Raw genomic sequence first — 288,358 nt, forward strand, 5'->3', positions numbered from 1 at the left:
TCTCAGTTTTGCACAATCATTCTTCCCCTCTACACTCTTTAGTTTGTCTTATGATTCCAATACTCTCAATAATTAACCAAGAATAGAACTAATCAATCAGATGACTGTGACACAGACATCAAATACATTTTGCTGCAACCATATCAACAAATGTCCCACGAATGATAAGGAGTAACCATATTCTCATATATGCATCCTCACATTACCACATATATATATGTGTATATATGTGTCTAAATGTAAGTGTGTGTATATATGTATACATGTATGTTTGTGTGTATATACACACACATATCTTCACACTTTTCTGAAGTATATATGTTTATGTGAGAGAAGGGTCTGTACTTTATTTCAGAAGAGAGCTTAATGTCTGAAGTATAATTGGGAGTCTAAAATGTTTGAGTTATTGAATTAATTAAACTTCATCTCTACTCAAGAAAACTTTAACTGAGTTAAGCTCTTCCTTTCTCCAAAAGTCAAGTCAATAAAAGGAAACTGTGGTATTAATAATTCTTTCAGGTTTTGATGTAAAGAATCTATCGTACAAAGCAGTCTTAATTTTCGACATTCAGAAAAATGGTATTGCAGTTAATTTGGACTTTCCTATTCCAGATGGTATATCCAGTCTCCATATATACCATATTAGAACCATACCTATGTACCAAGCAAAGAGGGTATATTTTAATTTGTAAATGCCAGTGTAACCTGTAAGAATATTTTTATGTGTCTTAAATTATTTCCTATTTGGAAGTTTTGAGTACCTTGAATAATTTATTGTATTCATATTTTTAAAGAAAAAAATCTTATGCCACCAACTTAATTGAATAAACAAGTAAAAGCCATTCCCAAAAGTAAGGTTGACTTGTTAAGATTAACATAAAATAATGTGAGAATTCTGAGAAATATAATCTTTAAATATTGGCAGCTGGGATGAACTCTTAAAACTAACTAGGTTTTATCTGTTTGACTAGAGCAATGACATAATAAGATGGTTAATCATCACTGGACTTGTTTTCAAAAAGCCAACTATTTTAAGAGGAATAAAGGGTGGACTTGTTGCAGTTGCTGTAGGATTCTAAGTCCAGGTAAGAACCATTGAGATTCTCTAATTTTAACGTATATTTTATGTAGGAAATTTTCACTAATTTCATGGAAAAAGATTTTGATGGTCTTGATAAATATTACAAATGTTATGCTCTGTGTCTTCCACATGCTTACATTCTGAGTTCTCAAAACATAGTAAATATTCTTTCTGGGAGTAGAAGAGCCTCAGATTTTTATACTGTTAAAAATAAAGTAGAGAAAATAATATCTTTATATTTTTAAATATAAAGTTTCAAATCTTGGTCTTATTAATTTCTAAACAAATAAAAATCAAGTCACAAAAATGAAGCTCTAGTTACCTTCTTAAAATATGCTACAGGATAATTATTTTTATCAACTACATTGACTGATCACACTAGACTCCTTATTTCTTTGATGTCTTCTTAGCTGGATGAAGGCGGCCAAGGGTGGGAGTAGAGGGAAGAGTTAATTGGCAAACATAAAAAAAAATAGGTGTCTCAAAGTCACATAACCACCTCAACTTCCTTATTTCAACTTAAGTTTGATACAGGGTGAAGGGAAATACATTTTCTAGATAATTTATCTCCAATTAAATAAGCAAAAAGTGTTCTCAGCACAGTTTTGGCATGAACTAAGGCCTCGATAAGTATTAATTCCCCGCTCCAATTCAGAAAAGTGTCTGCCTTGGTAAGACAATTGTTTTTATTGTGAAAGTAAGGTGGAGATGGGGGATGTGTCCCCTATGAAAGGTCTAAGAAGTTAGCAAATGCTGTTTTTCCTTTTTGCTCCTCAGTTGCATAGGTACATGGTAGAAATTGGGTCACTTTGCCTAAACCAGTTTTCTATAACCCATTAAGTATTAAAAGCTTGAGCAGATAAGTAGAGGCTGATAAGATTCTGTCCTGCACCCTACTCCTATCAGATTTGGAAGAACTGAATTATTCAGGAAAGAGATGCAATACTAAATCCAAATGCCTATGGCTCTGTCTATCTTATAAACAAAAGGTGTCCTCAAAATTCATTTATGTAAATCATTTGAAGTTTAAGACAAAAAAATATGTTCAGAGAAAAATATGTTAAATGTCAAGGTGAATTAGAAAGTGTAGCATTTAGTCAAGCCTAAATTAATATTCCAACTTTCTAGTTACTTTGTAGTTACTTATTTAACATTTTGGTGACATGAAGAACAAAGTGTCCACCTTTTTTTCTCCATATTTTATCTGAAGATCTAGGAGAGAGATGTGGAATAGTTGTCTGGGGAAGTAGGGGAAATACAAAGAAAAGTAATGACTTTGGGTATATTCTCCACTGGCACAGCAGGGTGAGAGATAATATCAACAGGAGGTTAGTATGAAAATATTGAAGAGGTACAATTTGGATCAGCATTACGACCAAGAGATGGAAAAGGACATTCAGGATTGAAAGAAACATACAGGAGGGCAGAAAGCTTTCTTCCTGGGACTGTAGTTCGATGGGTCTGCAGGTGCTATGGGTATTTTGAGAATGGTTCTAAAATCACGGGCTTGGTTTAGGTTGTGAAGACCCTCAAATAGAAACCATGAATTTTATTTTTTGTGGTGAAAGGGATCTTTGAAAGATTCTTAGGATAAATACATAGGATAGAAAGACAGGTGGGAGACAGGACAAACAGAAGTTAATCAATTGAAATAAACCAGGTTTGGAGTGGTGGGACAATAGCCTTCAAGACTTCAAGAATATTTGTTAGTAGAGAGAAAATAAAAGCCTAAAACTAAGGGAAGAGTATCCACCTTGCAAGTCATGCAAAGATATTTGCTATTACATATCCTTTTAAAAAAAAGGATTTCCTAATATTTAAATTATGAAGAAAGAAATAGAAACAGATATTCATGGAAAAAGTGGGGTGAAATTTATCAAAGGACAGCTTATTACCTTGAGACTACCCAGTCATTGACTTTTTCCTCACTCACTGAACCCAGAAACCCAACCTATCTAGGTACAGGCATGCATAAAACACACACACACACAAAATGTAATAATTGGAGTTCACTTAGAGGTACACATATATGGGTTTCTGTATTCAACCATATGTTTATATATACTCACATATACATAAGTGATAATATCCTATTTATTGCTTCCACATTTATGCACTATCCCTTAAATATGTATTATAATATTTATATTATTCAGAATCAATAAGCCCTTGTTGAATAAATTAGTGAATGAAATATGGAGTCGAGCCGCATTATTCACAAATTCTATGTAAGAAAATTTATCTACTCACTAAAATTCCTTTGTGACATCAAAATCAATACTGTTGGGCTTTCATGGGCATTCACATGCATGTGCAAAGTGGTGAAAAATTTGAGCTGCCATGTTCCTAACTGAGGTTGAACAAAGTGAAGCTCTCTCTTCTTGTTTCAGCTCACATATGATAAACAAAGATCCTTTTCACAGTGTGTTTGTTGCCACATTTTTGGCACTTTTGTGTTTTGTGTTTCTGAGTTTAATGTTTCAAATGGGCCCCAAAGATGGTGCTGAGTGCTGTCCGGTGCATGAGAGTAACCGAGGGAAAAGACACATATGCTGTATAAGCTTCCTCTAAGCCTGAACTGCAGTGTTATTGACAACTAATTCAATGTTAATAATCAAGAGTATGTATTAAATAAAGTGTCTTTAAACAAAACATACAGAAAACACAGTTCTCTATTGAACATTTTACAAAAATATTGTGACCAGAGACACACAGGCACGTAACTACCCTGACGTCTCTCCAAGGAACAACCTTGGAGAGATGTTCAGTGTTCCCAGCAACTTTATTAAACATAACTATTGTAACAAGTATCAACTGTACATATAACATATATCACACATATTTTATAATTAGTGCCCTATTTAATATCATGTATCTATGCTGTGTCTGCTTATATAGATATCTTAGATACATAAATATGTATTGTTTACACACATATGAACTAGAATGTATTTCTAAAACTCCGTGAAGAATACATTATATTCTATATAAAAGAGTCAATTGAAGTAAAAAGTGAAGTCATTTTACTAGTCTTTAAAATAGGACCTTAATGACTTTCAAAATAACAATTTCCCTTATACGTTGACTCCAAAACTGTAGTTGTTGAACTTATTCTACAGATATGGCCACATAAAACCAAAATGGCACACGATATATTAAGAACATCTTTAATATGAAATGATTAGATACAACCTAAATGCTGATTAATATAGAACCAGTTACATATATTATGGACAACTTAATACCCTGCTACTATAAGAAAAATGAGAAAGACTTTTATTAACACAAAGTTAAGTATATAGAGAAGATAAAAAGGTAGAAAATAATGTTTAAGGTATGCTAGGACTTGTGTTGAAAAGGAAAATATTATGTACTTACTGAAAAATGCATATTATATTTCTGGATAAGGGAACAAGAGTCAGAGGAAGAATCTTTGGTTTTTTTTAATTTGCATTTTCAACTATATGCATTTTCTCTTGGAAAAGAAATGAACAAAATCAAAATAAAGTAACATCATGATGGTGGTAAAGTCAAGCAATACCAGAGTTGCTCTGAGAAGTACTAGGAGTACACTTTGCTCTTTTTAACAAATCCAAATTCTGTCTGCCTTTTGAGCCTGATTCCAGTGGTGTCTCCTTTATTAAACTGTCTGAGGCCATTCTGATTTAATTGTTTATATTGTTTTTGTATCCATTTTGAATATCTACTCTGTGCAAGGGACTAATTGGCACATTTTAAAACTATAAGGATAAAGAAAACATATATTTGCTTTTATAAATTTTACAATATAGGTGTGTAGAAAAGATAATTTAAGTTTCTATAATGTAAAATGTTCGTGTAATCTGGCGTGTGATTCTATATTACCTATTTGTTTCAAATTTCTCTCCACAAATTTATTTTTCTATTAAGTTATAATACCCTTAGGCTAGAATTTATGTCTGTCTTTCCTATTTTTGTGTCCAGCATTGATCTAGCAGAGTGGTCAAGACATAGTAGACCCTGAATGAATGTTAGTGAATGGTTGATTGATTGGTGATGGCCTTGTGGCTTTTCTTATTTCTAAATTATATACTGTAAAAAATAAAATAAACTATATTTTTTCTTCCTTAATAGGTGATTGTTTCAAAAGAAGCATCAACAACAACTGAAAATATTCATATGATATCTATATTTCAATCATGGACCAAAATCAACATTTGGATAAAACAGCAGAGGCACAATCTTCAGAGAATAAGAAAACAAGACACTGCAATGGATTGAAGGTAGAATAAGTTTTATGTTTTTGAGCTAAAATAAGTAAACAGAGAACTTTAATGTATAGAAAGCAAGTTGTTAAAAAGAACATTATATTTCAAATTATGATTTTCAATTGAAGCATATATTGAAATATTAACATAATGATTCATACCTTCATTTCAACCAGTCTTTTAATCTGATCAAGTATTTCTTTGGTGAAATTTTTGATACTTAAAAGTTTATCAATGTAGAAAATGTAGAAATATTTTGATAGCTTCTCTTTGGTTTTGGATTGATCACGAGATACTTACGAATATGATTAAAAATAAAAATGCAAAATGAATAATATGTTAAAAATTCTTGAAATTAACTTAGAAACTTAGAAAATGTCTTGAGACTCACTTTGTGATACTGTCTTATTTAAAAATTCTTTTTAAAAAAACAGCATTTAAAAAAATTCTGATAAGTAATTTAGGCTCATGGAACAGAAGTCTATGATAGTCAAAAACCTGGCTCAAAGACCTGTTTGATGATTTAGAAAAGATATTTAATTTTTTCATTTGCGAGCTGATAAAAGTAATAATTCTGCCTTTTGCTTTTGACACAAACTGTATTAAATGATACAGGTGAGGTGTTAAATGATGCTGGCATTTTTATAAACAGGAAGGAGTACTCCTAAGCACAATGCTAAATGGGAAGCCAAGACTCAGAGAAGTTAAGAAATTTACCTGAAGTCATGTACATTGTGAATTGAAAACCCTGGAACCCAAGTCAAAGCCTTTAAATGCCCATACGGAAGTCTTGAGGAAATCAACAAATAAATAAGGGTCACCTTTTAGCAAATGTTTTACATTTTTTATTTAGTCAAATTTGTAGTCTTATATACAGCTGAATAAAGACCACCAAGATTGGAGTCGATTGCAATAATGTGATAAAAGGTTCCTTTTAACTTCGTCCAGGGAACATAAAATTTGTTTTCTGAGATCACTGATAAAATCTTCTCTGATGAAATATTTGAGTATTATTTAGGCAGAATGGCAGACATAAGGAAAAAGTACTGGTTAATGCAAGTGAATTATGTTCTATATTCTAAGGGTAACATAATGTACTGAATTGTTTTTATTTTGAAATACTGAGTGTTTCAGTGATTTCACTTACATGTGCACAGCAAAATGGCAGCAAATTGCCTGGAGCAATAACATTTCCAGAGTGATCCCTAATGGCATATCTGGAGAAGCTGGAAGTTAGGGAATTAGCATTGTATGGAAAGGACCTTAACTGCAGCCCAATGAAGACGACCAGAGCTAGAGGAAGATACTGGGTATAAGACTGACATCACTAATGCTGGTATTTCAGAAACATCGCTAAATTGGTTAATCAAGTCTACAAGTGATATTTAAAATAGTATTTTCACTAACTTAAGTTGTTAACATTGATATGTTGTTGAGAAAGAATATTAAACTCAACAATCATTTTACAATCATTCTGTAAAGACCTGTGTGCCTGTAGTTGAAGTCTGTTGCATTTCTGAGCTTACTTTTTATTCATGAGGAATGAAAACATGATGAAAGAAAATTTTTTAAATGAAGAGTATTTTAATTTTTTATGAAGTTTAGGACTTCAAAGTATTAACAAAAGTTGTTGAAAATATATTGACTTTTACTTTCATTAAATTACATTTTATCTGATTTCTTAATTTTCTGTATTTGAAATATTATGAATTAGAGATATCTCTATAGATAGAAAGATAATGAAAACATAATGGTAAAACAAATGTAATTCAGGAGCATAAAAAAAGATGAGAGAAACCTTAATAATAGTAGCTAACATTTATCGAGCATTTACTATATATGCCAGACATTGGTTTAGTGTTTTACTTTTGCTAACAGATTTTTTTCTTACCACAATTCTGTCAACTGGATGCTATTATCTCCCCTTTTCAGATGAAAAAACCTAGACATAGAAGTGGCAAATGTCTTCTCCTAGGTCTCAAAGTTGGTAATTGTGTACACTGAAGGTCTGAACTCAGGCAATCTGATTCCAAATCTTATGCTCTCAACTCTATCCCATATCGCTAAAATAAATGTGGATTTTTGTAATATTAGTACCCTCAAGATGTTATGGCAAGCAGGGTTTTATAAGTGCTCTCTTTAATAACCTCCCCCTACTTCTAAAAAATTATCTTAAGATTAAATTATTGAGTGTCAAGCAACCATGGATTCTAACACTTGCTAACATGCATACACACACCCAAATATACATGTTGTTACTTACTTACATATACAGAGCCAGCAGGTGGCAATGTATAAGTGCAAATTGATAATGTATCCATGTAAATAAAAGCAATACTTTCAGAAATCAAATACTTGGATTCTTTTCTACCCCTTCTCCTCAATTTTTGTACTGAACTAACTACATTACATAGAACCTGCTAGTATACGCCTCATCATTATGCTCGTCATTTCTTCTCTTCAAATTTAAACTCAACAAGATACAGGAGAAGATTTAAACACAATCCAAAGAAAACAGGAAAACAATTCAAGAGTTTAAAGATGACATAGTCATTTTAAGAAAGAATCAAAATTAACTTCTGAAATTAAATATTTTACTACAGGAATTTCATAATACAATTATAGTAATTAACAACAAAATAGACCAAGCTTAAGAAAGAATCTCAGAGTTTGAAGACTACCCCTTTGAATCAACACAAGCAGACAAGATTAAAAGAAAAATATTAATGAAGAAAATCTCTGAGAAATATGGGATTATGTAAAGAGACTAAACCTGTGACTCACTGGCATTCCTGCAAGAGAAGGAGAAAGAGTAAGCAACTTGGAAAACGTATTTGAGGACACAGTCCGTGAAAAATTTCCCAATCTTGCTAGAGAGGTCAATATGCAAATTCAAAAAATTCAAAGAATCCCTTCAAGATACTATACAAGATGGCCATCCAGAAGACACATAATCATCAGATTCTCCAAGGTAAACATGAAAGAAAAAAACCTTGAAGGCAGCTAGAGAGAAGGGGCCCCATCAGTCTAACAATAGATCTTTCTACAAGCTAGAAAAGATTGGGGACCTAATTTCACCATCCTTAAAGAAAAGAAATTTCAACTAAGAATTTTATATTCTGCCAAACTAAGCTTCATAAGTAAAGAAAAAATATTCTTTTCAGTCGAGCAAATGCTAAAAGAATTTGTTACCATTAGACCTGTCTTACAAGAGATGCTTAAGGGAGTCCTAAACATGGAAATGAAAGAGTGATACCTGTCACCACAAAAATGGACTTAACTACAGAGCCCACTGACATTATAAAGCAATTATGCAATCAAGTCAACATAATAACCAGCTAACAACACTATGACAGAATCAAATCTTCATATATCAATATTAATCTTGAATGTAAATGGGTTAAATGCTCACACTTAAAAGGCATAGAATAGCAAGTTGGATAAAGAAGCAAGACCCAACCATTTCGTTGTCTTCAAGAGACCCAACTCACAGGTCATGACATCCATAAGCTAGAAAATTAATAAATTGAAATAATATTTATCTCAGAGTTGTCAGGATATTTATAAGGTGCTTAGCATAGTGTTACATAGAAACTCAATAAATTGGAAAGTTCCAACATAATAGCATTATAGTTGCTGCCCTTTTTTTGAGACAGGGCTTCTGTTACCCAGGCTGGAGTGCAGTGGCATAATCTTGGCTCACTGCAAACTCCACCTCCTAGGCTCAAGTGATTCTCCCACCTCCTGGGTAGCTGGAACTACAGACACATGCCACTTCACCCAGCACTTTTTTTTTTTTTTTTTTTTTTTGTATTTTTAGTAGAGATGAGGTTTTACCTTGTTGCCAGGCTGGTGTTGAACTCCTAGGCTCAAGTAATCTGTCTGCCTTGGCCTCCCAAAGTGCTGGAATTACAGGTATGAGTCATTACAGCTGGAAGCTGTTTCTTTTTAAAGTGACTACATTAATTTACTTGATCACAAGTAATATGTAAATGAAAATTGGAGTATACATTCGCTCCAACATTTGGAATTATGTGACTTCTAGATTTTTGCAATTTAAGTAGGCATAAAATGGTGTTTTATTTTGGTATTTGTCTGTGCTCCTTGATTCTTATAAATATTGTATTATCATGAAATTCATTGCTGAATGCAAGTGGGGCTGGTTACATTTGCCTATTTCCAAGTTTTAGTACATTTATTTTTTAAATATATTTTATCAGTTTAAGGACTTATTTGTAATATCTTTGTCTGGTCTTGGTATTAGGGTAATGTTGGCCTCAATAAATGAGATAGAAAGTATTTTTTCTGCTTCTAACCTCTGAAAAAAATTGTAGAGAATTGATATAAATTAATTCTTAAGTATTTGGTAGAATTCATCAGTGAAACCATGTAGGCCTGTTTCTTTCTGTTTTGGAAAGTTATTAAAATCAGTTCAATTTCTTAAACAGAAATAGTCCTTTTAATATTGTCTATTTATTCTTGTACAAATTTGGGTAGATTGTGTCTTTCAATATATTGGTCTATTTTATATGGGTTATTATAGTTGTAGGCAGAGTATTGCTTATAATATTTCTTTATTATCCTTTTCGTGTATATAGGATCTGTAGTTATGTACCCTCCTTTATTTCTGTTATTAGTAATTTGTGTCTTCCCTCATTTTCTTAGATAACCTGGCTGGGTCAATTATCTTTCTAAAGAATTAACCTGTGGTTGTGTCAATTTTCTCTACTGATTTCCTGCTTGTAATTTAATTGATTTCAGGCCTAATTTTTATTCTATTTTTTCTTGTGCTTACTTAAAATTTAATTTGCTTTTCTTTTTGATTTTCCCAAGGTGGAAACTTAGATATTGATTTTAGAGTTTTCTTATTTTCTAATATATGCATTCAGTATAATAAATCTTTCTCTAAGCTTTGATTTTGCTACCTTTCACAAATTTTGATCGTTTGTATGTTTAATTTTATTTTTTTTCAAAATGTTTTAAAATTTTTCTTCAGATTTCTTTTGACTCATATGTTACTTAAAAGTGTGGTAGTTAATCTCCACATATTTTGATATGTTTCCAGTTATCTTTCTGTTATATTCTAGCTTACTTTAATTGTTGTCACTACAACCTCTATTAGTTTAAATGTGTTAAGGTGTATTTTATGGCTTAGGCTGCGATATATCTTGGTGAATGTTCCATGTAAGCTTAAGAAGAATGTGTATTCTGCTGTTGTTGGATGAAATAACTTATAGATGTTTATCATGTCCAGTTAATTGATGATGTTGTTAAGGTCAATCATGTTCTTCCTGTTTTTACCTGCTGTATCTTTCCATTTCTGGAGAGGTGTAGAGTCTCCAAGTACCATAGTGTATTCATTTATTTCTCCTTGTATTTCTACTAGCTTTTACTTCAGATAGTTTGCTGCTCTGCTGTTTGGTGCCTGTATGTTAAGAAGTGTTACGTCTTTTTAAGAATTGACCCCTTTATCATTTTGTAATGCCCCTTTTTTACCACTGTTAATTTCCTTGCTTTAGAGTCTGCTGTGTCCAAAATTAATTTAGATTGTCTTGCTTTGTTTTGGTTATTATTACCATGGAATGTTTTTCTCCACTTCTTTACTTTTTAAAAAAATTATACTTCAAGTTCTGGGATACGTGTGCAGAACGTGCACGCTTGTTACACAGGTAAACACATGCCATGGTGGTTTGCTGCACCCATCAACCCGTCATCTACATTAGGTATTTGTCCTAATGCTACTCTTCCCTTAGCCCCCCAATCCCCAACAGGTGCTGGTGTGTAATGTTCCCCTCACTGTGTCCGTGTGTTCTCATTGTTTAACTCCCACTTATGAGTGAGAACATGTGGTGTTTGGATTTCTGCTCCTATGTTAGTTTACTGAGAATGATGGCTTCCAGCTTCATCTGTGTCCCTGCAAAGGACATAAACTCATTCTTTCCTGTGGCTGTGTGTCCAGAATTGGTGGGTTCTTGGTCTTGCTGACTTCAAGAATGAAGCCACGGACCCTCACAGTGAGTGTTACAGTTCTTAAAGATGGTGTGTCTGGAGTTTGTTCCTTCAGAGGTTCAGATGTGTCGGGAGTTTCTTCCTTCTGGTGGGTTCGTGGTCTCACTGACTTCAATAGTGAAGCTGCAGATCCTCATGGTGAGTGTTACAGCTCTTAAAGGTGGTGCATCTGGAGTTGTTCGTCCCTCCCAGAGGGTTCAGGGTCTCGCTAGCTTCAGGAGTGAAGCTGCAGACTTTTGCAGTGAGTGTTACAACTCATAAAGGTGGCACAGACCCAAAGAGTGTGCAGCAGCAAGATTTATTGCAAAGAGTGAAAGAACAAAGTTTCTACAGCATGGAAGGGGACCAGAGCGGGTTGCCACTGCTGGCTGGGGCAGCCTGCTTTTATTCCTTTATCCGACCCCACCCACATCCTGCTGATTGGTCCATTTTACAGAGAGCTTATTGGCCCATTTTACAGAGAGCTGATTGGTCCATTTTGACAGGGTGCTGATTGGTGTGTTTACAAACCTTGAGCTAGACACAGAGTGCTGATTGGTGCATTTACAGGCCTTTAGCTAGACACAAAAGTTCTCCAAGTCCCCACTAGATTAGCTAGACACAGAGCACTGATTGGTGCATTTACAAACCTTTAGCTAGACACAGAGTGCTGATTGGTGCATTTACAATCCTTTAGCTAGACACAAAGTGCTGATTGGTGCATTTACAATCCTCTAGCTAGACACAAAAGTTCTCCAAGTCCCCACTAGATTAGCGAGACACAGCATTGATGGGTGCATTTACAAACCTTGAGCTAGAGACAGGGTGCTGATTGGTGTGTTTACAAACCATAAGCTAGACACATAGTGCTGATTTGTGCATATACAATCCACCAGCTAGACATAAAAGTTCTCCAAGTCCCCACCCAACTCAGGAGCCCAGCTGGCTTTACCTAGTGGATCCTGCACTGGGACTATGGGCAGAGCTGCCTGCCAGTCCCATGCCGTGTGCCTACACTCCTCAGCCCTTGGGCAGTCAATGGGACCCGGCACTGCGGAGCCGGTGTGGCGCCCATCTGGGAAGCTCAAGCCATGCGGGAGCTCACTGGCAGTGGTGGCAGGGTGGGATTTGGGCATGGTGGGCTGCAGGTCATGAGCCCTGCCCTGCAGGGAGGCAGCTTGGGCCCGGTGATAATTCAAGTGCAGCATGGGCGGGCCAGCAGTGCTAGGGGACCCAGTGCACCCTCCACAGCTGCTGACCCAGGTGCTAAGCCCCTCACTGCCTGGGACCGGTGGCACCAGCTGGCTGCTCAGAGTGCAGGGCCTACCGAGCCCGCGCCCACCCGGAACTCATGCTGACCCACGAGCACCGCATGCAGCCCCAGTTCCTGCCCATGCGTCTCCCTCCATACCTCCCCACAAGCAGAGGGAGTTGGCTCAGCCAGCCCAGAGAGGGGCTCCCACAGTGCAGCAGTGGGCTGAAGGGCTCCTCAAGTGTGGCCAGAGTGGACACCGAGGTCAAGGAGGGGCTGAGAGCAAGCGAGGGCTGCTAGCACATTGTCACCTCTCAGCTGCATAGTATTCCATGGTGTATATGTGCCACATTTTACTTAACCAGTCAATTATTGATGAGCATTTGGGTTGGTTCCAAGTCTTTGCTGTTGGGAATAGTACTGCAATAAACATACATGTGCATGCGTCTTTATAGTAGAATGATTTATAATCCTATGGGTATATATCCAGTATGGGTTTACTGGGTCAAATGGTATTTCTGGTTCTAGATCCCTGAGGAATTGCCACACTGTCTTCCACAAAGGTTGAATTAATTTACACTCCCACCAACAGGGTAAAGGTGTTCCTATTTCTCCACATCCTCTCTAACATCTGTTGTTCCCTGACTTTTTAATGATCTCCATTCTAACTGGCGTGAGATGGTATCTCATTGTGGTTTTGATTTGCATTCTCTAATAACCAGTGATGATGAGCTTTTTTTATAGGTTTGCTGGCCACATAAATGTCTTATTTTGAGAAGTGTCTGTTCATATCCTTCACCCACTTTTTGATGGCATTGTTTGTTTGTTTGTTTTTCTTGTACATTTGTTTAAATTCCTTGTAGATTCTGGATATTAGTAGCTCTTTGTCAGATGGATAGATTGTAAAAATTTTCTCCCATTCTGTAGGTTACCTGTTCACTCTGATGATAGTTTCTTTTGCTGTGCAGAAGCTTTTTAGTTTAATTAGATCTCATTTGTCAATTTGGGCTTTTGTTGTCATTGCTTTCTGTGTTTTAGTCACGAAGTATTTGTCCATGCCTATGTCCTGAATGGTATTGCCTAGGTTTTCTTCTAGGGTTTTTATGGTGTTAGGTCTTACGTTTAAGTCTTTAATCCATCTTGAGTTAATTTTTGAATAAGGTGTAAGAAAGGGGTCCAGTTTTCATTTTCTGCATATGGCTAGCCAGTTTTCCCAACACCATATATTAAATAGGGAATCCTTTTTCCATTGCTTTTTTTGATCAGATATGTCAAAGATCAGATGGTTGCAGATACGTGGCATTATTTCTGAGGCCTCTGTCCTGTTCCATTGGTCTATATATCTGTTTTGGTAAAAGTACAATGCTGTTTTGGTTACTGGAGGCTTGTAGTATTGTTTGAAGTCAGGAAGCGTGATGCCTCCTGCTTTGTTCTTTTTGCTTAGGATTGTCTTGGCTATACAGGCTTTTTATTGGTTCTATATGAAATTTAAAGTCGTTTTTTCTAATTCTGTGAAGAAAGTCAGCAGTAGCTTTATGGGGATAGCATTGACTCTATAAATTACTTTGGGCAGTATGGTCATTTTCACGATATTGATTCTTCCTATCCACGAGCATGAAATGTTTTCCCATTTGGTTGTGTCTTCTCTTATTTCCTTGAGCAGTGGTTTGTAGTTCCCCTTGAAGAGGTCCTTCACATCCCTTGTAGGTTGTATTTCTAGTTATTTTATTCTCTTTGTAGCAATTGTAAATGGGATTCACTCATGATTTGGCTCTCTGTCTGTCTATTATTGGTGTATAGGAATGTTTGCGATTTTTACATATTGATTTTGTATCCTGAGACTTTGCTGAAGTTTCTTATCAGGTTAAGGAGATTTTGGACTGAGACAATGGGGTTTTCTAAATATACAATCATATCATCTGCAAACAAAGACAATTTGATTTCCTCTCTTCTTATTTGAATATATTTTATTTCTTTCTCTTGCCTGATTGCCCTGGCCAGAACTTCCAATACTATGTTGAATAGGAGTGGTGAGAGAAGGCATCCTTGTCTTGTACCAGTTTTCAAAGGGAATGCTGACCGGGTGCGGTGGCTCAAGCCTGTAATCCCAGCACTTTGGGAGGCCGAGATGGGCGGATCACAAGGTCAGGAGATCGAGACCATCCCAGCTAACACGGTGAAACCCCATCTCTACTAAAAAATACAAAAAAAACACAAACTAGCTGGGCGAGGTGGCGGGCACCTGTAGTCCTAGCTACTCAGGAGGCTGAGGCAGGAGAATGGCATAAACCCAGGAGGTGGAGCTTGCAGTGAGCCAAGATCCGGCCACTGCACTCCAGCCTGGGTGACAGAGCAAGACTCCATCTCAAAACAAACAAACAAACAAACAAACAAATCAAAGGGAATGCTTCCAGCTTTCACCCATTCAGTATGATATTGGCTGTGGGTTTATCATAAATAGCTCTTATTATTTTGAGATATGTTTCATCAATACCTAGTTTATTGAGAGATTTTATCAGAGCTGCAGTGTGCAGCTCCCAAAAAGATCAACGCAGAAGGTGGGTGATTTCTGCAATTTCAACTGAGGTACCTAGCTCATCTCATTGGGACTTGTTAGACAGTGGGTGCAGCTGACAGAAGACAAGCTGAAACAGAGTGAGGCATCACCTCACCTGGGAAGTGCAAGTGGTAGGGAAACTTCCTTCCCTAGCCAAGGAAAGCCATGAGGGACTGTGCCGTGAGGAATGGTGCATTCTGGTCCAGATACTGTGTTTTTCCCATAGTCTTCACCACCTGCAGACCAGAAGATTCCCTTGGGTGCCTATACCACCAGGGCCCTGGGTTGCAAGCACAAAACTGGGTGGCCATTTGTGCAGACACTGAGATAGCTGCAGATTTTCTTTTTAAACCCAAGTGGTGCCTGGGACACCAGCAATACAGAACCATTCACTCCCCTGGAAAAGGGGCTGAAGCCAGAGAGCCACTTGGTGTAGCTCAGCAGATCCCACCCTCATAGAACCCAGCAAGCTGAGATCCACTGGCTTGAAATTCTCCTTGTCAGCACAGCAGTCTGAAGTTGACCTGGGATGCTCGAGCTTGGTAGCGGGAGGGGTGTCTGCCATTACTGAGGCTTGAGTAGGTACTTTTCCCTCACAGTGTAAACAAAGCCACTAGGAAGTTTGAACTGGTTTGGAGTCCACCGCAGCTCCACAAAGCCCCTGTAGCCAGACTGCCTTTCTAGATTCCTCCTCTATGGGCAGGGCATCTCTTAAAGAAAGGCAGCATCCCCAGTCACGGGCTTATATATAAAATTCCCTCTATCTGGGACAGAGCACCTGGGAGAAGGGGCGGCTGTGGGTGTAGCTTCTGCAGACTTAAACTATCCTGCCTGCTGGCTCTGAAGAGAGCAGTGGATCTCCTAGCACCATTCTCAAGCTCTGCTAAGGGACAGACTGCCTCCTTAAGTGGGTCCCTGACCCCTGTGCCTCCTGACTGGGAGACACCTCACAGCAGGGGTCAACAGACACCTCATGCAGGAGAGCTCTGGCTGGCATCTGGCAGGTGCGCCTCTGGAATGAAGCTTCCAGAGGAAGGAACAGGCAGCAATCTTTGCTGTTCTGTAGCTTCCGCTGGTGATACCTAGGCAAACGAGGTCTGGAGTGGACCTCCAGCAAACTCCAGCAGACCTGCAGCTGAGGGGCCTGACTGTTAGAAGGAAAACTAACAAACAGAAAGGAATAGCATCAACATCAACGAAAAGGATGCCCACACAAAAACCCCATCTGAAAGTCACCAACACCAAAGACCAAAGGTAGATAAATCCACGAAGACAAGAAAAAACCAGCGCAAAAAGGCTGAAAATTCCAAAAACCAGAATGCCTCATCTCCTTCAAAGGATCGTGTTTACTTTTAATCTCTATGTGTTTATATATTTAAAGTGGGTTTCATGTAGACAACATATAGTTGGTTATTGTTACTTGATCTACTGTGTCAATTTCAGTCTTTTAATTAATACATTTAGATCATTTGTGTTAAAAGTAATTACTGATATATAGTCATGTGTCATTTAACAACAGGAACACATTATGAGAAATACATTGTTAGATAATTTTGTCATTGTGCAAACATCTTAGTGTGTACATACACAAATCTAGATATTGTAGCCTACTACACACCTAAGCTTATGATATAGGCTATTACTTTGAGGCTACCAAAACCTGTACGTTATTGTGGTTTATTAAAGACTGTAAGAATTACAACACAGTGATATTGGTGTATCTAAACATATCTGAGCATAGAAAAGATAAAGTAAAAATATGGTATTATAATCTTATGGGACCATCATTGTATATGCTATCCAACATTGACTTAAATGTCATTATGACGTGTGTGACTATAGTTAGATTAATATCTACCTAGTGGTTGCCTCGGAGTTTGCAAGATAAATTTACAAATAATGCAAGTTCACTTTCAAATGACATCATACTGCTTCATGGGTAGTGTGAGTACCTGATAATAGCAAATTATTTCTAATACTTTCCTTCCATTTCTTGTATCATTATTGTCATTCATTTCAAATTTTTGTCAGTATACATAATCAAATACATTATAGATACTATTTTAAAAACAGTTATGTCTTAGATTAAGAATAAGAAAAGTAATAATTTATATTTTATGCTCACTTATTTCTCCTCCAATGCTTTCCTCGCTTTAAGTAGATCTGAGTTTCTGATTTATACCGTTTTATCTTTCTGTAAAGAACTCCTTTTAACATCTTGCAAGGCTGGTCTAAAGCAAAACAGTTCTTTAATTTTCATTTCTCAGAGGAAGTTTTATTTCTCCTTCATGTTAGATGGATAAATACACAAGGTATGGGGAAGGTATTTTTTCCTCTGTATTATTTTGGTATTTTTTTCCTTTGTCTGTGATTTTCTATAGTTTTAACATGACATGACTAGGTGTAACTTTTTGGGCATTTATACAAGTTTTTATTCTATGTATTTCCAGGATCTGTGGTTTGTTTATGCCTGATATTAATTTGGGGAAATTCTCAGTTGTTACTGTTTCAAATATTTCTTCTGTCTCTTTCTATTTCTCCTTTTAGTGATTCCATTATGTATAGGCTATATACCTTTTGTAGTTGGCCCACAGTTTTTTGATACTTTGTTCTATTTTTTGTCTTTGCTATTTTTATTTGCTTTTTAGTTTTGCAGATTTTAATTCATATATCTTGAATCTCAGATATCCTTTTTTCAGTCATGTGCAGTATACTGATGTTTACCAAAGGCGTTCTTCATTTCTGCTACAGTGTTTTGACATTATAATATTGCTTTTTAATGAAATTTGTATCTGTCTGCTTTCATTGTTCTGTTCTTGCCTGCTTCTTTATGTTACCACTAGAATGCTCAGCATATTAATCACAGTTGTTTTAAATTCTCAGTCCAATAAATCCAACATCCTTTCTGTATCTGAGTTTGGTTCTGATTCTTGCTCTGTCTCTTCAAAATTATATATTTTTTTCTTTTAGATGATTTGTAATATATTCTGGATATCCAGACATAATGCACTGAGTTTTGTAAAACATGCTAATCATAGGCCTTTAAGAATTGTTGCTAAGGTGTGGGAGAGAAGAGGCTTTTTTTTTTTTTTTTGCCTCTGGACTGTAACCTTCACAAGTGTTTTGTAGTATTTTTTTTCCTTCTTAGTCAGAATGGGTTTGGTAGCGAGAGATGGATTTTTGTATTTTCCATCTGTCACATGGAAGACTAGAACTGGCTGGAGTTGGGTATTTCCTTTCCCTTGGGTCAGTTAGGCTCTAATAACACACCATCTTATGAGGCTCTGATAAACTAGTTCTGCCTGAGGGAAAGCACTACGAGTCCTATTAAAAACAGAGGGCTCTGGTCTATTTCGAAATGTGTCTTGTCCCCTCATGCTACTGAAAGAACAAGATAATTTTTCTCCAACATTTACTCTAAGAACCTGGTACAGCTCCTGGAGGGAAAACTCAAAATGTGGAGGTCACTGACTGGGTTCCCTTGGAGTGTTTAGTGCTGACTTAACCATACTGAATGAGACTCTAGCAGTTTATCAAGTAGAGTGAAAGTATTTCTATCTTCACACTAGTTCCTGTGTGGTTTCTGTTCATGAGTCTCTACTGCTGTAAGCTGTGACTCTTTGTAATCACCTATTTGTCTCTCCAATCTTGAAGGCAGTCGTTTGCCACTGGTCCTCACCTCTTTTACAGATCCAGGAAGAGTTGTTGCATTTTAAATTGGTTCAGTGTTTTTTGTTGTTGTTACTATAAAACGGCAACCTCGGCCGGGCACGGTGGCTCAAGCCTGTAATTCCAGCACTTTGGGAGGCCGAGACGGGCAGATCATGAGGTCAGGAGATCGAGACCATCCTGGCTAAAACAGTGAAACCCCGTCTCTAGGTCAGGAGATCGAGACCATCCTGGCTAACACAGTGAAACCCCGTCTCTACTAAAAATACAAAAATTTAGCCGGGCGAGGTGGCAGGCACCTGTAGTCCCAGCTACTCGGGAGGCTGAGGCAGGAGAATGGCGTGAACCCGGGAGGCGGAGCTTGCAGTGAGCTGAGATCCGCCACGCACTCCAGCCTGGGTGATAGAGCGCAGACTGGCCTCAAAAAAAACTAGCTGGCTGTGGCTGGCTTCTGTAGTCCCAGCTACTCGGGAGACTACTGAGGCAGGAGAATGGCGAACCCCGGGAGGCGGAGCTTGCAGTGAGCTGGAGATCCCGCCACTGCACTCCAGCCTGGGCGACAGAGCCGGTGACTCCTGTCTCAAAAACAAAACAAACAACAACAACAACAAAAAACAAAACGGCAACCTCCAGCTCTTTGAAGTTTTCCAGAGCTAGAAACCAGAAATACGAGCATATATTTTTTATTGCATTTTCTTATCTCATGTCTTACAGTTATACATTTTACTTAAGATTTCATTGTGATTTCTTGATTAATACACAAGTTGTTTAAAAATAATTTTCTTCAAATATTTGGAGATTTTTCTTAATAAATTTTTTTGCCACTAATATTTGTTGTAATTGCATTGTGGAAGCTATGACAACTAATTTTTGAAATTAGTTGAGACTTCTCTATGTCCTAGTACATCATCAATGTTTGTAAGTCTCCCTGCTGTACTTAATAAAAATGCATATTCTTTGAATTGTTGGATGTATAATTTTATATGTGCCTGAGAGGTCAGTCTTGTTAATAGTGTTATTCAGATCTTGTGTGTCCTTGCTAATTGAAAGAAAGATCATGATTTAGCAATATCTCTTATAAAAAGCACGGAGGTAAATTTTGAAGAAAAATGCAAACTAAAAATTACCTATCTGTAAACTAGCAATTTTGTCCACTTATGTTTATTGTATCTATTGATATAGTTAGACTTGTTTTTACTATCTTAGATTATTATGCTGATTTTCTCCTTTATTATGCTCCCTTAAAATTCTTTCTTATACTTTTTGAATTTATATGCCTATCTCTCTCTTAACAAGACAAACACTCTAGCATGATTCTATGGTCTGAATGTTTGTTTCTCCCCAAATTTGTATGTTGAGTCATAATCACCAAGGTGATTCTATTAGAAGGGGGGGACTTTGGAAAGTGATTAGTTCATGAAGGTAGAGTCGTCTTGAACAAAATTAATGTCCTTATAAAAGAGACCCAATAGAGCTTCCTTGCCCCTTCTAACATGTGAGGTTGCAGTGAGATGATAGTTTTCACCAAATACCAAATCTGTTGATGTCTTGATCTCAGATTTCCCTGGCTCAAAAGTAAATTTCTATTGTTTATAAAGTACACAGTTTTCTTATATGCTGTATTTTGCTATACTTTCTTATAGCACTCCAAACAGACTGAGACATATGTTCACATACTCTTTGATATGCCTCCTTACCGTCTATACAGTATGATGCTATTTGGATTTTCAATCTAAAATTTTAAATTTTAGATACTATGACTATTTTACCTCCTTACCTGTTTTTAGTTTTATTTTTTTAAGACATTGAGAAAATGTATCAAGTATTTTATTCACTTTGCTTTACAAATTTCATGCAACATCTTCAGAATTTGATTCTTCTTTTATTTAAACAATTCTTCCAAAATTGTTTCCAGTGTGAGTGTTTGGTTACAGTATTTTTGAGGTCTTATATGCTTGAGCATATATATCTTTATAGTTGAGTGACTGTTTAGCTTAATATAAAATTATGGGTTCAATGCTCTTTTACTTCAATATTTAAAAAATATGTTTCTTTGTCTTTTGTATACCCACTTTTGCTGTTAAAAGGGATATACTTTCTTTCCTGAAAGGCTTCAAATTTTTTTCTTGTCTTTGATATTCATAAATTTTAATATACTTCTTCCAAATATGTCTGTGTTCTTACTTATCTCTTGTGTTGAGCATTCAATGGGCACTCTCAACCTGCGTTTTTGTTTGTTTGTTTGTTTTTAATCTTAGTAAATTATTGGAAAAATTTTCATTTATTATTTCTTTAAATATTTCTCCTCTTCAACTTATTTTTTTTCTAATTTGAAGGCATTAATAATTAAATTATTCTCAATTTTAGTTAAAAACTATGTGTATCTTAACATTTTACCTATATATGCTTTCAATATTTTAAATGAAATAACCAATTTTATTTTCCAATTCTTTTCTTGTTTTAAACCGATATATTATTTGAAACTATTATACATCTTGCACTCCATATTTTCTACTTCTTTTTTGTTATGTTATTTTGCTTCTATGTCATTTGGCTAATTTTTTTCTTATATATTTTGTGTATTTGTAATGCTTACTTTAAACTCCTGGTAAGTGTTTTCTAAAACAATTACTTCTTATAGTGTCTTCAAACCGGTTTGCTTTTTTCTTTCTCTTTTGAAATGTTTTCTCAAAAACATCACTATTTTGCCCTGAAGTCACACTTACCTAGCTATGATGGTTTCTTTTTTATAGTAATTGCACAAGGGAAGAGCTAAAGGATAGAACTCTGTCATTGTGAACCCGCAAAGGTCAGAAAAAGGGGAGGGAGATGAGCCTGAAGGCGAAGACCAGTCACCAATAAACCACATGTCACTCAGCACTTTGACAAGCATTTCTTTACCCATGGCTCCCTTAGGCCCCTGAATGCGAAATTGCTTTGAGAGATTGTTAACCGGTACTGCAGAAATACTGAGGGGATTACCTGTAGAAAGGAATGCTCCAGGCTGGTTAGTCTTTCGTCCTTTGCTCAGCTGCTCTGTTGAGCAGGACTTCAGAGCTACTCTGATTTTACTCTGGAGGACCCCTGCAACCAACGTCTGAACAGTCGTACTCAATCCCTGCATTGAGGTAGAAAGCACTGATTACTAGAGGCTGATCTGAATCATGCAACTGTATTGAAGGCAACAAAAACATAATAAAATAGCCATGTATTTTAATAGGGAAAGTATGTAGTAATTGAAAAGAAAAACCAAAATCAATACAAGAAGTATTGTGACTGAGAGACAAAGGTAAATTTGAAGATAGGTTTGTGATTTCATAACAGAGACCTTTGAATGCTAGGAGCTACACCCTCCATTTGTAAAGAACAACATTAGGTAAATGATTAAAAAATTATGTCAAAGTCTATGATTTTGAAACTCTACCATGTTTGAAAATATTATATTAAAATAATGATATTAAACAAAGAAGTTATGACAAATGTTCATCTTTTAAGTAAAAGAACTTTAAAATTCATAAGCAACTAAATCTAATGACATAGGCAACTGCTAGGATATCACAAAAGAATGAGATTTTAATGGTGAATTTATAAAATTTGCCTGAAATTAATCAAATCAGCACAGAAATGCACAAACAGATGACAAGCATTGTAAAATGTAAGAGGAATTAATCATAAGAAATTTATTTGGCTAACGTGACTACTGTTAAAGATAGAATTGCCTAATGTTAGTTAATAATGGAAAAAAATCTGAGATTTTAAAAAGTGCTATCTTAATCTATCAAAATTATATAAAGTTAAAGCAAAGCAATGTAGGTTTATAAACAAGAACCTTTTAAAAAGCATAATACTGATGCTTAATACAAATTTATATCTTGAGCTGGGGTACATCATCCAATTTATGCATGAGAAAAGTGTTTTATAATTTTTCATTCTGTAATTCATATTTTAAACTCATCCAAAAGGTATTTTACAGAGGTGATAACAAGAAACTTGATGCTCAACGCTCTTCCTGCTCTTCTCCTACTGCTAACATAATTTATGTAAATGAACTGTGAATGAATTTAAGTTTCAGAAATAAAATTTATATGAATAGAGAGAAAGAAGGATAAATCAATAGTCTTCCAAATATGATACATGTACAATGCATTGATATTCACGAACATGTTCATGAACACATGAACATAATTTCTTTTGAATCTTACCATGAGCTTCTAAAATAAGTAAGTTAAATATTCTATATTATACTACTATTTATGAGGAAACTATATTTCTGTGAATTGTGTAACTTTTTCATCTTTGTAAAGTTAGCAAGCAAAAACAAACAAATAGCAGCAAAATAAACAAAAAACAAAAACTTGGCCCAGATCTGACTCTAAAGTACATTCTCTTTTATTGTATAACATACGATCTAAGTCCACAGATGGGTTTCTGATTTAGCCAAGAATATAGTAAAGTGAGTGTAAAGTAGAAGAAAAAAGAAGGAAAATATTAGGTTTAGAAACACACATGAAATAAAGACAGCCTACGCTTTCTGAAATGCACCAGTAAAACGTACTTGAATCATGTATATTGAGTTTATACTCATACATTCAATTCAAAATTAAACTAAAACTATGGAAACTGATGGCTAATAATAAAATGATATATACAACATTCTAACCAGAAAATCTTCTAAGCAATTGTACAATTCAGATAAGAAGAAATAACTACAAATGTTCAGAAGTTAATTAAGACTGTAAATTTTTTTTTCTTTTTTTTTGAGATGGGGTCTTACTGTGTCTCCCAGGCTGCAGTGGCCCACTGCAAGCTCTGCCTCCCAGGTTCACGCCATTCTGCCGCCTCAGCCTCCCAAGTAGCTGGGACTACAGGCTCCCGCCACCACGCCTGGCTAATTTTTTGTATTTTTAGTAGAGACGGGGTTTCATCATGTTAGCCAGGATAGTCTCGATCTCCTGACCTCATGATCTGCCCCTCTCAGCCTCCCAAAGTGCTGGGATTACAGGCGTGAGCCACCGCGCCCAGCCAAGACTGTATAATTTGTTCCTGAAGGGCAGGGAAAATGCAGTGGTAATTTTTCAAGATGAATTGGAAGATAAAGAGAGGCCAAATTATTTGTGTTATTCAATTGAAATAGTTTTGAATTTCAATAAAACAAGTTAAGGAATGCCCTTTGTCATCAAATTGATGTGAAGAGTAAAATAATTTTAAAAACTGCTTGGGTGTGGTGGCTCACGCCTATAATCCCAGTACTTTGGGAAGCTAAGGCGGGTGGATCACAAGGTCAGGAGATCCAGACCATCCTGGCTAAAACGGTAAAACTCCGTCTCTCCTAAAAATAGAAAAATTAGCCAGGCGTGGTGGCCGGCACCTGTAATCTCAGCTACTCAGGAGGCTGAGACAGGAGAATGGCGTGAACCCGGGAGGCGGAGCTTGCAGTGAGTCGAGATCATGCCACTGCACTAAAGCCTGAGCGACAGAGTCAGACTCCGTCCCAAAAAAATAAAATAAAATAAAATACTAAATTCTTTAATATGTGAAAATAATCAAAGATTATTTAAAATTCAACAAACATTTAACAAGTGTATACCCATCCTATGTTCCAGTTTTATCCAACTTCTTATTCCTAAGTATACTAAGTAAAGTAATAGCTATTAATATGTTGATGTCATTAGCAGAAAAATAACTTTGCAAATGATTAAGTGATGACAATTGTATATTCATGTTATTAGATGTTCAAAATTCAAAAAATAATTAATTCAATAAATTTTTGAAACTAAATTCATAGAATAAAAACATAATTTTTCAAACTGTATTTTTCAAAGGTAAAAATTTCTCACATTAGGCCAGGTGTGTGGCTCATGCCTGTAATCAATCCCAGCACTTTGGGAGGCCGAGGCAGGCGGATCACGAGGTCAGGAGATCGAGACGAGCCTGGCCAACATAGTGAAACCGCGTCTCTACTAAAACTACAAAAATTAGCCAAGTGTGGTGGCACGTGCCTTTAGTCCCAGCTACTCAGGAGGCTGAGGTGAGAGAATCGATTTAACCCAGGAGGCAGAGGTTGCAGTGAGCCAAGACCATGCCATTGCACTCCATCCTTGGAGATAGAGTAAGAGTGTGTCTCAAGAAAAAAAAAAATTCTCATATTATTGTAAATAACATTACAATAGCTAACATAAATTCAAGATTTATAATAAATTACCTTTTTTTTTTTTTTCCTCATACAAAATACACATTTTACTGGATCTTGGGTGTTGCAGTAGAAAACAATTTACTAAAATGAAAAAATATAATGTATATCTTAAATACATAGAATATTATTTGTCAATCATACCTTAATATGAGAAAATAATGTTCTTCTTTTTCAAAGAAAAAAATTAATGGAGCAAAGCATTTTTATATTTTACAACAATTTACATATAATCCATAATTCTGTCTAATATTTGATATTCCACTAACTGAAGCAGTGCTTGCCGACATTTACATATATATGAATAATCAAACTGTAAAAGTTCTGAGAAGATGCTGATCTGAATTACAAAAGTTCCTCTATGATAGTAAACATATGCATAAATTAATTCTATAAGGTTTTATTGCATTTTCTCAAAATGCATTGAAGTTCTGTAGTCAAAGTAATCAATAGAGAGTCAAAACTGTTTTTGAACAGTTTAGCATATTTTCACTATTGAAAACAAAACTTGCAGATAGATATAAGAAAAAGAGCCGGCCAAATTAGTTTATTAGAGTTTAAATTGCATAAAATAATTTTGAAATTCTAATATTGTATTTTAGAAAATGTTGACAGATAGAAAAATTATTTTAATACAGGTCTTATTTGAATTAGGTAAACTTATATTCTATACCTGAATAAAAAGCAATTGAAAATACCTATGACTTTGCAGCAATAAAAAATGGCAAATGAAAAAAATAATAAATACAATTTATTCAAATTTTTCTTACATAAATATTTGTGAAAAGGGGAAACTGAAGAGAGAAAATGTGATAGTTTATTTAAAGTGAAACATTTACATAGTTCAACATAGATAAAAGTAAATTGAGAAAATTCCTATTTAGCATTATTTGCTGTGAGTTTACCAAGATAATGTTTTTCACCATTTTAAAAATAATGGTCTATGGTCAAAAAGTAAGTCAAACTATCCCTGTTTGCAGATGACATGATTCTATATCTAGAAAACCCCAAAAGCTCCTTCAGCTGATAAACAACTTCAGCAAAGTTACAGGACACAAAATCAATGTACAAAAGTCACTAGAATTCCTATACACCAATAACAGACCAAGAGCCAAATTGGGAAGGCAATCCCATTCACAATTGACACAAAAAGAATAAAATACTTAGAAGTATAGCTAACTGGGGAGGTGAAAAATCTCTACATTGAGAATTATGAAACACTGCTCAAAGAAATTAGAGAAGACACAAACAAAGAGAAAAATATCTCATACTCATAGATAGGAAGAATCAATATCATTAAGATGGTCATACTGCCCAAAGCAACTTGCAGGTTCAATGCTATTCTTATTAAACTACCAACAATATTCTTCACAGAACTAAAAAAACAAAAAGAATTTTGAAAGTCATACAGAACCAAAATAGCCCAAATAGCAAAGACAATCCTAAGCAAAAAGAACAAAGCTGGAGACATCATGCCATCTGATTTCAAATTATACTACAGAACTACAGTAACCAAATCAGCATGGTACTAGTAGAAAAACAGACACATAAACCAACGGAACCAAATAGAGAGCCCTGAAATTAGGCTGCATGCCTATGATCATTTGCTCTTCAACAAAGCTGACAAAAACAAGCAATTGGGGAGGGGGGGAACCCTGTTCAATAAGTGGTTCTGGGATAATTAGCTGGTCATACACAGAAAATTGAAACTGGACCCCTTCCTTACACCATACATAAAAATCAACTCCAGACAGACTAAAGACTTAAATCTAAAACCTCCAACTACAAAAACCCTGGAAGACAACCTAGGCAATATCATCCTGGACATAGAAACGACAAAGATTTCATGACAAACGACACCAAAAGCAATCAAAACAAAAGCAAATATTGACAAATGCGAAATAACTAAACTCAAGAGCTTCTGCACAGAAAAAGAAACTGTCAACAGCATAAACAGACATCCTACAGAATGGGAGAAAATATTTACAAACTATACATCTAACAAAGGTCTAATATCCAGCATCTATAAGACACTTAAATTTATAACAGAAAAACAAATGGCCTTATTAAAAAGTAGGCAAAGCGTATGAACAGACACTTTTCAAAAGAAGACATACACATGGCCAATAAGCACATGAAAAAAAAAAAGGCCAACATTACTGATCATTAGAGAAATTCAAATCAAAACCACAATGAGACTATCTCACACTAGTCAGAATCACTATTATTAAAAAATAAAAAACTAACAGATGCCTGGCAAGGTTGTGGAGAAAGTGAACACTTATACACTGTTGGTGGGAGTGTAAATTAGTTCAACCATGTGCAAAGCAGTGTGGCAATATGTCAAAGAGCTAAAACCAGAACTACCATTCAACCCAGCAACCTCATCACTGTATATACATCCAGAAGAATATAAATAATTCTACTATAAAGACACATGCATGTGAATGTTCATTGCAACATTATTCACAATAGCAAAGAAAGACATGGAATTAACCTATATGCCCATCAATGACAGATTGGATAAAGGAAATGCGGTACATACTATGAAATACTGTGCAGCCATAAAAATAACAAGATCATGTCTTTTGTGGAAATATGGATGGAGCTGAAAGCTATCATCTTTAGCAAACTAACGCAGGAAGAGAAAACCAAATACTTCATGTTCTCACTTACAAGTGCGAGCTGAATGATGAGAACTCATGAACACAAAAAAGGGGTTGACAAACACTGGGGTCTAGCTGAGTGTGGAGGGTGGGAGGAGAGAGAGAAGCAGAAAAAATAACTATTGAGTACTAGGCTTAATACCTGGATGATGAAATAATCTGTACCTCAAACCCCCATGACACATTTACCTGTATAACAAACCTTCACATGTACCTCTGAACTTAAAATAAAAGTTAGAGAGAAAATATTAACAACTTTAAATCTAGTAATCATAAATGTCAAATTTTAAAAAAGAGATTTTAGGCTAGCCACAGTGACTCACACCTGTAGTCATAGCACTTTGGGATGCTGAGGTGGGCGAATCACTTGAGGTCAAGGGTTCGAGATCAGCCTGGCCAACACGGTGAAACCCTGTCGCTACTGAAAATATAAAAATTAGCCAGGTTTGATGGCATATGCCTGTAGTCCTGGCTATTTAGGAGGCTGAGGCAGGAAAATCGCTGGAACCTGGTAGGCAGAGGTTGCAGTGAGCCGAGATCACAACAGTGCACTTCAGCCTGGGTGACAGAGTGAGATTCTGCCTCAATACATCAATAAATAAATAAATAAATAAATAAGATTTTAAATAATATTATAAATAAACTAAAATTTCTAGGAACAATTTTTTTAAATCAGAAAAATAAATCACATGATAATATAGATACTCTTAAGAAATGCATACAATACATGAATATACATGTGTTCTTATTGATGTGCATGAAAATAAACTAATAGATCCAACAAGAATAATTATATCCATTATTTTTTAATATTAAAGTAAGCAATAAAAAGAACACTTAAAAATATTTTATTCAATTTAATGGACTACATTTTTTTAATTTGTAAAACAATTTTAACACATATTTTAAATAGTTTAAATAGAGAAAAATGTAAATAGAGCTGTATTACAAAGATCTTCATGGATAAAACATTTCAAAATTTTTTTAACTTCATTATTTTTATTATGTGTTTTGCTCTAGAAAATTTCCATTCCACATGATACATTCGTTGTATAAGAGATACAAAACAAATTCCTACTAGAAGAAATAAAGCTTCGCTAAGGAGGTGGCATTAAGCTGGGCATTAAAATTCATGCAGAATTCCCATTGTTTCAAATGGAAAGAAGCAGCAGTGTACCACAGATTAACAAAGTGAGACTTAATAAGGCTTTGATTCAAGATAAAAAGGAGACGAAGAAAAAGGGGGTTATATTGTGTTCATGAACTACGTTTCTTTTTCATGTATACTTTTGTTCCAATTCCAGTTATGCTCACTTCAGTTTTGTTTCTCTAGTTAAATAACTTTGCATCTCTAAACTTTATTATTCTTATTTGTATAATGAAGACAGTAACACATATCAGGCAAAGATTTTGCAGACACTAGAAATAATATACACAAAATAGCTGGAACAGTTCCTGAAAAATAGTAGATTCCATATAATGACATGATTTATGCTTATGCTCTTTCTGTATTATTTGGAAAGAAATATGTGAAGTGCAGAAAAGTGTTGTGAAGTTATTTTTGTGGGATATCTGATGTAATCCTTCTCCTTTATCGATGTTATCAAATATTTTTCAAAAGCTATATTTCCCATTAATGCTTTTGTGAATAAATTAATTTGGAAAATTTGAAGAAGGGCTACAACATACGTCACAGAAAGGTATATATTACAAAGAGAGTATATACACAATACCTGTCCAGAAGCTGTGGTATAAGTTAACATTTCGGTTATACTTATTTACTTCAAATATTGCAAATTTTTCTTATTTTTATACCTCTTTTCTTTTAGTGACATTTCCTATATTTTCATTCACTATGACATTGTTTTCTTTATGTCAATAGTTATGAAGAGAACTAACTATTCTAACTAGGGTGTAGTTAGAATAGTTATTTTAAAATACTTCATTAAAGGACTACAACGTGTGTGCCATCTATGAATTAGTATTGGTTGATTGTCATTTTTCATGATCTTCATAAGTGGATAATTTGAACACTGTTATATTATTTCAAAGTATGTTATTTGCTTGTTCATATGTTCTACAAAATCAGACTTTACATTTTCTCTTTTCTCCACCTCCTGTTGGTTCTCCTCTTAAACTATTCCTTGTGTGTCTGGAAGCTTGTTAACTACTTTTCATCACTACTCATTTTTTTTTCTGAAGTCAGCTTTCCAACAGATCTCTTTTTTGTAAGTTCTTCTTCTTCCTGGCTGCCAGAATTAACCCTCTACAATTTAATTTTGTTATGTAATATTTTAAAATGCATACTGACCCCTCAGTGTTGAACATATTTCTGTCTTTACACTTCACCTACACAAATATTATTTCTGGTTTTCAAATAATCCATGTTATTTCACTTCTTAGGGGCTTTTCATGTGCTTCCTATTTTGTTTTACATATTTTGTGTCTTCAATGTCTAAGCTTCTATTACCAACTGAAGGCTTAGCCCCAGTGTCAACACATCTATAAGAACTTTAACCTGTAAGGTCAGAATAGTCCCTTTTTCCTATCTGCTCATACCATTATAAAATTATGGCAATTATAGAACTCCATACATGTTATACTGTCCTTATGGGTTTACTGTCACTGAAGATTATAATTTTTAGTGCATTGATTATGTCTTATTTGTTTTTACTTTCCTTGTTCCTGTTCCTCTATACCTGCCTCAACTACATAGCTTAGCAGAGTAACTGCTATATTGCAGTTGCTCGATGAGCGTTTCTTGAGTAAATCAGTTGAGTTCCAAAGCTAATCAAAGTTGTGCATTTGACAAATGAGAAACTTGGAACTGTCTTCTGACTTTAAGTTTAGAACTATTGCCATAATAAATTAATGACTGATCTGCCACGATTGCAGGTAAATACAGACTTTATTTCTTATCTCAATGTCAATTGTCTCTTTCTGCCAATGCACATTTTGTTTTATGATTGTGCACATTTATATCTCTGGTTTTTATTTGAAGAAGTTTTGAACATATAGCTAGAGATGGTAGCTCACACTGATGATGAAAATAAGTTATTATCATCAAGTTTATTATGTAGCTAGCATGGCATGTACACAGAGGTATTTAGGGAGCCACACATATGTCCAAGGCAAGACATATGCTCATAAAACGTCTGAGAAGATTTTATCCTTTTACCTAATGCTAACCCCCAAGCTTAGAACAAGGCAAGTGAAAGGTCAAAGGAGATAAAAAATACAATAAACAAAATGAAAATTTACAAGAAGGTGTTATGGACTAAATATTTGTTCCCCTGTCCCCAAAATTGTATATTGAATTTCAAAATCCAACGTGATAATATTTGGAGGTCTTTGGGAGCTAAAGAGATTATGAGAAATTTGCTCTTATAATGCAAGTAGTGCCTTACAAGAAAATGCTGAAGAGCTCACTAGATTTTTTTCCCCCGTGTGAGAACACAAAGAGAAGTTAGCTGTTTGCAGCCTATGAGAGGGTCCTCACCAGAAACTGACCATGCTGGCACCCTTATCTCAGACTTCTCACTCTTCACAACTGTGAGAAATAACTGTTTGTTGTTTAAGCCATAGAGTCCATCATAATTTGTGATAGCAGTCTGAACTGACTTAGACAAAGGTTCAACAGCAAATTTTAGCAGTTAGAACACAGAATCAGCAAACTTGAAGATAAGACAATTGAAATGTTTAGTCTGAGAAGCAGAAAGAAAAAAAAACTGAAGAAAGATTAACAAAACCTAGGGAACTGTGGGACACTATCAGGTGAACCAGCATAAAAATTATGGTAGTTCCAGAAGGAGAGGAGAGAGAGAAAAGGGAAGAAATAATATTTGAAAAAAAAATGGCTGAGAACATCCCAAATTTGATAAAATATATGATCTAAACATTGTAGAAGCATAAAATCCAAATAAAATTAACTCAGAGATCCACTTTGGGGCACATTATGATCAAACCAATAAAGGCCAAAAAATAAAAATAAATACAGAATCTTGACAGCAACAAGAGCAGGAAATAATCATGGGCAAGAGTTCCTTAATAAGATTAACAACTGATTTCTCATCAGAGACCAGAAGACATTGGAATGATATATCCAATAAAGAACTGATATTCAAAAGTATGCAAAGAACACCTAAAACTCAATAATTAGAAAAGTAACCCAATGATAAAATGAGGATGAAATCTGAACAGATGCCTCACTGAAGAAGATACAGAGATGACAAATGAGCATGTGGAAAAATGTTCCACATCACATCATTAGGGAATTGTAAATTAAACAATGAGCTATATCACTATATACTTGTTTAAAGGACTAAAATTCCAAACACAAAAAATGCCAAATACTGGCAAGAATGTGGAGCAAAGGGAACTCTTATTTATTGCCAGTGAGAATGCAAAATAGTACGGCCACTTTGGAAAATATTCTAAAGGTTTCTTACAAATTTAAAGATAGGCTTACCATACAACCAAGCGTTTGTAGTCCTTGGTATTTACTGAAATAAATACCAAGTGGGAAGCATGTCTACACAACAGCCTGCAAACAAGTATTTATAGCAGCCTTATTGATAACTGCCATAAGTTAGAAGCAACCAAGGTGTCCTTCAATATGTGAATGGGTAAAGCGACTACAGTACATTCATGCAATAGAATAAGAGTATTTTTGGATTAACAAGATATGAGACATAACCAATGAAAAGACATAAAACATTAAAAGCATATTTATAAGTAAAAGAAGTCAATATTAAAATGTTACCTACTATATGATTCCAACTACATGACAAATTTTATTTTAAAAATGCTTTATAACAAAAGTTATTTCTAAAAATGTTTTAATGCCACCAAAAAACAACCAAAAAATGTGGTGGAGATCATCTTTAGAGTTTTTTATAATAATCCTCTTGATAAATATTTTATCATAACAAATCTTGACAGTTTACATACAAGGATATGACATTTTAATTACAAATTAATAAAATCTAATAAAATGTGACAATGAAAATATAGCTTATTATAAAAGAACTTAAATTAGTAGAGGGTGAGAGAGGAATGGAGGAGGGGATGTTTATCAAGAAGTTCTCTATCAGTACAGAACTTCATAAATTAGTAGATAACAGTATGGTAAAGAGCTATTGTAAAGCAAATGAAAATGTCGTAGAACTCCTATTAGTATCTGCAGCCACTCTGGCACTTTAAACATATCCAGTAGGAGAGGTTAATTCTCTCAGCAGGAGACCACTCACATTACTTTTTCTCCCTATAAAATAATGCATTGTTTTGTCATGCTGGTAAAAAACCCATAACATTAAATGTACCTTTTCAACCACTTTTTAAGTGTACAATTAAAAAGTGTAAAGTACACTCACATTGATGAATAGATCTCTTGAACTTTTTCGTTTTCCAATGACGAAACTTTGTATCCACTAAACTATCTTCTCCACAGTTCTTAGTAAATACCTTTCCACTTTCTGTTTCTATTTTTTCGACTACTTTAAATATTTCTTTCTTTCTTTTTTTTTTTTTTTGAGATAGAGTCTTGCACTGTCACCCTTTTTGAGATGGAGTCTTGCACTGTTACCCAGGCTGGAGTGCAGCAGTGGGGCAAGCCCTTCTCACTGCAACCTCTGCCTCCTGGGTTCAAGCGATTCTCCTGCTTCAGCCCCCCAAGTAACTGGGATTACAGGCGACTGCCACCATGCGCAGGTAAATTTTTTTTTTTTTTTTTTTTTTGAGACGGAGTCTCGCTCTGTCACCCAGGCTGGAGTGCAGTGGCCGGATCTCAGCTCACTGCAAGCTCCGCCTCCTGGGTTTACGCCATTCTCCTGCCTCAGCCTCCCGAATTTTTTTGTATTTTTAGTAGAGTTAGGGTTTCACTATGTTGGCTAAGCTGGTCTCAAACTCCTGACCTCATGATCTGCCCACCTTGGCCTCCAAAAGTGCTGGGATTAAGGGTGTGAGCCAGTACGCCCGGCCTACTGTAAATATTTCATATGAGTAGAATAATACAGTATCTCTCTTTTTGTGACTGACTTATTTAGCTTAGCATTATGTCCTTGAGTTGCATCCATATTGTAGCATGTGATGTAATTTACTTATTTTTTAAGTCTGCATAATATTCCATTGTGTATGTATACCACATTTGCTTTATTCATTCATCAATAGACATTTGGGTTGCTTCTACCTCTTGGCTGTTGTTAATAATACTGCAATGAATATGCATGTGCAAATATCTCTGCTAGATCCTGTTTTGAATTATTTTGAATATATACCCAGAAGAAGAATTAAATGGCTCATATGGTGATTCTATTTTTTGGTATTTGTGGAACCTCTAAACTCTTTTTCATGAGGGCTGAACCATTTTATATTTCCATCAACAAACATGAAGTTCCTAACTCTTCTATATTCTCATCAACACTTGTTATTCTCTATTCCTGAAATAGTGACTTTTCTGATGGCTGTGGGGTGATATCTCATTGTGGTTTTAATTTGCATTTCCCTGATAATTAGAAAGTTGAGCATCTTTTAATGTGCTTATTGGATCTTTGTATATCTTCTTTGCAGAAATGTCTGTGTAAGTCCTTGGCCTATTTTTAAATTGGGTTGTTCTTTGTCGTCGTTGTTTCCTTGTCCATATATTCTAGATATTAACTCCTCACTACTTATATTATTTGCATTTATTCTGTGCCATTCCATAGGTCATCTTTTCACCCTATTGTTTTCCTTTATGTTTAGAAGATTTAAGTTTGATATAGTCTGATTTGTGTATTTTTAATTTTGTTGCCTGTGCTTTTGTATCATATTTAAAAATTTGCCAAATTCAATGTCCTGAAGCTTTTCTTCTATTTTTTTTTCTGTAAGTTTAGGGTCTTACATTTAAGTATTGAGTTCATTTTGAGTTAATTTTTGCATATACTATAGGGTAAGGGCCCAACTTCATTTCTTTGCATGTGGGTATCCAGTTTTCCAAACACCACTTGAAGAGCTGTCAGCTTCCTTGTACTAAATGAATGGGTTTTTTTGCTGCTGCTTTTAAGATTCTCTGTTTGTGTGTAATTTTTGACAGTTTGATTATACTGTGTCTTGGTATAGAGTTTTTTAGATTTATCTTATTTGGAATTATTTGAGCTTCTTATTGGGTTCCTTTATCTCCTAAGATTTAAAAAATTGGGGGCCATAATTTATAAGTTTTCAGACCTTTCTCATTTACTTCTCTTCTGGTATTCCCATAATGCATATATTGCTCTGCTGGATGGTGTCCCATAATTTCTTTAGGCTCTTCATTGTTCTTCTTTTCTTTTTGCGCCTGTGACTCTAATTTTACAAGTTCTGTCTCTGATTTTGCTGATTTTTTCTTCTGCTTAGCCAAGTTACCTTTTGAGCCTTTCTAATGAATTTTTCAATTCAGTTATTTTATACTTCAACTCCAGAATTTCGATTTGGTTCTTCATAGTTTCTACTCTGTTAATATTCCTATTTTGTTTATTTGTTATGTTCTTCATTTCATTTAGTTGTCTGTTCGTGTTCTCTTTTAATTCATTGCACATACTTGACTAATTTCAAGTCCCATGTCTGGCAATTCCTGTATCTTCATTTGTTTTCGGTCAGTTTCTGGAGATGTAATTTTTTTCCTTTTAATGTGTGAGAATCCTTTCTTTCTTTTTATATTTTGTATTCTTTTGTTGTTGAGATTTTAACATTTCAAAAATCAGCCAACTCTCCCAGATTTTGTGAGATGATTTTCTACCAGGAGAACTCTCCTCACTAATTCTGGATAGAGATTCCGTGGCCTACTCATGCTGTTTTTCTAGTATACATTCTTTTCTTTCTCCTTTAGGCTTGTGTGTGTAATCTGTTTGAAAAGGTTTGCTGATTTCTGTAAAAGACCCTCCCCTGTTGCTTGAGAGTGGCCTTTCTGGGGCTGCATTAAATTGTTGTACTGGTGCTCCACCTAGTGTCTATGTCTGGAACTGCAGTTTTGGTGCACCTTTGGTTGCCTTTGCTTTGAAAGACCCCATTTTTATTGGTACTTGAATACAGGCAAGTCAGAAGGCAGTCCTTGGGCAACCTCCTTAAAAATCAAAATATTGAACATAGAGGATTAAATATTTCCTTCCAACTGCATTGCACAGTGTGGAGTGAGAAAGACTCTAGTGAGAGAGACTGGAAACAATCATGATTTTTCTTGCCAGGTGGTTTTCACGATAGTCTGGAGGTACAGAAACCTTGTAATTGGTGTCTGAAATTCCTACAGAGGCATTTAGTACATATAGTGTTAAAATTGTGCCTTGCTGTTGAGGTTCCAGGGCTGTTCTGCTGTCTTGCTGATGTCACTATCTTACACATTTTTTAGTCCTTTTTAATAAAGTGATTTTTTAATGATTAGGACCTGAACAATTTTCATCACTATTCTATGGCACAAAGACTGTATACATTTTTACAAGATGTTAGAATTGACTATCTTTGAAGAAAATCTTCATAATTTTTGCCTAACTCCATTGCCCCTTTCTCCTGTCTTGTTCTTCCCATCATCAACTTAGTACAACTAGCATTGATACTATTCTACCTTTTATTATGCTGTTTCGTAGATAACTTTTTATATTTTATTTTAAAACTTTTAGTTATATCTCTATAAGTTGTATCATTTAATAAATTTTTTCAATTCCTTTTATCTTCATTAATACCATGTATCATTTGACAGTTTCTTATGCAGAAAGGAACACACTCACATTTCGTCAGCTATCAAAGAGTTTTTTTTGGGGGGGGCCTTTTATCTCTATCCCCCAAACATGGCCTAGGACAAGACACAGAGTAGGTTTTGGTTATATAAATGTTCACTCATTATTTCTTAAGCATCTTTGTGACAGGCACTGTCCTAATCACTGGGGATGGAGCAATGAACAAAACAGACAAAAACCTATGACTTGATGGGGCTAATACTCTGCTGTGGCAATATAAAATAAACACATAAAGGAATAAATGCATTGTGAGCAGAAAGGGGTGCAATTTTAAAGAGAGTGGTTGAGGAAAACCTCACTGTGAAAGTTCCATTGAGCAAAACTCTTAAGGGTGTGAAGGAATGAATGACAGAAATACGACTATGGGGAAGAGCCTTTCATGTCGAGTGAAAAGAACAAAAAGCCTGGAGCAATATAATGAATCTGGAATGCTCAGTATACAACAAGAAGATCTAATGTAGCTGGAGAGAAATGACCAAGGACAAGAGCAACAAAGTATAAGATTAGAAAGATAAGAGGAATATTTGTAGGGAGGTTGGTGTCAAAAAGAGGACAGGTTGTTTATGGTCTCATAGGTTATCGGAAAAAACTCGATATTACTATAAGCCATATGGGAAGACAAAGGGGCAGCATGGTCTATTTCTGATTTATAAAGAACTTCTTTAGCTACTTTGTTGAGAAGAGACTGTTAGGTAGATGTGCACAGAAGTAGACACATGGGCTTAGGGGGCTCTTGCAATAATTGAAGCTAGGCATGGTAGTGGAAACCATTGGGAAATATAGGAGGTAATTAGAAGGGGTCATTTAGTCAGTTCAGACTGACAGAATAGCACAGACTCAGTGTCTTAAACAACAGATATTTATCTCTCACTTTTCCAGAGGCTGAGAATTCTGATATCAGCGTTCTGGCATGATTGAGTTCTGATAAAGTGCCCTATTCCTGGTTTCCAGAAGGCCATATCCTTGTATCATCACTTGGCGGGGAGGGGAGAGAGAGAGAGAGAGAGAGAGAGAGAGAAATAGAATCTCTAATTTATTGTCTTATAAGGCCACTAATCTTATCAAGAGGGCTCCATTCTCATGACCTAATTGCCTCAAAAAGACCCTATCACCAAATATCAACACATTGGAAATTAGAGTTTCAACATATAAATTTGAGGCAGGGGATACAAACATGTAATATATAACAAGGTAAATGTTAATAGTAGAGAGCCCAAAGAAATTTGTTTATGGATATAAATGTGAGCTGTAAGAGAACTGATTAATCGATACATTTTATTAACATGAAATTGACAAATAAAACATCTATAACCACTGCATCTTATGCTGGATGCCAGTCAGTTGTGTTGGTCATAGAATTTTTCTTTGCCTCTGAAAAGTTCTATTTTTCAGCTGGCTTCCTGGAAATGCTACCTTTGAGAATGTACTGCCACTCCCCTCCCAGTTAGCCAATGCTATTCACGTGGAAATAAAGAATAGCTCATCATCATGGCCATCTGAGAACGTGAAGTAGCTTTCTATAAATCAGTTAATGAGATTAATTTTAAAATAACAATCTTAACTGCAATGCTGTAATATTTTGATATTATAACCAAATTAGAAATGATGCTTTATCAGTGTAGTGATAATAACATTTAAATGTTAGTACCTGATTAGTAGTACCTGGTAAGAGGGAAAACTAAGTATGGTTTTTAAGATACAAATAATGTTTTTAAGTAAAGAAGAAAAGCTATTATAATTCCATGTGCCTGTTGACATTATATAGTCCTTTGATTAACCATTTTTCCCCTTTCCTTCTGATTTCAGATGTTCTTGGCAGCTCTGGCACTCAGCTTTATTGCTAAGGCACTAGGTGCAGTTGTTATGAAAAGTTCCATCATTCATATAGAAAGGAGATTTGAGATATCCTCTTCTCTTGTTGGTTTTATTGATGGAAGCTTTGAAATTGGTAACATTTATTTTTTTCTATTTTAATAACCAAACTTGCAAAGTTAAAAAAAAATATGCTTTACACCGCTGGTTATCAACTGGGGTAAATTTATCTCTCACAGGCAATTTGGCAATGACCAAAAACATTTTTGGTTGTCATAACTGGACAGGGACTGGGGGGCAAGGGAAGTACTACTGGTATCTAAAGTAGAGGTCGGGGGTACTGCTAAATATTCTATAATGTGCAAAGCATGATGTAGCCAAAAATGTTGATAGTGAGGATGTTCAGAAACCCTGATTCTACACAAATTCAATTTTTGCAAACTAACACCATGTCCTACTTTACCTCCCCTCTCTCAAGATGAAGAAAGTTTGGGAGAGGACTGTTGTTCTTAAGGAGAAAGGGATCTTTTCAGAGCAACCTACATTAGACTTCTATTGTTTCACTGAGCACACCAAAATCTTTCCTTTGAAATATTGAAGATATTTTGTTGTCTTCATTTTAACTTGGATTTCTCCAATAATAGCTCAGGGAAAACATTTTCTGGTTCATATTTGCGTCTTTCCCTATTCAGTTATTTTCTTCTAGAGCATTTATGAGATGAATATTAAATTTTCTGGGAATTTTTCTCTTTAAATTTTTTTCTCCTAAATTTCTGTTGTTTTTCTTTATGTTTCATTAATCTTTGCTGATGCCATCAGTCATCTTACCATATCAAGTTCTAATTTGTATATATATCTATATTTTACATTTACAACAGCACTTACTATTTTTAGGCTGCCAGTTCTGATTTTATGGATGCAATGTGCCCTTGTACTCCTAAAGACACTACATTTTTTATAAAGTAAAAAATTTACTCATTCATTTTAGTGCTTTTCTTCCAAACTATTTTTATGCTATTTTTTTCATAAATGCTCAGTAATCCTTAACTGCTATTTGTTCATTGTTATGCATGAGGCTCCAGAAGGATTAGAAGTGGTCATGACTCTTTCCATTTGATATGCTCTATGTATATTATTTAATATAAATGACTTACGCACGACATTAAATCTCAAGTGGTTTCTCCTCCAGGAACCTTTCTGGAAGCTCCTTTTTTTTTTTTTTTTTTTTTTTTGAGTCGGAGTCTCGCTCTGTCGCCCAGGCTAGAGTGCAGTGGCACGATCTCGGCTCACTGCAAACTCTGCCTCCCGCGTTCACGCCATTCTCCTGCCTCAGCCTCCCGAGTAGCTGGGACTATAGGCGCCCGCCACCACCCCCGGCTAATTTTTTCTATTTTTAGTAGAGACAGGATTTCACCATGTTAACCAGGATGGTCTCGATTTCCTGACCTCGTGATCCACCTGCCTCAGCCTCCCAAAGTGCTGGGATTACAGGCGTGAGCCACCACGCCCAGCCTCTGGAAGCTCTTGATTAAATTCCCCCTTTCTGTGGTTTAATACCAGCTCTGTCCCTCTGTTTTTGTCATTAGTATGAAACTTCTTGAAGACAGATGCCATGGTTTATTCTTTTTCAAGTAACTTTCTTATTTCTGGCTGTGAGCTTCATGTCAGGTACATGATAGAAATTTAACTAATATTAAGAATAAAAAAAGAAATGCATGAAGGAGCACCTTACCCTCAGATCAGGAAGATTCATCTCCATTTTTCTTCATTGCAATATAATCCAGTCAACTCCAAATTTTTCAGTAAAATTTTGCTTCACTAATATTGCCAAGTAATTCAAGTGCTTTTTTTTTTCTATTTAAAACAACTTTTCGGTGAGTGGTCTAATGTAGGTGAATTCACCTTCTCAATTAAATTACATCATCTTTGAGGGAAGGCGCTATGTCTGGATTCTATTTGCATCCATTCTGGGGTTTTCAATTCTAGACGCAAAATTGAACTAAATTGTATCAACATACTTTTGTTCTCTTTCTAGGAAATTTGCTTGTGATTGTATTTGTGAGTTACTTTGGATCCAAACTACACAGACCAAAGTTAATTGGAATTGGTTGTTTCATTATGGGAATTGGAGGTGTTTTGACTGCTTTGCCACATTTCTTCATGGGATAGTAAGTGTTTAAAAAAAAAAAAAAAAAAAAGAAAGCCTCTGTGCCAGTAACTATCAGTACCTTGTAAATTAGGAGTAGAATTTTATTATTATCCCTTTAAATAGGCAGTTGCCTTTTGAGAAGTATACCCACTAAGTGTGTATAGAAATAGTGTCTATTTGTCTACATAATCACTTTATTTATCATAGCTTTCATAGACTTTGAAGTAACAAAAAGACTAAACCGTAGAGTTTCAAACGAAATACATAGGCATTTTATGAGTTTTTAGTATAACATATATACTGTATGTCTTTGCCTATAAGATTTTGATTATTTTTGATAACACTTCAACACTTATACCTCTACCCACTGGGGTATAGGTGTTCCCATCATTTCGCTGAAGCTGTTATTCCTAAGGTCACTGTGTAGTTATAATTACAGTCAGATGCTCCTCAGAGAAAAGTTAAAATGGCACATGAGGGAGAAACTTATTTTTCACATTAAAGTTAATGTAGCCAGTTCAAGGATGATATGATTCTACCTCTTTCCATCATAGGGCTATGCCTTGCATGGCCTTGGCCTCATGATCCAAATTATGGCAATGTATTTCCAGGCAACAAGACAGAAGAAGAGAAGAAGAAGAAGAAGAAACAAACAGTTCACACAGGCTGAGGCTTAAGAAGCATTTTCAGGAGCAAAATATCTCCACTGACTTTACATTTACCATATATGGGCTACATTTCACACATAACTATATAAATGCTAAAAAAAAAATAGATGTTATTCCAAGATACCATGTTCCCAGTTAAAAATCCCAACTATGATTACTGTGGAAGGAAAGAAGAAAGGATATTGAGAGACAAGGAGCAGTGTCTGTTGGAGACCCCAATTACTTTCTCAATGCCAAATCCAGCAGTGATGTCATTTGCTCACCATATTAATTCCATCTTCCTGCCATATTTGGCCCTTATAAGAAGTTTCTTCTTAGTGGTACTGCTCTAGCTTGTTTTCATCATACTGCACTCTCTTGATTCATTTTCTGTCTTTGTGTCTTCTTCATCATGTCCATTTTTTTTCCCTCTACCTTTGGCACCATACCGTAAGAGTCCCCTAATTCCCTTTTTAATCTTTATTTATTATTTGTCATGATTTGTATGGAAAATAAACCTCAAAGGCAACTGTCACAGCTTCATCTTTCATTCCACCCTAAAATTAAGGACCACAGTCTAGATCAGCATTTCTCTAAATATGACATAATATGTGACACCTTTACACCTGTTATTTCTACAGCCTTGAATACCTTTGTTTCTTTGTCTACCCTTCTATTCATCTTCAAGAGTCGTTTTACCTGTCATTCTTATTTTGGTGTCTTCTCTGATCTCTTCCTACAACCTCCAAGCAAAGCTGATCATATCCTTTGTCTCTGTGACAACTCAGGACCTTGTATATTAAACTTATACATTTTATCATATATGTTTATATTAGTGTGAAATTCCTTAAGTACAAAAACTGTGCATTTTATTTCTAGTTCTTTGAAGCTGAGCATAATGCCTGGAATACAGTAGGCTGCCTTTAGAGCTCACATGGTACCTAATTATTTATAGATATTAACATCTCTGTTATTCCTATCAAGTTTTCTCCCATCTAGTTGAAATGGACTAGATTTTATTTTTACTACGTTTTGAAGAGTCATACATTAGAGCGTGTGTGTGAATATGTGTCCATGTAAGAAAATCTGACAGACTGATCATCTTTGAAGATAATTCAAAAGGATGAATGGTTACATGCAATTAATAATTACTTTTAAAAAGCTGAAACCAGGGTATTTCATATATTGACCAAGATATAACCACTCCTAGGATAATAGGAAAGTGATAACCCACCTAGCCTGGGGTGTACCAAATTATCTTTCTTGCTGGACGCTTCCGTTTCACTTTTACCCATCACATCTCTTAAAACACATGCTGGGAAATTGACAGAAAGGATTCTGGTAATTTGGGGAAGATAATGGTGCAAATAAAGGGGAATATTTGTCTATATTTCTAGGAAAAGTGAAAATATTCAGTAGATAAGCAAAATGTTTAATTCAGTGATGTTCTTACAGTTACAGGTATTCTAAAGAAATTAATATTGATTCATCAGAAAATTCAACATCGACCTTATCCACCTGTTTAAGTAATCAAATTGTATCACACAATAGAACATCACCTGAGATAGTGGGAAAAGGTAAGAATTAACATTGACAGTAAAAAGTCTTCTAAAATGTATAAATTTAATTACATCTCTAAAAATTGTTGTGATATTCATTAGCAAAATTTAATTACAAATGAATAGGAAAAACATTTGACTCTTACAGACATAATTATAGTGTTAATGTACACAGTTGACCCTTTAACAACACAGGTTTAAACTATGTCGTTTCACTTCTATGCAAATGTTGTCCATCCAAACTGGGTGATAAACCTGCCAATAAGAATATCTGACATTTTCTATATTTAGATTGCACAGGGCCAACTGCAGAACTTAAGTGTGCATGAATTTGAGAACACACAGGCAGCCCTGTAACAAGTTCCTTAATATATCAAGGGATGACTGTATTATATGTAAAAGCGTTTAGAAGTAGATCAGAAAAGAGAATATTTTCAGTAGGAAATTGACAAAGAATATATGCATTAAAGTAAAACAGGAGGAAATAGTATAAATACATAAATCATATAACTTTGCTTTCAATGCAAAAGGCAAACTATTGTATCATTTAAAGATTTTTTTGCCTATTGTAACCCAAATTATAAATTATAATTGCAAATTGTACCGCTAAGGATTTTTTTAAACCTATTAAATAGAAAAAGATTAAAAATATATAGAAACGAGGTGGAGGCAAAAAAAGGATTTCACATAGTGTATATTGCTGAAAGTGTATACATTTGTAAATCTTTGTGGAGATTCATTTTCAATATATATTAAGAACAAAAATATACTTATCTACTTAGTCTGAAATTCTGCTATTATTGATTAATCTTGAGGAAATAACCAGGAAACTGCAAAAGGACTTATTTACAGTTATAGTCATGATAAACCTAACAGAATAAAACAATAAAAAAGAAAATAAAAAATAAGATACTGAATAAACACATTTTGAAACTTATTCAACACATTACTGTCCAGTCATTAAAGTTTTGATATTAAAAAAACCTTGGCCGGGCACGGTGACTCAAGCCTGTAATCCCAGCACTTTGGGAGGCCAAGACGGGCGGATCCCGAGGTCAGCAGATCGAGACCATCCTGGCTAACATGGTGAAAGCCCGTCTCTACTAAAAAATACAAAAAAATAGCCTGGCGAGGTGGCGGGCGCCTGTAGTCCCAGCTACTCCGGAGGCTGAGGCAGGAGAATGGCGTAAACCCGGGAGGCGGAGCTTGCAGTGAGCCGAGACCCGGCCACTGCACTCCAGCCTGGGCGACAAAGCGAGACTCTGTCTCAAAAAAAAAAAAAAAAAAATCTTAACAACATGGAACAATTGTTATAATATAGTGTTAACTGTGTATACCATTTCATAATATGAACTGGATTTTTAAATATATAATGGACATAATGAGTATAATGCGCATATTTTGTCCAAATCTGGAAGATATATAAAAACACTTGAGGTGATCTTCTGTGTGCAGTGTGACTACAGATAATTTTTACTTGTTTATGCTTTTCTATATGATATGGCTTGACTGTGTCCCCACTCAAATATCACCTTGATTGTAATAATCTCCACATGCCAAGAGTGGGGCCAAGTGGAGATAATTGAATCATGGGGGCGGTTTCCCCCATACTGTTCTCATGGTAATGAATAAGTCTCACAAGATCTGATGATTTTATAAATGAGAGTTACCCTGCACATGTTCTCTTGCCTGCCACCATGTGAGACATGTCTTTGCTCTTCCTTCACCTTCCACCATGATTGTGAGGCCCCCCAGCCATGAGGAACTGTGAGTCCGTTAAACCTTTTTCCTTTATAAATTACCCAGTCTCAGGTATGTATTTATTAGCAGCATAAGAATGGACTAATAGACCATATTTTCAAAGTTTGCGAAGTGAATATAAATTACTTGTACTTGTAAATTTTAAAAAAAGAGTAGAGTAAGAGTTAAGTAGTTGAATTTGTAATAGAAATGCTAAAATTAATGTTTACAATGAAACACTCTCTTATCTACACAGGTTGTGTGAAGGAATCTGGGTCATACATGTGGATGTATGTGTTCATGGGCAATATGCTTCGGGGAATAGGGGAGACTCCCATAGTACCACTGGGGCTTTCTTACATGGATGATTTTGCTAAAGAAGGATATTCTTCTTTGTATTTAGGTAATGTACACAAAATATTAAATTGCATGATCTCTTTCCCTTTGTCTACTTTTGAAATAGTAGAGTTACTAAACTTATTATTTCACCTATTAGAACATATATTTGGGTATATGAATTGTATCATGTTTCTTTTAAAAACATGGTGAATAAGAGCCATGCATTCTTGGCATCTAGTAAAATTGCTTTATAATATTTTCAGGTATATTGAATGCAATCGCAATGATTGGTCCAATCATTGGCTTTACCCTGGGATCTCTGTTTTCTAAAATGTACGTGGATATTGGATCTGTAGATCTAAGTAAGTGCAACCAGAACAAGGTACTATGATAATGTCTTTCTAAGCACACACGCAGAAAACATTTTTCCAAATAACTGAATTCACTCTTTCAATAGTCCTTTGCTTAAAATAATTAGAAAGTTACAAGTAGGAAATAAATGCATTACTAATCAGAATAAATATAAAATCTAGCTCCCATTTATACTATCTTTTACAGCTAAGTGTAAAATGAGAGAATGTAAACAAATTTATTTTCATGAGCTTGGTCCAAAATAACCAAATGTAAAAAGTCTCCCTCCCAAACTGACGGCCCAGTCAAGTAAATTTTATTTTTCAGTTGATGGTGGCTTGGATGTTGATGTGTAGAACTTAAAGTTTGCTTTGCTAAAGTCTTCCTGTGGCTGCTGCATTGGTTTATGGCTGGAGTCATTTGAGAGACTTCACTGTGTAATTTATGGTCATTTTCCCTGGTCCTAGCAGAGGACTTGGCATATGGCAACATTCAGTTAAGTACTTGTTGAACAAAGGAATAAAGCAGAGGACACATAAATTAAATCTATGATTTTCTTCTTCATTCTCAGAGCATACTTTCCTTCTTATCTCATAGGTGAAAGTGATGCCATGTTATAAAAACTGTCTCGACTTCAGGCCCTTTTCCCTAAAAATATTCTTGCACCATATCTGTCTTTATCTTCTTTTTCTTTTTCCCAACTCAGTGGAAAATATATCCATCTGTATCCAATGCTGATAGATCTAGCTAGAGCTTAGATTCTCCCTTCCTGTTTCTTTATCTCCATCTCCTCTTTGATTCAGCAAACACACTCAAGTATTTCCCATCTTTATACATAGCTACAGTTTTTTACACCCCCCCACACAACTTTCTAGCTGAATCTTTTTTATATTCCTCTTCAGAGCCAACCACCTAGGAAAATATCAACTAAATTAGCTAAGATATCTCACCTTCTCACCTCCCATCCACTTCTCAATCCAGTATAATCTGCTTCTGTTGTTAGTGAAACACAATCGATTTCTACCTACTTTGCTATAGATCTGTAAATGGGTATATTTCTATCATTTGTGTTAACTGATATTTCCAGTTCTTCTTCATGTTTTCCCTTCTTAGATATCCTATTAGCACCTAAAGCGCAATATGTCAAAATCTGATCTCATCATCTTACCTCCAAACCCACTTTATTCCCTCTATTCCTTCTCTTGATTAATATCCATACCTTATTCAAGTATTGACTGAGTTACTGTGCCCTGTAATCTCACATTTCTCTGCATTTACACTTGGTAAAACTTTTCCCTTTTTTCATTTGCATAGTTCTTGAAGTCTCTTCCAAAATATGGCTCCTCCTAGAGAAACCTTACTTCACCACTTTCTATTAGTCCCAAATGAATAGCCAAGAGCATGCCTTTATTGTAACCCTTCTCACAATGAGCTATTAATACTTGTGTGCTTACTTGCCATCTCTTTACCACATGACAGAATGACATGTTCTTAGCAAATAATAATTAGTTATGTTTGTGAATAAATAAATATGATTTTCTATCTCACTAGGACTTCAATAGATCATTCCAAAGAGATCAAAGGATCCATTTCCACGATGAGATAGACATCACAGTGGGCCAGCAACAGCCAAAAGCTTGAAAGTGTTTGCTAATCTAAAACTATAAAGAAAATACTTGATAAAATGTTTTACATGTTCAGTGTTAGACATATGACTTAGAGTAGCTACATGTTATGTATGTTATTTCTACTCATTCAACTCCAGTTTCTTCATTGCTTTATCACGAAGAGTACAGAAATAAGTGGTAAATGTCCTTAGGTAAATTATTTTATAAGCTCTCTATTAAGAAACCGTTACATAATTTTATAATTTATCACGATACAATTTCTAACATTGAATGTTCAGGTATTATTATATCTTCTCTTATTCAGTGATGAGTATGAGCTTCACTTATAAAGTATACTTTGGCAAACTCCAATGCTTAAAGGAGCTGAAGAGATAAAATAAATGAGTAAAAAGTGCCAGGAACAGGAATTTAGGGTGTGATGGTTAGAATAGGAGAAATTTTTTGGTTGTGAACTGCTCTCCCCATAGGTCCAAAAGCACATGTGTTCCTCAGCTCTGGCTTATTCTTTTAATGCACAAATTTAGGCCCTGCATTGACAAGGACTTCTGATTGGTTTCCAAGAAAATCCAAAATCGAAAATTTTTATGTAGAATTTTTCAATTTTTAAGACTGTGAGTAAGCCAAGAAAAACTATTTCTCAGGTCCTATCTAGCGAGATTATGACCCTTAGTTAGTATGTGTAGAACAGTGAAAGAACAGAAAAAAAAGTCATCAAAATTAACAGTTGTCACAGGTGATGAATAAATACTTTGCATGTAGATGGAGTCACTGATTTAACCAATCATTTCCTGAAGTCTGAGTTGTTGATTATGACACAATATGATCATATAGATCAAATTTAAATCTGTGCATACTTGAAAATAAATTATTTCTAGATAGTTTGTAATCAAGTCAATGTTATCTCATATTAACGAGTTTTCTTATAGATCAGAGTAATGGTACCACTTAATTGTGCCACAAACTACTATGGTGTGTATGTTTCTGTATGCATATGCTTTTTTATTTCTTATTTTTCTTTTATTGTGGTAAGAACAATTAAAATGAAATCTACCTTCTTAACAGATTTTGAAACATACAGTGTACCCATGAATAATAGGTTTAAATTATGCTTGTCCACTTATGTACAGATTTTTTCAAGAAATATATTGAAAACCTTTGAGGAGATTTGTGAAAATTTGAGAAAATTTATAGATGAATTGCATAGTGTAGAAATATAGAAAACCCTAAGAAAAAGGTATGTCATGAATGCATAAAATGTTTAGATACTAAACTATTTTATCATTTACTACCATAAAATATACACAAATCTATTATAAGAAGTTAAACTTATTAGAGGGGACAACATGGCCAACTGGACACACTCAGGAAGTACCACTTCCACTGAGGAAGCCCAAAATATTCAGTAAACTAACATACTTCCAGCATATCTTTTGAGAGAAAACACTGAAAGTCAATAGAGGTGACACAGACACTGAGGCTGAAGAGAGAGAAAACTGGAAACCCAGTGCAAGGTTGTTGAACACCAGAGATAGTTTCCAGCCCTGAATGGCTCCTAGCTAAGGGGTGAGTAAAGTGGCAGTGGAACAGCCTATTCTTGCTGATGACATCTGGGATCCTACCTACAAGAGAACCCACAACCCCCAGAGACAGTGGAACAGGCAGAGGCACCTGCCCAGAGAGTGGACAGAAATAGAACTACAGCCAGCATTGAACCCAGGGGGTTGCATATTGGGTAGCTGCAGCAGAACGCAGCTGTAGGTGTCCAACATCCAATGCTCCCTTTCTTCCACCAAGTAGCTCTCAACTCACCTGACTGCTGAGCCAAGAGAGAGTGGGGCCAACTTTCCTGTGAGCTGGGACACATCTGTACTGTAGGCCCTTCTGCCCGCCAGTCCCTCCCAGTACTCCTGCCTGGCCACACCTGCAAGAACATGTGCACAGCACAGCCTCCACTGCTCAGCCTGAGGGTTTTTTCCAGTACTCCCACCTGGGTACTTCCTCAGTGTCCTTGGAGCACTTCAGATCCCCCAGTGTAGCTACTGCCTGAACCAGAGGGACCAGACAATGGAGCCACAGGCTAGTCCCAAAACCTCAGGGCTGCAGTGCATAGCTTGGGAGTGTGAGCTGAGATTGGTGCCAAGCACTCAAGCAGAGGAGGAGCCCCCAATCTCAGAACACTGAGAGGGGTGAGATGCATGGGGTCATGGGCCAATGCAGAATGAGACATGCCTCTTTTCATAGGCCCAGTCCGGGAAGGCTGTGTCCTGTCTGCTAGCTCCTGCCTCTGCCTGAGGGAGCTCCATGGCTCAGAACAGTTTCCTAACAAAGGAAACGCAAGTGTGGTTTACCAGTGACCAGAGAGGGCATCCCCCAAGGCCCAGGAGTAAGCCTGTTATGGGGGTCATCTGTCTTCCCTGCTGCCACAAGCACTGTTGTAAACACACTGAAAAACAAAAGAGCTATGCCCCTGAGTAACAGTTTATCTGGCAGCCATTACTCTTAAGCACCATTTACTGGATTACAGCTCAATTTAAAACATCTATATTTATAAAGATAAACATAGATAACATAGATAAACATCTATATAAATATATATACACACGTATCTATGTGTGTTTTTATATATATATATGCACACATGTGTGTGTGTGTGTGTATATACATATATATATATATATAAAATTTGAGACTGTGTCTTGCTCTGTTACCCAGGCCGGAGTGCAGAGAAGTAATTATAGCTCACTGTAGCCTCAAGCTCCTTGGCTCAAGTCATTCTCCCACAGCCTTCTAAGTAGCTGGGACTACAGGCACACACCACTACACTTAGCTAATATTTGTTATTTTCTGTAGAGACAGGGTTTTCCATGTTGCCCAGGCTGATCTCAAACTTCTGGCCTCAAGTGATCCTCCCACCTTAGCCTCACAAAGTGCTGGAATTACAGGCTTGGGCCACTGTGCCTGGCTTCAAACATAGTTTGCCAGTATACATTGTGTACGAAACTGAGAGCAAGAATCTACCTACAAATAAAAATATTGTACAGAGTCTTATCCCAGAAATTAACCCAAATGACCATACTGAACTTGTACCACAGTTAAACGAACACCAGCCACTCAAAATTAAAAGGAATCAACAAGAAATCTGGCAATTCAAAAGGTAAGAATGTACCTTAAACTTAAAATGGGTGCATTAGAGCTCTCCAGCGATGGTTCTTAACCACATTGAAATGACTAAAATGACAGACAGACAATTCGGAATCTGGATAGGAAGAAAGCTCATTGAGATTCAGGAAAGTGTTGAAACACAATTTAAGGAATTCAGTAATTCCAGTAGAATGAACCAAAAGCTGAAAGACAAAATAGCCATTAAACAAATACTACTACTGGAATTTAAAAAAAAAAAAAAAAACTACATGAATTTTATAATACATTCAGACCTTTAGCAGCAGAAGAGCATACCAAAGAGAGAAAAGAATCTCAGAGCTTGAAAACCAGTTTTTATAATCAACTCCATCAGACAAAAATAAAGAAAAAAAACCTTAAAAATGAAGAAAACTTCTAGGAATTTGGTTTCTTTCGGTAAAGAAACCAAACCTATGATTCTTTGGAATTCCTGAGAGAGAAAAAGAGAGAGTAAGTAACTTGTAAAACATATTTGCAGATATGGTCCATGAAAATATTCTCAATCTTACTAGAGAGATTGACATGCAAATTCATAAATTACAGAGAACCCCTTTGAGATGCTATAAAGATGGCAATCCCCAAGGCATCTACTCATTAGATTCACCAAGGTCCATATGAAAGAAACAAATATTTTAAGATTTTTTGGGGGGCAACTAGAGAGATGGATCAAGTCACTGTCAAGGGGAACCCCATCAGTCTTGCAGAATGCCTTTGAGCAAAAGCCATACAAGCCAGAAGAGATTGGGGGCCTATTTTCAGCACGCTTAAAGAAAAGAAATTTCAACCAATGAATTCATATCCCACCAAATTAATTTTATAAATGAAAGAGAACTAAAATCCTTCTCAGACAAGCAAACATTGAGGAAATTTCTTATCACTAGGCCAGCCTTATAACAGGTCTCTAGAAGAGTGCTAAACATGGAAACAAAAGATTAATACCTGCCACGACAAAAACACACTTAAATACATAGCCCAGACACATAAAGCGACTACACAACCAAGTCTATGAAACAACCAGCTAACAACATGATGCCATGATCAAAATCTCACATATAAATAATAACCCGGAATGTAAACAGGCTAACTGCCCCAATTAAAAGACACTGAGTGACAAGCTTCATAAGAAGACAAAACTTAGCCTTCTGTTATCTTTTAAAAGACACATTTTACATGTATAATACCCACAGGATCAAAGTAAAGGGACGGAAAGAAATCTATCCATGCAAACAGGAAACAGAACAGGGCAGTAATCACTATTCTTACATCAGATAAAACAGACATTAAACCAAAAACAGTTAAGAAGGATAAAGAAGGGTATTACATAAGGATAAAGTGTTCAATTTAACGAGAAGACTTAACTATTCTAAATATGCAGTCAAAAGTGGAGGATCCAGATTGACAAAAAAATTTCTTAGAGACCTAAGGAAACTAAAAACAGACGGCCGTACCATAATAGTGGAAGATTTCAGCAACTCGCTGACAGTGTTAGGTATCGAAGCAGAAAATTAAAATGTAAATTTTGGACTTAAACTCAGCTCTCAAACAATTGGATCCAAAAACATCCTACAGAATACTCCACCCGACACTAACAGAATATACTTTCTTCTCATCTGCATATAGATTGTATTCTAAGATCAATCACATGCTCAGTCATAAAGAAAGTCTCAATACATTCAAAAAATTAAAAGTTTTTTGAGCACATTCTTCAACAAAAGTGCAATAAAAATAGAAATCAATACCGAAAAGAGTTCTTAAAGCCACCCAAAACATGCTAATTCAACAACTTTTCCTGAATAATTCTTGATTTAAGAATTAAATTAAAAGAGTTTTTTGAAATTAAATGAAAGAGAGACATACCTCACTAAAATCTTTGGGATCTATCTAAAGTAGTGTTAAGAGGAAGTTTACCATGCTAAAGGCCTTCATCAAGAAGGCGGAGAGATTTCAAATTAACAATTTAATCTTGCACTTACACTAACCAGAAAAAAAAAGGACATCCCCCAAGCAAACTGAAAATAAATAAATAAAATTGGAGAAGAACTGAATGAAATTGTGATGCAAAATGTAGACAAAAGATAAATAAAACCAAGAGTTTGTTATTCGAAAGAATATAAAAAGTTTAATAGACTGTTAACTAGATTAACAAATAAAAAAAGGAGATCTAATTAAGCACAATCAGAAATGACAAAGATCACATTACAACAACTCCCATAGAAATGCATTATGAATGCCTCTGTGCACACAGATTAGAAAATCTAGAGGAAATAGAGGCATTCTTGGAAACAAACTCCGAAGATTAAATCAGAAAAAAAGTGAAAACCTGAACAGAATGATAACAAGTTATCAAATTGAATTAATAGTAAAAAACCTACTGACCAAAAAAAGCCCTGGACCAGATGGATTCTCAGCCAAATTCTACTAATTCTAATTTTATTTTATTCTAACATAAAAGTTCATTTTTTTAAAAGTTAAACTTTAAATTTAAGGACAGAAACACATATATACCTCATATTATGTCATCCGCAGTCAAGAGAAGTGAAAACAAATATGAAGATGTACTATTAAGGCATAACTTTATAAAATTGACTGTAGTACATACTTTACTGCTATAATAATTTCATAGCACCTCCTGTAATTGTAGTAATAAGGCTGTGTTGAAAGCACCTGCTTAAAACACCATGTGACACTAATTATCTCCACATGAACAGTTCCTCTCTCCAGTAAATTGTGGATTGCAGCAAAATCTGATTGCTTGTGATTCTTATGTATTTTTATACTGTTTAGTGCAATACTGTAAAGTTGGAATAACACCATTGGAGCCATATGAATTGTCACTAGTGATGCTGAAACTGCTCCTAAGAAACTGAGAAAGTCACGACATTACAAGAAAAGTTGAATTGCTTGATATATAATGCAGATTGAGGTCTTCAGTTGCCCATTGTTTCAATACAAATGAATCCAGCATAAGGATCATTGTAAAAAACAAAAAAAGGAAAAAGAAAAAAGGAAATTCATGATGGCATTGCTGAGGCTATGCCAGCAGGCACAAAAGCTTGCACTTTTAGTAATATACCATCGTATCTCATATTGAAAATGACATTGTTATGTGGCTGCAAACTTTTATAAGAAAGGCATACCCATAGACTTTAATGTGACTTGAGAAAAAAATGAAGTTATTATATGACCATTTAAAGCAAAGGAAGGTGAGGGATCTAAAGCCGGAGAAACTAATGCAAGCAAAGGATGGTTTGATAATTTTAGAAAAAGATTTGGGTTTAAAATTTTTCAGAATAACAGAAGAAGCAGCTTCTGCCAAATGAGAGAAAGTGAACAAGTTTTCAGATTCCACTAAGAACATCATTGAGAAAGGATATCTGCATGAGCAGGGTTTTAATGCAGATGAAACTGGGGGGAAAAAGCCACAAAGGACATTTATTAATAAAGAAGAGAAGTGAGCACTAGGATTTAAGGCAGGAAGGGATAGATTAAGTCTACTACTCTGTGCAAATGAGGTCAGGCTTATTATCAAAACTGTTCTTATCTACAAAGTTGATAACTCCCAAACCTTGAAGGGAAAAAATAAAAATCAACTGCCAGTCTTCTAGTCATACAAAACGAAGGCCTGAATAATTAGAACTCTTTTTCCGTATTGCTTCCATCAATGCCTTGTTCCGGAAGACAGGAAGTAGCTTGACAGTAAGGGACTGCCTTCACAGTTCTTTTCATATTAGTCAATGCCCCTGGTCACCTAGAACCCCATAAGTTCAAAACCAAAGGCATTATAGTGATCTATTTCTTCCACCACAATGTCTCTAATGCAGCCTCTAGATCATGGAGTCATAAGAAACTGCAAAGGATTATTACAGATGATACTCTATGGAAAAGATTGTCAGTGCTATCAAAGAAAATCCTGATAGGCAGAACATCATAAAAGACTCAAAGAATTGCACCACTTAAGATGCTATTGTTGTTGTAGGGGGAAAAAAAAAAGTGAAAGTCATTAAGTGCAAAACAATACATTTCTACCAGAGAAAATTTTGCTCAGATGTTGTGCATAAATTCGTAGGATTAACATGGCCAATCAAGAAAATTATGAAAGAGATTATAGATATGGAATAAAAGGTGAGGAGTAAAAATTTCAAGATACAGGTATTGGAGAAATTCAAGAGCTAATTCGTACTTCATCAGAGAAATTAACAGATGACTTGATGGAGATGAGTGCCTGAGAACTAGCGTCAGATGATGGAGATGGAGACACAGAAGAAGCAGTGCCAGAAACAAATTGTTATTAGGCTATCTAACAGAAGGATTCTGACAATTCAAGACTGTTTTTGGCTTCTTTTACAACCGGGACTCTTCTCTATTGTGGGCACTGAAACTAAAGCATATGTTGGAAGAAGGATTAGTTCCATTTAGAAAAATTTTTAGAGAAATGACAAAACCACAAAGTCAAATAGAAATTATGATGTATTTCTGAAATAGTTACTGAATGTACTTGCCTCTTTTGCCTTCCCTTCTAACTCCTCTACCTCTTCCACCTCTTCCACCTCTGCTAACCTAGTGAAAGCAAGACCAGTGCCTCCCATTCCTTCTCCTCCTCAGCCTACTCAATGTGAAGAGATGAGAAAGATCTTATCATGTTCCACCTCAACTTAATGAATAGTAAATATGTTTTATTTCCCTGTGATTTTCTTAATAATATTTTTTCTCTAGCTTACTTTATAGTAAGAATACTATGTACAATACGTATAACATACAAAACATGTGTTAATCAACTGTTTATGTAAGGATTCTGATCAACAATAGCTGATATGATTTGGATCTGTGTTCCCGCCAACGTCATGTAGAATTGTAATCCCCAATGATGGAGGTGGGACCTGGTGGGAGGTGATTGGGTGATAAAGGTGATTTTTCATGAATAGTTTAACACCATCTCCCTTAATGTTGATCTCATGATACCGAGTGAATTCTCATGAGATTTATTTGCTCAAAAGTGTGTAGCAACTCCCTGCTCTCATCTTCCTGTAGAGACTGCAGAACTCCATAACTGAAACTTTATACCCATTGACAACTCCCTGCTTCCCCTTCCCCTTAATCACTGACAATCACCATTCTACTCTTTGCTTCTATGAGCATTAATGTTTTATGTTTCCTCAAATGAATGTAATCATGCAGTATAGGTCCTTCTGTAACTGGTTCATTTTGCCTAATGTCCTCAAAGTTCATCCAAGTTATCACATATTACAGAATACCCTTCTTTTTAAAGACTGAATAATATTCCATTGTGTGTGTATACAATATTTTCTTTATCCATATATCCCTCAGCAGACATGAGGTTGTTTTTACAGCTAGCTATTATGAATAGCGCTGCAATGGACATGCAAATGCAAATGTCTCTTCAAGATAATGATTTCAATTCTTTTATGTATGTACCCAAACGTGGGATTGCTGCGTCATGTGAGAGTTCTGTATTTAATTTTTGAGGAATCTTTATAATACCTTGTATACTGGCTGTACCTTTTTGTATTCTACCAGCAGTGTACAGAGTTCAAATATCTCCACATTCTTGCAAACACTTTCCTTTCTTTCTCAAATGGTAGCCATTCTACAGGTGTAAGGTGTAGGAGAAGAGTGGATTTGTGCTTTTGATTTGCATTTCCCTGATAAGTGATGTTGAAAATCTTTGTATTGAGCTGTTATTCATTTGTATGTCTTCTTTGGAGAAATTTCTATTCAGGTATGTAGCCTAATTGTGTTTTCAAATTTACTTTTTTTTTTTTTCAGTCAGAGTCTCGCTCTGTCACCCAGGCTGGAGTGCAGTTGTGTGATCTTGGCTCACTACAATCTCTGCCTCCTGGGTTCCAGTGATTCTCCAGCCTCAGCCTCCAGAGTATCTGGGATTACGGGTGCCTCCACCACACCTGGCTAATTTTTGTATTTTCAGTAGAGATGGGGTTTCACCATGTTGGCCAGGCTGGTCTCAAACTCCTGACCTCAGGTGATCCAATTTGTCTTGGCCTCCCAAAGTGCTGGGATTACAGGCATCAGCCACCGAGTGACATATATAAAATTGTATTTTTATCATGTACACTCCAATGTTTTGAAATAAATATATACGTGGAATAAATTTAGCTAATTAACAAATGCATTATCTTACATACTTATTTTTGTAGTGGAAACACTTAACATCTACTCTCTCAGCATATTTCAAAAATACAACATATGGTGGTTAAGAATAGTCACGCTGCTGCACAATGAATCTCTGTAATGTATTCCTCCTACCTAATTGTAATTATATATGCTTTGGCCAATATCTCCTCTTGTGGGAGATCTCTCAGAGTGGTGAAAGAAGCTATAGGGAAAGAGCAGACCTTTTGAAAGGTCAGAAAGCTCTGCAAAGCTTCATGGGAGAATAAGCTGATGACAGCTGTTCTCTTACCCTGAGGCAGAGGGCGAGAAATAGGTACAAGGAAGTATAGACGAATTTATCTAAATAGGCTTGTTTACCCATGTTGTCCAGAAACTGACCTTTGACCATCACGCACGTGACTGTTCCCTGTAAGGGGGAACAATAACGTTAATTGCCCACAGATTAACATTATTGGCTCCAGGTTTTCGGCATTGTGTCTATACTAAATAAAAGCGAGAAGCACCAGCTTATTGGGACTGCTGCTCACTCTTCCGCAGTCCCCTAGCCACTCTTTCACTGCATACCTGTGTCTGAGTACTCCTTTCATCCATTGGTAGGCCAGGGTCTGCAGGACGGACCCCACATCCTCAACTCCACTCTTCTCCCAACCACCTGGCTTCTGGTAGCCACCATTCTACTCACTAATAATTAATTAATTTTTATTTCAATAGCTTTTGGGGTAGATGTTGTTTTTAATTACAAGGGTGAACTCTATAATGATGAATTTTGATATTTTAGTGCACCCATACCTGAGTAATGTACATTGTATCCAACATGTAGCTTTTTATCCCTCAGTTCCCTCCCATCTTTCCCCTTCTGAGCCTCCTAAATCCGTCACATCAATCTGTATATCTTTGTATCCTCATGGCTTAGCTCTCAATGATAAGTGAGAACATACAGTATTTGGTTTTCCATTCCTGAGTTACTTCACTTAGAATAATGTCCTCCAGTTCCATCCAAGTTGCTGCAAAATTTTTAATCAAGTTATTATATTTTTGCTATTGAGTTGTAGGATTTCCTCATATGCTTTATAAATTAACCTGTTTTCATATATATATGATTTATAATATTTTATTTTATTCTGCATGTTTCTTTTTTACCCCATTTATTGTCTCTGTTCTGTTCCATTGGTCTATATTTCTGTTTTTATGCTGGTAATATATTGTATTAATTACTATAGTTTTAAAATACATTTTGTAATTAGGAAATGTGAGGCAGCTTTATTCTTTCTCAATGCTTTTTTGGCTATTTGATGTCCTTCTTGGTTCCATATGTATTTTAGAATTGTTTGTTATATTTTTGTAAAAATACTGTTGGGCTTTTGATAGGTATTGTATTGAATCTTTACATATATTTGGGTAGTATGGACATTTAATATTAATAAGTCCTTCAATTAATTAACACAGAATGTCTCCCCAATTATTTATGACTTTAATTTCTTTCCTCAGTGTCTTGAAGTATCTTATGCACAAGTCTTTCACCTTCTTAAATTTATTTTTGTGTTTTATTCTTTATGATTTTAGTGTAAATGGAATTGCTTTCCTGATGTCTTTTCAAATAGTACTTGGTTAATGCATAGAAATATAAGTAATATAATGATTTTGTATCCTGCAACTTTACAGAATGTGTTTATTCAATTCTAACAAGTGTCTGTGTGTGTGTGTGTGTGTGTGTGTGAGATCTTTAGGGTTTTCTGTATACAAAGTCATGCCATCTGCAAGTAGAGGCAATTTTACTTCTTTCTTTCAAGTTTGAATACCTTTTATTTCTTTTTCTTGCTTAGTTGCTCTGGCATAAAATGGCAGGACTATGTTGAATAGAAGTGATGAGAATGGCCATTTTCCTTCGTTCCTGAAAGCTTTCAGTTTTTCACTCTTGAATTTAATGCTTGCTGTGGGCTTTTAAAATATGCATTTCATTTTGTTGAGGCAATTTTTTATCTATTCCTAGCTCATTGAAAGTTTTTATCACAAAACATTGTTGGATTTTATCAAATGCTATTTAACGTCTGCATATATGATCATGTAGATTTTGTCCTTTATTTTGTTAATGTGTTATGTTACACTTGGTGATATTTGTTAAACTTAGCATTTCAGGTATAAATCCCCCTTGAATGTAGTGTAGTGTCCTTTTTATATGCTATTAAATTTGGTTTACTAGTATTGTTTTAGGATTTTTTCCTCTGTCTTCATCAGAGATATTGGTTTGTAGTTTTCTTTTGGTGTCTTTGTCTGGCTTTGGTATGAGAATAATGCTGGCCTCATAAAATTAGTTTGAAGACGTTCTCTTCACTTTAATTTTTGGCAAGAGATTAGAATGGATTGCCATTAATATTTTCTTTAGCTATTTAGTAACACGCACCAGTAAAGCTATCTGCTCCTAAGTTTTTTTGTTGAGCGGTATTTGATTATTAATTCAATATTTTTATTAGTTGTAAATCTCTTTATATTTTCTATATTTTCTGTGTTTTATGTCTCCAGGAATTTATTTTTTCTTTCTTATCTAATTTTTGATGTGTAATTTCTCATAGCAGTCTCTTATGATTGTTTTATTTTTCTAGCATCAATTGAATGTCTCCACATTCAGCTCTTGTTTTGTTTGAGTCTTTTCTCTTTTGCTTAGTCTAAAGTTTGTCAATTTTGCTTATCTTTCAAAAAGATCAACACTTAGTTGTGTTGATATAATTTTTTTCCCCATTCTTTATTTATTTCTTCTCTAATCTTTTTTCTTCTGCTGCTAACTTTGGCCTTAGTTTGTTTTTCTTTTTATAATTTTGTGAGGTGTAAAATAGGTTGTTTATCTGAGATAATTCTTTACTTTTTACTAGCATAATTATGTGATATTTATCAGTGTGCATTAAGAGCAAACAATGCCAGATGCTGCTAGTGACCATAAATTAGAGAAATAACCTCTGTTTTTTGAATATGGAAATAAAATTTACCCTAAAAATGTAGATATTTATTACTAAACACTTCCCTCTTACTACTGTTCTTGCTGCATCTCATATTTTAGAATGTTTTGTTTTTGATTCTCTTTGTATCTAAATATTTTCTAATTTCCCTTTTGATTTCTTTGACAATTTAATTATTGAAAAGTTTGTTAATATCCATATTTTTACAATTTTCTACTTTTCTCTTTGATACTAATTTCTAGTTTTATTCCATTGTAGTTAGAAAAAAAATTGGTATGATTTTAATTTTAAATTTATCAAGACCTGTTGCATGATGTAACATGTGATCTATCTTAGAAAATGTTCCATTTCTGTTTGAAAAGAGTATACATTCTGTTTTTACTGAGTGAAGTATTCTCTATGTGTCTGTTATGTTCAATTGATCTATAATGTTGTTGAAGTCCTCTGTTTCCTCATTTGATATTCTCTCTGGTTATTCTATTTATAATTGAAAGTGAGATATTATGACATCAGCCTACTATGGAGGGCTCACTGTAATACACTATTTTATATAAGAGACTTGAGCATCCTTGAATTTTGGTATCCATAGGGAGTCCTAGAACCATTGCTCACAGATACCAAGAGATGATTGTATTGTATTTCTCTATATTTCTCTTTTCAGTTCTGTCTATGTTTGCTTTATAGCTTTTGGGTTTTTGAGATTGAGTGAATATATTGGGTTGTATATTCCTGGTGAATTCACTTAAAAATCATTCTATAATGTCTTTTTGCAACTTGAGACAGTTTTTTACTTAAACTCTTTTTCTTTCTTTGACAAATAGGTTGCAAATTTTCCAAACTTTTATGCTCTGCTTCCCCTTTAAATATAACTTTCTACTTTAGGTCATGTCTTTGCTCTCATATCTGAGCATTGCAGGTTGGAAGCAACCAACTTATATCCTTAATGCTTTACTGCTTAGAAATTTCTTCCATCAGATATTCTAAGTCATCACTCTTTAGTTCAAACTTCCACAGATCCCCTAGGGTATGAACACAATGCAGCCAAGTACTTTGCTAAGGCATAAGAAGAGTGACTTTTGCTCCAGCTCCCAATAACTGTCATTTCCATTTGAGACCTTGTCAGCATGAACTTCATTGTCCATGTCACGATCTGCATTTTGGTCATAATCATTTATCCAGTTTCCAAGAAGTTTCAAACTTTCCCTCCTCTTCTTATCTTCTTCTGAGTCCTCCAAACTCTTGTAAGCTCTGCTCATTACCTAGTTCCAAAGTCAATTCCACATTTTCAGGTATCCTTATAGCAATGTCCCACTTCTTGGTAACAATTTTCTGTGTTAGGCCATTCTGGCATTCTTATACAAGAATACATGAGACTGGGTAATTTCTCAAGTAAAGAGGTTTAATTGGCTCATGATTCTGCAAGCTGTACAAGCATGGCACTGGCATTCTCTCAGCTTCTGAGGAGACCTCAAGGAGCTTTTACTCTTGGCAGAAGTTAAAGCAGGAGCAGACACATCACATGTTGAGAGAAAGAGCAAGAGGGAGGCGAGGTGCCACACACTTTTTAAGCAATCAGATCTTCTGAGAACTCATTCACTATTGCAAGGACAGCACCAAGCAATGAAGGATCAACCCCTATGACCCAAACACCTCCCACCAGGCCCTACCTCCAACATTGGATATTACATTTCGGCATGAGATTTGAACAGAACAAATACCCAAACCATATCAGCCTCCAAGTCTTCACGAACTGGTATTATATAGGCGAAAACTTTCATCGTTCAACCCAGGCAGAGCTTCTGTCGGCCTCTCAAATTTTGATTCTTGTTTAAACTGCTATCTTTTTGTTAGGAACTTCCAGAATCTAGAGTATGTAGGGTCTCATGAGCACTTTTAGACAGTGAACAGAGAAGCCTGTCACTTGGTCAACTCCCAGAAAATTTTGATTATTTCACATGCTATACAATTTTTTGCCTTCCCAAGGAGAATTTGAAAACTGAAGTGTTTTCTTTATTTTTTGTTCGTTTGCTTGTTTGTTTGTTTGTTTGTTTCCTTTTATTTTTTACCTCCTCACTCTGCATAGAACTGGGAGCAGGGAGGATCTGTGGCAAGTGCTCATTTGCTAATTTAAGCCACCATTTTTGCATTCTTTGTAGCCCATTGGAAGCAAGCATATGCCTAGCCCCAAGATAGGCAAGACAATGACCAGCTGCTGGAGTTGGACACAGAAAAGATGAAATGTTAGGTGTGTAGTCGAAATATTTTCCTCCCCATAGAGAAGCTGGAGTTAAGTTTTTGTTTTTAAGTTTTTTTAACTTGGTCACTCTGCCCTAAGCTATGGGCCAGGAGCTATGGAAATGCTTACATACTAGTTCAAGCTGCCATCTTTGTTTTCTGTAGCCTCCAAAGGTCTGGTATGTGCTGGGTCCTGTCAACACTTCAAGATAGGTGATATAGAAGACAGTCGCAAGAGTAGTACCTGAAAAGTTACAATTTTGGATGTTCAGTCCCACTCTGTCTCTCCGCAGGGATAAGCTGGAGATGCGGTTTTCTTATATTCAATCTCTGTTGAGCCAGGGAAAAGAGCTATTGCAAGTGTTCGTATACACTTTCAAATTTCTAGTTCTTCTTGAAGGCATGGTATTATAATGAGGAGAGGAACAGCAAAAAGGTGTCTCCAATCTTCTTAAAAGTGTCAATGTAGCTAATATTGCACATTCCTGGGGTACAGTGGCCTGTCAACTAGTTTCTGGATTTTTCACTAATGGAATTGATCTGCATATTATTGTTGAATCAGTATGTTCATGAAAGAAAAAAGGGTCCAGTCCTTCCTATTATGCTATCTTGCTGATAACTCAGATAGGCTTTCTTATTACTTAGATTGTTTACTTTATACTTGTTAAAAGAATGCATTTACCCTTGAGATATAGCATTTACAGAGTACTCTTATTCATGATTTAAAGAAAAATACGATTGAAATAAAATGGTTAAACTATCCTTAACATTTAGAGTCTTAACTCTTCAGGGTTACTTTTAAACTCATATTTTCTTATCCTCTGTGCTGTCAAGAGAGTTGGAAATACTTATTTCAGGCATGGTGGGAAGCCCCTGTATTGGCTCAGTGGATTTCTTGCAAACTGCTTACATTTCATTGCTGACCCTTTCTTGATTTTATTAGCTTATGCCAATAGACATTTTCAGGCAACAATGAGATGTCATAGTTCTTCCACAGGTAGTTATTAAATGGTCTGCAAGCTTAAATGTCCAGTGATAGAAATTGTCCAGTCATGTAATCAGAAAAGCCATCAGTGCACACAAGCTCAGGCAATGACAACAATATCATGACTGATTCCTAGACAGTATCAGTTGCATTATGTCATCAAATGTTAGACTGATCCTAGTCTCAGAGATGACAAAAAATTAAAATAAAAAAAATGATGTCTTGGAATTGAGGAAATTTAGTTTACTTTCTTCATACCATTACTTCCCTGAAACTATTGTATTTCAAAATGATTTTTGACTGGCTTCTTTAATTATTTATTCTAGGCACTGTCAGGATAACTCCTAATGATTCTCGTTGGGTTGGAGCTTGGTGGCTTAATTTCCTTGTGTCTGGACTATTCTCCATTATTTCTTCCATACCATTCTTTTTCTTGCCCCAAACTCCAAATAAACCACAAAAAGAAAGAAAAGCTTCATTATCTTTGCCTGTGTTGGAAACAAATGATGGAAAGAGTCAAACAGCTAATTTGACCAGTCGAGGAAAAAATATTACCAAAAATGTGACTGGTAAGTATTTTACATTTATTGTCAATTTGGAGTTGTTAATCTCAACGAAAAGGAAGAATGAGTATTCCAAAATAATAAAGCATACCCAACTCATCTGGAGTTGGCCTTCTTTTGCACTAAATTTAGATAAATTATTTTTCTAAAACTACTATTAAAGTTAACATATATATCTTGAGCACATAACAAGTGGAAGAGAATTAGGTTTGGGCTTTTTAGCAGGGAGAAACCAACCAAAGTTCACAAACATCCATTTTTTTATGAGCCAAGTACTATATATTAATTTTAATATTGTATGGTCTAAACTGGGAGAGTTCAAAGAATTATAATATTTCATTTCTTCATTTATTCAACAAATGGTACCAGGAACTGTACTATGCCCTGGTAATAAAACATTACCTCTATTTTTCAAGAACCTAGTGGGCGATACTGAGAAATATATAGACAATAGCAATATAGTGCCTTAAGTAACATGGTGAAATTAAACTTAACTATTCTCAGGAGAAGGAAGTCAGGAGAAGTTTCTCCCTAGGTAATTAGAGTAATATTTCTTTTGGTAATTATCTATCTATCTATCTTATCTAAATATTCAAAATAAAGTGGAACCTAGGGTGGTAGTTAAGATAATTAGAGTTAGTAATGTAAATTGGGATGCATCAGCATTTGATAGTGCCTCCTCATTTGAATATAAGCCCTGGGACTAATGGAGAACCATTGAGTCAATAAACAAAGAGAATGACTTGGCAGCAGTCAGAGCAAGATATGTGAATCAGTGAGGTGTTGACAGCAGTTTTCAGATTAGGGAGAAATGGTGAAATAGTAAAAGCCAAAGCAGTGCAACACCTAAACCCTTGGCATCTTTTTCAAGTTTTCTTTAAAGTAAGATGACAAATTCTCCAGTGTAACCTACGTTCTTGCTTTCATCAGGTCTTTTACTTATTACTTTATTGTTGTTTTCTCCTTTCTATCACACTAACCCAAGAGCAATGGTGTTCTGGTACTCTTTATATTGGCTCATAGCAGAGGACTGTTAAGTTTCAGCTACATTGATAGGTTGAAATTGTTCATGGCAAGAGAATTACCATGATTTATTACCATGAAATTGGGATATACTACAAGCAGAAGTTTGTTTCCTAAGAATCAGATGTTAAACATTTATGTTTTTCAAATTTAATGTTCACACTAAAAGTACTGTACCAATAATTTTCATTTTGTATGTTTCTACTCTGCCAAATCAAATCTTCAAAAAATATTAGATTGTCTAAACCTATAAGGAGCAGGGTTGACTGTGATCCAAAAAGAACAGAGAGGATACTGAAGATGTAAAAAGAGGACAGTTGCAGACATAATCTCTGTTATGAACAGTTTTTGTAGGAATGACCCTAATAAAGAGGATCTTAAGTATGTATCTGTTAGGAATGGATAAAATAAGAACATATAGTCAGAAAAAAAATATTGAATTTATTCCGTATGCTCTTGAATAGAACTAAAACTGATTAGAAAGAAAAGATGATTTCAGTTCATTACAAAAACAGTGTGTGAACAATGAGAACTTTTCAAAAGTGGAGCAAATTGCTTCCTGAGGTACTCAGTTTAATGCCACTTAAGTTGTTTATTGATCCACTTATTAATGATATATAGTAGATCACGACCATACAGAAGTTTACACTGGATGACATCGAATTTCTCATCCTCAAAAATGCAATGATTGTGTGAATGTATATACTCCATTTCTGTTGAAGAAAGGCCACAACTGACTTATGATACTTACAAATCAGGGACGGTTCTTCATGACTGGGGAGACCTGTGGAGAGAAATGTGGCACTTTTGCCTAAGAATTTTAAATGTTTTTTATTCCTACTCTACATTTTCTTACCTCTCCTTTTTTTCTCTTCTGTGTCTTTTCTCTAACTCCCTTTTCTCCTTATTTTAAGCGGATGCAACTCTTTTGTAGCTGACATTAGATGGATGTCTTAGTTCTGACCATATCTAATGAAAATCTTTAGAGATTTAAATAGAGAAAAATATTTCAAAGCCCGTATTCATCCATCTCTCAGTAACCATATCTTGGCTGTGTCTTGATAAACTCTGATACTTCCTACTGTTTTTCTAAGTAGTTCCTTCTACTTTTAACTCCTATTACAGCTAGTTGACCTGGTGATCACAGCTCCAAATGACATAATTTCTACCATGAACAGAAGTTAGAAGCTTGTTACCACAGCTGTTTGTAGGGATAGGTGGTTGTATTATTACTATTATAATACTACTTGGGACACAACATTATCTCCTGGCTGTTTTCCTTGTATCTTAAGACAGAGGGTTAATGATATTGCCAAATTTACTGAGAAAGTATGTTATGGTAGAAAAGCTGTATACTAGAGAAACAAGAGGTCTGAGTCCTCATACTAAATTAATCTTTAAGAATTTTGAACCTCAGTGTTCTTATTTCTGTGAGTTTTGGATTATGCTGTCTTTACATTTCCATTTAATAGTTATATTTTTAATATAATATATAAGTACTAAAAAATAAGAAACATCATATGTCTTTTTCACTTTTTTGTTTGTTTGTTTTTGGTTTTGTTTGTTTGTTTGAGATGGAGTCTTGCTCTGTTGCCTAGGCTAGAGTGTAGTGTCACCATCTCAGCTCACTGCAACCTTTGCCTCTCGAGTTCAAGCGATTCTCCTGCCTCAGCCTACCGAGTAGCTGAGATTACAGGTGTGTACCATCATGATGGCTAAAATTTGTATTTTTAGTAGAGACGGGGTTTCACCATGTTGGCCAGGCTGGTCTCGAACTCCTGGCCCCAGGTGATACATCCGCCTCGGCCTCCCAAAGTGCTAGGATTACAGGAGTGAGCCACTGTGCCTGGCCTTCACTTTTGTTTTTTGAACAATTAGCATATTGTCTGGTACCCAGTTGAAAACCTAACATTTGTTGAATGAATGAATAAGTGAATTAATATGTTTGCAATAGTATTGTCAAGTACCCAGGATAACCAAATATTAAGTGAAGAAAGCAAGTTACAAAGCAGCAGTTATGTACGACCCTATTTGAGGGTAAAATAAACTCATAAATATTAATATTCGTATGGAAAATTTTGAAAGGATACATTTAAAAACTGTGAACAGCCTGTGGTATTGCAGGCTATTCTCACTCTTTGCATTGTGTGTTTATAGAATTTTAAATCTTACATGACTTACGTTCACAAGTTTTAGGTATAAATATATGTCTAAGTTACATTCAAATATTTTCTTTATTTTTACAATTTTATAGGTTTTTTCCGGTCTTTTAAAAGCATCCTTACTAATCCCCTGTATGTTGTATTTGTGCTTTTGACGGTGTTACAAATAAGCAGCTATATTGGTGGTTTTACTTATGTCTTCAAATATGTAGAGCAAGAGTATGGTCAGCCTTCATCTAAGACTAACGTCTTATTGGGTAAGACATATTTTTTACTTGTATGCTTAATAAGTGAAATACTACTAAGTACTGTATTCCAAGTGACATTTTATTGTAAAAGTGACTTTGTATTTTAGTAATACAAAATAACTATAATTTTCTTGTATTCTTTCTCAAATGCTATTAAACATATGAAACTTGTGATGTCATTATTGCTCTGCATTTGAAGTTGTATCTTATTTTAGATGAGTTCCTGAAGAAAATGTTGCAAATAAATGGAAAATTTAGAGGTAATATCTGTATAATTGGAACTTATAATTTAGTGCTGAGATCCTGAGACAAACCCTTTTGTAATTATAATCATTATAATTCTATAATTTATGGACTTTGAAATCAAGACTCAGTTACTTACAAAAATATGACACTGATAGTTCCAGAGTATCAATTTAAATACATCAAAATATGCATAATTCAAAACAAATATCATATTTTACAGAGTATTTTTTGCTACAATATCTATTTTCAATGGCATATTTAGATGTGCTTATTAAGGAAAGTTTCCTTGTATTATTCTTCCCACAACTCTAGTATTGTAGACACATTATAGAAATTCAATAAATATATGATGAATTAAACAACTTATCATGTGGTATGTAACTAGGTCATAAGTAAACAAGAAAACGAATGTACTGAAGCAGGAGACCAAGCTTCCAGATAATCTCTTTACTGATCTCTTTGTAGATCTTAAAATCTAAAGATAGTGTTTTGACTCCCAGTAACCTAGCCTGAGCTTTTTCCTAGAGAAGACTTCATCTTCAATAACTCTTACTAGACAATGATATGGAAAAGTTACAGGAGGGATTAAACATTATTAATCCTGTGTGTAGACCTATTTGTCAATTCAGGTTCTATATGTTTTTTAATAAATGACAAAGATATATTAATTATTCTATTGTTAAGCTCTGGGCAGATTTAGTGTGAATTATTGAGGGTTAGAACTCTATGTGAGAGAGGTAAAAGGCTTTAGATGAATTTCCATAAGCAGAAAGAAGGTGTTTTGTTGTTGTTGATTTCCAGAAAAACAAAATTGCCTCGTAGAAATTATCTGCTCCAACAAACAAATATCCTTAGCCACTGCCTTTTGCTATTGAGGGAACCAAACTGTCATCATTGGCAGGAACAAATTACATGGATCTCCTACCACCATCCTGCTCTGTCATTCTTCTTTTTAAAAAGTAATAAGATTGGCATTCTACTATAAAGACACATACACACATATGTTTATTGCAGCACTATTTACAATAGCAAAGACTTGGAACCCACCCAAATGACCACCAATGATAGACTGGATAAAGAAAATGTGGCACATATATACCATGGAATACTATGCAGCCATAAAAAATAAAGAGTTTATGTCCTTTGCGGGGCATGGGTGAAGCTGGAAACCATCATTCTCAGCAAACTAACACAGGAACAGAAAACCAAACACTGCATGTTCTCACTCACAAGTGGGAGTTGAACAACGAGAACACATGGACACAGGGAGGGAAACATCACACACCGGGCCTGTTGGGGGGTAGGGGGCAAGGGGAGGAAGAGCATTAGAACAAATACCTAATGCATCCAGGGGTTAAAACCTAGATGACAGGTTGATAGGTGCGGCAAACCTCAATGGCACATGTATGTGTATGTAACAAACATGCACGTCCTGCACATGTATCCCAGAATTTAAAGTGAAATTTTAAAAAGAAGTAATAATATTGAATAAATTTGATTGACATACACTGTGTTTCATCTATAAAGACATATCAGAAAACCTATATATGTTTACAACTTTTTTTCTTTTTTTTTCTAGGAATTGTAACCCTACCTATTTTTGCAAGTGGAATGTTTTTAGGAGGATATATCATTAAAAAATTCAAATTGAACCCAATTGGAATTGCCAAATTCTCATTTTTTACTGCTGTCATGTCATTGTTCTTTTACCTATTATATTTTTTCATACTCTGTGAAAATAAATCAGTTGCCGGCCTAACCATGACCTATGATGGGTTTGTATATATCACTATATCAATTGCATAATACGTTAACCATCTAATTAAGAATCTCTGTATAAGTAATACAAGGCAGAAAACAATTTTAACTAAACTTTCTTTAAGTTAAGAGAAATTTCAATTTAAAATTTTTTTAAATATCTGTTTCTTAAGACCTCAAACACATTCTTTTATTCATCCATTAAAAAGAAGCAACATAGGTTGTAATAATAACTATTATTTATGTGGTACTTACAGTTAGTAGAGAGTACTTTTATCCTTATTTTATGAATGGGAAAAGTAAGGCTTAGAGAAATACATGGATTACACAGCTAGCATTGTTAAGATTCTAATTCAAATTTGGGGTTTTTTTAAGTCTAAAACTCTTAGTCTTAACCACCACTGTAATCTTGGATGGATCACAAGAGTCACATAAATGGCATTATCCAAAAGTGACTAAACAACTTTTATCTACAGTTCATATTGATGTTTAACAACTGCCTTTACAAAAGAACACTTTTAATGTTGTACCAAATTTTCTTTTTTGCAAGCTAATATTGTTTTTTCTCATATTATCTACATTGGAAGTAGCATTAAGAAATATTCTATATATAATTGCATATTAGACATTGAAGAATCTTTACTTTTCCACGAATACCATGTATAGCAAAGTATTTTTAGTGCAACAGTCTCCACCTCAAATCAAGGGCAAGAATGCTATGCAATTTTCTAATAATCTCCTGAATATACTGCACAAGTTCAATACTATTTTTATAATAATACTAAGAGATTATTTGCCTTTTTATTCTCATGCTCTCCTGGCAGTATAGTGATATTTTCTAATGCTCCAAGGTATGTTGTTAATTCATCAATCTGACTGCTAACAATGTATGTGCTTATGTACTTTTGTGTATTAAAATTTTCTTAGTATTACTTTCTAATATACATGTCAAGAGATCAACTTAATTTAACAAAATCCCTTTGGAACAGGCCTTCAATCTTTTATAAGAGTGTGAAGGACTTCTGAGAACCAAATTTTTTTTCCAAAAAAAAAAACCCTGTGAAGTTGACATTATTATCTATGACTTACAAATGGCAAAACTGATTTTAGAAAGAAGTACCAGAACTAATATAAACACAGATGTGACTGATTGCAATATCTGGACTGGGTCATTGTCTTAGTCCATTTAGGCTGCAAAATTCCAGGTAGCTTATTAATACACAGAATTTTTCAAGATTCTAAAGGCTGGAACATGTAAAACCAAGGTGATGGCAGATCTGGTGTCTGGGGAGGGCCCATTTCTTAATTCATAGATGGTACCTTCTCATTGTGTCGAGGCATGGTGGATGGAACAGGCAAAGGGTCAGTAATTCCATTCATGAGTACTCATCCTCATGACCTTATCACTTGCTAGAGGCCTGACTTCATAAAGTCTTCATATACGAGATTAGTTTTCAATCTATGAATTTGGGGGTCGCAAACGTTCTGACTACAGTAGTCGTAAACCATTCTGCTTAACCACTCCAAGTAGTATTTCCTCAAGCAGAATATGCTTTTTAATAAAATTATTGATAACGTAATTTCTGAAGTATAAATCTTAGTTTTTCTTTTAAATTATGTGCTCATTCAAAGATAACACATCAATCCTCAATTATTATCAAACATTTGAAAGAAAATTTTTTTAATGTTTAAGCAGAAATGAATTATACAAAAAATATATTTTATAATTTTAGCTATGGCATAATCATATTTTATAATTTATAACCATTTTATAAAGGAAATCAGTATAAAGTGTACTATAGTTTTATTATAAAAATATACCCAGTTTTTCTAGCCTTTTTCTATTATTCTTGATTTTTCATTTTGTAGAGGCTCTGCTTTAAGCATGTCTGATTTTTTTCTTACACATTACAATAGAGATTTTTAAATTCAACCTAGTTAAATAGCATTAATAGACTTACAAGACTTTACAGTGAGCTGAGAGGAATGTCAGTCTAATGTCATCACCTTACTGAAGAGAAACTCAGTCTCAGAAAAAAGACGTAACTTATCTAATGTGAAATTTCTTGATAGAATTATAACAACTTCTTGTCTAAGTCTTACTTAATATGTTTGGTTTATTTTTACATTTTGCTTTTTCTAAGTCACAAGTCATGTCTTAGCAAAGATGGAGAGCATAAAATAAATAAGCACTAAAACAAACTTTGCCATTTCACATCATCAAAGCAAATTTCTTCATATAAAGAAAAATTCTTTATCTTCTCTTTTTCTTTTCCCTCTTTCTCTGCTTCCACTTCTTCCTTCTCCTCCCCTTCTTTGTCTTTTTCTTCTCTCACTCTCTCTTTTTGATATATGTCTATCATGTATTTCCAGAAATAATCCAGTGACATCTCATAGAGATGTACCACTTTCTTATTGCAACTCAGACTGCAATTGTGATGAAAGTCAATGGGAACCAGTCTGTGGAAACAATGGAATAACTTACATCTCACCTTGTCTAGCGGGTTGCAAATCTTCAAGTGGCAATAAAAAGTCTATAGTGAGTATTAGTTTTTACTTTCTTCTCCTTATTCAAAAGCAAGGATTAGATTGAACAATTTTTTACCAAATCTTTCTGTAACTGTAAACTGTAAGGACGCCATTTAAAAGATAAAAGAGAAAGTTTCCAATATTATCTGTTATTGTGATGGGTGTGATGTTGTATAAACAAAGTTGTATATAAAAGTCTGTTTAGGGCAAAATCAGGTTTTTCTGTTACTTGAATTCTAATTGGAGATCACTCCACTTTTTTCCTTTGAGATTATAAGACTATGATCTTTTAGAATTTGAATACCTTTAGAATATCTAAAAAGCACCTAATTTGACTGAAGCCTATAATTTTCATTACTTTATCCCTCAGAATTCAGGAAAATGTCCTGAGTTAACCCATTGTTAGCACTTCCTATCATACTAAGACAAAAATCAATATGCAATGTTATATTCAGATTCTGATCTGTTTAGCTCTGGGATCACTACCCTTTTTAATTTCTGAGAAATTAATCAAGGCTTCATGCTCACTTAACTGCCCTATTCTTGATTTTCTATTTTGATTTTTCCAAAACTGGAACTTCTACCCAAGATAATGTGGTATCCTGCTCACCTATTGCCAATATATCCCACAGAAATGTCATTTCTTTCTTCTCGCAAAACCTTTCTTTCCATGTGAACTGTGGTTTTTCTCTAATCTCCTAAGTAGTTCCCTATCATCGGGAATGGGTTATGGTGTTTTCCACTCAACATCTCACAAAGTCGTGTAATGTTTTCCTAGGAAATTTTACTATTACCAACATTAGTGAAACAGTCAGCTACAATTATTGCTCTCGGCCACATCCTTCTGTGTTTGATTTTTAAACATTCTCCATCTACTCTTGCCCACAGATCTATCAACAGTAATATGTAAGGGCATGTAGAACTTTAAAGAATAAAGCATCCTGGACTTTTTGAAAATATTTAAGTGCAACTTTAATAAACTTACACAAATATGGCCCAAAGACTATACTTAAAACTCACATCTCAGTCATGGCAATAATGGTTCTGTTGTTCAGTTGTTTCCTTTTCCTTCGCTATTTATTTTTACTTTGCTATTTTTTAAAAAATAATTCAACTCTTGTTCTAGGTAAAGGGGGTCCAAATTAAGATGTATTACATGGGTATCTTGTGATAAGCCGAGGTTTAGGGTACAATCGTTCCCATCCCCCAGGTAGGGGGCATAATACCCAATAAGTAGTTTTTTAGTACTTGCTCCTCTTTTTCTCTGTCCAGTCTAGTAGTCTGTAATATGTATTTTTCCTGTCTTTATATTCGTGTGTACCCAGTGATTAACTTCCACTTATAAGTGAGAACATGTGGCATCTGGTTTTCTGTTCCTATGTTAATTCACTTAAGTTAATGACCTCCAGTTGCATCCAGGCTGCTGCAAGGGACATTATTTCATTCGTTTTTGTGGCCATGTAGTATTCTATTGTCTATATGTACCACATTGCTTTATTCAATTCACTGTTGATGGGCACCCAGGTTGAGACCATGTCTTTGCTATTGTGAATAATGCTGTGATGATTATATAAGTATATAAGTAGATGTGTTTTTGGTAGAAGAATTTATTTTCCTTTGGGTATATACCCAGTAGTGGGATTGCTGAGTTGAATGGTAGTTCTGTTTAAGTTCTTTGAGAAATCTCAAAACTACTTTACACAGTGACTGAACTAATTTACATTCCTACCAACATAGGATAAGCATTCTCTTTTTTTCTGCAGCCTTGCCAGAATATTTTTTTAACGTTTTAATAACAGCCATTCTGACTGGTGTGAGATGGTATCTCCTTGGGATTTTGATTTGCATTTTTCTGATGATTAGTGATGTTAAACAGTTTCATGTGTTTGTTAGCTGCTTGTATGTCTTCCTTTGAGAAGTGTCTGTTCATGTCCTTTGTCTACTTTTTAATTTTTTATTATTTTTTGCTTGTTGAATTGTTCAAGTTTCTTATAGATTCTGGATATTAGTCCTGTGTTAGATGCATGATTTGCAAAGGTTCTCTCCTGTTCGATAGGTTGTCTGTTCACTCTGTTGATTATTTCTTTTGTTGTGCAGAAGCTCATTAGTTTAATTATATCCCACTTATCAATTTTGTGTGTGTTGCAATTGCTTTTGAGAACTTAGTCACAAATTTTTTGCAAGGCCGATATCCAGAATATTTTCTAGGTTTTCTTCAATGGCTTTTATAGTTTTAAGTTTTACATTTTAGTTTGTAGTACATCTTGAGTAAATTTTTTTTATGAAAAGAAGGGGTCCAGTTTCGTTTTTCTGCATACAGTTAGCCAGTTATTCCAGCACCATTTAATGAATAATGAGTACTTTCCCCATTGCATTTTTTTTTTTTTTTTTTTTTTTTTTTTGCTAACTTCATTGAAGATCAGGTGTACGACAGGTTTTAGGTTTGCAACTTTGTTTCTGGGTTCTCTATTCTGTTCCTTTAGTCTATGTGCCTGTTTTTTGACCAGTACTATGCTGTTTGGTTACTATGGCCTTTTAGTATCGTTTGATATCAGGTAATGGAATAACTCTCACTTTGTTCCTTATGCTTAGGATTGCTTTGACTACTCAGTCTCTTTTTTCGTATTGAATTTTACAATAGTTTTATTCTCATTCAATGAAAAATGATGCTGGTTGTTTGATAAGAATACCATTGAACCTGTGGATTGCTTTGGGCAGTATAGACAGTTTAGTGGTAATTTTTCTACCAATCCATGAGAATAGAGTATTTTTCCACTTGTTGGTATCGCCTATAATTTCTTTCATTGGGGTTTGTATTTATCCTAGTAGAGATCTTTCACTTCCTTGGTTTAAATGTATTCCTAGGTATTTAATTTATTGTGGTTATTCTAAATGGAATTGCATTCTTGATTTGGGTATCAGTTTAACTGTTATTGGTGTATAGAAATGCTACTAAGTTTTGTCCATTGGTTTTGTATTCTGAAACTTTATTAAAGTATGTTATCAGTTCTAGGAGCCTTTTGGCAGAGTCTTTAAGGTTTTTGAGATATAGAATTATATCACAGTGCAGAGAGATAATATGAGTTCATTTCCTATTTTTCATGTTTTACTTCTCTCTCTTTCCTGATTGATCTGTCTAGGATTTCCAGTACTATGTTGAATAAGAGTGGTGAGAATGGGCATTCATGCTTTGTTCCTGTTCTTAAGAAGAATGCTTCCAGCTTTTGCCCATTTTATATGATGTTGGCTGTGGTTTTATCATAATGGCGCTTATTATTTTGAGCTATGCTCCTTCAATGCCCAGTCTGTTGAATAACTTTATCATAAAGGGATGGTGGATTTTACTGAAAGCTCTTTCTACATCTGTTAAAATGCTCATATACTGTTTATTCTAAATTCAATGTATGTAGTGAATCATTTATTGATTTGTGTATGCTTACATCTCAAAAATAAAACCTACTTGGTCATGATGAATTAACTTTTTGATGTGCTGCTGGATTCAGTTTGCTAGTGTTTTGTTGAGGAATTTTGCATCTATGTTCATCAGGGATATTGGCCTGTTGGTTTATTATTGTTGTGTCTTGCTAGATTTTGGTACCAGGATGATTCTGGCTTCAAAAAAATGAGTTAAGAAAGAATCGTTCTTCCTCAATTTTTCAGAATAATTTCAGTACAGTGGGTACTTGCTCTTTTTTGTATTTCCAGTAGAATTTGGCTATGAATGCATTTGGTCCAGGGCTTTTATTGATAGGCAGGTTTTTTCAGTACTGATTCAAATTTGGAACTCCATATTGGTGTTCAGGGTTTCAATTACTTCTTCATTCAGTCTTGGATGGTTGTGTGTTTCCAGGAGAATAAGAATGACCCAATTAATACATGGTCCCTCTTTGCACACTAGTGAAGGCCTGAAAGTGATGTAATATTAGAACCCTGAAAAGAACTCTGTCTACCACAAGACATAATCTACATTATACTGGCAATGACTATGCCATTTGGGGGCTACTGCAAAGTTTTTATTATTTATTTATTTATTTTTTACTAAATCCTAGATAATGAACCATCACGTCTTAAAACAGTGTTCTTTGTACCAAAGCTTAGTTTTATTGACCACTACACTTGTTCCATAAAAAATTCTTCTATATTATTCCTAGTGAAAAAAAATAGTAAGAACTGTAAGTTTGGCAGAACTGTACTTGTATAGATTTAAATTCTTCTACAATTCTTCCTTCAATAATTGGTCTTTAGTATTAATAGATTCAAGGTGAGCTTCCCTTGAACTTTTGCCTAGATTTAGAGCAGAATTTATTAAAGCCACCTATCTACATAAACTGTCCAACTGATTAAAAATCTGAAATCACTTGTTTCTACATTTTCCACTTCTGTGCTCTAAACACTAGTGGGGCATTCTGTTGTGTTTAATGTCTCTGGTAATAATATCATCTGTCATTATGTCCTTGGATTTTGTGTATGCCTGCTAAATTAAAATTTTAGCATCTCTACCTGCCTCTATTTTTCCTGAACTCAGTGCCATTTTCATGGGTGACTCCAGTTAAATTTTGATTCCTCCCAAACTGCTATATTATCTGAAGTCTTTGGATAATTCCTCTTCAGGGCATGTCTCTGAAACTAAGAAATTGTCCAAAAGACCATCTCTGTTCTGCAGAGAGTAAAATGGAATGGAAAATAATTATTAGAATCTACAGAGATAAGAAAATTATATACAGAGTTCTAAACACTAACTTCTTTGTTTCTTAATTTTAAAATTAAGAATGAACTAAATGTCAATCATGAATTACATTTTCTTATATAGAAAGAAATCCAAAAAACTATTTTACATTTTATCTGTTAAGCAACTGTATTTTTAGAATCTTCGTAAACTGTAAATATATTAGTTTGAACAAGTGAGACTTCACTGGATATAATGCAATGTATTTGCAGCACTGTTGTGTCTTCCAAATTTCTTATGTCATATTTTATACACAACATTTCAGGTGTTTCATAACTGTAGTTGTTTGGAAGTAACTGGTCTCCAGAACAGAAATTACTCAGCCCATTTGGGTGAATGCCCAAGAAGTGATGCTTGTATAACGAAATTTTACTTTTTTGTTGCAATACAAGTCTTGAATTTATTTTTCTCTGCACTTGGAGGCACCTCATATTTCATGCTGATGGTTAAGTAAGTATGACTTTTAGAAACATTTTCATATGCATGAGACTATAAACACACCTAATGACCTAATGATATGCATATTTTTACATAATATACTGGGATTCAAATTCATATTTTGTCAAATTTTAATTTTCTGAGAATTCATTTTATTAAAATTACTATGAATTCTCAAGGCCATAATTAATAATTTTGCCTCTAATTTTTCCATTAAAAGTCCAGATTCCATACTTTCTTCTCTTATTAAGAAGCTGATGACATAGACCGGCAATTGCCTCAGTTGTAAAAGGATCTCCCTAGGATTCTAAAAGAACCTTTTGAATTTTGAGTTGACTTGCATCCTAATGGGTCTGTCAGGGTAAATCTATTGATTTCACTAAAATAAAGCATTTGAAAACTAGATAGAAAATATGCTCCATTTGATAATAACATTCCAAAGTTTTTAATCCATGCACAGCATGAATTTTATAATATCCTTGTAGAAAAATAAGAAAATCCACGGAAGCATTCATTCCTTTCTTGGCTCATTAGAAAAGATACAATGCTTGATGAATATTACATGGTAAATGAAACCAATAAGATACTTGTTGTAGTACAACTTTCAAAATTACAGGAAAGACTGGTGTGAGATAAATAATCTTAAAATCAAAACATATTTATAAATTGTTCTGAGTGCTCATCAGGAAAAAGATTTCCCTAAAAAGAAAGATTCAAAGGGAAAGTTAATTTAGGATTGGGTGGGGGGGCAGCTGTGAAGAAGAGGAATCAGAGTACATCTCAAAATAAGTAACATTTTTTCTAAAGGTCTAAAGAAAAAGCTAAATCAAAGGGTTTCCGGGAGAAGGTCTGGGTGCTGATGCCTCAACACAGGAAAGAGCTGATGTGTTTTAGAAATGAAAAGAAGCTGGCAGATTGAAACATACTGAATGAGAGGTTGTGACACATGATAAGATTGGAGAGTTAGGCAGGGTACAGGTTAATGCATGTCCTACTGGCCAACTTGATTCAATCACCTAAAACTGATAAAACATGTAAATAATTGGTCTTAGATCTTAAAAATATATGTGTGTAAGTATAGTGACCTGGGTTAACATTCAACTGTACTTTTAAAACCTACACAGTTGATCACAAGTTCACTGTCAGCAAACAGCATGACACAGTAGAGATGAAAAAAGCAAAAGCATTTTAACATTTGTTAACATTAACATCAACTTGTAATTTGAATTTACAGTTGTTTAATTTTGACTCTGACTGCAAATCTTATCAAATTATTTATACTAAATATTCCACAGATATAGCTCCATCTCAATATAAAATGTTGTCTACTCAAAAGAAGTCTTTCATATTTGCCAAATTAAACTCATTAACATACTAAAAATACCTTAAAATTCAACAATAGTTTGCATATCAACAGGTTTTAGCTTTTTATTTTAAACTCATGAGTTTTAAAAAACACTGTTCCATCATTGATGATAACAATATCATATCTATTTCAGAAACTGATTAAATCAGCATTACAACTTGTCAAAAATATTTAACTCTCGCTAGCCTTTGATTTTATTGAAAGAAGCATTTTGTGAATATGACTACAGAACAAAAATATAAATTTCAGTTTGTTAATAATTTTCTAATGGTTAGACTGTGAAGCTATTTTTTAAACTTGATTAAGTGGGCAGAAGGACATCCATTTATTCAATATGTATTCATTTTGTGTGTCAGGCACAGTTGTATGCACAGAGGATGCAACTGTGAACGAAAGTGATAGAATTTTATTAGTTTTTAGTGTGGGTGGGAATGAAGGAATGAATGTATGTAGCAGAAAAAACAATAAGCAAATAAGTGAGTAAATATACAGAGTAAGTGTGAAGCACTAGAAAGATAAATAAATCGGAATTAAGAAAATAGAAAAAAATGAGAAAATAGGTAAGAGATACTAGTTCAGATATTATGCGTTGAAAGTCCTTTGAGTGACCTGAATGAAGAGATAGAAAAGCCATCTTGAAATCATGATGCATTGAATAAATAAGGTAATAATTGTTATTATTGCTGAAGTGTTTGCCTTTTAAAACAATTGAAATATAACTTTATACAATGGGGCCATTCAACTGAGAACTTAATTCTATCATGAAGAAAAACAACACAGGAGAAGGCTTTAATGTTGTTTCATTTTGATATTTTAATGATATTTAATGTTTCTTTGCCTTTATCTTGTTTCAGAATTGTTCAACCTGAATTGAAATCACTTGCACTGGGTTTCCACTCAATGGTTATACGAGCACTAGGTATGATGAAAAATGTATATATATATATATACACACACACATATATTAAATTTAAGTTATAAATATAAATGTCAAGGCTTAAAGACTGAATGTAATGAATCTTTAATTGTGATAGTAAATAAAATTAGTATCGTTTCTATTTTGTGATAAATAAAAACAATAAGAGATAGAGTAAAATTGAGTGACCTAAAAGAGAATTCGATTGTTAATTATACGTAAAGTTAATCTGTTAAGACTAAGGAATTATTGTATTTATATTACACTCTTTCAAACACAAAGGTAGATGGTCCTCCACATTTTTCTTTTTTTAGAAAAATAAGAATATTTCCTCCCAGTAGGCAGAGTGAAGGGCCTAACTTCTAAACTGAGGCATGATTTAGGCAAGGCCTAAAGCTAGCTTGGGAAGCATGGGAATCTGGCCAGGCTATGGCCAAATTACAATGAAGAAATTGTCTAAGAAGCGTATTTGATGATAAAGTCACAAATCCTCCAAGTTAAAAAGAAGAAATATACAGGAAATAAAACAGAGGAGATGAGATGCTATAGTATTCCATTGGTTTTCTTCCCACCATTCCCTTTCGTGTGTCTCTAATCTCCCAGACTCTGTACATCCTGGCAGTTTTCTACCTTCAGATTCAATGGGGATGCCTCACTGCTAGAACATGGGTGACAAAAGCTTAAAGTAACACCTGGGTTGTTAGTACTCCTTCTGATATGTAGAAATGAGACCAAGAGAATGCAGTAAAAATTTTTTTTAGCAATAGAAAATAGGAAAAAAAATGAGTTTCACCATACTAATTCTGGGTATCCTATTTCGATGTATCCAATCTGTGGCACGATGGAACCTAATGCACCTATGGAAAAAATACGCATTTAGTACAAAACTTCCACTTCACAAACAATTGTCTTGAATGCAATAAACGTGTAAATTGTGGAAGGTCTATATAGTGAAAAAGTCATTTAGAAAATAGGTTATGAGTTTTAAAATTGTAGTGATTAGGACCAAATTTGTTACTTAAAACAATCCATTTCATTTGTTCAAATCAGTGGCATTATGTGGGGAAAATAAATTGTTAGCATATATTTTTCATTTTTCAAAGAGTGGCTGTGATTTTTGAAACCTGAAAATTTCTCATCCATTTCCTCAGTACCAGGTTTTTTCAAATACATTAGCCTCAGTCCCTTGTCATTTTAAGATTTCTCACTCTCAAAAAATTAAGACTGATGAAAACTAAATGGAATAAGTAAAATTGTGATACATCAATCACTGTCATTTTTTCCATGACAAAATAAACTCTGAAAATTATTCACCACAATACAAAAAAAGAACAAAGTAAAGTTATGAATACTTCAGTTGCACCGTCTGAAGGATAGTTCTCTACTGGCATGTCCCTAAAATTCTTTATCAGATTACCTTTGCCTAGAACCAGGAGTCAATCTCAGAGTTCATTAAAACAGCAGTGGAAGCAGATGGACACTTATTATATAAACAGTTTATTATATAAACAGCATATCTGTCCGTGCATTCTGCAAATTCATGAGCTCCAAATAAAAATTAACCAAAAAAAAAGACCACTGAAAACTTATGCATCATTGTGATCAGAACACTAACACAAACAAAATTTAGTACCACAATCCCCTAACTTAGCCTAAGCTGCTTCAGGAGGTATTTACAAATGCACAAAATCAATTAGTAGAAAATCACTGGACTATGACCTCTAATGACATCAGTAAGTGGGAATTAGACATCTGAGCCCAGAAAAAAAGTACAGCCTGCCAAAAGCTAAGCACTCCCTGAAGCTCAGCCTATACTTATCTGGGGAGGGAGTTCTGATTAAGCACTCACTTTTAAATTCTCTTAAAATAGTGTTTAAAAAAAAAAAAATAAAAGTCTGCCTTTACAGCAGTTGAGCCAAGATCTTTTTCCTTTCCCCATAAAGTTGTAATTCTACTCCATTTCAGGTTTCTTTGCCTAAGAAAAATCCTGTATTAACCAACGTAACTTCCCAGTTTTACTAACAACATTCTCCTTTTTACCATTCAGGCTTAAGTTAATTGCTACCATAAGAACAGAGTGTACAGGCATGTATGTAGGGAGGGTACAAGTGGGTAGAAGGCATCAATGACATTACTACATGATTCAGGTCTTTGAGATTTCAAATAACCTTTATTATTGGGTAGATGCAGAACAAAATAATAAATAAATCCTCCAAATTTTTAAACGTTTATTTAATCAAAATGTATCAATGTGGAATATCATACAGTTACATTTAAAATATGTTCTCTGGACTGACATCTTCTCTTCTCCTCTTACAGGAGGAATTCTAGCTCCAATATATTTTGGGGCTCTGATTGATACAACATGTATGAAGTGGTCCTCCAACAGCTGTGGCACACGTGGGTCATGTAGGATATATAATTCCACATTATTTTCGTAAGTTGTCATAAATATATTTCATTAATTTCTCTTTGACTATAATAATTCCTAAAGAATATTATTTTCATTATATAATAATATTAATAATGATAGCCACCATTTAATGGAAACTTACTTTGCAGGCACTATGGTATCAAGCAATCTGGTATCTCATTTTAGTACTCATAGAAACTATAGGACATGGATATTTTCTTCTATTCTGTTATATGTGAAGAAACTATGATTCAAGGATAATAACCAACTTGTCAAAAATTAGAGATAATAGAAAATGGCTAGGATTTGTATGTGAATGTTTTTTGTTTCCAAAACTCTCTTCATGTTAGTATATATAAGGATAAATATGCACATGTAAATATATATATATATATGTGTGTGTGTGTGTGTGTGTGTGTGTGTGTGTTTGTGTGTATTCAATTGCCTCTGACTTCTCTAGAAAGACACAGAATGACTAGCTTGGGCTCTGGACATATGTCAATTAAGAAATAAAGGAAAATATGTTTCTATATTACTCTATTCACAGGGAGAGATATTCCATAAGTGACACGAAGATAACTGCATGGGCATCTGGAAAAACAAAACGCTACGATTATACTTTACCTCTTTAAAAAAACTAATTTCAAATTCATATATTGACAAATTATACACTTTGAAATGTGAAACTATATGTATTAAAACTCGTAGTATAATTTCTTTCAATTATCTACGAAGCAGAAACTAAGTATGACCCAAATGCCCAGAACTACAATAGAAAAAAAAGACAAAATATTTATAACATCTGCATCATTAAACTTTTAAAAGCAAATTTCAAAGTGAAAATATAAATTAGGAGAATAATTTGCAACTTCTGACACAGACACAGGCAAATATCCTAACTATATAAGGAACTCTTAAAAATCAGCAAAAACAGCATCCAATGCTGGCAAAGATGCAAAACAACAAGAATTTCCTTTCATTTTTCTTTCATTGCTGGTGAAAATGTAAAAAATAATAGAGCCATGGTAGAAGACAGTCTGGAATTTCTTACAAAGGAAAACATGGGCTTATGATATGGTTAAGTAATCATGCACCTAAGTATTTACCTAAGTTAGATGAAAACATGTCCCCACAAAAACCTGCACTTGAATATGAAAAAATGGAAGCCAACAAGATGTCTTTCAATAGGCGAATGGAGAGCCAAACTGGGGTACATTCACACAATAGAAAATTATTCAACAATAAAAAGAAGTGACCTGTCAACCTACAAAAAGACAAGAAAGAAACTAAAGGCGTGTAGCTAAGTGAAAGAAGGCAGTCTACAGAAGTTTCTGGGCCTGGTGTGGTGGCCCACGCCTGTAATCCAGGCACTTTGGGAAGCCGAGGTGGGAGGATCCATGAGGCCAGGATTTCAAGACCAGCCTGTACAACATGGCAAAACTCTGTCTCCACTAAAAATACAAAAATTAGCCAGGCACGGTGGTGCACATCTGTAATTTCAACTACTTGGGAGGCTAAAGCACAAGAATCCCTTGAACCCAGGAGGCAGAGGTTGCAGTACGCCAAGATCATGCCACTCCTCTCCAGCCTGGCTGACAGAGCGAGACTCTGTCTCAAAAAAAAGAAAAAAAAAATTAACAAAAATTAAAGAAGCTTCCAAGTATGTGACCTTTTGTAAAAGGCCAAACTGTGAAGACAATGAAAGATCAGTGGTTGCTTGGAGCTCAGTGGGGAGAAGACAGGGATGAGTAGGTGGAGGACAGGGCATTTTAAGGCTGGTGAAATGATTTTATATGATTTTATAATGGTGGATACATGATGTTATGTATTTGTCAAACCTGTGGATCCATACACATACCACATACAAACCACATAAAAAGCAAACTAATCTAAAATATGAACTTAATAATAATGCATTCATATCAGTTCATCAATTGTAACAAAGTTACCACACTAATATAAAATAATACAAACTATTAATGATAAGGGAAACTGTGTGTGTGAGGCGGGGAGTATACGGGACTTCTTCATACTTTCTATGCAGTTTTTCTGTAAATCTGAAATTTCTGTAAAAAGTAGGTTCTATTAAAAAAATCAAATATCTCCCAAAGAAAATAATCACTAATGGCTATTAAATATATAAAAAGATGCTCAAATTAATTGATAATGACAGGATTGCTATTAAAACTCACCCAGATTTTCAACAATCAAAAATGTTAAGTAGACATTGTATTGGCAAAAGTACAGAACTTTGAGCTAGCAGCAAACTTCTAGAAATTTATCCTACAGATAGCTATACTCCCAAATAGATAAAATGGCACATATGTAAGATTACATACATATGTATGGCAACATTGTTTATGATGGCAAAATATTGGAAGCAACTTAAATATCTCTTGATAAGGGAGTCATTAAATAAATAGTTCTACAGTTCTACTTGCAGGAAAATGAATAGTCTGATGTCTTGAAAAAAGAAGAAAAAATTATTTGTTTACTAATGTGGAACCTTCTTCAAGACATATTTTTGTATGAAAAAAAAGAAACATGAAGAATGTGTATGGAGCATGCTATCATTTATATGAAAGTGGAGGAAGTTTATTAGTTCAGGATACATCTCTGTAGTAAAGACCTAGGATCAAATTTACCAAAAAGACTTCCTTCCATTTAATGTGTAAATTCACTATCTAAAATCCCCAATGGATAAAATGATCCAGCTTTTTCCAGAATTGTACCCCATAGGCATTCTCATAAATTTATTTAAATATTAATGATAGAAAATTTCTCACAAAATGGGAGAAAGAAATGAAAGGAGATTACAAATGAAAACTTCATATATTTATCTTAATGACTTTTTTTAAGAATGTGTTCGTTTTTTATTGAACTCATCATTTATTTCCAGAACACCTGGCAAGATGCTCCTCAGAATTTCCCCAAAGCAATGACCACAACTTCAAGTATTCATGTAACATTTTGAGATGGCTTTATAATGGTTTGAGTATAAAAAGACCCTAAAACTATTTTTAAGCCATACTAGTTCCTTTTTGTTCAGTGAAGATTTAGTTAGAACTAAAGTGAAATTTTTAAATTTTTTATGTTAATTGATTGATTAATGCATTCTTCTTGTTGAATAACTGTTATAGTATCCAAATTTTTAATATACTGCAAAGACCATTGTGATAACATTAGTGTATATGTGTGCTATATATATTTAATATGCATATATATGCATATATAAGATAGATATATAGTATATATGTTATTCTTATGTACTTTAATTTATGCTCATCCCAAGACATTAAGATTTAAAGGGTCAGTCTTTGTACATCTCGACATATTTATCATTTTATTTTCTCTGATTTCTTCTTGCATGTCTACAAAATGTCTCAAGTACTGATCTTAGGTTTTACAATAGTGATGTTATCTTCAGGAGCAATTTGGGTAGGGTCAGAATCTTGCAGCCTTCAACTACATGGCTCGTAAATCATAATTTCTAATATTCTGGCTAATTTGTTAGTTCTGCAAAGGCAGTCTAGTCCCCAGGCAAAAAGGGGCTTGTTTTAGAGAAGGGATTTTATTGTTTCTTTTTTCAATCTCTATAATATAAACGAAGTTCTTCCCAGAGTTAGTAGCAAAAGGAATAATTATTTGTCATATAGGTTCTTTTATAAAATTGGCTATGTTGAAACTTTATTCTATAAGGAACATTATATTCTAATTTTAAAGCCTTGAAGTCCCACAGGTTTTCTGTACAGTGTTCCTGACCTGTGATTTTGTGCCATCACATACTTTTAGGAGTTGGGTAATTTTTCCTCCTCTCAAGGTCCCAAGATAAAATGTGCCAAGAAGAAAGGGGCATTCTTATCACAGGTCAGGAACACTGTACAGAAAGTGCATAGACAAGATATAAGGCCAGCTTTTCCCAGGGGCTTTTATTGGATCTGTAAGTCAACTTCTATTCCTCAAAGAAAGTATTCCATTCCAGTTAAAGCCTTGGTAAAATGACCAGTTTATCCAGTTAGGTCCTGTTATAAGAAAAAACATATTCTTATTGCACTTATGCAAATAAGTATACTGCCATAAGTTGAGAATACTCACAAATAGTTTTTAAACTCTGGAGAAATTAGTTAGAGGGAAAGCAATATGCTCCAAAGTTTACTCCCAGGAGCATACTTTACTCAATTGCTAAAAGTTGTAAATACTCAAAATAAAAAGGTTTATTGACTCTGAAAAACAAATGAATTAGCAATGTTTAACATCTCAGCTCTCTGTGAGAGTCCTAGAAGTTTGTGTTTTTTCCTTCTATTCCAATAGCACAATTTCTAAAGTTATCAGGGGCCTGCATTCAAGAGTACCTGTCAGAGTCCTCTATCTGATTCTAAACTGCCTTTTGAAAAGGATCAAAACAAAATAATTGTCTGTGGATAAAAAACTTAAGAAAGCCACTATTAAAACCACAATTCACTAGGAATTTTGTTAATTCTGTGACATACAACAATTTTACATAACAATTTTAATTATGAATAACACTAAGTCATATCAGAATTTTAGGAGTTTCCCATTATTTTGGAACATATACTAATAACTTATTTATACAAATAGAGTACAAAGAAAGTCAAACACCATTTAATATTTGGCAGTGCTTCCTGTATGATTTTTGTGCTAAATAAAACAAATATGCCATTTTTAGACTTTAGTAAACCTAATATCTAAACAATTAATTAGGTCAGAAAAAGACATACTCATAACTTATCATTTAATTTTGGAAAGTTTGTCAAATATCAAAGATTTAAAACACTGGGTATCACAAAATAGGATCACAGGTTATTTATTTAGTCAAAGTGGTAACTCAAAAAAATTTTAAAAAGACAAAAACCTGCACTCATTGATATAGGAGAGAATTATCTTTCTAAACAACAAGACCTAATAAAAACAGCATAAGGCCACCTGAATCTGTTTCTTACCTCTCCCCTCTTCCCTTTTTCCTGTCGTTTACCCAAAGAGACAAACAAAATCCTTTCATTATCTTTTAATATTACACAAAAATTTTGTTCAGAAGAGAAAGTCAAATTTCACCTTTGCATAGTGTACTATTAATGTTAAACCCGATTCTTTAAAAAAAAAAAAAAAAAAAAAAAACCCTATAAACCAAGTTATATAACTTTAGTTAGTTTGAGCATATGGTAACATTCTCATAAGCTTATTATATCCCTTTACAATGTTTATTTGTTAAACAGCAGAACAATGCTTTAAGAAAACCCTGTCATACTTTTATTACACTGTTCAATTTATGGAAAACTGAATAATACCCCTTTAACTTAGCTAACGTTTATACACAGAATTTCCTTTACAAGATTAATTTTTCACAAACCTTTCACAACTTGCTCAAACTTTTAGTTGTATTCTAACTTAAGACATCCCGTTAGCCCTCTAAACTGGGCAAAAACAACATTTCTAAGCCTTCTTATAATCTTTTACCAAAAACACAGTTTGCTTTCCTTGCACACTTGCATGAAAAACTATTACTCCGGTAATCTTAATTACACATTACAATGTTAACTCAGCAACTTCTATTTTTGGTGAAAACCCTGATAATTAGTGATCTTAATTATATCCTTGGTATGGAGCCTAGGACACCAGACAGAAGTGCAAATAAGGTCTGACTCTTTCCAGAATAGCTAAGTAGCATAGATCACTCAACATGTCCCTCAGGCCTTACCTAGAATCTAATGGTTCTAAAGTAATCAAATGTTGAAATTTTGAAGACATTTTTTATTTTGCCAATAATCTTTATAACTGTTTTTATTTCCCAAAGATTAGTAAAGTCATGTGAACCAAAAGGCATTAAAGTATCTATTTCTCTGACTAAATATTTGAGTTAAGTGCTTAGTTTTTAAGCCAATTAATCAGAGCTCTTTTATATATAAATGTCACACACAACACATATAAATACACAAAAAGACAGAAAAAGATTCAGTACTTGTAAGATTTTTTTATTAGCCAGTTTCTTAGTTGAATTAGTGGCTTCAGCATGGAAACCTTTGAGGTAAAGGGCCAGGAAAGCAAGCAGTTTCTAGGGCCTAATAAGCAGGCACAGCTGGAAGGCAAAAACAACAGGTAACATAACGTAAAACAGGGCAGAACTTTTGATTTTGAGAGAGTACTATCTTCCTTCAATGCCTAGGGTTCCATGAGGAAAACAGAGCTTTTTCCCAAAAATGGTACCCCCCATTTTTCCCAAGGAGTCCTAGTCTGTCAGAAATCAACTTAGTTACTTTCATGTGGGCGTCAAGAGTAGCAAAAAGACAGACTGAGGAAATAATTCACTCAAGTGAGAAAAAAATAAACAAACAAAAAGTTATTCTCCAAAAACAAGATCTAAGAAGAGAAAAAGCACAAAGGCCTTGTGTATGTGTGTGTATATGTATATACACACACACACACATATATACACACACACACAGACACATATGTATATATGTATATGCTATATATACATGTTATATATATGTATATATGTGTGTGTGTGTATACAGAGAGAGAGAAAAAGAGAGAGGGAGAGCACTTGGATATCCATTTTTAATTAAGGTGATTTTAGCCATAGGGTCCTTTAAAAAAAAAATCCTTTATATCTCTTGTTATCTGACTTTAGCAAGGCCAAACAGCCAATATTTCTGGTTTTTGAACTTCTTTGCAAATAGTAATCACCTAGGTGAAATATATAAGCCTTAACTAAGGTTGTAACTTAACCTTGAGTGTATGAAGTATTTTCAAATAGGTGGTGAGTAGTTTTTACAAGATCTAGAATCTTCAAAGGTAACTCAGAGAAACGAAAATTCAAGAAGAGAAGCCAGAAGTTGGTCACGGAGGAGCAGAGAATCAACAAATGGCAAAAGTCACAAGAATATCAAATCAGAAAGCACTCATTCCCTGGGCCAAGAATTGAGTCCCAGGCCACCATTGTGAAAAGACAAACCTTTAGTTTCTGAGCTACAGCATTGGTTAGTCTTCATTACCTTTCCCAGAAGGATTTTAGTGCAACCAATTTCAAGCTTGCAAAGGCTTTTAACTGTTCAAGATAATTTTTAGGGCTAACATTAACCACAAAATACCTGTCCTCTAGATGGCAGAGACCAAGAGTAAGTACTGCCACATGGTTACAAGGTCAAGCTCCCAAGGACAGAAAACAAGATGAGAGGGAAATCTCATCCAGTATAGGTTTCAGGAACACACAGCAAAATTTGTAACTGACCAGCCTGAAAGGCTGGCTTAAAAAGTAGGCTTATAGGAATCCTAAGGCTACTTTCTACATTCTTTCCTATGATACCCCTCTCCATTACAGAACAACACTAAAAGACAAATTCTTAGGACAGAGTACACCAGATTTGCTAAAGCCTAAGATGAGTCTGAAAAATTTGTTTTTCTATTAGTCAGACCACACACACACAGAGTGAGAGAGTGGGAGAGAGTGAGAGAGAGAGAGAGAGAGAGAGGGAGAAAGACAGAGACAGAGACCAGAAGCTTGGTGGTAAGAAATTCTTACCCCTTTTGCCAGCATACCACGTTTCCGGGTTCCCTTTCTCTGCACTTCCGGAAGAATAGAGTGGCTTTTGATGACCCTACTCATTGCACTGTAGCTTTGGGGGCCAAGCCACTTCACAAAAGAAAATTATCCTTTTCTGTTTTGTAAAACCATAGGCAAAAGCTTCTCATTTTTGCAAGATGCTGCCCAATGGGGTTCATGAGGAATCAAATTAACATTTTCCACCCCAGCCTAGCAAAATACACATAACAAAGCAGACATTTGTCACCTCATTCAGCACCCAATATTGACCCGGCAAGGCTCAAACTTTCTTTCATTGGTCCCTGTCATCTCTGAGCCACTCAAGATTTGGAGAGATAACCTCCAACTGGGAATTCAGTTTTCTGGGCAAGATGAAGAAGTGGACAGTCACCCCAAGTCAGGCCTTTTGAGCTTCCTTCAGGACTCACTGAATGTGACCAAACAAATAATGAGGGTTTTCTGAGTTAGATGACCTAGACTTCCATCAGTAGTTTCTTTAGAGGTTTCCTCCACACGTACAAACACACACACACAACAAAAACAAGACAGCAGACCTTCCAAACCACAACTTCTAACCAAGAATTCTGAGTATTCCTCCCGAACGAACCTTCTATTCTCCACCTAAGAAATCTCCCTGAAATCTTTTTGATTGAAGAGAAATCTCCTGAACCAAGACTGTTCCTACTAATTAGAGAGAGCTAACCAACACCTCCAAAAGAGCTGAACTGAGACCAAAAAAAAAAAAACCAAGGGCCCCAAAGAAGCTAAACCAAGGCCCCTAAAGAAGCCAAATCATGATCCCCAAATCAATTGGGAGAAGGAAGGAGGTGTTGGCAGTGCCTAGAATACTCACCAAATTAGTTTAGAGACAGACATTATTTCCAGGAACTATTTCTCCATTGCAATTAAATCCATGTGCATTGCGCCAGCAGCACCCTGCCAGTAGAGACAGTGCCAAAGTCAGCCCACAGTCCAAGAGAACTAGGCAGCCACTTGAGTTGGCCTCTGGATCCATCACCAGAGCAGGGCTACTGAACCACGGGCAGGTAGGCACAAGGGCAATCCCAGATGAGACCCCAAGTGTGTAACCACCTAACGGGTTCACCTGGCCCACTAGAGCTTATTTATCAAGAAAGAGGTTACTAATCAAAACAGGGGAATTGCAATAAACAGTAATTCATGCAGAGCCAGCTGTGCAGGACCCCAGAGTTTTGTTATTACTCAAATCATTCTCTCTGAGAATTTGAGGACTGGAGTTTTTAAAGATAATTTGGTGGGTAGGCGGGGGGCAGTGAGTCAAGAGTTCTGATTGGTCAGGTCAGAGATGAAATCATTGGGTGTTGATACTGTCCTGAGTCACTTCCTGGGAGGGCGCCACAGCTTGAGATGAGTCATTTTATCAGTCTGGGTGGTGTGAGCTCATCTGTGAATTTCAGGATCTGCAAAATATATCAGGTATTGATCTTAGGTTTTACAATAGTGCTGTTACCCTCAGGAGCAATTTGGGTAGAGTCAGAATCTTGTAGCCTCCAGATGCATTACTCCTAAATCGTAGTTTCTAATCTTTTGGCTAATTTGTTAGTCCTACAAAAGTAGTCTGTTTCCCAGGCAAGAAGCTGGTTTGTTTTGGGAAAGGACTGTTACTGTCTTGGTTTTAAACTCAAAGCTGTAAACTAAATTTCTCCCAGAATTAGTTCGGCTTACACCCAGAAATGAACAAGAACAGCTTGGAGGATAGAAGCAAGATGCAGTTGGTTAGATCAGATCTCTTTCATTGTCTCAGTTACAATTTTGCAGGGACAATTTCATAAGCATTTAGTGCAATAAGCTTTCCACTTTATGCTGTTTATGCTATATCCTACAGGTTTTAATATACTTTGTCTCGATTTTCATTTGTTTAAAACAAAAAAATTGTGTTTTGCCCTAATTTTGTTATTTACCCAAAAGTAATTCAGGGCTAAGTTATATAGGTTTCTTGTAATTGTGTAGTTTTGAGAGTTGCTCTTGATATTGATTTCTATTTTTATTCCACTGTGGTTCTTGAAGATGTTTGTTATAATTCTGATTTTTTAAAAAATGTATTGTGACTTATGACTTAGAATGTGGTTAGTTTTAGAGAATGTTTTATAAACAGATAAAAAATGCATTTTCTCTGATTTTGGGGTGAAGTATTATCTAGAAATCTATTAGATCCACTTGGTAAAGAGTCTAGTTGAAGTCGAAATTTTTTTTAGCTTTTGGCCATGATGCTGTGCCTGCCTAGTGCTGTCAGTCTGGTGTGGAAGCTTATTTCTCAATGTATTACTTTCTATCTCTTTGCTTAGGTCTGGTAGTATTTATTTTATAAATATGATTGCTTCAGTATTGAGCCTGTATATATTTAGACTAGTTAAATCTTGTTGAATTAAATGCTTTATCATTATATAATGCACTTATTTGGGTTTTTTTTGACACTCTTGTTTGTTTAAGGTCTATTTTATTTGATACAAAGAGAGGAATTTCAGCTTGTTTTTGCTTTCCATTTGAAAGATAGATCTTTCTTCATCCTTTTACTTTAATACGAGATGGATTCCTTAAGGGCAGCAGCAGATTGTCTTTTTTTTCTTTTAAATCCACTTTGCTACTCTATGTCTCTTATATGGAGCATTTAGGCAGTTTACATTCAAAGTTAATATTGATATGTGAAACTTTGTACCTCCCATACTGTTGTTAGTTAGTTGCTTTGCAGATGCCATTGTGTGGTTACCTAATAGGATCTGTAGGCTTTGTAATTATGTGTGCTTTTATGGCAGCTAGTATCGGTCTTTGTTTCCTGTTTTGAACTCCTTTGAGCATTTTTTCTAAAACTGATCTGGTGGTGACATATTTCCTTAGCGTTTACTGGTCTGGGAAATACTTTATTTCTACTTTATTTACAAATCTTCATTGGGGAGGTTATGAGGTTCTTGGCTGTCATTATTATTATTATTATTATTTTGTAGGTCTAACAATAGGCCCCCAATCTCTTCTAGCTTGCAATGTGTCTGCTGGGAAGTTCACCTTTAGTCTAATGGTATTTCCTTCATAAATAATTTGGCCCTTTTCTCTAGCTGCCTTTAAGATTTGTTCTTTCATGCTGAACGTAGCCAATCTGATGACTATATTCCTTTAGAATGGTTATTTTGTGTAGTATCTCATAGGTATTCTCTGAATTTCTTGTATACGGATGTGAAGTGCTCTAGCAAGATTATTTTTTAATTTCTGAATTATTCCCACAACTGTGTTTTCTAAGTTGCTTACTTTTTCTTTTCTCTCATTAGTGCTAATAATCATACGTCTTGTTTCTTTAAATAGCTCTATGTTTCTCAAAGGCATCACTCATTTTTTTACCTTCTGTTTTCTTTTTTTTTTTTTTTTATGACTGTGTTAATTTGAAAGACCAGTTTCGAGATTGTATTAGTCAGGGTTATCTAGAGGGATAGAACTAATAGAATATATATATATGTATAAAATATGATACACATAGATTATATATATAATTATATATATCTAGATTATATATATCCTATATATCATATTATATATAATCCACACATAGAGAACTAATAGAATATATATAATATGATTTTATATTTATAGCAGCATATTAAGGAGTGTTAACTCACACAATCATATATATATCTCATATATATCATATATATATATATTACATAGAAGTGTATTAAGGAGTATTAACTCACAAGATCACAAGGTTTTCCAATAGACCATCTGCAAGCTGAGGAGCAAGGAAGCCAATTCAAGTCCCAAAGCTGAAAAACTTGGAGTTTGATGTTTGAGGGCAGGAAGCACTCAGCATGGGAGAAAGATGTAGGCTGGGAGGCTAAGCCAGTCTAGTCTTTTCATGTTTTTCTGCCTGCTTTATATTCTGGCCATGCTGGCAGCTAATTAGATGGTGCCCACTCAGATTAATGGTAGTTCTGCCTTTCCCAGCCCACTGACTCAATTGTTAACCTCCTTTGACAACACCCTCGCAGACGCATCCAGGATCAATACTTTGCATCCTTCAATACAATCAAGTTGACACTCATTATTAACTATCACAAATATCTTTAATTATTTTTTATGTTTAGTCTAATTTATTGTCAAAGTTTCCAACTGTATTTTGGAATTCTTTTGGTAACTTTTTTAATTCCAGAAGTTCTGTTGGTTTTTTTCTTAATATGTCCATCTCACCTCTCATATCCTAAATTGTTTTTCTGGTTTCATTTATTGGTTTTCAACTTTCTCTTGGATCTTATTAAGTTTTCTTGCAATTTATATTTTGAATCCTTTATCTGTCATTTCAAACTTTTCAATATGATTAATGTCCATTGCTAGAGAGCTAGTGTGACCCTCTGGAGTTGTCAAGATATTCTGGCTATTTGTTCTGCCAGAGTTCTTGTGCTGATTTCTTCTCATTTGAGAAAGCTGACACTTGTTATTTTGAATTTTCTGTTGTTCGAATAGGACATTTTAAATTTTTATTATTTCTTCCCTTGAGGATATGACTGTGGTGTATGTTGTGCATGATGGTTTGGCCTCATTTCTGGGTTTCATAAGGCCGAGGCTTAGTAGGGTTCCCTTGGTTGTGGATAGATTCTGTGCAGTGGTTTTCTTAGATGTTACTTGTTGTTGTGATGTATTGGATGTATGATCTGACACACTATCTCTTATGGGGCTGAGGGTATGGAGGTCTCAGGAATTTTATCTTGGGGGCTAGCTCTAAGGTCTTCCGGTGGCACATTTTTAATTTGGTGGAGAGTTCAGGCTGCAATCCAGTAGATGGTACTTAAGAGTGAGAGCCAATTTACCCTCAGTTAGACTGAAATTTAGTTGAAGCACTTTCCCTGGCCCTGATGGGATGTGGTATAAAGAAATCATGTATGGGTATGTAAAATTTGGTGGAAATGGGCCGGGGAGGTTCACCAGTTTCTCATTCTCAGCTGGCAGAAACATAATCTGCCTCACTCTCATGCCCCTGTTACAGGGCTCGTGACCTTCAGTCCACAAAGTCCTTGTCCTCTGTTTCCTGGCCACAGTGCAGCTGCAGGCTGCAGGCATGCCCATCTAGTGACTATCATAAAAATGGATTCGGGGTGGAACCTCTTTCCCAAGTCCAGAGCAGGCATCTCCATGACTGGTTTGTCCTCCACTGCCAGGATACTACTGTTATGCGTAGGGAGGGGTAGCTGGACCCCACCCTTCATGTAAGCCCAAGCAGTGCAGGCTCACTTTTATCTGGGCTGCAACTCCTGCAAAAAACATAAAAGATGCTTTATCTGAGTGCACACATGCCAGTCCTCAGCAGGAAGAACCACTGCTGTATCCACAACAGTGTACGGTGGAGAGGGTGGGAAATTACCGTCTATCCAGATTCATTCCTGAGTGTTGGTACTGCCTCCTTTAGTAATTGTTGCTGTACCCATGTTCTCTTTGTCCCAAGGAAAGCTATAGTGGGCTACAGTCCCCACTCTCTTAGGGGAAGAACGCATTGAGAGTTAGATCTCCAGAGGTCCTGCTGTTTCCCCAAAGTCCACTGACCCCTGTACCTGCCAAAGTCAGAGAAGTTGGTTGGATATGTCTGCCAGAAATTTGGTGGTGTGGTGGCTCAAAGATGGAGAATCCTTAGGCAGGGCAGTGGCATACCACAGATGCACAAACAGTGTGGCACCTCCTTCCTTCAGATGGGAAGGTGGTGCAGCCGTACCTGTGCAGGCTGGCCGCCCACTTGTCTATCCCTGGGGAGTTCCCAAATTGCTACCAATAGCATTACCCTGGGTCAAGAGGGCAGAGGAAATTCCCAACAATTTGGTGGTCAGCAGATTATCAGACATGTGAGGGGAGCAGAGAAGCACTTTTAGCTGTGTTTTCACAGGGTTCTCTGGGGTTGATTATTGCCAGACTTTTACTGCTTTTCTTTACTGCACCACAGCTTCTTCTTTATGGGCACTTTAACAGTTCCTGGCTCTCTTTCCTCAGTTTTTCATTTGGAACTTCCTTATTCACCAGTAACCTTGATCTTCTTTCTGAGGAGAACTGTAATTTGATGTCCCTGGTCAGCCATCTTGAAAAGAACTTGACTATTTTTATTTTTATCAGTGGTAGCATGATGTATCTTCCTGCACCTAATTACTTTTAATCTATACATCTTTAAAGTAGATTTCTCAGAGGCTACATATAGTTTGTTTCTTCTTTTTAATCCTTTAACAAATTCAGTCTTTTAATTGGTGGATTTAGATCACTGACATTAAAAGTGACTACTGATGTTGTTAGACTAATGTTGATCATAATTTTACTATTTTCTATTAGTTACACTTGTTCTTTGACCTATTTTTGTCTTCTATTCTTTTTTCTTCTGTTGTGGTCAGCTGAATAGTCTCTATGACTCTGATTTTATATGACTATATAATTACGAATTTTTATTTTACCTTTCTTTGTGTATGTCAAGTTTCCGACCTATATGGGTCTCTCTAAAAAGCTTCTCTTAACATTTCTTACAAGGAAGATGTACTGGAAAAACATTTCTTCAATTGTTGTTTGTCTGACAATGTCTTTATTTCTACTTTACTTTTAAAAGAATTTCACAGAGTACAGAATTTTAAGTTGGTGATTTTTTTCTCTTAGGACTTTAAATATTTCACTCCACTCTCTTCTTGCTTGCATGGTTCCTGAAGAGAAGCCTGACATATTTTCTCCCCTATAGATAAAATTTGGTTTTTTTTCTGGTTAGTTTCAGGATAAAATTTTCTTTATCTCTGACTTTCTGTAATTTGAAAATAACACACCTACAGGTAGTTTTTCTGATCAGTAATAACTTATTTGTATATTTTAAAATAACTTAGGAAGTGTAGTTGAATTGTTTGTAACTCAAAGGATAAATTCTTAGCATTTTCTAAGGTTCCCGAATCTGTGATTAGTGTCTGACATTAATTTAAGAGAAATTCTTAGTAATATATATTTTTTTTGAGATGGAGTCTCACACTGATGCCCAGGCTGAAGTGCAGTGGCGTGATCTTGGCTCACTGCAACCCCTGCCTCCTGAGTTCAAGTGATTCTCCTGCCTCAGCCTCCCGAGTAGCTGGGATAACAGGCACCCACCACCACGCCTGGCTAGTTCTTGTATTTTTAGTATAGATGGGGTTTCACCATGTTGGTCACGCTGGTCTCTAACTCCTGACCTAGTGATCCGGCCACCTCAGCCTCCCAAAGTGCAGGGATTACAGGTGTGAGCCACTGCACCTGGCCAGTAATTATTTTTTTAAAATATTTATTTTGCTCCTTTTCTCTTTGTTTTCCTTCTAACTTTTCCATACACACACTTATATAATTGTCTCAAAATGTTTATATAATATCAATTGGCTTGCTTTTTAGTCTTGTTCCTCTTTGCTTTTCAGTTTTGGAGGTTTTCATGGATATATCCTCAAATTAGAGAGTCTTTGTCAGCGGTGTTCTACCTACTAATAAACCCATCAAAGGCATTCTTTATTTCTGCTACAAATTTTTTTATTTTTAGCGTTTTTCTTGGAGTCTTAAAATTTTTATTTTTATACTTACGTTGCCCATCTGTTCTTGAATGCCCACTACTTTATCAATTAGAACCCTTAACATGTTAATCATAGTTGTTTTAAATTCCATTTTGAAAATTTCCACATCCCTGACATATCTAGATCTGGTTTTAAGCTTACTTATTCTTTTCAATCTAAGTTTTTTTCACTTTTGGTATGACTGGCAATTTTTTTCATTACAGTTAAGCATAATGCATTGGGTAAAAGGAACTGCTTTGATAAGTTTAGTAATATGGTGTAAGGTGCTGGAGAAGGGGTAGCATTCCACAGGCCTATATTTAGGTTTAATTATTTTAGTTATAATCCAGTAACCTCTGGATTATAAATTTCAAGCATACTTCTCAGTTTCTCCTCCCAGCTGTAGGTGGGGCGGGATGGCTTAAGAGGGCTTGGGTTGTATGTTTTTCTCCTGCTATGAAGAAGGCCAGAGGCAAGTGGAGCATAGTTTCTATGGCTTCATAACCCTATTATAATAATAAAATATCTATCATTATGCCCCAATACAAATAATTATTAGAATTATTGTCTTAATATTTTATCTCTAATTTTATTTTTTTCTTTAGGATCCGGATACTGGAGAAAATGTTGTAAGTTATTATAGACAATTTAAAATGATTTACTGTTTTATTTTGTCTATTTCCACAGAAAGGTCTACTTGGGCTTGTCTTCAGTGTTAAGAGTCTCATCACTTGTTTTATATATTATATTAATTTATGCCATGAAGAAAAAATTTCAAGAGAAAGATACCAATGCATCAGAAAATGGAAGTGTCATGGATGAAGCAAACTTAGAATCCTTAAATAACAATAAACATTTTGTCCCTTCTGCTGGGGCAGATAGTGAAACACATTATTAAGGGGAGAAAAAAAGTCACTTCTGCTTCTGTGTTTCCAAACAGCATTGCATTGATTCAGTAAGATGTTATTTTTGAGGAGTTCCTGGTCCTTTCACTGAAAATTTCCACATCTTTTATGGTGAAAGTATTAATAAGCCGATGAATTTATAATAAAACAAACTATATGTAGAAAAAATGAGAGTATTCATTGTTATGTTATAGCTATGTATTTGTGGTTAAGGCTAGACTATAAGATCCATACAAATTTAAAGTAAGAGGCATGGTTATTGTGTAATAAAAGAAAAAATACTTGTTCAAGTAGTTGTAATTCTTAATAAAATAAATGAGTAGAATACAGGTAGAAGTTAAAAAGAAGGAACTAGATTAGTATCCTAAGTAAATAGAAATGCCTAATGTCTATTTTGTATTAAACAAACAAACATGCAGTTTGAACTGTAATACTGAGGCCTGAAGTCTAGCCTGGATGAATGCTACAATAATATCTGTTACTCACATAAAATTATATATTTCACAGACTTTCTTAATGTATAATTAATTATTTTGGTCAAGTAAATTTAGAATACATTTAAATATTAATGAAGAAATAAAGACATTCCAATATTTGCAAGCTGTGATTGTCAAACAACATATTACATTATGTGTTAAGTTTCTGTTGGATTTAATGGATTAAGAAAAATTGACTTTGACTAATGTAGCCACTCTTATACTTATCTTAGCTAGATTTCCTGGATCATTTGCTGCACCTTCTACATCAGCACTTGCTTCTTCACTTTGCACTTAGGTAATGAAACCAGCTTCTTTTTTTAAACCCCATGAACTAAATTCTACAGCATTTTTTTCTTTTGCAGCTTTCCTACCTCTCTTAGTTATCATAGAATGACAGAGAGGTAGGGCCTTACTCTAGATTAGATTTGGCCTAAGGGAACATTATGGCTGCTTTGATCTTCTAACCAGGCTACTGAAGTTTTCTCTATATTAGCAATAAGTCTGTTTCACTTTGTTATTATTTGTGTGTTCACTGAAGTAGGACTCTTAATTATCTTCAAGTACTTTCTTTTTGCATTCACAACTTGGTTAACTATTGAATGCAAGATGCTTAGTTTTGACTTACCTTGGCTCTTGATATGCCTTCCTCACTAAACTTAATCATTTCTAAAATTTGATTTAAAATGAGAGATGTGTGACTCTTTCTTTCACTCAAACACCTAGAGGTCATTGTAAGGTTATTAATTGTCTTAATGTCTATGTTGTTCTGTCTCAGGACATAGGAAGGCCCAAGGAGGGAGGTGTACCAATAGCTGGTTGGCAGAGCATTCAGAACACACACAGTTTTATTGATTAAGTTCCACATATTATATGGGCATGGATAGTGGCAAGTCGAATCAATTACAATAGTAACATCAAAGATCACTAACCACAGGTCACTATCACAGATACAATAACAATGAATAAGTCTGAAATATTGTGAGAATTAGCAAAATGTGACACAGAGACATAAAGTGAGCACATATTTTTGAAAAACTGATGTCAATAGACTTGTTTGATGCAGGATTGCCACAAACTTTCAATTTGAAAAAAAAACCAAAATATGTGAAGTACAATAAAGTGAAGTTGAATAAAAGGAAGTATTTCAGGAATAAAAACTAGCAGGATCACAGCATCAATATCTACTTAAAAGTATTAGAAATATGGAGGTAAATAGAAGAAATAGCTAAAAAGAGTTGTAAATGCTTGCCTCCAGAAAGCAGTAATAACAAGCAGAGAAAAACTCATTTTCAATATGAGATTTTTGATGTAATCTTATTTTTACAACTTTGTGCATAAATTGCTTTGGTAAAAATTAAAAATCAATCATCAGACTGGTATGTCTCTTATTAATCAACAATAAACAATAATATTGATACCCAGGTAATACACTGAGAGCCTTGGGTGAGTCTCCAAGTCTCGCTGGTTTCAGATACCAGAGAGATCACAGGGGTTAACACACTAAGCAGACTCTTGAGGTCCTTGGTTCCAGGACTTGACTCTTGGATAGCATTCCTGAACCTGCCCTTGGCCAGAGAGGAGCCTACTGTCCTGCAGGTTGAATCCCAGGTCAGGCAGAATTCAATAGAAGCTGATTAAAGTGCCCTTGGGCCTTAAGGAAACATTGGCAGTAGTCTGGCAGTACTCCCTGTGGGCCTGAAGTGGTTGTGGCTATGGGTTGAGGCTCCCCTATATTTGGAAATGTGAGGAAAGAGTGGGAAAGACTGTCTTGTGGTTTGAGTGATACCTCAGCCACTATATGATAGAACACCAAGTAGCCTTTACGAGTTTTGGCTCTAGTCTCTGACTCCTGGATGGCACCTCTGGGACCTGGGGGACCTCACCACCCTGAAAGGAAGGACACAGGCCTTGCTGGCTTTGCTGCCTGCTGATTGTAGAGCCCCATGGGCAAACATGGGCAGTAGTCAGGGAGTAATTATAGCAGACCTTGGGCAAGACTCAGAAATGTGCTGGCTTCAGGTGTAACCCAATGTAGTCATAGTTCTGGAGGCCACAGAGCTGCTCATGCCACTCCAAACCTAGATTTAGTTGTTTCAGAACAGAGAAGGAGACTGTATGTTTGGGAGAAAATAACCAATAGAACAAGAATCTCTACCTGGAAATCCAGACAATTCTTCTGGATGTTGTTCAAGACCATTAAGGCGGTACCTCTACGAGTCTGCAAAAACCTCAGCATTACTGGGCTTGGGGTCCTCCCTAAAGCAGACACAGCTTATATCACAATAATCAAGTTCTTTTAAATGCCTGGAACCCCTTCCCAAGAAGGATAGCTGCAAATAACCCCAAACAGCCAAGACTACAATAAATACTTTGCTCTTCAATGCCCAGACCGACAAATATCTACTAGTATCAACACCATCCAGGAAAACATGACCTCACCAAGTGAACTAAATAAGGCACAGGAACCATTCCTGGAGAGAGATATGTGAGCTTTCAGACAGAGAATTCAAAATAGCTGTTTTGAGGAAACTCATAGAAATTCAAGATAATACAAAGAAGGCATTCATAATTTTATCAGATAAATTTAACAAGAACATTGAAATAATTGAAAATAATGAAGTAGAAATTCTGTAGCTGAGAAATACAATTGGTATACTGAAGAATGAATAAGAATCCTTTAATAGCAGAATTTATCAAGCAAAACAAAGAATTAGTGAACTTGAAGACAGGTTATTTAAAAATACACAGAGGAGATGAAAAAAAAAAAAGAATATAAAACAATAAAACAAGCCTACAGAACATGGAAAATAGACCCAAAAAAAGCATATCTGTTATGGGCCCTAAAGAGGAGGTAGAGAAAGAGATGGGATAAAAAGTGTATTCAAAGGAATAATACCAGATAACTTATCAAACTTAGAGAAAGATATATCCAAGTACAAGAAGGTTGTAGAACACCAAGCAGATTTAATCCAAAGAAGACTACTTCAAAGCATTTAACAATCAAACTCTCAAAGGTCAAAGATAAAAAAATGATCCTAAAAGCAGCAAGATAATTAAGATAGAGTGGCACTCCGAAATTCTGGCAGCGAAGTTTTTACTGGAAACCTTACAGGCACGCATGGCATAACATATTTAAAGTGCTGAAGGAAAAAAAAAAAAAACAACATTTTTATCCTAGAATAGTATATGCAGGAAAAACACCTTTCAAACATGAAGAAGAAATGGAGACTTAGCAAGACAAGCAAAAGCTAAGGAATGTCATCAATACCAGACCCATCCTATAAGACATGCTAAAGGAAGTGCTTCAAATGGAAAGAAAAGAACATTATTGAACGATAAATAATCACCTAAAGGTACAAAACTCACTGCTAATAGTAAGTATGCAGCATAACATAATGTCATAACACCATAACTGTGGTATGTGATCTATTATTCTAAGTAGAAACACTAAATGATGAACCAATCAAAAATATAACTTCAGCAACTTTTCAAGACCTGGTACAGTAAGCTATAAATAGAAACAAGAAAAAGTAAAAAAGCATGGAGCTAAAGTTAAGGCGTAGAGTTTTTATTACTTTGATTTTTGCTTGTTTGTTCATGTAAGTAGTGTTAAATCGTTATTAGGTTAAAAATAATGAGTTATAAGATAATACGTGCAAGCCTCATGGTAACCTCAAACCAACAAAACATACAATAGATGCACAAAAAATAAAAAGCAAAAAATAAATTATATCACCAGAGAAAATCACCTTCACTTGAGGAAGATAGGAAGAAAGAAAGAAGGACGAAAAGAAGAACAACCAGAAAACACCTGTGGTGTAGGCACTTATAGCTATAAACTTCCCTGTTAGTACTGCTTTTCCTGTATCCCATAGATTACCATTTGTTTAAGAATTTTTTCAAGATTATTTTAATAATCTTCCATGATGTGCTTATTTTACATTGCATGCCTGTATCAAAATATTTCATATACCCCATTAATATACATATCTACTATGTAACCACAAATAAAATAATTAAAAACAACACAATCTCTTTGTGATTAGAAGTGTCTAAATAATCCTAAGAAGGAAATAATCTCAAATTTTGCCTGGTCCTGAGAATATTTACACCAGACTCAACTCCTTGAAAAGAATGTCCAAAATTCCTATTGAAAAAATTGACAAAAATGACTCTGTGAGTGGAAGTGAGAGAGCCACAAGCACAAAACAGGCTGATGGATTAGAGCTTGCATCTTCCCATTCCCATTACAGTTGAAATTATTCATTGAAGTAACATACTTCAAGTATTAGTGTAATTGCTTTTCTATGAATAAATATCTGACACTAAGTATTATGAAGAAAAGAGGTTTAATCAGGTCATGGTTCTGCAGACTTTACAGAAAGCATGATAGTGGCATCTGCTTCTAGTGAGGCCTCAGGAAGCTTACAATCATGGTGGAAGGTGATAGAAGAAGCCTGCATGTCACATGGTGACAACAGGTGCAAAAGGGAGAGAAGAGGGGAAATCCCAGACTTTTAAGCAACCAGATCTGATGTAAATTAATTGTGTGAGAATTGACTGATTACTAAGTGATGGTGCTAGTCTATTTCTGAGGGATCAAATTCCATGATCTATTCATCTCCAACCAATCCACCAATGCACCACAATGTAGCAGTCTCTTGTTGCCTAAGGTAGTACCAGGAGTTCTTTGTCTCTGCACCAGCAAAGTTAAGGAGTGCAGACACCAAGGGTGATGTTGGAGTGGAAGCTTAATAAGCTAAAGAAGAAAACTCTCTGCTGTGAAGAGGGGGCCTGGAAGAGTGTTGCCGTTTTTACAGTTGAATGCAAAAGCTTTTATAAAAAAATAAGGGGTGGACATCTTATTTGCAAAGGGACAACTTTCCGGTGGCTCCACCCCATCCTCTTAGTGTGCATGTGGGCCCTTAGCTTGAGTTGCTCCATATTCCTTTGTTCCCCTTACTGCGCATGTGTCAGGGGATGCAATTTTCCATTGCGGACATGTCTGGGCAAGTCACCTGTGTAGCCTTTCTTATTTGTGTGGCTGTGGGCATGTCTTAGGCAAGCCCCTCTGTGCAAGTTCCCTTATTTGTGGCTGCAGGCTGTTCTTTTGTTTGAAAGGAATTCAACCGAATTCAACCGAGGACCCAGCCCAATTGGCTGCCTGGCTAGGTTTTTTGCTTTCTCCTCTCTTAACATATTAACATGAGATTTGGAGGGGACAAACATCCAAACTATGTCATTCTGTTCCTGCACCCCAAAAAATGTCATATTCTTTTCACATTGCAAAATACAATCACCCTTTCTCAATAGTTCCTCTTAGTCTTAATTCATTCCAGCATCCACTAAATCAAAATCTGATCCAAAATCCAAAGTCTCTTGTGGAGATGAGTTCCTTCAACTATTGAGACAAGAAGTCTCCCGATCCAAGGTTTTTCTTGATCTAAGAGTTCATGGTCTCACGGGCTTCAAGGAATGAAGCCGTGGACTGCAGTGGCGAGTGTTACAGCTCGATTAGAGAAACGCACAGACCTAGAGTGTGTGGCGGCAAGATTTATTAAAGCAAAAAAGTGAAAGTACAGCTTCCATGTGGTGGAAGGGGACCCAGAAGGGTTGCTGTTTCTGGCTTGGGTGTCTTATGCTTATATCCCCTTATGACCTCTCCCCTTTTCCTTTCTCTGTGCTATAGAATTAGCTTATTTTCTCTCCACTTGTGGGTTGGCGGGCCTGATTGGTTAAAAACATCAGGCTGCAGCTAGAGCTTAAACTCCCTATATGATTGGTTGAAGTTTCATTCTGTTAGCTTGCACCTGTGACTCATTTTGGCCTAGGGGAAAGTCCCCTTAGGGAAGTCCCTATTGACCCAGGAAGTCCAGCCGACTTAGCCACTTAGTGCCTCATTATGAGCTTGTGAAATCAAAACTAATTTAGTTACTCCTAAAATACAATAGTAGTACAGGCATTGGGTTATTCATTTCCTTTCACAAAAGGAGAAATAAAGCGAAAGAAAGGGGCAATAGGCCTCACACATGTCTGGAACTCAACAGGGCAGTCATTAAATCTTAAAGCTCCAAAATAATCTCCTTTGACTTGATGTTCTGCATATAGGGCAACACACTTGTGCAAAAGGCTGACTCCCAAGGCCTCAGGCAGTTTCATTTCTGTGGCCTTGCAGGGGGCATCTCTTGCGGCTGCTCTGATGGGTTGGAGTTGTGTGCTTCAGTCTGTTCCACACTAAGGCCACAAGCTTCTGTTGGCTGTACCATTCTTGGGTCTGGAGAGCAACATCCTGTTTTCCGCAGCTCCTCAAAGTGCCCAGGTGGACTGTGTGTGGGCACTTTAACACCACTAGCGTTCCCTAGTAGAGCTTGTTTGTAGGGGTTTAACCCCTGTGGCAGGCTTTTACGTGGGCACGCAGGCTTTTCCACACATCCTTTGAAATCTAGATGGAAACTACCCAGACCTTCTTCAAGCTTGCATTCTGAGCATCTGCAGACTTAACAGCACGTGGAAACTGACGAATCTATGGCTTGCACCCTCAGGACCTGTGACCCAAGCTGCACCTGAGTCCCTCTGAGCTGAGGCTGGAACCAGAGCAGCCAGGACACAGAATCAGTCCCTCAAGGCTGCTCATGAAAACAAGGCCATGGGCCTGGTTCAGGAAACTGTTTTCTTTTCTCTTAGGTCTCTAGGAAGAGGCTGCCTAGAGGATCTCAGAAATGACTTTAGGGCCTTTATCCATTGTCTTGGATATTAGCACTTGACTCTCTTTTAGTCATGCTCATATCTCTAGTAAGTGTTTGCAACATGCTTGCATTTCTCTCCCCCCAAAAACCTTTTTTTTTTTATCTTTACCACATGGCTAGGCTGCTAGTTTTTCACATTTTCCAAACTTTTACACTCTGCTTTCCTTTTAAATATAAGTTCCAACTTTAAATTATTTATTTTCTCCCATATCTATTTACAGGCTATTAGAAATAGCCAGGCCACATCTTGAATGCTTTGCTTCTTAGAAATTTCTTTCAACAGATACCCTATTTAAAACAATTTGAATTATTATTAATTTTTCATTCATATGAATTTAAAACAATTCATATGAATGAAAAAAGTAAATACAGAGTTTCAGACACTAATTTCTTCAATTTGTAATTTTAAAATAAAGGGTGAATTAAATGTTAATAATGAATTAAAATTTCTTGTATAGAAAGGAATCTAGGAAAATATTTTGCTCTTCATCTAACTCTATTTTTAGAATTTTTAACTAAATACTTTAGTTTTAATGAATGTGAATTCTTTAAATACAATGGGATATATTTATAGCCCCATTAGGTGTGAAAATGCATTTCGAATTAGCACTCAAGTGTAATAATTCCCAAACTATTGTTTTAGGTGTTTTTTAAGTGTACTTGTGTGGAAGTGCTTGATCTCCAGAGCAGAAATTACTCAGTCTCTTTGGGTGAATGTCCAAGAGGTGATGCTTGTGCAGGGAAATTTGACATTTACATTGCAATGCAAGCCTTGAGTTACTTTTCCTGTTCAATTGGAGGCCCCTCACATATTATGCTGTCAGGTAAGAATGCCTTTTTAACACATTTTCATATATAACAGACTATAAACACATTTAATGATATACATATTCTTCCACAATAAATTGAGAACTCAAATTTATATTTTGTTACCTTTTAATTTTCTGAGAATGAATTTTCTTACTATTACTGTGATCCTTCAATGCCATAATTAATAATTTTGCTTCTAGATTCCATATTTTCTTCCCTTAGTAAGAACATTAAGAGACAGACTGACAATTGCCTTAACTGTAGAATATCCGTATGATTCTAAGAGAACATTTAATTTTGAGTTACTTTGAATCCTAATAAGCTAGATATGATAAATCATCTATTGATCTCATTGGAAGAAAATATTTGGGAACTGTGATTGTTATCTTCAGTCTATAATGAAATTCCAAAACTTTTAATCCATGTACAGCATGGCTTTTGACCTAGTCTCCCGTAATACGCTTACAGACTAAAGAAAAATACACAAAAATAATTTGTGCCTTTCTTTACTCGTTAGATATATATTTAGACAAGATATCATGCTTAATGAAGAAGAATTCCTCATTGAATAAAATGAATTAGCTACTTATCATACAGCTTAGAAAATGACAAGAAAAGACTGACATAAAACAAATATGCTTTAAATCAAACCCAGAATTACAAGTTGTTCTCAGTCCTCATGAAGAAAAAATATCTATTCTTAAAGGAAAAAGAGGAAAATCTAATTTGGGATTGAGGTGAGGGGTTGTGAAGGAGAGGACTCAGAGAGTACATCTCTAAAGAAGTGACATTCAATCTAAAGGTCTAAAGAAAAGTTAGCCAAATAAAGCAATTCAGAGAGAGGGTCTAGGCAGGAAATAGCTGGTGTGTTTGAGAAATAGAAAGAAGCTAGTTGACTGAAACATACCCAGTGAGAAGGGTGTAGCACAAGATAAGAATGGAGGGTTGGGGAGGAATGCATACCGTACTGATCGAGTTGATCATTGAATCACCTAAAAACTAGAAACATGTAAAAATGTGCATGTATATCTTAAAAATGTGCATGAATAAGTATGTTGACCTGGGTTAACATGTAATTATTACTTTTAAAGTCAACGTTGTTGATCACACGTTCACTGTCAGCTAACAGCATGACATCATATGGGAAAAAACCAAATGTATTTTTAACTTTTGTTAAAATGAATATAGACTTATAAACAGAGTTTTTTTGGGTTTTTTTTTTTTTTTTTGAGACGGAGTCTTGCTCTGTCACCCAGGCTGGAGTGCAGTGACGCGATCTCCACCCACTGCAAGCTCCGCCTCCCAGGTTCACGCCATTCTCCTGCCTCAGTCTCCCATGTAGCTGGGACTGCAGGCGCCCACCACCGTGCTCGGCTAATTTTTGTATTTTTAGTAGAGACGGGGTTTCACCATGTTAGCCAGGATGGTCTCAATCTCCTGACCTCGTGATCCGCCCGCCTCAGCCTCCCAAAGTGTTGGGATTACAGGCGTGAGCCACCGCGCCGGGCCAAACTGAGTTTACAGTTGTTTAAATTTAACCCTGCCCCCAGATCTTGTCAAATTAATCCTACTAATTTATTCTACAGATATAACTCCACCTTAATATAAAATATTGTCTACTCAAAAGGAGAACCTTTTATATTTGCCAAATTACAGATTTATTAACTTACAGAAAATCACCTTAAACTCCTTACTAATTTGCATCCCAACAGGTTCTAGGATCTTAATTTATACTACTTTATGAGTAGTATAAATTATAAATAAATTAAAAAAAAAAAAAAAACATGCTTATGTATCTTCATTGCAGCACTATTCACAACAGCCAAGACATGGAATCAACCTAAATGTCCATCAATGGTAGAGTAGGTAAAGAAAATGTGGTACTTATACGCCATGGAATACTGTTCAGCTTTAGAAAACAATGAGATCATGTCCTTTACAGGAAAATGGATGGAGCTGGAGGTCATTGTCCTTAGCAAATTAATGCAGGAACAACAAACCAAATACTGCATGTTCTCACTTATAAGCAGGAGCTAAATGATGAGAACACATAGACACATAAGAAGGGGACAAAAGACATCAGGGCCTATTAGAGGGTAGAGGCTGAGAGGAGGGAGAAGATCAGGAAAAATAACTAATCGATACTGGGCTTAATATCTGGGTGATGAAATAATCTGTACAACAAACCCCAATGACACAAATTTACCTATATAACAAACTTTCACATATACTTCTGAACTTAAAAGTTAAAAAAATAAAATATATTGGCAAGAAAAAAATAAGAAAGAAAAGAACACTTTCATTATTTATAGTAATTATATTTCATTTTATTAAGAATATGATTAAATCAATGTTATCACTTCTCAAAAACATTATTAATTATTAATATCTCAGCAGCCTTCGATTTTATTGAAAGAATATTTACTAAGCTGACTGTAGAACAAAAATATAAACTTCGGTCTACTAATGATTTTATAATGCTTACATCATAAGTCATTGTTAAAACAAATAAGTAGGAGGGAGGACATTCCCTTATTATATATTCATACGTGTCCAGTATAGTTCTATGTACTGAGGATGCCCCTGTGAAAAAACAGGTGATAGAACTTCACTAGCTTCCAGCGGGAATGGGGAATAGGGGAGTGGATGGGTGTAGGAGAACCAGCAAACAAATAAGCAAGGAAATATGTAAAATAGGGTAATTGTGAAGCACTGGAAAGAAAAATAAATTAGAGTAAGAAAATACAGAGAGTGGGATAGATAAGAGACACTAGTTCAAATATTGTACATTGGAAGTCCTTTGATGAAGACATGAAGAGTGAAGGTAAAACCATGCTAAATAAGGACAGGGAAGAACAATCTAGGTAAGGTAGAGCAAAGACAAAGGCCCTGGTATAGAGCATACTCAACATGTATAATACAAGGTCAGAAAAAAGTGTGAAGAAGAGAGATAAAAGGTTCAGTGAGAGAGCTAGCATGGTCCAGACCATGTGGGTCACAGGAAAGGTCACCAATAAGAGTGGAGTTTACTCTGAATGTTTTGGGAAGCCCCAGGGTTTTACGCATTAGCTTTGCACAGCTGACTTACCTAACTAGATCACTCTGACTGTGCATGAATTATGTTTTGGGGAGACAATGAAATCAGAAAAAACAGAGGCTTTGATTGTCTTTCACAATATGAGGGCTTGAATGAAGATGCAATGTTAGAATGGAAAGTGATTTGAGTTCCAGTCTTCATTTTGTTTTGTTTTTTAATGCAAAGCCAATAAGGTTTGCCGATAGATTGAATGTAGCCTTTGACAAAGAGAATGTAAGGATGATCCCAGGGTTCTGGCTACATTCTGGAAGGATGGTGGCACTATTGAACAAAACAGGAAACACTAAGGAAGAATAGTTTGCAGGAAGTGGAGAAGTAAGAATGTGTTCTATCTCCAAAAATTTGAGCTGCCTTCTAGATATCTAGCAACAATGCCACATAGGCAATCCAACATTCAGGAGAAAGTTTGAAGCCACAAACATACATTTTAGACTGAGCAACATTCAGATGGTATTTAAATCCATGGAATTAATGAGATCTTCTAGGGACTGAGTACAGACAGAAACAAGGTCCTAGGACCAAGGACTCTAAGTTTAGAAATCAATAGTAGAAGGAGAAACCAATGAAGAAAACTACAAAGGAGATCCTATGGGAAAAACTAAGAAGGGGGAGTGTCCCCAAAGCCTAATTAACCATGTATCAAGAAGGAAGTAGTAGTAATTGCTTCAAGGGTTGCTGAGAGCTCATAGGAGTTAGGGACTAGTAAGTGACCATTGGGTGTCATTATGTGCTGGTTACTTAACCTAAACAAAAGTAATTCGTGAAGATGAGAGGTGGGAATAAAAGACTGTTTAGTAAGGAATCAACAGAAAATGCAAGAAGGGGAAGTACAAACAGCCAGTATGGAAAAACCTTTTCAGGAAAAGTGTTATAAAAAGAAGCAGAGAAATGGTGTGGTAGCTGGCAGGGTTGTGGCATCAAAAGTTCTGTTTATGCCTAACTCTAGATATAATAGCATGCTTTCATAGTGATTAGAATTGTCAGGTAGAGGAAAAGACAGTTGTTAACCCGAGAGAAGTGGAATGAGCAAAGAGGAAGATGAAGAGAGATATCAACAAAGACAGACAGTTTTGCCCTGTAGTAGAAGGGAAGGTTGTCTGTGTGGGTAAAAGGCAAGTAAATGTGTAGCGGTAGTGGTGCAAGAGTATTGAAATTCTTTTCTAATTGCTTGTATTTTCTCTATTAAATAAAAAGCAAGATAATCAGCTGTGAGTAAGGTGGAAGAAAAGAAAGAGGTGAGATGAGATCAGGACATGTGAATTAGCAATCTTGAAGACTGGAAGAATATAGTGACTGGGAAAATGTACCAGTAAACTCTTGCTGAATTGCCCTGGAGACCCCTTGAATGTTCATGCTTATGAAATTAAAGTGAGTCCTGTCAGCATGCATGAATTATTTCCTCCAGCAGTGCAGCTCTTTGTATATAGGTACAGAAGAAGCAAAGGGTTAGATGAAAGCATTTTTGTTTATTTAGTACAATAAAGGATGAAACGGGAAAAAAAGTACAGAATATATTCAGAAGAGTGATTATAATAAGAGATCACATTGAGAAAGGAAGTGAAGAGGTGAAACTACACATAGCCTGTGAAAAGTTAGAGGAAGAGAAGGGCCTGAAGAGCTATACGGGGCTGAAGATTGTTGCAGCAGGTGTATTAAAGGGAGTAAATTTTAAAGTTAGGAGGTGGTTATGATGACAGTGATGCTCAAAATGGAGAATTTTAAGTGTGTTCTGGTGGGCTGACTATGGGTTGAAGAGGTAAGATTTCCAGAGAAGAGGTCAAGGCACTGGAAGGCCAGAGCGTTGGGAGAATAATCTAGGTGGATATTGAGACAATTAGAAAAAGTGGCAGAAATTTTGACAAAAATGACAGACACCTTCTAATGAAAATAATCAAAGAATGATGGAATGATGTTGTGCCTGCCCATAGCTATGTTCAACCGCGAGATTAGAGTATGGTATATGAGGGTGGTACATCTCTTCCTGGAATCTAGAAGTCTTTCAGAAGAGGGACTCAGATATAGAAGTGGTAAAAAATGATCAAGAAGGACAACTACATTTCAAGCCCATTAATACACAGGATATGGGAAGAAAATGGCCCTCACTTGAGATGGATGCATGGAAAGAGAGTCATTGGGAGATAGGCTTTGTTTCAACAGAAATGTGAAAAGATTGCAAAGAATATAAATGTGAACATTTTGCTGGTAACACACATGAGTTTTCTTAAGCAAAATGGAAGGCTTTGAGTGACATGAAAGGAGTGGAAGAGTGAGTGGAATTAAGAGATATACTAAACCATATGGGGTGAGAGCCCTGGTACCCACAGATGTCTCAAAATCTTGGAATCTTGCTGTTCACAGAGAGGTGGGCATCATGTAAGCTTATGACTAACAAAATGTTAATCTTAAATAGCCCTGAAGAGGGCAGTGTTTTAAAACTTTTTAAAAATTTACAGTTCATTGATCTGGCTCAGCTATGAAATGACTTAGAACTTTTTTTCAATCTTTTGCAAACAGTAAGACAAGCATTCCCTATCTATACTGCCTATTGATAGGTTTTTATTAGATCTGACTGGAAATCATCTCAAGAAACAACAGATCCTGATGGGTTATTGTCATTAATGAGAACAACAGAGTATCAATTTAAATTACATCGGTTGTATTAAGAATATATTCTTCAATAATTAAATGAAATAGCACATTTAGCTTCACAGGGTGCTTTAGTGATGAATTCATCCCATGAGAGGTCTATCAAAATACAGAGCTGCTCAATATCACATGTAAAGCAGGAGTCATATTACAATTATAAACATCTTACATGATAACAACGCATGGGTGTGTGAATGTGAGTGAGCATGTGAGTATGAGCATGCGGGGAATAGTGTGAGTGTACATGCATGTGAATGTAGAAGTGAGTGTGTGTGTGATTGTTATTGGATATGTATGTTACTATATCACACGCGTCTATCATTTCCACTGAATTGTTGAAGATTTTAAGCCAACTTTTAGGAAAATATTATCTCTACCTGCAAGTCCCCCAATTCTCCTGCATGCTAACCTTTTCCCTGGGTGAAGATACAAGTTGATAACAAATGTCAGCTTGCCTCTTGTGTGTGTAGTATGCAGACAGGGTACAACCACCACTGAAACTCAATTACAATGAAAAATACACGTCAGGCACTTACCAGAGAACACAACCAGGAATGAACTACAACCTCTACCTTCCCAAAATCTCCCTTGAGAAATGTAATATTTGAGAGAGACCTCAGTAGATAAGATAACTTCCCTTTCCTCATGATTTCCTCTTGACAATCTCCTTATGAAAGAAGCTTCTTCCTTACATAGCAGACATGGCTTCACTGTCCTCAGTGCCCTCTACTGGGCTAACAAAGTGTTGCTGTCCTTTGCAAAAGCAGAGCTAAAAGAGTTTTCTTTGTTTTGTTTGTTTGTTTTTTTGTTTGTTTGTTTTGTATGTGTGTCTCCTAAAAAATAACTATACGTTTAACTTTTATTATATTATGTTTAACTTAATTTTTGCTTCTTTTAATCTTATAGGTGTTCTTGAACACTTTTGAGAACCTTAATAAATGGTAACTCTCCTACAAACTTTAAGGGGAAACTACATGTAAAAAAAATTGAGGTTTACAGCACTAGTTCATTGTGTTGAAGATTTTCATAACATATGAGATAAGTATTATCCTCACTTAGCAAACACGGAAACTGAGGCTAAGAAAGGTTAAATGACTTACTTGTTCTAGTCACTCAGTTGAAAGGAAGCATCATTTATCTCTTTGTGCTGAAGAACATGACTAGCATAGCATCTCCTAGGAGGTGCTTAGTAACTGTTGAATGATGCCAGCTACTTAGCTGTGAAAAAAATACAGTCATCAAACAGTTCAAGGGGAAAAATACCTTTTCATCAGTTAATTCAATATTTCAGTAAAAATGGAATTTCAAATCTTGGTCACCTCCCCAACCCCAAACCATCTCTTCCACTACTGCACTATAATTTCATTTCACTTGGTAGGTGTTACCACAGGGATGGTAGCAACATTCATTGACCACAGAAAAACAAAATTGTGGAAATAGTTTTCTAAATGCAAGAGTGAGTAAATTTCTAAGCAAGGATATAAATGTGTTTCTGGTCCAGCACGGTGGCTCACGCCTGTAATCCCAGCACTTTGGGAGGCCGAGGTGGGCAGATCACCTGAGGTCAGGAGTTCAAGACCAGCCTGGCTAACATGGTGAAACCCTCTTTCTAATAAAAATACAAAACAAATTAACTGGGTTTGGTGGCCCGTGCCTGTTATCCCAGCTACTCAGGAGGCTGAGGCAGGAGAATTGCTTGAACCCGGAAGGCGGAGGTTGCAGTGAGCCGAGATCATGCCACTGGCTCCAGCCAGTCAATGAACGTTGTTTCTTGAGATGATTTCCGGTTAGATCTAATAAAAACCTATCAATAGGCAGTATAGGTAGGGAATGTTTTAAAATTGCAGTAATAAATTGTTGACATTTTTTTTTCAGTTTTTACGGACAGCTGTGATTTTTTGATACCTGCAAATTTCTCACCGATTTTCTTACTACCAGTTTTCCTCATATTCATTGGCCTCAATTCATCGTCATTCTAAGCTTTCTCACTCTCAGAAAATTGAAACCGTGAGAAGTAAATGGAATTAGTAAAATCGTGATATATGGATCATTACAATTTTTATGTGACAAAATGAAAGTATTCATCGCAACACAAAAAAAGAACAAAATAAAGTCATGAATACTTCAGTGCTACCATCTGAAGGACAGGTCTCCACTGTCATGTCCCTAAAATTTTGATAAGATTACCTATGCTAGGCTGGGCGCAGTGGCTCACGCCTGTAATCCCAACACTTTGGGAGGCCAAGGTGGGTGGATCACCTGAAGTCAGGAGTTTGAGACCAGCCTGGCCAACATGGCAAAACCCATCTCTACTGAAAATACAAAAATAAGCTGGCATGGTGGCACCCTGCTGTAATCCCAACTACTAGGGAGGCTGAGGCAGGAGAATTGCTTGAACCCGGGAGGTGGAGGTTGCAGTGAGCCGAGATTGCACCACTGCACTCTAGCCTGCATGATGGAGCAAGACTCCGTCTCAAAAAAAAAAAAAAAAAAAAAGATTACGTATGCTTAGAACCAGGAGTCAATCTCAGAATTTATTAAAATAGGATTAGGAGCAGATGGATACTTCTGCTATACACAACATGTGTGTCCCTGAAAAGCCACACATTGTGCAAAATCATGCACTACAAATAGAAATTGACTAAAGGATAGAACACTGAAAACATATGCATTATTGTGATCAGAACAATAATCAGAACTAACAAATGAAATTTAGCACCGTAGTCCCTAACTTGGAAAGCCCTAGTTGCTTCAGAAGTATTTAAAAATCCACAAAATCAGTAGAGAGAAAATGCTGGATTATGGGCACAAGTGACATCAAGAAGAAGGAAGTAGAGCTGTGAACCCAGAAAGAGGTATAACCTGCCAAGAGCCAAGCAATCTCTGAATCTGGGCCTGCACTTCTCTGGCGATGGGGCGCTGGTGTGAGAACTCACATTTTAATTTTCTTAAAAGAGTGTTGAAAAGTCTTGTCTGTACAGCATTTAAGCTGAGAATGTTTTTCTTTTAATATAAAGATACACTTCTACTCACACAATTCCATCTCTCCTTGCCTAATAACATCCCATATGAAACAATATAACATTCCTGTTTTACTAACATTCTTCCTTTAACTAATCAGACTGAAGTTAATTGATATTGTAAGGAGAACAGAGTGTACAGGCATTTAATGCTTCTTCTTCCCTATGTGTGTAGAGAGGGGAGGGTAGATAAAACATGTCTATAACACTACTATATAATTCGGGACTTTGAGATTCCTTATAATCTCGATGCTTGGGCAGATTTAGGCCAAAACAGTGGAAGAATCCTCCAACAAGTTTAACTTTTACTTTATCCATTATGAATCAATGTGAAATATTATCCAGACGCATTTGAAATACGTTCCCTGTATTGACACCTTCTCTTCTCCTGTTGCAGGAGGAATTCTAGCTCCAATATATTTTGGGGCTCTGACTGATAGAACATGTATGAAGTGGTCCTCCAATAGCTGTGGGAAACGAGCGTCTTGTAGGATATATCATTCCACATTATTTGGGTAAGTTAGTATAAATTTCATTAACTTTTTTCCTTTGCGTTATTAGTTTCTAAAAACATGATTTTCAGTATGTAATAATATTAGTGATAAATACTATTTAATGAACACTTAATTTTGTATTTAGTATTTTATCAGGCAATCTGGTATCTCATTTTAATACTCATAGAAAATGTAGGAAATTGATATTTTCTCCTTTTTCTCTGTGTTTCTCTAGAGAAGCGAGAGGCAATTGAATGTGTGTATGTATATACATGTATGTACACACATGCACACACGTGTATGTATATACATATACATGTATATATGTGTGTATACATATACACGTATATACATGTATATGTATATATGTGTATGTATACATATGCATGTATATACATGTGTGTATATATGTATATATACACGTGTATATGTATATACACATATATATGTACATATATACATATATACACGTATATATGTACATATACACGTGTGTATATATACACATATATACATATATACATATACACGTGTATATATATATACATGTGTGTATACATATACATGTGTACACACATGTGTATACATACATACACACACACACATTCAATTGCCTCTGACCTCTCTTGAAAAACACAGAATGACCAGCTGGAGCCTGGTCATAAGTCAATGAGAAAAAAAAAAGGAGAATATATTTCTACACTCTTCTATTCATAGGGAAAGATATTCTGTAAGTGCCATGAAGATAATTGGATGGTCATCTGGAAAGAAAAAATGCTGAAATTATACCTTAACTCTTAAATAAAGTCGATTCCAAATTTGTACATTGACAAAATACATACCTTTAAATGTGAAATTAGTGTTATTAGAACTCGTAGTAGAATTTCTTCTAATTATCTAGTAAGCAGGAATGTGTTTCTAAGTACGACCCAAATGCCTAAGGCCATAATAGAAAAAAATGATAAAATAGTTTTAAAACTCTGCATCTCAAAACTTATTTTAATCAAAGTTTGAAAACAAAAGATAAAGTAGAAGAATTTGCAACTCCTAACAGAGACACAGGCAAATGATCTAAGCATATACAGAGCTGTTAAAAATCAACAAAAACAATGCCAATGCTAGTAAGGGTATGAAGCAACAGAAATTCTCTTTCACTGTTTGTGGAAATGTGAAATGGGATATTCATATTGGAAGAGAGACTGGAAGTTTCCTACAAAGGAAAACAGACTTATTACATGATTAAGTAATTGTGTTTCTTGGTATTTACCTACATAATTTGGAAACATGTACACATAAAAACCTGCATTTGTATGAAAAATGGTAGCAATCAAGATATTCTTCAGTAGGTGAGTGGATAACCGAACTGAGGTACGTTCATACACTGAAATATTATTCAGTAATTTAAAAAAATGAGCTATCATTACTGGTATTATTCTGTAATCTTAAAAAATGAGCTATCATCTACTAAAAGACAAGAAGGAAACTTAAATGCATATAGGTAAGTGAAAGAAGAAAGTCTAAAAAAGCTTTAGACTATAGGATTCTAATTGTATGATCTTCTGCAAAAGGCAAAACTATGAAGACAACAAAAGATCAATGGTTGCTAGGATCTCAGTTAGGAGAGACGTATGAATAGGTGGAGCACAGGGAATTTGCAGGCATGGAAACAATTATGTATGATAACTGCTCTAAAAAGAATAAATTTAGATTTCTACTTTCCTTCATCCCATTTTCTCAATTACTCTCAATATACCATTCCTTCTAGTTCATTGGACGGTCAGTCTGTTGACCTCTTCATTCTCTCCCTTTTATTAAGACACCGATGTTCAGTAAAAACATAATAAAATAAGATTATTCTGTAGGATATTTTGGTAGATACCTTTATCACCTTAAGGAAATTATTATTTTTTTTAACTTTCAAGGTACATGCAATAATTTAATACATTCATATAATTTTTAAAGATAAAATTAGTATAATCAGGATATTCATTATTACTATCGTCTCTTCGTTATGGTAGAAATATTCAAATTATTCCCATCTGTCTATTTTGAGATATGAAATAGATTATTGGAGACAATTGTCACCCTACTGAGATATTAAACACTAGGTCTAATTCTTCTATCAAACTGTATATCTGTACCTATGAACAAATTCCTCTTTACCCTCTTCTTTCCCCTACCCTTCCCAGAGGAAGTTTTTGTCTATTCATAATTTGCAAGTTTTATTCCTCATGAATGGATGCATTTTTATCAAAAGATTTTTGTATGTCTTTTGAGATGAAAGTGTAAGTTCAAGAATTTTTACTGGTTTATACTGGTGATACAGTGAATAACACTATTAATTGTTTAATGTTAAGTCATCCATTCATGTTAAAAAAGAAACAAGCAAACAAACAAACAAAAACTTACCAGAAAACTAGAAATAGAAGGGAACTTCCTCAACATACATCTACAAAACCCACAGCTAGCTGCATATTTAATTACAAGTGATGAAAAACGTTTTCTCTTTAGACTGAGAACAAGATATGACGCCTGCTTTCACTACCTCTTTTATATTTATTTATTTATTTATTTATTTTACCCTTTTTTATTTTATTAAACTTTAAGTTCTAGGGTACATGGGCACAACATGCAGGTTTGTTACATAGGTATACATGTGCCATGTTGGTTTACTGCATCCATTAACTCATCATTTACATTAGACATTTCTCTTAGTGCTATCCCTCCCCCCACTCCCCACCCCACGACAGGACCCGGTGTGTGATGTTCCCCACCCTGTGTCCAAGTGATCTCATTGTTCAATTCCCACCTATGAGTGAGAACATGCGGTGTTTGGTTTTATGTCCTTGTGATAGTTTGCTCAGAATGATGGTTTCCAGCTTCATCCATGTTCCTACCAAAGGACATGAACTCATCCTTTTTTATGGCTGCATAGTATTCCATGTGTATGTGTGTATGTGTGCCACATTTTCTTTATCCAGTCTGTCATTGATGGACATTTGGGTTGGTTCCAAGTCTTTGCTATTGTGAATAGTGCCACAATAAACATACATGTGCATGTGTTTTTATAGTAGCATGATTTATAATCCTTTGGGTATATACCCAGAAATGGGATCACTGGGTCAAATGGTATTTCTAGTTCTAGATCCTTGAGAAATTGCCACACTGTCTTGCACAATGGTTGAACTTGTTTACACTCCCAGCAACAGTGTAAAAGTGTTACTTTTTCTCCACATCCTCTCCAGCGCCTGTTGTTTCCTGACTTTTTAATGATAGCCATTCTAACTAGTGTGAGATGGTATCTCATTGTGGTTTTGATTTGCATTTCTCTGATGACCAGTGATGATGAGCATTTTTTCATGTGTCTGTTGGCTGCATAAATGTCTTCTTTTGAGAAGTGTCTGTTTATATTCTTTGCCCACTTTTTGATGGGGTTGTTTCTTTTTTTCTTGTAAATGTGTTTAAATTCTTTGTAGATTCTGGATATTAGCCCTTTGTCAGATGGGTAGATTGTAAAAATTTTTTCCCATTCTGTAGGTTGCCTGTTCACTCTGATGGTAGTTTCTTTTCCTTTGCAGAAGCTCTTTAGTTTAATTAGATCCCATTTGTCTATTTTGGCTTTTGTTGCCATTGCTTTTGGTGTTTTAGTCAGGAAGTCCTTGCCAATGCCTATGTCCTGAATGGTATTGCCTAGGTTTTCTTCTAGGGTTTTTATGGTTTTAAGTCCAACATTTAAGTCTTTAATCCATCTTGAATTAATTTTTGTCTAAGGTGTAAGGAAGGGATCCAGTTTCAGCTTTCTACATATGGCTACCCAGTTTTCCCAGCACCATTTATTAAACAAGGAATCTTTCCCCATTGCTTGTGTGTGTCAGGTTTGTCAAAGATTAGATGGTGGTAGATGTGTGGTATTATTTCTGAGGCCTCTGTTCTGTTCCATTGGTCTATATCTCTGTTTTGGAACAAGTACTATGCTGTTTTGGTTACTACAGTCTTGTAATATGGTTCGAAGCTAGGCAGCTTGATGCCTTCAGCTTTACTCTTTTTGCTTAGGATTGTCATGGCAATGCGGGCTCTTTTTCGGTTCCACATGAAGTTTAAAGTAGTTTTTTCCAATTCTGTGAAGAAAGTCATTGGTAGTTTGATGGGGATGGCATTGAATCTATAAATTATTTTGGGCATTAAGGTCATTTTCACAATATTGATTCTTCCTATCCATGAGTATGGAATGTTTTCCCATTTGTTTGTGTCTTCTCTTATTTCCTTGAGCTGTGGTTTGTAGTTCTCCTTGAAGAGGTCCTTCACATCCTTGTAAGTTGGATTCCTAGGTATTTTATTCTCTTTGAAGCAATTGTGAATGGGAGTTCACTCATGATTTGGCTCTCTGTTTGTCTCTTATTGGTGTATAGGAATGCTTATGATTTTTGCACATTGATTTTGTATCCTGAGACTTTGCTAAAGTTTTCCTTTTTTTTTTTTTTTTTTTTTTTTTTTTTTTGAGACAGAGTCTCACTCTGCCTCCCAGGCTGAAGTGCAGTGGCTGGATCTCAGCTCACTGCAAGCTCGGCCTCCTGGGTTTACGCCATTCTCCTGCCTCAGCCTCCCGAGTAGCTGGGACTACAGGCGCCCGCCACCTCACCCGGCTAGTTTTTTGTATTTTTTTTTTTTTTTTAGTAGAGACGGGGTTTCACCGTGTTAGCCAGGATGGTCTCGATCTCCTGACCTCGTGATCCGCCCTTCTCAGCCTCCCAAAGTGCTGGGATTACAGGCTTGAGCCACCGTGCCTGGCCAACGATGGGGTTTTCTAAATATACAAACATGTCATCTGCAAACAGAGACAATTTGACTTCCTTTTTTCCTTTATGTCTTCCTCTTGCCTGATTGTCCTGGCCAGAACTTCCAACACTATGTTGAATAGGAGTGGTGAGAGCGGGCATCCCTGTCTTGTGCCACTTTTCAAAGGTGGCACTTCCAGTTTTTGCCCATTCAGTATGATATTGGTTGTGGGTTTGTCATAAATAGCTCTCATTATTTTGAGATATGTTCCATCATTACCTAGTTTATTGAGAGTTTTTAGCATAAAGGGCTGTTGAATTTTGTCAAACGCCTTTTCTGCATCTGTTGAGATAATCATGTGGGTTTTGTCATTGGATCTTTTTATGTGATGGGTTTTGTTTATTGATGTGCGTATGTTAAATCAGCCTTGCATCCCAGGGATGAAGCCAACTTGATCGTGGTGGATAAGCTTTTTTGATGTGCTGCTGGATTCGGTTTGCCAGTATTTTATTGAGGATTTTCGCATCGATGTTCATCAGGGATATTGGCCTAAAATTCTCTTTTTTTGTTGTGTCTCTGCCAGGCCTTGGTATGAGGATGATGCTGGCCTCATAAAATTAGTTAGGGAGGATTCCCTCTTTTTCTGTTGATTGCAATAGTTTCAGAAGGAATGGTACCAGTTCCTCTTTGTACCTCTGGTAGAATTCGGCTGTGAATCTGTCTGGTCCCGTACTTTTTTTGTTTGGTAGGCTATTAATTATTGCCTCCATTTCAGAGCCTGTCATTTGTCTATTCAGAGATTCAACTTCTTCCTGGTTTAGTCTTGAGAGAGTATATGTGTCCAGGAATTTATCTATTCTAGATTTTCTGGTTTATTTGTGTAGAGGTGTTTATATTCTCTGATGGTGGTTTGTCTTTCTGTGCGATTGGTGGTGATACCCTTTTTATCATTTTTTATTGCATCTATTTGATTCTTCTCTACTAGTTGGAAGAGTTTAAATACCTTGAATAATCTGTTGTATTTGTATTTCTAAAGAAAAAAGAATCTTTTGCTTAATTTAATAACAATAACAATTTAATAAGCAATATAATACAAGTCATTCCCAGAAACAAAATTTATTTTTAACATGAGCATAAAATGATATGTTAATTCTGAGAAATTATTAATACAACCTTTAAAATATAGGAGCCCCGGAGTGAATTCCTAGAATTAGCTAAATATTCTGTTTTCTGTTTACCTAGTACAACAACCTAATTGGATAGTTAATCATCATTGGACTCATAAAAAAATACTAACTCTTTAAAAAGAGATTTTAACAACAGAAAATGGATAGACTTGCTGCAGTTGCTGTAGGTTCTAAATCCAGGTAGGAACTATGGAGATTCTCTAATAGCAGCATGTCTAAATCCAGGCAAGAACCACTGAGATTCTGTGGTATCAACATTTCTTTTATATACAAATGTTTACAAATTTCAGGTAAAAATGTTTCGATGGTCATGATAAATATATATTTTATGTTCTGTGTTTTCTACACACTTGTGTTCTGAGCCCTTAGTATTTTATCGTAAGATCTAGAAGACAGGTGTGGAATAGTTATCTAGAAGACTAGGGAAAATATAGAGAAGAGTTATCAGTTATCACTATACACATATATTCTCCAGTGGTACAGCAGGGTGCGGGAAATTGTTTCCAGTGGGGTAACTGAGAAAATATCAAAATGATATTATTTGTACTAAGCATCTCTTATGACCTAGAAAGGAGGGAGGACGTTCCAGCGTGAGAAAAATCATACAGGAGGGCAGAGAGCTTTTTTCTTGGAACATTGGTTCCATAAGTCTGCAGGTACTTATGGGTAAATTGAGAAATTGACTAAAAACAAGGGCTGGGTTTGGCTTGTGAAGACACTCAAACAGGAAGTCTTTTTTAAGGCTGAATAATATTTTATTTTGTGTGTGTGTGTGTGTGTGTGTTGTCTCTCTCTATATATACACACCATATATATTAAAATATATATATAGATATATATAGACACATGTATATAATGTTTTCTTTATTCATTCATCAATGGCCATTTGGGTTTCTTCTACCTCTTGCCTATTGGAAATAATGCTAAAATGAACAAGAATGTGCAAATAAATATCTCTTCAAGATCTCATTTTGAATTATTTTGAATATAACTCAGAAGAAGGATTAATGGTGCGTATAATAATTCTATTTTTTACATTTTGTTGTTTTGGGATTTTTAAGTTTTTTATAGTCCCATTTGTGTATTTTTTATTTCACTGCCTGTGTTTTTGGTATCATATTTTAAAAATTATTGCCAAATTTAATGCCCTAAAACTTTCTCCTTCATTTTCTTCTGAAGTTTAAGGTCTTACAGTTAGGAATTTAATACATTTTGAGTTAATTTTTGCCTGTAAGGTAAGGTAAGGGCCTAACTTCATTGCTTTGCATGTGGGTATTCCATTTTCCTAACACCATTTGTTGAAGAGACTCTCCTTTCCCTATTGTGTAATCTTGGCACCCTTGTTGAAAACCATTTGTCTGTATATTCAAAAGTTTATATCTGAGCTCTCTATTCTGTTTCAGTGGTTTTACATGCCATTACAATAACATCTTAATTAGAGTTGCTTTGCAGTATGTTTTGAAATCAAGAATATGAAACATCCAATTGTGTTCTTCTTCAAGATTTTTTTTTTTTTTTTTTAGCCATTCAGGGTGTATTAGGATTTTATATAAATTTTAAATGGGGTTTTCCTATCTTTATATAAAATGTCATTGAAATGTTCATAGAAATTGTGTTAAATCTACACATGGCTTTTGATAGCTTGGATGTTTTCTTAACAATATTAAGTCTTTCAATCCATGAACACAGAAAGTTTTCCCATTTACTAATGTTTTATTTCTTTTATTAGTGTTTTAAATTTTCAGTATTTATGGATACATAGTAGGTATATATATATTTATGCAGTACGTGATGTATTTTGATACATTCGTTATTCTTCCTGATGTTCTCACTCCTCCCACCCCCAACCCTCCAACAGGCCCCAGTGTGTGTTGTTTCTCCCCATGTGTCCATGTGCTCTCATCATTCAGCTCCCATTATAAGTGAGGACACATAGTATTGGTTTTCTGTTCCTGCAGTAGTTTGCTGAGGATAATGGGTTGCAACTCCACCCATGTCCCTGCAAAGTATATTATATCATTCCTTTTTGTGGCTGCATAGTATTCCATAGTGTATATGTACCACATTTACTTTATCCAGTCTATCACTGATGGGCATTTAGGTTGATTCCATGTCTTTGTTATTACAAATAGTGCTGCAGTGAACATACACATCCATGTATTTTGTAATAGAATGATTTATATTTCTCTGGGTATTTTCCCAATAATGGGATTGCTGGGTCAAATGGTATTTCTGCCTCTAAGTCTTTGAGGAATCACTACCACACTGTCTTCCACAATGGTTGAACTAATTTACACTTCCACCAACAGTGTGAAAGTGTCCCCTGTTCTGCACAACCTCACCAGCATTTGTTAGTTTTTGACTTTTTGATAATACTTATTCTGATGGGTGTGAGATGGTATCTCATTGTGGTTTTGAGTTGCATTTCTCTAATGATCAGTGATATTGGACTTTCTTCATATCCTTTGTTGGCTGCATATATATATGCTTTTAAAAACTGTCTGCTCATGTCTTTTGCTCACTTTTTAATGGTTTCATTTTTCTTGTAAATATAAGTTCCTTATAGATGCTGGATATTAGAACATTGTCAGATGGATAGATTGCAAAGATTTTCTCCCATTCTGCAGGTTGTCTGTTTACTCCGTTGATAGTTTATTTTGCTGTGCAGAAGCTCTTTAGTTTAATCAGATCCCATTTGTCAATTTTTGCTTTTGTTGCAATCGCTTTTGGCATCTTCATTATGAAATCTTTCCCTGTGCCTATGTCTTGAATGGTATTACCCAGGTTTTCTTTGAGGGTTGTTATAGTTTTGGGTTTTACATTTAAATGTTTAATCCATCTTGACTTAATGTTTGTATAAGGTGTAAGAAAAGGTCCAGTTTCAATTTTCTGCATATATGGATAGCCAGTTCTCCCAGCACCATTTATTAAATAGGAAAGCCTTTCCCCGTTGCTTGTTTTTGTCAGATTTGTCAAGTATCAGATGGGTGTAGGTGTGCAGTCTTATTTCTGGGTTCTCTATTCTGTTCCATTGTTCTATGTGTCTATTTTTTTACCAGCATTATTCTGCTTTGGTTACTGTAGCTTTGTAGTATAATTTCAAGTTGGGAAATGTGATGCCTCTAGCTTTGTTCTTTTTGCTTAGGATTGCCTTGGCTATTTGGGCTCCTTTTGGTTCCATATGAATTTTACAATATTTTTTTTCTAATTATGTAAAGAGTGTCAACGGCAATTTAATGTGAATAGCATTGAATCTATAAATTGCTTTGGGCAGTATGGCAATTTTAACAATATTGATTCTTTCTATCTATGAGCATGGAATAGCTTTCCATTTGTTTGTGTCCTCTCTGATTTCTTTGAGCAGTGGTTGGTAGTTCTCCTTGAAGAAGTCCTTCACTTCCCTTGTTAGCTGTATTCTTAGGTATTTTATTGTTTTTTGTGGCAATTGTGAATGGGAATTCATTCATGATTTGACTCTCAGCTTGCCTGACGTTGGCATATAGGAATGCCAGTCATTTTTGCACATTGATTTTGTATCCTGAGCCTTTGCTGAAGTTTCTTATCAGTTTAAGAAGCTTTTTGGCTGAGACAATGGGGTTTTCTAGATAAAGAACCATGTCATCTGCAAGAAAAGATTATTTGACTTCCTCTCTTCCTATATGAATACACTTTATTTCTTTCTCTTGCTTGATTGCCCTGGCCAGAACTTCTAACACCATGTTCAATAGGCGTAGTGTGAGAGGGCATCCTTGTCTTGTGCTGGCTTTCAAGGAGAATGCTTCCAGCTTTTCTCCATTCAAATATGATATTGGCTGTATGTTTGTCATAGATGGCTCTTATTATTTTGAGGTATGTTCCTTCAACACTTTCAACTCTTTATTGAGAGTTCTTAACATGAAGAGATGTTGAATTTTATCAAAGGCCTTTTCTGCATCTATTGAGATAATCATGTGGTTTTTGTCTTTAGTTCTGTTTATATGATGAATCGCCTTTGTTGATTTGCATATGTTGAACCAATCTTGCATCCCATGGATGAAGCCAGCTTGATTGTGGTTGATACACTTTTTGATGTGCTGCTGGATTCAGTTTGCAAGTATTTTGTTGAAGATTTTTGCATTCTTATGGTTTTCTACATAAAAGATAGTATCGTCTGTGAGCAGAGATAATTTTACTTCTTACTTTTTGACTTAGATGCCCTTTATTTCTTTTTCTTAATTGCTCTGGCTAAAACTTTCAGCACTATGTTGAGTAAATGTGATAAAACCGGGCATTCTTGCCATGTTCCTGATCTTAGAGAAAAGGATTTCAGTCTTTCATCATGGAGTATGACGATTGCTATGGGCTTTTCATATATGGCTTTTATTATGTTGAGGTAGTTTCCATTTTCTCTAGCGTGTGGAATGTCTTTATCATGAAAGTGTGTTGAATTTTTTCAAATATTTTCTTCTGCATCAATTAAGATGTTCATGTGTGTTTTTTTTTTTCCCTCCATTCTGTTAATGTGGTGAGTTTTTTTCATCAGTTTTCATATGTTGAACCATCTTTGCATTCCAGGAATAAATTTCACTTGGTTATGGTTTGTAATCATTTTAATGTTAAATAAGGATAAATCATGTTCACTAGTATTTAGTTAAGGATTTTTGCCTCAATGTTCATCAAGGTCATTGGTCTTTAGTTTTCTTTGCTTGTAGTGTTTTAGTCTGGATTTGTTAGCAGAGTGAGGCTGGTTTCATAGAATGAGGTAGGAAGAACTCTCTCCTTCAAATTTTTTTGAAAAGTTTTGGAAGGATCAATGTTAGTTCTTTAAATCTTTGGTAAAATTCACCAGTGATGCCATCAGGTTCAGGGTTTTTCTTCATTCAAAAATTGTTGATTACCGATTTAATATCCTTACTATTTATAGGTTGATTCACATTTTCTATTTCCTCATAAATTGGTCTTGATAAGTTTTGTTTTTCTAGGAATTTGTTCATCTAGAATATCTAATTTGTTGCTGTGCAACTGTTCATAGTACTCTCTAATAATCTTTCTTATTTCTGTAGAGTTAATATTAATAGTAATGTCTCCACCTTCATTTCTGATTTTAGCAATCTGAGTCTGCTCTGTTTTTCTTTGTCCATCTAGCTAAAGCATTATTTTTCTTGATATTCTCAAAGAATCCACTTTTGCTTTCATTTATTTTCTCTATTGTGTTTCCATTCTCTATTCATTTATTGCTGCTCTAATTCTTATTATTTTCTTTTTTCTTCTAGCCATGGGTTTAGTTTCTTTCTTTTTCTTATTTCTTACATTGTAAAGTTAGATTGTTCATTTAAAATGTTTTTGATGTAAAAATTAATAACTATAAATTTTCCCCTTAGCACTGCTTTCACAGCATTTCATACATTTTTCTGTTTTTGTTTTCATTTTCCTCTAAGTATTTTCTAACTTTTGTTAAAAATTTTTAGCTGATCTATTTGTTGTGTAAGAGTATGTTGCTTAATTTCTACAAATTTATACATTTTTCAACCTTTCCTCTGTTATTGATTTCTAACTTCATCTTGTTTTCATTGGAGAAGACACTTTGTATGATGTCAATCTTTTTAAATCTGTGGAGACTTAATTTGTGGTATAACATATGTTCTGTCCTGGAAGATGTCTCATGTGCACTTAAGAAGAATATATATGTTGTTATTATATAGAGTATCTGTATATATGTTAGATATAGTTGGTTTGTTACATTGTTTAAGTTCTCTATTTTCTTATATATCTTCTGTTGGTCATTCTATCCATTATTGAGAGTAGGGTATTGAAGTCTCCAAATATTATTGTAGAATAGTCTATTTCTCCATTCAAGTCTATCCAAAAGTTTTGTTTCATATGTATTGATGATCTGCTATTACGTGTGTAACAGTTTATAATTGTTATATCACCTTGCTGTATTGAGCCTTTTATTAATATGAAATGTCTTCATCTTTTTTAACCTTTTTTTTTTTGAGATGGACTCTCTTTCTGTTGCTCAGGTTGGAGTGCAGTGGCACGATCTCAGCTCAATGCAAGCTCTGCCTCCCACGTTCATGCCATTCTCCTGCCTCAGCCTCCCGAGTAGCTGGGACTACAGGTGCCCACCACCACACTCAGCTGATTTTTTGTATTTTTAGTAGAGACGGGTATTCACTATGTTAGCCAGGATGGTCTTGATCTCCTGACCTCATGATCCACCTGCCTTGGCCTCCCAAAGTATTTTTTAACCTTTTTTGAAATTAAAAGTCTATTTTTTCTCAAATTAATATAGACATTCCTGTTCTTTTTTGGTTATTGTTTACCTGTAACTCACCTTCAGTCTATTTGTGTCTTTGCATCTTAAGTGAATTTTTTGTAGACAACATGGAGTTTGTTCATTTTTTTAAACCCATTCTGCCAATCTCTGTCTTTTCATTGGAGAGTGAAATCTATTTAAATTTAAAGTAATTACTGATAAGGAAAGACTTACTTCTGTCATCTTCTTATTTGTTTTATATTGTTTTCTATGTTGCTTTTTTTGTCCCCCCTTTTCTGAATTACTATCTTCTTTTGTGTTTAATTTTTTAGTATTGAAATATTTATATTTCTTTCTCTTTTTTGTGTGTGTATATTGTATAGTTTTTTTGGTGTGATTACATCCTTATTCATTGTGTATACTGTGTGCCCAAAACATAAACTAATGATTTTTTTTTTTCTTTTTCGACAAGGTCTGGGTGTATCACCCAGGCTGGAGTGCAGTGGTGCAATCTCAGTTCACTGAAATCTCTGCCTCCTGGACTCAAGCCATGCTCCCACCTCAGCCTTCTGAGTAGCTGAGACCACAGGTGTGCACTCACATGCCCAGTTAATTTCTGTATTTTTTGTAGAGATGGAGTTTTGCCATGTTTCCCAGGCTGGTCTCAAACTCATGAGCTCAAGTGATCTGCCCACCTCAGCCTCCCAAAGTGCTTGGATTACAGGTGTGAGCCATCCCATCTGGCCACTAATTATTTTGAATACATTAATCTTTTAAATTTCATATAAAACAAAATGTGGAGTTACAAACCAAAATGTCAATATAATTTTTGTATATTACTCTCTTAAAAAATGTAGAAAGTTAAAGTGGAGTTATAAATCATTGTTATAATAATGCTAGCTTTTATGATTGCCCATATATTTACCTTTATTGAGATCTTTATTCCCTCATACAGCTTCACCTTACTGTCCAGCGTCTTTTTATTTCACCTTGCAAGACTCCTGTGAGCATTTCTTTCAGGGAGGGTCTAGTGTTAATGAACTTGCTCAGCTTTTGTTTATCCAGGAGTGTCTTAATTTCTCCTTTACTTTTGAAGGATGATTTTGCCAGAAGTAGAATTATTAGTTCACAGGTTGATTTTTTTCTCTCTTTCAGCATTTTGAATATACTGGCCCACTGTCTTCTTGCCTCCAAAGTTTCTGGTGAGAAATCTGTTACTTTCATTGAGAATCCCTGATACGTGATGAGTCACTTCTCTCTTGCTGCTCTTAAAATTTTCTCTTTGTCTTTGTCTTTCAAAAGACAAAGTGTGGATCTCTTTTAGTTCATTTTACTTGGAGTTTGTTGAGCTTGGATGTTTATATTCATATTAATGATCAGATTCAGGGAGTTTTCAGCTACTGTTTATTCGAATATTCTCTCTTCCTGTTCCTCTCACTCTTCTCCTTCTTGGACTTCCACAATGTGCATGTTGGTCTGCTGAATGGTGTCCCACAAGTCCATTAGGGTCTCTCTACTTTTTCTCAATCTTCTACTCTTCTGTCGCTCAGACTCAGTAATTTCCATTGTCCTGTCTTTAAGTGTACTGATTCTTCTGCCTGCTTGAACCTGCCTTTGAATCCCTCTAGTAAAATTTTCATTCCAGATGTTGTATTTTCAGCTTCAGAAATGTTTCTTTTCAAGTATTCTATTTCTTTGTAGCTATTTCCATTTTGTTTGCACATCATTTTCTTGACTTTCTCCACATCTTTCCTTAGCATATTTAAAAGAGTTGTTTTAAAGTCTTTGTCTGGTAGATGTACCATCAGTCTTTTCTAGGAACAACTCCTGTTGATTTATTTTCTTCCTTTGAATAGGCCATGCATCTCTGTTTCTTTATATGCCTTGTGCCTTTTTTGTTGGAAGCCGGACATTTGAATCTAAAATATACTCTAACTATAAATCAGTTATTTCCCTTCCTTAGGGTTTACTGTTGTTGTTTTTAATACCTGTATGCTGCCTGTGTGCCAGGGATCAGCATAAAGTGTAAACTTGACATCTCTGGTCTTTTCTGAGCTTGTGTCTTTTCCTGGCCACGTTCAGTCCCTTTCTAATTTTCCCCGTGTATACAGTTGCTGTTGAATATCTTAGTCTTTAATGTCTGGCTCCCAAAGGGGGGAAAATAAAAAAAGGAAAGGAGGCAAAGTAGTGCTGGCTCTTTAAATCCTCTGGAAATCACTTCAATTGATGAGGGAGGAGATTGCAACAATGAGGGGAGGTGGAAAAACAATGGCTGCCCATTTATGTGTTTGCATCTTTGTGGTTAGAAGCAGCAACCAACATTCTGAGACCAGCTACCTGAAATTTGAAGAACAGGATGATTTTGCCCACTCTGACCCCCACACACTGCATGCAAGCTGCTCCTGGAACAAGTGACCAGCTGCTTGCCATGGAACTGGCAGTGGGGGATGGGTATTTGCTACTCTGCTAAGGGCTGAAGTTCACCAAAATTAACGTCAATTTATGTTTAACCTTCCCCTGGAAGTTGTAAGCCTTCAATTAGCTCCAGAGTTTCAAAATAGTTACATAAGGCATAATCTACCAATGAATTTGTTGTCTAACTAGGAAGACAGATTTCTGGTGCTCCCTACTCTGCTATCCTCCCAGAATCCTCTAGGACAAATTAGTTTTACATAGAAAATTATTTTTGGAAGTTTCGTCTAAGTTACAATGAAAAAGAGAAATAAAAGCTTGCATTTAAAAAATCTTCAAAGTACTTTATACCTTGTTTTATTTTCTCCTCTCCTTTCTTTCTTCCTATATTCTCTCCTTCCTCCCTTCTGTTCTTCCCTCAAAACTAATTTAGTGCTTTTCCAGTTTGGGGGCCTTTTACATTTGGTGAATTAACCATTTAATTCCTCCAATTCTTTCTTCTTGTCAACCTTTGACCATTTTCCTGTTAACTCTTTCATTGGAAGAAACTGGATGATGAGATTAATTGCTGACTGAGGTTAGGTATTATCATTGGATTCATGTTTCCCATGTTCTCTCCAGCCTTTCTCCCCTTTGCAGGAGGGGAGACAACTGAGATAATTGAAAGTGGAGTATATTTTTGTGACCTCAAGGGAAGAGGAGAAAGGAAGGGACATGGAAGAGAGAAGATATGATTAAGCCAATGTAGACATTGTTAGGAAATTTATTTGCAATTTTTTTTGTTCATTTGTTAAGTAACATCATTCCTTAAATATAAAAGCAATCTTACAGGAATATGCAATAGTGTCTCACACAGAAATGACTCCAAAGCTCTCCTTGAAAGGTTACCCCTTCTGGATTTCATGACCTCTCTTAAGGGTAAGAAGACACCACCAAAGAAGCCTCTGACCACAGGATCATTTGATCATTACTAACTGTACAGGAATATTTACAACAGTAAGACTGTGAAGTTGTGGAGTCTAGAGGGGAAGGGGCAGAAATGTGCAGAGGTGTGGAGAATGGTGACAGTGGAGGCACTGCCCATCTTCCCATGACTCTCTGAAACAGGCACGATGCAGATTGGTTTAGGGGCATGAAGGTGGGTCTGAGCAGGAGAACATGAGGAGAGGAGGGATGGCGGAATTTTATCTGGAGGCTTTCACATGGAGGGAACTTTTGTGTGGTAGCTCGGGTGTATTAAAATAAAACATCAATTGTATGAGCATAATAGACATTCTAGTTCTTCACCAGCTGGGGATCTGTCACCTTATTTCCTAATGAACTCATGTGTTTTTCCACAGGTTGTTTTCACCTGCTACCATTACAGACTGGTCCAGACCTCCTTATCCTTTTGTTTCCCACAGCCTATTTCAGTGCAAGTCCTCATTTCCATGAGACTGTGGGAGAAGAGCATGCATTCTAGGCAGGGTTGGACACAGTGATGGGATGGAATGTGGTCTGACTGGAAAGTCAAGGGATGGATTCCAGGTTTGAGGATGGATTACAGCTGGACGCATTGATGGCTTAAGGCCAGAAAGTAGAAGGTGCTCTCTGTGTTTTGGTCACAGGGGATGCCTTCTAAAGGAGCCCTCTGCACAGGACTGTGTTAACAAATCATCTGCCCTTGATGCTCAAGTTTGTTCCCCCAGCCTAGAAACTTTTGAACATTGGTGTAATTTCTCCATGTTGGGAAGGCTTAGGGGTCGGGAACTTGGCAAAGGACCCAGTTACTCATCCTCTTTTATGCCCCTTGGGATTCTACAGAAAAGCATTCTCTGCTCTCTTCTCCTGGCTAAGGGCTCAGGAGAATTTCCTCAAAGGGGCCTGAAATCTGCACTCTCCAGTTCCTTGGCAGGCAAACAACAGCTTACCCTACTGCCTGCTTACCTCTTTTTCCTTTTCCCCTTGGTAATACATTTGAGGGATCTAAGAATGCCAGAACAGGAATTCTCCGGGCCCAGTAAATAAGAACCATTCTGTCAATTTCTGCATTTTTTGATATAGAAATCATACCCTTTTAACATCTGCAACCTCTTCCACCAGGAGCTTTCTCTGATAATGACCTTGGTTCAAGCAGCATGAGTGATTTTTAGATGGTGTATGTTCAGTCAATGTATGATTTATGCCAGGAGAAGTGGGATAGTACCCTTTTTGGAAGGGCTGCAAAGTCAAATGACTTACATTCTCAAAATGGGGACTCATGAGAGGACCCACAAAGCGGAGGTTCACCTATGAATCAGCCTGTAGCTGATCTAACAGCTCTGGTTACATAACATTCTGGTTACATAACATTTAAAGCTTTTGGTTACAAAACATTTCGAGCTTTTGTTTAATTACTTAGTCTTTGTTTTGTCTTTCTTATTGTTAGTAGAGACATAAGAGAATTTCCATGGAAAATTCCAACTCGGACTCTACTCAGTGTTGAACTGATTTGTTATTCTTAATATATTTATTCAGCTGCAATCCCTAGTGTCCTTTCAGAGGCTGATTAAAAGGCTCTTCTAATATACCAGAAAGACTAAGGGTCTTTACCACTTCATGTGCTGTTACTCAAATTTCTTAAAGTCATCTGAGGAGAAGTTAATGATTTAAGGAGTAGTATTTTTTCAGTGTGGATAAATAATATTTATTTCATAATAATAAATGATTCTGATGGCACTATTTCCACCCACGGAAGTCATTCTGGTTCTGTCTTCATGTCTGTCTACACAATGATCGCCCTTCTGGGAGGAGGAAAATTCCCTTATGTAGAGCTCAACCCCAGCCCTTGAACCTTAAGGGTGTGTGTATTCTGAGGTGTTCAAGCATCTCCCCAATAATGTGGAGATGTAGCAGAAACCCATTTACCTGATATAATGATATCAGACTCCACAAAGCAACATTTCATTGCTTTGAAATAAAAAAATTAATTAAAATAAAACCATAGGTGGATTCACAAAGAAACTGTGTAAGCATTTGTAAATATAGTAATAAATATATTATAATTTTTGAATTATAAGTAATGTATTAAACCACTATTTCTAGTTTCATTAACTTTATACTACCCACAATGTTAAGTAAGAAAATTGCTGACTCTCAACTTCTCACTACCTGTTCTCTTGTTTCTCTTCTCCATATCTGTCTGCTATGCCATTATTTCTACCCTCATGAGACAGTACAAGTGCTCAGAATAAGAACTAAACTCCCAGGCTTCACGTATACCAACAACAGAGGTCATGAGGGATCCCAAAGCCCTCCAACACCCACTTTCTCTGACCTGCTTTCTCCCACTAAGAAGTGTCAAAGGAGAATCCTATGCTTTCAGAGTAAAATGCCATCTCCTCCATGAGGGGATAAAAGTGAGGCCACGGTACTAATTCCATAGCCATGTCTCTCTGGGCCTATGATGCTCCATTGAGGGTGTTCAAGTGGTGAATTGTCCACAAAGTAAGACAGCTTTCTCAGATCACCTCAAATCTATCAATAGGGATAATGAATGGGCCTCAGGAGCTTGAGTAAGTTTTGCTTATTCAGTTTTCTTCCATGACAAGAGGTCACCAGGGAGCCCAGTCACCACCTCGCCTAATTTTGACACTCACAATTTCACCAACACTGTCTGCCTTGAATCCATAAGAACTAACCTCATTATGTGCTCTGCTCCCATTTATGTCAGTCACCTAAATAGCCAGAATTCCACGCTATCTCTCATTCTCCTTCTTCTAATTTCCATAAGTCTAACTTCCATATACCTCCTATTCGCTTCTTTTTATCTCAGATTCCAGTTCAGAAATGAGCATTCTCTTCATCATCGCACACTCAGCAAAATCTGATTCCCCCAAAACCTTCGCATGCAGTGGCTGTTTACTTTTTCTTACTGCTCTGTGAATATAGGTAAGTCTTTTCTCCTTGTTTTAGGTTCCCGGTCATTCTTCTCACTTCCTCATACCACAAAGGAAATGACTCCAAATTTCATGTCATCAGATCTTAACACGATATCTCACTGCTGCAGTCATACCTACATCAAAGTTAAACTCCCCCTTTCCAATGATTTTAGTTCCTCTCTCTTGTTTCAAGGCCAGTCTCAGCTTGAACCTTGGTTATTTTTAATACGCCCTGAGTTGAAGTCTCAAACTTCAGGAAACTGAAACTTAACTTTTCATCCTTCCCCTTAAACCTGTTCTATACAGCCTTTCTCTTCTCAGTCGCTTTATTTTTTCATGTGATGCATCCGATCATTTGGGAAATCGTATTAACCTGTAAAGCATCTGTACAAAGTCCTTCAGTTAACTGACCTGCTTTCTGTCCAGCTGTCAACTCACACTCTGAACTGGCAACTCAGTTTCACACTTCCATTCCAGGCTCCTTCTAGGTGTATTCTGTATTTCAGCTTCCTCCATTCTGTTGTATCCCTGCAGACACTCCCCGTTTATAGCACACATACATAACCATAATATATGGACACCCACTTCTCCCACCCTTCCTCACTCCATTATCTTCATCCATTAGGGATTTATGTCATTCTTAAATATTGAGTGTCATTTCAACAGGAAGGAGAATAAGGAGTAGACAAATAGGTATTTGTCTGTTCATTCTACCCTCTTTTACCAGAAGCCTATATTAATCAGTAAGTCCTCTTCTATATCTAAAATCCTTCCATTTTTAATTTTATCCATAATTTACAAAATAATAATATAAGTAGATTTAGCTTTTAATATGCACCTTAGCCTTTATTAAACTCTGTTTCATAACAGAAGCTATTGTCTAAGATTATTTTTGGAAAATTAGTGTTTGTGTTCTACCTTAGGACACAATGGGTGGTATAAACATTGGTCTAAAGAGTCCTGAGTCTCAGAAAGTGGCTCTTTGACAATATCTGACATTACAAACAGACTTGAAGAGCTGGATTTTTTATAACATTGTCCTTTCATCCTTTGATTCAGACACTTGCTTTTAAGAAAGACTTTAGTCACCAGATTTGAATTGCTGAAAAAAAAAATCCAACAATCTTTGCCTCATGATTTTTTAATAACCTACTTAAGTTTGTCAGTACGCTGTACAAATTGATCAAACATATGAGTAACAAAGACGAGAAAAAATTGAAAGCAGGAAGGTATATTTATGACTAATCTATTATATAGGAGTCATGCCTAGAATAAACAGAAGAGTTAAAGAACGATTCCTAAATAGAATAAGATGTAGGCTTCTCTCACATGGAAGTGATAAACTTGAATAAAATACTTAAATCTTCACATAACAGAATGAGAATTTAGGCCTCTGAATAATTCCAGTATCTCACACAAATTCAGTGGAATTAAATAGGTTTTCATAACAGAAAATTTTTAGAACTATTAGTAGAAGGAGATGTAGGAAGTAGACCCTTACTTTGATGAATTAAGAGAAATTGCTGTTTCAACATAAAAATAAAGCTGGCTCTAAGAATCTTCTTTAGGGGGCCATTATAAATAACCCTCCTAGGAAAACTCAAGTGTTATTGATATCTTGGAAATATCATTAGTGAACATTTTATTATTTTGAGCTAAGAATTTTTTTTTCAGGTTCTTAAAGACAAGAAAAAGTTATCTATAGTACCTCTGTTGATTTTTAAAATAATTAAGTTGTACAGCACGTTCTCCAATTCCGAAAAAAGTAATATAATAGGGCAATTACAATTTAGTTTTCAATTCATCATCATTCAAAACCGTGGACTTTTGGTACATATCTTTGCACTCATTTTTCTTCCCTTTGACTTTTGTCTCTATCAGCTCGGTTCCTGAAGAGGCATTTTCACCAGGTAGATGATACTTCCTCAAAAGAATTAGGATGATTAAGGCTGGAACAAAGCTTGATCCTCTTAATGCTGCCGGCAATCCAAGGTAGATGTATCTATTTTTTTAAAGTTAAAACATATTAAATATTACATAGACAGTGTGGTTAGTGCAAACTAAATTTGTATATCTTTATATTTTATTATGATAAAAACAGCAGCTGATACTTTTGCATGCTGATCTTATATAAGCAACTTTACTAAACTCTCTTATTAATTTCAGTATTTGTTAAAATGTTTATGTTGGCCGGGAGCGATGGCTCACGCCTGTAATCCCAGCACTTTGGGAGGCCGAGGCGGTTGGATCACGAGGTCAGGAGATCGAAACCATCCTGGTTAACACGGTGAAACCCCGTCTCTACTAAAAATACAAAAAATTAGCCAGGCGCGGTGGCGGGCGCCTGTAGTCCCAGCTACTCGGGAGGCTGAGGCAGGAGAACGGCTTGAACCCGGGAGGCGGAGCTTGCAGTGAGCCGAGATTGCGCAACTGCACTCCAGCCTGGGCGACAAGAGACAGACTCCGTCTCAAAAAAAAAAAAAAAATGTTTTATGTATTTTAAAAAATTTCCTATTGAGAAAATCCAAATTTATTTTCATCTTTTCTAATGTTTTGTTTTTGTTGTTATAACTAGCTTTTCATTGAATAGGATCTTCACCTCAAAATTAATACTGATAGTGATAGCAGTGAATAGTATTTAGTAAGAATGCTTCCAAAGAATCATCATGAATTAAAATATATACTCTTGTGAGAGTTTCTTTAGATGACCTTGATCAGATTAAGGAAGTTATTTTCTATTATGAGCTTGCTCAAAGTTTTAATCATGAATGTGCATAATATAGCCAAATAACTTTTCTGCTTGTAGTCGGAAGAGTATCCAAGGTTTTCTACCTTCATTGTATTAATTAGTGTCTATTACACCAATAGATTTTCTGATGTCGACCTATCTTTGCATGCTTAAAATAAACTGTATTTGTAATTTTTACACATTATTAAATTCAATTTATCAATTTTTATGTAGAATTTTTGCATGTATAAGATTAGCCTACAAATTTTTTTCTTGTACTGAACTTGTCCAGTGTGATTATTAAGATTGTACTAGCTTTATGAAATGAATTACAAAATTTTCCCTTTTTCTGAGAATAACTTGCATAATTTACGAATGAATCATCAGTTCATTGTAGGTTTTATCAGACTCTCCTAAAAAGCATCTGAACTTGGTACCTTTGGCAGATGAGCATTTTTGAAGAATTTACATTTTTAAGTAACTATAAAAATATTCATGTTTCTATAGATTTATAATAAAATCTAGTAATATATAATTGTCTAGAAAAATATATATTTAATATGTTTCTAAATTGTTATATCTAAAATCCCTATGTAAGTATTATAATATCTGTACTTATATTACCTTTTTCATCCTTAATGATGTTTTATTTGTGCCTCCTCTCTTTCTTTATTTGCCGTTCCACAGTATTGTTATTAGTAATACCTTTGCAACTTTACAAAAACATAGCTCTTTACTTTCTGATTCCCTCTATGGTATATAGTCTATTTATTAATTTCTGCTTCTCATTTTTATATTTCTACTTCTAAAATTTGCTTTTATTATGAAACATTACTAGGATTCAGAAAAAAATGGACACCAGTGATTGGATTTAAGGTCTACTGCAATCCAGTATAACCTCATTTTAACTTAACTAATTCCACTCGTAAATGCTCTATTTGCAAATAAGTTCACATTGTGAAGTTCTGAGTGAACATCAAATTTTGAGGAACACTAAACCCTGTACAAGGTGTTTTGCCTCATTAATTGGATTAAAGCATTGAATCTGGATTTAGTCTCTTGACTTAGAAGTACCTTATTCTTCTTTTGGAAGCTGATACCAGAAACCACTGCCCATTTTGAGACATAGAGCCTGTGAATTCAGCTTTGTTTACTCCTTTATGTTTCTGTTTAATTTCTGAAAAATCAGATGTTTAGGATGATGTTTTCATTGTCTTTTAACCAAGATATGTCTCTTTTGAATTTTAAAAATATATTGTATCATTTATTCTTGTTTGAGATAGGAAATATATCAATATGTAAATTATTGAGGCATTTATCAGGTCGTTCTACATCATTTGTATATATTTTATTGTTCTTTTTCTAAATTCTAAGTTCATTAATTTTCAGCCTTTTACATGTAAATGTGTATATGTATATATTTACATACATATTGTATTTTATACATATGTGTATATAAACATATATACCTATGTGTATATATGTGAATATGTATTTCATATGTATATTTATATATGTAATACATCTATATATGTAAATATACATTATTTATATACATATGTAAATAAACATGTATATATGTACTTATATGTATGTATTAATATACATATTTATATACATATATTTGTACATATGCAAACATACACATATGTGTATATATATTTATACATTTAAAGCTCTAAAAATCCCTTTGATTACTGGTTAGTTTGGCTTCATCCCACAAGTTTTCTTATTCAGTGCTTTCATTGACATAGAGTTCTAATTATTTAATTATGTTTATTGTAATTTATTCTTTTAACCATGAGTAATTTAAGATTGCATTTTTTTACTACTTTTCAAACATTTGAGGTTTGGGCATCTTTTATTATAGGCTTTCATCTCCATTGCATTGTGAACAGAAAACAGGATTTATGTGGTATCAATACTTTTTTTTAACTTTTTAGTGGCATAGGTGCTGGTATTTGGGTTAACAATTATCCATGTATTCATGTAGATATAGATACAGATGTATTATAGATTCATATAGATTATATATATTCATTTACATTTATCTGTATATTCGATTACTCTTGTACAATTTGAAGTTGAAATATACTGTATCCTCACTCATTTTCATCTGTGTTTAATATTCATTTGTGGCACAAGTATATCGAAATTTTCCATTCTGTAGAATTCTTCTTATAATTTTATAAGTTTTTATTTTGCATATTTGAGGTTATGTTGATAGATTTACATAGGTTCATAATTTTTCTATATTTTTGTCGTGTTTTCCTTTTATTATTAAGTAATATCCCTGTTTAATCCTATTAATTTTTTCCCTTTAACTTATACTGTGTTTAAATCATTAATATAACTACAGAAGTTGATTTAGTATGTGTCTGGTATCTTTTTAAAACCTTATCTTCAATCATTTTATATTTTTGATCTGTCTCTTATAAACAACATATAGTTCAAATTTTGAAAAGTCCAGTATAAAAATTGCTATCTTTTAACAAGCAAGTGTAACCAATTTGCAAAATCACTTAGGCTTGTTTTTTAACTTACTTGTGTGGAGTTTTTTCTTAAGAATTACCACTATTGCATTTTCTCCCCTTCTATTGGTTGAAATAAATCAAATTAATCATTTTTACCTTTTCTGCAAAATTTAAAGGTAATCAGAAGTTTGTTATCAAGAATTGTAAAAGAGTCTAAGATTTTACTTCATTTGTAAGTTAACAGGCTAGCCTGCCATAGTTTCAAGGATGCTAACAGAAGATACAAGACTCGTAGGTCGGGGACAAAGGACTTTTTTTCATTCGCAACACAGCAGTCAGCGCAAACTTCATTTTCAGGTTGGTTTTCCTTACCCTCCATGTCCCAAAGTGGTGAGACAGAGGGAGAACCAGGTAAACGTTGTACACACGGTGGATTTGGGCCACAGTTAGAAAGTCCTGAATTTAGGAAACCCCAATCTTTTAAATGGGCTTCAAAAAAATCTGCCCAAACTTTGCCCCAGAGGGAGACATTTTCTTATCATCATGAACAACAAACTACCTGCCCTCTGTCCTTGAGAGAGACACTATTTATATCTTCTAGGTCATTTACTGTTCCAACATCCTTGAAAATATAGTCCAGAAAAAATGCTGTCAGTGCCCCTGCTAACAAGAAAAGCAGAAATGTAATGTAGGGGTCCATGGAGAATTGTCTACCAACAATATTTACCCTTATTTCCAGAATATCTTGGCTTCTGGTAGATTTTCTCATGGATACACCATTTCATTGACCAGTCTAATTGGTCTGACTAACAGAGAATGGAGCCAAGTCTGTTTAATGTGTCTCAAGCACCATTTGATTCAGGATACTATCAACAAGAATCCAAGCAGCAGGATGAGACCAACCCTCAATAGCGATCCTTGGAGTTCCTCAACTGTGGTAGAAATCTACTGCATACATAGCATGTAGCTGAGCTTCCCTCAACATCACTCCTGGGGAGCTCTGGGGGAAACGGGAATGGATGCAGAGATGAATCTCCTGCTCTCTGCTCTCCCCATATTTCTTGATATATGTCCTTTTGCTGATCAAGACAAATATCTTAGAATGCTATAAACAATGGTAAATTGTTTTATACTGAATAAAGTAGCTTTATTATTGCCCCCATCAAGAGAAGTTAATTCAAATTTAAACAAAACTCAAATTTCCTATTGAAAAAGAAGATGAAAATAGAAAGAACAAAGAGTTTTATTCAAAATTAGACTTGTATTTGCCAAGGAGAAGGCATTAGGAGACATGAAGAAGATTGTTTCAGCAAAGTTTAAAGAGGGAGAAAAGATATGATTTTGGAGACCAGAGACGTGGTGAGAGGAAGTGAGGCTTCAGACTCGTGACATGATAAAATCATGCAGGATAAAACAAAGAGCCTTTAGAGATCAATATAAATTGGACAGGCATCCATGGTATATATACAACCATTACCTTCAATATTGTGTTGACTCTAAGAATTTAACAAACAACACTTTGAAAGCCAAGGTTGGGGAAGCCATGTATGCTTATATTTACCAAGCACTTGAGAAATAATGGGAAAATACAATTCTAGTATGCAAATAAGGAATGGAGATATAACATCAGTATCTCTTCTGGAAATAAACACAAAAGTATTCTTTTCACTTGACAAAAAAAAAAGTTAGGTATGAATGGTGCTGTGTTATGCATAGTCTATGCTTATAAAACAATTTTAAACCCATTATTATCTTTACCTGAAGGTGGTGGAATCATATATCCTGCATGCCCCTGACTCACCACATTTCAAAGTTCCCCAGTGTAAACATGTGGAATCCATTAAAGCGCCAAAATATATAGGTGCAGGAATGCCAGCTGCAATTAACAGGGAAAGAAAGAGCTATCAACAAGAATTAAGATACTTGATTTATTTGGAAATATTTTGATTTTCTTTATTTGTACTGCAAAGTTTATCAAAACATAAATCTAATGGTCTAAATTTTATTTTTAGAAATGAGTTACTCTTACTGTAAAGTTTCTAAATTATTAAAAAATAAGTAATCTTATAAGTAAAAAATTATGCAGCATAATTATTAGTAGGGTAAAACATTCAATTAAAGATTCTGAACTTCATATATTTTCTTAAATGTTTTGGGCCTATTATATGTACATTTTATTTGGGCAGAGCATTTTCTTTCATTTTATTTTCAAATCTTCAAAGAATAGTGTAATTAAGGTCAGACAGGGCCTTTTCAAGTAAAAGAGATGCTCTATCTCTTTGTGTGCTGCATTCTCATATTTATAACGTGCTTTTTACATACAGAAGGGACACTTGCTAGACTGTTTTTCTGAAATAATTATCTTGTTTATCTAGTATTTAATATTGTTCCGATAGGATGTGGAAAAAAATGACTATTTTTACCAAATACTCTTGTGCAAAATGTATGTAATCCCACACCAAGGGACTTCTCTTCAGATTTCATACACCTGAAAAGTAAATAAGTTTGTAAATAAAAGAAAAATAAAGATTTAAAACTATCATACTGTCTTGAAAAGGCCGGTTGTAAGCTAGTCACACATAATGAACATTCAAAATTTTACTTTCATGCTCACTTATTGGTTATTCAGGGCTTTATTATCCAGCTGGTAGCCTACACAGGAGCCCATTTCTGGTTACTGACACTTCACCTATCACTTTTTCTTATTAATACCTATTTTATTAGTCGGGCACGGTAGCTCATGCCTGTAATCCCCCAGCACTTTGGGAGGCCAAAGCAGACGGATCACCTGAGGTCAGGAGTTCGAGAGCAGCCTGATCAACATGGTGAAACCCTGTCTCTACTAAAAATATGAAAAATTAGCTGGGTATGGTGGTGGGTGCCTGTAATCCTAGCTACCTGGGAGGCTGAGACAGGAGAATCACTTGAATCTGGGAGGCAGAGGTTGCAATGAGCTGAAATTGTGTCACTGCACTCCAGCCTGGGTGACAGAGCTACACTCCATCTCAAAAAAAAAAAGAAATTGTTTTTAATAACACGGAAACTAGATACACTAAAAATCTACAGTAAGAATAATAATAAATTTTATACAGTTCTTATTAAAATTAGAAAAGAACAAGAATACTCACTATCACAACTATAGTTAAATAAATCTTGGAGGTTTAAATTTATGCTACAAGAGAATTTTAGAAGTCTAAGATGTGTAAGGTTTGGAAGTGAAAAGACAAAACTTGTCATATTTGCACATTGAAAAACTTACATAGAAAACCTAACAAAATCAACAAATTATTAGAACAAATAAGAAGGATGCTGGATAAAAAGCAAATTTTTAAAAACAGCAGCACTCCTCTAAACCAGCAATAACCAACTAGAAAATATAAGAGAAAACAATACCACACATATCCATATATACCAATCTTTACTTATGTGCAGCGATGATAGAGATAGAGATAAATATGGACACACACACACAGACCTATCTGTCCAAAATAGTGCAAAATTTATATTTATAAGGGAGGGGTAGAGCAAGGAGCTAAATAGAAAACTCCATCAATCATCCCTCCTGAAGGAACACCAAATTTAACAACTATCTACATACAAAGAAACACCTTTGTACGAATAAAAAGTCAGGTGAGCACTCACAATACCTGGTTTTAACTTCATATCACAGAAAGAGGAACTGAAGAGAGCAGGAAAAATGGTCTTGAATTGCCAACGCCAGCCCTCCCATCCCCCAGCAGTGGCCACATGGCATGGAGAGGGAATCTGTGCACTTGGGAGAGGGAGAATGCAGTGATTCTGAGACTTCATTAAATCCCGTGCTGCTCTGTCACAGTGGAAAGCAAAACCAAGCTAAACTCAGCTGATTCTTACCCATGGAGGGAGCATTTAGACTAGCCATCGCCAGAAAGTAATCACCCAGCCCCACAGTTAGAACTTGAGTTTCACCAAGCCTCGCCACCATGGGCAAACGTGCTCTCCCTAAATAAACTTGAAAGCCAGGCTAGGCTGCAAGGACTACAACTCCTAGGCAAGTTCTAGTGCTGAGCTGGGTTCGGAGTCAATGAACTTGGGGGTCCCAGCCAGGGAAGCTACTGAGACACCAGCCAGGGAAGCTAATGAAGTGCTTGTGCCACCCTTCACCCAACCCCAGGCAGCACAGCTTGTGGCTCCAAAAGAGAATCCTTCCTTCCACTTGAGGAGAGAGGAGGAATAAGTAAAGAGGACTTTGTCTTGCATCTGTGATACCAACTCAGCCACAGTAGGATAGGGCACCGGGAAGGGTCATGAGGTACCCATTCCAGGCCCCAGCTCTTGGGTGGCATTTCTAGACAAACCCTGGACCAGAAGGGAACCTGCTGTCTTGAAGAGAAGGACTCAGTACTGGCAGGATACATCACCTACTGGCTAAAGAGCCCTTGGGGCCTGAATAACCAACAGCTATACTCAGGTAGTATGCCATGGGCCCCAGGTGAGACTCGGGTGTGCTGTATTTAGATGAGACTCAGCACATTCAGAGCTGTAGTGGCTGTGGGGAGAGACTCTTCCTGTTTGAGAAAAGCATAGGCACAGGGGGCAAAGGGAATTCTGTCTTGCATCTTAGGTAACAGCTCAGCCACAGTGGGATAGGACAGTGGTTTCTAAACCTTTTGCACCAGGGACTGGTTTTGTGGAACACGATTTTTCCACTGACCAGGCAGGAGTCGGGGATGATTTTGGATGAAACTCTTCCACCTCAGATCATCAGGCGTTAGTTAGATTCTCATAAGGAGTGCGCAGCCTAGATCCCTCACATGTGCATTTCACAATAGGGTTCACGTTCCTATGAGAATCTAATGCTACAGCTGATCTGACAGGAGGCGGAGCTGAGGGGGTAATGCTCGCTGCTCCCTCCTGCTGTGAGGCCAGACTCCTACCAGGCCAGGGTCTGGTAATATTCTGTGGCCCAGTTTGGGTAGGGACCCCAGGGATAGAGCACCAAGCACATTTTTGCAGTCCCAGATTCTGGGCCTTGGTTCTTGGATGGCATTTCTGAACCTGCCCTTCTGGGCCACAGGAGAGCCAACTGCCCTGAAGGGTGAGTCCTGGCCTGGCAGCATTCACACAGGCTGGCTAAAGGACTCTAGTGCCTTAAGTAAACATCAGTGGTGGCCCGGGCAGTATTCCCTGTGGGCCTGTGGTGGTGGTGGTGGCCATGGGGTGGGGCTCCTCTGACTTTGGAAAGGGGAGAGAAGAGTAAAAAGGTGTTTCTGATAGTCTGAGTGCCACCTCAGCCACACTAGAATAGAATACAAGGTAGATTTGTATGATTTTTTACCCATCCCAGGCTCCTGGATGGCATCTCTGGACCTTTCTGGGGACTGGGAAAACTCACAGCTCTGAAGGGAAAGACAAAAACATGACTGGATTACCACTGGCTGATTGTAGAGTTGGGCCTTGAACAAACGTAGGTGGTAGCCAGGTAGAGGTAACAGAGGGTCTTGGGTGAGATTAGTGCTGTGCTGGATTCCAATGTAACACAGCACAGTCCCAGAGGTGGTGGCCACAGGGGTGTTTGCGTCACCCTACCCCCAGTTCCAGGCAGCTTAGCACAGACAGACTCCATTTGTTTGGGAGAAACTAAGGCAAAAGAACAAGAATCTCTGCCTGGTAATCCAGAGAATTCTTTTGGATCTTGTCCAAGACCTCCAAAGTGGTAACTCTATGAGTCTACATGAACCACAGCATTACTGGGCTTGGGGGCCCAAGTCCTTTTGAATACCTGGAAAGCCTGCTCAAGAAGGATGGCACAAACAAACCCAGACTATGAAGACTCTGATAAATGCCTAATTCATCAATACCCAGATACCAACAAACATTGACAAGCATGAGGAACATACAGGAAAACATGACTTCACCAAAGGAACTAAACAAGGCAGCAGGGACCAATCCTGGAGAAAGAGAGATATGTGACCTTTCAGATTGAGAATTCAAAATGGCTATTTTGAGGAAACTCAAAGAAATTCAAGATAATACAGATAAAAAATTCAGAACACTATCAGATGAATTTTACAAAGAGGTTGACATAAAAAAAAAGAATCAAGCAGAAATTCTACAGTTAAAAAACTGCAATGACATACTAAAGAATGCCTCAGAATGTCTTAATAGCAGAATTTATCAAGCAAAAGAAAGATTTAGTGAGCTTGAAGATAGGCTATTTGAAAATATACAGTAAGGGATACAAAAGAAAAAAGAAATAAAAAAGAGTGAAGTGCACCTTAATGATCCACAAAATAGTCTCTAAAGGGCAAATCTAATAGTTATTTGCCTTAAAGAAAAGGTAGAGAAAGAGATAGGAGTAGAAAGATTATTCAAAGGGATGACAACAGAGAACTTCCCAAACCAAGAGAAAGTTATTGATATCCAAGTGCAAGAAGATTATAGAACACTAAGCAGATTTAACCCAAAGAAGATCACCTCAAGGAATTCAATAAATCCCCCAAGGTCATGTATAAATAAACAATTCTCAAAGCAGCTAGAGAAAAGAAGTGACTAACATACAATGGAACTGCAATACAACTGGCAGCAGACTTTTCAGGCGAAACCTTACAAGCCAGGAGAGAGTGGCATGACATATTTAAAGTGCTTAAGGAAAAAACTTTTACCTTTATATCTGGTGAAAATATCCTCCAAACAAAAAGAAGAAATAAAGATTTTCCCAGACAAGCAAACGCTGAGGGAGTTCATCAATACCAGCCCATGCTATCAGAAATGCTAAAGGGAGTACTTCAATCAGAAAGGAAAGGATGTTGATGAGCAATGAGAATTCATCTGAAGGTACAAAGATCACTGGAAATAGTAAGTAAGCAGAAAAATGCAGAATATTATAACACTGTGACTGTGATGTATAAACTACTCTTAACTAGAAAGACTAAAAGATGAACTAACCAAAAATATTAACAACTTTTCAAGACATAGATAGTACAATAAAATAGAAATAGAAATAACAAAATGTTAAAAATCAGGGGGACAAAGTTAAAATGTAGAGGTTTTTTTTAGTTTTCTTTTTGCTTATTAGTTTCTTTATGCAAGCAGTTTTAATGTATTCTCATCTAAAAAAATGGGTTATAAGATAGTATTTGTAAGCCTCATGGTAACCTCAAATCAAAAAACATACAATGGATACACAAAAAATAAAAAAGCAAGAAATTAAAGCATACCACTAGAGATAATCACCTTCACTGAAAGGAAGAAAAAAAGGAAGAAGAGAAAACCAGAAAACAAATAACAAAATGGCAGCAGTAAGACCTTTCTTATGAATAAGAATATTGAATGTAAATAGACTAAACTCTCCAATAAAATGACATAAAGTAGCTGAATGGATTTTAAAAAATACCCAATAATCTGTTGTCTACTAGAAACACATGTCACTCATAAAGACAGAGACACAGAAAATAAAGGGATGAAAAAGATATTCCATGCTGATAGAAACCAAAAAAGAGCAGGAGTAACATTCTTATACCAGACAAAATAGATTTTAAGACAAAAACTGTAAGAAGAGACAAAGAAGATCATTATAAAAGGATAAAAGGATTAATTAAGCAAGAGGACATAAAAGTTATAAATATGTATTCACCCAACATTGAAGCACCAGATAGATATATAAAGCAAAAGAGAGAGATAGAGCCTAATACAATAATAGCTGAAGAATTCAACACCTCACTTTCAGCATTGGACAGAACTTCCAGACCCCCCCTCCAAAAATCAACAAAGAAACATTGGATTTAATCCAAATTATAGACCAAAAGAACCTAATAAATATTTACAGAACATTTTATCCAATGGCTACAGAATACAAATATGAATCCAGCACATGGATCATTCTCAAGGATAGACCATATGTTAGCTCACAAAACAAGTCTTACAACATCCAAAAAAACTGAAACAGTATCAAGTATCTTCTCTGACCACAAACTACAAATCAATAACAAGAGGAATTTTGAAAACTATACAAACACATGGAAATTGAGCAATATGCTCCTGAATGACCAGTGGGTCGATGAAAAACTTAAGAAGAAAATTTAAAAATTTCTTAAATAATAATGGAAACACAACATACCAAAACTCATGGGATACAGTGAAAGTGGTACTAAGAAGGAAGTTTATAACTATAAATGCCTACATCAAAAAAGAAGAAAAACTTTAAATAAACAACCCAATAGGCTGGGTGTGGTGGCTCACACCTGTAATCCCAGCACTTTGGGAGGATGAAGTGGGTGGATCACAAGGTCAGGGGATCAAGACCATCTTGGCCAACATGGTGAAACCCTGTCTCTAATAAAAATACAAAAATTATCTCGACGTGGTGGTGTGAGCCTGTAGTCCCAGCTTCTCAGGAGGCTGAGGCAGAAGAATCGCTTAAACGTGGGAGGCGAAGGTTGCAGTGAGCTGAGATTGCACCACTGCACTCCAACCTAGGCGACAGACTGAGACTCCGTCTCAAAAAAAAGAAAGAAAAAATAATAATAATAATGCATATTAAAGAATTAGAAAAGCAAGAGCAAACCAAACACAAAATTAATAGAAGAAAAGAAATAATAAACATCAGAGTAGAAATAAATGAAATTGAAATGAAGAAAACAATACAAAAGATCAATAAAACAAAAAAAAATAGTTATTTGAAAAGAAAAACAAAATTGATGAACCCTTAGCCAAAATAACTAGGAAAAAAGAGAGAAGACTCAAATAAATAAAATCATATATGAAAAAGAAGACATTACAACTGATACCACAGAAATCCAAAGGATTTTAGGAATAATTGTTAAGCTATGTTAAACTAAAGGCTATTATGAACAACTGTATGCCAATAAATTGGAAAACCTAGAAGAAATGGATGAAATCCCAGACACATACAACCTACCAAGATTGAACTATGAAGAAATCCAAAACCTGAACAGATCAATAACAAGTAATGAGACTGAAGCTGTAATAAAAAGTCTCCAGCAAAGAAAAGACCCAATAGCTTCACTGCCTAATTCTACCAAACATTTAAAAAGGAAATAATACCAATATACTCAAACTATTCTGAAAAAAGATGAGGAGAGAAGCCTTCCAAACTCATTCTATGAGGTCAATCTTATCCTGATACCAAAACCGGAAAAAGACACGTAGGAAAAAAACAAAAAAAAAAGAAAAGAAAACTAAAGGCTAATGTCCCTGATGAATACTGATGCAAAAATCCTCAACAAAATACTATCAAACCAAATTCAACAACACATTAAGAAGATCATTCATCATGAACAAGTGGGATTTATCCCAGAGATCCAAGAATAGTTCAAACATATGTAAATCAATCTATATGATACATCATACAAAAAGAACAAACAAATAAAAACATATGATCATTTCAACTAATGTAGAAAAAACATTTGATAAGATTCAGCATCGCTTTATAGTACAAAAAAAAAAAAAAAAAACCTCTCTGAAAACTGGGTGTAAAAGGAACATGCCTCAACATAATAAAGGCCATATATGAGAGACCTCTAGTATCATACTGAATGGGGAAAAACTGAAAGCCCTTCTTCTGTGATCCAGGACATGAAAAGGATGCCCACCTTCACCATTGTTATTCAAGATACTACTAGAAGTCTGAGCAAATCAAAACTACAATGAGATGTCATCTCACCCCAGTTAAAATGACTTGTATACAAAAACAGTCAGTAACAAATACTGGTGAGGATGTGGAGTAAAGGGAACCCTCCTACACTGTTGGTGGGAATGTAAATTAGTACAACCACTAGGGAGAACAGTTTGGAGATTCCTCAAAAAACTCAAAATAGAGCTACCATATGATCCAGCAATCCCACTTCTACGTATTAATATATACTCAAAAGAAAGGAAGTCAATGTATCAAAGAGATATCTGCACTGCCATGTTTATTGCAGCACTATTCACAATAGTCAAGACTTGGAAGCAACCTAAGTGTCCAGCAATAGACGAAAGGATAAAGAAAATGTGGTACATATACATGATGGAGTAATATTCAGCCATAAAAAAAGAATGAGACCATTTCATTTGCAACAACATGAATGGAACTGGAGGTCATTACGTTAAGTAAAGTAGGCCAGGCACCAAAAAACAAACTTTACATGTCCTCACTTACTTGTGGGAGCTAAAACTGAGAATAGGCTGGGCCCGGGAGCTCATGCCTCTAATCCCAGCACTTTGGGAGGCCAAGGCGGGTGGATCACCTGAGATCAGGAGTTCAAGACCAGCCCGGCCAACATAATAAAACACTATTTCTACTAAAAATACAAAAATTAGCAGGTGTGGTGGTGCATGCCTGTAGTCCCAGCTACTCAGGAGGCTGAAGCTGGAGGATTGCTTGAGCCAGGGAGGTGGAGGTTGCAGTGAGCCAAGATTACGCCACTGTACTCCAGCCTGGACAAGAGAGTGGGACTCCATCTGAGAAAAAAAAGAAAAAATGAAAACAATTGAACTCATGGAGATAGAGAACAGAAGGGTTGTTACCAGAGGCTGGAAAGGGTAGCCTGGGTGTGGTGGGGAAGTAGAGATAGTTAATAGGTACGAAAAAATGGAAGAAATGAATTAAACTTACTATTTGATAGTGTATAGAGTGACTATAGTGGAAAATAATTTAATTGTACATTTTAAAATAACTAAAAGAGTACAAATGAATTACTTGTAACACAAAGTATAAATGCTTGAGGGAATGGATACCCCATTTACCCTAATGTGGTTATTACACACTGCATGCTTGTATCAGAATATCTCATGTAACCCATAAATATATACACCTACTATATACCCATAAAAATTAAAAATTAAAACACTATATTTATATATGATTATATAATTTTTTAATCTAGTTTTTACTTCTGATTTATTTTATGTATAATTTTAATTATATGCTATGTAATTATAATCTAGATATACAATTTATATTTGTATATGGGGAAATGATACACATATATACATATACACACAAAATATGTAAAATCACGTTGATAATCACAAATTATTTATAAGCAATACAAATATAAATTTAAATATATTTAAAATCAATACAATATAAATAGGTTTAAAATCACAAATACACATATTCATATCTATATATATTTGCAATCACAAATATTTACATGTGTATGATGTATATGTATATTGCATGTTTGTGATGGTAATGGCACCATTCTCTGTGTGTGTGTGTGTGTGTGTGTATATGTGTGTGTGTGTGTGTGGATGGCGTCACAAGAAATATATTTGGTCTTTGTCCCTAGCTCCTGGCACATGGGTCCTTGGAGTTCTTGGAATTCCCTTGGAGCGTCCTTAGTGGTAGGAATGTATTTTGTCATTCTTAAGGAGATTGTTTTGATCACACCTGAGTCTATACTAATGAGACGACAGGGTGGGCTCCCAGACTGAGGCTGGGACTGGTCACCAGAAAGACCAAGTTATTAGAAGACTGGAATTCTCCACCCCACACTCAGACCTCCAGGAGGATGGAGTGGGATGTGTGCACTGAAGATCAAGCTCACTAAAAGCTCTTGAACTAGGAGATTTGATGAGCTTCTGAGCTGGTAAACATATCCATATGCCAGGAGAGTGGCACACCCCAACCCTACCCTGGTTTCCATTTGTGTCTTTTACAATAACCTTCATAATAAACCAATAAATGTAAGTCAAGTGTTTCTTCCCTGAGTTCCGTGAGCCATTCTAGAAAATGGAGGAGTCAACCCTAATGCATAGCTTGTCAGTCAGAAGCCCAGGGTAGAACACAAAACAAAACAAAACAAAACAAAAGCCCAGGGTGTCTGGACTTGTGATTGACATCTAGATTGGGGGCAGTCTCATAGGACTGAGCCTTTTAACTTGCGCAATCTGATGCAAAGTCTATGTAGATAGTGCCAGAATTGCATGGAACTGTAGAACACCCAGCTGGTGCTGCAGAATTGGACAGTGTAGGAAAATAATCCACACATCTGGCTATCAGAAGTGTTCTGTATGAATAAAGAAACCATTTGTTTTTCTCAGTGTGTGTGTGTGTGTGTGTATGTATGTATGTATCTATGTGGCTGTATGTACATATATGTGTGTGCATATATAGACATGTATATGTATACATATGTGCGTATATAATTTATATATTTATATATAGTATTTAAGAAGGAATCTAATGGCACATCACCTTTATGAAAAATTTTCAGAACTTTATTTAAGGATACAAAGGAACATTTAAGCAAATGCGAGGATATTACATGTTCAAAAATATTTGATGTCAGATTTTTCTCCAAGTAATCTGTGGAATCTACACTAACTCAATTGAAATTCTTATGAAGATATAAAGACCCACAGACAGCTAAATCAGTTTGAGAATAAAAGAATAAAGGAAAAGTGAAGATGACAGGGGGGTGAGGAAAAGTTACCATATGAAATACTAACGTTTGCAAGGCCAAAGTAATTAAATCAAGGTGACACTGGTATGAGAACAGGCAAATAAATCTGTGGAACAGAGTAAGGATGAAAAATAGATTCACGTTATATAAAAACTTGAGATGGTGGCACCACAAATCAAAGGAAAAAGGATGTATTATATAGGCTATGATTTTGGAAAAAAACTTTATTATTTGGAGAAAAACAACACTGGATATCTATGTACCTTAATCCACATATAAAAATAGATTTGAGATGGCTTAAAAAACTATGCAGAAGGTGAAGCTGGAAAGCTAGGGAGAAATAAAATTTAAGGGAATATTTTTGTAAGTTACAAATGTGGAAGCAATTTTAAAAATGTGACTTATCTTCCAAATACACAAACACTAAGGCAAGAAAATTGTTAGATTTTAGTACAACAAAATTTAGGATTTCATTTCATAAATGGCACTGTAAAAGTTAAAAGAAAGAAGACAGACTAAGTGAAGATAATTGTATAACATAAACAGTATTACATTAATACCTGTAATTTACATCGTAATCATCAAAATCATCAAGGAAAACATAAGAGATAGGAAATATAATGAGTAAAATGGGTAAAATAAATTGAATAAGCATCATCTATCAGAAGCCTAAATAGCTAAAAAAGTTGTTTGAAGAGATGCTTAAGCTCAGTATATCAGGAAATCACATATTAACACGTCAGTGAGCTATCATTAGTATTTTACACCCATTGGATTAGTCAGCATCACAAAGTAAGATAATTCTAACTCCCATGCAGTGATGATATAAAAATTACTCTAAATAGGACTGGTGAATTTATTTATGCATCTACCTTATGAACCAGAACAAGACTTAATACCACACCACCATTTGTGTGAATATAAAAACACATACACACAAAAAAATTTAATATTTTACAAAGGAAATGCATATTTAATGACATTTATCTGTCATATTTAAGTGAGCAGCTATGGTGACTGGAAATAGGGAATTGAATAGAAGTAAATAAATAAATGAAGTAAAATAAGAGAGAATCCTTGCTCTGGCCTGTGATGATAATGTGTTATGACTTGAGCATTGTGATTAACTTAACTCTACTTTTGAGCTCCAAAACAAGAAGAAGAGAGAAAAAATACAAACTATGTTCAGGATTGTTTACTAGGCATGAAGAGTGGTGTAGCTGAAAGAAGATTTATTTAATATACCTAAATTTGAAAACTAGCTCTGCAGATTCCTAGTTTTAGAAAGTCCTTCAGCACTGATGTCTCACAGTAGCCTTGTGAGAGAGCTGAGTATTTATTATTATGCCCATTATTATTAAAGAAAAATGGAGCTCAGAAAGATCCAGTGGCCTTGGTGAGATGGGGGCTTCTCAGAGCTTTGCGCTGCTGTCCTGTAGGTTGAACCTTAGGAAATGGCTGCTAGGCACCCACTCTTTACCTATCAAAATGGCCATTTTCTATGGCCTACACTAAGATGTAAATGTGTCTCTTTTGTCACAGAATGAGAGGTCCACTCATTTAACTCTAAGAAATAAGGAAGAAAAATAGGGAGGAATAGGAATGAAATGCCAGGAGATGAACATGTGCATTGCTAACTTTAAAATTTTGTGAAATTCAAAAATGCTTAATACAAAGCCCTTAATAAATGGTACGTTAGAGCACTGAGTTCTTAGATACTGAGTCCTGAGTGACTTTCTTAGAACAAGCTACCTTAAATTTAAGGTAGCTTAAAAAAATTAAAAATAAGGAAAATAATTTTGTACCTCAAGAGAATTTGTTTGTACCCAAAAAAATGTAAATAAGGAAAATAATTTTGTACCTCAAGAGAACCATGTATCCAGGTATGGCAGCCAAAGAATAAATGAAACTGCTCATTGCTGACAAGACTAGGAAGTACTGGAGCATCATGGAACAGTCAGGTCCTTTGTCACACAGCCCAAGAACTGCAGATGAATTTCCTGAAGTTTGAATACAGCTGCAATTTTGGAACACCTGTCAAAAAATAACATATTACACTAACTAAGAAAGAAATATCTTGAACACAAATTTTAAACATTTTCTACACAGCCAGTTGGATCAAGATGGTAACTGCTTGTTCCCTTTAATCCATCTCCATTATGATGTCTCTCAAGATTACAGCATATAACAAAACTGGAAGGGTGATTTCAGAAAAATGGTATATTTTTCTAAATATTGTAATAACTAATAAGCGACCCTAAAGACACACTTTTTAATTATTTTATTTATTTATTTATTTGAAACAGAGACTCATGCTGTCGCCTAGGCTAGAGTGCAGTGGTATGAACTTGGCTCACTGCAACCTCTGCCTCCCAGGTTCAAGTGATTCTCCTGCCCCAGGCTCCAGGGTAGCTAGGACTACAGGTGCTCGCCACTACACCCAGCTAAATTTTGTATTTTTAGCAGAGATGGATTTCACCATGTTGGCCGGCTGGTCTTGAACTCCTGACCTCAGATGATCCACCCGTCTCTGCCTTCCAAAGTGCTGGGATTACAGGCGTGAGACACTGCGCCCAGCCAATACACTTTTTAAAATAGTGTTTTGATACAACACTACACTGGACAAACAAAATCTGTTTCAGAGTGCTCAACTGAAATATTTAGATGCTTACAAATAATCAAAGCTTTGCTTCTAAAGAAATAGTTTATTTCGGCAGGGTGCAGTGGCTTACGCCTGTAATCCCACCACTTTGGGAGGCCGAGGCAGGCAAATCATGAGGTCAGGAGTTCGAGACCAGCCTGACCAACATGGTGAAACCCCGTCTCTACTAAAAATACAAAAATTACCCGGGCATGGTGGCGTGTGCCTGTAATCCCAGCTACTCGGGAGACTGAGGCAGGAGACTTGCTTGAACCCGGGAGGCGGAGGTTGCAGTGAGCTGAGATCGTGCCACTGCACTTTAGCCTGGGTGACAGAGTGAGACTCCATCTCAAAAAAAGGAAAAAAAGGAAGGGAAAGGAAAGGGGGAAGGGAAGGGAAGAGAAGGGAAGGGAAGGGAAGGGAGTTTATTTCAAAAACAGAATTGTCACCCTTTTTTGAATTGTTACATGTTTCCAAGTCTTAATAAGAATCAAAATTTATAGTCTACTTTGATCACCAACCAACATTATATTAGTATTAGTGTTGTTATATTATATCGTGATATGTTAGAGGCAAGAGAGCATTCCTAATTCTAAATTCTTAAAGAACTGTCAGAATGTGAAAAACACAGAAAGCACACCCATACATATACACAGAAAAAAAAAAAAATATATATATATATATATATATGTATGTATAGCAAAGCAATTAGCTGGACAATTGAGATCAAACCACCAACTTTATTTCAATGATAAAAATTTTTTTAGTCCAGAGTATTTACAACCCAAATTATTTGAGTAATAATGTAAACTTCTTGGAAATTTCAGATCACTGTTCAGATGCTATGAAGGTTTTACATAAGATCTGGGAAATAAAAGGTAATCAAGTGACTGTCATAGAGTTATTTTTCCACATACAAAGAAACTAATTTGGTTTTGAGGAAACACTAATTTTACTTTTATTAAGTGTAGGCCCAGTTCATAGTTGGAAAGTAAAAATGCAACTCAAAAAAGTTCTGTCAAATAGGATGTCTTACCATGTTTATTCCCATTCCAACGGATGTCTCACAACCAGCAAGACAAGCTGACAGATATGACAAGCCATTGTTTCCACACACAGGATCCCATATTTTAGATGGACAGTTGCAATCCACATTGCAATTAGCAAAGACGTTATTTCCCATATACAAATCTTGTGGAATTCTGAAATGATTTAAAATAATGCCATAGATATTAAAAGATGATTCAATCATTTTTTTCTTCTTTTCATCTCAATCCCCAATTAGATTTCTTCTCCTCCCATGAATAGAAAGAGAAATCTTCCAATCATCAATGTGTGACCTGTTTACTATAGCTTTGGTATAAAAGAGACCTGTTTTGATGACCACATAGCCACTCTTTCAATGATTTATCTCAGAAGAATATACAGGCAATAAATAAGCATTGTGCCTACCTTGTGGGAGTCACGTTTTCACATACTATTAGATCTCAAAAGATGAGGATGAACTAATCTCTGTGATTCATCCATTAGGTAGCAAATAGCAAGAAAGGACTAGCATGAAGACAAAAATCTGCAAGTTCCACTTGTAATATAGATAATACATTTAGTTCCAGAAACGTAGGTATTTGAATGAAAGAAATACATTCTACTAATATAAAAAGTGACCAGTGCTTGTAATACGATTGAAAGAGCACTTGCGTGGCAGTTTAGAGACTGAATTCAGACTAGATCACAGTGCGACTTTTGACACATTATGTCTGGGAATCAGCATCATTGGAGATGGAGACAATCTTTAAAATTTATTCCAATTTTAAAATCCATTTCTGCATTGATGTGGTTGAAGAGATTTGAAATGAACTCCCTTTATCATTAAATCTCTCTGAATCTCAATTTCATCTGTAAAGTGGAGGTAATAATGCTTATCTTAAATAAAGTTTATGAGTCTCAAATCAAATACCATATATAAAATTATATTATGATTTTACATTTGAAATTATTTCAATCTAATAAACCTTGATAATTTTGAAAAAACATTTTAGGATGTTCTTTATTTCATTTTAACTGATAGCTTGATTATCAAAATGTGCCCTACAGGTGAATTCTTTTAATGTACATCACTATGGAAAACCTTTCAATAAAACCCAGATAACCTTCAAAATACAAAATATGAAAGTATTCAATATTTTAGATATAGCAATACAAATGAAATATATGAATTATGTATTAATTAATTTATCATGTATTATGATTTAGTTATGCCAAACTTAAGCCCATTGTGTAAACATATAAAGGCTATTTTGACTGTATAGTCTACTCTTAGTTTCACTCAGTTATGGGAGTATAAGACATATGGATAACATATTTTAATACAAACTAAAACTGTAGGCAGTTTCTTTCATAGGATAATGTCTACTCGGATATCACAAAGACAATCATGCACACACACCCACATGCACATGCAATGATAAATTCACTCACCCTGTGATATATTCCCAATCTCGTTAATAAGCCTAGAGCTTGGATAGATTGGCTTTTGATTGACAGATGGAGAAAACATACAGGAAGAGCAGGGATTACTACCATTAACTCCAATAAGCAAATGATCTGATCATGCATTGCCATTGTAAAAAATATAATATTAACCATTTGTTGAAAGATTCTGACATTCATTAGAAAACAACATACCCTTCATAAGAGGTATTTATTCCAACAACTGAAGAATTTTCACAAGTCAAGAGAAAAGATAAAAAATGGAGAAGATACTCAAGTAAGGATAACCAACATCCTATGTGGGCAGCTTGTTTGACAGTAATCTTGAACTTCTTCATAATTAAACCACCAATTATGTATCCAATACATATTGGAGGTAAGTTATAAATACCTATAAATGCAAATAAAATATTATTCACAAAATGACTTACCAAAGGAATCAATATGTTACCACTTTTATGTAATATGTCTTATATAAGAAACTATTTAGGTCCAACTCATAGTGAAGAAGAATAATTTAATTTTATCCCCATTTAGTTACACATGACCCACAGGGAGATTTTGAAATACCCCATAAATGGGGAAGTATATTTTGGGAGACTCTTGTTGTTATATTATCATTCGTTTAACTCATTGCAGTAGCTTGTGAATTTCTTATAGGCAGAGATCATGACAAAAATCTCTCTTCTTCGGATCCAGGTAGAAGTGGCAAGTCAAAATTGGCCAGTAATTTATTCATTTATTACCTTCTATTCTGTGTAATGAGAACATATATATACAATTTTTCAGTTACTTATGCCCACTTTGGTTGTGAAGAATTAGACTTCTCTCAAGGTGCTTTTCTTTTCTTTTATTAGAGACAGAATCTTACTCTATTGCCCAGGCTGGAGTGCAGTGACATGATCATAGCTGACTGGAGCCTCAACCTCCTGGGCTTAAGGGCTGCTCCTACCTCAGCCTTCTAAGTAGCTGGGACTACAGGTACACGACACCACACCTGACTAATTTAAAATCAAAAATTGCAGAGACAAAGCCTTGCTATGTCGTCCAGGCTGGTCTTGAACTCCTGGCCTCAAGTGATCTTCGCTCCTCAGCATCCCAAAGTGCTGGAATTAAAGGCATGAGCCACCACACCCAGTTCAAGGTACTTTAGAGAGTCACTTTGCTGAGCCTGTTGCTGTCAGGTGTATTTACATTTCAAGTCTTGCTGCTAGTGGCCAGCGCTCTTCCTCTCTCAACCCTTCCCAATAAGAGAAAAAAAAAAGAATAGTAAAAGGAGAAGATAGCCCTAGGTTCCATCCATACAATGTGAACATCTGGCTCCCTGAATCATATTATGGAGAGAACTTGTTAAAAATCCATTCCAGAGCCCCACACCTTAGGTCTGATTCAGTGTGTCTGAGGGGGAACCCCAGGTATTTGAAGCTTTCACAAGCACTTTAGGTAGTGTGGATACAAGTAGCTTGGGATATTGACTTTTCAAAACAGTGGAAATATCCCAGGAAAAACCCAAGTTAGGCTAAAACCACTGAGGTTAGTGTGGTTGCAGGAAAGGCCGAATGTGTGTGGCTGCAGAGACACCTAAAACCACTAGGGGGACCGAAAAATTAAATTAGGAGGACCACAGAATCCTTGAACTGGAACCAAGAGAGTAAAATTTGGTAGTAAAATGCAGAATCCTATCTGAAAATATGTAATTTTTGCACTCCCAAAGATTTGCATTAATATTATGAATTCACATTCTGACTTCGGAGAGAAAATCAAGATATCTCTGACCTCTTCCCTTCCCTACCCTTTCTTGATTTTTTCTTTTTTTTTTTTTGGAGAATAGAAGGAAGAAATCCACCAGAGACAAAAAATATGCTAAAAGACTTCAACTTAGGAGTTTGCTACACCCTTAGATGTTTGCTACATCACACTATTCACCATTTCATGGGGGTAAAAATTGTGCTAGTAATGCAGAGAAAAACAAACATACCTATTAGAAAGATTGCATCTGAAGATGATTTTCCATATTGCTGTTCTATGTATTTAGGCATGAAGGAGATCATGTTAACGAATGCGTTGAACTGTATCACACTTATAAGTATGAAAAGCATATAAATTGGATTGCAGGAAAGACTTTTCATGAATGGTAGAAAATCTGAAATGAAAGAATGACAACTGTGTCAAATGAACTTGGCTTTGCATTTTGTGACTGGCTTTTCCTGAAACATCCACCGCCGCAACAAATTATGTTTTTTACTATTTTGTAATGTGTATGTGTTTGTTAATTCCTTTTTCCTCTTGAAAGCTGAAGTCATAAAAATGTTTTGGTGGCTTCCGGAAGTCAGTGATGTAGCTGACTGGGTAGGGATCAGAACAGCCCTCAATAAGTCACTATTGAGTCTTACAGATCAATAAGCAAAACTACTAAGTGACCAAAATATTGTCTACGTCCACAGCATTTTATTTCTAATCTTTTGTTCTTCTATTAATATATTATTTTTTCTACAGCTCATTAGAATGAAGGATGCTTGTTCTGTTCTGTAATGTCTGGAGGAAAATCAAGTTGATAAAGAAGATTTCACATAAATATTTATTTTATCACTCCTTGAACATTTGAAATAAAGATATATGTGGGAATTAATGAGATATGAATGTTCTCAAGTATCCAGAATTTTTTTTTTTGCTTCCTCAGAACAACAGTTTCAGTGGTTCTGCCAATGGTTCTCAACAAGATCTACCTGGAGATATTTTTTAAAATACCAACATCCAGGTCCCACCCTCAGCAATGCTGATTCCTTTGGTACATTCTAAGGACTATATAAATGATTTAATCAAAAATTATTCCTGTTAGAAAAAGCACAGAGCCAAATGTGTGGCCTGCCTCTAGTAATGTGTGACCTGCCTCTAGTAATGTGTGGCCTGCCTCTTGTAAATGTTCTTGGTCACACTGCTGCCATTCAGGCTCAAGTTCTCACTTTTAATTTCCTTTCACTTTTCCTGTCCACATGTTCTCTGTCTTGACTTTCTTATTTTGCACAATCCTGGTTTGCTTAATAAACTGCTCACAATTCATTCTGGAACAAAATTTCAATAAATAAATAATTTAGAAGAGGAAGACACACAGATTAATGCAAACAAATGAGTTATAATTATAAAATTTATATTTATGAATAGGGTACCTGACAGGAGAGAGAGTTATTGTCCGGACTCTGAAGGTTTTTAAGTCACCCATGTTTGTTGACATCCCTGTCCTAATAGATGAGTTTCAGAAGCACAAGTGTGTTTTCTATGTCTTGCAACAAGCTAAGCTCTTTCCTGATTTTGAAAATGGAACTGATCTTGCAGACCACAAGAGGTCTATCAGTCCATAACAATCCTTTAAGAAGAGTTTTTAATATCATCAGAATGATTCTGAGAATTTGCAAGATTCTGAGTTGGCTCCTAATGACCCAAGATGTATTAAATTATGCTCAATTGTGATTTAAGAGAATTTATAATTGTTAAGAAAATTTCCTTGCAAATTGACATTGTAACTTATGAGTGATGATAGAAACAGCAACGGCAACAAAAAAAGTACTAATACTAGTATCAGTATTAATAATAATGTGTGCTAGAATGTCTTTTACCTTCCCACAACAATAATTTATCCCCATTTGACAGAAAACTGAGCCCCTCACCATCCATCAAATAAACATTTTTAAGTTCCAATACCCAGGCCACACATCCACACTAACTAAATCAGACCTTTTGGGAATACTACAGAACTTCCAGGCATCAATCAGTTTTAAAATTTCCTAGGTGATTCCAATGTGCAGCCAAGTTTGAGCATCAGTGCTCTTGAGTACTAAATACTGAGGCTTTTTTAGTTTAGTTTCCCACAGAAAACCCTTCTATAAATTATGCTTTGAGCTTTTATTGAGGTTCCGTACCAAAAAAAAATGTTACATGAAATTTACCCTTTCATTTGCTGGAAAACCACTATGTGGCTCAATATTACCTGTATCATACATCATATGATCATTTTTTATTTTTTTCTACAATTTCTTCCTTGGAGAACTGCTTCTTTTTATAAATTTTTATAAATTATTCTTTTCTTTTTATTATAATTTCTTTCTATAAATTATTTATATTTCTTTTTATAAATTATTTATAATTATTCTTCCCTCTACCAAGTATAGAGAGGTGGGTCACTGATCATGTTTTTTTTTTTTTTCTTTCTGCTTTAACTTCCAGGAAGCTCATAATTAATCTAACACATTGGTTACAAAACTATACTACCTATTAAGATCAGAGTATACTCTTTCCTACTTTTGTTCTTAGTTTAAATTTGCTTGTTCATTTTGTTTCAATTCAACCTATGTTCTCTGAAAAATGGGTTTTTTGAGCAAATGAGACTATATATAGATATATATATCTATATATATGAGACTATATACATATAGTCTCATTTGCTCAAAAAACCCATTTTACAGAGAACATAGAGATATATAGATATAGATATAGATATAGATATCTGAGAGAGAGAGAGAGAGTGCCAAGACTGACATAAAAGTTTACATGAATGCTAATCTGAAATAATTCAGCTTCCAAATTATATTATTTCTTTTAAGTAGTACCATAGGAAGAAAAGGACTAGTTAGGTATTACTGACTGGTGACTGTTGATGACAAATTGTCTCAACACAGGATAGCATATCATAGTGTTAGACTAAAATACAGACATATCTACATGAAATAAAAGGTCAATTTCATAGTATTTAAAATATGTATATTTGCCTTTAGTGATTCCATATTTTTCTTTCTTGTCCTCTTCTCTTTGTTTGTCTTCATTTTCATTTTTAATGATGTCAGCATTATTCTCCAGTCCTTCCTTTGGAAGTGTTTTGGGCAAAAAGAAAAAAGGAATGGCAGTGAGCACATTAACTCCTGCACAAATCAGAAAGCCAAACCACCATGCACCAACCCAACGAGTGTCAGTGGGAGTTATGGTCAGATCATCTGTAAAGAAATATACACACTTTTATTAGCTTAAGTCACTATTTTCTGTATAGATTAATACATTTTCTGTATGTATTAATACTTAAGTCAGTATTTTCTGTATAGAAAATTCTTAAAATTAGAATTATCAGGTCCTAACCAAGTATAAAATTGGCTTACAATTCAGACACTGATAAAATTTTTCTAATAATATGTGGTGTTATAATATTGTCTAGTAATAAATTAGGCTGGTTATCTGTCTATCATGTAAGGGATTTAAAAGCAGGTATTAACTAAACAGCTACAAGTTCTATCTCATCATCAATAAATGATTGCTTAATTGAAATAAATTCAAACCTACATGCCTAAATTTTGTAAAACCAAGAAATACAGTTGAAGTGCAGTAGAAAGAGCATGTGATTCTGTGTCAGATTAGCATTTTATTTTGCTCTACTGTTTTCTGGTTTGGAATATTTGAAAAGTTATTTAAATTCTTCCACTAGAGTTTCTCACTTTTAAAGTGGAGATCATTTATCAAATTGAAGGTCAAATAAGGCCATGATTATATGTGATAATATACCTGAGATGCTTTGTATACTCTAGACACTGTACAAATAGATTTTATTGAATTACCTGTGTTCACAGATCCAGTGTCAACATAAACATTTGCACAGAACGATGCCAACAAAAGTCCAATCAAAGGACCAATAATAGCTCCTGTTTCTATAAGCCCTAGAAATATATAAAAGTATAAGGTTATAGTACAGTTATATGCCCACATAAAGAGTTCTAGGTCCATGAAAAGCCTGAAGATTGAATGTTTTTGCCTTGGATACTTTTGACTAGATATATAAATTATATGAAAGTTAAGCTTGATGTACATATAAGTGACAGTTGTTTCTGCAAATGTTGAAAAAGAAGCCTCATAATTTAAAGCCACTTTCCCTGGCCTCCAAATTCTCTTTCATGTTGGGTCACAAGTAGAGATTTGCTGTAGCAGCACAGGCAGTCCCAGCTGGGATCATGCCATCGACTAGGTCATGATATAACCAAGGTCCTGTTAATTCATCCCCCAGGCATGTTTTGGGAGGAATTCTGAAGCAATACCATCTTATAATGGATCTCTCATGGCACATTCCACAAAAAAGTTTCACTCTCAGATCTACAACTTGAAACTTCCTTCTGGCTATGTCCTCATTATTATTATATGATACACAACTCTTTGATTTTATCATGTTCTCCTTCCTTTTCTTCCACATTTTTATTCCATCAGTCCTATCCGTCTTCATTTGAATTCTTATCTATTAAAATATCATCATCAGCTGTCTCATCACTTGTCTACAATTCAGAACCTATGCTGAACCTTCCCTGATCTCTGAAAATCCAGACACGAGCTTCTTCAACTTTCTTCCTGTTCACTTCAAAATTTGGCTTTGCCTATTATCTCTGCCTTCTCCACAGTTCTATAGAGAACCCACCCTATACACACCTAACTTCTTGGTTCCAACCCCTTCTATCTTCTCTAAGGTTTTGCTCTACCAAACACTCCCTCTCTTGTGCGTGTTCAATTTCCCCATAGCCAATGATTCTACAAAATCTCAAATCCACCCTGCTTTTTCTCCTTTCACTATACTCTCTGCCTCTACTTCCTCACCTCTCACTCACTTTACTCAAATCCTTTTACGTTCTCCCCCAGATACTCTCAGGTAGCCCCAGTGATCTCTTCGTCACTAATTTAGTGCCCTCTTTTGGTCTTCATCTTCCTAGCTTTCTAGGTTATTTGACATTGTTGGCCAATCATTTCTAGATTATTTTCACATTTCTTCCTAAGACTTTCATTAAACTAGACATGTATTGTTTCATTGTGTTCTTATGACTATTCCTTCTTTGATTTTCCTTTCTCCTATTCTATTTACTAAGTAGAAATCTTTCCCAGTATATTATCTTTATATCTCTCAGTATATATATGGTCTTCCACAGCAACGTCATTTCTCCCTCTTGATTTCATTTATTACCTCTCTATAGAAAATTCTTGAACATTTTTTTTTTTTTGAGACGGAGTTTCGCTCTTGTTGCTCAGGCTGGAGTGCAGTGGCACGCTCTCAGCTCACGGCAACCTCCACCTCCCGGGTTCAAGTGATTCTCCTGTCTCAGTCTCCCGAGTAGCTGGGATTACAGGCACCCACCACACCTGGCTAATTTTTGTATTTTTAGTAGAGATGGGGTTTTATCGTATTGGCAGGTTGGTCTCAAACTCCTGACTTCAGATGATCTGCCCGCCTTAGCCTCCCGAGTAGCTGGGATTATAGGCGCATGCCACCACACTCGGCTAATTTTTGTATTTTTAGTAGAGACGGGGTTTCATCATATTGATCAGGTGGGTGTTGAACTCCTGACCTCAGGTGATTTGTCCATCTCGGCCTCCCAAAGTGCTGGGATTACAGACATGAGCCACCACACCCGGTCGATTCTCCAACTTTTAACCTAGCTTTTGTGTTCTCTTCTAAACTCCAGAGCCATACATGGAACTGTTTTCTTGGTGTAGAGCTATTTGATTTATAGTTATTTGGTTATGGATACACACATGAACACACACTATATATGTATATACATATATATACACACACTATATATATAGTACTAATAATTATGTAGTTCTTTATTTACTAACCTTATATGGACCATATCATCCTCATTTTAATATGTATTAGAGATCATCACAGCTATGTTTATATATAATACACCCTAGTATTTGTTGAATAAAGAAATAGACATCATAGCAAGGTGTTTGTTAATTTATTGTAGGAGAGTATTTGCATTCTTTTAATATAAGTGTGTGAAGGAAGTTAAAAGGACTGAATAGAAAATCACTGGAAAAGATTATGGCAAAATTAGTGAGTTGCCAAAATGTGTCAAAAGTCACTTGGATTAATAATTCCTCAATATTTTCATCCATCTTATGTATAAATCATTTCCATCTTCTCTCAGCCTCTTTGACTTTTCTAGTTTTTAAAAGATATGCCTACATACATTAATGGCAAATGTCCCTATACTAAATGTTATGAGTTTATGACCAACTATTGATAGAATAACAAAACATATAAGCAAGCCATGCATAATAAATTAAGAATATTTCAGAGATTGGAAGGCAGCACAAGAAAGTGGGTCTTAAGTTGGCTATTGTGCCAGGTGACCTACATGGATTTTAAAATGGTAATTTCAAGAAACATAAACAAAAAGATGAAGACGTATTTGTGAAAAATATTAAGAAGCCTGACTATATGGAGAGATCATGATGAAGAGAAACTATATAGAAAACTAAGTAAGTGAATGTCATGCAGAGCCATGAGTAATAAGTGGAGAGATCAGATTTAATAAATGAGAAGCTTATATGTGTCATAAATATAGTAGAGAAGACATGATTAAAATAATGCTTGGGAAAAACTATATTGCAGGAATGTTTCTTAAAAACTGAGAAAAGAAAATACCGAAGAGAAAATAATTAATAAAGAGAACCTACAGACAAAGTAATGAGAACCTCAACAAAAACAGAGGTAGTGAAAATAGTGAGAAAGGTTTTGAATGCATGGAACATTTTAGAGAAAACATTGGTAAGTCTCTTAACACATTGGATATAGTGTGGTGCAAAGCAAATGAAAGGGTCACCTCCAGGAGCACTAGATTTGTGGTATCTCCAATAGTAGAAAGTAGATTTATTAACAAAGTAGCTCATTGTCATTTAGCATATCTCATCTCCATTCAACAAACTTTTATGAAAGGCCAACTGTGCCAAGACACTCCACTCATCATTGTGGAAATCACTGAGACTACAAAAGTATAACTCATTTCTAACCTCAAGGAACTTATTGCCCTGAAAAGAAGCTAAGGTAGATTTTCAAAACTTACCAATATATAAAGGAGAATTTTCAGATTTGGCAAAATCTTCTATATAGGAAATACCCAAAGGCAGGATGGGAGTTTCGCCCATTCCACGTACAATATTGCCTACCAGGACGTACATCCACATTAATGATTTAACTTCCTTTGTACACTCTGCATTTAAAAAAAAAAGACATGACATTAGCACATTGACAATAAAGTGTCAGTAATATTAATTCTATGTTTTCTGTAGGCATTTCGCAGTTATATGACGATGGCCCCTTGTCAATGATTTATATTACTATTCCAGCAATGACTTCTTGGGGCACCCCTAGTGCATTTTCTGACAGCGGACTTGAGTATGGGCAAGTGTAAGTGACATGCCGGAGCCAGTTCCTACTGAGTTGGGAGAGATGAATATACACACCTCCCGAGGTGTTCAGTGACACCTCATTGGTAGTATCATAGCAGTGTTACACCACAGAAATTGGCAAACATTAAAAATCAAGGTTTTTTAATTCTCTACAGAGATTCAGTTTCTCAGCAACTCCCGAACTCATTCAGCTGCTACAAGTGCTTCCCCATTCCTATCCAACTTTGGGGAGACAAAAAACACAAAAATATCTTTCTCTAGAATTGGTACTATATTTATAAGATTTAAACAAAAGTTCGCTAAAGCGTGAATTCTCTACAGCTCTAATTATTTCATAGAAACTAAAAATATTTAACTGGGTATTCATCATAGGTTCTCTACAGAGCATGTTGTATACTGTAACAACCAAATAACTTTCAATACAGAAATCCACCCCAATCCGTGGAGACACAGCTACTTAGTACAGTAACCAAGACTAGACCAAAGGGAAGAGAAAGTGAGAAAGATAGGGAGATCTCTGAAGAATTATGTCAATCTCTTTGCCATCTATGTTCTAGGCTGAAATAGCTGATAAGCTGGGAGGAAGCTCTGTGGAGTCCCGTTTTCAGGGAAGTGAAGGTCAATGCACTCTTCACCTCCTGTAAATTGGCCAGGTGAGACTGTGAGGTCCTGACCACAGCTGGCTCCAGGAATTTCTTGTGAGCGCTATCTCTCTGTTATTTCCAGTCAGAAAATAATAGTCTCTATTTCTGGATATTCAGATTTTTTGTGTGATGCGCAAAGTGATTTGTGTCTACAGATCACAGGCAAACTCTAGGCCTATTCTAGGGCAAAATCGAAAGCATCAATCCACCTTCCTGGAGATGTGCCAGAATGGGAAGGTTTTGCTATATCCACAATGAAGCTGACTAGCACCTGGGTCAGTCTTTGGCAATAGCCAGCTCAGGAAGAGAACACAAGCCACTGTTAATATCACTGTTTTCCTTTGTTTCCCCCACGGGGGTTCTTTGGCTTCTTCTGAGACAGATATTTTTCAACTTTTTGAAACTGTTTTGGTTTCCTGATTCAATGATGGTCATGAAATTCCCACCCTTGTGGACTACTGCAACTTCCATGAACATGAATCCAGAATAAAAATGTCCCCATAAAAATGTTGAGTCATCAGAGTCATCTCCAGACCAAGTATAACCAGAAGATTATACAAGTCTCATAGCAGAAGGGACAGAAGGGGCAGAAGTCAATACATTGGTGCCTAGAGCTATCGGCAGCTGAAAGAAGTACTACTATTGTGTAGAATTTTAAAGCACTATCTCCAGTAGAGAAAAAAAAATAAAGAGCAGAAAGACAAGTTCCTAAGTCGATAGAAAGGAAATAGAGTAATTCAGAACTATAGTGTACTTGCCTGTTTTCCCTGCTATTAAAGATCAGTTATAGAACACAAATCTCTTGAACTTTGTTTCTGTCTCTAGTTCCTATTTACATAATCATATACACCAAATCATCAGCATAAATCTGTCCTTTTAAGACATTTTCCTCTGTGGAATGAACTTGACAGTGATCCTTGGATAGATGTCTTTGACTCTTTTTTTTGGCGGGGGGGAGGAAAGTCTCACTCTGTTGCCCAGGCTGGAGTGCAATGGCGCAATCTTGGATCACTGCATCCTCCGCCTCCTGGGTTCAAGCGATTCTCCTGCCTCGGCCTCCTGAGTAGCTGGGATTACAGGTGCCCACTACCATGCCTGGCTAATTTTTGTATTTTTTAATAGAGTGAGGTTTCCCCATGTTGCCCAGACTGGTCTCGAACTTCTGACCTCAGGTGATCCATCCATCTCAGTCTCCCAAAGTGCTGGGATTACTTTGGGAGTAAAGGCACCGGGCCCTCTGACTGATTGTTAAATAACCATGTTAATAAATCAACAAGGAACTCTTAATAAATACATTCAAATATAAGAAAAATAACATTCTTTATTATTAGCTATTCTTATTCCCCATTGTAACTCCTTTGGAAGTTCCTGGAGAGAGAATATATCCTTGTTTAATTATCTTACTCAAGCAATATCTCATTCAGGCCCCTCAGCAGAAAGTGTTCAGTTATACGTTCGCTGAACAAAAATCAATACAATGAGGTAGACAACCTGATGGATCCTGCGTTGGTCTTAAAATCTGGGTTCCATTTTCCATACACAAGAAACTGTTTGAGGACAAGTTGCCTGAAACTGAAACTGTAGATTCATATTCATATCTGCATAAACACAGGGAAAATATGTTTATTTTAAGGAAGTAATGAGGACAATGTGGGCAATGTACAGATTGTTACCTTCTGCTTCCCATACAACACAACATTTAAATCCAGCAAAAATGTCTTTTCATCGTTGGCATCCAAGTTATCACAAGTTAATATCATCAAAAAACTTGCCACTTTCTGTAAATGTACAATCTTTTTACACTTAGCTTTCAATAATCTGCCTGTGGATGATCTACCTTTAGATTATCAAATATAAACCTTCTTTGATTTTTAGGTTATCATTTCCTGGAAATAATTATTATGAGATAAGGAACACAAACTTTAAAAAATGTGAGATTTAATAATGTATAATTAAGAAGATAAATGCTTTGGAAGGAATAACACAACAAAACAAGTCTTCAACTTGGCATTCTCTAAAGTTTGCTCAGAAGAAGCAAAACCTCCAGTTTCTGAGAGATCCTACAATAATTCCTCCATGCGTTTCATAAACCTCTAAGAAAAACAAAATATTTGTCCATCATAATGAGGGACCTTAAGAGAATCTCAATCACCATGACACATAGTGTAATGACTTTTTCTCTTCTCATAAGAACAAATGGATTAATAAACTATGACCATTTAATTTAAGCAAATTAGCACAAGATCCACATGCTTTTCCTCGGAAAGTAAATTACGTGCTGCAAGAATGGAAAAAAAAAAAAGTATATTCAATGAAGTCTCTGTTAGAAATAATGCTGGATTGTTTTCTGTGTTTCTATCAGATAAGGTAGCCAGAAGAAAACTTGCCCTTCTGAGTTGCACAAAAGCTAGAGTGTTATGCTTGGATACCACTGATAGTCTTAATTTCTGTGCTATAGGATATAATAAGAAGTCTCAAAATACCTTCCCTTTACAACAATTGTTCAGTGATGCCCAAAGAGTTTGACTGTGAACTATAGACAAAGGCTTTAATCCTATGAGACAGGACAACCGCAAGGAAATAACACCTTTGGCAGGTGGTAGAAAGAAATGTAAATAGTAGCTGAATGTTACTTAACATTGTTTTGGATAGGCTAAGAAATAAAAGAAAAGGAAAGACTCTGCTTAGAAACTCTGATCCCTTCAAAAATACTTTAAAAGAGAAAATATATTTTGTTAATTTATCCACTAAAAATCCAATAACTCAAAGTCTATTCATTCCCAAAGCATCAGCAAAATGACAGTAAACAGATTTTCAAACAGAATAGAAAAAGGCATAATTCCACAAGGAAAAAAAAGTAGAGAATTTTACAATAAAAGAGAGCTCAACATGATTTTGAAAATGGAAAAGCAGGTAACTGAGTGGTCACTGAAATAGAAGATATGAGAAGTGCAACTGTAAGTGCCTGCAAGAAAGCAATGCTGCAAAGCCCAGGAACATTCAGGCAAGATACTTAAGTGCAAAAGTGAGTATGGTCCAAAACACAGAAGAGTGCAAACACTTTGGTTTAAAGTGTGTTTAAGAAACATTAAACTTCCAGAGACATTCCCTGCCATTCCAACTGAAAATGTTCATTGACTCCAGAGTCTGGAGAGGCACGTTGAGCATAGAAAGGCAATACAAAAACATTGGGGGTATTAAGTTTAAAAAACTACATATCTACATATTAAACAGTGAGATTCCCACTTGCATTTGGCTGGTAGCTAAGCTTCTACCTCCCAAGCAACAGATTGAAGAATCTCTGTCTAGGATAACAGGTTATGTCCAATTCTGAGCCATCTGCAAAACAGCCAGTCCCTGCTCAATGACTCTACAAAGAAGTCCTCCTTTAGCCAAGTCCTACACATGTATACAGAACTTCCAGCTGGCTTCTTGTTGTTGTTATTCCTCCCTCTTAAGTGTGAATAGATAACAAAGGACCACCAGATATATGAAAGAAGTCTGTAACAGTAAAGACAGCTACAAACAAACAAACAAACAAAAACGGTACACTTGGAGGTGCCAGAGAACAAGAAGAAAAATGAACAAAATTTAGATGGGAAGAGATAATGCATTCTTGAAAGAACAATAAGATGTTCCTTCAAAAGGGACATTCAAAGAACAAGAGCCCTTGAAAATTAGAAATGTGGTAGCATAAGCTAGAAAGTCATTCAAAGGCATGGAAAATAAAGTTAAATCTCCCAGAAACTAACAAGACAAGACGACAAAAAATTAGGGATAAAAGATGACAAAACATAAGGTTAATACAGGATGTCCAATATTCAAGTAATAGAAGATCTAGAAAGAGAAAACAATGTTATGAGAGAATGTAAAGGGGAGATATTATCAAAGAAATAACAAAAGTAACTTTTCCAAATGCCCAGATTGAAGGCTCCTGACACAATGGAGGAGACAGATTTTTTTTTGTCTTTTTCTTTTTTTTTTTTTTTTCCTTTTTGTGGAGAACGGGGTCTCGCTATATTACCCAGGCAGGTCTCGAACTCCTGGGCTCAAGCTATCCTCCCGCCTCTGCCTCCCTGAGAGCTGGGATTACAGGCGTGAGCCACCGCGCCCGGCCAGGAGACAGATTTATACCAACACAATTATCATGAATTTTGGACTTCGAGCTTAAAAGAAAATTCCAATAGTTTCCACTGAAAGAAAGCTGATCACAGAGATTAGAATGGCATAGGATTCTGAGTAATAACAGTTGATTACAGGCTTCCTGTGTCAAGTGTTGATTACAAGTGTTAGATAGAGCTGGAAAGCATTGGGAAAATGTCTTCAAAATCCCTAGGGAAAATATTTCCAATCTAGAATTTTATCCTAGCCAAAGTAACAATCAAATGTGGGAGTAAAATAGGAATATTTTCAGATGTACAAAGTCTTACATTTTATACTTCCCTTGTACACTTCCTTGGAAAGCTATTAGATTATTGTCTTCACAAAAACAAGTGAAGAGGAAAGAGGAAAGCAGGAGACAGGACATCCAGAAAATGAATAACTGAATGTATGAAACAGCAAAAAAGCAAAGTCTCAAGGATAATGATGAGGGAAAATTCCACAGAAACAGCAATGCAGCAGGTCTAGAGAATTCCAAGTTCGGATTGCAGATGGAGAATTGAAAGTGATATGTGAGGAATCTCCAAGACAAAAATCAAACTCTATGATATGAGATAAGAATATTGAGTAGACATTTGCCCTACCAGTGGAGAATTTGGTGATGAATCAGTGAACAATACAAAGAAAGCTAACCATATGATAAAATGAAGTAATTATTAAATCTAGAGCAAATAAAAAGTCATATAAGTAAAGAATGATAAGCACATGGTTCAATGGTAAAAAAGATTTACATAATTATACAAATGTAAATAGTAAAAATGATTTTATGGTAGGAATTCAATACATATTGTGTAACACTAATGTATGGGCATACCTCAGAGACATTGCACGTTTGGTTCCAGATTGCCACAATAAAGTGAATACCACATGAATTTTTTAATTTTCTAATGCATATAAAAGTTATGTTTGCACTATATTGTAGCCTATTAAGTGTGCAACAGCATTATGTCTGAAACACAATGTATACACATTAATTGAAAATGCTTTATTGCTAAAAGATGCTAACAATCATCTCAGCCTTCAGAAAGTCATAATCATTTTGCTGGTAGAGGCTTTAGCCTCCATGTTGATGGCTGTTCAGGGTAGTGGCTATTGCAGGTTGTGGGGGGGCTGTGGAAATTTCTTAAAATAAGACAACGATGAAGTTTCCTGTGTCAACTGATCCTTTCACAAAAGTTTTTTCTGTAGCACACAATGCTGTTTTGTTGTTGTTGTTTGTTTGTGTGTTTTTGAGACGGAGTCTCGCTCTGTCGCCCAGGCTGGAGTGCAGTGGTGCAATCTCGGCTCACTACAAGCTCCGCCTCCTGGGTTCACCCCAGGTTCACACCATTCTCGTGCCTGAGCCTCCCCAGTAGCTGGGACTACAGGCGCCCGCCACCATGCCCGGCTAATTTTTTTGTATTTTTAGTAGAGATGGGGTTTGACCGTGTTAGCCAGGATGTCCTGATCTCCTGACCTCGTGGTCCGCCCGCCTTGGCCTCCCAAAGTGCTGGGATTACAGGCCTGAGCCACTGCGCCCAGCAACACATAATGCTGTTTGATAGCATTTTACCCACAGTAGAACTTCTTCCAAAACAGGAGTCAATCCTTACAAGCCCTACCTACCAATCCTTACAAGCTTTATCACCTAACTTTGTGTAATCTTCTAAAACATTAGCTGTCATTTCAACAGTGTTCGCAGCATCTTGATCAGTAGTAGATTCCATCACAGGAAACCACATTATTTGGTTGGTCATAAACAAAAAATCTTCATTTATTCAAGTTTTATTATGAGATTGAAGCAATTAAGTCACATCTTCAGATTCCATTTTAAATTCTAGTTCTCTTGCTCTTTCCACCACATCTGCATTGACTTTCTCCACTAAAGTCTTGTGACTTCCTTCACTAAAATCTTGAACCCCACAGGGTTATCCAAGAGGCTTTGAGTCAACTTTTCAAAATTCCTGTTAATGTTGAGATTTTGCCCTCCTCTCCTGTTCCTATTGGAATGTGGAATAGTGAATTCTTTCGAGAAGGTTTTCAATTTACGTTACTTAGATCCATCAGAAGAATCACTATTTATAACAGCAATATCCTTACAAACTGTGTGTATTAAATAGTAAGACTTGAAAGTCCAAATTACTCCTGATTCATGGGCCACAGAATGGATGTTGTGTTAGCAGGCATGAAGACAACATTCATCTCCATGTACATCTCCATCAGAGCTCCTAGAATGTCAATTAGCAGTAATATTTTGAAAAGACTTCTCCTCCCTATGTCTGAAAGTCCGAGGTGGCATCTTCTTTCAAAAGAAGGCTGTTTCCATTTTGTGAGGCCAAGGCAGGCAGATCACCTGAAGTCAGGAGTTTGGGACCAGCATGGCCAACGTGGTGAAATCCCGTCACTACAAAAAATACAAAAATTAGCCAGGTGTGGTGGTAGGCACCTGTAATCCTAGCTACTTGGGAGGCTGAGGCAGGAGAATCGCTTGAACCCAGGAGGCAAAGGTTTCAGTGAGCTGAGATCATGCCACTGCATTCCAGCCTGAGCAACAGCATGAGACGAAGAAGAAGAAGAAGAAGGAGAAGGAGAAGGAGAAGGAGAAGGAGAAGGAGAAGGAGAGGGAGAGGGAGAGGGAGAGGGAGAAGGAGAAGGAGAAGGAGAGGAGGAGGAGGAGGAGGAGGAGGAGGAGGAGGAGAAAGAAGAAGGAGGCTGTTTCATCCACATTGCAAATCTGTTATTTAGTGTAGCCACGTTCATCAATTAACTTAGCTAGATCTTCTGGATAACTTGCTGTAGCTTCTCCATCAGCACTTGCTGCTTCACCTTGCACTTTTATGTTATGAAGACAGCTAAGATCTTTCCTTAAACTTCATGAACCCACCTCTGTTAGCTTAAAAATTTTCTTCTGCAGCTTCCTAATCTCTCTTAACTTTCGCAGAATAGAAGAGAGAGCCTTGCTCTTTTGGATTAAGGGAATGTTGTGGCTGGCTTAATCTTCTGTTCAGACTATTCAAACTTTCTCCATCTCAGCAATAAGACTGTTTCACTTTCTAATCATGTGTGTCTTCCTTGAAATAGCACTTTTTCTTTGTTTTCACAGCTTGGTTAACTAGTTGGTGCAAGTGGCTTCACTTTGGGCCTCTCTTGGCTTTCAACTTGCCCTCCTCGCTGAGCTTAATCATTTCTAGCTTTTGATTTAAAGTGAAAGATGTGCAACTCTTCTTTTCACTTGAACACCTGGAGGCCACAATAGAGTTATTGTAATAATTGGCCTAATTTCAATATTTTTGTATCTAGGGGAATAAGCGGGCCCAAGGAGAGGGCAAAAAATGGGGCAATGGCTGGTCAGTGGAGCAGTCAGAACACACACAACATTTATTGATAACGTTCACCATCCTAAGACTGGCACAGTGGCTCACGCCTGTAATCCCAACATTTTGAGAGTCTGAGGCAGGCAGATTGCTTGAACCCGGGAGTTCAGGACCAGCCAGGGCAATATGGCAAAATCCCGTCTCTACCAAAAAAAAAAAAGAAAATACAAAAATTAGCCAGGCATGGTGGCACGTGCCTATAGTTTCAGCCACTCGAGAGGCTGAGGTGAGAGGATCACCTGAGCCTGTGGAGGTCGAAGCTATAGTGAGTGAGATCACATTACTACACCCTACCTTGGGCGACACCATAGCTCTAAAAAAAAAAAAAAATACATAAATAAATCACCATCTTAAATGAGCATAAGTTAGTGGCACATCAAAACAATTACATTAGTAATATCAATGATCACTAATCACAGATCACCATAACAGATACAATAATAACGCAAAAGTTTGAAATATTGCAAGAATTATCAAATGTGACCCAGACACAAAGTGAGCACATGCTATTGGAAAAATGATTCTAATCCTCAACATAGGGTTGCCATAAACCTTCAATTTGTGAAAAATGCAATATCTGCAAAGTGCAATAAAGTGAAATGCAATAAAGCAGGGTATGCCAGGATTCAAAACTAATAGAATAACATTTACTTAGAAATAAGGAGGCAAGGCTGGGCCAGGTGGCTCACGCCTGTAATCTCTCATTTTGGGAGGCTGAGGTGGGCGGACTGCTTGAACCCAGGAGTTCCAGACCAGCCTGGCCAATTTGGGGAAACCCCATCTTTACTAAAAATGCAAAAATTAACTGAGTGTAGTGGCACACACCTATAATCCCAGCTACTCAGGAGGCTGAGGCAGGAAAATCACTTGAACCCGGGAGGCAGAGGTTGCAGTGAGCCGGGAGATGGCGCCACTGCACTCCAGCCTGGGCGACAGAGTGAGTGAGACTATCTCAACAAAAATAAAAACAGAGGCCAAGGCAGGCAGTTCAGGAGGTTAGGAGATCGAGACCTTCCTGGCTAACACAGTGAAACCCCCATCTCTACTAAAAATACAAAAAATTAGCCAGGCATGGTGGCGCATACGTGTAGTCCCAGCTACTCGGGAGGCTTGAGGCAGGAGAATTGCTTGAACCCTGGAGGCAGAGTTTGCAGTGACCCGAGATCACGCCACTGCTCTCCAGCCTGGGTGACAGAGCGAGAGAGACTCTGTCTCAAAAAACTAAATAAATAATAAAAACAGAAAAAAAAAAGAAAGAAATTGGAAGCAAATAGAAGAAAGAGCTAAAAGTTGTAAGTGCTTGCCTCTGGAAAGCAGTAATAAGTGACAAGGGAGAACTTTTTGTCAATATCAGCCTTTTTGTATAGTTTCTATTTTTATGACTTTGTACATAGTTACTTTTGTAAAAATTAAAAGAAAAAATCAATCTTCAGACTGGTCTGTCCCTTGGTGACCTGCAATTAAGCAGAACCTCATTATAATTAGAAGTATTTACATGGTCCTGAGAAGGGAATAATCCCAAGTTTTGGCCGGTCCTGAGAATCTTTTCACCAGACTCAACTCCACAAGAAAAGGTGTCAAATCCCCATTGTGTAAACTGACAAAATTGACTACGTAAGTGGAAGTGAGGCAGCCAAAAGCACCGAATAGACAGATGGAACAGAATGTGCGTCTTCCCCCTCCCATTACAGTGCTCTATGCTGTTGGAAAGCATTGCTCCTTGAGAGGATAGTGCGAGCTTCATTTCCTGCAAGTGAAATTTGACCACCCAAAATTATCAGACTGGAATACTTACTGGTTCATGAGGAAATGAGGTAGTGATTTTAAGAAACAGCCTAAGCCCATAACCACACATCCAATGCCAATCATTATAGGTCTATGCAGTTTGGTTCCAAAATAACTCACAAATATAATCAACAAAAGATTTCCTAGGAAAAATTGAGAATAATCATTTTAAAAAGTATGAACAAAGTCTTAATTAACAGCCTCACCTGATCATTTACATTCTAGCGTTTACTGCATAACAACTATCTTAAATACTGGGATTTGTGCTAGGGTTGTATTAAATAATAAACAAATATAACACAATCCCTGCCCCGAAGAAAGGTTCTGTTTTGCAATGTAGGCAGATACAGAAACAGGTATCTCTGAAACACCAACATTTATAGAGGCGAGAAGAAGAGAAGCCAGTGAAAGGGACTAAAGAATGGTTATGGGAAATTTGAAAGGCTCTATTTGTGACTATCTAGACTTGGGAAATGAGGTGCAAAAGAAGGTGTCAGCCTGCATGTGACCTCTGGCCTCTCTCTCAGTGCCTACTCCATAGAATATTATCATGTTTTCCTATGCCCAGAAAGAGAAGCAGAAGTCAAATTTAGATAGCTGAGTGTTTTGTAACTCATTATTTAAAAATACCTTCATTTTGGTCAACATGACCAAGACAAGGATCTATTTTTTTTTCTACTTCTTTCCCTAGATCAGACAATGTACTTAAGTAAAAATTAGTAGACCCCCCCCACCCCCGCCTTCTACCGGGTCTTCAGTGAGTCTGGATTTGAGGAATAAAAATGGCAATGAAAAATGTATCCCCATGTCTTAGGATGAAGCTTTAGAATAAAGAAAGTAATGGGGGAAGGCCCATCTGATGGACAGATCCTTGAAGAGTGTGGAGTAAAGATTTGAAATAAACAAATATATGAGTAAGTTTTTTGCCAACCATACATTTTTTAATTAAGTAAATAATATCTACCTTGCTCCCACTATATATAAAGAATGCCTCTGCAATGACTCAAGATTATAAAAATTTCAAAAATTTTTTTCCTCAAGGAGTTAATAATCTTCTAAGTGGTGTATATTTTGAAAACTTTTCTTTCCATCTATATTTTTCTCTAGTCTGCCCTGTATGTAGAATATACGTCCATTTGTACATTATTTTAAATGGAGAGCGCCCCACCCCAATAACTATATCAGCCACATTGACCTCTCTAGGTTTCTAAAATGTATCGCCAAAGCCACCCGTGTTGAAGGGAGTGTCTCCAGAGGCCACTGTTTGAAATTCATATCTATTTTTTGAAAGGAGAAGAAAGGAAGAACTTTCCTTCTTCATGTAAGAGTGAGTTCGTGTTTTAAACTGCCTTGCTCTGTCAGGAAATAATTGCAACGAGAAAGCATGGGAAAAGGTAAGTAATTTTTTTCAAAGGTATGGAGAATGCTGCCTGTAAAACTGACTGGGGAAATGTAAGCTAAGTGATATGTTTATTGGCATTTATAAATTTCACACTATTTCTAATCTTCATCATTCTCCTCAAGCTATCTATCACCACCCACTAGTGGTAGAAATTGTTAATATTTTCTACGTTATCAAGAAATTTGGGGCAATCGAACATGAAGGCATTTGAGTTTTCCACCTGAAGGCCTTACCACCTTCCTTCAGTTTGAGAGGTTGGGGTGCCCATCTTACCATCTGACACTAAACACATCATCAGGGCACTGCCATTTTCTTCAGCCACTTACTCTAGTAATTAAAATCTCTCATATATATTTTAAGCCTCTCTCTCAACTAGACTTTAGCCTACACATATTCTCCAGTTTCTCTCCAAACTTCCCAGAACATTCATCCATATTCATAGATTCCACTTTTCCCCCTCCCTAATCCCCTAACATCGCTCCTACCTTCACTGCTCCCTAGCTTCTAAATTTGCTAGTGCCCTGGCAAAGACCATCAGTTATCTCCATATTATGCAACCCAGGGAATCGTTCTTCATTCTTATCTAACTGGATACTTCTAATGCTTTTCACACTGCTAATGCTTTATTTTTTTCAAATTTCTACTCCTTTGTCTTTCCTAATACTATTTTCTCCTGGTTCCCCCTCTTGTTTCTCTGACCATTCCTTCTTTTCACATTGTCATAGACTCCTTTTCTTCTACCTGTACCTTAAATGTTGTGCAGCTCAGGATCTATTCTTTGTCCATTGTAATTATCACCCTATATCCTCTCCCTAAATAACCTCATAAATTCTCTCTCTAGTTTTAGCAAACGCCTACTTACTTGCTAATCAATAGCTCCAGCCCAGATAGTTCCCCAGTGCTTCAGACTCACATAACTGCAAAGTGAACATTGTCACCAACGGTCAGCAATAGAAGCTACAGATATGTTCAGATGACAATATGGCCATTGCAAACAATTTAAAATATTGACACAATAATTACTTTAAAATTAGTAACTTTTTAATTTAATGGGTTGATTAAAAGTATAAATATTACTATATAAAAATTTGTTTTAATATTTTGATCATTCTACTTCAATATAACTAGCTTCCTTTGCACCCATGTAGTTCTTTGTTGTGCAATTAAAATTATTATTCCAGGATCATACGGTGTTACAATGCTAAAAGAGTCCTTGACACAGAAAGGTTAATAACCCCTTCCGACCCTCAGTGACACTCCCTCATCTAGAGGATTAAAAGGTAAATGCCATAGCAGGCACACAAAGCTCTCATTAACCCATTTCTCACCCCCGCCCATTTCTCCAGGCTCACATCCTAATCCTTTCCAATTTTATCTTGGCTAGTCAATGTTATCAAGCTAAATGTTGCTCCTCACATAGTCTATTACGTCGTTCTTAGGCTTCTTCTACTGGAATTTTCTTCACATTTGCTTAACCTCGTTTCTTCTCCTAGAAAACTTTTAGTCAACCTCTGAGAGTCTGTCTTCCCTAAATGAGTCTATGTTTCTTCTGTTCCTGTAAGACCTTGTATATATTTACGTTACCAAACTTACTTCATTCAATTAATGTTATCATTATCTGCATCTCTACCTTCTGTTAGATTATGCACTGAGTCAATTTGTGGGCTATACATGGAGTTAGTTCTAACTCTCTCACTGGGATCAGCACACAGGAGATACAGGGTAAGATCTAAGGGAGCTGAACACTAGTAGATAAGATCAAGAATCACTTATTTCAGTTTTGCTTCTCCTCAATCCTGATTTTTTAAATATATTTATATTAAAGGCAATTATCACCTTGAAGAAAGTGGAAGCTATTACAAAACTAGAAAAGAGTGACACTCATATTTCTATATAACTTTTTTCATGGAAGAAATCCTTCTTTCCCTCATTCTCTCTCTCTGTGGTCACATATTCCCAGTCATCCACAAAAATCAGAATCTACGAGTAGACTTTATTCTTCCCTAGAGGCTGCCTCTGAAATAAATTCAGAGAGATATAAAAGCAATCTTTTCTTCTCTCTGTACTTGGAAAAAAAAAATTGTTAACCTCCCAGACCAAATAGCAGAAAAATATTTGCATTTTCATTTGTAAGGCAATTTCCTTGGTCTCCAACAATATCTTCTACATCTTCTAGGTCTTCCACCTTTGTTTTTGTTGTTGTTGTTTGTTTGTGTTTGAGACGGAGTCTCACTCTGTCACCCAGACTGGAGTTCTATGGCAATCTCGGTTCACTGTAAGCTCTGCCTCCCAGGTTCACACCATTCTCCTGCCTCAGCCTCCCGAGCAGCTGGGACCACAGGTGCCCGCCACCTTGTCCGGCTAATTTTTTGGTGTTTTTAGCAGAGACGGGGCTTCATCATGTTAGCCAGGATGGTCTCGATCTCCTGACCTCATGATCGCCCATCTCAGCCTCCCAAAGTGCTGAGATTACAGGCATGAGTCACCATGCCTGGCGATCTTCTACCTTTGTATCTTCTAAATACAAAGATGGAGCCCTTAGTTTCCCTTAGGGTTATCAAATGATAGATTTAAATATAAATACTATAAATACTCTGCTACTCGTGCTACATAACTAAAAACTATTAGACTAAAAAGAACAATGGTGAGATATGTGGCAATATTTAGGTGTTAATACTAGGTAGTATTTAAATGAATTATTTCCAAGTATATTCTGAGCTTAGCTAATCAATTAGTTTTAGAAAACATCCAACTCAGTCAGATTAAATGACCTAAAACAGCAAATAAGGAGAATAAAATTCAGAGATGCTCCATAGATAAGACAAAATACAAAAAGAAGAAATGCAAAAATAATTCATTACCAATCTCAAAGCTTCCATTAATAAATCCAACTAGAGATGTTGGGATGTTGAATTGTCTCTCTATTTGTGTGAGCATGGAATTCATATAAGATCCAGATAGGGTTTTGGATACAAATGCACATGTTATTGCCAACAGAAACATCTAGGAAAAAAATATAAGAAAACATAGAAAAATTTATTTTTAAATTGTATACTTGCCGTCTGTTGACAAAATGCCTTCCACCATAAGACTGATTGTCTCCAACTTAAGTAACCTTTGAATTTGCAAGAAACTGTAAAATGTAGTCTGTTCCCCTTGTCTGTCATACTGTGATTTATCTCTGAAAACTCAAAGTGAGACTAATTTTGTAGGCAGTTGCAGCCTCAATATTGTATAAGCATACTGGTACATGCATAGAAACAAACAGTCATTCTAAGTAATACATAGCTGATGATTTAACCAGGTCTTCAGAACTACAATGATATCTAAAGTACAAAAGAACCTATACATATACTGTAATGAAAAGAAAGAATGCAGAATTATACAAAGACATTATTTCAAATACATTTAAGTTCTCTCTGCAAAACAGTAGGGCCCCAAAAAAATGAGGGCCCCAGGGTCTCTCATCCTGAGAGACCATTTGACCTACTATCTAGCTAGATTACCTTGGCCGACCCCACTCTTTCCTGTTCTTGCTTGCAATTCTTGGTCAGAAACATTCTGCATTCTCAGCAAGGAAGGAAATATCCAAAACAACCTGAGTTATGTCCTCATTCTTCCCATAGTAGGATGCTCTGCAACCCTTGAGCTCAGCAATCCCAGTTGTGTCTAAGGCATGTAAGCCCAGGACAGGGTGTTTTCAGGGTTTCTCAGCTGCAGTGGAAATGGAGGACCACACAAAAATGAGACTCTATTTATTTTGGGAAGCTTTCCTGACCCTTGGAGAATCAGCTCACATGGACCCTTGGCTTCTGTTTATTCTTATTGCCTGCCTAATATGTATACTATAAATTTCCATATGTTTTATTAATCATACTTCCTATGAATTGATATAGTTCTAGGAAACAGTGAGGTTGATGCAATCCATAACAACATCAGGGATGAGTTCACAGATAGAACCACTGTAATCATCAGGAGCTACTATGGTTTTACTAAAAATATGAATGGTTAAAATTCTGATAGGTTTATTAAATTTAAAAAGATAGCTTTTAGTAAGAGGTTTTAAAACAGGAGCACTGTATACTGGTAATACTATAGTTAGGCAGATTAATTACTACTTCAAAATGAACAAATTATAGATTTATGTCAACTTGAATGGTAGTCTTCAGTCACATGCCATAGGGATTTTTGCTTGGTCGTATTAAAGATATTTTCTGAGGACATTTGCTTCCTGGGAGACCATTTGACCTACTATCTAGCTATCATGCTCAAATTCTTAATATTCTCACACCTTCCACCTTCCACCTTCCACACCTCCAGTCTTAAGCCAATCACACAACTTATTTTCTACCTCACATATTCCTTTCAAGTTAACTCACAACCTTTGCTGTTTCTCAGTCTCCAACCCAGTCACATGCTCTTTCTTTATGCCCAGTAAATGATATCAGCAACTTCACCTGCAAACTTAGCTCTGTCCCTACCTTCTCTAATTTGCCTATGTCTTTAGAAAGATTGGTGTCCCTTTCCTGTACAATAAAATCCCTCCAATCTTGCTGTTGAATCCATTCTTCCCATTTCTGAGATTCTAATTCATCCATATCGCTCTTTTATCTCACTTTTTATTTACTTATTTTTTACTTCTTTGAGACAGTCTTACTCTGTCACCCTGGCTGGAGCGCAGTGGCATAATCTTGGCTGACTGCAACCTCCACCTCCCAGGTTCAAGCAATTTTCCCACCTCAGGCTCCCAAGTAGCTGGGGCTACAAGTGTGTGCCACCATGACCAGCTAGCTTTTGTTTTTTCAGTAGAGACAGGGTTTCACCATGTTGGCCAGGCTGATCTTGAACTCCTGACCTGAGGTGATCCACCCACCTTGGCCTCTCAAAGTACTGGAATTACAGGCAGGAGCCACTGCACCCAGCCTTTTCTCTCTATTTTCACCCTCACACTCTATTGCTTGATTGCTTCTTTCCCCACTAGCTTATTAAGATAGCCAAGATAATTCTTGTCTTTTGAGGGAAAAAAAAAAAAAAAGTTCCCTCAGCCTTGATGGATAGCTACTCTAGCTACCACAAAGCTGTTTAGAAGAATAGTCTAGACTCATTGTCTGTACCATTTAACCTTCCATTCGCCCTATAGTCTGCTATAGCCTGGTATTTCTTGAAATTACCTCCATAAAAGGTCATAAACAACTTCCTTATTCCCATATATCCCAAATCCACAAACTATGTCTGAATTATCAGCTTACTGCGACTCTCAGTCATTTGATACGGTTGATCTCTCTTTTCCTCCTGAAATTCCCTCCCCCATGCATACCTGTATCTCTGACTAACTGCTAGATTCTTTCTACTCAGTCTTCTCTTATTTGGTCAACACTTTCAAGCCTCTGTCTTGTATTCCCTACCCTTTTGCTATGCATGCTCTCTTTAGGACATCTCATGCCCATCCATGCCTTTAACTACCACACGTATGATGAAACCTCTCATATGCATGAACAGTTTAGCTCAGACAATTGAAATCCTATTTAGTCTCCTCTAGCCTTGTGTACCTCCAACCTCTCTTTCACATGCCACCTCCAATAATTTGGATCGTAATTTTTTTTGTTAAATGAATTAATAAAATACATAGTTAGCATGTGATTCTACTTCTTAAAACTTTTCAGTAATTCCCATAAACAAAAATCTCTGATTTTTAAGATAGTAAACAAAGTCTCATCTATATTTCAGTATCATCTCCTGTTGCTTGTCCTTAGACACAATGTTCCACTTCTAGCTGTGTTAATTAACCATGCCATTTTATAGTTCCGTGCTTTTATATAATAGTCCTCCAGTTATAACGCCTTTTCTCCCTTTGTTCATCTGGTAAATATATAATTCATTTTCAAGAATCAGGTATTTTATTACTTCTATTGTGAAGCCTCTTTTGCCTCTGTGCTCCCCAGTTAAGCCCTAACCATTCATTCACTCTTTATCTTCCCACCCTACTGTGTGCCTAACTCCGTTACAACCTCTATTACAGTGCACTTCATTTATATAAGTTCCTCTTTATTTATATGTCTGTAAGTTCCTCTCTCATTATTCTGGAACAAGTCAGAGACAGGAGCCGTATGTTATTTACCCTTGTGACTCTGGTGCTTATTAAGTGCCTGACAAATAGCAGGCACCCAATACAAGTTTATTGAATTAATGACAGAGTAAGTATCAAAAACATCTTGAAGAAATCAGAGCTGAGAGTAAAATGAAATTGAATAAGATTAAATATAGTGTTTTCATCCATCTGGGCTGCTATAACAAAATACCCTAAGCTGAGTGGGTTATAAACAACAGAAATTTAATTATCATAGTTCCAAAGACTGGAAAGTCCAAGAGCAAGGCACTAGCAAATTTGGATTGGCTGATGCCTGTGAACTCAAAAGTATCTGAGACAGTTCTCAATCAATTTAGAAAGTTTAGTTTGCCAAGGTTAAGGATGTGGCCACAACACAGCCTCAGAAGGTCCTGACAACATGTGCCCAAGATGGTCAGGGTACAGCTTGCTTTTATACACTTTAGGGAGACATAATATATCAGTCAGTACTGTGAGATTTACATCAGTTCAATCTGGAAGGGCAGGACAACTCGAAGCAGGGGGTTCCAGGTCATAGGTAGTTTTGAAGTTTTAAAATGTGCTGATTGGCAAGTGGTTGGAAGAGTTATTATCAATAGAAAGTAATATCTGGGTTATATTAAGGGCTTGTGGGGACCAAGGTTCTATCATGCAGATAAAGCCTCTAGGTAGCAAGCTTCAGAAACAATAGATGTAAATGTTTCTTGTCAGATTTAAAGTATGTGTTGATGTTAGTTCTGGCTGGTTTTTGCTGAACTCCAAAAGGGAGGAGGGTACAATGAAACGTGTCTGACCCACCCCCCTTCCCATCATGGCCTAAATTTGCTTTTCAGATTAATTTTGGAATGCCTTTGGCTGAGAGGAAGGGTCCATTCAGATGGTTAGGGTTCTCAGCATTTTATTTTTGCTTTATATTCTCCCTCTTCCAGCTAAGATTTGCCAGAGGCAACAACACTATCTACCAAATTTTTATTTCAGCTCATACCATGGTCGGGGTGGCATGGCTGCCTGCTTGAGATCCATCTTGTCCCTCGGTGGGACCCCCTATGGCCAAGAGACTTAGAGTCAAAAGACTTATAGCAAATTAAATGTTCTAAGCCAGATAGGAATGGACATGGGCGAGCATTTATTACCCCTTAATTTTTTTCAGTAAAAAGCCAACAAACAAAAAACCAAAGGCCAGGTTACAAAACTGACTTATCTTTAACTTCTATGCATCGAGCTACTATAATCTTGGTTTTAGTTATGGACTTACAGCAATTAACTACACAAAACATAAGCATTGTTCTGAAAAAAAATTTTTTAATATATACTGGCCGGGCACTGTGGCTCACATCTATAGTCCCAGGATTTTGAGACCAGCCTGGGCAACATTGCAAAACCCTGTCTCTAAAAAAATACAAAAAGACAAAAAGCTAGCCAGGTATGGTGGTGCATGCCTGTAGTGCCAGCTACCTGGGAGGCTGAGGCGTGAGGATCACCTGAGTCCAGAAGGTCAAGGCTGCAGTAAGCCATGATGGCGCCACTATGCTCCAGCCTGGGTGACAGAGTGAGACCCTGAGTGAGTCTCAAAAAAGAAATAAATAAATGAAAATAAAATTTAAAAATACATATCTGTCTGCACAACTCATAACTGGGAGTCTTATATCCCGAAGGCTTTGTCACAAGGTATCTTTATCCTCTCAGTAGTTATTTTCTTTTAATTCTACAAAAAGCATGACATTCTTTATGATTGGGCTGGATGAAAAGATGCCACATAATAGCTCAGTAGGCAAAAAACTTTGTTTTACCAGCTGTTTAGGCATCTGTGTATCCATCCTTGATTTGGATGATCTGAACTAATTCACTTCCTCAAACCTAGCCCTTACAATCTCTCACATCCACCTCTTCCACAGCAGTCCTTAGGCCTAGAGGGAGGGTGCTTGTATAGTCTTAACAGAAGGGCATTTACAGTGAAAAACAGATCGGGCTCAGTGGGATGCCAAACGAGAGAGATTTGCATCTCTAGTCTTGAGAATACCGTGATTCCAATTTCCTTGGAAGTAAATCAAGGAGAGATAAATAACATTAATATTTTGACAATCAAAAGAGTATCTGTGTGTCACAATGGAAAACAGAAGCTATTTCATGATGGATTCAACTAAAAATATGAAGAAAAACTATAATCTGCTATTCTTTAGAGGATTATTATAGCCAAGAAATCATTCATGAATCAATCTGCATTCAAAAACAAAGGTCGGGGCTGAAATCTAGTAACAAGTGTTAAACTTCTCCTTTGAAAAAAATGTTCTCTCTCTCTAGCCCTCCTTTTCTATTAAAGACAAATTATAGTAAGACCGATTTGTGTGTAAAAATAAGTTTTAGGCTTATTATACTTGGACTGACTATTTGCATAAAGTGCAGCAAGAAATTGAATGACCATATAGGCTCTTTTTAAGTTGGCTTTGCTGGAAATTTACCTGAAAATATGTTATTCTAGTCAAAGGCTTGGTAAAATAATCAGTGTCTCCAATTGTCCTGTTTTAAAACAAAAGACTCTTACTAAACTTATGCAAATAACTATATTGTGATAAAACCAGAATACTCACGGTTTCCAAATTTTGGAGAACTTGGAGAGAAAGGTAAATTTGTTCATAAAAACATACTTCACCCAATTGCTCTAAAGAATAAATAATTTAAAAGAAAGAGATTCCCTTGACTCTTTAACCAGAGCATCAGCCTTCCAAACAACATGTCCTTTGTTCACCTTGAATTGCCATTCACATGCTAAGCAGTTCTTGTCATATGAGAGCTGTTTATCAGGCACTGTAGAATCTAGCAGCTCCTCACAGTTAGAGTCAGCCCTAGGGGAAAAAGAATGCTCTCTGCTCATAAGTATCTCCTCTTTGCATCCTCAGGTAGCAAGACCCTATGTAAACAATTTTTAAGTTATTATGGAACTCTTTGGGGCACCATTATTTCCATTAGCAAAGGAGTAGCTTCAGTTAACATTCCATAACAAGGCCATAAATGTCCCTCAATGGGAAATTCTCTAGTCCAGTATTTGTCTTTGGGAAGTGCTCCCAGTCTTTTACCATAAGCCCTAATAAATGCTCCACACGGGGATATGAAGTGGAGAATTGTTCCCCTCTAGCCCTTCAGCTTCTACCATACATTCTGTAGGCTCAGGCAACCTTACTAGTTTCCATTTAGTGAGTCCAATTAACATTCTTCAAAGGGAACATTTACATGACTTCAGTTTCATAGTACTTGATAGGAGAAACATCCCTCAATCAGATACAATACCAATTTTCACAAGACATTTAGGTAAAGGAGTTAAAATTACCTGACACACAGGCTGTACAGACATCTCAAGTTTCATAATCCTATCAACCTGTACATTTCTATGTTCTGGTTCAAGGAACTTTTCTTTTCTACCCCCAGACTATTTTACTTTTTCTGGTGAAAAGTGATTTGAGTTCCCAGCAGGATATTGAGCCAAGGGACTTGGGCTCTTTTTTTAATCTTCATCTTAATTTACCTCAGCATTACCCCAGGTAATGTCAGCTCCTTCATTATAACCTTTGCCTGTTGCTGTTTCTTCAATTTCCCCAATCTGGGGCAAATGCAGAAAACAGGTATGCGGCCTTTTAATGTTGGGGGACCAGTAGGGGTTCCCTTTGGTCCACCCAACCTTTGATAGTGTTGTACGACCTTTGTTTCAACCCCATCGATTTTCATTTTATTTATTTCATTTTTTATGAAACATCCAAATATTTTCATCACCCTCTGGGGTGAGTCCTCTGACTCCCTTTTGCCTTTCTCATTATTCTTTGTTAATTACCCCAATGTTTTATTAAGCATCTGTAAGACCCATGAGGACAGCAAATTTGATCAGGCTGTGATTCTGTGGTATTAATGTCACCTGGAGTGCCCATGTAGCACTTAACCTTCAAATTTACCATGTGATATGGTTTGGCTGTGTCCCCGCCAAAATCTCATCTTGAATAGTAGCTCCCATAATCCCCACATGTTCTGAGAGGGACCCAGTGGGAAGTAATTGGATCACGGGGGTGGGTTTTCCCATGCTGTTCGGTATAGTGAATAAGTCTCACAAGATCTGATGGTTTTATAAAGGGCAGTTCCCTGGCACACGCTCTCTTGCCACCATGTAAGACATGCCTTTGCTTCTCCTTCATCTCCCACCATGATGGTGAGGCTTCCCCAGGCATATGGAACTGTGAGTTCATTAAACCTCTTTTTCTTTATAAATTACCCAGTCTCAGGTATTTCTTCACAGCAGTATGAAATGGACTAATGCAGTAAATTGGTATAGAGAGTGGAGTGCTGCTGTAAAGATACCCAAAAATGTGGAAGTGACTATGGAACTGGGTAATAGGCAGAGGTTAGAACAGTATGGAGGGCTCAGAAGAAAATAGGAAAATGTAGGAAAGTCTGGAACTTCCTAGAGGCTTGAAGGGCTCAGAAGACAGGAAGATGTGGGAAAGTTTGAAACTTCCTAGAGACTTGTTGAATGGCTTTGACCAAAATGCTGATAATGATATGAACAATAAAGTCCAGGCTGAAGTGGTCGCAGATGGAGATGAGGAACTTATTGGGAACTGGAGCAAAGGTGATTCTTGCTATGCTTTAGCAAAAAGACTGGCAGCATTTTGCCCCTGCACTAGAGATCAGTGGAACTTTGAACTTAAGAGACATAATTTAAGGTATCTGGTGAAAGAAATTTCAAAATAAAGCTTTCAAGAAGTGACTTGGGTGCTCTTAAAATCATTCAGTTTTATTAATTCACAAAGATATGGTTTGAAATTGGAACTTATGTTTAAAAGGGAAGCAAAGCATAAAAGGAAAATTTGAAGATTGATGATGTGATAAAAAAGGAAAAACTCATTTTCTGAGGAGAAATTCAAGCTGGCTGCAGAAACTTGCATAAGTAATGAGAAGCCAAATGTTAATCACCTAAACAGTGGGGAAAATGTCTCCAGGACATGTGATAGGTCTTCACAGTAGCCCCTCCCATCAAAGGCCCAGAGGCCTAGGAGGATAAAAAATGGTTTTCTTGTGCAGTCTTTGGACTTGGTGCTCTGGGTCCCAGGCATGGGACCCAGAAGGAGCCAATGTACACTCAATCCATTGCTTCAGAGGGTGCAAGTTTCAAGCTTTGGTTGGTCCTGCAGGTGCATAAAAGTAAAGAATTGAGGTTTGGGAACCTCTGCCTAGATTTCAGAGGATGTATGGAAACACCTGGATGTCCAGGCAGAGGTGTGCTGCAGAGGTAGGACCCTCATGGAGAACCTCTGCTAGGACAGAATGGAAAGGAAATGTAGGGTTGAAGCCCCCACACAGAGTCTCCACTGGGGAACTGCCTGGTGGAGCTATGAGAAGAGGGCCACCATCCTCCAGATCCCAGAATGACAGATCCATCAACAGCTTGAACTGCGCACTTGGAAACGCCACAGAACACTCAACACCAGCCTGTGAAAGCAGCCAGGAGAGGGGCACTGTACCCTGCAAAGTTCCAGGGGTGGATCTTCCCAAGACCAAGGGAACCCACCTCTTGCATCAGTGTGACCTAGATGTGAGACATGCAGTCAAAGGAAATCATTTTGGAGTTTTAAGGTGTGACTGCCCACTGATTTCAAATCTGCATGGGGCATCTATCTTCTTCTTTTTGGCCAATTTCTCACATTTGGAATGGGTGTATTTACTCAATGCCTGTGCCCCCATTGTAACTGGGAAGTAACTAACTTCCTTTTGATTCTACTGGCTCCTAAGCTAGGACTTTTGTGTTAATACTGAAATGAGTTAAGACTTTGGGGGACTGTTGGAAAGGCATGATTGGTTTTGAAATGTGAGGACATGAGATTTGGCAGTGGCCATGGGCAGAATTATATGGTTGGGCTGTGTCCTCACCAACATTTCATCTTTAATTGTAGCTCCCATAATCCCCATGTGTCAGGGGAGGAAACTTGTGGGAGGTAATTGAAACATGGGGGTGAGTTTTTCTGTGCTTTTCTCATGGTAGCGAATAAGTCTCACAAGATCTAATGGTTTTATAAAAGGCAGTTCCCCTGCACATGCTCTCTTGCCTGCCACCATGTAAGATATGCCTTTGCTCCTCCTTTGCCTTCTGTCATGATTGTGAGGCCTCCCCGGCCATGTGGAACTGTGAGTCCATTAAACCCCTTTTTCTTTATAAATTACTCAGTCTCAGGTATATCTTCCTTTGAAATAGATACAAAACAGTTTGAAAGATGGGGGAATCTATGGGAAAGAGAAGAGAAATGGGGACAGGACTCAGTCTTTTTTTTTTAATACCAGAGGACTCTGGCCTGAACCAGAAATGCAGTCACAAATGAGAATAACTTAAATTATCTGATAATTACAGTATTTACAACAGAAGGGGAGGGAATCACCTAGTGCCCCTCTTCCAGGATGGACAGACATCAATCCTACTGCTAGGCTGAATAGATGCCTACTCACTCTAGGTAGTTATGGATTCTCCTGGCATGAGCAGGTAGAGGTAGTGGGATTGCCTGTTTTATGCAGTGTCCTAACCTTGGCCCACCACCCTGCGCTACAATGCCATGAGGTCTCTGGAGCTCTTTCTGACCTGGGGGCCCTCCCTCTTTCTGTGCTGAATTACCATTGGCCCTTGGAGTGTTCTATACAGTGCAACTGCACTTAGGGCAGGAGAGACTTCCCCCACCCAGTTTCCCCTGAACTAGTCCCAAGACCAAAAAAGAATTACTTCAGAGGCCAGTGCCACTCCAGGACAGTGAGAAAAGGGGAGGAGAGAGGTCACAGGACACTGACCTGGATACTAGTCATATTCAATGGGAGAATATCCCAGTTATACACTTTCACATGGCTTGCATATGAAGCATATCAACTGCCTCATCTGGGGTGCTCCACTTGGCATTTTATAGGGATGGTTGGGAAGTCCCATTTCCAGGGTAAACAGACCTTACAGTAGCAATTATCCAGTCAATTAGGCAGGTTGCTCTCTTAGGAATAACCTCCTACACGTTTGGATCACATATACTCATCAGCAATTTAATCGTGATTTGTGAATCCTGCATCAACCCAAACAAGCTCTTTCGTTTTGTAGCCTTTAAAATAAAGGATTCTTTCCTTAAAGTAGTTAAGATTTCTCAAGAACCTGATTATATCAATCTACAAAATGGAACAATTACTTTGCATTATACCCTCTGGTTTTAATAGTTACTTGGTTTTGCCCTTCCCACACATTGACTATCTTCTTGGTAACCACAGGTCTCAGAGGTGACTTTTGTTGCCCTGGTTTAATTTTTCTTTCTGTGGATAGCTTGGAGGCTGGTGGCCTGAGCTGGGACAGACACACATCTGGGCCTGGTCCAGCCTTAAGGATCAACCCAGCATTCTTGTACATTTATTTAGCTATTACAGATAACAATAACCAAGAGATTGAATATTTTTGCTTTTTTTTTTCTTATTAGTTTGCATCTCCTTATGTATTTAGAGAGCCAAATACCCAGGATCTTAATCCATCCCTAATTCTAATGAATTTTACCTTTTGTAATTGAATGTAGCTCAGCTGCAGCTCCCTACCATAGGTAACCACATAGCCAGACTGGAGTCAAGGTTTTTCATCATTCATCTTTTAATTTCTCTCTTTATTCATTTAGTTTTATCTATATAATGTTTTTATCTTTAATTAAAATAACTCTTAGTCTCTAAATTAGAAAAAAAATTCTTTAGCAAAAGCTACGTCATTGCATTTTTATAAATTTTACCAAAAACACCATTTACTCTCCTACTATTTTAACTCATAGTAACCCAGATTCCCAGTGAAAAAAATGGGGGTTATTTAATTTAACATAACATGACTTTAAGATTTTAAATTACTGGAGGTAATTTTTAGGTTAAATTTACCAAATTAGTCTTACCCAAAACTACTAAGGTCATAGGAATTAAAAGGCATCTTAGATAGCTTCCTTCAGTTTGAAAAGCACTTACTTTTCTTTTAGCCAAGTGATTAGAGGTCTTTCATAAATACTGTTAGTGAAATATCACTAATACATGACACATATAAATATATAGCTATAACAGACATACAGACAAAAGCAGATCCAAAATATTTTTCATTTGCCTGTTTTCAATATTCAATATTTCAATTTCAAAATTCTGTTTCTTACTTTCAACTATTAACTTAAAAAGTTAGGCCAGAACACCATGGCTTGTGCCTATAATCCTAGCATTTTGGGAGACTAAGGCAGACAGATCATTTGAGTCTAGGTGTTCAAGACCAGCCTGGGCAACATGCAAAACTCCATCTCTATTAAAAAATACCAAAAAATAAATAAATAAATAAGCTTGGCTTTGTGGTGCACACCTGTAGTTCCAGCTACTCAGAAGGCTGAGGGGAGGATTTCTTGAGACTGGGAGGTTGAGGGTACAGTGAGCTGAGACGGTGCCACTGCACTCCAGCATGGGGGACAGAGTGAGGCCCTGCCTCAGAAAAAAAACAAAAACAAAAAGAAGAAGTTACAGGAGTCAAAAAAAGTTGAAGGAGAGGGTTGCTATTCCAGGCCTTCTCAAAAGAGAAAAAACTGAAGCAGCAGGGCACAGGTTCTGAGATATCAATCTAAATAATTTTAAAAAGAAACAGATTACAGAATTCAAAAATTTTTAAGTTCCTGCATTAAGATTAACTCAACATTTTTAATAAATCATGTTCTAACCAATTATTTAGTGTTGTATGAGTGTATTTTTAATATCAAAGTTCAATTTTCAGAAAAACTATTTATTATAATTTATTTTCATTGTAGCCAACTAAATCACATAACATTTTAATAAATTCTTGTTTTACTAATCTTATTACAACTTACACAGGCCATTCACAACATTCTTGGACTTTCTAGTTTGACATAATATTTCTCTTTCTTAACAACGAGTCATTTTATTTTAGGACAAAAATTCATCGTGCAAGATTCTTTCTCATATAAAATTACTTTTCTTTTAAGCTTTCTTACCAAAAATACCTCTTTATATTTATAACTTTCTTTGCATCTCTTATTTCCTGGTCCTTTTTACCTCATATTGTATATAATCCTTAAATAACCTCTGAATTAGACAAAAATTATTTACCTTTGAATAAGAACACTTTAGACCTTAAGAAGAATCTGCCCATGACTCTTGAAACTCCACAAAGAAACAAAGGGTGAGTGATGCCTTTGTTCTGAGTGCTTTAAGGTGTTCCAGTCATTTCATGCCTTCTCTAGATTTTTTTTGGTACCAGACAGTGAAGGGGGAAGGAGAAATAGGGTAGAAGAAAAGAAAATGATAGAACAATTGTCTTTTTAAGACAGAAAACTGCAACAGAAACCAAGTACATAATTTGTTTGTTTTCGTTTTTTCAGCTATGAGGAATTTTAGCAACTTCAGAGGCCTGGCTGCTCATACTTTGGAATTCTCATTTGAATTTGATCAAGTTGGGTAGAGTTGGTCAAATCTGATGGGAGAAACAACAGAACAACAAAAAAACCCCAACAATACAATTACTGAGCACTCTAATGCTAAGGAGAAATTAAGACTAGTTGGCTGTCAATTCTAATTTCTAGTAATTAAGAAGAATCTCTGAGACAAAAAAAAAAAAAAAAACAAGTCTGCTACTTATCTAGGAATGAGATCCTGGCTCAAGACTGCTGTTTACTATCTTAGAAGCAGAAAAACAAACAAACAAACAAAAAGCTCAAACTTGCCTTCCCTGTTGGAAATTAGCTGAAACTCCAGACAGGAGTTGCCCATTCTCCATTGTCATGGGAGCAGGAAACTTGCCTCCTTTGTTGGACACAAAACTCAAAAAGAGGAGTTGTAGAGAGAAATAAACTTTAGATCTTGACCAAATTTAAGGAGATTGGGCATTCTCTGGAGTGGGTGGGGACTCCCAGGCCTCAGCAAATTGTCCTATCAGTTTGAGCCATAAGGTTAGCTCAGGCTGGTACCAAGTACCCATAGGAGATTTATCAAAGATCAGAGGCACCTCCACTCAGAATCCTCTTATGGTTGCTAATTTGTGAACCCAAAAGTATCTGAGACAGGTCTCAATCAATTTAGAAAGTTTATTTTGCCAAAGTTAAGGCATGCCTACAGTACAACCTCAGAGAGGTCCTAAAAACATGTGTCCAAGGTGGAGTATAGCTTCCTTTTATACATTTTAGGAAGACATAATACATCAATCAATACACATAAGATTTACGTTGGTTCAATTGTGAAGGGCAAGATAACTCAAAGCAGGAACTTGCAGGTCATAGTTTGATTTTAAAATATTCTGACTGGCAATTTGTTGGAAGAGTTATTATCAATAATAAAAAATAATTTCTTGTTTACAATAAGGGTTTTGTGGAGACCAAGGTTTTATCATGCAGATAAAGCCTGTAGGTAAGCAGGCTTCATAGAGAATAGATATAAATGTTTCTTATCAGACTTAAGGTCTGTGTTGATGTTAATGCTGGTTGGTTATTCCTGAATTCCAACAGAGAGGAGGGTATAACAAGGCATGTCCAACACCTCTTTCCCATCACAGCCTAAACTTGTTTTTTAGGTTAACTTTGGAATGCTCTTGACCAAGAGGAGGTCCATTCAGTGCTGGCAGGGGCGGTGGGGGAGCATGGTGGGAGGGTTGAATTTTATTTTTGGCTCACAGGCCCCACATATTGATTCATAAACTGCCATATTTCTCACTGTGTCTTTACACGGCAGAAAATGCAATGAATCTCTCTTAGTCCTCTATTATAAAGCCACTGAACCCATTCATGAAGGCTTTACCCTTGTGACCTAGTCATCTCTCAAAGGCCCCACTTCCTACTACCATCACCTTAGAAGTTAGGATTTCAACATGGGAATTTGGATGGGACACATTCAGACCACACAATACACCTAAACCAAAATTTATCAATTATTTTTGGGAAACCTAAATAGAAATTTATGTGAAAAGGACCTAGAAATTTGAATAGCAATCTTAATGTGAATCAAAACTGTGATTGACTACAGCATAGTATGGCCGTATCTCTAGCTATTTTGTTATATTAAATACCATTTGTGGATATTCTGTCCTCCCACTATAAACCTTCTCAGAGCATATTCTTGAGAGTAAACTATTTTCACATAGTTTTATACATCAGATTTTATATTTAAAAGCAAGTCCTACTAAATCAAGTACAAGTCAAATTTGGAAAAATAATTTATTCTACTTAACATATTAAGAAAGGAAATTAGATGGATCATGACCCCATTGCTTTTTCCCTAAAACACACGGGTTGCCTACTTGTTTGGTGTTATTCACAGAGTGAAAGAAATCAGTGGTTATTCTGACCCACGTCTAGTGCTAAATAATCTCTATATTTATAAAGCTACTCCTACTAGCTTTTAGCAATAATGCCCTTTCAACTTATTTCAACAACAAAGTTTAAAGCAAATTTGTTGAAAATAGTCCTTTCATGCTTCCTAATGAATTTGCTTAATGAGTATATTTCTAAGTTCAGAGAAACAGAGAAACCTAACTTGCTATTAAGCAATTGCCTCTCACTTTTACCTGATAAACTTGTGCTTACAGCATTTTGTCATAACATCCATATCAATATCTAACCTTGCTCAACTCCAAAGCAATAAAAAAATTAAAGACCTCTTGTTTATAAATAACACTTGACTTTTCTCCACAAATGCTGTTAATATTAATAGCTAATATTTATTGAAAGTTTACGATATTCCAGTCATTGTTTCAAACATAAAAGAATCCTATAAGGTAGGAATGTTGTTATTACCCTTTTCAGATGAGAAAACTGAAGTACAAAGAGTTTTTCATAATTAACACAACATTTCAGGCAAGTCTATTTTTTTTAGATTTGTATCATAATTCTCCAATTTTGTATACATGTTTAAATTTCCCCAACACATATATAAATAGAAAACAAACTTCTGAAAGGGAGGAAATGAGTGACAGTGTTTTAGTTTTGAAACCACTTGCAGGCACTAGCTATAGGATCAAGAAAAATGTCCAGATCCCTTGGTTTATAATAAATTCAAATTTTGTTTGAATATAAAATGACATTGAAGCTAGAAAACAAAATTTTTCTCTGAAATAGAAAAAAATATCAGAAAAGCTGACAAAATGGCCATTTTTCTTATAGGAAATTACTGTTATGTTGCCGAAGCTTAAAGAAAACATTTGTTTTGCTGGATAATTGCATACAAATCTTTGCATACAATTCAACAAAGCATTTCTGTGCAATGAGCCATTTTCCAAGAGTGACTCCCACACTTCTCTGGGTTAAAAACCCTGCAAGAGTGAGTATGGCCTTTGATCCAGAAAAATTAATCCTGCCACAGTATGTGTGCCTGGAAATTTTTAGGATCCTGTCTTCCATTTAAGTCCCTCAAAGCCATTTAGGACTAACTTGCCTGAATCAATAATCCTGTTTAGACACACACTCAGTTATAAAACGAACTTCTTTAAAGCAAGAAATCATCAATAGATCAGGCAGTATGGCATTAATATTAGATCACGTCATGCAGATAGGAGCAATTTTACCAGGACTGTCATATTTTAAAAACTAGTGTACATGCACATATATCAACATACAAAAATTCCATACCTTCAACTTGGAAAGACATCTTATTCTATGGGTTTCAATTCTTTTCTCAGTTTCTCCCATGTTGCTCTTCAGGGTGTTCCAAGCTATGTATGTTTTAAATCTTGGTAAGTCTTACTTCTACCCTTTTAAGCAAACAAAAAAATATGTTAAATTAACTACAAAATTGTAAAGCATCATTCTTTTGAAGTAAGTACTGAAAATGAACAACATAATTGAAATCCATTGTATTACAAGAATACCTGGAATACTTTTAATACAGATTAGAAAATCATGGTGTTAGAGAAGATTTAGTTGTTGATTTTTCTATTTCAAAAGGTACATCAAATAACTTCAGTTACTCTTCAGTGAGATTAAAGACATTAGAATTGTTTGTTATCATCTTGCAAAATAATGGTCACATGGTTAAAAGAAAGTTTTTCACTTCTCTAGCCAAAACAAATAGTACCAAAGGACTTACATGAAAATAGCTGCTTTTAATAACACACATACTTTGAGTTGTGTTTTTGCTAAAACCTGCTTCAGTAACCCTACCAAGGCTCAAAAATCTTTTTTTGGCCAGGCTCTCTTTTCAAGTTATTTGCATTCCAAGGCTTCCCTAGAGTCTCAGGAAGGGAAACACTTTCTGGGGCACTGCTGATACATGGAAACCTGGGGAGACATGGAATTTTAATCATGAAAATAGGCTAGTAAAAATAACAAACAATTCTATGTTCTGGAAAATAATCCCACAATTGCAAATTAAGATGTAAGACTTAGGAGATTAAACATATAAATGGATATCTATGGGTAGCTATATGTAATAGGTATAGATATATGTGGAAATATATGTACATATGTATAATATACAGGCACACATTTTTATATATAAAACAAAAAGTTGACTTAAACTCAAATAAATCCTACTAATCCCATCAAAGATTTTGTTAGTTTTACATCGTGAAACTAAGGCAGTATTTTGTATCAAAACCAAAGTGTTTCACTTTGGCAGTATTTATTCTAGTTTCTAGAATGATTTCTTAACAGTATCCCCAGCATTAATTAATTAAGTCCTTTAAACAATATCCATTTAACATGTGATCCTGAATGGCACTAATTTTTTAAAAAACCAACTGCTTTGCCTCTACAAACGTGCTGAATCCCAAACAAATATTAAGGCAACAGTCACTGCACTATAATGTTTGAGTTTTGTTATTTTTACACATTGTCTCACGGATACAACAAATATTTATTGAACATCTACTCTGTGCCAGTCATGGTGCTACACACCAGCATTCAGCAGTGAGCAAGACAGCCAAGTACGTGCCTATGGAGAATATAAACTAGTGAGAGAAGTATGTTTCTGTGGAAGATACTTGGACCCAGATTCCAAGGAACTTAAACTTTCATTGGGAAAGATAAAACTTTTAAATAAAACACGCTGGAATCGAACCAGACAGTGTAGAAGGAAATGCAATTTACTTGGTATGTAAGTGGTGAAAAAATTCATAGATTATTGTTCTCAACTGCCCTCATTTCTTTCTTCTCGTGCATTTACGACCCAATCTCTTTCCCCTTTTTCCTTCTCTGTCTCCTAACCATTATCTTAGCCCAATATAGTCACCCTATCAAACACTAAGGGAGAGAACTTATTGTTCTTCCATGTCAAAACTGTCTTCATTCTTCTTTGTGGCTAAAAACATTACTATATTAAATGTCTATTTTTTCATATATAACCAGAGGGCGTAAAAGCTGGAGGTAGCGCCACAGCGAATCACCACGTAGGGGAATTCTATAGAGTTCCCACCATGAATTGTGACACTAAGTAACCATCTAGAGCAGTGTTTTTCACCATATCTGGAAGATTTGTTTCAAAATGTTTTGACGTATTGAAAAAAAGGGTTAAAAAACTATTAACTGAGGTAAGAGGTAATATTTAACGCTAAGCACTTGAAAAGAATTAAATGGGATTAAATGAACCCTAAACTTTCCCTAGTTTTCCAACCTATACAATGAAAATATTTTATATTTTCAGATACATTTCAAACATTTTCATGGAGGAAAATAAATTAACAAAATCTATTCCATTTATTCAACAAAATCCATGAAATCCAACAGTTAATATCACAGTCACTGTTGTCCATCTTGCCCCCAAATCAGGAAATTGCATGTGTTGTCTTTTCATCTTCTTGAGGTTGTGCTAGTGCCAGCCATGTGAACAGTCCTCTTTTGTTAGCACAGCGTTGTTTACACAGTGACTTCTGCTTCCAGGACCACAAGTGTCACCAACAAATCCCTGTCAATCATCACTTCTAATGAAAAAGACGTGCTGAAGTTTTATTAAGTGGAGAATTATTTTATTTCCCTAACTCCTTCTCAGCATTCAAATGGGAACAGGTAATGCTTCAGTATGCTTTCTCACACAAATGTTGGATTTCTTCCATGCCTACTGGTCATAGCTCTGTGTTGTGTTGTTTTTTTTTTGTTTGACTGGGATTTTTAAAAAACACACAAATAAGAGGAACTCTACTCTCCTAAATTTTTAAGTGCACAGTACAGAATTGTTAACTATATACACATTGTTATATAGCAGATCTCTGGAACTTTTTCATCTTGCACGACTGTAATTCTATATCCATTGAACAGCATCTCTGGGGCTTTTGACACCTGTTGGTTTCCAGCCCCTAATGATGTGTCTCAATCACAAGATAATACAAAGTTTGATAAAACAATAATACGAAGTTTTATAAAACAAATCTTGTTTGAGCTCTTGCCCAGTGTTAAGTAAATTGACATAGTTTGTAATTGTTAGAAATCAACAGGGAAAAAATGTGTGCGTTTAATTTTACATTATTCTGTACTCTCAAATTAATGAAATAAAGGCCTTATTTTACAGAAAAGCTAGCAGTACATACATGAAGAAGACTTAGGAGATCATCCTTTTCCTGGGGAAAATAAAAAACATTACACCAGTAAAAACCTTATTTCCAGGATCTTGAAATGGCTCCTAGCTCTGTGAGAAGAGAACAGCCTCTTGGGTGGTATCCAGCTGAAACAATTTCAACCAATACTAATCCAAGCAAGTATGTGCCAATGAATTACATGTAGAATCAACAATGGCTTTTTGTATTTTGTCTATCAAATTATTTTACTTAAATTCATTCATTTTCACCAGAAATTAAAGAATAAAATAATGAATTCTGCAATTCGGTTTTACAAATATAAGTATTATTTTATTTTCTAGATTCAGAGGAGGTACTAAGAATGCATTGCTTGGAAAAACTATGGGAGAAACTTAACTGAGCCATAAAATGTTACCCATACATGTGATTTCACCATGCAAAGCAAAGACTGGATCTCATAAAAACACAAGTAAACACTTTCATCAACAATCCATCAGTAAAAATATCTACCCTATGACTTTAGAAAATGTACTAACTCTAGATAATAGACCAAGAAACAGAAAATTAAAGTTGAAACCTGAATTCTGTGTTTAGGGGAATTGGTTGTAAATATCATCAGTGTCACACACCATACCAAGTAATTCTAGAGAATGAGTAGATAACCATGGGGATAACGAGCATTTTCCGCACTTGATAACAAGATGAACTCCTTTACCTAAGTCTAGTTCTGACTCCTCTATGTCCCCTAGGCCTCAGTCTTGGTGCCCAACCCTCTACTGCCCAATTGTAGTGGGAATCTTGCTAAGTCTGTTTAGAGAGAATCCTTCACTCTTGATATCTGATTGTCTTGATATTTGATCAAATTCCACATTCCCAGAATTCCCCAGGTGATATCTGATCATCCTGGCCTTCAGTCTGCAAAAGTCCTGTCACATTGGTTTAGCCACAGTCCGTCCTCACTCCCGATGTTTCCTCTTAGTAATTTTCCATCCCCTCATCCCCCACCCTGCTCCTTCGCTAAAAATCTCCATCTGTTCAAGCTACATTCGGAATTGAGCCCAGTACTACACTGAGGTCTCTTTTCTCCTGTTGCAATAGTCCCTGAATAAAATCTTTTACCACTTTACTGTCCAGCTCTGATTTTATTTTGACAGCAATATCAACTATTTCATTTCTTCAGATTATTATCCCAATTCTTATTTTCTTTTTTTCTGCATAGTCTAGGTAAGTACAAACATATGTATTTTCATTCAATATATGGCATACTGAGCTGCTCCTTTTTCTCACAGAGACAAGACTTTATCTGTTTATAAAGCTCAAAAAAAATAACTGAAAATTCAATAAAATGCTTTGAGTTTTTTCCAACACATTTATTTATGTATTTTTTTCACATAAATTGATGTAGGGAGGCAGCTAGACATAGTCAAGATAGCAGACCTTGTAATCCACTTAGCCTAGGTTTAATCCCACATTAATTGTGAGCTGTTTAAACTCTTTGAGCCTATTCCTCATCTCTAATATTGAAATATTTATGCCTACTTTGCAAGATTGTCATGAAGATTGAGTTATAAAATTTACATAGGACTCCTTGCAGGGCTGTGGAAATAAAATAGTCACTCTGTCAATGACAGTGATTACTACTCATTTATTCTACAAATATTTATTAAGACTCCACTACATTCCAAGCACAGTAGTAGGTACTGGGGATACAAAGATGAATCAAATGTGCCTGCTCTCAAGTGACCTTATAAACAATTGGGAGAGATAGATAATTAAGTGATGATGATAGCTAGTTAGTGCCATAAAGCAGACAATTTGAGCTAAGTAATAGAAAGAGGTGATTAATGAAAAGTATTCATTTGGGTATTCATTTGAACTATCACTTGAATGCAGCATAGTAGTTCAAATACTTGGGCTATGAAATTAGTTACAACTTGTTTGAAAGCCTGTTTTTAAACTAGCTGTGTGCTTTTGTTCAAGTTACTTAATGTTTCTATAAAATGAAGACAGTATCTATCTTTGTCAAGGTCCTGATAGGAAAACAGAACTCACAATAGATAATTTAATAGAGGGATGTTATATGGAAAACATCTCTTCATCTTATAATGATACAAGAAGAGCTAAAAAAAATGTGGGATTGTGGGCAACTCAGAGATTTACAACAGTGGAAAGTCACTCCCACTCCAAAGGCTATAACAGAAATGGGAAGGGCTGACGTGCAAGAAGCCATGACAGGCAGAAATACCTTGCTTTCCCCTTCTCCGTAACCCTAGTCTCACACCAGTACTTCCCACTGACATACATAAAAGGAAGTCAGGTGGCATTGGAGTAGAAAACTTAGTTTGCAGGAGTTATTCTCTTGGGATACAGAGAGGATCAGAGGATAGGAGAGAATGGATGTGAGGCCAGACAAACAAATGACCAACACAACCATAATCATTGCAATAGAGTTAGATAAAAGATGTATAGTGTATAAATGTATCATATAAAACTAGCATGCCATCAACATTCAATGAAGGGTAGCTATTCATATTTAATAACATAATTTCAGTCCTCAATGCTCTTTTTATTCTTAGTAAGAAAAAAATTCAGGAGACTTACAACCTGCATAATTGGTCAGCTCCCCACTTTACATATGTAAGCATTGCAATTTCTGTGTCATACCAAATAAAACAAAATGTTGTCATCAAATCAACTGATTTTTAATCAACCTGCATGCATTCACAGTTGCATCATGTAAACACAGCCAAAGTCACCAAGTCTTCACATAGCAAAATAGATACAGTTTACTTATTTAGTTTATGTGTGTGGGGACAATGTCCAAGAAGGACTGACTTGATGATACATACATAGTATTTGTTACCATTCGCTGCTTTGTTAGAATGCTTCAGCAGCCAGATTACAAACAGTACATAATTTTTAAGGCACATAAAAATCAATAGTGAAATGTTTCCATGGTGGAAGGAGAAAAAGAGAAAAGGATAAGATTAATATGTTTCTCATTTTTAGGATTTGCTTCTATGTAGATTGAGCTCCATTGGCACAGCACGCCTTTCCTTTCCATACCCCAGTCACTCATGTGGGTAACACTGACATAATCCAGTGAAAACATGGAAAGTCCTTCTATCTGGAGGTTCATGATGAGGAAATCCACTTGCCACTGGATCCCCTAATATAAGCCACATCTCCTAATATGAGCTTGCCTCATGCTAAAATTGACACTTTGGACTCCAGGTGCCATACTTGTGTGTCTTGTGTTTAAATTGATGTACAGTTAAGATGGAGGAAGAAAGTGGGTATTTATTGAGTACTTTCAAAGACCCCAACATATAAGAAAAGGATGAAGAGGCAGATGTTCGTAAAGGGCTAGCATCAAATTGGAAAGCCACAAGCTTTAATATAACATACAATGTGATGTCGCTTTTTGTAAAACTACATACAATTAGAGATAATAATAAAAATATAAACATTATATACTGCTTTCTATATTCCAAGCACTGTTCTAGGGGCATTTCAGATGTCAACCCATTTAATTCTCCTAAAATCTTATGACATAAGTACTATTCCCAACTTTAAAGATGTAAAAGTTAAAGCACAGAGAGGTCAGGTAACTTGTACAAAGTCACACACCTTATAAGTGACAGAGCCAGGATTCAGACCCAGGAAGTCTGGCCCTAGAGAATCTTAACTACTCTAAGCTACCTCTCCACAGGTGTGTGTGGGTGTGGATACGCCTATTGATGTATTCACTTAGATAAAACACTGGAGGACCTAAACCAGAATTTAAAAAGTGGTTATCTCTGGATAATCTATAGCTATCCAGAAAGTGGATAATCCTATGGTTGATTTTATTTTTCCTTTAGGAATTTCTATGCTGGTTTCCACAAGGATCATTATAGTTTTCCCAATTAAAAAGTCATTTTTAAAAAAAGGAATCATTGGAATAAATTCTTGAAAAATGTAATAAGAATATAGAACACCTTGATCCATGTTAATGCTGTGTTCTTGACTATTTCAGGGTTTGGTATTTTTTTTGTGTTTCTCTAATTGTTGTATTTTGTGTTCTCCAAGAACCTTTGTCAGTCTCCAATTTTTCTGCCTTTTTTTATTACTTAAAGTGAAATTTAGAAAACTGGCCTGAGGCAGCCATAATGTTCCTGACTGGAGCCACGAAATATTAGTTAGAGCTAGGACGCATCCAGCGTTGATTCCCAGAACTTCTCAACTGGTGCATGTGGTTTAAGGTTGGGATAGTATCCATTCAGATTTCTACTTTGGGACGAGTAAATAAAATGATGATTGAAATAATATAAAGGGAACAGTTTGGAGCTCTGTGTATGTATAAATGAGGCATGGGATGAGGTTTAATCGATGGGCATGTGCATATGACTCATCTCTCCTTCGGTTTGCCACTCAGCTGAATACCATTTGTCAGCATGGTGGTTTGGATCATTAGACAATTTTAAATGATCCTTATTTGTGGTCATATGCTGTTTTATTTATTCCTCTAATGAACCATGGCTAAAGGCAGGAAGCATAAAGAGCACTGATCTCAAAATATAACCTAATGAGGAGCATAAAATGATAATGTTATACATTTCCCTCAAGATTGCCTTCACCTGATCAGTAAATTTCATTCAGCTATTCAAAATATTTACCCAGTACCTCATGTTGTTTTTCCATTGTTTCAAGACCTATTTTTGAAAAAAGCGTAATAGGATGGAGAATTTTACATAAGCAGGCTTTTCATATTCAGAGAAATATGCTGATATAAAACCCACTCTTCTTTCTTCCATTTTAAAGAAAACTCCGACATTATTAAACAAGTGTATTGACATTTCACACTTTTAAAATATTTTAAGTATAAAAATTCCAAACATAAAAAATCAGTTTCCTCTTATTTTAACAAATTAAAACATATAGTAAACTCCAATTTACAAGTATGACATAATGTCATCTATAAATTTATTTCTTAACAGGCTACACTTTTTCTCTCAACATTAATTTAACTTAAGGGGTGTATGTTACAAATTAAATAAGATGATATATAAGACAAAGAATATTGTCTTCATGTTTAATATTACCAAATGTCATAAATAAGTAAATTTTATAATTATCTACAAGCATATTGATCTAAAATTAAACATTTTAGATAGAATCATCTATTTGTACAAAAAATTTTTTTCAGAATTAATATTTGTAACTAATATCTTTAGTGATTACTGAATATATGGGAAGAAAGAGGAGGAGGAAGTATCAAAGATGATTCCCAGGTTTCTAGCTTGGTAGTACCAGTACTTGAGATAAAAAATATAGGACAGAGAGCAGCTCTAGGGGGAAAAGTACGCTCAACTTCAACATGAATATACTCATGCTCATACTTATGCTCAGACACGACCTATGGGTCACATCCAGGTAGGTATGTCCTGTGGACAGTAGGACATGAGTCTGAAGCTCAGGCAAAAGGCTAGAGTTACACATTTTGGAATCTTCAGTTTAGCAGAGGACTGTGGTATCCAGATGTGGAAAGGCAGGGAGAGAGACTTACTTGATTGAACTGTTGCTTTGTGACTCTGTAGATATAACCTTGTCATCCCATTAGATTCATATTTTCTTAGGCCACTGAGACACGGTTGCCCATTTTCTCTGATATGTCCTTAGAACATTTTCAGAACTAAATATTCCCAGTCCTATGATCATTTCTACTTGTGTTGAGAACTAATTACAAATGAGACTTAATATCACTTCACATACAGCACTCATGGCAAGGTATTGTATATAGTAGGTGATCAATAAATGTTTGTCCTTATTGCTTACATTCATCTGGCTCTCCATAAACAAAATTGGCTCCTTTTTTCTTGCAGGACCTTCTTTTTTGCTTCTCGATGTACTTCTTACAGTTTTCTAAGACAACTTCAAGGTTAAATGCAAGTGGGCTGTTCTTAGTAGGTAGTTGTCTTCCATTCATCAAGACTGAATGCTTGCCTTATCACCACAAATTGCTTATTGCAGGATTTGTGAACATCTATTTCTTATCTTAGGAAATACCATAAGACTTATCCAGTTGAAGTCCCATGGAGTGAGTTAGGGTTGTAGCAACCCAGCGTAACAAATCCGATTCCAGGTGGTGATGGAGGTTGTGCATCACATTTTACTTTATTTGGAAAATATGTGCAAAAGAGTCACTAAAAATAATAACACGATGCTTCGTTACAGTTGAGTGGCTTGGCAATTTTCTGCATAGAAGAATCATGGGATTTAAAAGATTTTGTGGTGGGATAAACTCCAGTTGCCCTTGGAATGGAAATAGAGTATCCTTTTTAAGAGCACTGATGTTCTGTGATTTCTTTGGTATAATGACCTTTATGAGATGCTGAAGTTCAAGGACTATAACATGTACTATATAGGACCCAGATAAAAGAACCAGATAATAGTGTCCATATGTGTTGGTCCTCTAAGCGCAGATATGTTTTCTGTCTGGGACTTTCACAGTCACATGGGGTAGTTGATTTCCATTCTGATGAAAAACTTGACCCTTTACACCTAGCTGCACCTGTTTTATATATTCAAGTAACGAAGCTTTGTTATCATTCCACAGGAATAGGTGCTTGTCTTTGCAAGGATATTCACAGCATGACAGCTTCAATAAAATTTTAAAACACTGGGCCCAGACGTAGTTATTATACTCTAGCATTCTACCTGGGAGTGGATACCAAGAGTATTCATTTGTACCTCCATTAGGAAACTTCATTTTGGCTTTTTACTGTCCTTTCTTCATGTTGAGATTTGTTGAATCATAGATACGTGCAAGAAATTGGAAAACATCATCATTAGCAATTGAGCTCCAGGAAAATAATGTCCAAGTTGCTGGAACACCATTATCAACCACAAAACTGGCTACCAAGGCACCACCATGGTTTTCAGAGAAGACAAATGTCTCCATTTTCAGCCACTTTATGACTGCCACAGTTTCAGGTTGTCTTGATACATTATTAAATTCAAAAGCATTCAGGAAAATTCTTTTCAGGTCATACTAGTTATAATTCTTCACTTCCATTAGTGTGAAAATGTTCAGGCTTTTTTATAGCTGCAAATTCATCTGAGTTCACTAAAGGCATGATCTGTATCTCAGTACTATTAATTGGCTTTGTGATTTTAGGGTCTTTCCCATCAGTGATTATGAGATATTCAATCAGATGGAGCATCAGTTTCCATACAGCAGTCTCCTCTTAATGCTTATTTGCCCTGGTTTTGAATATTTGAGATCTGGAATCCCAATCTTGTTCCTTTGGAAACCCCAAAACAAGAACCCAAAAGTTTTTACCTTGAATGACCGCAATAGCACCAAGTCTGAAAATAAAAAACAACCAACCACTAGATCTGGAGAATACAAGCCACTTAGAGGGTTTTAACCATCTCCTCTAACTAACATTGGCTATCTCTGGCCTATACTAGAGTAAATACACATAGAACAAACTGTTTACTTTTCACAATTTGATTGTCAAAGTAAGGGTAATTTAAACAAGGCTTTTTTTTTTTTTTCTGTCAAGATTGGGAAAACTACCTTTTTTTGCCCTGAAGTTCTTGCTAGTAACATGTGTTCCAAAGAGTTGTGAAATACTCAGCGTCTTTCTCTTCACTACAAAGTAAATGAAATTTGGATTCGAGATACTTCGGTGTCTGTTCTGTGAAAGGGCAGTATATGCAAAGTGGCCCCAAATGCCGAAAGAGCCAGGAAACCAAAGAAGAAGGCAGACAAATCCAGTTCGTAGGCATAAGATGATTCATTAGAACTTACAGAGAGAAGCGCGTGGGTAGTCACTAGACAGGTACATCTGCACACTGCAACTCCCCGCACTCAGGGCTTATATCTCGAGGAAAAAGTACATGTACTCAGAAGGAACGTGTAGGTGGTGGCTGCAGGCACCCAGTCTATTATGTATACAACAATATGAAGGGTTGTTTTGAAAGAAAAGCAAAACTTACAGTGAATGCATGTTACTACATAAGGAGTTACACTAGTCATCAACTAGACATTTGGAGGCATTCCTGAACACCGGGCTAAACAGATTAGCATTTAAAATAAAGTCCCTCTTGTCCCCACTGTATCTATATTCAGTAATTCACTCAGGGTTTGACACAAATCTTGGGGCTCAAATCTTGGCACTCAGGGTTTGACACACACGTGTGCCCAACTGGGTTTGCCTGGTGGATCAAGAAAAGTGCTTCATTTTAGAAAGATTTACTAAGATCTACAAGATAAGAAAGCAGACAATAAGTTTGAGAAAGTATTAGGAGTTCAGAAGAAAGAAGGAAAAGTGTGTTTTTTTAATTTATAAAATGTTCGGCCAGGCGCAGTGGCTCACGCCTGTAATCCCAGCACTTTGGGAGGCCGAGACGGGCGGATCACGAGGTCAGGAGATCGAGACCATCCTGGCTAACACGGTGAAACCCCGTCTCTACTAAAATACAACAACAAAAAAAAACTAACCAGGTGAGGTGGCGGGTGCCTGTAGTCCCAGCTACTCGGGAGGCTGAGGCAGGAGAATGGCGTGAACCCGGGAGGGGGAGCTTGCAGGAGGGCCGGACGCGGCCCCCAACCCGGGCCCGGGGGAAAAAGCCAAACTCCCTGTCAAAAAAAAAAAAAAAAAATTCAAGAGATTATGCATTAGTGTGAAAAATCATTGTAAATCAAATGAGACTGGCAAAGATTGACTTAGTCAACTTCTCATTTAGCAAATATGGAAACAGTCATTGTGTGGGGACAAGGTGACTCTATTTTAGATGCTAAACTGCCATGTGACACCTAACTACCTTCAAGTCCAGGAATGACTCTGGGATTTCTGGCCTAGGTATTACTTTTTATTTACAAATTTAGAAACACCTATTTACTGTAAGTTTTAACTTTCCTCCAAAACAACTCTTGCTGCTGCTGCATATATAACATAGGCTACGATGCCAGCAGAATGCTCTCAGCCACCTACATCTTCCTACTTTTTCCCCAAAATATAATCCCTGGGTCAGGGGGATTGCAGTGTGGAATCTACCTGTCGTTCAACTGCCAAAGACCATGCTACTGTCTGAAAGTTCCCCAAATAAATCACCCTGTTCTGTTTCTGAGCGCCTTCTGCATTTTAGAAATTGAGTTCCAGGAAAATAATGCCCAAGTTGCTGGAACACCATTATCAAACAGAAAACTGGCTACCAAGGCACCACCATGGTTTTCAGAGAAGACAAATGTCTCCATTTTCAGCCACTTTATGACTGTTTTACATCTACCACCCTTTCACAGAGCACCTTGTGTACTATATACACAAAACACTTAATAACATACTTACAAACACACACTGCTTTGACTAAAAACAAATATGTACTGAAGTGCATGATTCTTAGCCAGAACACATCTTCACTTTCTGCCTGTTTGCTTATCTTTCCACCTGTTCATAGTATATAACACTCCAAGCAGAAATGAACCTTGTTAAAGTACAGCTTTCATAAAGAGTTCTATTAATTTTCTGTTCCTTTGGGCACCAGTATCGTTTCTGGTAACTTTTATTGTAACCTGAGACATACAGAAAAGTTGCGAGTATTACATCGAATTTTCATATAGCTTTTATCAAGAGTCACCACTTGTTTGCATTTTGCATCATTTGTTTCTCATTGTCTTCCTCTCTTGATTGATTAGATAGGAAGGCAGATTATTGATTGACAGATAGATGATAGATAGATAGATAGATAGATAGATAGACGATAGACAGATTTTTTTTTCCTGAACCACTTAAATAATTTGGAGATATTATCCTCCTTCTCACCAAATGTGTCCATATGTATCTGTATGTATTTTCTAGAAGCAAGGCACAATAATTTGAATAAAATCATCAAAATCTGAGAATTTAACATTGACTCGGTCTTCATATCTAATCCACTATCCGTATTCAAGTTTTGTCAACTGTCTTAATAATGTTCTTTGTAGCTTTTTTTTAATGACCCAGGATTCAGTCCAGCAGCACACGTTATATTTAGTTGTTTTATCTCCAGTTTCTTTTGATCAGAAACGGTTCTCAGCATTTTTCATTATTGGCAATTGGGGAAATATTTTTGTCTTTTTAAAAAAAAATTTCAGACTATAAGTTTGGCTGGACGCAGTGGCTCATGCCTGTAATCTCAGCACTTTGAGAGGCTGAGGCAGGTGGATTGCCTGAGTTCAGGAGTTCAAGACAAGCCTGGGCAACATGGTAAACCTATAAATATAATAATCTCTAATAAAATATAACATAAAACCTATAAATATAATCTCTAACAAAATATAAAATAAAAATATAAAATCTGTAATAAAAATACAAAACATTAGCCGGGCATGGTGGTACGTGCTTGTAGTTCCAGCTACTCAGGAAGCTAAGACACAAGAATCTCTTGAACCCAAGAGGCGGAGGTTGCAATGAACCGAGATCTCGCCACTGCACTCTAGCCTGGGTGACAGAGCAAGACTGTGTCTCCAATAAATAAATAAATATAAAAATAAAGACTATAAGTTAGTTGTTTTGTAAAATATTCCTAAATATACGTTTTTCTGGTGTTTATTGATTGGGTTCTGGTTACACATTTTGGACAGAAATAATATTGAAATGACATTACACCTTCCTCAAGTGCTTGAGACAGATGATGTCACTTTGTCAAATGTTGGTGATATTAGCTTTGATGACATGGTTAAAGTATATCATCCAGTTTTCTCAGTATACATACTATTTTCTCTTCAATAATTAGTAAGAAATAAGTGTGGAGATACTTAGAGACCACATAAACATTATTTTTCTTATCAAACTTTAATCCACTAGTTTTAACATCCATTGCATATTTTCTAACCCCATTATAACCCCATGTTATATTTATTATTTGGTATTCTAGTCTAAGAAAGAGCATCCCTTTCTGTCTTGATATTTATTTATTTATTTCAGTGTGGACTCATGATTTTTTATTTTATTCAATGGGTTATAGTCTATTACTTTGATTGTTTATATTCATGTTCAGATTTTCGAGTGGAAGTTCCTTCAGGCTGGTTTCTATATACTGATATGTTCTTATTCAAGTAGAAGCCTCTTCAAACCGATTCCTATATTTTTAATATGCCCCCATAATTGTTTGAGCACTTCCATACTTTATCACTCCCAAAAATGTCCCAGGCTCACTTTTTACTTTCCCAAGAACAGCTCTCAAATCAACATTTTCTTCAAGAAATTCTAGTTCCTTGCAGTGAAGAACAATATTTAGAAGCTAAGATAAAGAGATAGAGATATCTATACACATGTACACCCAGAAATATATGTCTATATCACCAAATATAGATGGATAATATATAGATAAGTATATCAATATTAAAACTGGGTTTTAAACTGATATTTCCAATTCCAATTCAATACCACAGAGTACATTCTAGTCTTCTTTCTATACCTGTAACTCTCATCTCCTTCCATGAGAAACCTATTTTCCATTATTTCCAACACATTTATTTTGAACCTAGAATATACAGAAAGTACTTTTCAGAATTGCTAACCCTTATTACTTTGAAAAACAAACCTATTAACAGGAATTCAATATTTGTTTACAGCTCTGCAGGTGAAATTAACATACAGTGAAATTGTATTAAGCTTGAGTACGGTTCATTTACTTTTGACAATTAAACACACCTGTGTAGTATACATCCCTATGAAAATGCACAGTATTTCCATTATGCCAAAAAGGCTCTTCATGGGCATCATGAAGTTATCTGGGGTCTTCTTAGTGTGGGTTTTTAGTAGTAACAAGGAGTGCTTTAACTTATTTGCAATTTTAAAAACAACAAATTGAGAATGACTAAACACACTATGTAATAATACAAAAATAAATTAACTGAGAAAAATCAGTCTTTCCTTGCTGTGGAATATGCTCACATTTTTAAAATTTTTTATTTCCATAGATTATTAGAGAGCAGGTGGTGTTTGGTTATATGAATAAGTTCTTTAGGGTGATTTGTGAGATTTTGGTGCAACCATCACCCAAGCAGTATACTCTGCACAAATTTGTAGTCTTTTATCTCTCACCTCCTTCTCACTCTCTCCCCCTGAGTCCCCAAAGTCCATTGTGTCATTCTTAAGCCTTTGCATAGCTTAGCTCCCACTTACGAGTGAGAGTATATGATGTTTGGTTTTCCGTATCTAATTGACTTCACTTAGAATAACGGCCTCCAATCTCATCCAGGTCTCTGTGAATGCCATTAATTCATTCCTTTTTATGGCTCAGTAGTATTCCATCATATATATATTCCCTTCAACATAGTACTGGAAGTCCCAGCCAGAGCAATTAGACAAGAGAAAGAAATAAAGGGCATCCAAATCAGTAAAGAGAATGTCACCATTGCTGTTTGCTGATGATATGATTGCTTACCTAGAAAACTCTAAAGACTTCTTCAGAAGTCTCCTATAACTGATAAAAGAAATCAGTAAAGTTTCTGGAAACAAAATTAATGTACACAAATCAGTAACTCTTCTATACAACAAGAGCAACAAAACTGAGAATCAAATCAAGAACTCAACCCCTTTTACAATAACTGCAAGAAAATGAAACACTTAGGAGTATTCCTAACCAAGGTGGTAAAAGACCTCTACAAGAAAAACTACAAAACACTGCTGAAAGAAATCATAGATGGGTAGAATTAATATTGTGAAAATGACCATACCGCCAAAAGCAATCTACAAATTCAACACAATTCTCTTCAAAATACCACCATCATTCTTCACAGAACTGGAAAAAACAATTCTGAAATTCATATGGAACCAAAAAAGAGTCTGCATAGCTGAAGCAAGAGTAAGCAAAAAAACCAAATCTGTTCATCAGGGATTTGGTTCTGTAGTTTTCTTTTTTGGTTATGTCCTCTCTTGGTTTTGGTATTAGGGCAATGGTCGCTTCACAGAATGATTTAGAGAAGATTTCCTCTTTCGCTATACTGTGGAGTAGTGGCAATAGGATTGGTACCAATTTTTTGAAAGTCTGGTAGAATTCCGCTGTGAATCCATCTGGTCCTGGACTTTTTTTGTCGGTAATTTTTTTAATCACAATTTCAATCTTGTTTCTTGCTATTGGTCTGTTCAGGGTATCTAATTCTTCCTGATTTAAGCTAGGAGTTTTGGAATATACTCACAATTAATTATCAGCACTTTGTAATAGGGTTATGATTTCAATTATACAAAGGAGAATAAAATAATTAGAAATAGATAAAACCTTAGCCTGTGTAACTAAGGAAATATCTTTTCTTGGGTCCTATTTGAATTTTGTTTGTTGTGGATTGTATTAATCATCTTCCTCTGTAACTAATACTGATCTACACTAAAATATTTTTCCTCTTGAAAAAAATTTTCAGATTCTCATGTCAAGAAGATTTTGTTTTTCTCAAATGCATTTGACTTTCAAACACAACACAACACTACGTTATCTTTACATGTATTTGTCAATAAATTCATGCCCCTTAGTTCATTAATTCAATTAAAGCTAAACCTCCAGAAGAGCTTACCACCTTTCTAATTATTAGTCAGGGGTAACAAGCATCTGTATTTGCAATTCCCTTATGATTTACTCGAGTCTACCTGTTCTAAGCCCTCTTTGGGTGCTTCCTTCTGTGTTCTCTGCTACATAGCAATAGAGAAGTCTTTATGGACCTTTTTGTTGTGGCTGCCACTTTATTTGTGTTTTTCTATTTGCTTTTTTCTAGAAGTTACTTTAAAAATTGTATTCAAGCAAAAAAAAAAACTTCCCACTATTTACCAGAAACATAGAGTCTAGTATAATTCCCCCTATCATTATTAAACATCCATCCTGGAGACAGCAGCTGACAATTTTGCTGTTTAACTCTTTCTCGCTCATTAGTGAGATGGGCTACACACATTAAAATGAATATATGTTCATGGGCATATTATTTGTATTAGGAAGGGTATGTCAGCTATGTTAAAAAGTACAAAGTTTAAGAGCTATTTTCGTTTTTGATCCACAAATAAAAGACCAAAGTTGACTGAATATCTGAAGAAAGTTTGAGGTAAAAGGAAATTAAGAGAATATACATGGAGTGCCTATGACATTCTCATTGAGGAAGGCAAGTTTTCCTGCAGAAAGCAAACTAGTATGGACATGCTGGAAGACTAAATAGATGAAAAAGTTAAAAATAGTCATCATAAATATTTAAATAGGAAGCTAAAGGGAAAGGAGTAAAGGAATTGGTGAATAGCATTGATTGCTACTCTGAGTCAGACTGCATAACATGTGTTTGTAAAGAAGTCCATCAACATCATTATGTAATTTATTCCAGAAACACTCAATAGAAAAGGGAAAGGAGGAAGACAAGTAGATGTATGTGTTTACCCAGAATTATGAATTAGCAATTTTGATTTAGTGATAGATTAAGGAAGTAAAGGAATCTGTGTACAAAGTCAGTAAATATACACTTGAAATTATAGACTATAAAGTCAAGTTTGAATAGAGAAGAAAAGGAAAAACAAAGAAAGTGATATTAAAACCACAGGAAGGGTCATATGGTGAGTAATACGATACAGGTGAAAGTTGATTAATTGAAAAGATTAGAGAATCAGACAAATAAAACATTATTGTTAAAGAAAAAAACATTCAGAAGGATTTCCTGTTGGGAGATAAGAGATGGGGAGTAGTTTCTTGAGGTGACAAGGCCACAGAACAGCAACATATGTTAACTGTTGTTGTAAGGTAGATGTGAGTCACTGAACTGGAAAAGTATTCAAAAGGCAATGCCAATATTTAAATAATTTATCAGAATGGTGTGAATTTTACCCAGATGAAGCAAAAAGATTTTTTAACTGTGTAGTGCTTAAAAATGTTGTATACATTTTATAGCTAATATTTGACAAGATTGTAGGCTTTTCTGAAATTTTAAAAAATTCCTTTGTCCAACATTTAAAAACTATCAGTACTTTTTTTCCCATCCCATGTTCCCTTTCCTGATGTACCCATTACAATAAAGAGTTCATCAAAATTTAATATTTGACAAGCAGTTAAGCGAATATGCTTCTAAAATATCTCTTAGAAGCTTAGAAAAGTGATAGTCCACACTAAGCGAAATAAAAATTCCAGAAATTCCATGGGAAATGGTAGGAGAAGGGATCAAAAAGCTCAAAAAAGTGCATGAGTAGATATATTACATAAAGTCCCAAACTCCACCATCCATCCATATTTCCTAGGAAAGTTTACAGAATATTCCATTTTCCAGAGCAGTTGGGAATTCACCAGTAAGCATTGTTGAGAAGCTCAGCAATGGCAGCCTTCTGTAGGCCAGGGATGACATTAAGAAATCCTTTTACAGAATAGGGATGTCTGATTCAACCAACTGGTATCTCTCAGTCTGTTTCATTGGCTACCCTAGAGCTGGGCACATGAACAAAATGATCATTGGAAACCATGGGGGTAATGCATGGGATCAATAGGATGAATCCTCTCAGCCAAGGCTGATACAGATACTGTCCCAGATAAAGCTGATATAGCTACTGTCCCAGATAACCATTCAATTTTCCAGGAACAGAAACCAACTATGAGTTCCCAAAATTGTATACTTAAGAAAATTAATCAGTCATTTGGTGGCAAATTTCTTACATTGGACCCCTTCCACCCTGAAAGGGGAATTTGATACATCTGTACCAGAAGATACGGTCTGTGTGAAGAAATACCTTTTCTGCTCATAGAGTCTATCTGAACCATTATCTACATGGAGTGTTTGGTCTACATATGCAGTGCTTGGTCTACCTTCAAAACACAGGATCCTGCAAAACTTAAATTGGACCAAGGAACCTATGTTATAGCTGAAGAAGATATGGACCCATTACCATATATATTAGTCTGTTCTCATACTGCTATAAAGAACTGCCTGAGATTTGTTAAGTTATAAAGCAAAGAGGTTTAATTGACTCACGGTTCTGCGTGGCTGGAGAGGCCTCAGAAAACGTATAATCATAGTGGAAGGGGAAACAAACACATCCTTCTTCACAAGGCAGCCGGAGAGAGAGGTGCAGAGTGAAGGGAGAAGAACCCCTGAACCTCCATTGTATCTAGGAAGTAACTAACTTGCTTTCAATTATACAGGCTCATAGGTGGGAGAGACTTGCTCTGTCTCAGATGATACTTTAGACTGTGGACTTTTGAGTTAGTGATGAAATGAGTTAACACTTTGGGGAACTGATACGAAGGCATGATTGGTTTTGAAATGCAAGGACATGAGATTTGGGAGTGACTAGGGGTGGAATGATGTGGTTTGGCTGTGTCCCCATCCAAATCTCATCTTAAATTGCAGCTCCCATAATTCCCACATGCCGTGGGAGGGACCTGGTGGGAGATAATTGAGTCATGGAGGTGGTTTCCCCCATACTGTTCTCATGGGAGTGAATAAGTTTCAAGAGATCTGAAATGTTATAAGGGGTTTCGCCTTTTGCTTGGCTCTCTCATTTTCTCTCTTGCCTACGGCCATGTAAGACGTGTCTGCCACCTTCCACCATGATTTTGAGGCCTCCCCAGACATTTAGAACTGTGAGTTCATTAAACCTCTTTTTTTTATAAATTATCCAGTCTCAGGTATGTCTTTATCGGCAACATGAAAACAGACTAATACAATTTCTATGCTCATGTCTCTGCCAGTTGGGTGAAGAACAGCTGAACTAGGCTTAGCTCTGTTCGCCCAGGGTAGACTCTAGACTTCTGCTTTTATTGGCGAGCTCTTGTTGAAGGCATAGGGTTTACCTGAATCATGCCCTTCCCATGAGAACTCATATACAAAAGGGTATGCTCAACTAAGTGATGCCTCTGGGTACCTCGGACTCAAACAGAAACACTCTCACTTCTTCCCACATTCTACTGGCTAAAAATATTCTCATGGCTAAGGTCAACATCAAGACAGTCTGCAAATACACTCAATCATAATGGGAAGTGCTGAAAAGTTATATTACAAAGGATCTGAGTATATGTTTTATTAAGTAAAGAGTTAAAAAATTGAAAACAATATTGCAATCTCCCATAGTCTTCCTGCTTAATCACAATTACTCACTTTTTCTCACGCACAAAATACACTCGTGACCTATATTTCAGATCTACCTCAGGTCCATAAATAGGTCCTCTTGATCCAGAATCCTATGAATTAAAAAGACAGGTTATCTTCCCCTCACATACTTAACTCTGGAAGAGAAATAAGGTAATCACATTATTGTTTCTATTCAAAAAGAGAGAAAATGTTATGTACATAGCAGTCCCCAGTCCACTGCAATTTTCAAAACTCACTGGGCAAATGTTCCTACTCTAGATCCCAATTCTAGCTGTCTCTGAATACACTACTATCCCCCTCCAGTCAATGTTTTTCCAGAGCTACATTCTCTTTGTCTACATTACTACATTAAAAAATATGCCCTCTTTGACACCTGAGAGTCTTTATTAACCTACTTACTGTCTGTAGAAACTTGGGGACCCAAGTTTTACATGTTTTACATCTCCTCAGACACTATTTCTTTAATCTAGTCTGGCAGCACATTTGGTGATACAGTGATCCCAAGTAAACTTTGTTGGTTTTCTAGAAGTTCAATTACAGTCAACAACACATTCCCCAAGCTACATTCATAGTTTATTTTGATATATGCTTCTATCTTTATAGATTTAAATGCAGACATTTGAGTATATTAGGCTTTGATGGTACTTTGATCTTAATAGCAATTCATCCAAATGAAAGATCTATTAGGCATGATCTTCATCCTTTTAGGAGTCTTTATAAAGACCATGCCTTTGCTCTGAGTTTATCCCTAAAGGGCAGTCCTTGAGTATGGTTTCCATCCTGAGGATATGCCTTAATGACTGCACCTTCATTGTGGCGAGAAACAATTTTATTTTCTAATCCCAGGTTTCTAGTTTCTCTACATTCCCTTTCAAATCTGCTTGCAAACGAACTATTTTCTAAGCATATCTCTATTTTGCAGCGTTTTATAAAATTGTAGTTAGCAACAACCAGCTCACGCTATGAAATTTCTGCCTCAAGACCTCCTTGCCAATGTCACATTTTCATTAAGTCATGATTTTGGTTGTTTGTTTTCTAAGTCATTTCAGATGAGCTGTTTGACCAAATGTTTAACCACCACATAACACGGGTCATCACTTTTCCAGCTCACATTATGGTTTCTTGTCACACTATCCCAAAACCAGTGAGATGGAATTTCATGTTTTTGTTACCAAAAATAAGTCCATTTGCAGTACCCGTTTCTATATTAATCAGGTTTGGGTGCAATAATGCTGCATAATAAACAACCTCAAAAATTTTAATGGCTTTAAAATTTGAAGTATCTCCCATGCCTTCTTCATCCGCCTTCATTCAAATTTATATAATTTGTCGTTTTTCATTTTATCACAGTCTTTGCATTTTAAATATGTAAATACCTCTGAAGAGGTTATAATCTCTTATAAGGAAGACCTATACAGGTCTACCATTTTTTATCTTGTATACAGTATTTTTACTGTACTTTTTCTATTTTTAGATATGTTTACATACATAAATACCATTGTGTTACAATTGCCTACAGTATTCAGTACAGTAATACGTTGTACAGGTTTGTAGCGTAGGAGCAATAGGCCATACCATATTAGCCCAGGTGTGTAGAAGGCTATAACATGTAGGTTTGTGTAAGCACACTATGATGTTCACACAACAACAAAATCACCTAATGACAAATTTTTCTCAGAATGTATCTCTATCATTCAGCAACACGTGACTGTACAGAACATACAAAGAATACTTTTCTAAATGCGTGGAGGATAGATAGATACCTTTGGAAGACGTGATTTCTATTTATATAAGCTGATTCTATTATCAATAAAATCTATAAAAGTACGTACTTTAGAAGTTTGCTCTGAGAATCAAATGAGTTAATGTGTGCAGAGATCATAGTATTGTGCCAGACACATAGAAAGTGCTCAGTAAATGCTACTTTTATTAATGGAGAAAAATATCACATTTGACATAGGAAATCAAAGAAGGTTTCAAGAATCAGACAGCACTCAGGCTGAACTTGAATGTAGAGATTAAACAAAGAGAGGAAACAAGGCATTCCAGACAGGAGAGTGAGACAGCAAAGGTCTAGCACAAAATAAGCAGACTTCCTTTAAACACAGCATTTTCCCCCAGAGCCTACAGGAGACAGAATTAAATCCTTAAGATCAGCAATTGATCATGAAAGAGACATAATGCTTAATGACTTCTTCTCTTGGGCCTCTATTACTCTCTCTTACGTTTCTTTTTCTAACCTGGTATTTTCTCTGTGTGTAAAAGACAGAAATGGATTAGATGATTACATTATTTTCCAGATGGGGAAACTGAGATCATAATAATGAAGAGATTAGACTAAGATCACATACTGGATATTTGCAGCAGCAAGAAATCACCTGCCAATTCCCAAAGCAGATCTCTCGCCTGTGCTTTCAATCTCTCCCCAGCTCTGTTCTCCAGAACCACCAACATACTCACACATGTGTGCACACACACATACATCTGCACACTCACACAAACATTTTATTTTCCATCATTTTACAGCTCAACAAATGACCATTCTAACGTGAAAACCTACAAGGAATGACTCATTTTTGTGTAGATTATCCCAAAGGAGTAAACGGTTTCAGGCCACATAGAAGAAGAGTGACCCTATAGCCTACTGTTGGGGGCACGTTTTAGAGAAGGTGGAATGCGAAGAATTCCTTTATGCAAATCAATGGTGGCTAATGCTATTGTGTATGAAGGAGAAATCAGAGTTGATAAAAATCCAGTCTCCATCCCAAAATGAGGAATAAGTCAGGCATCATTGCTTAGTTATAGAGAAAGCTAGATAAAAATTAAAATTTAAAAACTCTGAAATATTCATACCAGCAGTCTCTGCCTTAAGTTAGTAAATAGTCGTCAATCTTGCTTTTAACTTGGTACTGCATAGAATTGACATCAGTATCCAAAATAGTCAAAGTATTATCCCAAATTATTAAAGCAATTTTTAAAGCAGCTCCCTTAATGATATGGTCACTTAGCATAGATAAGCATGTGGTAAGATATGAGTTGAAGCCCTTTTAAGTTCATCTAATCTGAATTGCTTACAAATTAGCTATGTTACAGAAAGGGTTTTGATTAACAAAATTTAAACACACACAATGTGGTGCAGGTTGACTGCAGCTCAAAGATTTTTTTTTCTTGAGTTTTTCACAAAAGGTCATTAATGATGATTCATTAATCACTGTTTTTGTAACTAGATAGCATTTTACTTTCATTATACACCAGGCCATAATTCTGAAAGTATGGAAATATGCCTATCTTCAAATTCATCAGACAGTGGCAAAAAGATTCTTGGTTAGACATAAGAATAACTAATAGATATAATTTACTCATAGACTTTTTGTTTGAGATATCATTGGCCCTGCCAAGATACAGAAAATAAATTAAGCATCTCTTGGTGGTCTACTAACTCTTTCCTTTTTTCTCGGCCACAGTAAGTTGTTGCCTACCCGATGGGATTTTAAGTAAACTAACTCCAAAACATCACCTTCAAAAGGCTGCAGATACCTGCACTCCCCTGTAAAAAGGCTTTGAAGAATTCCTGTTAAACATACACCTTCATAACTCAGAGAGTTCCAGAGGGGTAGACCACGTAAGATCCTATAGGCAACAGAAGAATCCTGCTTTTATTCCAAAGGAGAACAAAAATCACTGTTTTCCTGCTTTTATTACAAAAGACAATGAAAATCACTGTCAAGTTTGAACAGAGGAGTGATATTTTCTGACATGCTTTTAAAAATCATCACTCTGACTGTTGTGCCAAGAATAGGATGATTATTATTTTTGAAGCCGGGTGGTGGGTTCAGAGGCATTTACCACAGTCTTCTTTCTACTTTTGTGTATATTTGAAATTTGCCACAATAAAAAAAAATTTTTTTAATTTAAAAAATACACCTTCATATGTAAAAGAGGCTTAATAAATATTTGTAGAATCACTGTTATTATATCAGTCACTATGAGATTATCTTATACACGGTAAGTTACTTGGTCAACAGATACAGTTGATAGTTCCTAAAGTTGCATCATGAGCCTCTAATCAGGCTAAAACACCTAGATACAGTGTAAGAAACTCATATAACACACATATGCACATACAGACCTTCCTGATGTATTCCTGTCACCTTGAGAGCATTATATTGTCCTTGTCATTTATTTTTCTCTCCTTAAACTATATGAGAAATGACAGACTCAATCAAAGACTATTATGCAAACATCTTTTTCAACCCCATTTTCTCTTCTTCCTTTATTTTAGCACCTCAGACATATCCCTTGAGTACCTCATTTTGCTACTTTTCAGCCTGACATCAGCTAACCAAAGAATGTTCTGATTAAAGGATAACTAATCCTCATCCTCCTTTCCAGGAAAAAAAAAAAAGTATGTTTATAAAACACAGGAAAGGTAAAATGTTAATAATGGACATTTGCATTGGAGTGGAAATAGGGCAGAGCAGAACAAAATTTTGCAATACCTCTCAAATCACATCCATTAGATGGACACCTACTGTGTCTATCCTCAAGACCTGTTGTTATGCATTAAGTATGAAGAATGCCTACTAATGGCTGAAGAAAGGCAAAGGAACCATATGGGTCCAACATATTCCTTTTGCCAGATAAATAGTGTCCTTTAAATATGATAAAATTACTGATGAGCAGTAAAAACTGGAACTTTCACAAATGAATTTATGAATCTTCAAAAATTAGATAAATCTTGTTTACTAAGTGAACATTTGAATGTAGCATTGATGTTAGAGGTATATTAAGCAACTTTATGAGCTATCAATTGTATCTATTAAAAAAAACTACATTTCCTGCCTTTCAGGAACTTCTAGAATGAGAGAATCATAAAATTTTAGCATAGTAAGAAGCTAAGAGACAATATAATCCAAGCAACAGCCCTCTACCCTTAATCCACCACACCATAAACCCATATGTTTCTGATACTCGGCTTCATGGAGGCCTAAGTTATAGTAATTCACCTGACTCACTTTCCATAGTGTTCCATGCCTTGGTTCTATTCTAGTTGCCAGAAAGCTAATCCAATTAATAAATTCATGACAATAGATTACCACTTCTTAATTTTGAATTTGATATGCCCCTCCCAGTTAGATATATATTTTAATAGGGGCCTTTTGTTATTTTTTTTAATTAAGGGGACTGGCTCACATATTAGAAATTTTAGCATACTCGAAGCCAAAGAGGCAAATATGTGTAGTCTGGGAGACCTTTTAAGACTCTTCATATAATGCTGTGAATTTCTTATCTGAATGAATATAGCAGAAAACTATATGCATAAGAGAGAGACAAGAGAAAGGAAACATGCAAATTAAAGGCCTGCTCTACGCAATGTTAACAATGCATTTGATTCATCAAGTTACATACAAATGAGATTTAAAAAAAGAAAAGGTAACAGTTTGGGGTTTTAGATTTAGAATGGCTTTTTTTCTTTATATTGAATTCAAATGTTAGTACCCTAGTCCTATTTCTTAAATAACTAATTGCAATACTGCTTCTACTTCTTCTTGATAAAATCACTGTTAATAATAAAGGTTCTTTCTCCAAAATCTCCTATTCCATATTTATATAAATCCAAGGAGAGAGTTTATTCATATAAACTCCATAGGAAGGGGTGGGTAAATGTTACTTTTCATTATATAAAAATATTAAAAGCCATAATAATACAATAAAAGAAGTAGGTTAATTTTTAATTTTCAAGCATTGGAAGGCTTTGTTTTGATTTTGATCTCTTTTCGTTTCCTACTTGGTTTTGCTAAGTAAAATTGCAGAATTTTTTTATGCTTCCGACATTTATGGTGCAAATTCAGTTCATTCACGTAAATCTCAGAAAATAAGGGCTAAATACATGTGAAAGTAGCATGTTCAGATGGAATCCGCTTCCTCCTTGCAGTAGACAGTAAATCGTTATAAATCTGTGACTCAATTCTTATGATGTAAGCATAGTAGTCTTGAACTAAGAATGGTCCAGACTATTCTATAATGTTAGAACCAGAGAAAGAGTGATGGGTTCATTGGCATGCAGGGCCACATCTTTTTTTTTTCCTTTGGGAAAAGACAATAACTCTGCTCATTCATTTCAGATAAATAACAAATCCCCAAAAAATCAAATCATTATCAGTTGTAGGAATAGATTTACAGTATCTTGTTGAAAATTATAATTGATTTTAAGTTAGTTTTTATTACATCATCATAGAAGCCAAGTTGGCAAGGCTGAATGAAAGCTATGAAACTAAAATGTATTTTTTCCATTTTAAGTCTTGAAAAACAATCACAAATTATGTTTTCTTAAGTAAATAAATTAATAACAGAATTAAACTCGAGGTCAGTTACAACATCAATTCACCAAGTGACAAACTTGCCACATTCACCAAATTTGCAAATTTACTAAAATTTGGCATAAGAAATATTATTTTTAAATATACACATTATCATTAAATGTATTTTTTAAATAATGTTCAGTTTGCCAAAACCTGGATCCTAAGCTTATTACTTTTTTGTGAATATTTTTGACAAATATATAGAATATATAACGTGGATATATCTTAACAGAGTCGAGTGTAAATATGTTAATAAAGAGCACATTCCAATAAAGCAGTTCTACAAACATAATCAAGAATAATAAATTAATGAATATATTCTTAATGTGAAAAATATACTCATAAACACTACAATTAGGAAGAATGCATTTATAAACAATATATTCATGCTGAATATGTTATTCAGTAGATTATTAAATATATTTTTTAAAATCATATTCATTTAATATAGTAAATAACATATGTTTAAGAGAAACCATATACAAAATCACTCAATATGATCATGCAGATTAATCCGTAAAACAATATTCTTGGTAAACTAGTAAATTTACTTAATTCACTATTCCAGAGGTGGCTTTCAGTGTCTTGATCTTTGAAGAATTCACCCACCTCTGTAGAACTGTCAGTGAGAGAGCTGTGCTGAAGCACAAACATGGATATATTTTTACTGAGCACAGGATACAGATCCATGATGGATTCTTGTGTTCAGAAAAATGTCCATTGGTAGTGTGTACGGTTCAAATCAAGCCATAATTGTGAACTATGTGACTTTATTTTTAGAAGATATGATCACAAAAAGAAAACATATGTGGAACAATGACTAGGAAAATGACTTTCATCCTTGCTTCATCAAAAGCCACTGGCATAGCCACCTTCCCAGCAATGGTAAGTACCTAGTTACAGATTCCCAAGTGATTTTCCTTTGATTGGAGTTTGACATGTTGTGTGACCCAACCTCCAACATCATCAAATACCACATATCTTGAATTTGCAGACTTAACTGAGACTGTCTGCTCTACTCCCCCATAAAAGTAACATTCACACTTCCCATGTACTTCATTTGGAAACAAGATGGATTACAAGCCATACATATACCACTGGTGCCATTAATAGTAGGCTCATTTGTATTTAACAGTAATTTCCCATGAAAATCCACCTACACAAAGAAGAACATTTCCTTAACTCCTTGTGGAAAGCTCTTAGCAACATGACTGAGTCTATGTTCGGAATTGTTTCAAACATCCAAAAAAAAAAAAAGCTACTATTGATAGCCCATCTGTCAAGACTGCATTGTTTTGTAAGATGAAGTGTGTTTTAACATACAGAGGAGACATTCTTTGGATAAACTGAATCAAAAAGAAACTTACTGTTTAAAGTGAAACAACTTTAAAGAAAACTTGCTGAGAAAAATTAGAAAAAAAAATTTAATTTCTACTTCCTTCCATACCCCAAAGGAAATTCCAAAAAAGTTCTGGACAAAAAATGTTGTAACTATTTATAGGCTGTGATGGAAGCTTATTTATAAGCCTTTCCAAACACAAAACCAGAGGCAGAATGCCTATATCAAAAAGTTAAAATTTAGAGAAACAACAACAAAGAATATAAAATAAATTCTATTAATAGTAAATTAAGAATCTGGGGGCCAGGCGCGGTGGCTCATGCCTGTAATCCCAGCACTTTGGGAGGCCAAGGGGGTGTGGATCACCTTAGGTCAGGAGTTCGACACCATCCTGGCCAACATGGTGAAACCCCCTCTCTACTAAAAATACAAAAATTAGCCAGGCATGGTGGCACGCATCTGTAATCCCAGTTACTCAAGCGGCTGAGACAGGAGAATTGCTTGAATCTGGGAAGTGGAGGTTGCAGTGAGCCGAGATCATGTCACTGCACTCCAGCCTAGGTGAAAGAGCAATACTCCGTCTCAAAAGAAAAAAAGAAGACGAAAGAAAGAAAGAAAGAAAAAAGAAACTGGGGAAAACGGAATCATATAGAACAAATTTCAGAGCATCATATAAACAGCACTTATATATCAAAAAGTAAAAGATACCACCAATTGAAATATGGACAAAAAATAGAAACAGATGTACAAAGAATAAATCGCAAACCAATTAATGTATTTTAAAATAATAAACTTCGAAGAACTTTTAATAGAAATGCCTGTAATTGCCATCTTTAATTCTTCAACTCATTACTCAACACCTGCAGCTTCCAGCCAAACCACTGTGCTATGCTTTCTGTATCAGGAAGTCCAATGAACTTTAGTGTTGCTAAATTCAACATCCCCCTTTTAGTCTTTCTTTTTTTCCATCTCTTAGGAATAGCGGACAATGAGGACCATTCCCTTTTTTAAAACATTTTTATGAGTACATAGTAGGTGTATATGTTTATGGGGTACATAAGAAGGGGTACAGGCATGTAACCTAAAATAAGCACATCATGAAGAATGGGGTATCCATCCCCTCATGCATTTAACCCTTGAGTTGCAAACCATTCAGTTACACTCGTTATTTTAAAATGTATGGTTAAGTCATTTTTGACTATAGTCACCCTGTTCTACTATCAAATACTGAGTCTTATTCATTCTGTCTATTTTTGTAACCATTAACCATCCTCATCTCTCCCTCACAGCCCCCCACTACACTTCCCAGCCTCTAGTAACCATCCTTCTACTATCTATGTCCATGAGTTCTACTGTTTTGATTTTTAGATCCCACAAATAAGTGGAAGAATGTGTGATATCTGTCATTCTGTGACTGGCTTATTTCACTTAATATAATGATTTTCAGTTCCATTCATGTTGTTGCAAATGACTGGATCTCATTCTTTTTCCACTCACTTTTTAAAAAAGTCTTCTCTTCCCTTGGCTTCTATGACACCACATTCTGTATCATCCTCACCCTCACTTTACATTGCACTTTGAGCCATTTATCAACCACAAGGAATCAAAGCCAGAAATCATCTCTATCATTTAAATTTAATATCTATTCAGTTCAGCCACTTGTTATTAATAGTCATACTATCTTCCATGGAGCACAGTGGATTTTTAGGGCAGTGCAGCTACTCCAAATAATGTAACAGTGCACACATGTCATTATACATTTGTCCAAACCCACAGAATATACAACACCAAAATGAACAACTTATGTAAACTAAGGCCTTTGGGTGGTAATGATGGGTCAGTGTGGGTTCACCAGTTATAATAAATGTACTATTCTGGTAGAGGATGTTAATGGAGGAGCATATATAGTTGTAGGGGTAGGAGGCATATGGAAAATCTGTGTACCTCCAGTCTATTTGACGTAAACCTAAAATTCCTGTAAAAATTAAGATATATTTTTAAAAGGGGGAAAAGAGAGGATCTGTCCCTTTCCAGATGGTGAGGCAACAATATTTGTATTACAAGAGTCACCTCTGGCCTTGTTTTCAGCCATGTAGAGGAAGACAGTCTGAGATCATTAGTTTGAGATATAACGAGAAGGATAGAAAAAAGAAGAAGAGAAGAGAACAGGAAAGTTGGGGAGGGGTAAAGATAGAGAGACTATTAAGAGCATTGGATTCCTTGGTTTCTATTGTGCTGAGAGGCCCAGATGAAACTTCTACTTTTCATGTTTGGGTTATAAGAATCAACAAATTCTCCATTTTGCTTCAGTGGCTTGAGTTAAATTTCTGTCACTTGCAATCAGAGTTCTAAATAATACACACTGCAAGCCATTGTGGTCAACACTGCTGCCTTCCATCTGGGCTCCCCACATGTATCCTTGCTTTCTTGTACTCAATTCTCAAACTTCAATCAGAATTATTTTCTTAAAAATGAAACATCTAACCTTCAAAATAAAGTCCTCAATCTTAACATACCTTCCAAGGCCTTATGGGATCTGACACCTAACTATCTCTCGGGCCTCATTTTGACTCATTCTGTTATACTCCACGCACTAACCAAACTGTTTTCTTCAGTTTCTCCAGCATCGGCCAGTCAGGAAAGATTTTACTTCTGTGGCTCCCTGCATTGCCTTCCTTTCCCACCTTGGCTAACTTCGATTCACCCGTAAGTGCCACTTTAGGAGGCTTAATCAAACACCCTGAACCTAGAACATAACCTTCAGTGCTCTTCATCATCACACCTTTAATTGCTACTTGTTTAAAGTTGTTAGACTTTAAGTTCCATCAAAGTAGAAACTTGATCTGCCTTGCTCACCTCTGAATCACTTCCCCTTCCCAATATTCAATGACTGGAACAGAGGAGATGCACAGTAGTATTTGCTGAATTGAAAATAAATTTTGAAATACAAATTAGTTGCCATTTTCCAATTATCAAATTGTCAAAGGGTTCTTTCTTATGATAGGTAACATTGGTAGAGATATTTCACTTGTTGATGATGAAAGTATAAATATTTCAGTGGCAATTAAGTAGTAAGTACAAAATCTTTAAAAATGTATAAAATCTTAAAACTATAAAGTCTTTTTTTTTTGTTTTGTTTTGTTTTGTTTGTTTGTTTGTTTGTTTTTTGAGACGGAGTCTCGTGCTGTCGCCCAGGCTGGAGTGCAGTGGCCAGATCTCAACTCACTGCAAGCTCCGCCTCCCGGGTTCACGCCATTCTCCAGCCTCAGCCTCCCGAGTAGCTGGGACTACAGGCGCTGCCACCTCGCCCGGCTATTTTTTGTATTTCTTAGTAGAGACGGGGTTTCACCGTGTTAGCCAGGATGGTCTCGATCTCCTGACCTCGTGATCCGCCCATCTCGGCCTCCCAAAGTGCTGGGATTACAGGCTTGAGCCACCGCGCCCGGCCAAAACTATGAAGTCTTAAGTTTATAGTCTTAAGACTATAAAGTCTTAAGTTATTCTTTTTAGAATAACTTAAGAAAAAATTGAAAAGAGATTGTACAAAGGAATATTCACCACAGCTTCACAGCTTTGTTTTAGTAAAATACAAAAAAGGGAGAAGAAAACCTAAATGTCCGATATTATGGAATTGTTTATTTTATATATATACAATAAGAATAAAATATGGTTATTTAAAGTTACAAGGTAAAACATTATTAATATGGAAAAGTATTCATAGCATGTTCTTTCAAAAAAGGCACACTACAAAAATGATCTGAATGGCACATTACTTTAAATTGACATGCAAATAAATATAAATTAAAAATAAATGTTTCAGGTCAGGCACAGTGGCTCACGCCTGTAATCCCAGCACTTTGGGAGGCCAAGGCTGGTGGATCACGAGGTCAGGAGATCGAGACCATCCTGGCCAACATGGTGAAACTCCGTCTCTACTAAAATACAAAAAAATTAGCCAGGCATGGTGGCGGGTGCCTGTAGTCCCAGCTACTCAGAAGGCGGAGGCAGAGGAATCGCTTGAACCCAAGAAGTGGAGGTTGTAGTGAGCCAAGATGGTGCCACTATACTCCAGCCTGGCAACAGAGTAAGACTCTGTTTCCAAAAAAAAAGTCATGTTTCAATATCTCTGGGAAGTGAAATTAGATTGATTTTTATTTTAATAGTTTTCTAACATATATTTCCGGGATTTTTAAAATAAGCATATACTGGGTAACTTAAAATCTCTTGTTACTCAGTGTTATAAATGAGGAAATAAGATTCAAATATATTAATTTGCTCACAGCAACAACACAGACTGTATTCCAACCCAGTTTGTCAGTCTCTAAAGCCCTGGCTCTTAACCATCACACTATAATAACACGGTGCCTAAGTGTGTACAAGGCACTATGGGAGGCATTGAGTAAATAAGAAGTTAGCAGCTTGGAAGCCAATAGATAAGAAATATAGACAAATACGTGACATGGCAAAACTTGTTTTGTAACCTGGGAGGTACAAGCATGGAGGTCACAAAGTTCAATGTTTGCTTGGAATAAAAAACAAGTCAGTTGTCCTGTTTTATTAGTGCAATTTCTCCAAGTGTGGTCTACAGTCCACCTGCAACATATTCCTAAACAGACCTGCTAAAGAAAATCTCCATGCAGCTCAGGAAATTTCAAATTACCCCCAGGAGCATCATCCATTTGGTGCCTTGCATTTTTTTTGGATGCCTTACAATACTTATAAATACAACTAGTAAAATTTTAGGCCGGGAGCAGTGGCTCATGCCTGTAATCCTGACATTTTGGGATGCCAAGGCGGGTGCATCACCTGAGGTCAGGATTCGAGACCAGCCTGGCCAGCATGGTGAAACCCCCTCTCTACTAAAAAGCACAAAAAATTAGCTGGGCATGGTGGTGTGTGCCTCACATCCCAGTGACTCAAGAGGCTGAGGCAGGAGAATTGCTTGAACCCGGGAGGCGGAGGTTGCAGTGAGCTGAGATCATGCCATTGCACTCCAGCCTGAGCAACAAGAGCAAAACTTTGTCTCAAAAATAAAAAATGAAAATAAAAGTTTAGGAATAGACCATTATTGAAGGGAATATACAAAGTGTTCCAAGACCAGGCTTTGTTTCCAAATATCTGAGGTCAGATAAACACTACGCAACCTCACCAACATCCCCTAATCCTTTGGGTCCCAGTTTAGACTGACTCGAAATTGCCCTTAGGAGGAATTTTCTTGAATTTCAAAGAAGGTTTAGCAGTGTGTGGCATAAACAAAATCTCGGGATAAAATCTGAAGGACAGATTGAGAGGAATTCAAGATGCCTCCAGGGTCTCACACTCTCACGGAAAATATCAAACCCTCGATTGCTTCAGCCTCATACTCACTCAAAAGGTCTTCTATTTTATTTCATAGGTTGAAAGGTTAGAATTGGATGTCACCAAGCATTTCACTACAGAGCAAAGTCCCCTAAACTGAACTGATCTGGGGAAATGCGAAGAGAGGAAAAACTAGGACAGGTGGATGGCAGCAATTAGACAAAATTCTATGAGGTTTGAGCCATTAAAAGCCCTATAGGGCTTTAGTCTTATAACTCCAATTTCATAGTGTCTGTAAAATCTCAATTAATCCCATTCTATTTTTGCAGTAACTGGTTTATTACCATAGTTCCTCCCTTCACCTGATTTCAATAAGATCATCTGATTGAGGGAATTCCCTAATTGAACATTTTATTTGAATCTTCCTAGTAACAGTGCTACTACAGCTATGTGTGGTTGTGTCTGAAAATACCAGCCGTCAATCAAGAGTCCGTCAAGGCTGCCCACATATGAACACACTCTTTATTAATTAATACCTGTCATCTGTTGTTTACAGACAAAACTTGGTTGCTCTGGGCCTCTGAAACTCAAAATATTTGTTCAGAATACACAAGTTTTGGCTCTTCCATCCACAGCCAAAAGCATACTGTGAGAAATAGCTTCAATCCATTTATGCTGAAACATTAAACTAAAAATGTTTTTTCCTGGTTGCTTTACATGTTTGTTCAGTTCATTGCTTGGTTGATTGTTCTTGTGGGAACTGGGGGAAGTACACAAGGTGTATGCAAAAATATCTCAGTAACCTTGGCCAGTTTGTCTGGCTCAATTTACATTTAAAGTGAAACCACCGATCTTCAAAGAAACTTTTGGCACAAGTTATTAAACTTTGGAACAATGGTTATAAAATAGTTAGATTTCAGCTTTAATTATATGCTACCTCTCTGAGCAGTGCTACAACAAAATAACAGAATATTCCCCCTTAAATAATCATAAGGTCCGTTTAAACATTCAAATTCTAATCAGAGTTCCTTTGACTATACACATTACTGCTTAAAACCCCATTATAATTTTATCCAAACACAGTATTCATTATCAAGAATTTATAACTAAGAGAAATAAATAGTTGGAAACAGTTAATTTTATCATATCTACTTAAGTTGGAAGTTACTTAGCAGGAGATCAAATTGCAATACAATTCAAACATAAACAACAGAAAATAATAGTATTTTTCAAATGTTCCTAAATATGGAGCAAAAGAAAATATATAAAAACAGAGTTTCAAAGAGCTAAAGATCTTCTGAACCAACATGAACAGTAATATGGATGCTTAATCCTGAGGCTTCTACTATATGGAAGGTTCATAGCCTCTTTATCTTTTGGATGATGTTCAGAAAAAAAAAAAAAAGAAAAGAAACAAAAAGGCAAGGCTCAGTGGCCTTGATAGGAGATAGCAGATTGCTCTGATGCACCTGATTATATCCCGTTTGTTTTCCCTTTTCATTTAGCTCATATGTGAAAATCTCCTGTGGACAACTTGGTTTTTTCCCGGAAGCTTGGTCCAATCCCTGCTTCCAGTGCCATCAGCATGGAAGGGACCAGGGAGCAGGGCCAACCAGTTGCAGATCTGTGTGGACACTGCTTCGGGTGATGAAAGGGACATTGCTGACAAGTCAGTAGAGAGTAGAAGGCCAGCCTAATAGCTATTCTCAAGTGGTCATTCACAGCTATTTGCCAGTGAAAACTGAGACTGAAATTTCTCTAATTTACCTTCCCTAGAACTTCAATATTTTTTACAATAAGTAATTTTTTAACTTCTTTATAACTCTCGCCGTGTGGCAGCTTTGGTGCGTGACACATGGAGGTGCGATTCTCCTTCTTGCCACTTTCGAACACGAATTTGAAAAAGTTACTTGGCAGGGCGCGGTGACTCACGCCTGTAATCCCAGCACTTTGGGAGGCCGAGACAGGCGGATCACGAGGTCAGGAGATCAAGACCATCCTGGCTAACACAGTGAAACCCCTTCTCTACTAAAAATACAAAAAATTAGCCGGGCGTGGTGGCGGGCGCCGGTAGTCCCAGCTACACCGGAAGCTGAGGCAGGAGAATGGCGTGAACCCGGGAGGCGGAGCTTGCAGTGAGCCGAGATTGCGCCACTGCACTCCAGCCTGGGCCACAGAGCGAGACTCCGTCTCAAAAATAAAAGAAAGGCCGGGCGCGGTGGCTCAAGCCTGTAGTCCCAGCACTTTGGGAGGCCGAGACGGGCGGATCACGAGGTCAGGAGATCGAGACCATCCTGGTTAACACGGTGAAACCCCGTCTCTACTAAAAAATACAAAAAACTAGCCAGCCGGGGTGGCGGACGCCTGTAGTCCCAGCTACTCGGGAGGCGGAGGCAGGAGAATGGCCTGAACCCGGGAGGCGGAGCTTGCAGTGAGCTGAGATCCGGCCACTGCACTCCAGCCTGGGTGACAGCGCGAGACTCCGTCTCAAAAATAAAATAAAATAAAATAAAATAAAATAAAATAAAAAGAAAAAGTTACTTAACCTCTCTAAACACTCAAATGCTCACTGTAAAAGGTAACATTAGGGTTGTTTGAAGATTATGGGAGATATTGCATAAGAATGTCCTAACACAATTCATGATATAAAACATATTCTGAATAAACTGATATTTCCAAAGTCCACTTCCCTCCTCCTTAAAACACTAATGTCTCCACCACACCCATGATCCCATTGCCTCTAAGTTCTCTGGGGACACTGTGCCAACAATTATATTTTTCCTCTCTTTTCCTGGTGGCTACTGAAAAATCAACAAGCATTCACTGAACATGTGTTTAGTAAGTGCCAGGTATTTTTCACATGTTACCTTAACCTACCCCTAAGCTCTCCTGAAGGTATTGGTATTTCTCCTTTCTGCTATGATGAAACTTTTTAAATTAGGTGACAATAAGAGAATCCAGATAAAGATGGTTATCAGAGGAAATGTGACTATCTAGATACTGCATTCAATATTTAGATTGTGTGTGCATGTGAGCATTTTCCAGAAAAAAAAAATCAATTTTTTCCATCGTAGTCTCAAAAGATCCCTGACTCTCAATATGATACAATACATTGAATCTACATTAGTAGTTGTTCAGGACTGTCCTGCTATTCCATTGTATCTGTTTCTGTCCTTACCTGAGAGCAGTTTAGCTATGGTCGTCGGTAAACTTTTGCTTTTAAATTCAAATTTCTGTTTTTCAGCCTTCATCCTATGTTATCTTCATCATGCAACACTCATAACAACCTTTTTTTCTTTGAATTTTTCTTCATTTGATTACTGACACTACTGATATATCCCAAGAAGTCATCTTTGAGCACTTCCATATCTTTCTTTGACTCCTACTTCTCAGTATGACTCATGAATTCTGGTGTTTCCTGAGATACTCTTTGTCTTAATTTACTGTTGTTGTACATGCACTCTTTGGATTATATACTCTATGGGCAAAGCTTTCTGCATCTCCAGGTCAGACCTATCCTAAGATCTACATCTATATTTCTAGGTGACTAAAAAGTAAATTGCACAAATGTCCAAAAATACACTTTAAATCACTACTATCAAAAATAAAAACCAACTTAACACAAAGATACTACTTTTCTTTATCATTTGATCCATGTGTATTATTTTATTATAATGTCCTCTGTTGGCAATTTTAAGAAGGCCAGAGCCACTAAAACATTTCTAGAGGAGTATGGATTATTACAACCTTTATAGAGTAGAATTTGTCTATATAGCTCAGAAGTCTTTAAAATGTGCATACATTTCTCTATTTCCTGAAGTATGACTTTATCCTAAAGAGTCCTCCCACTAAAAGACAACTAGAATTTAGATAAGTTAAGACAAACTTATTTTTATGGCTAAGCTCACAAAAAGGAAAAGAAATCTCGAAGTGTGAGGGGGTAGGCAATGAGCTGAAATCCGAGCAGACAGCCATGAGTAATCAATAAGTGAGACGAAGTTGTTCTGGGAGCAAATACTGAGACAAGGCCTAGGAGCTGGGAGACCTGAACTTTGAGTCTGTCTCAAGGTTAGGGAGCTGATGTGAGTCTCCTATATTACCCTTAATCCCCCATGGAGCTGAAGCAATCCTAGATGTCAGGAAAATCTGTATAGTGGCACATGCAACCAAATCTTTTCTCAGGGAATATTTCCAACATAAACACTTAGGATTCTTACAGATTAAGTTCAAAAACAGATGATCTTATAAACAAAAACCAAGCTACCATAACTGAGAGTTCTCAGAAACAAAATACAGATTAAGTTTAAGAGAAAACTTGTATGCTGAAATGATCAGATACACAGTATAAACTAATGATATATAAAATGGTTAAAAGATTTTAAAATGGATTATTTTTAATTAACCAAAAAAGACTACTTAAAATGGCCAAGCAGTATTTAGAACTAAACTAACTTAATCTTTGATATTAAAATAGTATTGAATGAGTAACAGCATATCAGATACAGATGAAAGGGATGATTTGCGAACTGGAAAATAGATTTTAGGAAATTACACAAGATTATCACAAAAGGCATAAAATAAAGACCCTGTATAGTGATAGAGAAAAAAATTCAAGAATCACAGCTCTATAAGCAACTAGCTCTGTGACTTTCAGTATGTTATTACCCTCTCTGTACCTCAGTTTCACCATATATTTTTAAATGATAATTTATGTAAGAATTAAATTTAAAATATTTATATATAATTCTTGAATAAAGTCTGGTAATATTAAGCACTATAGAATAATTTTCATTATATGACAGAACTAAGCCCAAACATACCTATTATATTAAGAAATATGCAGACTTGGCCCGGCGCGGTGGCTCACGCCTGTAATACCGGCACTTTGGGAGGCCGAGGCAGGTGGATCACAAGGTCAGGAGATCCAGACCATCCTGGCTAACAAGGTGAAACCCCGTCTCTACTAAAGGCGGGCGCTTGAAGTCCCAGCTACTCGGGAGGCTGAGGTAGGAGAATGGCGTGACCCCGGGAGGCGGAGCTTGCAGCGAGCGGAAATCGCGCCACTGCACTCCAGCCTGGGCGACAGAGTGAGACTCCGTCTCAAAAAAGAAAAAAATAAAAAGAAATATGCAGGCTTAATTTACCTACTAAAAGAAAGAGCTTTTCAGATTAACTCCCAAAACAAATCTCAATTTTATGCTGTGTATGAGAGAGACACACTAAATACAAATTTATACATAAAGATAACAATAAAAGAACAGGCACAGCGGAATACAAAAGAAAATAAGGCAGAGAGAAAAAGGAAGGAGAGAGGTAAGAAAAAAATGAGTCATGATCATAATATTTGAAAAGGTAAAATTCAGAACTTTTGAAAAAGCATTAAATGTGACATAGAAAAGTACTTTAAATATACTAAAGGGAACAATTCACAGTAAAGATATAAGTGTTATACATTTCTATGCACCCAATGAGTAAAAAACTTCACGAAGCAGAAAACACAGCAGATGCAAAGACAAAGTGGCAGAAACATTTAAATAATAGTAGCTTAATTCTCTTGCAGTCCAAGATCTAGTAAGGTAAAAAGTATAAACAAGGATTTGTGAGACTTAAATAACATTTTGAATAAAGTAGATTGTATGGAGATCTATACAGCAGCAAGAACTTTTGTATCTTAAACAGAAAATATTCCTTTTCCAGCGCTCATGGAACCTATACTGAAATAGATTATATTTTAGATTACAGATATAAATTTAATAAAGTCCCAAATAGCAATAATACAGAAAACACTGAGCACAAACAATAAAAGAAATAATTTCACTGAGAAAGATTTACAAACAAAATCTATTGAGTTAAAGAAAGGATAAAAACAAACAAAATTATAGAATGTCTGGAAAACCTTTATGGGTTAAATTGTGTCCCCTGTAAAATGCATCTGTTGAAGTCCAAATAGTGCCTCAGAATGAAACCACATTTATAAACAGAGTTATTTCCGAAGTAATTAAGATGAAGTCATACTGAGATACTTTGGGACCCTAGTATAATATAACTGGTGGACATATAAAAGGGGAAATTTGGTCACAGAGACACACATACAAGGATAATCCCTCATGGAAATAAAGACAAAGATCAGGTGATACTTCTTCTACAAGACAAGGAACACCAAAGATTGCCAGGAAACTACCAGAAGCTAGGAAGAGGCATGGAACAGCCCTCAGAAAGAACCAACCCTGCTGACACCTAATCTTAGACTTCTTGCCTCCAGAACTGTGAAACAGTAAATTTCTGTTGTTTAAGCCACATGGTGTTGCAGCACTTTTTGTCCCAACAGGTTGGAAATGTCATTGTTATTTTCCCATTTGTTGACCAAATCTCCAATTAGACTATATATAAGAATTTAGTGTCCAATAGATGCTCTAAGTATTATTGAATGAATAATTCAAGCATTATGGGAGAGTTAAATTATTCTTAAGTTTTCTTCTAACTCAGCGATTGTTTTTCATTTGTTTCTGTGTTTATTTTTTGTTTTTATTTGGAAGAATCATTAAGCCTTTCTAAAGCTCCTAATCTGTATATCTGAAATAACAAGATTTCAGGAGTCCTTAAGAAATGCATTTTCTTTTAAAATATTAAAACAGTATTAGAAAACACATATTCTTCCTTAAGAAAATTTCTTGAGAAATTTTAAAAATACAAACACGCAAACCATTATATACCAAATTATCCACAAAAGCACACAAAGAAAATGAAACTCTAAGTGAGAGGGCACTGCTCACTCTTACTCAGACTTCAGTGGGTGGGTGGCGTGAGGTGGGGCAGGATGGAGTGAGTTGGTCTCCTGCCTCTTTTCAAAACTTTACTTACATGTTTTGAATCAGATAAAACGAGATATGAAGAGAGTGTTGGAATAGTTCTTTTTCATTTAATAAACTTAAAAATGTCCGTGCTACATTTTAAAGAATGCTAGAAAAGAATAATTTTTTAAAAGACAATTCTAGATTGTTCTGCAGCAAAGTGAATCTGTGATACAAAGAGATGAAAGTAACGCTGGAAAAAATCATTAAGCTTGCTAATTTGCAGCTTTTTGCATAGAAAATCATGTTATTTAAGCATTCATAGTGGAATGAAATAGAAAAAGTATTGTTTGATACCAAACAGCACAGATTTAAAAACACATTTTTTCCTCTCCAAAATATGTTTAGAACAAAGATGCAACTTTTAAACTATGTGGCAATCCACTAACAAGATGATTTTAAAACTATGTAACAACATTAAAAATGCGTAGAGAAATGTCAGCCATGACCTAATATTAACACAAAAACTATTATGATATTTTTGTTTTCTTTCATTGTATGCAAATATTGTGTATAGTTCTATCATCATACATAGATAATTTTGTACCTTATATTTTATCAGTAGTCAATACTTTTCAATATTTAGTCTCTTTTTAATTTGTTATAATTAAAAATTAACTTTGAAACATGAAAAGTCTACAAACAATAAATGAACAATATTGGAAAAATTAAAAGCAAAATAAAAAGCAATTTGTTGGAGATACTTTTAAAATATAAAGATGCAAACCATTAAACACTGAATTCTAATACATAAGTCTAAATACCTACCAAAGCCACAAACAGATTCCTGAAGGAATTAACATGTAATGTTACACTTCATTTAACTATGGCAATATTAAAATGAAAGCAAAGAAATAAAAAGAACACATGGACAAAAAGAATGAGCGAGGAAACAATAACAGGCTGAAAATATTCACATATATTTGGAAGGTGGCAAAAGACTGAGGAGAGATAATGACTTCTCTTCAGAATCCTACCCTTAGCTAAGAAGGCAATCTTAACAAGAAGCAAGCTGCTACTCCAGTGTGCCTGCAAGTCCAGGGATTTTTCGACCCCAGAAAACTCAGAAGCAAGGCCATGAAGACTAAAAGCTAGAAGATTTTTATATACTTTAAGACTATGGACTTTAAGAGAGACCCTCCCCACATACTCCCTTCCAAGTATCCAGGTAACGACCTTCTCTAATCCCAACAAGAGTTTAATCTCTGGATAAATTAAACTTGATAGACTCTAGGTCTGTGGAAACCAATCACCATAAAGGGAAGAAGAAAAACACTAGATTAAAAACAGGGAAAATCAACTAAATTGTAAACCCTCTTCCTCAACTTGACTATTCGCTCCTTGTGGAAAACATTAGTGAATTAAAAAAAAAAAAAAGAAAAAAAAAACACAAACCTGAAATTCCCTGGCTAAAAGAACCACAAATACTGATATTTGGGAGTCTCTCAGATAAATGATCTTGTTCCTACCTAATAACCATACAATGAAATCCACCATTTGGCAAGTCATGTCCATGCATGTAACACCCAAGCAATGTTGTAGTGTCTCAGTAATAAAAATTAATGGACTTCTTACTCTCCCCTACACACTTAAATAACAGAAAAGAAGAAGCATGTGTCAACAGAAAGACTTGTACATTAATATTTGTAGCAGCTTTATTTGTAATAGCCTCAAACTAGAAACAACCCAAAGTCCATTAATAAAATGGCTAAACATTTTGTAATATATTCACACAATGAAACACTACTCCACAATTTAAAATACGCACATGGATACGGAATGCAGATAAATTTCAAAATCATTATGCTGAATGAAAAAAAAAAAGTCAGGCAAAAAGTAATACATGCTATACTATCTCATTTGTACAGAATTCTAGGAAATGCAAACAAATCCATAAGAACAAAAAACACAGCAGCAGTTACCTGATGAGGGGGTTGGTGAGTGGAAGGAAATGAGGAAGTATAACAAGAGATAAACTAAAAAAGCTTACAAGACAGCATTTTAGGAGGATGGAAATGTCTGTTACATTGATTGTGGTGATGGTTTCAGTGGTGTGTGCATTGACCAAAAACAGTCAAATTATACATTTTAAATATATGCAGTTTATTGCATTTTGATAATCCCTAAAGGAAGGGGTAAAATGACACCAATATAAAAATAAATAAATGGGCCAATAAGGATCATCAGATATTTAAAGAAAGCTCCAATAAGAAATATAAACATCAAAAGATTTTTTTTTAAAAAGGGATCTGAAGGAAATGAAGACCACAACAGAAAAAGAATTTTAAAAAGAAACCAGAAAAGAGAAAGCTGTAAATAGTAACCTCAGAGGTAAGGATGGATATTACATCAATGAAACAAAAGCAGGCTGCTATAAAAGAAGATTCAGAAAGGAAGATCTCTTAAAAATTAAAAATATAATTGTAAAAGTTAGTTTTTGTATGGAAAAGTTGGTAGATTAGGAATTTTAAGAAGTTAAAAAATTAAAGAGATCAAAAAATAGTGAAAATATGTATAAATAAATACAAGAATAATAAATTCAATTCTAAAAAGCCTTTTGGGGAGGAAAGCAGAGAAAATGGAGAGGAGACAAATATCAAGAAAAAATTCAAAAGTACTTTTCAGAACTAAAGAACACAAATTTACTTATTAAAAGGTACACTGAGTTTCCAGCTCAGTCAATAAAAAAAGATCCACACCAAAGCATATCATCATGAATTTAAACATATCAGGAATACAGAAAAGATCCTAAGGACTTCTACAGAGAGGTTTTAAGCAATGAAATACAAAAAATCAAAAACTGCTTTTCTTTGTAGCCACATTAGTGATTAGAATACAATGAAATAATGCCTTTATAATTCTGAGTAAAAATAATGTGTTTAGAACTATGCTCAGAAACAAAAGGTCTCAGTCTTTCATGTGTCCATTCTCAGGAAGCTACTGCAGTATATGTTCCATCAAAATAAGGATGTAAATCAAGAAAACAAGAACAGTATATTGAAAATGGAAGAATGGTGGGAGTATTTCTCAGTACAAAAACAAACAGATAAAAACAACTGGGCGGCAACCCTAAAAGAGCAATCAGTTTGGAGAAAAGGAGGAGGTCAGAGGCCATAGGAGAGAGATTTCCATGAGAATGGGCAGTGAGAGGGAAAGTTGGAAATAAGAAAGAAATATTATCATATGAAGGGTGGTCATATCATATTTTATCATTCTGTGAGACAATTTGCAAATCTAAAACTGAACAATCGAAAAATGTTAATTAGATGAAAAACAAAAGGTTATATCAGAAAGGAAAATACTCATAGCATATTACTCGGTTCAATAGTAATCAGCATTTAGGCTGTCATAAAATCATGCCATTCATCAGAAATTAATAAAGCTATCAAAGTACTGAGACAGTGTCAGCAAGACATAGAAGGCAACTGGAAGGGATTCCTATTGATCCAACGTGGGATAATTTTAATACGAAAAAGATAAAGGAAATCAAAATACATATATAGTAAAGTATATTTCAAAAAAGAAGAAAGAAAAATCATATATCTTGCCTTTCATTTAAAACTACCTCAAGGTAATCAAATAGTTAACATGAGATGTTCTCTTTTATTGAAGAATTTCAACCACTAAATGACAAAGGAATGACAGAATTAGACTAGCACTATCTTTCAACCCCTAATAAAAAGTATTTCAGGCAATTATCATCAAAGATTGCTAAAAACCAGTAAGTGAAAGGCTGATAGAGAACTCAGAATGAACAACTTGCTTGCTGTCTGAACTCACTGATCATTCTTAGCCTCATAAAAGATATTATATGTCCCTCGATATAATGCAATAGGAAATAAACAACATCACATGAGACATATCTTACCAAAATAATGGAAGCTGAATCATATCAAGCCTCTAGATCAAACTACAAGTATAGAGGAAATGCAAATGCAAATGAGAAAGGAACATGTTAAATGATACCACACATATGCCATCAGCAAAATCCAGGATGTGGGAAATTCTACACAACAAATGCCCCCATTTTTAAAATATCAACAATAAGAAGAATAAAGGACAGACAATTATAAATTAAAGAGTCACAAAGAGCAACCAAATGCAATCTTCTTTAGATCCTGAATCCAACAAACCAGTTAAATTTTTATTTGTAAACAACTGGAAAATGTGAATGCTGAATGAATTATTTATTTACATTAAGGAATTCCTGTAAATTGTATGTGTAGATGGGATAATGGTTTTATAGCTCTGTTCTATAAAATGTCCTTATCTTTTATAACACTAGAAAATGTACAGTTAAAATTATGTGATCTCTAGGATTTGTTTTAAATAAAAGTGGGAGGTGGGAGGAAAGTAGGTAGGAATATAGAGTGAGCAAGATAGATCATTTGTTGATAATTGTTCTAATTTTATACACATTTGAAAGTTCCCACAAGAAACACTTTAAAATGTAAGTAGAAAAAAGATGTACATCTAATATTGATATAATTCAAAAAATCTAGTAAACTATTTTAGGATGGTGGTAGAGAAGAAAAGTGAGGAGAGCTGAATTTTCGTCCTCTAATATGGGATATCAACATATAAAATGTAAATTTAATAAATCAAGAGAGACCAGAGAAGTAAATATTTTTGAAATGTAGAAACAGCTAAAATAGTTAAAATTGAGTGCCTGTGGAGAGCAAAATTTATGGGTGGGCAGATTAAGGCAAGGGACTGCTGTGATTATTAGTAGTCTTCTAATACCATTTGAACACATACAAATTTGATAAAACATAAAAATTATTTTTTAAATGATAGATAAAGCATCTTTTACTTTTAAAATTTGATAGGAAGAAGCCCATTAATACATATTATGAATTATATCCTAACCTGACATTCATGTTTATCGTCAATCTCTTCTCATTTGTTCCCTTTCTTTACGTCATTGTCAAAGCATGTTATGATTATGAATATGACTTGGAGTCATTTATTTCTCTAACTCCTCAGCAACCACCCTGGTCTAATGCCTCATCATCTCACTGACATTGTCTGCTAATAGATTTCCTGTTTTTACCCTTGCCACCCTCTAATTCATTCCACAAATATCCTGGGACAGGCAGAGGAGAATTTGTCTTTCACTCTGCCCTTGAGTACCTCTTTCACCTTAAGCGAGTCGTTTATATTCTTTGAATCTCAGTTTCACTATCTATAAATTACAGCAGATGATAATCACCGTAGAGGTGTGAAGATGAAGTGAGGTATCACATATTATTCCACATCCAGACTGATGTTTTAAAGATGCAAAGCAGAACATTTTATACCCCTGCTTAGACTTCTTCAGGAGCTTCAAATTGTCATCTGAATAAATCCAAGATCCTTAACACAACCTTCAGAGCCCTACACCTGCAGGTTCCTGCTTGGATCTCCAGCATCATGCCGCTTTTGCCTTCATTCACTAGAACTGGCATATGCTTTTTCTGCTCTTGAATACTTCCCCATCACTCTTCCGTTAGCTCTTAGGCTTTGCAATTCAGCATAAATGTCACTATTTTTTTTTCTAACTCTGCCATATTTTTTTTTTTTCTCCGCAGCGCTTACTATTTGTAATTGCACATTTACTGTTCACTTGCTTACTCTGTTTCTTCTACAGACTATAAGCTGCGTGAGAACAGGAATGTGTTTCTTTCACTGTCATATTTCTTGTACCTAGAGTAACTCCTACCACAGAGTAGATCCTCAGTAAATACTTACTGAATCCATAAATAAATGGAATGTATTACGGGACAGTTTTTCTCAACTGTAGTGTGCACGCAATCACTAAGGGAAGATCATTTTTGTTTCGGTTTTTTTGTTTGTTTGTTTGTTTTGAGACGGAGTCTTACTCTTTCGCCCAGGCTGGAGTGCAGTGGCGCGATCCTTGGCTCACTGCAAGCTCTGCCTCCTGGGTTCAAGCGATTCTCCTGCCTCAGCCTCCTGAGTAGCTGGCACTACAGGCACCTGCCAGAACACACGGCTAATTTTTTTTTTTTTTTTTTTTTTTTTTGCATTTTTAGTAGAGATGGGGTTTCACTGTGTTAGCAGGATGGTCTCAATCTCCTGACCTCGTGATCCGCCCGCCTCGGCCTCCCAAAGTGCTGGGATTACAGGCGTGAGCCACCGCGCCCGGGGGAAAGATCATTTTTGAAATGCAGATTCTGGTAGAGTGGATCCAAGGTGCGGCCTGGGATTCTGCATTTCTAATAAGCTCCCAGGTGATGCAAAAGCTGCCAGCACCTTATTCACACTTTGTCTTAGCAAGGCTAGAGGGGATATACCAAGATAAGTGACAGTGATGCTTGTCCTTTAGAAAGGAGCTTATGCCCTTGTAAAGATAATCTAAATATCCACATGCCACCTTCACTTTCATTAGTGCTGTAGGGAGCATGTAAACTCTGAAGCTATTTGAGATTGGGATACATGTTGATTTTACTAAACATTATATGAGACCAGCATAAGGTCCCATCTGGCTATAACAAAATCATTCAAGGTGTTATAACAAGATATACAACTTAGAGAAAGCAATTAGCAATTTAGAATACGAAAATATAGATCCTTTTTAACAAAGAAACAAATATCCTGGAACGGACGGATGAGAATTTGTCTTTCACTCTGCCCCTGAGTAGCTCTGTAACCTTAAGCAAGTCGCTTATATTCTTTGAATCTCAGTTTCATTATTTATAAATTAGGGCAAATGATAACCACCGTAGAGGTGCAAAGATGAAGTGAGATATTACATATCAATTCTATGACTGTGCCTGACATATATGGTAGTCCTTATAAAATACCAGGTCTTCCTGTTCTTTCCTTAGATAGAACATTTTGCCTACGTACCCTCTCTTAGCGTAAGAGAGGATCCATTTTGAATGTTATGTTTGGCACCCTTAACATCTTAGAGAAAAAAAAAGGTTATGAAAATAGAATAAACAACAATGTAGGTAATAGGCAAGTATTTTTGTCTAAATGAACACTAGACCATGAGTCAGAAAGCTAGGCTTTGGTCCAGGATTCAGCATTAACTAGATGTTTGATGCTGAACCTTTTTTAGTGTCACTGGCCCTCGAATGCTTTCTACATCACTGTATTTAACACAGGACAGGTGAGCCCCAAAGTGGGGCTTAGCCCTCAAGGGTTCTTGGCTTTGTTCATGAAAGAATTCAGGGGCAAGTTAGAGGTAGAAGAAAACAGCTTTGTTGAAGAGGCAATGTTATGGTTCTGGCATTTATGACTCTGTGATAATATAATATATAATATACAATAATGATAATATAAGCCATTCAGGGCAGGGGTACCCCTTATGCAGAGAGTAGCAGCTTAGGGCGGTTTTGCAGTCATATTTGCACCCACTTTTAACTGCATGCAGATTAAGGGGTGGTTTAGGCAGAAATTTCAAGGGAAGTGGTAGTAACTTTGGGGTCATCCAGTCATTGCGGTGGAAAGAAGCAGTAACTCCTGGGTGTTACTACAGCAATGGTAAACTGACATGGCACACTAGGGGGCGTGCTTTCCATTGGCCCTGTTTTAGCTAGTTCTCAATTTGGTCTGGTGATCAAGCCCTGCCTCTGGAGTCTAGTCCTTCCTCCTACCTCATATTCACCTTATTAAGTACACTATCTTCTTACGGAAATGCATTATCATTCCAAATCTTTTGATTTTATTTTGTGTGTGTTTTTTTTTTATTTTGGAATATCAGTAAATTTCACAGAAAATATTAAAATTGTAGAATCATTGAATAATTAGAACATGGATTCTAAACAAGTTTGTTTCTTTCCTCCTGAAATCTCTACCAAACACCTTCAGACTATGTTACTACACTTTCAATAAGTATGTGAAATCAATGAACTAATGTTTCTAGTTTGAGAACTTTAATTTTTTTAAGATTACACAGGCATGCACATTTTCACTGACAATTGAAATTTATTTGCTTTACATGACATTAAGTTGCTATATTAATAACTAAGATAACAAATATAATTTAGAAATACAAAAAAAGAGGCCGCATGCAGTGGCTCACGCCTGTAATCCCAGCACTTTGGGAGGCCGAAGCGGGTAGATCACCTGAGATCGGGAGTTCGAGACCAGCCTGACCAACATGGAGAAACCCCGTCTCCACTAAAAATACAAAATTAGCTGGGCATGGTGGAGCATGCCTGTAATCCCAGCTACTCTGTAGGCTGAGGCAGGAGAATGACTTGAACCCGGGAGACGGAGGTTACGGTGAGCTGAGATCGTACCTTTGCACTCCAGCCTGGGCAACAAAGAAGGAAACTCTGTCTCAAAAAAAAAAAAAAGAAAAAAAAAAAAAAAAAAAAAAAAAAAAAAAAAAGAGCAATTTGGAGAAAGATTTAAAAACTAAGTCATTTTAAAAGACAAAGTACAAAGTACTGAGTCAAGCCATTCATAATGTTCTCATGAAGCTACAGGGAAACAAATCTGTTCTTTCAAAATAATTGCAAATTTCTGTGTAAGAATGAATGGAAAAAGTCATCCAAAAACTACTTGACTACATATACTTATGGATCTCTATGTAAGTGCCAACAAATGAATTTTTTTTATTCATTTGGTTATGTAGCAGTTGTTCATTCTAATCTTGTTTTGTTCCCTGTCATATCTCTGGTACCTAGAATAATCCCTACCACGGAGTAGGTCTTCCATTACTCTTATGCTTTTAAATCTCCCCTCACCTCATTGTAAATGACTTTTGATTTCTCTTTTATGCCCTTTTTATACACCTTCCCCTAATATCTCCATTTACTTCTGAAGCTTCATAGGATTCAGCCATTGAGGTCACTTGGGTTTAGATATACCAAAAGTCTGTGATTTCTTTATTTGCATATATGCACATTTGTTGTTATCCTTACCACCTTCTATCAGTTCCTTACCATAAGATACACTTAATTCTTGAAAATTCACTTGTGTCTTACAAAGATGGCAAATTCAAACTTCGGCTGTGTATGACACACCATTAACTGCACAAGGACACTCTGTATTTGCTACGTTAATATTTGCTGATGAGTTAATGTAATAACGACCCATCTGCTTCTGCTGTCTGTGAGGTACTTTCTATCTATAGGGATGGAAATTAATGACAAGGCTCTCTGAGCTGCCTGATGTCAGAGCTGAGAAAAGTGTGAGGGGTATATAAGAGCTAGATTACTAGTTAGCAAATGAGGGGGTAAATATTCCAGTGGATACAAGCTTGGGCTCTTTTCTTGAAGCTTTCTTTCTGTCAGAGGCATTTGCTGATATTGCTGACGTTGAAACATTAAAAGGTAAAGAATTTCCTATTTCTGGGAAAGTTTTATTTATTTAGAAAAATGTACACTTGGTGTTAAATTCATGGTTTATTTCAAAGAAGGCTAAAGGGAGAACATATTACAATATAAATGTTCAGATTGTTTAGATAAGGAAATTGGGAAAGTAAAAATCTCAAAATTACTTGAAAAGTAGACAGTATTAGGGACTAAATCAATAAAAATTTTGATCCTTCTAAATTATGTTTTAAAAAGATGTTTCTTTTAAAAACTAGGCTCTAATTTAAAATTACATCAATTAGAACTGTAAGAAATCTCTTGATTTCAGTGCTGGATTATTCTTTGCAGAAAATTTGAGAAGCAATGTGCATTCTGAAGCTGCAAGTATTTCTCATCGTGCTCTCTCTTGCATTAAACCATCTGAAAGCTACACCCATTGAAAGGTTGGTAACTTTAAGATCCTATTTCTTCTGTAAAGTGTGGGAAAATTAGAATTAAATACTGTCAAATGACTAACAGCCTTAAATTTCTGACTATATCATGCTTAAGAACAGTACCTTCAGTTATTCCATTGTTGCTTGAATTCTGTGTTCTTTAAAGAATAACACCAGTGGCAAATAAATATCTTTGATGGAACTTCTGACAGACAAGAATGGATAATTCCAGTTACATATTTAGTTTCCAGCATATTTCCAAGAGAAATATGGTCTTGGAACTTAGAGGGGCAAAGCCAGAACATGAAGCAGAAAAAAATCAAAAGATAGTAATTTCTCCTGTATTAACCTGATACTGAAACAAACCAGAGGAACTTAAGTAAAGCATATATTTTTGTACCAAGTGTAATTCTTTTTGTATATTTACTTAGATTTTTATTTTCCTCAAATGTCTCTGGAAATATTCAAAACTTTTACATCTTGTGGAAATGGAAATGTATAGAAACAATCAGGAGCAAATTAATGTTTTTAAGATGTGAAACATAAAAGAACTAGTTAAAAAGTCATTTGCTGTTGGGGGATTTATTCTGTATTGTTAGCTAGCTATTCTGTGAGTGAAGCAGATTTATAAAAAGTTAATCTTCATATTACTTCTAAGCTGCTATAAACTTAATACTTTTTAAAATTACTTTCAATAGGGAGCATGTACGTCAGGATTTCCTGGGAAGTCTTTGTATGAAAGGTTTCCTGACATTTAAATGGTAATTAAGGAAGTCTAAAAATTATGTCAGGTAAAACTTTTAAGAGTAGTTACAATTTTCAAACTGAAACTTTAATATTGTAATTCTCCATTAATTTAAAGGATTACTAAGTTCAAATCTGTGCATAAGTCATAAATAATATAGTGAGGATTTGTTTGTGCCTAAATCAGTTTTGCTCCATACAGTCTTATGGCACTGAACTTACACACTCTTTAACACCAAGGAGAATTAAGTTTACCTTTGTAAAGAGTGTGCATTGTCATATTAGAACTCTTCCCATTAGAATGATCATCATCTTGTCTTTGTTTTCCTTTGAGATCGTTTTTCTTGGAAGCCCATAGCAGTATGCAAAGATTTCTATAGCACCTATGTATAATAAATAGCAAGAATCATGTTTTTTGTCATTTCAAGACTTATTTAGTTTACAGGGTGTTCTTCTCAGAACTGACTCTAATTTTCTATTTGATTTTTATTGGATAAAAATAACTTTTAAAATGACATGAAGTTTCTGATAAGCAGAATAACTGAATGATGATAGGAAAATCAGTAGTATTTCCTACTATATCTGTTTATATCTTAATACTTTCTTTCAATAGATATGGAAATTTACTCAGCACATTTACCCTCTTTTTCTAAATTTTATTTTGAGACAGGATCTCTCTGTGTGTCACCCAGGCTGCTGGAGTACAGTGGTACAATCATGGCTCACTGTAGCCTTGACCTTCTGGGCTCAGGTGATCCTCCCACCTCAGTCTCCCAAGTAGTTGGGACCACAGGCACCTGCCACCATACACAGCTAATTGTTTTATCTTTATTTTATAGGGAAAGGGTCTCCCTATGTTGCGCAGGCTGGTGTCAAACTCCTGGGCTTAAGCCTTCCTCCTGCCTCAGTCTTCCAAAGTTCTGGGATTATAAGAGTTAGCCACAGAACCCAGTCCATTATGATTTTATAGATGCTTGTTTGTTTATTATGAGAGAAACTTCTCTTAGAAATAGGTTAATATGTAATATAATATTACTTATTATTAAATTATTTTGGTGTTAGTCTAACAATCTTTAACTTTGAATTATTAGAAATCTTGTAAAACAGTCTTCAAATTGCTTTTTAATGTGTTGCCTGAAATGAGTATGTTTGAACATTTGTTAAAGGGAGTATGATTTATCATGCTGAGATGTTAAATCATGTACTATTCTACGTATCTCACAGAAAGTTAGGAAAATATATGTGGAAAATGTGTCAAATTTAAAATTCTTTTCAAAAATAAAACTAATATTATTCAGTGTAATTTTCCTCATAAAATTTAATCATCTCATTAGAGATTTTTTCAATTTGTAAATGTATGAAATAGGATAAAAGGATCACATACTTTCCCACCAACTTTCTTACACTCCCTTGTAAGTATCTGCCTGGCAGGTAATCAAAGGATAGTTAAAAATGTAATTACATAGATGCCAAGATGTAATCACTAGGATCTCCCTGCAGGAGCTCACAGACTTCCACAGATGAATGTTAAGAGCTGAGAGCAGGGAAGCACTTTAAAGCCATTTTTAAAACTCTGGAGCGACAATTTAAAAGAGAGGCAATTTAAGAGTTATACTTTGGCTTATTGTCATCTCTGTTTAAACTCTCTTAAAGTCAAGAATTTCCATGTGTATATGTGCCTGTAAGTGGTCAACTACTTTAATGTTTGTTACTAGCTGATATGTTACCTGTCCAGGTAGTCAATGAGAAAAAAATGCCTGAAACCGGGGAGGTAATGCCTTTTATTAACCATTTTAGACATCTTTTTCCATCCTAAAGATTGCTTTAGATAGAATCTTATATATGCTGAATAGTATATTTAGGTGAAAAGTGTTTTTTAGAAAAGCAATTTAGGCCGGGCACCGTGGCTCACGCCTGTAATCCCAGCACTTTGGGAGGCCGAGGCAGGCGGATCACGAGGTCAGGAGATCGAGACCATCCTGGCTAACACGGTGAAACCCCGTCTCTACTAAAAATACAAAAAATTAGCCTGGTGTGGTGGCGGGCACCTGTAATCCCGGCTATTCGGGAGGCTGAGGCAGGAGAATGGGGTGAAGCTCACTCAGCTTGCAGTGAGCTGAGATCGCGCCACTGCACTCCAGCCTGGGCGACAGAGCAAGACTCTGTCTCAAAAAAAAACAAAAACAAAAACAAACAAACAAACAAAAAAACCAACTCAGTCATCTAGGTGTTCGCAAAGTTGAGTTACTTTTGTGAAAATTGTTTCTTTAGTTTTCATCAATACGAGATATTTGACGTCACGTGGCTGGATCCAACTAAAATAGTAAGGCTCTAACTTTTCACATTTGTTCCATGTCACCAGTCATCAGGTGGAAAAGCGGATATGCAACACTGCCACGTGTGCAACGCAGCGCCTGGCAAATTTTTTAGTTCGTTCCAGCAACAACTTTGGTACCATTCTCTCATCTACCAACGTGGGATCCAATACATATGGCAAGAGGAATGCAGTAGAGGTTTTAAAGAGAGAGCCACTGAATTACTTGCCCCTTTAGAGGACGATGTAACTCTATAGTTATTGTTTTATGTTCTAGAGATTTCCTGTATAATTTAACACTGCCTTTTTCATTTCCAGTGTGAATATATGGTCTGTGTATCTGATGTTTGTTGCCAGGACATATACATTGTCAAAAGATTGTTTTATATACAGTACTAAGGTCCCATAATAAAAATATGGTATCTTTTAAAATGAAATGTTTTTACTGTAGATTTTTATTTTAAAGCATAAAAAAATCATTTTGGGACCTATATCTCAGTGGCACAGGTTTAAGAACAAAGGAGAAAACAGAAGTTTGAACCTCAGTAAATTGTAAACAGCTAATAATAAAGTTATTATTCTTAACATTAGAAAATCAGTAATTGGGCTGGGCGTGGTGGTTCACACCCGTAATCCCAGCACTTTGGGAGGCCGAGGTGGGCAGATCACGAGGTCAGGAGTTCGACACCAGCCTGACCAACATGATGAAACCCTGTCTCTACTAAAAATACAAAACTCGGCTGGGCGTGGTGGCACATGCCTGTAATCCCAGCTCTTCAGGAGGCTGAGGCAGGAGAATCACTTGAACCCAGGAGGGGGAGGTTGCAGTGAGCCGAGACTGCGCCACTGCACTCCAGCCTAGGCGACAGGGCAAGACTCCGTCTCAAATTTAAAAAAAGAAAGAAAGAAAGAAAAAAAATTAGCAGTTGTAAGTACCCCTGTTAAGCAAATTAGTAATTGTAAGTACTCGTGTTAAGCAATTCCTTTTTGCAGTAGATTTCTGAAATGATAGGATGCTGTTTTAAAAACAAAGAAAATCCTGCTCCTGACTCAGTCAAAATATTTTTTAAAGTCCATTGTTTGTTGTGCTTGCTGGTTCTAAGAAGCTATTTAAAAATATAAAACCACTTTGTATCCATGAGAGTTTCATTGTGTGTTAGCAGCAGTGAGCTTCTGTTAAATGTATATGCCCTTTATTCTGTTTAAGTGGCTTTCAGCAAACCTCAATCGTGTTTTTATGCAGGGTATTGCAAAACAACTTGTGTTCTATTAATCGTGTCTTCAGTTAAAAGACCACAGACGTCTGGAAACTATTTGCTGTATAGGAATTATTTCCTTTGTTTAATAAATTGGACATTTCTGGCAGAGGTTTATGTGTATGATACACTTTTTTTGATAGCAGCTGCAATGTTGGACAGGAGATGAAATGCTTTGCTTTGAGTCAGATTCTCATAGAATGAAGGGGTGGCCTGCCCCTCCACACCTGTGGGCATTTCTCCTTAGGTGGAACGAGAGACTTGAGAGAAGAAACGAGACACAGAGACAAAGTATAGAGAAAGAAAAAGTGGGCCCAGGAGACCGGCGCTCAGCATACAAAGGACCCACGCCGGCACCGGTCTCTGAGTTCCCTCAGTATTTATTGATCATTATCTTTACCATCTCGGAAAAGGGGAAGTGGCAGGACAATGGGATCATAGCAGGGAGAAGGTCAGCAGAAAGACATATGAATAAAGATCTCTGTGACATGAATAAGTTTAAGGAAAAGTGCTGTGCCTTGATATGCATATGCAAACAACTCCATAAACCTTTTTAGCGCATAAAGAGCAGCATTGCCACTAGCACGCCCCATCTTCAGCCCTAAGGCGATTTTCTCCTATCTCAGTAAATAGAACATACAATCGGGTTTTACACCGAGACGTTCCATTGCCCAGGGACAGGCAGGAGACAGATGCTTTTCTCTATCTCAACTGCCCAGAGGCCTTCTTTCCTCTTATACTAATCCTCCTCAGCACAGACCTTTCACAAGTGTCAGGCTGGGGGACGATCAGGTCTTTCCCTTCCCACGAGGCCATATTTCAGACTATCACATGGGGAGAAACCTTGGACAATACCTAGCTTTCCTAGGCAGAGGTCCCTGCAAACTTCCGCAGTGTATGTATCCCTGGGTACTTGAGATTAAGAGAATGGTAATGACTTTTAACAAGCATGCTGCCTTCAGGCACTTGTTTAACAAAGCACACCCTGCACAGTCCTAAATTAGTTAAACCTTGAGTCACCACAGCACATGTCTCTTGCAAGGACAGGGTTGGGGGTGGGGTCACAGATTAACAGCATCTCAAATACAGAACAAAATGGAGTCTCTTATGTCTACTTCTTTCTATATAGACACAGTAACAGTCTGATCTTTCTTTCTTTTCCCCACATAGAATATCTGCTTTTCCCTGACTTTGAGTTAGGAACCTATGGAAGTAGCATTAATTCAGATAAACTGCCATCATGCTGCGTTATGCCATTTCTAAAGGCACTCAACTTGTACTTTTAAAAAAATAGGAAAAGTAAGCATTTCAATCTAAGTGGAAATTTGACTCATTGACTTACCTTTCTATGTTAAAATTTCCCTATATGAAGTGTGTCTTAGATTACCAAATTGTAGAGGCTTTCATTGGTGGTGGTAAGTGGTAGTGGTCATGAGTGTATAGAGGCAGACAAATATATTTATAATACATTTTATGTCATGAATTACATATTGAAATAAATAGGTGAATATATAGATTTATATTTGTGATGTTCAATTATTGGTCCTTCTTTCAAAGTGGACTCAAACCCAGTATTTCAAATTGAATAAGGTATAATTAAATTATAATCTCTCAAACTTATTTGAAAAATTTCCCACAATAGTCTACAGTTTTATTGCATATCCCGTCTATATATAATATAAATATATATAACATAATATGTAGTTTATAATATGCCATAATTTATAATATCAACATTATATTTAGGTTTATAAATATTACATATATGTGTTTGTTATTTAACATTATAATTTATTTCAACTCCCCCATCTCTCTTTCTAGTGTTAACAACTTTTTTTTTTTTTTTGAGACGAAGTTTCACTCTTTTTGCCCAGGCTGGAGTGCAATGGCGCGATCTCAGCTCACTGCAACCTCCGCCTCCCGGGTTCAAGCTATTCTCCTGCCTCAGCCTCCCGAGTAGTTAGGATTACAGGCATGCGCCACCATGCCTGGCTAATTCTGTATTTTTAGTAGAGATGGGGTTTCTCCATGTTGGTCAGGCTGGTCTTGAACGCCCAACCTCAGGTGATCCACCCGCCTCGGCCTCCCAAAGTGCTGGGATTACAGGCGTGAACCACCGCACCCAGCCCGTGTTAACACAATTTAATGAGTGCATATGATGTTCAAGGACATTGGTTATGGTAGCATACAATTCCCAGGAATTAAACAAGAGGACTTATGAATAGTAACCCAACAACCTCTGGTGCTAGGGATTAAAATAGAGTGACTCTATAACACTCTATAACACAAAGGTTACTATGTGGATACATCAGATATTAATTGTAGATTTTATTCTAAAGTTTATTCATTAAATTTCTTATGAAAGGGAAGCATTTAGACAAATTCAGCATTATTTCCTTAGTTAGGTTGGTATTTGCAGCTCAGTAAGGAATCAAATACATTAAGGTTGAGAATGCCTTACTGCCAGGGAGCTTACTGAGTGTATTCTCTGGTTTCGCACAACTACTTTGGAAAAAAATAATGAGAATAACTAAATTACTGTAATTAGAGGTACCAACAGTAAAATTTTGGTGACTACGTTTATCTTAACCTTTCTCAGTGTGTACATGAAATCATAGGTACCCTTGAGTAACCTGAGTGAGTTAGGCTTCCACGTGCTAGAATGGGTAGCTAGGCAAGCATGAGCAGTGACGAGAGGGTTCCCCAACCCTACCCACACCCATCTATGTCCCCATTCGCCCAACCCTCAACCAAGAATTATCAGGCGACCATCAGCTGATGGTCAGGGGGTTGTCAAATTGTCTCTCTGAAATAATAACTGGTGGCAGCCAGCACCAGGGAAAGGTAGACTCCCAATAGATAGAATTCTGACACCTGAAACTGATTATCAGCAGCTTCCAGATAAGATCTCAGAAGCTGGGTAAGTAGGCTCAAGTATATACACTAAGAGACAAAATGGCAGAGTTTAACTGGTATATGACCCCAAAAATAAATGCAACAAAAACAAAAATATATAAATGCATGTAAGTAATTAAACTAAAAAGCTTCTGCACAGCAAGAGAAATAATAAACAGAGTAAACAGACAACCCACAGAATTGGAGAATATATTTGCAAACTACACATCCGATAAAGAACTAGTATCCAGAATCTAAAAGGAACTCGAACAAATCACCAAGAAAAAAATAAATAATCCCATTGACAAGTGGGCAAAGGACATGAACAGACATTTACTTTAAAAAAGATATACAAATGACCAACAAACACGAAAAAAATGCTCAACATCGCTAATCATCAGGGAAATGCAAATCAAAACCACAATGAGACACCACCTTCCTCCTGCAAGAATGTCCATTATTAAAAAGTCAGAAAACAGGCGGGTGTGGTGGCTCACACCTGTAGTCCCAGCACTTTGGGAGGCTGAGGCAGGTGGACCATGAGGTCAGGAGATGGAGACCATCCTGGCCAACATGGTGAAACCCCATTCCTACTAAAATACAAAAAATTAGCCAGGCATGATGGCGCGGGCTTGTAGTCGCAGCTACTTGGGAGGCTGAGGCAAGGGAATCACTTGAACCCAGGGGGCAGATGTTTCAGTGAGCTGAGATCGCGCCACTGCACTCCAGCCTGGCAACAGAGCAAAACTCTGTCTCAAAAGAAAAAAAAAAAGAAAAAAGAAAAAAGTAGAAAAACAATAGTGTGTAAATGTGGGGAAAAGGGAATGCTTACACAATGCTAGTGAGAATGTAAATTAGTACAATCTCTATGGAAAAGAGTAAGGAGATTCCTTAAAGAGCTAAAAGTAGTTCTACCATTTGACACAGTAATCCTAGTACTGAGTATCTAACCAAAGGAACAGAGGTCATTTTATGAAAAACACACTTGCACACGTATGTTTATAGCAGCACAATTCACAATTGCAAAGGTGTGAAGCCAACCTAAGTGCCCATCAACTAATGAAAGGGTAAGGAAGATACAGTATCTACCCACTATGGGATACTACTCAGCCATTAAAAGGAATGAAATAACGTCTTTTGCAGCAACTGGGGTGGAGCTAGAGACCATTATTCTAAGCAAAGTAACACAGGAGTGGAAAACCAAAAACTGTATGTTCTCACTTTTAAGGGGGAGCTAAGCTATAGCTATGAGTTATGCAAAGGCATACAGAGTGATATAATGGACTTTAGAGATTCAGAAGGGGGGAGGATGAGAGGGGGCCAGGAATAAAGAACTATACATTAGATATAATGCACACTTCTTGGGTGGCAGGTACACTAAAATATTAGAATTCACCACTATATAATTCATCCGTGTAACCAAAAACCACTTGTATCCCAAAAGCTATTGAAATAAAGAAATGACAATAAATTTTTTTTTCTTTTTCTTTTTTTTTTTTTTTTTTTTTTTTAGACGGAGTCTTGCTCTGTCGACCAGGCTGGAGTGCAGTGGTGCGATCTCCACTCACTGCAAGCTCCGCCTCCCGGGTTCACGCCATTCTCCTGCCTCAGCCTCCCGAGTAGCTGGGACTACAGGCGCCCGCCACCTCGCCCGGCTAATTTTTGTATTTTCAGTAGAGCAGGGTTTCACCGTGTTGGCCAGGGTGATCTCCATCTGCCGACCTCGTGATCCGCCCCATCTCGGCCTCCCAAAGTGCTGGGATTACAGGCGTGAGCCACTGTGCCCGGCCTAAATTTTTTTTTTCTTTTGAGACGGAGTCTCGCTGTTGCCCAGGCTGAAGCAGTGGCGCCATCTCGGCTAACCTTAAGCTCCGCCTCCCGGGTTCACGCCATTCTCCTGGCTCAGCCTCCCGAGTAGCTGGGACTACAGGCGCCCACCACCTCGCCCGGCTAGTTTTTTGTATTTTTAGTAGAGACAGGGTTTCACAGTGTTAGCCAGAATGGTCTCGATCTCCTGACCTCATAATCCACCCGCCTTGGTCCCCCAAAGTGCTGGGATTACAGGCCTGAGCCATCACACCTGGCCAATAATAAATTTTTAAGAAAGAAAATGGCTGGTGCAGTGGTTGACGCCTGTAATCCCAGCACTTTGGGAGTCCGAGGTGGGCGGATCACGAGGTCAGGAGTTCAAGACAAGCCTGGACAACATGGTGAAACCCCGTCTCTACAAAAATACAAAAATTAGCCGGGCATGATGGCGGAAACCTGTAATCCCAAGTACTCGGGAGGCTGAGGTGGGAGAATCGCTTGAACCCAGGAGGCAGAGATTGCAGTGAGCCAAGATAGCACCACTACACTCCAGCCTGGGCGGCAGAGGAAACTCTGTCAAAAAAAAAGAAAAAAGAAAAAAAAGAAAAGGAAAGGAGAAAGGAGACGAAGCCAAGTTATCTAAGATCACATAGTAAGGGTGGATTCAGGATTGAAACGCAGGTATATTGACTCAGAAGTCCAGAAAATTTCTCTACATCATGTCCAAATAAAAATATTTTTCTTTTACTCCCACTATGCACTGTGTTTTATTGAATGTCAGACCGTGCCAAATCAGTTTGTCTTGAAACTGGACAAACAGGTCAGGCAAAAGAAGAATGAGACTAAAATAGTTATCACCTTGTCTGACATTGAGAATAACAATCTTTACCCTACCCATTATGGAATACTTTTGTTTTGTTTTATTTTGTGTTTTAAGGTTTTAACTGGAAGAAAGTTAAAAAAAAAATCAATACACTTATTAAATATTTCCAACACTGAAAGATTGCTGGTAGCACATCTTTTTTTTCTTCTAAAATCCAAATGGGATTGTTCTATTTTCTTTGTTCTGTACACAACTAAGAAAATTTTCTTTTATGGTTCAATAAAACCTTTACCGACTAAATAGATCCACATCCTGTAGCTGGTCCCTTAATGTCCTTCCCATGGAACTTTGGTCTATATTTTCATCTGCCTCATTACTGCTTCCCTTGTGCATTAACCATCCCATACCCCACACTCACCTGCCTCCACGTTCTTGCTTATACAACTTACTCCCTTGAAATATCCTTTCCTCACCTCTGGGATCTACACTGTACCCTGGTTCTGCTCAAAGACCACACTGTCCGTAAAGCCCGTCATGATTCTTTCAGTCATACATAGATAAGAGTCTTACACAGGTAAGAGTCTATATAAATACAGGTTCTGAATTTACAGACGTTCACTCAGTGACTGAACATGTTTAGTTAGCTTGTTTTTATACTTGATATGATATTAGTGGTTGGGATTTTGAGACCACCTTGAAGAAATTCACAGGTAGAACCTGTGACTAACTGAGGTCAAGGATGTATGAGTCATCTCTGTAATCCCCACAACATTTAAGCCCATTACTTGCCTATAACAGATGCTCAATACATATTGGTTGACTACATTTACTCTATGAATAACGAAAAAACAAATTATTTTAATATAGATTTATAATTTAATACAGTGTGATTAAGTTGATAGAGTGTGGCATCTTATACTTCCTTTGTAAAACAGGGATAGTAATATCTATCTTGCATAGTTTTCTTGAAGATTAGAAATAAAATATGCGAAGTATCTGTTATATCTTTAATGTCCAATCAGTGATAACTGAATTAACAATGATAACTACACAAACCAAAGAATGGTATGGTATTACAGTGGGTACTTTTAAAATTAATTTTATTAAGAATTTTAAAAGAGACAGAGAAGAAAATAAGTCAGTCACAAAAGTAGGTACAAAACAATGCAGAGAAAGGTTCAAAGATGAACAAAAAGGGAAACAGAATAATGAAATTAATCTCCCCAAATCCTAAATAAAATTTGCATAAGCAGATACCTTCTCTGCTCAAATAACAAAATGACACAAAGAAACTTGTACTGCACAACCACATCTAGAATTACAAAATTTTTAAAGAACCATAAAGATACTGGTTCTGAAAATTCACCGCTTCTCTGTGGGAACATTCCTTATGCTATTTAGAACAAAGGTTACATCAGTAAGAAGTGGCACACAAACCCTTGAAAGGATATCGCAGACAATATAGAAACAGCATATCTGGTAAGTTTATCAGGGTTGTAAGTAGATTAGAAGAGCAGGAAGCAATTCTAAAATTCTAAAACGATATAATTTAAGTTGTGAGAAATCTTACCACATAGATAACAAACTGCATTAATAAACACTTTAAAAATTGAAATCATGGATAGGCATTATAAAAAGAAAAATGAAATATATCAAAAAAGTGTCCACTTAGATTTTTTTTAACAATGAGAACACTTGGACACAGGAAGGGGCACATCACATACCGGGACCTGTCGTAGGGCAGAGGGATGGGGGAGGGATAGCATTAGGAGATATACCTAATGTAAATGACACATGTATACATATGTAACAAACCTGCACGGTGTGCACATGTACCCTAGAACTTAAAGTATAATGAAAAAAAATAAGAAAATAAAATAAAATGAAGAAAACTAAAAAAACCAAAAATCAAAAAAACAAAAAACCTTTTTTACCTTCATGGACATAATGCCCTGATTATCACATAAATATATAAATACAAAACCTCTGGAACTGAAATGCTGAAAATTTAGTATAAGCTTACATGAAAGCTAAGAGGCTGTGGTCCCACATACAGCTATAACTGTTATAAAACTCTGTTCTGTTTTCTGATCATTCACTTCTTTGTATAGACTCCATGCCTCCACTTTGGTAAATAACCTGATCAAGCAACAGATCTTGAGCAGAAACTCTGTCCAGAATTTACTCCATAAATTTCTATAATGTGAAACTCATTCTTGTGCATAATAAGTGCTTTTTAGTCAAAGAATCTCTCATTAAAAGACAAATCCTTCTTGAAATAAAAACTCTCATCAATATCAAATAAGAGTTGAAGTTAGCTAACAGCTGGTTAAGAGCAAAGCCCTAAGAGAACAGGATAGGCACCTTCAGCAAGAACATTGGTAGAGGAATGGTAGGGGTAAACTGTAAGGAAAGCAAAACGGAAAAAGAGCAAAAGAGAAGGGCATGAAGGAGTCCTGTTACCGTACAATGTCTCTGGTTGGGCTTTGAGAGCCATATACATTTGCAATCACTTTTCTTCACACGTCTGGGTGTGATAAGGATTTAAAGCATCTATTTCACTCTGGTTTTGAAATCCTAATATGTTAACCTGGAGGATGGGTAGAGGAGGCTGGCACAACAAGACAGGGAAAGGAGCAAGACAACAGAAACATTTGTTTTTCTGAAGCTTCATCAGCCTTCTGAAAACAATATTTGATCCTTATGAGGTGCTTAGAAACCATATTTTTCTGGAACCCCTCCTGCAGAAAAGCCACTGGAAAATAAAAGAGGATATGAACCAGAACCAAGCCCTTGGAGTACCCAGATATTCAAACTCAGTTTTCAGAGCTTTATTTGATTTTAAGTTTATGATTATTATCTGGCTATACCAAAAGATATTGTCTAAGTGTTTTCAACTTTCATATTAAAGTAAAATTTAAAATTTAAAGAATGTCCTGCTGTGATGCTGAAGAGCAAAAAATCAATAGGACAGTGAAAGATACTACAGTAGAGTCATTGGTGCAGTGAGAAAGACAGGATTTTTTGAATCAGGCAAACATTTGTTAGGATACTGGCTCTTTTTTAAAACTTTGTATACATATCTTGACTTCTTTTTGCTTCAACTTTATTATTTATATATTTTAAAAAATCTGCCTTGCAAATATATGAGGATGAAATAATGTATAAAAAGCCCTTAGCATATGACAATACCTAGTGATAAGGTTTGACTGTGTCCCCAGCAAAATCTCATCTTGAATTGTAGCTCCCATAATCTCCACATATTGCGGGAAGGACCTTGTGGGAGGTAATTGAATCATGGTGGTGGATTATTCCCATGCTGTTCTCATGATAGGGGATAAGTCTCACGAGATCTGATGGTTTTATAAAGGGCAATTCCCCTGTACTTCTCTCTTGCCTTTTGCCATGTAAGACGTGTGTTTGCTTCCCCTTCACCTGCCATGATTGTGTGGCCTCCCCAGCCATGTGGAACTGTGAGTTCATTAAATCTCTTTTTCTTTATAAATTACCCAGTCTCAGATATTTCTTCACAGCAGTATGAAAATGGACTAAAGCAGTAAATTGGTACCAGGATTAGTGGGGCGCTGCCGTAAAGATAGCTAAAAATGTGGAAAAATGTGGAAGCAACTTTGGAAATGGGTAACAGGCAGAGGTTGGATAGTTAGGAGGGTTGAAGAGAAAACAGGAAAATGTGAGAATGTTTGGAAATTCCTAGAGACTTGCACGGCTTAGGAGACAGGAAAATGTTGGAAAGTTTGGAACTTCCTAGAGACTTGTTGAATGGCCTTGATCAAAACACTGATAGTGATATGGACAATGAAGTGCAGGCTGAGGTGGTCTCAGATGGAGATGAGGAACTTCTTGGGAACTAGAGCAAAGGTGACTCTCGCTATGCTTTAGCAAAGAAACTGGTGGTTTTTTGCCCCTGCCCTAGAGAATTTTGAACTTCAGAGAGATAGGGTATCTGATGGAAAAAATCTCTAAGCAGCAAAGCATTCAAGAGGTGACAGAGCATAAAAGTTTGGAAAACTTGCAGCCTGACAATGCAGTAGAAAAGAAAAACCCATTTTCTGGGGAGAAATTCTTGCCACCTGAAGACATTTGCATAAGTAACAAGAAGCCAAATGCTAATCACCAAGATGATGGAGAAAATATCTTCAGGGCTTGTCAGAGACCTTCACAGCAGCCCCTCCCATCCCAGGCCCTGAGTCCTAGGGAGGAAAAATGATTTCCAGGGCCAGGTCCAGGGCTCTCCTGCTGTGTACTTGGAACTTGGTGCCTTGCATCCCAGCCACTCCAGTCGTGGCTAAAGGGGCCAAGATACAGCTCGAGCTGTGGTTTCAGAGGATGCAAGCCCCAAGCCTCGGCAGCTTCCGTATAGTATTGACCCTACGGGTGCATAGAAGTCAAGAATTGAGGTTAGGGAATCTCTACCTAGATATCAGAGGATGTATGGAACGCCTGGATGTCCAGGCAGAGGTTTGCTGTAGGGGCAGGGCCCTCATGGCGAACCTCTGCTAGGGCAGTGCAGAAGGAGCATGTGGGGTTGGAGTCCCCCCACACAGAGTCCCCAGTGGGATACTGCCTAGTGGAGCTGTGAGAAGAGGGCCACTGTCCTCCAGACTCCAGAATGGTAGATCCGCCAACAGTTTGTACCGTGCACCTGGAAAAACGACACGGACACTCAACACCAGCCCGTGAAATCAGCCAGGAGGAGCACTGTATCCTACAAAACCACAGAGGTGAAGATGTACAAGGCCATGGAAGTCCACCTCTCGCATCAGCATGACCTATATATGAGACATGGATCAAAGGAGATCATTTTGGAATGTTAAGGCTTAATGACTGCCCATTGGATTTTGGACTTATGTGGGGCCTGTAGCCCCTTTGTTTTGGCCAATTTCTCCCATTGGGAATGGGTGTATTTACCGAATGCCTGTACCCCTATTGTATCTAGGAAGTAACTTGCTTTTGATTTTGCAGGCTCATAGACAAAAGGGACTTGCCTTGTCTCAGATAAGACTTCGAACTTGGACTTTTGAGTTAATGCTGAAATGAGTTAAGACTCTAGGGGACTGTTGGAAGGGCACATTGTATTTTGAAATGTGAGTACATAAGGTTTGGGAGGGACCAGGGGCAGAATTATGTGATTTGGCTGTGTCTCCACCCAAATCTCATTTTGAATTATAGCTCCCATAATCCTCATGTGTCATGGAAGGGACCCAGTGGGAGGTAATTGAATTATGGGGGCAGGTTTTTCCCATGCTTTTCTTGTGATAGTGACATTTCACAGGATCTGATGGTTGTATAAAGGGCAGTTCCTTTGTGCTTCTCTCTTGCCTGCCACCATGTAAGATGTCCTTTGCTCCTCCTTCTTCTTCCACCATGATTGTGAGGCCTCCCCAGCCATGTGAAACTATGAGTCCATTAAACCTCTTTTTCTTTATAAATTGCCCCATCTTGGTTATTTCTTCATAGCAGTATGAAAATGGACTCATACCCCTAGCAATACAACACTTTAGTAATTTTTAACTGTAATCATTAACTAAAATTCTAGGATCCTGTGGCATTGACCAAAGCATGAAGTGCTCAAAAATATTATGCCACTTCACTACTTTCATATAAGGCCCTTTCTTGATTCTAAGACTTCTGGAAAAAAAAAATAAGGAAATATGTAAGCCCACAGGTCAAGATGTTTAGGAAATTCTAATAGCTGCAACTGGTAAAATGCTGCAAGTGTAGGATTTGTCTTCCAGAGTACATGCAAACATAGACCTAGCCCCTTTTGTACCTCATCATTATAAATACCAGAATACAGCAATCCAATGGATGTTTAAATGTGACTATTTTTAAGACATAATGTACTGAGCCTCTTCAATAGCTTTAAAATCTCTTACATCTGTAGTACACGTTGCCCTGTCAATATAAGCGAGTTTAGGAGCTGAATAACCTAAAATGAGTAATGTACTACTTTACAACCAAATATGAGCTAGGGTCACTGTGACCAGTAATCTGAGGTAAATTGTTTTTTCATCTATAGTAGAGGAAGGCATCAAGATATCAATTTACTTGTCAAAAATAGTTATAATTATTACAGGTACATTGTAGTGTATGTTTGTATCTGGAAATTACCCTCTGCAAAGCTTATGTTATTACCACCTACACGTTTTGCTTTCTCACTTTTCTTATAAATATATATTTAAAACTTTATTTAGTCTGTAGAAATACCCACAAATATGGCCAAAATGTTATGCAGATAAGACTTACTAACAAGTTAAGATCCAGATGCAGATTAAGACTTATTAAGTCTTATCCAATGCAGATAAGATTTATTCATAAGCTAAGATCCTAAGTTAACAAATGATCAGTGTGCCAACTGGAAACCAGAAATTCAAAACACAGTCTAACCTCTGTACTCTTCCATATCCATATGAAGAACTTATTTTTTCATGTAAATGGAACAAAATATATTATAGCAAAATCAAAGATTTTTTGACATGACATTATAGTTCATACTGAACTTAGCTATTAGACAGCCCGACCAGTAAGTCCCGTCTAGCATGGATTTTAACACCAAGATTTACAGCATAAAGAGTAGGCACACACATACAAATCACCAATGGCATAAGTGCCACTAAGAAATGAAGAAAAAAAATCATGCACCCACAGAGATACAAGAAAGAAAATGAATAGGAAAAGTAAACTATCTTGTTTCTTCTTCAAAATAAAATGCTTCCTATGGGCTTTTTATTATATAATGCTATTATATTACTAATTATAGTATATAATTATATTACTAATGAACTTTTACGTTAAAATTAAATTACTTTTAATGGCTAAAAGACATAATTACTTGTGCACCAGCCTAATATTTACATACTGTTTCTTCATTTTAAAATGCAAATACATGTATACTGTTACACTAGATTACCATGTTATATTCTTATAAAAATAGATGGGATCATAGATAGTTACTATCAAAAATGTGTGATTTGTAAGACAAAAATGCTGGTGAACTATGTTCACATTACCAGCTATTTATTTCTAGAGTTTCATAGAAAATTTTAAATCACAGAAAGATATTTGTAGTGTCAGGAGGCATCTGACCATACAGGCCAAACTTAAGTAAACTTATATAGTTTTGAGTTTCTAAATTACTGTTGCATACTTTATTTTACTCAAAAACATCGTCATATGGACCTTAGACCGTGTCTAATGTCCACAGAAAGGAAAAGAAGGTAAACTTGTGAAAGATAGCCTTTTGAAAATCTGAAATACAAATATATTTATAGTTAAAATGATGATAAGGTTTGTAAAACGCAATGCAGGAGGTTGTGGAAGAATAAAGATACTATTTTCTTATTCCCCAACTTCTAATTTCCCCCAACAACATTTCCCAGTCTACATTTTCCTATTTTTTTCCTGTCTTGCAAACATTTACATCATATATTGCACTTGGATGACATTTTGGAACACTCAAGCTGCTACTGTAACAATGGAATTGATACTAACTTTTAAATCCAAATAACAGAAATATTTCTGATGCTTTGGTGATTGCCAAGGGGCCATCTTGGTAGATCTCTTAGGCTTCCTAGAATTGACTCAAATAGGAGATATCTAAATCTTCTTTTGCTGAATCCTAAAAAGATTATATATCCACATAGCATATAAAAAATGAGATAAATTATGTAAAGTCCCTCTTAGAGAGCCTGAAATGTTATAAATTTCAATAATTGGTAGCTCCTGCTGCTAGACAAATTAACTGAAAAGTTGTCAGCCTTCAGCTCTGTCTTGTCCTTGTTCTGCCACTAAGTAGCAGTATTAAGCAACCCCTAAGCCATTTTTTATTTTCTGTCCCCATTTCAAAGGTAGGACATGTCTTTGAACACTTATTTGTTTTGGCTGTCTTACAAGAAATAACGATTTCAAGAGATTTAAAATGTATAAATTTCTGAAATTTTCCATGTAAATGTAACAAAATATTACAGCAAAATCAAAGATTTTTCTGACATTATAGTTCATACTGAATTTAGATATTAGACAGCCTTACCAATGAGTCCCGTTTAGCATGGATTTTAACACCAAGATTTACAGCATTATTATAAGTGATGAATTCTCCTTTGAAAATATCCATTTATAGAGGAGCCCAAATTTGATTCAAATGCTTTGACTGTCCTTATCAATTTCCATCTCATGGAGATGATGACATGCCTCTCAAACAAAATCTATTCCATGATTCATGAAGTTGTCTGTAAGTTAAATGGTAAAATATATATATAACCTGAAAAACTAGTAACAGCATGCCAAAGTGAGGAGAGTTGCAGAAGGAAAAATTATAATTCTAGTGTCTTTCTGAGCATAAGGACAATATTTACCGAAAGAGGTGTGTTATTGAAAAATACTCGAAAGTTGTGATAATGCACTGTTGTACTCCCAAGCAATATTTACATTTGAAAAGGATAGTAGGCGCAGGTAACTTGAACAAATGGGATGTATATGGTGATATTAGAAAAGAGGCTAGTTCTTCCTCCACTACCTATCAAATTCATTTTATAGGACCAGTTTTTTGTTTTTTTTTTTAATTCCACTGACACTAACTGTAATCTCAAACAGGCTGCACTACTTTCCGTTGACTTTCAAAAGAAGAAAAAAAGCCTTCTGGCCATTTTTAGTTCCCCTAAAAGGCGCAGTTCTGGATTAATATGTCTAGTTCACTTCGCACTTTATGTAAACCAAATCTCCTTCCCTCCCACTATATCAGGTCCAAAGTCTACATTTGAGAAAGAGGGTCTAGGTTATTTCTCTATTTTTCATCCTAGTTTCTCTCCTTCTGCCTTCCTTTTTCTCCTACAATTGAACAAAGCTGTTCTATCTCCTCTAGAGTTGAAACTTAAAGGGGAAGAGTTAATGAAGGAAGAAATGTCTTCCTTGATTCCTTTGCCCAGGGCAGTATCTAAAACTGACTTTTTCTCTTAAGGCCACTTTCTTGAATTCTTTGGAGATCTCACCCCTCATTCATGGTCTGACACCTGCAGTATCTTTGGCAGGGTAAATGCATCTCCTCTGACTATCACATCCAATTTCTCCCTGCAACTTTAGATATTCAACCTACACTTTTAGCCTCTTTCTACTAAACTCTCATCACCACTCCATACGACCCAATCATTCTGGATGTAAGACAGCCCCAAACTAGCTCTGGGTAACCCGTGGCTGGCTGGCGTGAAGCTGTTTTTTAAATGTGGCCTTCTCTTCAATTCACCTCCTGGCAGGTGGATCCAGCCACAGCCTTTGGCCTTTTAGACTTCTTGAATTTCTTAAATATGAATTGGATGCCAGTCCCCTGTGTCTCCCAAACTGCAGAGGACAAATATAAAGCACTCTGAGCAAACTTAAAGTTATGCTCCCTAGGCTTTAAATCAGAAGAAAGAATAGCTTACCTTTCCCTAACAGAAGTGAAAGTGGGACTCACAGCACAACTCTCTCTACAGAAACGACTTTTATCTTTATCTCTACCCTTTGATCTCTAGTGCACCTCTCTACCTGCACAACCTGTTACACATGCTGACAATGAGAGTTTTCACAAACCCTGTTCTTGTATATTTTACAACTTTATTTTACAAGTTCCCTAGGTGGTCTAAAACAGGTTCTCCAAACCAAGGTATATGAATATTTAGAATGCATAAAATTTTCCAAGGGGTACATGAACATTAATAGTTTTAAGAGAAGTCACTTTCTTTTTTTTTTTTTTTTGAGACGGAGTCTGGCTCTGTTGCCCAGGCTGGAGTGCAGTGGCCGGATCTCAGCTCACTGCAAGCCCCGCCTCCCGGGTTCACGCCATTCTCCTGCCTCAGCCTCCCAAGTAGCTGGGACTACAGGCGCCCGCCACCTCGCCCGGCTAATTTTTTTTTTGTATTTTAGTAGAGACGGGGTTTCACCGTGTTAGCCAGGATGGTCTCGATCTCCTGAACTCGTGATCCGCCCGTCTCGGCCTCCCAAAGTGCTGGGATTACAGGCTTGAGCCACCGCGCCCGGCCTGAGAAGTCACTTTCAATTCCTCATTTTCCATGTAGACCCTTTTGAAAAGTCAACCTCTCTAAAAATGTATCTTAAGTTTAGTTATCATGCTAGTCCTTCTTTCCCAACCCTTGGCCTCTCCATAATTTCCTTTTCAAATGTTACAAAAGGAAGGACTTATCTCTCACCGATTCTAAATCTTACTGTGGCATATTTCATCCTCCTCTCCCATAATCAAATAATTCATGCCTCCTGGGGTAGAATCACATGAGACCATATTTCTCTAAGTCTCCTGTTTAGCACTGGCCAAATACCTTATGTTTTGTAGTTAATTTTCCACCAGAAGATTTCATTGTACACTTAAAATCAGAATATATATATATGCAGATAAAGATCAAGATCACATAATGAGAACACAACTGATAATAAACCCTCTATCAATCTAGCAATAGGTAGAACACAGACATGGTTCACACTGCACAGTGATTTTCATTGCTTCCCCAAAAGCAATCTAGGTAACAATGCATTAAACCTTAGAAAACCAGTTTCCTTTATTTAAGATTAATTACTCCCGTTCAGAGAATGATAAACTCTGATTCTACTAGATGCATAATAAGAAACATAACCATTTTCAATTGTGAAAGAAATTCTAATCAATATAGATATAAAATTCTCAAAAATATTTATTTCTGTTGCTCTGTCAAGATTTTTGAAGCTGCTTAGAGACCAGCCAGATTAAAAATTTTTAATTTGGCAGAGATAAATAAATCTTTGCTCAGCTTATCAAAGAAAGTTCTGCAATAGACAATGTCCAATTTGATTTTTTTAGGCTGATATAATCTATGTGTAGCTTCAAAAACAAGGTGACTATAAGAGATAAACAGATACAGTTAGTAATCCTTTTTTCAATCTAGATAAAATTGTAAGGTATATTTCTCAGAAATCAGCAAAATGAAAGATTCTAATAACTAATGTATTTTTCTGTAAAAATTTTGAATGTTTTCAACAGACTTGAAAGAAAACCAACGTATCAATTGACAGTAATTTTTGATATTACAACACAATTTGAATTTTGACATATAACTATAGAGGGTTCAAATAACCAAGTGACATTACTGTAGTAAAATGCCTTCCCTCAACACCATCTTCATGTAAACATATTTCCTAGTGCTTACTTCTATAAAATAATAACAGAAACTGATAATAAACCTTGTATCAATCTAGCAATAAGCAGAGCACAGCCATGGTTCAACATTGCACAGTGACCTTTGTAGAGAAAATATAAATCTAGGGTGTCTGTAAGTAAAAACCCCCTTTCCAGATTAGGTGCTCATAGATTTCAAGAAAGAAACATGGGCCCATGCACAAGACAGTGCTTCAAAAGACAGTGTCTATGTACATCTTTCTTCCCATTCTGGTCAGCTTGCCTTAGTGGCTCAGCAACAGTATAAAATATTGGGCCAGTGCAGTAGTCTGTAATCCCAGCACTTTGGGAGGCCAAGGTGGGCAGATTATTTAAGTCCAGAAGTTTGAGGCCAGCCTTGGCAACATGATGACACCCCATCTTTACACACATACACACACACACACAAATTAGCCCGAAGTCATGGTGGATGTCTGTAGTCCCAGCTACTAGGGAGGCTGACATGGGAGGATCTCTTTAGCTCAGGAGGTAGAGGCTGCAGAGAACTGTGATCGTACCACCACACTCCAGCCTGAGTGACAGAGTGAGACTCTGTCTCAGAAATAACACACACACACACACACACTCACACACACACAACAAAAACAAAAACAAAAAAAACCACAAGAAAAAGAAATGTGCAGGGAGACATACCGCAGTTACAGCAAGCTATTCCTGAACAAGATGATATGGCCACCTCTACAAAATCAGCTGTGCACAGAGAAGAAAAAGTGCTTAGAATGCTGGTCCTGCGAAATAGTAAATTATCCCAGCAAGAGGCTTGCATAAGATTTTTTTTTTTTATATTTAGATATTTTTCAACACCTGGGAGTGGGTGGTACACTCAAGCCACTAATACCAATGGCTAAAAAGCTTAATTCACATAAAATAACAGATCCTTCCACTAGTATTTTGCTAACAATTGCTTACCATCTTGTCAGGAAGATGATGATGATAGTAACATAGCAGGCACTTAACAAAGCACCATAAGTGTGCTGTGAAATAACCAAGCTAGTCTCATGAAAATCAGGAACAAATAAAGGTTGCCAGCTAATATCATTATTATTCATCACTGTTTTGATATTTCTTGCATTAGCTAATACAAGCAAATGAGAAAATGAAATTAATACATAAATATTGTAAATTTTAAAACAAAATATATTTAATTATAGAAAATTACTAATACTTGCAAAACACAAAAAAAGTTCCTATATTGTAATTAATAAAAGAACTTGATACAGAAACATGATACAAAATATATAAAACCAAAGGCTTTTCTTTATACAAAAATTAAAATAAAAATGAAATAGCATTCACAATAACAATCGAACTATAAAGTACCCCAGAAAACTTTAACAAAAATGTGCAACTGTATGAAGAAGAATACAAAATTTTATATTGAAGGTCATCTTGCATGAATTAAGAAAAACTATCATGCTTACTGGACCAAAGAAAACCCATAAAATTATTAAAATCTTTATCTTTCCTAAATAAATATAAATATATAATGCAATTTTAATCATAATTTTATTGAGATGCTAATTTTTATTTGAATTTTCCTTTTTTTTTCTTTTTTTTGAGACGGAGTCTTGCTCTGTCGCCCAGGCTGGAGTGCCGTGGCCGGATCTCAGCTCACTGCAAGCTCCGCCTCCCGGGTTTACGCCATTCTCCTGCCTCAGCTTCCCGAGTAACTGGGACTACAGGCGCCCGCCACATCGCCCAGCTAGTTTTTTTGTATTTTTTTAGTAGACGCGGGGTTTCACCGTGTTAGCCAGGATGGTATCGATCTCCTGACCTCGTGATCCACCTGTCTTGGCCTCCCAAAGTGCTGGGATTACAGGCTTGAGCCACCGCGCCTGGCCTGCATTTTCCTTTATAATTTTAAATGATTTTTAATTTTAATTATTTTTTATTTTGTTTATTTCTACTTTTTAGTTTGACTTTAAATTTTATAAGGAAGAATAAATATGTAAGATTTGCCTAAAAATATTGAAAAAGATGGTAGGTACCTGACATAGGAGATACTAAAGCCTTCTGTGATATTAATTTGATTAAAATACCATGTTACGACCACAAAAAATGTACAAGTTACTGTACAAAACTGAGTTTATAACTACAGCCAATATAAATATAAATGAAAATGTGTTATATGATAAATACTTCAGCAGAAATATACATATACATAATAAATACATAATAGCTCAGCAGAGAAAGTATAGCTTATTTAATAAATGATTTTATAATTCTAATTAGATCTTCATTCAACAAGAAAAGAGTGGTATTCCTGCATAATGCCATGTTTAAAGATGAAAAAGAGCAATAGATTAGGGATTTTAATGTTAAAATAAAATGTAAAAAAAATGTGAAAAATAAGAGTAATGTTAGGTTAAAGAAAAACTTTTTTAAAAAAAGACAAAAAAATAAGAAACTATAATGGAAAAAAATTATAGAGTCTACTTCTTTAATAGTACAAATTTACACAAAGGCAAAAAATACCATAAATAAGTTTTTTAAAAAATAGAGAACATGTTTGAAATGTATATGAGAGGTAAGCTTTATAACTCTAATGTAAAATAGAGAACTTCTACAAATTGAAAAGAAAAAGCAAACGTGGGTAAAATGTATGAACTGGGGTTTGTGAAAGAGGAAAATGGCAAATAGACAAAAATTATTATAACCTTTTTATAAAAGATGCTAAATCTCACTGGTATCCAAGGAAATGCGATTGAAAAGTAGCACAATACCCTCATTTTTGCATATAGTAAATTAAAAAAATTTTTTGAAAGATTTATCACATACGATGGAATGGGGTGGAGAAGTGATGGGATTATATATTGCAGTACATGATGTTTCTTCATTCCACTTTTGAAAATTCATACTGCAGAAATAGATATTCTTATCTAAGGATTTATGGACTAACCATGATTTAGATATACCTGCTGACCTAGAGGGATGTCCACAGTTCTTAAATGATTACAGCAACAAGTCAAGATATGTATGTAATGATGATCCTATATTTGTGAGTAAAAGTTGTAGGGGAGCATATATGTATAATTACATACATCATGTATGTTTTACATGAGCATAGAAAGAAATGTAAAAAGATATGTGCAAAATTGATTTTTTTATATACTCCTCTGTTACTTGGCTTTGAAAAAATAATGTTCTCATTTTTGAACTTTAAAAGAAAACTAAAAAAAAAAAATGTGTATATGTGAGTGTTAAGTGTATAGCTATGTACGTTATAGACAACTAATGTTCTAAGATTTCTGGAGAGAGAGAGACATGTGAAGAACACGGAGCTTGATCAGAATTGGAACGATGGTTGTGGAAGAACTGGATAAACAAAAAGGGACTTTCCAGGCCAATGACAAGACAGGAGGAAAACAACATTATCCAGAATCATTTAGACATACTTCTAATGCTCCAAGCCACTTGTAACTACATATTTAAAAACTCAAAATGTAAACCTGTATCTGTGCATGCATAAACAAACAATATTATTATTACTGCACAAAACGAATCCTGCATTAAGCAGAATTGTCATTGCTATAGAAATGTATAAACAAAATAATTAGAAAACCCAAAGACTCTTATAACTAAGCATTAAATCTCCTTACATTTTTCCAAGTAAAAATGACTGAATTGCAACCCATTAAACTTCATTTAACCCAAATAAATGAAGGACTTTTACCTTAGCATTCACCAACATCACCATTCATTGTTGCTTCCATACTGTAAGATCATTGGATTTTTTAAAAATTACATATTGAGTAGCCAGTATGAATAAAGCACCTCAAACGTGTAAGCTGGAGCTTCTTGTTCGTCAGAGAAGCAGAGTTGTAAATAAAAGGATCTTTGTTTACGTAAGTTTTAATCCTTTAGTTAAGTTTCTTTGGCTCTAATGGTTGCATAAAACAGGTTATAATCTTGGAAACAGGTTCTAAGATTACTGTACTCACTTGGAACCAGAGGCTCCTCCTTGCTTTTTTCTTTTCTTTCTTTTTTTTTTTTTTTTTTTTTTTGTTGCTGTTTTTTTAAACAGTTCACTCTTATGTGGCCTTGGCTCCAATATCCTGTTGAAAAACCTCAATTAATGGCACTAAACTTTGTTGAGCGTCAATTTTCTCAGATTTTTTCTTTTGTGATTAAGGTGCCTTTAACAAGTCTCTTATAAATCAAAGACAACATGTTAATTTACTCATCGAGTCAATTGACACACATATATTTGAGCATGAGTTCAATTTTCATTGTAGCTGGATATCCAAGAAAAAATGACACCAAAACGGGAATGAGCTTGAAAACAGAGTTGATGTAGACAAATATATTAATTTCTATGGGATGCCACTGACATTTTTGAACAGTAGCCTGAGATGCAAAAACCAGTGTCTACAGATTATTCTATCAGTAACTTTCTAGCTGGATGGGATAAGTAAAAGATTAGGGGCTATGTAAAGTAATTAGGTGGTCATATCCAGGTGTAATTTGTAATGGAGTGGATAAAATAGTGGGATTGATTTTTTCTAATTTTGTGGGGAAAAGAAAGAGAGATCAGACTGTTACTGTGTCTATATAGAAAGAAGTAGACATAAGAAACTCCATTTTGTTCTGTATTTGAGATGCTGTTAATCTGTGACCCCACCCCCAACCCTGTCCTTGCAAGAGACGTGTGCTGTGGTGACTCAAGGTTTAACGGATTTAGGACTGTGCAGGGTGTGCTTTGTTAAACAAGTGCCTGAAGGCAGCATGCTTGTTAAAAGTCATTACCATTCTCTTAATATCAGGTACCCAGGGACATATACACTGTGGAAGACCTCTGTCTAGGAAAGCTAGGTATTGTCCAAGGTTTCTCCCCATGATAGTCTAAAATATGGCCTCATGGGAAGGGAAAGACCTGATCGTCCCCCAGCCTGACACCCATGAAGGGTCTGTGCTGAGGAGGATTAGTATAAGAGGAAAGAAGGCCTCCTGGTGCAGCAGGACGAGCCGCAGACAAAACTCCTCAGACACGGAAATAAAGAAGGAAGGGGTTTATTCGGCCGGGGCATCGGCAAGACTTCTGTCTCAAGAGCCTAGCTCCCCGAGTAAGCAATTTCTGTCCCTTTTAAGGACTCACAACTCTAAGGGGGTGCATGTGAGAGGGTCGTGATTGATTGAGCAAGCAGGGGTTACATGACTGGGGGCTGTGTGCACCAGTAATTAAACCAGAACAAAACAAGATAGGGATTTCTATACAGTGCATTTCTATACAAATGTCTGTAATCTATAGGTAACAGAACCAGTTAGGTCAGGGGTGGATCTTTAACTACCAGGCCCAGGGTTCGGTGCTGGACTGTCTGCCTGTGGATTTCATTTCTGCCTTTTAGTTTTTACTTCTTCTTTCTTTGGAGGCAGAAATTGGGCATAAGACAATATGAGGGGTGCTCTCCTCCCTTGCTGGTGGTTGAGATAGAGAAAGGCATCTGTATCCTGCCCATCCCTGGGCAATTGAACATCTCGGTATAAAACCCGATTGTATGTTCTATTTACTGAGATAGGAGAAAACCACCTTAAGGCTGAAGGTGGGCCCTGCTAGTGGCAATGCTGCTCTTTATGCACTAAAAAGGTTTATGAAGATGTTTGCATATGCATACCAAGGCACAGCACTTTTCCTTAAACTCATTCATATCACAGAGATCTTTGTTCATATGTCTTTCTGCTGACCTTCTCCCTACTATGATCCTATTGTTCTGCCACTTCCCCTTTTCAGAGATGGTAAAGATAATGATCAATAAATACTGAGGGAACTCAGAGACCGGTGCTGGTGTGGGTCTTCTGTATGCTGAGCGCCAGTCCCCTGGGCCCATTTTTTCTTTCTCTGTACTTTGTGTCTCATTTCTTTTCCCAAGTCTCTTGTTCCACCTAAGGAGAGACGCCCACAGGTGTGGAGGGACAGTCCACCCCTTCATAATTTTATTTTATATTCCAGGATACATGTGCAGGGCATACAGGTTTGTTACATAGGTAAACATGTGCCATGATGATTTGTTGCACCTATCAACCCATCAACTAGGTATTAAGCCCCACATGCATTAGCTGTTTATCCTGATGCTCTCCTTTCTCCGCACTCCCCAACAGGTCCCAATTTGTGTTGTTCCCTCCCTGTGTCCATGTATTCTCATTGTTCAGCTCCCACTATTAGTGAGAACATGCAGTGTTTAGTTTTCTGTTCCTGTGCTAGTTTGCTGAGGATAATGGCTTCCAGCTCCATCCATGTCCCTGCAAAAGACATGATCTCATTCCTTTTCATGGCTGCATAGTATTACATGGGGTATATATACCACATTTTCTTTATCCAGTCTATCATTGGTGGGCATTTGGGTTGATTCCATGTCTTTGCTGTTGTGAATAGAGCTGCAATGAACACACTCCTGCATATATCTTTATAACAGAATGATTTATATTCATTTGGGTATATACCCACTAATGGTATTGCTGGCTCAAACAGTATTTCTGGTTCTAGATCTTTGAGGAATTATCACCCTGTCTTCTATAATAATTGAACCAATTTACATTCCCCTCAACAGTGTAAACGCATTCCTATTTGTCCACAACCTCTCCAGCATCTGTTGTTTCTTGACTTTTTAATAATCACATTATGACTGGAATGAGATGATATCTCAATGTGGTTTTTGATTTGCATTTCTGTAATGATCAGTGATGCTGAACTTTTTAAAATATTTGTTGGCCACATAAACGTCTTCTTTTGAGAAGTGTCTGTTCATGTCCTTGGCTCACTTTTTAATGGGGTTGTTTGCTGGTTTTTTTTTTTTTTGTCTTGTAAATTTAAGTTCCTTGTAGACTCTGGATATTAGACCTTTGTAAGATGGATAGATTGAAAAAATTTTCTCCCATTCTGTAGGTTGTCTGTTCACTCTGATGATAGTTTCTTTTGCTGTGCAGAAGCTCTTTAGCTTAATTAGATCTCATTTGTCAATTTTTGCTTTTGTTGCAATTGCTTATGATGTTTTAATCATGAAATCTTTACCCTTGCCTATATCCTGAATAATATTGCCTAGGTTTTCCCATAGCGTTTTTATAGTTTTGGGTTTTACATTTGAGTCTTAAACTTCCATTAACATTTTTCACTGAATTAAAAAAAAAAACTACTTTAAAATTCATATGTAACCAAAAACACAAGTATAGACACGTATAGCCAAGAAAATCTAAGCAAAAAGAACAAAGCTGCAGGCATCACGATACCAAAACTCCAAACTATACTACAAGGCTACAGTAACCAAAACAGCATGGTACTAGCACAAAAACAGACACATCAACCAAGGAACAGAAAAGAGATCTCAGAAATAAGACCACACATCTATAACCATCTGATCTTTGACAAACCTGACAAAAACAAGCTATGGGGAAATGATTTCCTATTTAATAAATGGTGCTGGGAGAACTGGCTAGCCATATGCAGAAAATTGAAAAGGACCCCTTCCTTACACCTTATACAAAAATTAACTCTAGATGGATTAAAGACTTAAGTGGATTGATATTTTAAAGGGAGAAACATGATGCAATGCTATGGAATGTTTAAAAGCACTAGCTGAACCCAGCACTAGCATTGACTAGCTGTTATCTTGGACAAGTTAATTAACCTCATTTTTAAACATATACCACAGGATAATCATAGCACCTACCTCAAAGAGTTGCTGATGTTGTTATTTCATTCAAGAAATACTTATTGAGCACCTATTCTATGCCAAATATTTCTAGGTTCTAGAGATATTGTTATAAGCAAAAGAGTCTAAATTACTACTCATGGATTTTGGTCTGGTTGAAGGAAGAAAGAAAATAAGTCAACAAGTAAGATTAAGAGGGAATCCTTTTCTTTTGCTGGATCAAATGAGTAAATATATTTAAAATGGGGTGTGTGTGTGTGTGTGTATGCGTGTGCTATGCTTAGTAACCAAATCAGAACTTTTTTTCTAAAATCCCTTTTCGAATTTCTCAGATGTTACTTGTACTGCTTCTCAACTGCTGCTGATGAGACTTCTTTCACTTTTTCCAACTATTTAAGCAGTTTGAAGAAAGACAGACAGAAAAATATTTGCCAGTAGTGAAGCTCTGTGGACAAAACCTGGGAACTGCTTCAAAAGTAAGGGGGGGAGCCCTGATCACTCCTGCCGCCTTATCTGGAGTGGAAATGGACATTTCAACCTTTCATTTCTCTTGAGAAGCTTCAAGCAGCAGGACTGTTTTCTACTCTCTGGTAAAAATTAGAGTTAACATTTGTTGAATATTTATGATGTGCCACAGGTTATTCTAGGAACACAGGGCTGTTAACTAATGTAATCCTCTCAACAAATGTTTAAAATAAGTACTATTATTATCCCACTTTTACGGATAGGACACAGGTACAGATAGGCTTTATCATTCCCAAGATTTCACAGCTGGTAAGCAGAAGAGTAGGGATTCAGTCAGCTTCAGAACACTACACTATACTGCCTCTCAGTATTGACATTAAATTAGCAAATAGATGTGAAAGAGACTTAAAATAATTTTGGAGACAGCTGCATGTTCTTTCTCTTTCTTTTGTTGAAATATGTATAAACTCTTAGAACGTTGAAAATAGTGAAGAACCAAACCACAGAAAACATATGGTAGTCTATATATCCCAACTTTTCTCAAAAGAAAACATTTCTCAAAAGAAACCACATTGCCTATGTTCAAAAGCACCCTGGCTCCATGCCTGGCCCCCACCCACACCCACCTCCTTGTTTCACTTTTTCATCTTCTGTCAAGATCATCCAGGGCTTTTATGAAACAATTTAACAAAATAATTTCAGGAAGGCAAAAGTGCTATGAAGACAATCAAACAGAATGATGGACTTGGGAGTGCCCAGGGGTTTACATTTTTGGGGCATGGACTGGAAAGTTCCTTGATGAAATAATGCTTGAAATGAAATTCAAAGCATAAGAAGGAAAAAAATGTGTGAATATCTAGAGACAGAATGCTTCAAGCATGGAGATCAGCAAATGCAAAAGCCCTAGGATGGAAGGAAACTAGCTTGGCATATTTGATAAGAAGGTTGGTGTAGTTGGAGAAAGAGAGCTATCCTCACTGAGGGGAAAGGGGAACAAGATGCAGCTGGAGCATTGGGCAGAGGCCAGGTCATGTACCGCACTATGCCCAGCAAGGAGTTAGGATTGTATTTATTGGAAATGGGAATCCATAGGAGGGTGTGAAGCAGAAAAACTACTTGATCAAATTTGTGTTTTTAAAAGGCCTATTTGGGCCAGGTGCAGTGGCATATGCCTATAAACCCAGCACTTCAGAAGGCCAAGGCAGACGAATCGCTTGAGCTCAGGAGTTCAAGACTAGCCTGAGCAACATGGCAAAACCCCGTGTCTACAAAAAATACAAAAATTAGCCAGGCATGGTAGTGCGTGCCTGTAGTCCCAACTGCTCCCTACTCAGGAGGCTGAGCAGGAGGATCACTTGAGCTTGGGAAGTCAAGACTGCAGTGAGCTAAGGTTGTGCTACTGTACCCCAACCTGGGTGACAGAGACCCTGTCTTATAAAAATAAAAATAAATTAAAAAAAAAAAAAGCCGTTGGCTGCTCTGTGGAGACAGGACTGGCCAGGGGAAGGAAGAGTACAGCCAAATCGCTACTGCAAAAGCCCAGGCAAGAGATGGTCAATGGGTATAAGTTTGGTGTTACTGACAGTAAAAATCTGCACATATTTGGAACTTATCTGGGAGAGAGCCTGAAAGGTTTACTGATTGAGCTTTTCTGGAAGCCTTTCTATAAGGGGAATATTTAGAAAATTCTGTGGCAACTCCTCGGATAAGGAGTTGTTAAGGAACCAAATTATTTTCCCTAGTACCTTAGTTACTCTGGTAAGTTTTTACACAAAATAATGTTCCTGGGACTTAGATGGGCCTGTCCAAAATGCACAAAAATGCCTGTTTTATATGACAAACGAATTTATTAACCATGCATAAAGTGTTTCTAAAACACTGATAATGTCCCTTAGTCATAAAAACACATTCTTCCCTTGCCTCTTTGTGTCTATCAACCTCCCTCTTTTTTTTTTAACCAGAAACAATACACTTCTTTGAATAAATATCTACCCAAGGTCATCATCCCTCCCTCAGCAACAGTGAAACATAGAGTCCTTTAAGTTGTCACTGTTGACCCTCACTCTACTCCCAATATTCAACGCGATTTCTTAACTTTCAGTACCACTTTACCACATACAATGTTGTACTTAAAGACCTGTGTGCATACTCCTCTTCAATTTGCCGGTGAGTCTACCAGAAACCTGCAACTGCCCAACAAAAAGTGTCCCAGTCCCCTTCTCTGTTGATGAAACTCAGTATCGTGTTGAAGATACTGGTTCTGTAAGCTGGCAAGTAAAAGTTCTAGACAAGCATATACATCAGGGAGGCAGCTATGAAGACGTTTGGCTGCCACATGCACGCGTGCGTGGTTGTGCGTGTGTGTGCATGCACTCATACACACACGCATTTATAGATAAGACAGAGAATAGTCATGGCAAAAAGTGAGCTTGTTATCCATCCTAACAAATAGGATGGAGAAAATTATGTCCAAAGACCACCAAAAATCCCCAACGCTCTTCCAAAACAACTTCCAAATAACTGGTAGAATAAAACTTTTTAATGACTGGTAGAAAAAAACTTTCAAATTTTGTCCCAAACTTATAAATAGACAGGCAGCAGAGGTAGACAGAGTTTGTGGATCACCCTCAGAAAGGTTTCCTGGGTTCTAAAAGCAACCGAGTTTTAGCTCACAAAGAAAACTGAGAATCTTCTTTTCAAATTCTGTTACTGTTTGCTTCTCATCTCAAATTCGGAACTCTGGAGATAGTGTCACTTGATGAGAAGTCTGTTGGAGGGACTCCTGTAGTGTGGATCCTGAGGTTTTGTTTCTTTTCATATTGCAAGATGAAGCAACTATTGTGGTATAACTTATTAAACTCTAAGACATGGGATAAAGATGATCTCATCATATTGGCAAGCATGTTGTATTCATATTCTGCCTCTGCAAGATACAAAGACCAACTATTGGATAGATAGTATAAAACTAGGGTCAGACTGTGAGTAGAATCTGGCCTGCCACCTAATTTTGTAATTAGAGTTTTATTGGAACACAGCCACGTTCAATGATTCAAATTGTATCTATGGCTGCTTTCGCAAACACAAGGCAGGTTTGGATATTTGAAACAGTGATATTATATCTAACAAAGCCTAAAATATTTGTAATATAATAATATATTCAGACCTTTACGGGAAAGGTTTGCTGATCTCTGGTGCAAAACGATGCTTCTGGTAGCAGTAGTGGCCAGTTTGTGGTAGTGTCTGCAGAAGCTCTAGTAAAAATTGGGACCTGTGGCTAAACAGATAAATCCCAATGGAAAGTATTGGGATGAATTCACCTGTCTATGGTGACACATCTACCGTTGTTGTCTTTGAAAACAACCTCTGAGATCACAGTCTTACATTTGAGCTGTATAGTACACAGTCTTCCTTCAGAGTCTGCACATCCTGTTATGTCACTGTAAACATCAAACACATTAGGTGTGTTCTCTTCACCCCATTACACAAGTTCTTTCCTCTCAATGAGCATTAATTAGTCAAGTGTGGTGTCCCATAAATTTTTTTCTGTGCTCTATTTTTTTTGTGCTCTATTTTTAAAATGTGGAAAGTAAGCCCTCTAGGAAATCCGTCATTTGGAGAATATTTTATTTAATGGTTCTCAGGAGCATAACATTGAATTAATCATAATCCTTGGATCACCCCCTTGCTCTCATCATTTTTCAGGCATGGTATACTTTTATTTATGAAATCTAAAACTTTGTCAATAAACTAAATCTAAGAGTCAGGCTTCCCCCACCAACCCACCCCCTGTCTCCTCCAGTCTGAGGAAACCTCTACCTGAATCTTGAGTCCATCATAAATCTTCTGCTTATCACTCCCTTACTTTTAATTTTATACAGTTTTGCAACTGCACTTATGCATATTCCTAAAGAGAGAGAGAGAGAGAGAGAATGCATGTGTGCCTGTGTGTATGTGTGTTTAATTGCTTAAAACTTTATATAGAGCGAGATTGAGGCTATATATAACTTGAAGGAACATTTTTCTCACTCGTTGCTATCATTCATCCACGTTGTAACTATCCATTCATCCACATTATTATATAATTCTCATTAATTTATGGTTATAGCTGTAGAATACTATAATGGGCGAATGCACCACAATGTAGTCATCTAATTTTACCTTTAATGAGCATTTGGATTGTTCTTTGGGTTTTGCTATTTAGAACAGCTCTTACTATGTAAGTGCAAAAGTTTCTTTTGGGAATAGACTTGTCTGTGAAACAGTGCATTAAATGGTGTGTTAATGCTCAACTCTAAGAGGCAAATCCAAACTATATTCTAGTAGTGATACCAATTTACGCTCTTAGCAGTAATGTGTCGGTGTTATTTAAACATATTGGTGTTTTCTAAGTTTTTATTTTTCTCAAATGGTTAGGTATAAAATTGTATCTCATTATTTCAATGTGTATTTCTCTGATCATTAAAGAGAGTAAACATTTTCTTCATATGCTTATTGGCTATTTGCATTTTTTCTCTCTGATGTGCCTGTTCATTTATCTTGTCTGTTTTTCTATTGGGTTATTTGTACTCTTTTTATTAATGAGTAAAGATTCTTTGTGTATTATTAATTGTAACCTGTTAGTTTTGTGCATTGTAAATACTTTCTCCCATCGTGTTATTTGCAATTTCATTCTTTATGTTGGCTTTTGATAAACAAAAATTCTTGTTTTTCAGTAGCCATCTTGGACCTGAGGAAGAAAAAAAAATCCTTGCTTTTAATACAGTCAAAATTTTTTTTTTTTTTTTTTTTTTTTTGAGACGGAGTCTGGCTCTGTCGCCAGAGCTGGAGTGCAGTGGCCAGATCTCAGCTCACTGCAAGCTCCACCTCCCGGGTTTACGCCATTCTCCTGCCTCAGCCTCCCGAGTAGCTGGGACTACAGGCGCCGCCACCTCGCCCGGCTAGTTTTTTGTATTTTTAGTAGAGACAGGGTTTCACCGTGTTAGCCAGGATGGTCTCGATCTCCTGACCTCGTGATCCGCCCATCTCCGCCTCCCAAAGTGCTGGGATTACAGGCTTGAGCCACCGCGCCCGGCAATACAGTCAAAATTTTAAATTTTTTCTCTTGTAGCTAATGCTTATTTGTTACAGGTTTAAGAAATCTTACCCTGCCTAAAGATGTTAAAAAACAAAACTCTAAATTTTTAAAAGATGTTTGAAAATGTTGTTTTTGATATGTAAATCTTGACCTGGGGTTTATTTTTGTATACGATATGAAACAGAAATTCAATATTATCTTTTTCCATATAGATATGCTTTTCCCAGCTCCAATCTCTTTTCCTCCTTGATCTCTCATGCAGCTGTGATCATATACCAAAATCCCAAACATATTTCGACCTGTTTCTGGGCTCATTCTGTTACACTGTGTCAATTTATCTATCCTTGCACTGTTACCACACTGTGTTCATTATTATGGCTTTATCATAAGCATTAGAATCCAGTAGGTAAAATCCCAGTCCACCCCTCACAGATTTCCCTTTAGAAGTGTTCTGTTGGTGACCTTTTACTTGACTGTATAAACTGGAAATAATCTTATCAAATTTTATGACTGTTACTTTCTTTGAACCTATAGATCAATATGGGGAGAAATGTCATCAGTGTAATTTTTTTGTTGTGTTTTTTTTTTTTGAGACAAGGCTTCACTCCATTGCCCAGACTGGAGTGCAGTGGCACAATCAGCTCACTGCAGCTTTGAGGACCTCCTGGGCTCAGGTGATCCTCTCACCTCAGCCACCCAAGTCGCACTCCACCATGCCCAGCTAATGTTTTGTATTTTTTTGTAGAGGCGGGGTTTTGCCATATTGCCTAGGCTGGTCTCAAATTCCTGAGCTCAAGAGATCAGCCCACCTTGGCCTCCCAAAGCGCTGGGACTATAGGTGTGAGCCACTGCACCTGGCCATCAGTGTGATATTAAGTTTCATCCATGAACATGATTTATCTATTTAGGATTTAGTATTTTCTTAATATGTTTTAAAAAGTATTATAATGTTACCTATAGAGATATCAAATATGTTTTGTAAATATCTGTGAAGACTGGGCACAGTGGCTCATGCCTATAATCCCAGCACTTCGGGAGGCCGAGGTGGGCCGATCTCCTGAGGTCAGGAGTTTGTAGACCAGCCTAACCAACATGGAGAAACCCCATCCCTACTAAAAATACAAAAATTAGCTGGGCATGGTGGCAGGCACCTGTAGTCCCAGCTACTTGGGAGGCTGAGGTAGGAGAATCGCTTGAACCCTGGAGGCAGAGCCTGCAGCGAGCCGAGATCACACCACTACACTCCAGCCTGGTGACAGTGAGACTCCGTCTCAAGAAAAAAAAAAAAAAAAAAAAAGTGTATCTATGAAGTATCACTTCATGGAGACTTATCAGGTCAAGATCCTTTCCCTTCTATTTCTAAGTTCCTTTGAATGTTTATCATGATTAGTTATTAAATTGTATCAAATGTTTATGAAATGGTATTTGTAGTCTATTAATGTGATTAATTGCACTTATGAATTTGTCTATTTTGTTAGGTTTTTAAAAGACCAAATACTTGCCTCTCTCCACCATTGAAAGGTAAGAGTAAATTTGTCCAAGACTGATTCCCTGCAGGGTACCTCCTGCAATGCTCCACTGGAAATTAGCTATTGTTTAATACTTAAGGCAATCAGTCTTGTAGAGTGTTAAAGTGAAGGCCTCAGGTTCTAGAAGGTTTGAATTAAGATTCATACCTTAGCCCCTCATCATGACAAAGGAAGTACTAGTGTTCCCTCATTAATAAATGCCATGATCAAGGAATAAGGATATAGATAAAAATGTTGCCAAGTCACAGTGCTATGACCTGTACACTTAGAGTCCATCACTTCATATATCAGGAAAGGGACTTGTGCTTTCTTCACAGTCCAAAGCCAGAGGTCCTCTCCCCAAATCTGGTATCCAGTTCTGCCAGATATATGTAGAATGCCTAGATGATTGGGGACCTGCTCACCTGTTAGAATTTCTATCCACCAAAGTATCCTTCAATAAATGATGTTCCAGAAATATTTGTATGCCTCTTAATTTTATTTTTGTATTATTTTTTGTTGATTTTGGTATATATATACACATATTCCTTTCTTTCTATATTATTTGTGCTATTGTTTTGTGTTTATGACTTCTTAAGATAGATACCTAGTTCACTGATTGTAATACTTTCTTCTTTTCCTTTTTCTTTCTTTCTTTCTTTCTTTTTTTTTTTTTTTGAGAAGGAGTCTCCCTCTCCCAGGCTGGAATGCAGTGGCATGTTCTCTGTTCACTGCAACCTCCACCTCCTCCTGGGTTCAAGCGATTCTCCTGCTTCCTGAGTAGTTGGGACTACAGGCGCGCGCCACCATGTCTGGTTAATTTTTGTATTTTTAGTAGAGATGGGGTTTCTCCATATTGGCCAGGCTGGTCTCAAACTCCTGGCCTCAAGCAATCCACCCTCCTCGGCCTCCCAAAGTGTGGCAGTCCAATTCTCCCTGACAATCCCATAGACAGGCTTGCATGACAGCCACACAGACAGGCCTGCATAGCACTCCAGTTACATGGACAAATTTCTGCAGAGCTGCCTTAACATTGAGCAAATAGTCGGTGCCCAGACATCAAAGCTAGAAATGCAAACATGGCCATCAGGAGCCTTGCATAGCCTTCTCCCTTGCTGGAGCAAGTCAAAATAAAAGAGACAGCCTTGCTAGTGCCAGAACCCATCTCGGGTTGACAATATCTGAGATGAGTCAAAGTAACAGAGGCAACTGTTTGAATAGATTTATTGGAGAGTCTAAGGCAGCTCTCCGGACCAAGCTGTAAAGAAGATAAGCTAGAAATAATCACTCTGGTACCACAGTAGACAGGCCTTGAAGGCACTGGGGCCCTTACAGCTTAATTGGATTTAGCAAGCATTTTTTTTTCCCCCTCTGAACTTCTAGTTGAAACAAAATTAGTTACCTATACATTTAGGCAAACGCTGTACTGCACATAGGCACATAACCTCAACCTATATAAGCACAAGAAAATTGTAATACTTTGAGTTGGTCTGGTGGAACTATCTCCAACCTTCTCCCTGTATCCAGCAATAGCAATAAATTCCCTTCTTTCCTAGTTTGTCTGCTTCTCATTATTGGGCCAGGAGAAAATGCAGCCAGACCCAGCTCTGTTCTGAGAACAAAAGTGCTGGAATTACAGCAGTGAGCCACTGCGTCCAGCCTCTTTTTTTTTCTTTCTTCTTTTCCAGTGTAAGCCCTTAAAGTTATAAGTTTCTCTTGAAGTACAATACATGTTTCTAAGTAGTGTTTTCTTATAATTTAGTTCTAGATAATTTTTAATTTTCATATGATGTTTTCCTTTACCTGAGTTATTTGCTAATTTTTTTTATTTTTTATTTTTTTGCTAATATTTTTTTAATTTCCAAATATATGGAATTTTGTATTTATGTTTTGCTATTAACTAACTTAATTGCATTGTGTTCAAAGACTGGGATCTGAATGATGCTTGATTTTTTTAATTTATCAAACTTATTTTATTGCCTGGATTCTGATCAGCTTTTGTAAATGTCTCCCATTTTCTTCAGAGAAATGTGCCATCTCTAAATGTTAGATGCAGAACAACTCTATATCTGTCTATCATGTCAAGTTTGTTGCATGTATTGTTTAGATATTTTAGTGTTTAGATATTTTCAATGTTTCCAAACTTTTATATATTTAACTTACCAATAATGAAAGGATGTATTGAAATTTTAGTATAATCCTGGATTTATAAACATTTCTCTCATATTATTAATTTGGATTCATGTATTTTAAGGCTTAAAATTTCTACACCTCCATAGTGCATTGAATACTTATTATTATTATTTGATGATATATTGTATTCCTAATCATTATTTTGTACTTTGAGGTCTATTTTATCAGATATAAATAACTACACTAATTTTCACTTGGGTAACACTTGCCTGATGTATCTTTTCTTCATGTTTTTCCTTTTGATCTTTAAATGTTCTTATCTTTTTGGTATACATTTGGATTATTTACTTATCAAACCATATCTTGTAACTGGTGAGTTCAGTCTAATCTTATTTTCTGAAATTATTGATATACTTAGACCTTTTTTATCATCTTAATTCATTATTTGAGTTTGTCCCACTTTTTGTTTTATATTCTTTCTTTCTTTATTTTAAAATTTACATCTCTATTTTTCCCTTAATGAGATCAGAACTATCCTCTTGATTCTTACCATACTATCATCATCTAGACTTTCAACTTTGCATCTGGGTTTTTGTGAATATATTTGGGGAGAAGGGCAGTTAGCAATTTTTAAAACAGCAACAAATGTTTATTCTTTTAATCGTCTTTACCTCATACATTTCATGTATTTCCTGGATTTTTCTTTCTTTTTATTTAAGTATTTTATCCAAAACTGTTTTTAGTAGGAGCTTTTGTGTGGCAAACCTGAGATCTTGTCTGCCTGAGAATATTATTTTTATATTATACTCTCATTTCTGAATAACAATTTGGCTCACACTAAATTTAAGATCTTTTTCTGTGATATTTTTAAAATATTGCTTCATTTATTTTTGACCCTAGTGTTGCAATTGAGGAACCTAAGATCGATATTTTCTTGTCCTTTTGCATGTCAATTTTTTATTCTCTTCAGAAGTTTTTATATTTTTTTCTTTGTCTTTGTTAGTATTGAATTTCACTATAGTATTTGTGTATGTGCTTTTCAATATTTCTCTATTTTAACATTCTATAAGCTCTTTCAATATGAAGACTTGTAAAATATTTTAATTCTAGGAAGTTAGCACTTTTCCATTATCCTCCTCATCTCTTGGCGTCTCTTTTATATTTTCCTACTTTTTGTCCTTGGCTTCTTCCTTCTGGAAGATTTTCTCCATCTGATATTCTCTTTCAATACTTCATTCCTCAAGCTTTATCCATTCTGCTAGTCATCCCATCTGCTGCGTTCATTATGCAATTATTGTTTGTACATAATATCCTCTGCTCTTTTGGTGTTTTGCTGTTCTTGTCTCATATTGTTAGTAACTATACTTTTTCTCTTTTATTATGTTTATTACTTTAATTTTTTGTAACTGTTCTAATATTCTGATTCTGTTTCTATCTGTAACATAATCTGTTATTTTTTAGTTCAAATGGCTGTGCTCGCAAATGTCTTTTTATTTGAGTCTGGGAGCTCATTTTACCTTGAAAATATTGGCTAATCTGTCAGGCAATGCTAGGAAGGAAGACCAGACCTCATTTTCTGTCAGTCACAATCAAATCAGGAAAGGGAAATAATGAATCTTTGGATACAGAATCTCAGGTACACACACACACACACACACAAAAGACAATAAATCACTCGTCCTCCCAAATTAACTCCACAGATCAAGTTTATATTTCTTTTTTTTTAAATTTATTTATTATTATTATACTTTAAGTTGTAGGGTACATGTGCATAACATGCAGGTTTGTTACATATGTATACTTGTGCCATATTAGTCTGCTGCACCCATCAACTCGTCATTTACATCAGGTATAACTCCCAATGCAATCCCTCCCCCCTCCCCCCTCCCCATGATAGGCCCCGGTGTGTGATGTTCCCCTTCCTGAGTCCAAGTGATCTCGTTGTTCAGTTCCCACCTATGAGTGAGAACATGCGGTGTTTGGTTTTCTGTTCTTGTGGTAGTTTGCTAAGAATGATGGTTTTCAGCTGCATCCATGTCCCTACAAAGGACGCAAACTCATCCTTTTTTATGGCTGCATAGTATTCCATGGTGTATATGTGCCACATTTTCTTAATCCAATCTGTCACTGATGGACATTTGGGTTGATTCCAAGTCTTTGCTATTGTGAATAGTGCTGCAATAAACATACGTGTGCATGTGTCTTTATAGCAGCATAATTTATAATCCTTTGGGTATATCCCCAGTAATGGGATGGCTGGGTCATATGGTACATCTAGTTCTAGATCCTTGAGGAATCGCCATACTGTTTTCCATAATGGTTGAACTAGTTTACAATCCCACCAACAGTGTAAAAGTGTTCCTATTTCTCCACATCCTCTCCAGCACCTGTTGTTTCCTGACTTTTTAATGATCGCCATTCTAACTGGTGTGAGATGGTATCTCATTGTGGTTTTGATTTGCATTTCTCTGATGGCCAGTGATGATGAGCATTTTTTCATATGTCTGTTGGCTGTATGAATGTCCTCTTTTGAGAAATGTCTGTTCATATCCTTTGCCCACTTTTTGATGGGGTTGTTTGTTTTTTTCTTGTAAATTTGTTTGAGTTCTTTGTAGGTTCTGGATATTAGCCCTTTGTCAGATGAGTAGATTGCAAAAATTTTCTCCCATTCTGTAGGTTGCCTGTTCACTCTGATGGTAGTTTCTTTTGCTGTGCAGAAGCTCTTTAGTTTAATTAGATCCCATTTGTCAATTTTAGCTTTTGCTGCCGTTGCTTTTGGTGTTTTAGACATGAAGTCTTTGCCCATGCCTATGTCCTGAATGGTACTACCTAGGTTTTCCTCTAGGATTTTTATGGTATTAGGTCTAACATTTAAGTCTCTAATCCATCTTGAATTAATTTTCGTATAAGGAGTAAGGAAAGGATCCAGTTTCAGCTTTCTACTTATGGCTAGCCAATTTTCCCAGCACCATTTATTAAATAGGGAATCCTTTCCCCATTTCTTGTTTTTCTCAGGTTTGTCAAAGATCAGATGGCTGTAGATGTGTGGTATTATTTCTGAGGACTCTGTTCTGTTCCATTGGTCTATATCTCTGTTTTGGTACCAGTACCATGCTGTTTTGGTTACTGTAGCCTTGTAGTAGAGTTTGAAGTCAGGTAGCGTGATGCCTCCAGCTTTGTTCTTTTGACTTAGGATTGTCTTGGAGATGCGGGCTCTTTTTTGGTTCCATATGAACTTTAAAGCAGTTTTTTCCAATTCTGTGAAGAAACTCATTGGTAGCTTGATGGGGATGGCATTGAATCTATAAATTACCTTGGGCAGTATGGCCATTTTCACGATATTGATTCTTCCTATCCATGAGCATGGTATGTTCTTCCATTTGTTTGTGTCCTCTTTTATTTCACTGAGCAGTGGTTTGTAGTTCTCCTTGAAGAGGTCCTTTACATCCCTTGTAAGTTGGATTCCTAGGTATTTGATTCTCTTTGAAGCAATTGTGAATGGAAGTTCATTCATGATTTGGCTCTGTGTTTGTCTGTTATTGGTGTATAAGAATGCTTGTGATTTTTGCACATTAATTTTGTATCCTGAGACTTTGCTGAAGTTGCTTATCAGCTTAAGGAGATTTTGGGCTGAGACAATGGGGTTTTCTAAATATACAATCATGTCATCTGCAAACAGGGACAATTTGACTTCTTCTTTTCCTAACTGAATACCCCTGATTTCTTTCTCTTGCCTAATTGCCCTAACCAGAACTTCCAACACTATGTTGAATAGGAGTGGTGAGAGAGGGCATCCCTGTCTTGTGCCAGTTTTCAAAGGGAATTTTTCCAGTTTTTGCCCATTCAGTATGATATTGGCTGTGGGTTTGTCATAAATAGCTCTTATTATTTTGAGGTACGTTCCATCAATACCGAATTTATTGAGCGTTTTTAGCATGAAGGGCTGTTGAATTTTGTCAAAAGCCTTTTCTGCATCTATTGAGATAACCATGTGGTTCTTGTCTTTGGTTCTGTTTATATGCTGGATTATGTTTATTGATTTGCGAATGTTGAACCAGCCTTGCATCCCAGGGATGAAGCCCACTTGATCATGGTGGATAAGCTTTTTGATGTGTTGTTGAATCCGGTTTGCCAGTATTTTATTGAGGATTTTTGCATCGATGTTCATCAGGGATATTGGTCTAAAATTCTCTTTTTTTGTTGTGTCTCTGCCAGGCTTTGGTATCAGGATGATGTTGGCCTCATAAAATGAGTTAGGGAGGATTCCCTCTTTTTCTATTGATTGGAATAGTTTCAGAAGGAATGGTACCAACTCCTCCTTATACCTCTGGTAGAATTCAGCTGTGAATCCATCTGGTCCTGGACTTTTTTTGGTTGGTAGGCTATTAATTATTGCCTCAATTTCAGAGCCTACTATTGGTCTATTCAGGGATTCAACTTCTTCCTGGTTTAGTCTTGGAAGAGTGTAAGTGTCCAGGAAATTATCCATTTCTTCTAGATTTTCCAGTTTATTTGCGTAGAGGTGTTTATAGTATTCTCTGATGGTAGTTTGTATTTCTGTGGGGTCGGTGGTGATATCCCCTTTATCATTTTTAATTGCGTCGATTTGATTCTTCTCTCTTTTCTTCTTTATTAGTCTTGCTAGTGGTCTGTCAATTTTGTTGATCTTTTCAAAAAACCAACTCCTGGATTCATTGATTTTTTGGAGGGTTTTTTGTGTCTCTATCTCCTTCAGTTCTGCTCTGATCTTAGTTATTTCTTGCCTTCTGCTAGCTTTGGAATGTGTTTGCTCTTGCTTCTCTAGTTCTTTTAATTGCGATGTTAGAGTGTCAATTTTTGATCTTTCCTGCTTTCTCTTGTGGGCATTTAGTGCTATAAATTTCCCTCTGCACACTGCTTTAAATGTGTCCCAGAGATTCTGGTATGTTGTATCTTTGTTCTCATTGGTTTCAAAGAACATCTTTATTTCTGCCTTCATTTCGTTATGTACCCAGTAGTCATTCAGGAGCAGGTTGTTCAGTTTCCATGTAGTTGAGCGGTTTTGATTGAGTTTCTTAGTCCTGAGTTCTAGTTTGATTGCACTGTGGTCTGAGAGACAGTTTGTTATAATTTCTGTTCTTGTACATTTGCTGAGGAGTGCTTTACTTCCAATTATATGGTCAATTTTGGAGTAAGTACGATGTGGTGCTGAGAAGAATGTATATTCTGTTGATTTGGGGTGGAGAGTTCTATAGATGTCTATTAGGTCTGCTTGCTGCAGAGATGAGTTCAATTCCTGGATATCCTTGTTAACTTTCTGTCTCGTTGATCTGTCTAATGTTGACAGTGGAGTGTTGAAGTCTCCCATTATTATTGTATGGGAGTCTAAGTCTCTTTGTAAGTCTCTAAGGACTTGCTTTATGAATCTGGGTGCTCCTGTATTGGGTGCATATATATTTAGGATAGTTAGCTCTTCCTGTTGAATTGATCCCTTTACCATTATGTAATGGCCTTCTTTGTCTCTTTTGATCTTTGATGGTTTAAAGTCTGTTTTATCAGAGACTAGGATTGCAACCCCCGCTTTTTTTTGTTCTCCATTTGCTTGGTAAATCTTCCTCCATCCCTTTATTTTGAGCCTATGTATGTCTCTGCGTGTGAGATGGGTCTCCTGAATACAGCAGACTGATGGGTCTTGACTCTTTATCCAGTTTGCCAGTCTGTGTCTTTTAATTGGAGCATTTAGTCCATTTACATTTAAGGTTAAGATTGTTATGTGTGAACTTGATCCTGCCATTATGATATTAACTGGTTATTTTGCTCGTTAGTTGATGCAGTTTCTTCCTAGCCTCGATGGTCTTTACATTTTGGCATGTTTTTGCAATGGCTGGTACCGGTTGTTCCTTTCCATGTTGAGTGCTTCCTTCAGGGTCTCTTGTAAGGCAGGCCTAGTGGTGACAAAATCTCTAAGCATTTGCTTATCTGTAAAGGATTTTATTTCTCCTTCACTTATGAAACTTAGTTTGGCTGGATATGAAATTCTGGGTTTAAAATTCTTTTCTTTAAGAATGTTGAATATTGGCCCCCACTCTCTTCTGGCTTGGAGAGTTTCTGCCGAGAGATCTGCTGTGAGTCTGATGGGCTTCCCTTTGTGGGTAACCCGACCTTTCTCTCTGGCTGCCCTTAAGATTTTTTCCTTCATTTCAACTTTGGTGAATCTGGCAATTATGTGTCTTGGAGTTGCTCTTCTCGAGGAGTATCTTTGTGGCGTTCTCTGTATTTCCTGGATTTGAATGTTGGCCTGCCCTACTAGGTTGGGGAAGTTCTCCTGGATGATATCCTGAAGAGTGTTTTCCAACTTGGTTCCATTTTCCCCCTCACTTTCAGGCACCCCAATCAGACGTAGATTTGGTCTTTTTACATAATCCCATACTTCTTGCAGGCTTTGTTCATTTCTTTTTCTTCTTTTTTCTTTTGGTTTCTCTTCTCGCTTCATTTCATTCATTTGATCCTCAATCGCTGATACTCTTTCTTCCAGTTGATCGAGTCGGTTACTGAAGCTTGTGCATTTGTCACATATTTCTCGTGTCATGGTTTTCATCTCTTTCATTTCGTTTATGACCTTCTCTGCATTAATTAGTCTAGCCGTCA

The 288,358-nt window shown here is 36.1% G+C and overlaps 4 protein-coding genes and 1 long non-coding RNA gene across 9 annotated transcripts in view; 3 read left to right on the plus strand and 2 right to left on the minus strand.

The window, feature by feature from the left end:
• Positions 1–981: 981 nt before the first annotated feature.
• Positions 982–98,364, plus strand: LOC101004585 (solute carrier organic anion transporter family member 1B1). The gene is made up of 15 exons (XM_031650330.1): positions 982–1,085; positions 5,195–5,343; positions 38,198–38,339; positions 40,239–40,371; positions 42,455–42,576; positions 44,555–44,701; positions 44,901–44,999; positions 62,444–62,686; positions 65,958–66,122; positions 67,939–68,134; positions 70,491–70,656; positions 75,638–75,822; positions 78,031–78,095; positions 80,412–80,529; positions 96,295–98,364. Exons 2-15 carry the CDS (start codon positions 5,260–5,262, stop codon positions 96,503–96,505), a joined length of 2,076 nt encoding a protein of 691 aa, XP_031506190.1. The 5' UTR covers positions 982–1,085; positions 5,195–5,259; the 3' UTR covers positions 96,506–98,364.
• Positions 98,365–104,134: 5,770 nt separating this feature from the next.
• Positions 104,135–133,431, plus strand: LOC116268841 (putative solute carrier organic anion transporter family member 1B7). Its single transcript, XM_031650331.1, has 3 exons — positions 104,135–104,561; positions 113,708–113,825; positions 132,211–133,431. The coding sequence occupies exons 1-3, from the start codon at positions 104,501–104,503 to the stop codon at positions 132,263–132,265; spliced, it is 234 nt and encodes a 77-aa protein (XP_031506191.1). The 5' UTR covers positions 104,135–104,500; the 3' UTR covers positions 132,266–133,431.
• Positions 133,432–133,441: 10 nt separating this feature from the next.
• LOC101004941 (solute carrier organic anion transporter family member 1A2) lies at positions 133,442–213,449 on the minus strand. Of its 4 annotated transcripts, none has more exons than XM_009180341.4 (15): positions 213,178–213,449; positions 194,341–194,462; positions 178,464–178,605; positions 174,211–174,343; positions 166,393–166,499; positions 163,912–164,058; positions 160,639–160,737; positions 159,805–160,026; positions 157,020–157,184; positions 155,237–155,432; positions 153,588–153,753; positions 151,772–151,944; positions 139,942–140,006; positions 139,277–139,394; positions 133,442–134,318 (listed from the first exon to the last, which is right to left on the minus strand). In XM_009180341.4, the coding sequence occupies exons 2-15, from the start codon at positions 194,398–194,400 to the stop codon at positions 134,099–134,101; spliced, it is 2,013 nt and encodes a 670-aa protein (XP_009178605.1). In that variant the 5' UTR covers positions 194,401–194,462; positions 213,178–213,449; the 3' UTR covers positions 133,442–134,098. The 4 variants fall into 4 exon arrangements, with proteins under 4 accessions (XP_009178605.1, XP_009178606.1, XP_009178604.1 ...); XM_009180342.4 differs by lacking the exon at positions 213,178–213,449 and adding an exon at positions 197,232–197,520; XM_009180340.4 differs by lacking the exon at positions 213,178–213,449 and adding an exon at positions 194,580–194,732.
• A 29,847-nt stretch (positions 213,450–243,296) lies between these two features.
• On the plus strand, positions 243,297–247,344 carry IAPP (islet amyloid polypeptide). Its single transcript, XM_017945716.3, has 3 exons — positions 243,297–243,433; positions 243,764–243,858; positions 246,956–247,344. Exons 2-3 carry the CDS (start codon positions 243,779–243,781, stop codon positions 247,143–247,145), a joined length of 270 nt encoding a protein of 89 aa, XP_017801205.1. The 5' UTR covers positions 243,297–243,433; positions 243,764–243,778; the 3' UTR covers positions 247,146–247,344.
• A 21,569-nt stretch (positions 247,345–268,913) lies between these two features.
• Positions 268,914–288,358, minus strand: part of LOC103875662 — a 23,384-nt gene continuing 3,939 nt past the window's right edge. For both annotated transcript variants that reach the window (XR_002515578.2, XR_002515577.2), the window contains one exon: positions 268,914–268,963. This is a non-coding gene — a long non-coding RNA (uncharacterized LOC103875662). The remainder of the gene's footprint in view (positions 268,964–288,358) is intronic.

The sequence above is a fragment of the Papio anubis genome, chromosome 9 (genome assembly GCF_008728515.1).
Source record: "Papio anubis isolate 15944 chromosome 9, Panubis1.0, whole genome shotgun sequence".
NCBI classification, from domain to species: domain Eukaryota; kingdom Metazoa; phylum Chordata; class Mammalia; order Primates; family Cercopithecidae; genus Papio; species Papio anubis.

Bases quoted from the DNA above. Each gene is read 5' to 3' on its own strand.
- LOC101004941 (XM_009180341.4), bottom strand. From the start codon at position 194,400: ATGGGAGAAACTGAGAAAAGAATTGAAACCCATAGAATAAGATGTCTT. The intron at 174,344-178,463 runs GTAATGAATTAT...AATTTTTCCTAG, and splicing joins TAATGGAAGCTTTGAGATTG to GAAATCTTTTGTTGATTATA. The intron at 164,059-166,392 runs GTTGTCTACCTC...TTTTAAATGCAG, and splicing joins ACCAACGCAGGATCCATCAG to AGTGTACAAAGGAAGTTAAA.
- IAPP (XM_017945716.3), top strand. From the start codon at position 243,779: ATGTGCATTCTGAAGCTGCAAGTATTTCTCATCGTGCTCTCTCTTGCA. The intron at 243,859-246,955 runs GTTGGTAACTTT...CCATGTCACCAG, and splicing joins AAAGCTACACCCATTGAAAG to TCATCAGGTGGAAAAGCGGA.
- LOC101004585 (XM_031650330.1), top strand. From the start codon at position 5,260: ATGGACCAAAATCAACATTTGGATAAAACAGCAGAGGCACAATCTTCA. The intron at 42,577-44,554 runs GTAAGAATTAAC...TTATCTACACAG, and splicing joins ACCTGAGATAGTGGGAAAAG to GTTGTGTGAAGGAATCTGGG. The intron at 62,687-65,957 runs GTAAGTATTTTA...ACAATTTTATAG, and splicing joins TATTACCAAAAATGTGACTG to GTTTTTTCCGGTCTTTTAAA.
- LOC116268841 (XM_031650331.1), top strand. From the start codon at position 104,501: ATGCAAGCCTTGAGTTACTTTTCCTGTTCAATTGGAGGCCCCTCACAT. The intron at 104,562-113,707 runs GTAAGAATGCCT...CTCCTGTTGCAG, and splicing joins CTCACATATTATGCTGTCAG to GAGGAATTCTAGCTCCAATA. The intron at 113,826-132,210 runs GTAAGTTAGTAT...TTTTTATCTCAG, and splicing joins TATCATTCCACATTATTTGG to ATTCCAGTTCAGAAATGAGC.